This window comes from Strix aluco, chromosome 3, assembly GCF_031877795.1.
Source record: "Strix aluco isolate bStrAlu1 chromosome 3, bStrAlu1.hap1, whole genome shotgun sequence".
In the NCBI taxonomy this organism is placed as follows: Eukaryota; Metazoa; Chordata; class Aves; order Strigiformes; family Strigidae; genus Strix; species Strix aluco.
Window position 1 is genome coordinate 62,168,852 of NC_133933.1, and position 245,983 is coordinate 62,414,834.

Below are 245,983 nucleotides of genomic sequence, written 5' to 3' on the forward strand. Positions count from 1 at the left end.
TCCTTCTATGGTCCCAAGCTAGAAAAAACTTTTCAGCATGTGCCTATCCCATAGACATGAGTAGAACATGTTTTCTAGAGGAAACTCTTTTACAGGGCAGAGAACCCACCATGCTTGGTGTAATCACTGTTGCACGAGCACAACATGAGAAAACCGCGTACAGCCTGGGAAAGCAGTGTGGCAAACACAGGAGGCTAGAAGCAGGCATTCAGCCAGAGCTGGGCTTGCCCAAATTTTTCTGAAAGGTTTACAAGTGAAGGCAGTACAAGGCAAGGCCAAGTATGCTGACAGGATCTTCTTAGATGGTGTTTGCATTAGACAGGGATTTTGATTTATATTTCAAAACAGGCTGTTCAGATCTGGGAGTTTCAAAGTCCATCATGGCTGGCTGTCAGAAGTCAATAAAATGAAGACCAAGTGTTATCATCAGAGGTGTAGGATCTTCTGCTATTCTCCTGAAGATTTTGTAACCTCACTTTAAAAATTCACCACCTTTGTGGCACTGTACTGTGTCAGTTGACTGAGTAGAGCATGAGAACAGTGTCAATGAGTCTGCTCAACTCCCAACAGATTGTGAGGCTTTTCAAAAATACTTTGTGCTTCTTTTCCCCATTTCCATTTGCCTGTGAGTAAAGTATGTGAAGATTAGTACTGCAGAATACATTTATCTGAAGGGGGAGAGTGAAGTTTTCAAAGATACTGTGGTGATCCTCCCCACAGGTGCACAAACCGGACTTACACGTGTACCTATCTCATATGGAAAACTTATGCATCTACATCACAGCAGTAGCTTTATCAGCTCCTGGAGCTAAAGAAAAAGCAAGTCTTTTGGACAGCATGAGATTTAAATTTTTTTTAAAATTGATGTATTTATTCTCAAATGATGTAATTTATTATGTATAGGAAATAATTTATTCCAAATTAAAAACTCTTCAAAAGTAGCATGAGAGGGGAGTCACTTCCAGAGTTAATGCTGAAGGAGCACTGGCAACCAGAAGCTCATTTAATAAAAACTGGAGACTTCACACAGTTTGAGATACCTTCTCTTTTGCTGTTGAATGACCGACAAAAACAAGGGAAGTGACTCACTATCACTGAAACTAAAGGAAAGATTAATACACGTTAATACTTTGTTCAGCTATTATCCAGGAAAGGTTGTTTCCCGACAAAGAAATTGGCCTTTTGTGTTCATAATGTCCTAACAATGCTAACAGATACCACCTGTATGCAGAAGAAGGAACTGAGATCCATTGCTGAAAATTTCATTTGTTGGTATCAATCTACTGAAGAAGGTTGTTCAAAATTATAGTTCTGAAGGTGAAAGAAAATGTCATAAAATCCCAGCAGTTTTGGTGCCTGGGCTGTGCATAAGTACAATTCTTCAAAAAGATCATATTCAAACCTTGTAGAATGCAGAAATGTTAAATATTTTCTCAGGTGACTATGAGGACTTAAAAAATACCATCAGCATTCCTTGCAGCAGGTATGTCTCAGGCTATGTAAAAATAATTTGAACTCCTCTCAGAATAATACAGGACATAACATCTAAATTTTATTTCATAGTCTTCTACTGCACTTGCTAAAAGGCCAGATTTGCCTTGAAGTCAGCAGAAATGCAACATGTCATGAACATATTCAGCAGTACGGCATAGGCACCTGAGCCATATGAAAGGCACTGATAGCCAAAACAAGCATAAGAAACACAGTTGGCAAAGCACCACGAGTACTCAGGTGTCCAGGGGCCTGCCTGCCCTAGAGAAACCACATCAATGTTCTACCAGCCCATCTGAAGGCTACCTTGGGCCCATGTATGAAAGAGCTTCCATCAGTTACTGGGGAAGCAGGATTCACCACAATTCACCATGGGGTTTTAAAGGGGTAGAAAGTGATTAATGTTAGAAGATGATTAATCTTAGCATAAGCATACTCAGATACTGGCTGGATGCAACCAACTGCATCCAGGCTGGCAACAGCTGCTCCCCCAGCCTGGTTTGTCAAATTGCACAGAGAAGCTTGTGCGAATCAGGAGCATACGCTGAAGTGCTTCTTTCCTTTGTTATTTCTCCACAGGGAGAAAGAAATGTATTGGACCTTGGAAGGGAAGGAGGAATGCCAAATATCTCACACTCTCAGCCTCTCAGCCTGTGTCAGTCTTTTTAAAAAAAAAAATAAAAAATCAGGGGTACTTTATAAAACAGCTTGAACTGTAACAGAGGAAGGAATGAATTTGAGATCCCATGGCTAACTCCTGGAAAGACTGCTGTTGGCTCACATCCATCTCCCAAACAACTCAGATTACTGACCATGATCTGAAGGACTTTTTTTGTTGTTCTTCTATCAAATTTATTCCTTCAGTCTCCATCTCGAAAATCATAGATATAAGGACTCTGGATACCTCTTCAGGACTTCAGTCATTGTCCGTTCTCTCTGATGAAATCACAACATCTGATTTTGGTTTTGATTTCTAAGTGGATTAATTTAAATGAATTACTAAACACAGTCTTGTGGCCCTAACTTCATATCCACCCAAGTACCTCAGCAAGCTCCATGGACTTTGGTCTTGATGGTATATTCATCTAATACAGGTGAGAATGCATCAGAATGCATCAGAAATAGCGTGGCCAGCAGGGACAGGGAAGTGATCTTACCCCTGTACTCGGCACTGGTGAGGCCGCACCTCGATTACTGTGTTCAGTTCTGGGCCCCTCACTACAAAAAGGACATTGAATTACTCGAGCGTGTCCAGAGAAGGGCAACGAAGCTGGTGAAGGGTCTGGAGCACATGTCGTACGAGGAGTGGCTGAGGGAACTGGGGTTGTTTAGTCTGAAGAAGAGGAGGCTGAGGGGAGACCTCATCGCCCTCTACAACTACATGAAAGGAGGTTGCAGAGAAGTGGGGATGAATCTCTTTAACCAAATAGCAAGCGATAGAACAAGAGATAATGGCCTCAAGTTGCGCCAGGGAACGTTTAGACTAGATATTAGGAAACATTTCTTTACAGAACATGTTGTTAGGTGTTGGAATGGGCTGCCCAGGGAGATGGTGGAGTCCCCATCCCTGGAGGTGTTCAAGAGTAGGGTCGACATAGCGCTGAGGGATATGGTGTAGTTGGGAACTGTCATTGTTAGGTCAATGGTTGGACTGGATGATCTTCAAGGTCTTTTCCAACCTAGACGATTCTGTGATTCTGTGAGAGTGAGTTTTATTCCTTGCCTTCAATAAAAGCCATCCGATTCTTGAAAACTATGTCAAAAAACTCACACTCTAGACATGTTCTTTGCCCTCACACATTTAACTAACACAGTAATAGTAGCCATGTAAATAAGTTGTGCATTCAACCACATGGTATAAATATTCCAATGAGAACAGGTTAATAAGTTTTCCAAATAAACTTCCCCCTTTTGTTGAGGCTAAAAAACCTTCTTGTGTTTTTAGGGATTTAAAATAAAAAAGGTTATCTTCTCCTCCATTGCCTTGCCTCTCTGCAGATAGACTACTGGCACCTCCCTGCACATTGGGTGCATGTTTACTATGAGAAGTGTTGTAGAAGTTCCTTACTGTCCTCTCAAGGAAGGTGTTGGAGGACCAGCACAGGCAACCAGAGCAGCTGTGTAATCTCCATGCAGGAGGTATTCAAGACTCAACCAGAAGTAACCTCAGTGACGTGGTGTAGTGGCATAACCTAGTCTTTGCATAAGAGGTTGAACTAGGCAGTATCAGAGATCCCTTCCAACTCTTTAAGATTCACTGTTTTTGCAGTTTCAGTTACAGCTGTCCCTGAGGTATGCCCTTTACAGTTGACAGGTGCCCATCACAATGAAAGCCTTGTGCAACAATAATACTTAGTGATGGGGAAAAACTCATTCTTGCAATCTAAAGACAGCAAGATAAGGCATGAAATTGAATGAATTCTTCCCTTCTTTCCAACTTCAGCTTTTAAAATGGATTTGTTTCCCTGAAGGAGAAGAAAAATCTGGAAGTGAGAAGTAGCCAAATTCTTCATAGCTTCCTTCTGTCCTAACTTCCCAAGCAACTTTCTGAGAGTACAAATGGTGAAATGCTTTCTCACTTGGCAAGTTCTTCTCATCATTTCCCCTAGGCAGTGCTCCTGCGTGTACCCACAATGCCTCTTCATCTCCTTTCAGGTGGAGATCCCAAATATTCTAGATTATTATGTGACAGAAAATAAGGCAGCAAATCATGATTCTGACAAGTGAGCAGGAGTACTCTTGTCTTCAAATGTTTCTCTGCTCTTGTTCAGAAGAGATGTGGCTGAGCGGACCCCACATGGTGAGCACCCCCAGGCACTGCAAGGAAACTCCTCTGCTCTCAAACAGGAAGAATCATCTGTTTTAAACAGCACTTACATTCATTAATTCCCCTCTGCAATTTCTTTTTTCAAATCAAGCTATTTTCAAAAGGCTTCTTTTACTTTGACCATCATGTTAAACAAAGTTCTCCACGTGAGCAAACTGTCTTATAGAGACAATGTTTTTCAAATGGGTAAACCCAAATTAAACATTTAATTCATAGTGAAACATTGAAGCAAATCACCCTGTTTTCTGAAAAGCTCTCAGGAGCTTAACCCATATAGGATAAAAGAAATTAATGGAGCAACTTTTTATTTAAGTGCTCCATTTTCAGAATTTGGGCTCTTAAGTTTGGGCTTGTATTTTTACTTAAATTAAAAGAAATCTGAAATGCCAAGAGATGTTGCACACTTGCTAATGAAAAGTGGTCCAGAACAATTTGTCCTGCTCTACCACACTATGACATGTTTTAGTAATTTCATGGTTTTTCTTTGTTAAAAGCTATATATAATTAGATGTAAAATACCAATATTAATCCACAAATCTCTTTGCAGGTATTTAAAAAATACCACAAATCATTATCTTGTATTAGTATGAGCCCAATTTTGCTGCCCATAGTAGAAGTACTGGGTTGCATAAAAATCTGCTGCCCCCATGAGCACTACATGTTCCTCCAATCTATTTGCAGCAGTTAGAAATGGTGAGCCCTGCATGTGCTCCAGCCACTGCATTCTCACCACCTGAGAGTCAGGTAATTTAAGTCCTATTTTATTCTTCTCTTTCTACAGAAGAATCCTTAACTCTGGATTCATTCATCAGGGAGAAGCTTCACTGGTTGCAATGCAACTCTAAAAAAGGGGGTTTCATTCACCTCCAACTATTAGACTGAGTTCTCTGCTAAGATCAAAGGTATCTACCTGGTTGATGCAAATCCATTTCCATGAAGAAGACAATTTCATTTGGTCAAATGTCATCTAAAAGTATTGGGAGACCTTTAAGAGACAGCAGCCTAATTCAGCAAAGCACCTAAACACAGCCCCAGGAGCTGTGTCAAATCTGGGGAGCACGTGTCACGATGCGTACCCCACCACCCGCTCGGTGGCTGCAGGCTGGTGGCAGAGCTGGGAGGTGGGATTTACATGGTAACACAGCTGCTCCCACTCACATCCTAGTAAGTGAGTTCAGAGCCATACTCAGAAGTGATTTAAGGTTCGACTCCAGCCCTTTCCGACACAGCCATGAGCGGGTATGGAAACACCTTCCCTCTCAACGAGTCTCTGGGGGTGATAGCACCCAGCAGAGGGGAGAGCAAACAGCAAGAGGCAGTGAGCATCTGAGCAAGCTTCTTGACTCTTACCAAAGTCTATCAGCAATGATGCTAACTGTTGGCATTACTGAAACGGGTCTTGTGCCAGACTCAGTTGCTGAACTGTATCAAAATAGTGAAACAGGGGCCTTAAGGAAATAAGTGCTCAAACCCAACATAAGCAACCAATTTACTCTTATTTTTTGAGGAGAAAAAAAAAACCACTATGGCTTGTTATTTTTAGAGGTGGATCTGAATTCAAGCCTCACATCACAGTAATGGATCTGAATGATGACATGCTGTCCAGACACACAGTTGTAGCATTTAATAAATCCATAAGCACAACCATATCTGGTTGTTATTTCAGGCTGGGATCTGCCTTTGCTGTTAGGATAGCACCTCTAAATCTTTTCTATCTGGAAATTACTTTGAATTAAAAATATTTGAATAGTTAAAAATGTAATCAGCAGAGTAATAATTAAAAAGCATAAGCAAAATGGAAGGAATAAAATTAAAGTTCTCCTTCTCTGATATGAAGGAAGGTCTCCAGGAGTATTTTTCTCATTGAAGAAAGGGGTGGGAGATTATCAATTAAGAAGGATGCTGATAGCAAATTTAGTAGAGACCAGTGCCACAGCATGTTGCTCTCCTCATCCTCCTCCCTCTAGCCTGACTCAACAAGGGCAGCTGCTAATCCTTCCATTTTTAGCACAATGCAAACCTTTCTCTGTTCACTAATCCATCACCACATCAGCAGCATCAGCTGATGTGTGGCCCCTTTCTCCTACAACTGCAAACCCCAGTAGTCTCTGCCAGTATGCCTGATCCTGTATACATCTCCTGCCTAAAACCCAGTGCCATGAAAGGTTTGTGGGATGAACAAAATACTGCCCCTTGAATGGTGCCTCAGGAGAATTTAGGCAGCCTGCGTTTTAGTTTGTTTTCTTTAAAAGTCAGTTTAGTCGAATAGAGCTCAGATTTACAGGACAAAGGGGGAGAAAAAACCCTTCTAACACTGTCATTAATCTCACTGTAGTGGTGGAAAGAAATTCCATTTGTGTTCCTAGGGAGGGTCTTTGCTTTATGATCCAGCAAAGGCTGGATGCTACAAGGGCACTTGAACTTGTGCCAAATTCAATAAAGGCCCACAGCAGTGGAAAACAAAGTCGTTTAATTCTACAATTAACTAAACTTCTACTATAAATTATAGGGATATACCCTACAAACAATTAAATCCACAGCTTTGGCACTTAGACTCCATATGAATTTGAGTCCGCCTAAATTTGTTATAATTGGTGGTAACATGCAAAGCAGGAAGAGATGTACAGTCCAGCAAAAATAGCCTTTCTTTGGCCTTCATTCATCTTAAGGCTCTTTTGCACCATTTTAGTTATGTAGAGGGCTGAATACTGATATAAATTATGCGAGGAAGGACACCTTAATGAAACCAAAGAAGGTACACTTAACACAAGCTGCATGCAAGAGTAGGTATATTCCAAACTAGTTTAAAAAAAACCAACAAACAACCAAAAAACAGAACAACACCAAATGACTCTCTGCACCTGGTGTAAGGATATTTATATACAAGGCCTCACATCCATTTCTTTGGTCCTGAGAAATTGTGGGACACCTTGAATTAGATGTTATATAATACAGGTCATAAAGCACAGCATATAATTCACACAACATTTTAAAAGCATTTGAATCTGGAAATCCTGTGTGATGTCAATAACATGTAAGAGTCATTTATCCTTTACAAAGAATGAAAAATACATTTAAAAATAAATTTACTTTTATTCAGGAATAATAGCCTCTGTCCTACATCCAGAATATGGATCTTTCCTGCATCACCCATTACATTTTCCTCTGAGGAGAAGGTGAGCAGCTCTCTAGACAGAAAATATCTCCTCTTGTGGTTGCAAACAGCTTGCTCAGAAGCAGCAAGACTGATGCTGCTGCTGCACACAGGCAAGTACATGGGCTGTAGACACATCCCTGAATGTACACAAGGTAGTGCAAAGCAATTGGACGCTGCTTCTGCATCTGCAACCCCTAGAGGATATGGTATCAAAAGTGGGATTTGACCTTTGCTACTGATGGGGATGCATCAACTGGGGAGGATTACTCAGCTTCAGGAACAGCGTACTACATATTGCTGCAAGTTGCCCTGCACTATGGTGTGTATCAAAGTGGTTTTATTATTATTTGAAAAAAACAAAACAAAGAAACAAACAAAACCACAAACAAAAAAACACTCACCAAGAAAGTGTGCGAAAGTATCCAGGAGTTGAATAATATGAGCTCTGGGGTAGGACACAGTGGTCAGGAACAAAACAATCTCAGGAGGCAACTTAATAATGGAATTGGCTTCTGTATTAGGTCAGAGTTGCTACAAACTTCACCTATCTGTGAAGCAGAGTCTGATTTGTTACTTTAGTTCACCTTTATCCAGTAAGCCAAAGGAAAGAGGAGTACAGAGCATGTAGATGTAAAAAAATCCTGGCTCTTGCTTTGGAAGAAACAGGAAACAAAATTACATTATCTGAGGAACATCCTACAGTATGATTTTTGCAAGGCAGTCAGATTCAGCTATCAGCAATACAGAGCACTACCCCATTAACTTAGAACGAAAATGCTCTTATCACAGTTTCACCTTCACAGTCCAGCTTGCTGTGCTAGCAACCGAAAAATAAGAAGTAACTCATTGAGAAAGCTCTATAAAAGGTCATAACAATAATGTAGAAGGTGGTGTAGTACAGCAGGTGTTTGCAAATGTGGAATTATATCTACAAGCAAAGTGCCATCTGCTGAAGAGTTTGTACAGTAAAGTTTGCCTTGATACCCTCAGGCTACATAGAAACTGCACACTGCAGGACCTTACCACCTTGTCACCTCAGACTGCATGTATGACAGAAAATACCGTGCTGCCCTCCAGCCTGCAGAGTGAAGGGGCTTCCCCATGGAGGAGGAGGAGGAGGGAGGGTACCCACCAGGCCTTGTCCTGTCACTGCAGGGAGAGGTGTCCAGCACACACACCTGGACTCAGGAGCCAGTACAAGGCTGAGGATCAGATTAAAATCTGAATGTTTGTTAAACGCCTGTTCAAATAATCTTGCACAGAGCCTGGTACCCGTGGGCAGAAGGGAGGAAACTCTTCAGTGACCCCATGGGATGATATCCATCTCTGGCACAGGAAAGTGACCCCAGTACTATATTTGCTGTGCAGGGAAAGTGAAGGCAGCCCTGGACAGAGATACACACTAAATACAAAATGGCTTTCTCAAGTCCCCTTTAAAAAAAGTTTCATTGCTCTTCTTCAAAAATTAAAAAAAAAAAAAAAAAAAAAATTCAGATTTTTGTTGCTTATATGGCACATCTGCCCAGTAACATGAGAAGCTTTGCCCACTGGTGTAGGGCTGCACCTACCTGCCCATTCTGCATCTGAAAAGCCTCCTTCTACTGGCAAATGCACACCAATGGAGGCATTTCCCTAAATAACAAAAGCAAGAAAATTCTGCCTCTTCTAGCTAACAAGGAGATGAAATATCCATGAGTTTAGGATTTACAATTGATCAGCGTTTTTTAAAGGAACCAGAAGTGTTTAACATATGAGCTTAAATGAATTAAGAAACAAAAGCAAATTAAAAGTGAAATTAAAATTAGTGACACAAAAGAACTGAGGCTGAGCTGTGATACAAAAATATAAACAAGGTGATTCTTAACAATACACTGTTTCATGTTTCCTTTCCGGAAACATCTTTTTCTTTTTTAAAACCAGCATTAGTAGGAACATATTGTCTCGGTAAATAACATTTGTTACTTTTCTCTTTCCCCCACTCCCTTCCCACCCAGATATATGCTTATAAAGCGAAAGTGATTACAACAAATTCAGTGTCCAGACATGAGAAGATGTTACAGTGAACACAGACCACCCACTGACTTAATCTGCTTTGTTTTTTTGGTCCTGAATTTTTGCAGATTTTCCACTGCCCTTGCTAATGAAAAACATAAGCCTTTTCTTTTAAAAAAAAAAAAAAAAATTAAATACAAAAAAGCAACATGCAGGGACAGGTCAAGAATTTGTTAGACTCCAGAAAATCCAAGACATCACACCACACGTTTTGCCTTTCCCCTCAATCAGTGTGCCATTGGTCAGAGCATCCTCCTTTCTTTTCCACTCATATTGTAGCTTAAAGATCCAGACTGGTTTCCCTCTTAGTTTGTCCTCACAAGACCGCTAGACACTGACCACCTTAGCTTGCCTTTTTCATACAGAAGTTATCTCTATTAAAAGTAAACTACAAAGGTAAAACAGAAGTGAAATTAGCCCAGAAACACAGCAGCTTTGTTGTGGTTTCATGAATCAAAGCCTTTACAGAGCTTTCTCCTCAGGGTCCACAAATTCTCTAAAATTTCCTGATTTGGCACAACAGCTTGCATAGCACAGATTGGCTTGGGTGCTATCACACAGAGCTATGTTCTTGGAGGGGTAGGCAAATGGGAGCATACTGCTCACAGGAACAACAGAAAAAGAGACGGTTTAAACTATATTTTGCTGTTGGAAAAAAAAAGAATATAGCTAAACTGCTTCTGAGTCTCCGCAGAGTTAACATAGTAGCTTTACTGTTCACTTCCAAAGGTTGCCTTCTTCCTGCTGAGGAGCTTTCTGCCACATATCTGTCCAGTCTAGTTATTTTTGCCAGATAGTTTTTGTCAGATTAGGTTAATTATTAACCCAAATCACAAAAACAACCCCAGCACAAAATCCTTTTATTTTAATTGCAAACTGGGTACATTACCGACAAATGCTGAACAAGCTTAATCTACCATAAACAGTAGTCATGTGTTAACATTTACACAGCTTTTGTCAGCAGTACTTCAGAAAAACACACACAAATGGGGATCACTTCATCCTTCACTAAACTTAATCGATTTGGAATTGTTAAATGTTATATGGTGATGGTTTGTAAAGCGAACGGCAGAGCACGACTTCAGTGAAGTACAGAAACCAGGAAAAAAAACCTATTTTAAGAAGGTCAGGTGTAAACACAGACAAATATGTCCAGAACCACAGAATAGACCTCTTATAATCAGTGACGTGTAAGTTTTACTGACAGCAAATGATCAGGGGCTTTGATTTTCTTCTTCACTTCAGAGGCTTCACTGCCACATCTTATTTTACCAGTAGATAAACTTCTACCTCAGGGAAAGCCCAGTCCCATAGCTGAAACCTGACAGCTTGGATGCTAGATATCCAGCCTGTAAATACATTTATTTAGCCTTATTTGAACTGTGTGGAGATCTTTACATGATAATCTGTCTGTAAAAGATACTATGCATTTTAGTCTTAAACCAGCTGTTTAATTTTCCTTCCTTGACTTATTACTGTATTGCCTACTGTAATTCTGAAGGTTCCACTGGAAAAGGGTTGATTTCTCACAGAAAAATACAAGCTAAACATTAGAAAAAGAAAAAAAACAAACAAACAAACAAACAAAAAAACCAAACACCAACACAGAGACTACATCCTCAGTACAAAATTACAGAAGCAAGCATTCTGAATACTGTATTATTGGGACCACTTGTTACAGCAACTAGGTTTAAGAATCAGAGCTGGATGAGCAATTTTTACTTCTGCACTAACACTGGGTTTGGAGTTTTTTGGGAGTTTGGGGGGTTTTGGTAGTTTGTTTCTTTGTTTTTTTCCAATAAAAATGTTCTCATTATTCTTCCTGTTGTGTTCCCCAAAAGTTTAATGTAGACAGCTTTTAGCTTAGCTGTTGTCAACAGCAGCACATAGAGATGAACCTGGTGGCAGGTTTCAGTGAAACACCAGCAGTCAGGACACGCTCTTGTGATGTGTGTGCACACACTGAAGCTCACAGGGGCCTGTTTTCAAGGCAACAGGGGCTGCCTCAAGTATCTAATACAGCAGATGTTAGGGAAATAGCTAAAAGACCCTTGACAATAGACACCAAACCATAATTTAATAACACAAGAGAAATGAATATTCTGGACTCCTGGCAAGAAGATACTTTCTCATTGTAGGTAATAGCTCACTTAAGGCCACTAATTCAAGGCCTTGCCCAACTACAAAATCCAGCTAACCAGAAAGTTTAAATTAGCTTTCTTACATCTCCTGGGTAAACCCTCTCTGCACCCGTGCCAAAACACACTACTCTCCTCTGCAATCCTAACAATCCTTCACCGTAGGCATTTCCTCTGCAGCTCCTTGCAGTGCCATGCACATAGATGTATTGCACAGCCATGCCAAATGATCAGAGGCAGAATACATAAAAGTGTCAGGCTGCGTCTTCCGTGAATTTGGAGAAAGCTGTTAGCCCTGCCTCAGCACTCCTGCTCCCCCCCTTCCTCCCCCTTGATCAAAAAAGAGCCAAAAAGGAAGAAATATTTCCAGGGTCCAACCTGAGCTTCTGTCACTGAGGTCTGATGCGTTTCTGCCTGGTCAGCCCCTAATTACACATGTCCCTGTCAGGGACATGCTGCAATGCCTGGAGTGCTGTCCTTCCATGGAGACAGCAAACCGAAGCTGGTGTGGGAATTTAGCAGCTGCCCAGAGGACAGATAACAACAGGATGTCATTGATCCTCGGCGGCAGGGTTGGAGGTCTTGCCAAAGCAGTTAGAGGCCAAAATTAGTTACCGGGTAATGGTTCTTTAGTGATTCAAGCGAAAGTAGTTGTGGCCTCAGCCAAAGTGTGGAGAAGCGTTCCCGTGGCACTAAGGCACTAATTAGCACCGCCACTGGATGGCTCCATGCAGGTCACAGCTGGGTCTGGATCACACGGTGAATTACCCCATCCCGCTAATGACACCAGTGTTAATGAAGTGAAAGTTTGTTCCCATGGAAAGGTTAAGTCAGAAATTACTGCCTTATCTGATGCAAATACAACAGGGAATGGAGGCTCTGCCCCCTCCATTAATGTCAGCCAGTGTGTGCTGAGAGAGGGAAAGCAGAAGCCATCCCAGAAGCTGGACCCTCTGCTCCCTGGGCCCTTATCCGGATCGCTTTTGAAATTAGTCCTTAATCTCCAAAGGGCATGATTTTTATTCTAGAGTATAGGAGCAAGTAGATAACAAGCAGCGTGTGGGAGTAGTAGTGACTGCATAGCAAAGGTATAAGATTTGGTGCCACTGTCAAAACACAAAAACACATACTGAGCTTTCTGGCTTGCTTACCGCAGTGTGTCTGAGTGCGGATGAGAGCAAGGTTGGGTGTGTTTTTCACCACATTAGAAGGGCTACAGGAAAAGTTTCTCTTTTCACAATATGATTTCCTTAAAAACAAATTAAATTCTTCGTGTGTTGGCTGTATATAAACATATTACAGGAAAAAAACCACACACCACTACTTCCATTCTACATTAAGCTTATTCACAATCTCATTTATGGGTCTTCAAAAATTTAGCTTTATTTAACTTCTAAAGAAATCAAACTCCCCATTTACCCCCAATCATTTCAAAACATTAAAGTTCATGGGTGCCCAAGAGTACCCACAGTAGTAATGTGGATGTTCTTGTTTGATGACCTGGGGAGAAGACAGAAAAGAGAAGAGAAACTCTTGAGGACTTCCCAGTTTGGGAGAAAGTGCAAATCTAGAGCAGCTAGGCAGATAACCAGAGCAGATGAAGTCCAAGTCTAGATTAGGCAGTGGGAGTGGCAGCTGTGCTGATACCATGGGATGGGGCAGCACTGCTGGTGGTGGGCAGGCTAACGAATCCTGGCCAGAACGTGGCTGAACGCTACACCCTGCTCAGGAGGCCCACATCGGTTTCATTTCAGTAAAAGCCTTAACTTTCTTCAGACTTATTTATTTATTTATTAAACTTCTTAAGATTTTACTTGGCAGAGGGAAAAAGGGTCTGCAACATTTCCCAGTAGGGTAACTTTAAGCCATCAGTGAAATTTGATATGTGTTCTTAATCTTCAAGACTTCTGTTGACATCACAAGCTGGGGAAGTGGAGCCAAAAATCGGGGGAGCTGAAGTTTGGATTACATGAAGTACGCTCTTTTTGTTTTTCTTTCTAAGCTATTATTGCTTTTAGTCCAAAACTAAAGAATTAAAAGAATTTTAAGGGGATGTGGAGTTGCATCTCTAAATAATGATGGTCTGGATTTAAAGTCAGTCCAAAAGCAAAGACAGAATTAACAAGGAAGGCAGAGGTACAGAGCTGAACCAGGAAGAGTGCAAGCTTCATGTAAAAGAAGTACTTGGGCCAAATAAAAGGGATGAGATCCTGCAAGGGTTAAGACAGCCTAAGCAAAGCCATTCCTTCTCCATGACTCCAAAGGAGCAGGGAATACACAAGATGAGGGAGAACAGCCCTGCTTTATTGCAAAAGTGCTTGTACAATACAACGCTACTGTCCATGGCAGCACCAGCTCCAGCAGTGCAACAGCCTGAATGGTCACAACCTCCACCCTCCTGCATGGTCTGGAGAGCCCCAGGCCTCCAGGCAACACAGCTCCACGCAAGAAGGAGACAGGGCTGGAGGTGAGCTCCCTGCCCTGGGCCAGGCCCCGGGCTGCCATCCCAGAGAGATGTGCAGTCCTGTGGCCATTGTCCTGGACTGCAGGTCTGTGGATTAGCCTCTGCCTAAGCTAGGGCTCTGGGACTCCAGTTACTGGGCTGAGGTGGGGGGTCCCCAAATCCATTTTTAGGGGGGGATTTATCCTAGTTGGACCAACCTCTTAAAAAGCTGAGGAGCCTGCTGTGCACTGTGAGCAAGCAACAGAGCACTGGGAGTCCAATCCTGCTCTTACTGTTGTCAAATGAGAGTTTTACTGATGACTGCAGTGGGGCCAGGATGTCATCCTCACAGCCAAGCAGAGGCAACAAGACAAAAAAAGGCAAACCTCTCAATCCTAAATAAAACAGCAGGTCAGATTATACATTTCCAAACAGAAGACACTGAAATCAAGGGTTTGAAATGTTAGTTGCCAATTTTGGATGTAGTTCTTTCCAACTTTGACACATCAACTTCCAGTAAGGTAATAGATCTCTGGATCCTTTTAAATAGGTTGGGGCAAGTTAGTACCTTCACATTGCTTGTTCTCAAAGAGGTTAGATAAGACACTTCTAACTTGGGGGGTGAGGAAAAAGTTAACAGCAGGAATAGCTTTCCATATTTTCACATTGTTTACCTCCAACCTTAAACACACAGAAGTTATGTTTCCTGGAAGCTCGTAGAGGAAAAACATGATACTGCAGCCTGAAACACACCTTCAGCTCACAGGCCAAGCGCATTCTGCTTGTTCACAGAAACAGATGTCCTCACTGCCTTGCCAGGTTTGAAGGAGACGTGCACAGAGCCTGAAAATCAGTAAATGCCACAAAAAAACAAAGCTCAGTTTTACAGGCCTGATTTCAATTTACTGACATGCTACTTAATGCCTCTCTCAGAAGAGCTCATCAAATATTTTAAAGAGAGCACAAATTCCTTTCATTACTTTCACAGAATAAAACCTACAGAATACAAACCCTATCAGAGTGGCAGAGGGCAGGCCTGTGCCATTAAGTGTTTAGACTTTGCTAAATGTCCCATTCTTGCTACATTTGTCACTTATACAGTCAAGTGAATGACCTCAGACAGCACTGTATGCAAACTTTAACCAAGGGTTAAAACAACCGTATCTAATCACAGGTAACTGAAGACTTTTCTGACTACTCAAGTAAAAGTCTGGGCAGAAGCCTATTATGGTTGTCCTCAGTGCTTGCAAGATAGAGAAACATAAAAAGCAAGCAAAACTCCCTGAAACCAATAACACCTACTGAGAAAAGGTTTCTCCTATTACAGAAGTGATCATACTCACTTTTTCCTCACTGTTAAGCCTGAAGATGACTATTCACCTTTTTAGGCAATCGTATGGGGTCAAATGGGGGTAACAGAGGCTGAAAAGCAGAAGCTAATGTTAGCACTGTATATTTTTATGACCTTTGGTGTGTTTACAGAATACAGAAGCTATTGTCTGGAAGACTTTCACATCTCTCTGTGTTGAAGGGCAGGGAGCTGGGAAAGAGGATTATGAACAGTGCTATGCCGATGCATGAAAACCAGAGCCAGCATCCCAGAAATGGTGGATTACTGACCCCCACCCTAACACTTCACCCCAAGCCAATTTAAGAGCAGACAAGAATTGCAAAATACACACCAGCATGTGACAATGAATGGGAAAGCAACCTTACTTTTACAAATAAGTCAACAAAATCATTCTTAGTCCTCTGCTGAAATTTTGTACATAGCTTTGGAGCCCACACAATTCCATTATTTCATATTCTGGACAGCTCCTGGTAAATACAAGATAAAACAATATATACAATAGTGCTTCTGTTGCAGCAGCCCAGTTTTAACAGAAAACGTTCCTATAGAGAAGTCTTTCCTTTTCCTTGGCTGTAGAGGTTCCTCATCACTTAATTTGCCATCAGCCACATCCAATGCTAACTGAATGAGGAAATGTTGCTTTTGCAAGCTTTTTGGACACAGGTGTGGTAACTGGATGCTCAACCTGGTGCAGTCCTATTTTGATGAAAAAGTATTCTCAGATCATGAAGAGGCCCCATAAACATGGAAGAGACAGATTTATACTTGTTTGTAGGTTCTATATTATTCTAGCCATCTAAGAGATATGTATGTAGCTTAAGCAAACTATCTTCCTCCTCCTACATACAGCAATCCCAAGGCACTTCAATGACTGCCTTCTCTTCTGTCTTAGCTACTTGGACGGGAAACTTCTGAATGCAAGGAGGGTGTTTTTTGGTTGAGGGTTTTTTTTTGTCAGAGTGTTTGTACAGCAGATTTCCCAGCTGCACTTAACTGAACATGATACCTCCAGATAACATCACTACATTATGACTATTGCTGCTGCTATGTAAAAACCCCATCTTTTTTCCACATGCTGCAGTACTCCTGTCAAAACCATGACTCGAATGATTTCAGAATCCAGAAAATCTCCTGATCATCAACTCAAAACTACCTTTCCACTGAGGTTTTCCTGCTTTTTATACTGTGCATGTCAAGCAGATGATACTGGCTTAAGGACCTCAAAACTAGAAATAAACTAAAAAACAACACATTAACCTTCATTGTATGAATTAGTAGAGTGAACAAAGCATCGAGAAAAAAAGGACAAGAGTAAAATCCACGGCTGATTTATCTTGCAGGAAAATGTCAGTGATCAGTCATGTCCCTCTAACTTCAGAACAATTACTGCCTGCTAGTACTGTGCATCCACAGCCTCTAACAGCAGAGAGTCTCAGACACAGACCCCCGCAGGGCTCCCCGTGACTGCACACCAGCGGCAGCCAGTGTGACCGGCCTCCCACAGAACAAGGGGAGGCTGTTTTGGGTTATCTCTTTCCTCTGACACCTTCAGCTTTCTGTTTTTCAGAAAACCCTGCAGAGACAAACCCTCTTCTATCCCTAGTTCCTCTCCATTTTGTAAATGCCCTCCCCAGTTCTATACAAATTATATATGCTCTAAAAAATCATTTGCCTGCTCAGAATCTGCTCAATAGATAGGCATGTGTGAACAGGAGTTCATAGACTAGAAACAGCAGGCTACTAGTGACCATGGACAAGTTGCACTGATAAAACTCTGCCAAAGAAACTGTTACAGCCTTTGGCTCCTCCACCAGCTTGCACCACTTCACATGGCAACAGAAAAAAAGTCTCACTGCAACCTGTGCTGCTTCCCTTCTGATTTTACGCTAAGAAGTATCCATTGCTGGGGGAAAAGAAACCCACAGGTAAGCTTTTTGCACTCCATAGCAGCCCACTTTCCTGCAAATCCCTGACTTCTGACTAATATCTCAGACTCTGCAAAGGCCATAATTCATTCTGTGAATATCAGAGCATTCTTAAATTTTTGGTATTCAAATGAACAACTTTCCTTTGCATTGTTTCAGACCATACCAGTGCTGGAAAAAAAGAACATTAGGGAGAAAAAGAGTGGATATTGGGTTTGGAAAAGTCTGGCTGAGAAGGGGAATTCATAGATTTTTTTCCCAAACTTGAATGTTCCCAGGAGCCACCTTTGTAACGTGGTATCTCTGCTTTGAACAGGTTAGCAAGATGGTTGGAGGGGAGGGAGGATGTAAACACCTTACAAATGCCCAGGCACTCTTGCAGGACACTCACGGTGTGCTTAGAAAGGAACTGTCACCCCATTTCACATTGTTCATATCATTAACTTTTTTCATATTTCTTCCAGGCCTTCACACACCATCACATGTGCATATCCCACATATCTCATCAGCTACATGGGCATAGGGAGACTCAGCTGTGTAACAGGTCTCCAGAGTTCCTCCAGAGTCAACCTGGGGTCATCAGTAGGCAGGAGGAGCTGAAGCATCCCACCAAATATTCCTCAACTGGTGGTCAGAGGTGGCACTTGAGTCACAAGGGAATTGTTTTCTCTCTCCTCCTAATGAGCTCTACTTCTCAGTGTCACTTAGAAGGAGCCTTCCTTGAGCTGGGGACTGGAGTTATTACCACCTCCCATCCCTGGTAAAGTTAGCTCAGAGGAGGGGGCCAGAACATATTTAGGCTGTGCTACTAGCTTGCCAAGCTCTTTTAGCTGTTGACATGCAAAGGCTGCTCTAGGAAGGACTCTGGATGCAAAGGTCTGATCATATAAACCACCATCAACCAGAGTGACTGATAATAATGCAAGAATACCACAACTTTCCACAGCTGGATTTTTAGCACAGACCATAAGCCAGCAGTTTTGACATCCTGGGATCTAACTCTTACATGCTCTGGTTTTAGCAGCATCCTGGCTTGCCAGATCTGTGGTTGTATCATTTTTTGAAAAGGTTGCTTGTTATGGGAGTAGAAACAGACAAAGGAGTCTGAGACCTAAAGAGCAGCCAGATTGACAAAATCAGTTCACATTTCATTGTTATTTAAACTCTAGTAAATCCAGCCCTAAGAATAAGGGCAATCTGGATGAAATCCAGTAGATTCTTTGACCTGACTCAATAGTGCTGTACTGGAAGCTGAGACAGGGAGAAAAGGCTTTAAGTGATGTTTGCATCCTCTCCATCCTTGAGCTGACCCGGCACAGCTGTAGGACTTGGACATGCTTGACCAACTCAAAGGGCTGTTTTCAAAGAGAGCATTGGAGCACTCCTATCATGACACTGCACAATCCATCCATACACAGCCTTGTGACAGCATAGGGACCTCCAGCTCTTCTTTTGTGCCACCCAGGCTCAAAGCATTAGTGCACCAACATACAAAGTAAACCTTTGAGCATCCTCCCTTCTGAGTGGGAGTGTTGAAGTCCTCCTTACAGCCTTCTGTCAGGTACATCTCCCAACCTTTGCAGTGTTTCCTCTCTCACCTCTAGCCCTCAGTCCTTCTTCTCCCATCAAACCTGGTTTAAAACCCTTCTTCCTAAGTTAACAACTCTGTTGGCAATGTTTTGAATTAGTTTAGTTAAGACTGCTGGATGTGGGCATTTTGAATGTACACTGACTGATTAAAAACAAGTACGCTCTCATTTACACTGTTTTATACTTTCAAAAAACACCTTCAAGCTGCTAATGGGCAGTTAGTTTGTCAAACCTTCACCCCCCACAACTGTATCTTTAAGGACTTGAGAATTTTTTCCCCATGCAGTAGTGGTTGTTCAAAAACATTTATAAATTAAAAATATATACATATTTGAAGGTTTTTACTAGAGCTGAATAATGCTTGAAACATTGGAAAACAAAAGGTTTGGGACTTTTTTTAAAAACTCAAAACCCAAACCAGACATTTTAAAAGAAATTTACTAAAATAAACTTTCCAACTACATTTTTATAGTCAACATAAATGTTTATAGGAAATGTAACACTGAAATTGTAAAGAACAAATTATTCCTAAAATGACCGGAACAGCCATCCTTTTACATTCTTAAATAATAATGTATTGCCAGCAAACTCATGTGATCACCAGAAATAACTATAATAGATCTCTAGCTCAATTTGGCCTGGAAAGCAGCACATACCTTTCCAATCAGTAATTCATGAATGTCACCCCGTATTTCCAGTATGCATGACCACAGGGCAGCCCTTCTCTCCCTTCCCTGTTGCTAAGGCACACTAGTATTAACCAGTACACTTTCTGGTTGCCTGAGCACAGCCAGACTACCAGCTATGTCCCAGACTGAGTGAGTCCATTTGAAAATATTTGTCTTTAGTCTTGTCAGTGTTGCACAAGGGCCATAACAGCATAGATAAGACCTGCCACACAAGGAAATAGTTATAGAAATGTCATCCTCTTGCCTTCAGTGTTCCATATGCGTGTTTGGGCATCATCTTGTAACTTCCTGGAATACTGGAGAGTTTCCACTTACCAAAGTCTTCTTTATCCCATGACCCATTACAGGGACTGGAGGCCCCTAATATAACAGATGATCCCTCCCAATTTTATTCACAGCAATGAGAAGGAAATAAAATTTCATCTTGTCTTTTAACATACTCTCTCAGTGAACTGGCATTGTGTGTTCTTCAAGGTGATAGTTATTAACCAGTTGCCTGTTGAATCCCACCAGGATTGGCATATTTTTTCACTTTCTGAAGGACCAATATTTTCTAGCAGTCCCAGAGCAATTTTGAACTTTGTTGCCTTAGAGTACTTCTTCAGAGATGCATTTCTTTCTCAAAAGAAGTAAGGATAAACCATAATATGAATCGCTTTGCAGACTCTTACTAATATTTTGGTCAGGTTGCCCACACCAAAATATCAGCCCACAGATAGGCAGAAATTCCAGTTGCTGGAAGCTGGCTATATACTCCTACAGCGGTATGGGGATCACTGGATGCTCAAAGCAAGCACCTCATGATGTACATGACTGCTCTGTGCAGACAAAAAGGCAGATTAGCCTGGCCCCAGTCAGCATGAGTATGACATATCATAGGGAATGCCAGCCCCCCTGAAAAATCCTTTGAGGGCTATAAGAAGGATAGGCTAGTGGTCCTGGGGAACACTCCACCCTTGAGTCACAAGAGAAGGAGGACAAGAAATGGGATGCATCAGTACCATAATGACAACCACCCTTGCTGTGACCTACTGGCACAGGATCAGAGAAGCAAATGATGGAAGGAGAGGGATTTCTATTTTCAGTCCAACAGACCAAGTCTGTTTTCTCATGTCCGAAGTGGGAGGTTTGATGTTTTGTAAAAAACAGTTCCAACATCACAAGGCACTTTCTCTGGCTTGTAGGTTCAAAGGAAAAATGTGACCGGCCAGGATCAAAAGCCTTATTCAGTCATGGCTGATAAGCACGTGCGTTATGTCACCTGTCCTGTAAATAGGGCCCTTCGCCTTTCAGAGCACTTTGTAGCTGTGGGACCACCTACAGCAGGAGAGGTAGGACAGTCCACCTCCCTGTTTACTATAGAAATAAAGAATAATGAGAATCTGTAACTGAAGGTACCTGCGAAATCTATTTTAGCCCAAGCTTTGTGTTCTTTCAATAGGCCAAGGAAGCCTTATCAGGTTAGTTGTATCAAGCTCACAAAGCCTTATAACAGGTTAGTTATTATAGTGATACAGTAACAGCAATTTCACTTTTTTTACTGATATTTCCTTCATCCTTTCCCTTAATTTTTCATCTTCTCGTCCTTCTTTCCCTCCATTACATCAAATTCTTTTTTAGTAAAATGTTTAAAGTTACTTATGTTTCTAAAAGTGCAGATTGTTACATTCTTTTTTCAGCTAACTGGAGCTATGTTAGAGTTTAAATGCCTCTTACACAATGCTTGACCTCATCATTCCCAAGAAAAGAAAATCTTTCCAGTTTTAATGAAGGAGAACCATTGTGCACAAAGCAGATGACTAGTACTGAGAATACTTGATTGTCTTCCAGCTTCTGCCATGTGCTTCTTGGGTGTTTTCCAGGAATTCATTTTACTTTGCTGTGCCTCAGTTCCCCATGTATGAAACAAAATAACATTATCCAACAGCATCATATAGGTACCAGATATATCATTACTGCTAAACCAAAGAAAACATTCACAATTTGGTTTCATGGTTCTAACACCCTAAAAATAAACAACGAACATATACCTCTTCCATCAGAAAATAAAACACATAAATGAACTTCCTCCACAGCATCATTTTTACACATGGGAAAAAGAACTGCATTTATAAACTGAAAGGAGTAGACACAATGTGAGAAATCACAATGTAAGAAATCCCAGCAGAGATAGTTTGATCACAGGGATCTTTAGCACCGGGAGCGATCTTTACATACACAAATGAAGTCTGTATAATCGCTGTGCTTTGTTACTCGAATAGGGACTAGGGGAATCTGCTTCCCCGGGGACCTCTAGAGAAAGAAAGCATTACTTCCCACTGAAACAAACTAAAGTCACTAACAAAAAAATCCCGTGATAGAAACAACAGATAAGTCACTTAACTAATCTGGCAATTAAAAAAAAAAAAAAAAAAAAAAAAAGAAAAGAAAAGAAAAAGGAAGATGCTTCCTGAAGAATTTGAGCCTCCTTAGAGCCAGAAAAAAAGCTGGATGCCATATACAGTTTTACAGAACATATCTACCACTGTTTACTACCCTCTTGCTCCAGGGCAGCTAAAAGGTTCATGTTAGGAGCAGCATTCAAAAAATATTTAGCTTTTTTTAGAATGGACTTTCTGTGATCGAAAATTTCCTTTATATGGGATACATCTTCTGTCAAATTGGCTAATACTTCACATATTCAGAGAACAGCCATAAGTTTCAAGTTACTTTGAATTCATGGAAAAAATATCACCATATGGGGGAAAAAAGTAATGTTTCCATGAGAAAGCATAATGTGCAATTTCCTGTAATAGACTGCTCTTTGAGACGCAGCAGAAGATAGTGGCTCTCTCCAGCATTCACTAGGCTGCTACAAATGTAAAGATGAAGTATGCAGAAGCACAGAAGTCATCACTGTATTATTACACACTTCCTATGGAGAACTGGACGTGAACAATGCTTGTGCCACCTGGGGCAACCAGAGCTATCCCCTGATGTTTCCTTTTTTGGGGTGCTGGTGCGATCCGCACACTCCAGGCCTTCTGGGGAGCCTGGGGGCCTCCACCGCTGGGCCTCCACCGGCCCTCTCGTCTTCTGGCAGAGACATAATTCTGCAAAAATGGGCTGTGAGGACGGCTCAGCACATTAACTGCTCAGAGCCCAGTCCAGGGTTTGCGAGCTACCTCCCCTCCTCTAACAGGTTAGAGTGCATGAGGGATGCAAAAGAAAAAGAGGATTCCTCATTTAAAATAAAGAAGGGGGTGAAGCATGCGAGGCGTCTGTCCGGGGCTGCGTCTGCCTGCCCTTCAGGTGCAGGGAGCCCCTCAGAGCACTGTCAGCACCCTCCGACTCCAAGTGCTTTTTCAGCGCGGGAGGTTTCAGCCGGGCGGCGGCGCGTTGCGGGTCAGCGCTGCCCCCCAGCGCCGGGCGCCCGCCGGCGCGCAGCCCCTCCCAGCCCGGCACCCTTCCCTCCCTCCATCCCTCCCTCCCTCCCTCCGTCTGTCTGCCTGCCTCGACTCGACGAGAGGCTGCTCTGAAATCATACCACGTCTTTCCTGGGATCGTATCTATCGGTACAGTTATATATAGATCTATATGCTCATAGATCTATCTATATATATTCTATGAATATAGAGATATATATTCATAGACCTATATTCATTCTATATCTACAGAAATATATATTTTCATATTTCTATTTTTATATATGTGTGCATGTGTGTATATATATAGACTCAACTGCGCAAGTAAATGTTTAAATTTGTCCCATAGAAAAGCGCCTTTCCGCACACACAATCCATTGGCACTTTGTATTGATATCAGCACAGGGAACAAACAGTAAAACAATAAATATATGAGGGTAAAGTGCCAGACTTGATGAAGAAACACTTATAATTCAAACAATTCTCATAGATAGGAAAATGAGGGTCCCTAAGCAATGAAGATGGTGTTTTACATCCTCATTTCACTTTCACAGCTGAATTCCAGATCAACAGGGAACATCCTGCTCTGTAAATGTGTGTGCTCTCTCCCCTCTATCCCCTGGTGCTCCTCTCCTAAGGTTTTATGATTATTTTTATTCTGAATTTTCCATAAGATAGGGCTTGACCTTTTATACACAGTAAGAAAGCCATAATTAAAGCTTGACATCCCCTTCAGCTAGGGGCTTGTGTTCCTGAGTCACATTTTCCTCCATAAAACACTTGGAAGACTTCTGAAACCGTCCTGTAATGCTTCCCAACAAATAATTGTGTGACTTCTGCTGGAAACAGCGGAAGTGCACTGCTAGGAATTGCCTCGTGCCTTCTCTGGGTCCATAGCCACCCTCCAGGAAAATCCCATTAATGATCACAACTGGATGTCAAACAGCTGGAAACACAGTCACTTTGGAGTACATGGGTGAAGTTTTCACTTGTAGATTAACACCAGTTTAACACTTTTTTACATATCTATCTGCCAAAATTTACAGAGGTTGCCACCTTGTTAAGACCACAGAGGAAAGTGTCCATGGTAGGATGGGGGTGACCTGGGGGAGGGCAAATGATAAAACAGAGAGTCCTACAGTGGCAAGTGACTACTACTGTTTTTCAAAGATGGCCTAAAGTTAGGATTTACCTTCATTATTTTAAATATAATCACCTTATGCTCTCCCTAGACAGGATTAATCCAAGATTCGCCATGCCTTGGCTGGGTTCCAGTGCCTCCAACGCAGAACTGCACCCCCACCACCTCCGCAGGAGAGTTAGTCTGCCAAAATTTTCCCTGGGTCTTCAGCAAGCTCTCACACCAGATCTTAAGGATGACTCAGTGAACAATCCTTACCTCTCCTACACCCCCTGACAAAAAGGAAACCAATCCAGAGGCCTAAATAAGGAAGATAAAAATCTCAGAAACCACGCAGCAATACAACATCACAGAAAACACAGACACTTCAAAAAAATAAAAGAGCTGCAAGAGAAGGAGTCACGCAAAGTGTTACGCAAGGCATAATGTAGAAAAGCTAAGCTGCTTCAGAAAGAGGACAGGTTCTCTGTGAACAGGCAGAGCATATGGTACCTTCCTTTTGATTTAACTAGGGCAAAGAACACAACTTCAGGGATACCTCAAACTTGTTGTTTTAATTAAGAGTTGAAATGACAAAGTATATGGACAACTGCTTGGATTTCATACAGTAATTTGTAAGTTCCTACATCATTAACTGCATCAAAACAAGGACATGTAACTTTTATGTTGTGTTATGTATTTTAAAATAAACATATCAGGGTTAGACAGCTGTTATTATTTATGCACTTCCTAGCATATTTATTAATTCTAATATCTTGACCAGAACTTTTGATGTTTTGACTTCATCCAGATAAGTATAAAAATGCCCTGGTGTGTGTGTTGTCCAAATACAGGAAAAGAATTTTCCTAGTCATGCTAAGCATCCTGGCATACACTGTACTCTCACAAGAAGCATGGATCAACAGAAAGACTGGCTTTATTGCTTTCTTTTTAAAATAAAATAATTTCCTAATATTTTCTTAGCTGCCTAAGCACATTGGGTACTCTAATACAAAGCAAAAGCATTTTAAACTTTGAATGGTGCCTCTTTGTTACAGTAACAACTTATCTAAAGCAGGATTTGGGATTTTGTTATTAAAGAGCTGCAGCAGAGTCACCCTAGAGACAGTCATGGTCTGCCACAGTTCGGCAAGACAATACCCTAATCCCTTGGACTTCAAGCTAATTTTGGAAATCGCCCTGGCATTCATAATGCAGCACTTTGTCTTCACATATCCATTTTCTGCTGCAGCTAGCAGTAGTTAATAATTTTTGACACTCCATCACCCTAGCAGTTGTTTTATTTTGGTTTTGATACTGCCTGTGGAAAATGTGACTTTTTAAAGTAAAAAGAAAGAAGAAAAAAGAGAAGAACCAAGTACTGAACAATGAGAGACTTTGCCCTCATGTGAAGGCAGCTCGGCCAGCATGGAAATAGATGGACTAGCAGATGTGAAATCAAGGGAGGCTTTCCGGTGATTGCTGAATCATTTCTTCCTTTGTTATCGCTGCAGGGCTTCCTGTCAGCAAGTCAACAGTGCATTCAGGACACCGCTAAAAGGCCAGATCCTATTCACTGAGGAGCCCCAATTAGCCATGTGATGTCAGAGGACCTTTTCACATCTAACACAGTAACATTGTACCAGAATAAAGGTTATCCACTTCCAAAGGTGAAGGAGTGAAAGCAGACGGGAGCACACCCATGTATCACTTTTGGGGGCTATAACAGATTTTTACAGTGTGCATATCAAGCTTTGTTCTGTTCTTCCCTTTTCCTCCATCAGATAAGCATTATTCAACGGGATTTTCTTGTTGTTTTTATTGCAAAGGAACAGAACATAAGTTACAAGCAGGCCCTTTAGGGGAATGAATACACAAGTTTTATTAAGAATAAAATGGATTGAATTCCCACGTGTAACAGACACCCTGTCTTTGGGGTTATTGGATGAGGATCTCCAGGTAACCAAGACTGAAAACCCATTCTGCCTTATTCGGTGTAAGCTGCCTGAATCCAGCAGCACAGGCAGAGAAAAAGATGGGTAGGTGCTCTGGCTTTAGGGCTACAGATAAAACCAGGCAGGCATTACGTGCAGTTTTCACTGATAGCTCAACTTTGGCAGAAAGACTCAGTTACACAGGACTAACTACAGCAGTCACCTCTGCCTCTTACCCCAGCACAGGTCCCTACCCCAGGGCAGCCTGCGGCAACAGAGGTCTGACACCTCTACCCAACGCTGTCCTGGGGGGAACCTGGCCCCCATCAGAGACAGCCACACACCAAAGGAAAAGTGTAGATTTGTAACTAAACATCCAACTCTTACTATTCCTAGAGTGACTTTTGGTGACAACTTACTCTCATTTTTTTTTCCCCCGTGAGAAAAAGAAACCAGCTCTCAAGATGACAAACCTCCAGCATAACTGTGTGTTAAAAATGAAGAACGAAGACAGAAAAGGCACTTTCCACCCTTGAAACAAGGGCCTCAAGCAAAAGATATCCACCCCCACCACAATCAGTAATCCCAGTGAAGTACTGGGAAGAGAGAGAGTTGTTTGGGGTTTTGGGGGGGGGGGGGGGGGTTCTTGTTTGTTTGGGTTTTTGAGGGGTTTTGTTTTGTTTTTTGTTTTTGTTTGTTTTTTAAGGGAAAAAGAATTAAAGGAAGATACACACAATATTTGTTCTGCAGGGAACCCTTTCAACTTCAATAAAAACAACATCATAATATGACAGGTTAAGGCTCCGACAGGTTAGTACTTGCAAGGTGACCTATTATTTTATTTGGGAGGTTGCATAGCTATTGCCCATAATGCTCCAATTTCTTTATTGTGCTGGGCTAAGATCTCTTCTGCTCAATCCATGTACCACATAGCGATAAACCCTGCCAGGATAGAATAACTCCCTGGGGCTTACTTACGATGCTACATTAGAAGACCAGATGATGGTGAATAGAATACACGGTTTATTAATCTCTTCCTGCCTGTTCCAAAGCATGCATCTTATTTCAAATGATGCATCCAGGAACAGAGGACTTTCATTCTCAATTAATAACAACAAAGAAAACCCACCTGTGCTGGCAAAAATCTTTCAGTGATTATATGAACTACTGAGTCTGCATAAACTGGAACTGAACAATAAAATGCACAAAAGAAAACATTGGTGATGTTTTATATAAAGCTGGGTATAGAAAATCTGCAATGAAAAGGGAATAGCACTGCTTTTGAAAATACCTGTATCCAAAGCTCAAACTCTATACGGAGTTTGTCCATGTAATGCATATTATAGCTGTAGCTGTATTCCAAAAGGAGATAACTGAAGCAAGGACTACACAGCTTCTTTTTTTTTTTATTACCAAGACTACATTTGATATCCATTTAAATAGTTATACTTCAGTTATCATTTTTTGCTTGAATTAAGCTAGTTTCTCTAAACTTCTCCTGTGTTGTTGTAAAAGGAACAAGCTTTAGAAAACTCTTTTCTCTTAGGATATTATTAATAGCAGGAATAATTAACAAATAGATATTGTTTTATAGGTTTAATTAATAGAGCACAGGTGCTCTAGGAACAATACTGACAGTTTAAGCAACTTAGAAAAGCTAGATAATGAAAAGCTAGACATAGATTAAGTATATGTTAAATAGAACATTTTGAGTCTTTTCTCAGAAGTATAAAAGTGAATTATGATGAAGATTGTTCAGAAGATAAGTAACCATGATGACCGAAGACTGCATCAGTGAACAGTGGTGTCTGAAGAGGAATTAGAATGGCACGATAGGAACTAGCCAAAACTGTGGAATACAATGGACTTTTGAAATTGATGATGATTTAAGAGCTGAAAGTTCCTGGAAAATCACCAAAGACTCTTTGTATTGTATGTTGTATCATATATAGAGAGGGCGTTTTTTGTTAGCTGTTGCCACTCACAGAGGCAATGGCCCAACTCTGAGTTGTTAATAAAGCAAGCCTGGAGATACCCACAGTCTGGTGAAATCCTTTAACATTGTAATGAACTAAATAGCTCTGTGAGAATATTAATTACTTCCTACATCACACTTCCAGTATTTTCATTGAGATTTGGAAGCAAAAGTAAAAAACAACCCAAGACTCCCAGTAAGTATAATCTCACAGGTAATAGAATTCAGAAGCATTCAGCTAGGTTAAAGATAGTATTGCCTTTGAAGATAAGTCAATATTTTCATGTGAAATGCTGTATTTTACATCAGGGAGGGATAGGATTTTTGAGTTAATTTATATTCTTCTTAACACATGGATTACCATAAATTTCAGGTCTTAAAGTTTCATTACTTACAACTTCAGACAGTCCCATCTCAGCTTTTAGAGATGATTAAACATGACAAGGACACAGCACGCACAGGCAGCTTGAACAAAGCAAACTAATAAAAAACCCCTGGATGTTACAATAAAAGTCTGCTATGGCATATCAAGTCACTACAGGTATCTAAATTGAACATACTAACTAGATTCTTTTTTTACTTATTACACAAACCACAGACCAATTAAACTACACAGTAAAAAAATTAGGTAGCACATGTTTTTTTCTTTTTGTACCTTGAATATGATTTTTTTTCCCTAGACAATCTTAGCACTTCCCTTTTCTTGCTCATTTTTCTAGCATAGCTCTATATTCATAAACCATTAATCTACTTTCTTCTTTTACATCAGTCTTCGAGATAGAAAATTCATTTTGATCAGTGACAAGCAAGAAGGCTACCTAGCAGCACAGTATAGAAGACTACCAATAATACAGTAGCTCTAAACATTACTGTCATTTTTTCTCTACAAGACTTACACACTAACATTTTCTTAAGCATAACCACAGCATAATTTCCTGCATCTTCAGATCTAACACCTTTCAGGTAGAAGTAGACAAGCTATAGCTTTTATTAGTAGTAACACACACATCAGAACCCCTCAGCTTTAAAACCTCAGAATGAGGCCTTTGACTTTGAGCATCTAAAAGAAAAGATAAAACTTACAAACAAATCAAACCCTCTAATCTCCTCACATTAAATAACAATGCCTTCTTCTAATAGCTTACCATTTAAAATAAGCAATCACCTCACTAAACCAAACTACCCTTCTCTAAGTAGGTTTTTGTCACCTATCTCTTTTATTCCCATCAGGAAGATTAAGTTATCTATTTAAGGTGGGTTTTTTTTACAATGCCACTTAGAAGATATGAGAAGCACCAAAACAAGGTAGCTCTTGTACTCATCTGCTCTTTAAATACCTGTAAAACATATGGTATGTGTTTTAGTTATAATGAAAACAGAGTAGCTCTTTTTGTTGCTGTAATATTCCTTTATAAATATGTTAATGGTTTAAAGTACTTCAATTTAAAAGAACATTTAAAGCCCTGATATTTTTATTACATGCTCAACACCTGCTGCAGAATTTATGTTGCACTTTGCTAGTTTATTATCCAATGGTGCTCAAGAATGCAAGTGGAACTGAAATAGAAAAACAATCTACTTCTGCTCTTTGCTCTCTCCCACCGTTGTTACCTCATGGTAGGGAAAGCTGAACTTTGTGTAAAACTTGTCTCCAAGAGCTGTAGCTTACAGCCTGCCATACTAAGGTCAATCAGCACTTAATATGCAGTGTTACAAACTACTATGCCAAAAGATGCTTATTTGTGGCTCAGTAGTACTTTCCCAAAGGCTGGGATGAATAATCAGGGTGGAATTATTTCTGTTGAGTTAAGCATGCTCATGAGTCAATGAGGTGGTTGACCGACATCACTGAAGTGAGTAAAGTATGTCAGGTGTTTTCAGTGAAACAGGTGCTGTTAGTAATCCATGTGTCTGAGGTGAGGAAAGTGCTTCATCTGCTTTGGGTGTCAAGATGGTGACACAGGTGGGGTTTTTTTAAGTTGTCTTCTGAGATATAGCAAGACACAAATTTTAGTCTTCCATAGACATTACTATGTACATAAATTATGTAGAGTGAGAAAAGGATTTTTTTCTCATGGGAACTCAGGTAGAATGCAAGCTCCTCTTTTGTTTCTTGTGGATAGGGAAGATGTGATTCACTTTTCTTTATTCTACCTTCTACTAAGGAAGCTATTGTACTACTGTGATAGACTAGGAGGAGAAAGATATATGTGAAATTGTACTCAAAAGGACAGGGGGGGAAAAAAAAAAGGCCTTTACTACAGGTATCAAAACCAAAGCATTCAAACAGAAAAATAGTTCTGGCTGAGCTTTTCTACATGTTACTTTTCTTTTTAACATAAGCTGTATTTGTGATTATGTGGCTATGTTGCAATTTTTTGGGTGTTTATCTCTCTAGAACCAAGGCACTACAGTTCCTCTTGTTCTGCAACAACCAATGCACCCTCTCCTGTTTTCCCGTACTTAATGGTAAATACTGATGTGTTTGTGGTAGAGGGAAATGCTGTGTGACTGGATAAATATCACTCCTTGCAGAGTGGTGTTCATCTGCTGGTATTGGGTATTAATTGTTTTATTCCAGGAGAGACTTTTCTTTCAGGTAAGCACTCAGCCTTTTTAGGGAACTGGTAGAGAAGAGAATAAGAAAAAAAGATAAATACCTAGCAGGGACACAGTGATCATCCTGTAGTGTGTTCTTAACATCTTAGGTGTAGCTTTCAATTAAGGCTTTTGCTAAAACAATGCTTTTGTCTTGAAGCAATATTTATGGTATACCTCAATTTTCAGTCAGGCTTCTTGCTCAGGAGGAAGAACTCTTCATTATGTTCCTTGCATATGAACAGATTAAATCCATCTGTTTTCTTTTTGTGTGTAATTATCATTTTTACCTCCATGGAAAAACTGATGTTGTATTTCTCTTCTCCTCAAAACCAAATTCAAAACCTAGCATTAACAGTGTAGTTTGAAGTCCAGTTAGGGCTCTTTCTATTCTGGAAATAAAAGGTGTTACATTGTGGTTTTGGGAGTCATGTTTTAGGAGAGGGATTGTATAGCTAGTAATGATGCTTAAAATAAATGTGTAGGACTATTTCAAGGTTATGCAATTTAGCCATGTAAATAATAACTGTAAAATGAACGCAAGCCATCTTTATTCCCTTGGTGCGGTGAATTTTACATACAAGTGGTCTCTGGAGGGAAACAATGCAGAATTAGTGATCTGAATAGTATGATTTTTTTTGTAGGTTTGTTTTGTTTGTTTTTAACTACAGTCTAATTAGTATTGACTTGCTTTCTGAAGTTCTTCTACTGTAGCATTTTCTTCTTTCCACTCTTCTTCAGTTTTCCCTCAAATCTGAGAGTCCACATCTAGTTCAGGTATTACAGAAAGAATGATAACTCACTGCAGATGAAAACTCAGTCCTAACTTCTTGGTAAGCAAACTCTGTGTGAAGGATTGCACTGGCAAATTGCCAAAATTTTAAGATAAAGAAAATGTGTACAATTGCATTTATTGTACCTTCCTTATTAGAGGAATGGTCATTGCTTGTTTTAGTATCACTAGCAACAGAAGCATGAAATTTAGCTTTGCCCATGACTGATTCCTTGTGTTGCAGGTCTAGCTAATCTTTTCTTAAATAGATTTGAAGAGAAGTCCTGGGGAATTGTCAACATCAGTTACAGTCATGCAGAGTCTGATCCTATAATTGGATGCCACTTTGTTCATTTATGTAAAACTTTAGAGGACTGCTTAGGTCCATGGACTCAAGCAGACAATTTGATGTTAAATTTGAGAAGAATTACTGCACTGACTTATTAGGGCCAAATTTTGTATTAAATGCTTTTTCTTTAATTTTTCTTTCTTTGTCCAGAGAGCATTCTAGACAGACAACCATGTTGAGTTAGAGACATATTGTACTTCCTTTTCTCTTTCAAAAGTTTGTTCAACAAAAGATTCAGAAATCAGGTTGATAGTAATTATAACTTACAGGTACTACAGCATGTCTGGCAGATCTGATTGCCATATATTACCTTTTTACTAGTTGATAAATATGTAACTGTGAATTTAATTATTTTGGGAGTATTTTTGGACAGTAACATAATCTTGTTTCCTTTTTATGGTTGCCTATCATACCATTTGTTATTAATTATTCTTTTTGTTATTTTTATTACTGTTGTCAGTTTTCTAGCACCGGCTAAAACTTGTTGGGTTTTTAACATACACAGAACATGGGTTTTTCTTTTTTATTGTACTCAGATCATCATTTGCCACACTGCCATGAGACACTGTCAGGCGGAAATGACTAGTGCCTGAGTTCCATTTGTTAGAATTACTGCTTTAATTACAGGATTGTCAGACCTTATTAAGCAAATACAGGTGCTACAGCTGACAGACCTTATACCTGTGGTTATCATGCATTCTATCTACGTATAGCCTCAGCCTGGTTACGTTATATTACAGATTCAGCCCTATCTGATGCTAAATCAGGGGATTCAGAGTTGTATAAAACAGCCTGAAAATTCACCAGTGCTAAGGACTAGAAGCTTTGAGAGGCCAAAACTAAGACTGGAGTTTTGTCTCTGTATGCTGAGTGAGAAGCAGTCATTATCCTAGTCCTTAGGTAGCCTGTGACTGAACCAGAGATCTCAGAATGTGAGAAAAATCAAAGAGGAGGGAACTAAGGCATTAAAATTAAGAAACAGAATGGGTTTATAGAGGCATTAATGGACTGTCAGGTTCCCATTTTGTATCTACTTATACTTTGTATCATTTCTCGATAAATGACTAGGAGAAGATATTGCAGGGTATCTCTAGCAGAGGTGGTTCACAACTTGCATTTATTTCAGCAGTGCTCTGTATGAACACAGTGACTGATGGACAAAAGCTGAGTTTACAAGTTCTGGTCCTCAGCATGCAAAGCACTCTGGGTGTAATCTTGTTGTCAGGCCAAAGCAAATGCATGCAGGAATACCTAAACTGAATAAAAACAAGTAAAAACAGTAGCTGAAGTGCAAATTTCTTGCTGGTAATCTGGCTTTTGTTTTGATGTGGCATATATAATTAGCGTAACAGAGCAGTATGCAAGTAAAGTCAATCTTTTATTAGTCTAGATCTTTAGCAGAATGGTGATTCTTTTTTTTTTTTCCCCTTTTAAATCACTTCCACGTGTGGGAAATGGAAGGGGGAGATAGAAGGGCTTTCTGAAAAAATAAACATGTTTAGCTGGCCTGCTAATGTTGAACCAACCACCTCTTTTCAGCTGCATTGTTAAAGCCATGCCATTGGAGAGGATGTACTGATTTTTGGGAGAGTGGAGTGTGAAGGATGGTCGACACCTGAGGGCGAACAGGGAGGTCCAATCTTCCAGATTTTTATTGCAGAGTGCTGTGGGAAAGCATCGCATGGAGCTGCTGGCTCCTGACTGCAGCCAAAGTTGCTCTGAGTGGTATGTGTGTGGAGGGGTTTATCTGGGCAGGGAAAGAAGGAATACCAGGGGCAGGTACGCAGAGGGGAAGGGAACCGCATTTCCCTCCAGGAAAAAGACCTGTGAAGAAACTGTCTGCCCGAGGGAGTGCTCCTTCCCGCTCCCCCGGGCCGGGCCGCTCCAGACCCGCCGGCCGCCCGCGTGCCTGCTGCCCCGCGCCGCCACCAGGTGGCGCCATTGCGCCGCGCGGGAGCCGGCGCGAGCCGGGAGGCCCGCCCTGCCGCCCTCCCTCCCGGGTCTCGCGGGGGCGAGGTGGGTCTGGGCCCTCGGGGGCTGGGGCGGGGGGTGCTCCGCTCTGAGGAAGGCGTGGGAAAATGCTGTGTCTCCGAGGGGAAGCGCCGGGGTCAGGCAGCCCGCTGTAAGCACCGTCTTGAACCATGAGCAAGGCGACGGCCCGACGATCGCCGCTTTTGGGGCCACCAAGCGCTGAGCTGGCTTTCGGGGACTGCCTCCAGGGACTGGCTTCTAGTCTCTCAGTAAGGAAAAAAAAAAAAAAGAGAAAAGAAAAAAAAGTCTGCAGGGCTCTAAATGCAGTCTAGGCCCAGAGCTAGAACACAATAATGCCTTTTACCAGCAGCTTTCCCACTTCTAAAACTGCCATCAGAGTTGCTCCTGTTAGCAGCTGGATGTCCAAGGCTGGGCGCTGGCTGAGTTACCCACCACAGTGGCTCTTGATCAAGCTCCACAGAATTGTATCTCTTTCTTGAGGCTTTTGGATAAAAGCTTTGATGGTAAAGAAGCGTGACAAAGTTGAGAAGCAACTACAGGCTGTGACCCAAAAAAGTCTGGAGCCAGGAGTGCAGGGCTTTGTAAACCATTTAACCTGCAAGGTGGCAACTGCTGGTTGGTGCAAATTGCCCTTTAGGGTTGCTGTCTTAATGCATTTAGTAAATATTCTCAGCATGCTAAGAAAACTGAGGCTCAGGAAAGCTTTTCTCAGAAACAACTCAATATCTCTTATCTGAAGAAAATAATAAATCTTAGTACTTCTCTGTATATGGATTTTAATACAGCAAAACCAAGTCAAGATAGCATTTGAAAACGTCTTTAAACTCAGGCAAAAGTTGTTACTATTTTATTCTTTTTAAATTATTTATGATGTTTGTCAACTTTTTGTATTTCACTTATTATCACCAGAGTGGTTTTAGATCAGACGTTCAGGAGACAGATATTTCTGCAGATTGTAGGTTAGCTTCTTGTCAGTTTAATTATACCTGAATAGATGCATATGAAGCTGAAATGATGAATCTGGTCATGAGTGAATGCAGGTCTTTTGGCCAGTAGGGTACATATCATTTTTCTGGTTATGTAAGAATATTTTAAATGATATAATCTTGTTTTGTGAATTTTGCAGAGTAAGCATAAGACTGAGAAGTATCACCTGGCTTGTAGCAGTTCATTCCACCAGTGGCTGGGCTCTGGTCTGGAGAGATAAACTTTACTTTTCCTTTTTACATCTTGTTCTGGGGGGAATTCAGTGAGGTGTGACTTGAAAGCGTTATTGTAACATCGCTTTGCTGTTAAGCTGAAAAGCTCCACGAGGGTATCCAAACCTTGCCTCTGCTGTGCCCTACTGCTTCTGAATGCATCATTTAGCAACTTCTGAGTGATTTGGGCTAGCTCTATCACTGCTTAATGAGAGCAATTCTTCGACTAATGCATGCACATCAAGAACAGATCTGATGATACAAAATGTTCTTGGATGTTCTTGTTGTAGTACTATTACCTAGGCAAAATAATCTTTCAGTTAAGACCGAAGAGTGAACTAGTGCTAGTTCCTTAAGGCTCACCCTTAAAGAGAATGACCACCATAAAATACATCAAGCTTGACAAGACGGTTTCTGCTGTGTTGTTTTTCAAAAAACCTTTGTGAACAGTCCAGATCTTACAGCTGCAAAGCCTTAAAAAAGCTGACAAAGAGCTTCTGAATACCTTGTTCCAGAAGTTCTGATCAATGTAAGCTCTACCTGCTATTACTTAGTAAAAACAATCACAATTATTTGATTACACTAAGAACAAGTCTTATAACAAGTGAATATAGTTTCTCGGTGTTTACGTCCTTGTAGCAGTAATATTTTTCACCTGTGCCTTTGTAGTTTTATATGGAATTGAAAGGCTATATAGGCCATACACTTCTCATTATCTTATGTTAAGGCTATAAATGCGTTTAAGAAGTATAAGTTTTAAGAGCCTGAGTGTTGAAGGTGGAGCATACTTAGGGATATCAAGCATGGCAAAGCATACCTTGTTGGCAAAAGGTATTTACTTAAAAAGGCTAGCTGGATTACAAGTTGTCCTGTATCAAAACTAAAGCAAACAGAGTGGTTCGGACTATACTGAAGTAGATATCAGTGTTCCTACAGAGGCAGTATGTCTTTTGCTCTCTGTCGCCAACAATGTACCCGATTCCACTAGCTCAGGTACCAGCAGCCAATGTGCTGTTTCCAGTATTATTTTATGCAGTCCTGGGGTTAATGCTCACAAGAGGGTGGTTTTTCTACAGCTTGTGTTTGGGCAAGCACAGTCTTGGACTGGGAAACTGTAGCAATTGCATAAGTTGGGGGTTTTTTTGTTTGTTTGTTAAAGTGAGTTGTTTTCAAAATGAGTTATATATTAAACCATATTGGAGGGTTTTCTCCTCCAAATGATAGATAGATTACCATGGGAAAATGCAACTTTGTACCTGTTTCAATGTATGAACAGCAACAAAAAAGGTTGTTCCTTTATCTTGGCTTTAAAACTAGAGAATGAAAACTTCCCTGAACTTCACAGAATACTTCACCCATTTTCTGGTAACAGCCTCTCTTCCCTGCTCTGAGATCAGAGCCTCTGGTGAGCCAGAGAAGGAAATGAACTGAAGTATCACACCGGTTTAACTAGACTGTTTTGGGGACCAGTCAGATCTAGGAGGTATATTCTTGCTTTTGTTCTTGACAACTTTAAAGACACACCTGGTAACATTACTGCTAAGCTCTGCTGGACCCGAGCCAACTAACTCCCAAGTCTGTCATCATCCTGAGCTGAATTCTGAATCCAGGGATCTGCATCTGCAGAGTTGAGTAGTGCAGATGCATGGGAGGAGCTAACTTCCCCCTGATGGCCTGCAAGCCTTTGGGAAGTGCAGTGCTGGCACACCTGAATAACTGTGTCTGTGTCAGCTCAACCCAGATGAGTATAATAGCTCTGAGAGAGCAATGCCTGTGCTACAGTTTAGGTGGTGTTGTACAGAGCCACACAGTACTTGTGATTTGCCCAGTTTCTAATTATCCTTCATAATCAAGAGCTGCAATTATATTGACACACACACACGTGTGTGTATATATATATATGTAGTTACTGAGAATCAAATAAGCACCATGTTCAGAGTGTTAAGAGTAACTATACTCAAGTGGCAACCATTTCCCTCCCTGGATGGAGTTTATAAATATTTTTGCTAGTTACTGTCTTGCACTGGTTATTGGCCAAGAGATAACAAAGATGTGAAAGGAGTGTGTGTCTGTGGACTCCTGGATCTTTTGGATAGGTGAAGGTTTAAGAGGTATTTCTAGACATTATTAACCACTTGACTTTAGTGGACAAAGATTTCTGCACATACTGAAGGTGTCTATTCCTTCCTGTCAAGCTGTATGTGTGCCACACTATCATCTCCTGATACATCAGGGATGCTGCTTATTCTTACACCTACACTTTCAAAAGAGGAGGATACCTGGTTGACCTGCATACCCTGTGATTTTTTTAAATACCTGCTGTGCAATTTTATTAAATGCTTGTATTGTCTTTTTAGGCTTGGACAGGTAAGTCTTATCCTTGGAGGAGGAAGAAAGGGATTTGCTGTCATTCCTTCTGTTTAGTTCTGATCTACTGGTCTTACTGATGGTCTAACTAATGGCAAAAACTAGTAAACATATGCTCATGCCTTGCTTGAAGCATACTGATGGTATTGTCTAATAACATTCAAAAAGGATGATAGTTTCCTCATGCTTGTTTTATCCCAACCATATATGTTTTAATTGAATTAAGTAATTTTTATTGGGACATCTGGAGAGAAATCTGACTGTTGACATGAAACTAACTGCTATGCCAGGAATATATACTATTTAAAAACACAGTTAATAGTGTAAATAGCAAATATTGTCATTCTAGTATGGGTTTTCAGTAAACACATTGGAATGGGAATATAAAAGGATAAAGAAAGTATAGCTATGCAAGTTTCTTCTGCAAAAATTGTAAGTAGCCAGTGATTTGTTTTCCAGGATTTTCCTTATCACCCCAAGTAAAGTGGCAGTTATTCAAATTTAAAATTCCTTGCACATTTATGCTGTCCAACACCTTGTGTGTGTATATGTAATCATCTGTATTCTGCTCGTTTTCATTTAACTTTTCTAGTGCAAGGCTTTCATTCAGATTGACTTGTTCTTCTGTAAAGCACAAGCATGTTTTTGGAAGAAAACAGATTTTCTGTATAGTCTGTGCCACCAGAGAGTTCTGGTATCTCTCCTATTGCTGTGTGAATTGCTAATGAACTGAGCCTCACTGTCCAAGATCTAACAGAGGAAGTAAGTGAAAGGAAATCATTTACTTCGCTAACTGGAATTACTGTTTACTGAAAGGTAATGGAAGAGATAAGAATTCCATCTTTTTAGACAAAAAAAGTGCAATTGATATGACTGTAATGAGGTTATAACTTGCCAGAAAAGAACTTCTGAAACTGGAAAATCAGGCTTAACAGCTGAACATGATGAGAAAACTGTCCATGTGATAAGAAGGTATATTTCATCTCTGGGGACTTTCTTCCTCAAACGTTTTTTCTCAGTAGTCGATTAGGCATTGCAGACAGTTAGGTTTAATCAGTATGAAATAAATCTTGACTGTTCCTTCATTTCTGTCTTCTACAGATTGTGACTTTGGTAGCTATCAGAATAGAGATGCATGTGTGAGTCTGGACCAACCACTGCAGAAAAATTTATCCAGTTTAATATATATCTGTGGCAAAGGCCTATGCCTAGGACATCTGTCTATGTAAATTTTTCTAAGGTAATGAATGTGATAGTCTATGTCACATTTGTTAAGCTTGAAGGAAATAAAAAGAAAAGCTTGAACAAAAATTGCTCATTTTCCTACGTTGTTTGCTTGAGACAGTAAAGAGAGAAATGATGGAAATTACTCTTAGTGTAATGTACTCACTTTTGTTATGCTCTGTAATGAGACTGTCTTAGCAGACTGGGAGAAAGAACTCTGGTTTCGCAGCCTTATCATTGCAAGTTGGAGATTTGGTATGTATGGGCAGGGTAGAGAACATAACATGATGTGGAGGAATGATCCAAATTGCTGGTCAAGGTCTGCTTTCCTTGCTGTCAGCCTGTATGTCAAAGGGAACATGGGAACATGAGCCAGCTGGTAAACAGTTTTTTCCTTTTTTTTTTTTTTTAATTAAAAAGTATTCTCAGTCCATCTCCAATGTTCTCACTTCTGGCTTTTTGACCCTAGGTTTGCTTGTTGCTCTACAAACAGCATCACCCCAAATAACAGTCTTTTGCTGTTTATAATGTCTGACATTTATCAATGAATCCTCCTTGAATTTTCCTTTAAACACTTAAGTATATTTTTGAAAGTTTTACTTTTTAGTACCGGAAATGAACTCAAGAAGATTTCAATACATACATTTTATATATATATATATCTATATCTATATATATATATCTATTGAAAAACTATTCATAATTTTGTTTTAGTTTGCGCTTCCCTCAAGAAAGAAATGGATATGCTTGTAGTTGGAATTGGCCAAAAAATATTTATGTCTTTTACCATATTTGCAAGCTGAGATCATAAGGATGTTCTATCCTTGTTGTTCTACTGTTACATTAAAATGAGATAAGCATGCTGTACTTGCTGCTGCAAAACCACTGTCTGACCTTTATTCTAAAAGAACTGTCTTGTTAGGAGCAGAACTAAATGGTGACTATGCAGCTATAGGAAACAATGATCACTCTACCTTGTAATTGTACACTATAATCAGAAACAGGATGGCACAAAGTTCAAACTTCAAGATTAGAACATCATACAGAATAAGAAAGCATTAGAAAATGCTTCCTGGCTGAACTTATTTTAGTGATGTTGGAAATACCACAGTAGGTGTGACTTGTATTAGCAGCACACTTGCACCAGGTTATTCAAAACTCTTATAAGCAAGTCTCAAAAATGTTACTTGAAGATAATTTCTAAGTCTTTCTTCTGCTTTCCTGATAAAAGCAGTTCTCTTTGAAATCAACACAGACTTACAGAGTGTGCATCTAAAAGCAGAAGCTGGCCTGTAAATTAAAGCTTCAATTGCATTTGAATGTGTTTTTCCAATAAAGTAGTCTTGAGGTGATTTCTGTGGTGTTGAGTCTGACACCATAATGCTAGGATAAGCACAAGATATTTGGAGTAAGTCAAGCTTGACCAGAAGGAACTGTGTAGTAAACTCACTGGGGTTCCCAGTTATCAGGGTATCATGAGGAACATGTAGTTGCAAATACAATGATTCAAAATTTCTCTTACAGTCTCTGAAATTCGTAAGTACTAGGAAAAAAAGCACTCCTTATGTGAACACATGTCTAACAAATTCAGAAAAAGTTCAACAGAAAATTATTTCTATACTTTTAGTTACAAAATAAGAGCTTTTATAATGGTTATAGTGAAGGAGGAATGGCAACTGAAAATGCAAATGAATGATGATGAGGTAGAGTTAGTGAAGAAGGACAGAGGAGACAAATGTGCTAAAGTTCAGTCAAAAATGTAAGCAGCTCTTTGAAAACGCACTGAAAAATTAAGCAGAGACTGGCAGTGTGCATAGAGGATGGCTTGTAGCTGTGCATTCAAAAAAATGAGAGAGAGCTACTGCAAACAAAACTTAGTGACATCCTCTTACCTGAAGCTACAAATGGCTAATAATAGATCTATTTTCCTCTGTTCTCTGTACCTAGTGCAACACCAGCTCTCCCTCGTGACACTTGCATGTGGTTTTGAATCTAACACTTGCATGTGGTTTCTTCTGCTGAGAGGAAACAACAGGGAATTACTCACTTGGATGGAGGATTTCTTAAGGGCATTTGCCAGTATGACAGTTGTTTGATCTATTAAGTCTGTATTTGGACTTGTCAGAAGAAGGAAAAAGGCAGGCATGCCTATTTTACATTCTCTTATGGAAAAAACTCACTAAATAGCAGATTAAAGATCTGTACGGTCTTGCTTTTCTTTCAGAATTGCAAAGCTAGGTGTCTGCATCCTCACAGGAAATGTGCCCATCATTGCAAATCCCACATGTAATTCACTGACATGTTGAAAAGCAAGTGGGATTTTATTTGCAAAATTGAAGTTTCTGGTATGAGTTTCGGCAGTTGGGCAGAGCATTGGAACCACAGAAAGTTTGTGTTGCACCACAAGCTGTCGCTCATTCTGCTCCACAAACAATGAGAAATCTCCCAGCTTCGCAATGTTATGAGTAATAGTGCAAGTCATTGAATTAGACAGTCTCGTGGGGCAAGGCGGTGTTTCTGAATTAATACTGTTTTGATATTACCTCATTTGTATGTTTGTTTAATTTAGAACATTTAGTTACATTTGGAGATGTATTACAGTATTCATTCTGTAGGCTATTTCCTATTCTTGGATAGCTGGCTCCTCATAAGATCAGGGATGTGCTGTGCTCCTATGCTGTTTTTTACTGCTGGAATTAAATAGGGTTGTTAAAAGGCTTTGTTACCTAAACTCTTTAAGTGGTAAATATATTTGTTTAAACGTTTATTACAGACATACAGCAAACATGCTAAATATGGGGGGAGGACATCTTAGTTTTAAATTCAGGCACTGTGCTTTTGAGGTCAAGGCTTTGTGCATATATCTCTAAGTGTAAATCCTACCCCTCCTTCTCTGGTTTCTCCTTTATTCACTCTTCCCCTTCTTTCACTGGAATAATTTATGCTTCTGGAATACATGTTCTGGAAAAGCAACTGCGTAGGAGTTTTGTGGTCACTTTGAGGCCAATTTCAAAATAGTTTTTGCAAAGCTTTTTCTTGCACAGTGTGGTATTCCATCCATTTTAATATGGAAAACTAGACTTGCTTCAATTTCACCTAAAAGGAAAGCTACCAGATCCTGGAGGATTGTAACTACAATATTTCAGTAAGTTTTCCATATGAGTACAAAGCCAAAAGTTTTACCGATTACTCTTGTAACACAATGAATCCCATTGAATGAGCCTCCACAATAATCTGAGCAGAGTTGTCTCTTCACATTTTATGTACTCTTAATTCCCACAGGAAAAGAAAAAACAAGAGAGAAACAGAGGCCTTTCCCTTCCTGGTAAGCATAGTGTGCTTCTCTTAAATCATCTGTGAAGGGGCGCTGGTTCTGGCAGAAGACTGCCAGAAGGTTGCACTGAGATATGCAGTTCATACAGTAAAAGTGTTAACTCAGCTTGGAAGGGACCTCAGGAACTCTCTAGTCCAACCTCAGGCTCACAGCAGGGTCAGCTGTGAGATGTCAGTGGGTTATTCAGGTCTTTATCCCATGGGACCTTGGAAAGGGATGGAGACTGCACAGCTTCTCTGGGGAACCCGCTTCACTGCTTGGCCATCTTCACAATGGAAGCGGTTTTCCTTTGCTTGTGTCAGAAGGTCCCCTGCTTTAATTTAAGACCACTGCCTCTTGATCTCCTGCTGTGTACTTCTGTTAAAGAGCCTTGTTCTGTTGTTTCAGAATGATCAAAAATGTTAAGGACACTTATTCAGCCACTTTACTTTGCAGGTATTAGCTGCCACTGGGTGCCCTCCCTACTCCGTGGCTATCTTGTTTTCAGTCTGAACAGACCCAGTCCTCTCATCCTCTCCTAACATTTGCTCTAGCCTCCTGACCCTCTTGGTGGCCTGATACTGCAACAACAGTGATTGCCAGAGATGGGCTTTTTCTCTAAGTAAGCTGGTTGGTGAGAAAAACTTCTAATTCTGTTTGTAACAAGACTTAATAATCTCTCTTGTGTTTCTGTAAAAATGGAGCTGTAGGATTCCAGGTCTGCCTCAAATGCTGGTCTTATAAATTAAGATAAGTTACCCTGTTTGTTGCATAAAGCCCACTTCAGTTTGGACGTTGCTGACTCTGGCTGTTAGTGGGAATGTTTGCTGTCCATGAAGAGCCCTTGTGGCTCTGGTCTGAGGGGTGTTTGTGAGGACAGGAGGGTCTATCCAGAGCGTGGCCTAGAGTCTTGACTGGAAAATAATGAAATGCAATTCAGATTGGAGCCTAATTTATGCTGTCATAGCTCTGCTGTGTTGGTACGAGTTGAAAGAACATAAAAACAGCAGCTAAAGACAAACCTAAGGTTTCATCCTCAACGCTTCTGAGCTCCTTGAGGCTCTGCCTCATGAAGGTGAGTCACGTGGCAGCCTTTGTGTTTGAGGGAAGAAAAATCTATGCCCTGGAAGCAAGTCCTCCTGTTTGATACAGCGGTTGCTGCTGTGATTTCTCAGTTGAGGGAGGTGTTCTCGCTTCAGGGAGAGGCAGATGCTGTGCCAGGCTGGCATGGTGGCAGGTGATGCAGGTAGTGCTGCTGTTCACCAGGAAGAGGACAGTCAGAAACTTAACCTGGGAATATGCCCTGGGTGAGGAAACAGTAATGCCTTAACGCCTGGGGTTGGATTTGGAGACTTTTTGGTGTCAGGTTGTCAAGCTGTAATATTCATGTAGTGAGTGCACTGGGACTTGTGATTGATTTGCATTATGATTTCGGTGTTTTTCTCCTTTCTTCTTGATAAATAATATTATTTGCTAATTGCTTGTGATTTTTTAAATTTTTCTTCCTTCTGTATCCCACTGATCCTCTTCCCTGTTGTTTTCCTTCAAGCCTGCGTGCTGTCCGCCGTGGGCTGTGCAGGGAGGTGAGGCTCTGGCGGGCGAGGCATGAGGAGGCAAGCGGCCGCCTCTGCCGGTGTCCGGCCTTCCGCTGGCAACGGCCACAACGGTGCCCCGAGAGCTCCTGGATTTGCCCCCGGTGACGAAACACGGCGCCGTTTAACACCTTGTTCCCGTAACCCTTCCCTTCACACCCGCTGGCAGGGCCGGACCGGGCCCGCTGCGTCAGGGCGGGCGCTGGGGAGGAGGAGGAGGAGGAGGAGGGGGGGGCGAGGGGGGGGCGGGGGGCGGGCGGGCCGCCATCCCGGCAGCGCCTCAGTGGCGCGGCCCGGCGGGCGGGCGGGCGCTGCCCGGCAGGTGGCGCTGTAGCCGCCTGCGCCCCTCTCGGCTCCTCTCGGAGCGGCGCCGCCAGGAGCCCCCGTGTGTCCGCCATATTGGCGCCCGCGCCGCAGCCGCCGCGCGTTGTTCCTCCATCTCCTGCCGGCGCGGCCGAGCGGAGCCGAGCGGGGGAGGGGACGTCGGCGCCGCCGGGCGGGAAGCGGGGCGAGGAGGCCGCGCGCTGCCGGGAGGAGACGGAAACGAGCGGCGCCCGCGTCCCTCCGCGCCCGCCCCCTGCGCCACCCGCCATGGCGAGGAGGCCCGGCGGCCCCTGAGCGCGGCGCACACGCACACACAGACCGAGACTAACCCCCTCCCGGCCGCGGCCCGGCCCGGCCCGGGCGCCATCAGCGGAGAGAAGCCGCCTGGCTCCCGCCTCCGCCGCGACATGGAGGCCGTGAAAGCCTTTAACAGCGAGGTGTGTAACCCACCCCCCCCCACCCCCCCCCTCTTCCCCTCGGGGTCGGGGAGCGGGCGGGGCCCCGGCGCCCGCCGCCTTCCCTGCCCCCTCCCGCTGCGCGCGCCTCGCCGCGGGGAGGGGGCGGGAACCGGGGGGGGCCGCGGCGGGTTGGGGGGGCAGAGGTGGGGGAGCGCTCCCGCAGGCAGCCCGAGTGCTCCCCCCCCGCCCCTTGTCGGGCGGGAGCGGGCCGTTGTCGCTGTCCCTGGGATACGGGAGGGGGGAGAGGGTAATGGAGGCACCCCCCCCACACACACACTCCTCCTCCCGCCGTCAGGCTGGGGGAGACTGAGCGGAGAAGAATGGATGTGGCGGCGGGCTGAGGGGAGAGGAGGCAGCGGGAGGAGGCCGCGGTGGGGGAGGCCGCTTTCCTGCGCCTGGCGTGCGGTGGGGCGGGTGATGCCCGGCCAACTTCACGCAGCGTCGGGGGGGGGGGTTTCCTGCATCGCCAGGCGCGGGGCCTGCGCGCTTCCCCGCGACCCTTGCCTCTTCTCCCACCCTCTTCCTCCTCGCTTGTTAAACGCGCGCCCGCTCTTAACGCCTCGTGGAGCTGTGTTTTCAGTCTGGGGATGGGAATACAAAGGCCTGGAGACACGTCTCTCTGTTCGAGAACAGTATATTCGCAGTGGTCAGGATGGATGGAAACAGACATTCCTGCGTGCTGCACGGAGCTCAGGTTCTGCACCAAAGCACTGTGCTGAGAGTGGGCTACGGCACCCACAAACACACGCTTACAGGCTCAGGTACTGATACGGCACCTGGCTTCCCTTTTGTGCCGGTAGTTAATGTTTGGTTTATTGCAAGATAGTTCTTCTGGCAATGTCGCTTTGTTCATCTTCATTGCGAGAGTTTGTGTCATTTATATTTTAAAGTTAAGGTAAAAGCAAGGGAAATAAATACCTGCTTTCTTCATAGGAAGTCATACGTGGTAAAGAATAGATTTTTGGTTATATTAACCGTAGAAAGTATCAGCTCTGGTTACAATGTATACCTCTATGCACACATATTGGAGCTCCGGGTTGCCCTCTTGCTACCCCCAGTGGGGATGTAGTAGGGTTTTAATGATCTGAAATAGTACAGTGCTGGTTTGGGTTCTTAAAATGTTAATTTGATTTGTAGTGGAACAACGTGCCAACCATGTTGTTTCTACAAGTCACAATAAGATAGGTTTTTAAAATGGACAGGTACTTCTGATAACTCAAGAGCAATTGAACAGCCGTAACTGATGTGCAATTCTAGGCATTGCACTTTATGCATCTCGAATTCTTAAGTAGAAGAAGACACATTGTGGCCGCTAGAAGGAAAGCAAATACTAGAAACTATTTTTTTCCTATTTTATTATTTGATTGGCTTATGTGCTGTATTGTTTAGTGGGGAAAAGGAGGAGTCTAGTCACAAGAACTGAAGAACATAAGTAGATTAGAACCTTTTTCTCACATACACCTACTAGTGTGAGCAAAAGTCTTCACTTTCATATTGAAAAACAACTTCTGGCTGACTTGCTGAGCACTCAGGTATAAGTACTGTAAAAATAACTCGCAAGACTTAAGGTGAGAACCGTACTGAAGAGCAGAGCTTTAGAATATGCCTTAAATCTTCTGAATACTTGAAAAACAGTAAACTTTGGGTTGTCAGAAAAGAAAATGCTAAAGATCAGGCAATGACGTTTTAACCAACTTATTTCCTATGGTATAAATACACAGCATCTATGAATAGACTTATTTTTGTGACTTCTCTTTCAGTTTTGTTTTAACTTGTATCTCTGTATTTGAATGCTGGACTACACTGATAAGAAGATTTTTAAAGATGCTATGACTAAACCCCTGATCCTGGAAGTAATTGGTGCAAGACTTGCTACATTTGGAGAATCCGAAGTGTCATTGCTAGGCACTCTGACATCTCTGTACCCAGTGCAGAACTTGACTTTAACTTAACTTTCAATCATTGTCTCTGGTCTAACAGACCTGTAAACATTTTGGGTTTTAGAACTGTGAAATGATTAATAAATATTTAAAGGAGCTGAAGTGTATGAGTCCGTAGATTGTAGTCTGTGCTGTACCCAAATGTTTTTGATTAACTTACAGAATATTTCTACTTCACATCTAAAAATCCTTTTCTTTGTTTACATTATGTTTTAAGGTCATATTATATTCCAGAAACGATGTCAGAGTTCTGTTATAGAGATTTTTGGCTTAAAATAGATGTAAATTAAATTTAGCAGTAGATGGGATAGACTAAATTGTACAAAAACTTTTACCATACTTTCTCTTAAACAGTTTGCATTCAGCTAATAATTTTACAACAGTTTAGGTAACATACTGGTGAAATCCAGATGACATTTTAGAAAGAACGTTCCAAATACCTTTAAATACTTAAGTCTGCAGGTTGAGTACTTCTGGGGTTGGGGGTTTTTTTTTTGGTTGGTTGGGCTTTTTTAAATGAAGGAGTTGTGTTTGGATTCTGCAGTGAAGCTAAAATAAAGGCAGCTGTCCATCTAGGTAGTATAGCTTACTCCAAATGTGTGTGTGAGCTGAGCAATATCTTCTATTAGCTATCTGATGTGATAGTCAGAATTGAAGTAATTAATATAGGCTTGTTGTTAATTTGATTAGAAAGAAATATTTCAAGTTTATTTGAACTCTGACTACTGGAAGTAATGCCAGCTGTGGTGGAAAGCTGTTCAGTGTCTATTGATGATACGTGACATTGTCAGTGCTGTACCTAGTCATGTATATATAAAATTAGTCCTAACATTTAAAGTCTTGGAAAAGATTAAATTTAAGATGGTCAGTATTGTTTTCATGTAATGGTTGATGTTTTACTATTTGATTAAAAGTGCTTGGCAACTGAAAAATAGAATACTATACAACTGACTTAGTATATTGTTGAGGTAATTGGCAGTGTTTTATACCACACAGTTTATCATTTGCTACAGTTGACATCATGAAGGCTAACCATTGCAGAGTCATTTTCCTCCAGGTCTCAATTCAGGCCCTGAGTTTTTTTCTGAAAAACATAACCTCAAAGTCAAGGACAGGTCTTGACAGAAAAAAATGACTGAAATGTTTCCAATTCTTTATACATTCTATAAAATGTATTTTGTCAAAAAGGAATTGAAATGAACTAGAGACAAGCATGCATTCCATCACAGTTCCAGCACTCAGATGGTAATGTTTTAGTTGCAGACTTCTCTAGTTAAAACTCAGTATTTGTTAGTATACTGAGTTTTGAGTATATACTAAATTTGTTATGTTTGCTGTCATCTTCAAATCTAGCCATTCTCACATTGGTTTTAGGTACTGTACCTGAAGTTGGTTTTGGGTGCTAGACTCTCAAGAGTTTTCTTGCAATACTTGTCCTTCTTGCAGTGTCAATCTTTGTATGTCCAAATTATTTTTCACATTATAATGGGAAGAATGTGTGCAGACAAGTCTGAAAGGAGATCAGAGGATGCTTTAATTCTGAAACACATTTGATTCTTTATTTATTTTGATATGAATCTGTAAAATAAATATAAATAATTCTACAGACATAAATAGCAGTAGGACTGAAATTTATTTTAGGGGAAAGGGAGATCACAAATTAGTTTTTTGTTTAGCCATGTTAACTGTATTTTTAAGTATTAAACAACAGGAATCTTGGAAGGACATTTATTTAAGTTTTAAAGGGAAAATTCGGCTTAGATGCTTGTTTCTTTAAAAATTGCAATAGTAAGTCACTGATCTAATTCAATTAAACATAGCATTTCTATTAATTTAAAGTTTCTCAATAACTTTAGTCACGTACCAGCTTTGTTAAGTCTTGTTGTCCATGATGCTGCCCTTACAGATTTTTTTGTATGCTCTTTATTTAAAAACAAAACAAAAAAATGCATAAGCTATGCACATTTTGGTGAAATCATTGAAAATTACAATACTTTATAAGTTGCCAAAACTGGCACCTGCAGGTTTGAACTACAGCCATTTAGAAGGTTAGCAGTGGTCAGACCTACTTAGGACAGTTTGATAGCCAAAAAAAAAATCCAAAAATGTACCTAGTTGTAGATTTTACATTGTTGGATCCGGTGAACAATAGTTTTTATCATCCAGTGCTACAAATTTGAGCTGAAATGTAGTGGAAAAATTACAGGTTTTATATTTGTCAGGCAACATAATATATTATGATACTGGAGAGGCAATTGTGAAAAGGACAATCTTACATTTAAAAAAAGAGAAAAATAGTAAGACAAAGCTTCTCCCTTGAAGCCCAGGAACAAGTAAGTCATGTGTCTTCTGATCCCTTTCAGAAATGCCACTTTCATTTGAGCATTTTTTGTATAAAAAGTTTAATGACTCTTCTCTGTACAGTTGGATGCTGATCTTTTCATATACAAGGGAATTGAATGGAAAACTGTCATCATGGAGATGTACAGAAATACGCTCTTAGTGTTTCAAGATAAGGGTGCGCATAAAGTGCTGTAAGATTAAGGTAGTGATTACAGCTTGCTTAAAGAGTGATGTGGGTTCCTATGCCTTTTCTCTTGTTAATCTAAATGTCTTCTAGGGTATGAGACTCGCAATTAAAACTTCCACCGCGTTGCTAGGTTGGGGTTCAGCTGTTACTAACAATGAAAATTGTTGTCCTTGCGTAGCTTGTCATAAAGTAGAGTCACAATGAGCTTTTGGTGTGCAGAATGGTTGAGAGCCACATAAGATGATAAGAAGCAGTTCATTGCCTGTTAGATTTGCACTTCATTGTCTGTTGGTCACCTTTATCATGATGTTTCTTTAGAAGGTATGTTTTAAGTGGCAGTGGGGAACAGTTCAGTCGATTACTATTTCAGAAATGTGACCCTTGGAAATAACCCACATTGTAATTACTGAGCATTGGAGTATAGGTGTACAGAAGTGTAACTCAAATATTCTATTTTAGACTACTTTATTTAAATGGCATATTCTAAGTCACCAAGGCGGCTTTTTCACAAAAGAATGCCAGTTGATGTTAAAAAAAGCTGAATGGTATGCCTCGTGAAGATGCTAAATAGAGATTGATGCTGAATAGCTGGCAAGAGTGAAAAAAAGGATGCTCTTTGAAATGGGGAGCCAGAGCTTTGATTAGTGCAAATAGTGATAGTAGCAGTTGTTACGTATGAGGAATGGTCAAAGGGCGTGTAAGCTAATCCCTGACAAGGTATTTTTCTTAGTTTCTGCAGCACATTTCACATTGGCTGAAGCACCTGAAACACTAGAGAGCTTTTTTCCTAGCTGCTGAGAAAATGAAAAAAACTTGTGTCTGTTTCCTCCTCATTCTCACTCTTGTTTTACCAGTCATAAAAAAAGTACAGCCATCTTTCATATCCTCTACTGTTTTGAATGATTCTGCAACTATATGTTTAAAGTTTTCTTCTTCTTTGTTTATCTGATACCGTGTTTATGGTCTGATATTCATTAATTTTGTTGTAGCAAATTGGGGTGAAAGCTTTTGGGTTACCTCTGTTCTTATTTCTCAGAAGAAAAAGTTAACTTGGTGATATCTGCATGTGCATGTGGACACACATATGTCTGAAAAAATTGTCTCTGTTTTCCATTCTTAACCTCTGGGGTGGATGTGAAAAAGGTCTTCAGTATTATTTTGCTTTATAGTCCCATAGTGCTTCTCAGAGAAGAAACATCAAATCTTTATAAACTGCATGAATTCCCTTAAGATACAGCAAAATATTTAAGGATTTGTTAATTTTCCTTTTGCTGTCAGGAACACTAAGAGCAGTATCGGTGAAATGCAAATATTTCACTCTTTTGCATCCCAGCAAGAGTTGAACTTTGCTGGCTCTCAACTATTTGCTTTTTGTTGAAAGGGCATAGGGAAAGAAAGCCCTTTTCTCTCCAAGATACAGCAAATATTAAATTGATGTTCACCTGATTAAATGTCTCCATGTGTGCTGTATAAATATTTGCAGTTTTAATATCACATTTTCAAAGACTGGTCTGACCTTAGACTTGTACCAGTCACAGAATCTTGACTTCTGGCCTTGTAAAGACATGATCATGCACGCTGTGTTTAAGGCCCAGAATGTTAGGGGTTTGGGTTTTTGTGCCTGTCTTGCTCAAGGACCTAATTTCTTTCATGAAGTAGTATAGGCTGGACATTGATTATATTTCTGCCTTGTATATATACACTTTACATTTCTTCTTAATCTGTGAGCCTGGGAGGGTAATGTAGATCTCTGGATTCTGCTAACACTCTTGAGTGGTAACTGGATAGTTACGAGTATTGATCCTGCTTGCCACTCATTTAGAGAGCAGTGAACCATTTTGTAGTTTAAATCAAATGCACTTCTGAACTCTCATGACTTCAGATCCTTTGATTTTTACCTACTCACTAAGACCATGCCTAGGGCTACAATCTTTGGCAAAGTACTTGAAATTATCTTAACTCGTCTTATTTGAGTTTGCCATCAGCAGTCTGTTTTCCTGTGGCAGTTGTATAAGTCTAGTAATCCAAATGGCTTTCTTACAGAAAAAAGAGCAGGTCTTAAAATACGATCTAGACACTTGATTACTTTCATGAGGACTTTTTTCGCTTAGGAAGAGGCCCACTTTTTTTCTCATCTGTAAAATTGGTTCATCATTCTACCTCTGGACACCCACCAAGATACTTATCCCGAGTGGCTGATTCAGCTTTGGTTAGAGCCCACGTTCCTGGTCTCTGCAACTGCTGGTGTAACTCCACTGTGAGGCCTGGGACAATGGTGTGCAACCCTCTGTTCGTGTGCGTATCCAGAGTTCAGTGAGCTTGGCATTGAACTCGATAAACAATGTTAGTCCTTGTTCCTGTATCAGAACTTTTCATTAATTGCAGGTGCGCTTCTTTCTTTCAATTTCTTCGCTCCTTTGGAGCTACTTTTCTGCAGTATTTCTCTGGGAGCACTGACAGTGGCAGCAGTCAGCTAGGTAATTTTATTAACCTTATTTAGCAGCTGCTTCTACATTGTAGGCTATGTGTTGTTAAGGGAAAAAGGATCTTCAGCTAGTGCTGTACTAGTTTTTGTCTTCACCTGTACTTGCCACTTCTACTGACCAAAAGGAGACTTTTTTAAAATAGAGTTTTGAAAGGGATTGTTAAAATTTAGAGGATTTAAGAGGAAATGAGTGCTTTGCTACCATGATCCTCTGTCAGACTTATCCCCACCATAAATGTGTATTTCATGTAACAGCCTGCTCTTTGTGCTGTTATGCTTTTGGCAAATAAGCTACCATTTGTGCAAAAATGGCAACTATGGATATACATCGATTTATCATTTTCACTTTTTTTCAAGAGTTTGCCTACAGAGTTTGCCTGGTTTTACTGGGTACAGTTTTTGATTGTATGGGACTTTTTTTTTAAGTTCCAAATGAGTAATATTGGATTGCTATCCTTTCTCCTAGCTTTGTGATTATACAAGCAGGTAGCTGATAGGCATTTTTCTGATGCTTTGACATTCAGAAATGTAATGCCTGTGTTTAATAAAATACAAATGTGGAAGGTAAGACGTGGCACCTTTGTTATTGTGCTTGCTGTTGATGGTTTCTGAGGGTCGGCAGAGAGTGCTCTGGTTCCTGTTTACAATGAGGGCACAAAAGCTGTGTAAAAGTGGAGAGACAGAGCTGAGAGCCGGGAGGCAGTAGTAGCGATGGATGGTGGCTGAGCAGTAAAACAGTGTAGGCTAGCAACAGCTGAGAGATTGAAGGCACCTGTTTTGGTAACCTTGAGCTTGTTTATTATCAAGTTCTGTCTATAACATTAGTCTTGAAAGAGTGGAGTAAATATTCTTTTATAAACACTGATGACAGCTGCACAAGGTGTTTTATGCAAGGCAATGAACAGCTGTCCTACGTGTTTGAATTGGAATTTTTAATTGAAATAGCATGCATTTTTGGGAAAGATATTTTAGAAGATCTGTATTCTTGTGGTGTTTGGCCTAGGGTTCAAAGTTTCCAAATACTTGTTCATTTGGAGTCGAGTGGTTAGGGTTTCCTTGGTTTTTTGGTTTTCTGGTTTTAGTATTTATTAGTTACTTTCAAAAGCTAAAGTAGAGTTAATTATGTGCATCCTTTGCTTTCCATACCTATTATTCTATAGCTCATTTTTTTCTTTAAAGAAGTACAAAATACTGTAAATTGCTGCTCACTATAAAATTGTTAGTTTAAAAATCTTGGCCTCATGGTGTGACTTTATGGAGCTCTCCTGATGGATAATTTAGAAATCAGTACAATAGATAAAAATGCAATTCTCATACTTTGATATTGATGTGACTGCAGTTTTAAAAAGAGAAATAATTATACTTATGAATGTCTTTGGATTTTCCAGAGGTTAAGTCTGAAGAGCTTAGAATGTATTAACCAGGTTGTTGGAAGCCTAGGGAAAGATCTGATCAGACTGTTTTTTCAGAATACTGAATCTCCTATACATATTAACAAAACAAAGCTGGTTGATGAGAAAAGTCATAGGTTATTCTCTGAATCTGCTTTAAATTACAGCTTTAGCTAACACGTTGATCTTTATAGCTTGGTAACCAGGTATTCAGTAGTAGCCACTACTTTCTAATTTTCAGAAAAGTGAAGTGGAACACTTAACAGTAAAGGAGGAACATTTATATAACATATATATTGGTTGGAGAAATCCAACCCACTATAAACCATAATTTAAAAAAAAAAATTAAATCATGGAGTTTCATTGTGAATGCAGGGGATTTTAAACCATATCTGAAGGAGAAAGCATTTTGAAATCAATAAGAGAGGACAGCTTTTGTTGTAAGCCCTAAAAACAGTTGGCAGAGAAAACGTGTGAGTCTTTGATTTTCATGTTTAGTTTCTGTCCCTATATTTTGTATCTCACAATTGCAGAGGTGTGATTGTATTTAGACTTTTCTAAGGCATTTAACTCCATACTGTGCCACACTTTACCAAACCAGTGTGTTGCAACAAGAACAAGGGGCACTTCTCCACTGCGGGCAGCCCACAAGCTCACCTCTGGAAATCTACAGAGACTGACATTGTGCCTGAAGCTGATCAATTTTCCTGCTGGTGATCTAGAATTAGCTATAAAATCATGATAAAAACTTACTAATGGAAATTAGCCATATGGCAGGAATGATGAGAAAATGACAGAAAGTGAAATACCCCTGTTATATCCCTTATTTCTTACGTGGTATGCTTTCAGAGATCATCTGGACTTTTTGATCAATCTTTACTTTCTGTTGCTGGGAGTTTGGGCATTGGTAAAGTGCTCAGTCTTGCCTACCTATTTTATGTGGTCCACTTAGGTTTTTCTAAGCTTTTTGTTCCTATGCAGGAAACATCCTAAGTTACTATGAAGAGAAAAAGGGGAATTGTATTTTATGGCTTGTAAAGGGCTAGGAGCAAATGAAGTATGTTCTAGAGGCTATTCTGAACTAAACATCTGTTTCCTAGTTGCATGCAATTCAGGAGACTAGAGTTGAATCCAGGTGGTTTCTTTAAATTCCAGTTTCATGTTCATAGTCTATTTGTACAAAGCAGACTACCAACAGAACTCATTTCTTTGAAAGTAATAATGAAGAGGGTTTAGAGGAAATTGTAAATGGGCTGTTGTAATATGCCTTTTGGCCCAAATAGATGAAAACTAAAATGGAATTTTGTTGTTCCATCTCAAACTGTTCAGATTCAGTAAGTTTGAAAGTCATAATTGTGCTTCCTCAAAATGAAAGGTGTGGGAGAAGGACTGAGCAAAGGTGGTGATGGTAACACCTGCCTTCTTCATGCACTGAAATGTGATGGACTGGAGAGACTGCTGTATTACCTTTGCATCCTATTTCACTTAATTGCTTATACACTCAGTTAGGATGAATATTCAGATGTTCTCTTTAAACATAAACATATGTGAAGAGTGGTGTATAATACAACTGACGTGTAGGGGGTAAGCTTTTTGTGTGAGTGTTCTCAGTTGCTTTTAAATTTTTTATAAATCAATTAAGTGCAACAGTAAAAGGAACACACACATGGGGATACTAAGCATATTGACTATTATGTTTGTTAATTTAAGCCACATGCACTTCAAGTGTTTGAAAACAGTTAAGATAGTTGCTGCTGAGTTGCAGCCCTCTCTTGTTTTGAGCTTTTTTTAATGTTGGATTTTGGCAACTCCTGTTGTCTTGGTTGATTACTAGAGGAAAAGAACTTTTAATTTTTTTCCCCTCTAAACTGAAATACCTTATGCAGAATGGAGCATCTACCATTCTGGTCATCCTATATGCCCATCTTTGGTATATATTTTAACATTTCTGTGCAGCGCAGAGAGCAACAAGGTGCTGATTTGGTTTAAATAGTAGTTCTCACTGGTAGGTCTTAGCATCAAGTAGAAATCCTATTCACTGAGGGATGGGCTCATGTAATTTAAGCAACTTTTCCTAGAGGTTGAATTTCAGGAGAGTGTGTGAAATGCAACATAGTAGAAATTTGTTGATTCTGTCCTTTTTTTTTAAAGCATTAACTGACAATACTCTTTTCTTGTTCTTTGCAGTGTGGTGATATAAATATTTGGTAAGCAATTCAGTGACTATTTTTGTATATACAATTGGATTTGATTTATTTTAATGCTATTGAAATGTGGAAGAGATTAACCTAATTTGTTAAGGTAATATGTAAGACTTGACTTCTAAGTATTTATTTTGTCTTTTGCACATCGAAATTTCAGACATTTATTATTATGGATGATGTCTGGTTAGTGTTGTGTCCTGGTAGCAGCCAGAGAAAACTGTGAAAATGTTTCAGTAGAGTTACAGGTAATTGATATACCTGTCACTGCTTCTGGTCATCATCTCATATTTAAGAGATTGGTCTGAATGGTAGAGTATCAGTATCAAAATGTTTATTTCCTTAGTTGCTGCAACAGTGTAACATTGTACGTATGAATATTTGTTCCTTTGGATCACGAGACCAGAAGTGCTCATAGCTTTCAAGCCTTCTAGTGGCAAAATTAGTCTTACATGAGAAATGATTTGCTAGCCACACTTCTCTTGCCTTTGTAAGATGTGGCCAGAGGTATGAAAAAGGATATATTACTAACAAAGCTGTATTTTAATACTTTGTTCTAATTTTTATTCAGAATTTTCGTAGGGAAACGGCTGTCTGGGTTGCTTGCCTGTTGAGTAAGAGTGGTGAAAGATCTTGGAATTAAGCACTGGGCTTTGTAGAAGCATAGTAGGCCATTGCCTTCTGTGGAGATGCAATAACTTGCTCTGTAAGCAACTGACCATCCACAGAGGATGTTTCATGTGCATGTTGCCTGGTCTTCATGTGAGAAACCTGAGACCATAGCTTAGCTTTGTGTACTATACTGCCTTGTAAATGACAGCTGTTTACAATAGAATTAACATTTTACAGATATTTACAATAGAATTAACTTTTTAAGCACTTCTTGAGTTACAGTTGTAATGATAAAAATATTGTTTGCATTACTGAACAATCAAAATTTGAAATATGCTGATGAATTCCAAGACTTTCAGTAATCCTTCTCCTGAAGACCACTTTTCTTAACAGAATTAAAAAAAAAAAAAAGAGCAGAAATTCAATGCTTTGTCTATGACATCAACCTGACCTTTTGCCTTTCCCCTATTGTCAATGTATAATTTATATAACTCATTAAATCTTTGAGCAAGCCCATGTTTTTTTCTCCAATTTGGAAATAGGACTTAGTTTATTTAAAATGATGTTGGGTAAAGGGAGTATAAGTAATGCTGTTAAGCCTAACTTGTATATACACTGGAATACTGCCTTTTACCTAGTTTCTTAGCTCTCAGCACCATTGCTTTTCGCTGCTCAAATCATGACATTGTTATATCAGAAGAAAATACAAAAATGGAACTATAATTGTCTTTATTTGCCAGCCTGGTCCTTTCTTGGATATGATACTTTAATGTACATTTATTAGGTAAATCTATGTAACTTGTTGCATTTGGAACCTGTTACTTCTGAAGGAGATGCACAAGGAAATTACTCTCTTCATTGTCCAACAAATCCATACAAAATCCTTGTAAAGACAGTTTCCCATCTATTTCCAGATAATATTGGTTGACTGCAGTGGAGAGAGTGGTATGGAAGAAATGCTTGTTTCAGGACATGATACTAAAAAATGGGTCTTAAGGCTTTTTGTTTGTTTTCAATGAATGTAAGAACAGAAAATGTATTTTAATTGGAAGTGATGAGAAGCAGCAGAATTTGAATTTGTTTGAAACAATGCACAGGTGAATATCTGTTGTATTTAGGGTGAGAATAAAATTGGTAAGAGAGAAATCCCCTTGCATTCTAGCCAGTCCTGAGAGATTAGAGGGGCTAGGGGCGACTGGACTTATCTCTTCATAGGTATGCCAACTGGGGCTGTAACTATAGGTCTGACCTGGATGCCCGAACAGCCCGTATGCTGTAGGTCCAGTTGCATTCAAAATAAGCCATCAGATTCACAAATAGTGTGGATCAATGGCTGTCACTATAGGTCTGACCCAGCCCAAACGCCCATATACTGTAAGTCTGGTTGCATTCAAGAGAAGCAGTCAGATTCACGAACAGTACGGTTTATTTTTATGCAACATCTACAGATTCTTTAATATTGCCTACAATAAATGCACAAACTGCAGGTTGGCTATATAGCACTACACAAAAGAAAAACGATTGCAATCACTCACACTTAGTTCCCAGTTATGTACTTGGCATAGCGAGAAAATCTTACCAAAAGGCGTCCCTTCGGGGCGGGGGTGGGTGGGTGGCGAGAGCACAAACCTGTCGATCTGTCCCTCCGATTTGGTGTTGGATTATTGTCCCTCCAAGTTAGGTAACAACTTGGGGTAGTATTTATCTTAGTTTGTATGTGTGAGTGGGTGGGACTGTAGTCAAGCCATTATCTTTTGAGTAATGACACAGCACGTTCTTTGGTGCCAGGGGTACAGCTGGTTTTTGTGGGGAAAAAAGGGAGGATGAGAAACAAGGTCGGCTTGATGCGAGGAGTGCGGCTGGGTTTTTGTGAGAAAAAAGGGAGGATGAGGAACAAGGCCAGCAGGCTACTGCAAAAATCATCCCTTAAGAGAAAAAAGTAGAGCAGGAAATAAATCTGTCCTTGAGATGAGTGAAAGAATGGGACTGCACGGCCTACACCCCGCTTTGCATTCCTCCTTGGCGCCATGACAAATGCACATCACTGGACCTCCATCCCGTCCTGTGCTTGCTCTGGGCATCCTGTGTCAAGGAAATGTGTGTTTTACAGATTTCTCACTGTTTTGCTTTTCTCACGTTTCCAACACCTAACAATATCATAAAATGAAGAATTGGTGTGACTCTTATGAAAGAAAATAACATGTTATGTATGTATAAGAGTTCTTTGAGAGAACTAGCAAGCACGTGAACAGGGAAGAACCAGGTGATGTTACTTGAATTTCCCGAGAGCAGTTGAGAAGGTCCATCCCCAGAAGTTTGAAAAGAAGTTGAATTGCTGTGCAGAGTGCATCCTTACATTGATAGATGACTGCTAAGAGGGGAGATGGGGAGAAGTTCATGTGTAGAAATAAATTGCATTTTTTCATGATGGAATCTTATGTGGGTTTGTGCTGGGAATTCATGCTTTTCAATGTATTCATAAATGCTGTGGAAAAGAAGTAGAATAATGAGGCAAAAAAGTTTGCTGACAGTGTTCAGTATCAGCATCCTGAATAACTTAAGGTCTAGCCATGAACGATTGCAAAAGGACATTGCTGTACTGTTAGATGGCACCCTAGAATGTGGTAATGCAGGCTGCGGAGATAGTATGAAACAGACAACACCTGCTTTATGCACACAGTGATGGTCACTGAAATGATATAATTTGGTAATTAATAAGATCTTGCAACTGAAATGAAAATGCCTGTTCCAAGTTCAGCAGTAGTCAAAATATCAATCGTAATCCTGGAAATTAGGAAGGAAATAGAGACTCGTTATACTGCCATTACATCTTTATCTTATGCCATGTGCAGTCTAGTTTGCATCTCATAGGACTGTGTTGGCAGAACTCATGTACAGAGAGGGGCAGAAGGGATAATCAAAGGAATGGAGCAGGTCTGTATGAGAAATTAGTAAATATTAATATTCTTTTTGGGCTGGAACAAAGGTGACTGGAAGATGATGAGATAAGAGTCTGTAGTACTGGTGATACAGAAGAGTGAAATCAGTTTTTTCTAATGCATAAGCTAGGTAAACCCAGTGTCACCAATGAGCACAGGTTCAAATCAAGCAAAACGAGCTTCTTTGTACAGGTTTTGTTTAAACTGTGTGCCTTTGCCAAAAGATATTGGGCATGCTAAAGTTTTACATGTATTAAAAAATGAAAAAAATTGAATTCCATATGTGGAGGGAATTCAGAGATTTTATGAAAAAGATCAATTGGTGCTGTCTCAGGAATCACTGAGCTGTGGGTTGCTGGTGACTAAAATAATATGCAGAGAAAGTATCACTGAAAGGGCAGCTGTGTATTACCTTCCATAAACATCAACTCTTGAATACTGTTTCTATTGGTTTTCTCTGACCTAGTGGTATGCATCAGTAAATAAGACATTTTCTACCATGCCCTAGCTCCAAGAAAAGGAGGAGTGATTAGGAGAGAAGAAAAAAAAGAAAAAGAAAAAAAAAAAGAGAAAGTAAAAATAAATTATTATGAGAAGACAGAAGGATGTTAAGAATAAAAACAATTTAGAAAGAGGGAACCAGAGAGGGACAGAGAAAAGCAGACTTGATAGCAATCATCACTTCTTGGTGGGGTCTGAGTAGGAGTGGGTGCTCTGCAGTGATGCTCAGCCCAGAGGCATGGTTAGGGAGCTTGAAACAGTTGCCAGGTCTCTGTTGTCAAACATCCTGCTCTTCCTGACACTCAAAATGGCCAAGCTGACTAGAGGTGGGTGAAATTTGACAAGAACATCCCAAGACTTGGTGAGGCTTTGGATGTGGAGGGTAAATAAAAAAGGGAGTGTATATGCAATTTCAGGAGATTTTGGAGAAACTGGAGAAGGAACCTGGCATATTTGCTGTCTATATGATGAGAGGGTCTTCCTCTCGCCACTGAATGGGCATGAGTCCCACGACCACACCCGAGGACCAGGACCACATTCCTGTTAAGCAGTAGATTGATTAACAATATAAGCTACCATGCTGGGGGTTTTTCACCTTCCTGTGGCAGTAAGTCATGCTACTGAATGTTTTGGTGTGACACAAGGCCAACAAGCTGGGGAAGTGAAGCACAGATGGATAGGGGAAGTTTTTTGAGGCATGACTTCAAGGTGAATTGGTTAGCCGTTACGCACACTACCAAAGAGAGGGGAGAGGAATTACTGATAGTTTGGATGATGTGATGCAGGTTTGACCCTCTGTGTGTCTGTCACATTTCTGTACAGTTGTGTTAGGATGAGAACTTACAAAATAGCCACATTTATTTTTACAAAGCAGTTTAGAGATAGTCTTATAAAACCAGAACAAAAATCCACCCTTAAAACAATCTGTTACTTTGATCATCTTGAAGACTTTCAGTGCTGTCTGTCTTAATAAGCTGTTGCCTGCTTACCTGGCCATTTGGCTGGCATCTGATCCTTACTTTGTAAGATCATTACCCTGGGAATTGCTTGCATTGAGACAGAATTTGGTGATAAGTATATCTTTGTGGACTCATTTTGTCCCGGAAGTGCCATTCAGATTCAAGGATTCCCTTTAAGGATTTCCTGTGATTTATATTCAGTGTTAATCAAACATGCATACTTCTATCAAAGGTTTATTGATTGTCCCCCACCTAATTATCAAAATGGTGATGTGCATAGAGCATGGCTCAATGGAATCATCGTACAGCAAAGCAGTAAAACAACTTCCCCCCACAACGATTCACTGCAAATTAATCAGGTGTTTTCTTTGACTATAAATGGGTTAGGAAGATTAATGTTCATTTGTGTTTTGTAGTTTCCAGTATTGTTTGCAATGTTTGGAGCTGAGCATGTTCACTCATCTAGAGTACTTGAGATAGGCAGCTCAGTCTTGTCCACATCTTTCTAGAATAATCTGATAGAACATTACATTTTCATTGACGTTGCAATCAAATGTATACTACTATTAAATGTACTGAGTTGAAAAATCACTGGCACTTTTCACAGTAACTTGAAAATGTTCTCTTTACTTTTGCTATGCTTTTTCTCACAGAGGAAAATAAAATTATTCCCAAAAGGTCATATGGGAATCCTGCATTTAATGTTCTTTCTAACTTGATTATTTAACACTTGTTTTTTCAAAAACTGAGCCAACGGTTTGGAAATTGTTTCTCTTACCAGTACAGTCAGACTCCTCATGACTTGTCTATGATTGTGTTAGACTTCCCCCCGCACCCTGCTGCCACATGAAATTCTGTAGAAGTTTAGTCTTTGTTCCTTCTTAACAGTTGTGTTCTTTGGAAGTAAATGATTTGTTTTCTTCAGTATCAAACATGCAGTTTCTTTCTGTTGTTCAGTTTTTGCGTGTGATAATGCCATCTACCTTTAGAGAGGGAATGTCTCACCTTCACTTTCCTGGCTGATGTGCCATAATTCAAGAATGGACGGTACAAAACAAAGTTTTGTATAATTTTGTAATGGATTTTTATAGTTTTTTTTTTTATCAAGGTTTAACTTTTCAGTGTATTCAAATCAGTTAGTCTTACTGAAGCATCATTTTCCCAAATGTTACGTTTGTGGTGACTTTTCTCAGGAGAGCCTTTGTGTCAGAATGACCCTTAGGTGAATACACAGCTCTTTGCAGCAGTGCTCTTTTCCTGGCAAATACCAGTAGACTGTTTTTCCCCCTTAGATATTAGGATAGGTGGGAGATGAATATTGGTTTTGTTTAGATTAGCATATGCTTTTTAGTTTCTGGTGCAAAATCAATTACTATATGAAAGGGAAAAATAAATTGATCCAACAACATGTGAGGTGGTTTTTGAATTGGATTTTGATTTGTGTGTATATCATCAACTGGTGATAGATGTGCAGTGTTGAGAGAAATTTTTATTCTCTTAGAATACATTTTAAAAAGAGACTCCAAACTGTAGTGCTCACTACAGCAGTGCACATGTTTCTGTACTTAATGGTTTTTCACATGAGAAGTGATGCAAATGCTTTCACTATGCAAGTCCTTCCAACTGTGAATTTATGAAAATAAGAGAAAATAGGTTTCATTGGTGGTCAGATATCATAGAATAATATAACCCTTTGGGTTGAAAGGGACCCTAAAGATCATCTAGCTCCAACCCCCCTGCCATGGGCAGGAACACCTTCCACTAGACCAGGTTGCTCAAAGCCCCGTCCAACCTGGCCTTGAACACTTCCAGGGAGGGGGCAGCCACAGCCTCTCTGGGCAACCTGTTCCAGTGTCTCACCACCCTCACAGTAAAGAATTTCTTCCTTACATCGAATTGAAATCTACCCTCTTTCAGTTTAAAGCCATTACCCCTTGTCCTATCACTACACTCCCTGATAAAGAGACCCTCCCCATCTTTCCTGTAGGCCTACTTTAAGGACTGGAAGGCTGCTATAATATCTGGCAATAGTGATCAGATGCTTAAAGAAATATGGATCAGTTTTTGGGCAAGTGTTTTATGAGAGTTGATGTTTATCCAGCAAAGCAGGTAAATGGCTAGTGAATGAAATTGGGCAGATTTTTTTCTTAATTCATGGAATCATATGGTAGCTCAGCTGTAAAGCATGGGGTTTTTAAAGTTTGAATAATGGTTTGTGTGTTTACTCCTTTGCTTGCTTCTTCCAGCTTGTATTGTAAATGTGCTAGCGTGCTTCAAAACCTTTGAAATTTCTCCTGGTTTTGTCTGCCACTTGAAGACTGCAGTGTCTCGCTTTTGACCCTCTTAAATGAACTGTATTTCTATTGCAGAAAAAATGCAGCTGCCTGATGTGATAAGGCTCAAACTTCATTTGAATAACTTCTTTTAAACTGAGAGCTGTATTTTATACTAGCACACAGATAGCTGACTGTATTTTATACAGTTATATAAAAGAGTGGGTGTGTTTCATTATGGTATGTGGGCACAGACTTAGCAAGTTGGTGATAACAGTCCAGGAGTGAGTCGGGTCGTTCCGAGGCACAATAGAGCTGCCCTCCCAGGCCAAGGAAAACCACGTTGGGCAGTGTGGAGCCACATCCACCAGTCTGGCTCTCACTTGGTCCCTGCTCATATCATTTGGTATACTCCTCCACTCCCATCCTTCCCAGTTGATCTCCACTACTCAGATTGTATTGATATCTGCCATCCCCTCGGTAATCCTGTTTGCGGGTTGAAGAGTCCTAGCCACTTTTGTTCTCCACTTAAAAGCTTCTCTATAGTTTTCGTTATCCATAATTATTTCTTGCCAGCCTTTGAGATTAGAGGGGAGGGCAAAAATTCCAGAAGTACTGAGAGGTTGAGAGTGCCCTGTAGGTTAGTAGTTGCCTAAATAATGTTGTGGTTCTAAAAGTCCATTTGCTGCATTTACTACTGAGATTTTTCTGGTTTACTGTTGAGTTGATGCTTTCAAAGAAATGTCTCATGTATCAGCAGATCCCATTCCTGAATGGCAATAGTCAGCTTCAAAGCCAGTGTCCACTACTTCATGTGTACTCATGCTTAATTTGTCTGTCTTTTTATTACTCATGAGCATCACTGATGTTCCTCTGCAGTTTTTGATAGTCCAACTTTGTCCTATCCAGGATACATGTGACAGCACAGACACAGTCCCCAGCATAAGTCCTCTATTGGGACTTCCCTCTACTATAAACAAAATGACTGTTTATTCAGATTGTTTTCTGGTTGTCTTTAAGGAATGATTGGTCAGGTTATTTGTCATGCAAGGGCCTGTTTTGGAGAGCTTAGTTTCTTGGAGCTGTCTGTGAGAGATCTTTCTTAAATGTCTTTTGGTACTCCAGGTGGAGTGTGATCATTGAGTCTTTCTGAGAAGGACAAGAGACTGGGATGCTGCATGGAATTATCTGTGCACTCACTAATTCTTTTCTTTGAGTAATTTAAACAAGTTTTTTCTGGTACAAACATTGAACCTAACTGATCTGTTGTGTCCTAGTTCTGCCCTTGAACCTTTGTCAGAAATTCATGTTGCTTTTTCCTGTCTTAGAGCTACAAGATTAAGACTGTTTTAAGTGAGAATTCCCAAATCACAACTAGGTCTTTCATTCTTGAGTTCTGTTCTAGCACTTCATTATTTTTCACATTGTGAGCTTGTTCTTTACCTTCTTAAAAACACACTTGAGGGGGATTCTGGTATGGGAAGTCTCCACAGTTTTTTCTCAGTGTGTAGATCTAAAAAGAGAAGGGGAGGGTTCTTTTTCTGTAGGGCTTCATCTCCCATGAGTCCTCCTTTACATGCTGATTGTCTTCTGGCCATGGAAGAGCACTCTAATAGATCTGCTATTCCTTTTCTGTTCTGAAAAGGGCTTATTTTTATGCTTTTTGCTGTTTCTCAAACTTGGATGCTGTATTTTTTCACATGTACATTATCTGTGAGAGCTTATGAGAGAGCTTTTAGAGCTGTTAGAGCTTTTTTTCCCCCTCCCTTTTTGGATACCATTTCAGATTTTCTGAAATATATCATTTTACTTCAGATAGTTTCCCTGACTTTACTATTTAGCCATGTTGCTGTTTTTTCATAGTTTGTTTAAAGGCTTCTTGTATATGAGGACAAGCAGTTATCTTCTGCCAGTGAGCATGAATGCCTTACAAAAACATGATCAAGAAATAATTATAGCAAACCTTTGGCTAAGCATTTGTACAAAAGGTCATACAGAAAAAAATGAGCCAGAGTATAAGCACAAGTTTTAAAAGCAAAAATAATACAAATATTTTTAGCTTTTTATTTTCATATTTTATAATCCTGAATAAACTGCACTTATTTTTCTTTAACTAGATTTCAAGAATATCTGATTTCTTTAAGTGCCTACTGTCTTAAAAATCATCTATGCTAGATGAAAAAACAAAGTCTTCATTACTAGAGAGGCAACTAAGTCTTGCTTCTCTACCAGCTTAGCAGTAGAGCAGATGGGTTTGATGGATGGACTATTGGATGGATAAGGAGTTGGCAGGATGGCCGCATCCAAAGAGTTGCAGTTAATGGCTCAGTAACCAAATGGAGATCTGTAACAATTGGTGTCCCTCAGGGGATCCACATTGGGACCAATACTATTTAATATCTATTTAATATCATTATTAATGACATAGACAGTGGAATTGAGTGTACCCTCAACAAGTTTACAGATCACACCAAACTGAGTGGTGCAGTGCAATGCTATCCAGAGGGACCTTGACAGGCTTGAGGAGAGGGTCCACATGAACTGCATGAAGTTTGACATGGCCAAGTGCGAGGTCCTCCTGCACCTGGGTCAGGGCAATCACCAGCATCAGTACAGGCTGAGGGACGAATGGATTGAGAGCAGCTCTGAGGAGAAGAACTTTGGGATGTTGGTAAATGGAAAATTGGACATGAGCCAGCACTGTGTGCTTGCAGCCCATAAAGCCACTTGTATCCTGGGCTGTGTCAAAAGAAGTGTGACCAGCAGGTCAAGGGAGGTGATTCTTCTCCTCTGTTCTGCTCTTGGGAGACCCCACCTGGATACTGCATCCAATTCTGGGGTCGTCAGCACAGGACAGACATGGACGTGTTGGAGCAGGTCCAGCGGAGGGCCATGAAAATGATGAAAGGGCTGAAGCGCGTCTCCATATAGACAGGCTGAGAGAGTTGGGGTTGTTGAGCCTGGAGAAGAGGAGGCTTCAGGGAAACCTTATTGAGGCCTGTCAGTATTTAAAGGGGGCTTATAAGATGAAGAGAGACTTTTTACCAGGGCCTGTAGTGATAGGGCAAGGTGTAACAGTTTTAAACTGAGAGAGTAGGTTTAGATTAGATGTAAGGGAGAAATTGTTTATGATGAGGGTGGTGAGACACTGGAACAGGTTGCCAGAGGAGTTTTGGATGCCCCCTCCCTGGAAGTGTTCAAGGCCAGGCTGGACGGGGCTTTGAGCAACCTGATCTGGTGAAAGGTGTCCCTGCCCATGGCAGGGGGTTAGAAGTAGGTGGTATTTAAAGGTCCTTTCTGACCCAAATCATTTTATGATTCTAAGTGGACAGGATTTCCTGCTTGACTATTATAAATGTAATGTATGAATTTGCTGAACATAGAGCGAAGAACGTGTGCTGTCAGGAGGTGTTCAGGAAGATGTTTGTGCGTGTTAGGATATCTATATTCAGAAAAGTGGGTGGGTTTTTTGGCCCTCTTTCGTATGGATTAAACTACGCTGGGGATGCCTATGTTTTCTGTAGTTATATTCTGTTTAATACTTACAGATTGAGTTAAGAAATTTTAAGAAATGTCACATTTCTTGAGTTTGTAAGCAAAACTTAATATTAATTTTTTCAAAACCAAAAAGCAAGTGTTGCATTAAATGTTGCAAAATTGGAGGTAGATACTTCACGCTGGGCCCTCACTTTGTCCCAAATACAAATGCTGCTGCTTCGGGTTTCTGCCATGCACTGATAGACCTAAATGACCAGTTTTCCAAGTGAATGTACTTTTCAAAACAAAATGTATCTATAGAAAGTTAAAGGCTTCTTAAAGACAATTAAGGAAAAATAATTCAGAAGAATGATATTTTTCTTGACTTCTTCCAGGGACTAAATTTGGGATTTGTGTTTTCCTTTAAACTGCTGTTAGAACAGGTGTGTCCATTGTCCAAAAAGCCTATCTCTACGGAAGTATATTCTTAATTTTGCTGTTTATTTTGGTTCATTTTTTCTTTTTTCAGCTTGAATTATCTGTCCTTAAACTTGATGCTAAATTGGGCTCTCTCCTACCTGTTAGAAAGTAATGGGATTCTAGCAACAAATCTGATCCTGTTGGGTTTTGGCATATTCTGGAAGTGTGGTACCAAGATACCTGATTGCATGCTGCTGGTGCTTCAGAATCAATTTTGTGCAACTCTTTGTGTTTCCCAGCACTGTGTTGTAGCTTACTTGATGCTTTGAACCACTCTGTTCCCTTGTTTTTTTCTGGTAATTTCAAAGTTGATGAACTGGTCAGGTGTGGTCCCAGTTTATCTATGCGAGTCAGCAGTTCTGCCTCCTCATAGCTGTGTGTGTCATAGGTGAAGGAGCTACTGTTCCTATCTCTTCCGGGTCTGTTTTCAGATTGGCAGGGTGGCTGCTGGGATCTAGGCTGATGCCACATTCGCTGCGAATTGATTTTACTTGTATTTTGGGCTTTGAGAGTGCTGATCAGGAATACCCAAACTGAGTCTGCTAAGGCACTGCCTGAGTGCAAGCAAAATGTTTCTGGCACTGTAGTGGCCCCAGAAGTAGTTTAGCTGTAGTTGTACATCATGCAGCCAAGGCAGTAGCCAGGAGGAGTGACCCACAGTCTGGTAAATCACCTGTGTGTAACTGGAAGTTGAGCACTGAACTATGAGTATAAAACAGAGAAGAAAGTGATGGGAGGTTCTTGATTTTCTGTCCCTCCTCTCCCTTTCCCTCGTGGTGATGAAAAGCATTTATGTATTTGGATTCTAGAAGCTTCTTGTGGTGTAAGAAGTGCATAAGTAATTCAGAATATTTTGCAACAGCAATTAGCATTAGTGAGAAGTAGTAACAGTTGTTTTAAAAATGGATGTCTAGCTGTGAACTGGCTATAATTTCACTGTTTCAATGGAAATCCTTTCAAGCTGAGAAACCGATACTTATGCTTGGACAAACCAATTTTTTTCATATTGTCTTTAGATAGTTATGCAAAGTTTTACTTAAAACTGGTTTTGACAGGCGAGGATAGAAGAAAGTATCTCATGTATGCAGGGAGAAGAAATCCTGTTGTGGAAACTGAAATACAACTGAAGAATATCTACGTACTAGCTTCAGAGCGATAAATTATTGAATTACGTTTTCTGAGCTAGCCATTTTCTGAAAGTTGAATGAATCTTAGGAAGTTAAAGATACTCTTAATATCTTTATGGATATCAATCTAGTTCAATATATTGTATTGCTCAGGATGTGTAGTAGGAGGGGAGAGTAGTCTTTTGGCTTTGGTTCTGTTTCAAAGACCATTTTATGGAAAAACTGATTCTTCCTGTCTTTAGGAAGGAAGTAAAAAACTGTCTGTGGATGGTCATTCCAATTATCAGGGCTCTATTTTTGAGCTAATATACTTCTAAACATGTATGTTCTAGACAAAAATACAATGCAAGTTAAGTCCTTAAAACTGTTTTGGCATTTTGTATCTGGTCTTTTTATGTATGGCAGCAACAAATCCTAGACAGACCTCTGTTAACACCTAGGTTTGAAGGAGAAGAGAGCAGCATTTTGTTCAAAGCCATATATTGTGAATGATCGAAGATTTTCACAGCAAGTAAATAGCCTTGGATGATGGAGTCCTGACTCAGTGTGAAGGAAGGAGTTGTTTCCAATTACCACTTATCAGTCATAGCTATGAAGTTAGTTAATGTACAGTTCTCACTATGCAGCAAACTTCTGATGAGTATCTGTCATGCTGGATTGCTTCTGCTAGGAGATGCGTGTACAAGTAAAAAGAATAGTTATTACTGCATCCTGGGAGAAAATTGTTGCAAAACTCCACTACTTGTATACTGTGGCTGTTTTGGTGGTTAGACATTCATGAAGTTACAAAGCTGTGTTAAAATTGAGAACTCAGATGGATTTTTGCTTAAGCATTTGTAATACTAGTGATATGTTATTTCTTGAGTTAATGCAGTGAATATATATGAAGTCTATCTTTTTCCAAATCTGCTGTTTTAAGTGATAAAATTGCTACACGCTCTTTCTCACTGGGATGGATATTTTGCTTAATGGAAAATAAAAATATTTGATTCAGTAGGCATATGATGGTCAATATAGTAAGTTTTTGGTTAAGCATCTGTTATGCTCCCATAAAGGTAGTTAAGTGTATTAAATTTTTTGCCCTAGAAGAAAAAACTTAATGAGAGCTAACATGTTTGCATATCATATGTATTTCCTTTGTAACTTCACCTGCAGGTGTCTGCTGTATTTAGTGCTAGTAAAACTAGGTGTATAGTGACCATTGCAAAGAAAAACCTGTTATCTTTTAAGCATTTTGGATCTTACATTATATTTTATTGGACCTTTTAATTTTTTCTTAAATGGGGATGTCTTTTCTTGTGTAATATATATTTAAAACTTGATGAAAATTAAAAGTGGCATTTTCTTGTGGAAAAATAATGTATTTTTATACTGCTTAAAACTACAGAATGTATTTCTGATAACTTTTTTTTTTTTGCAGTTGTACTCGCTAAATGATTATAAGCCACCCATTTCTAAAGCTAAAATGACACAGATCACCAAGGCAGCAATCAAGGCTATAAAGGTAAGAAATTGGCTGACATCTTTTGACTTCCTTTCCATTTTGCATCTGCATCAGAATAACTGAATAGCTTAAAGAACTTGCTGCAAAACTTTCCACCTCTCTTGTTCTGGGTGGTTTCCAAGTTATGATCAAATGTAGTGATGGGATTTTCAGGAGCACAACAGAAGCCTTAGTTTGTTGTGTGACTTTCATTTGCTGGTTGTTGTATGTGAGAGAGAATTACACCAACTTGATTCTTCAATCAGGTCTGAATGACACAGTTTATTTCCTCAGTTTAAAAAGGAAACACTGACATTTCCTGAGAATAGATGAATAAATATAAAACTATAATTCTGCACACACCACACCCCTGCCCAAAACAAGATATGTTGGCCTTTGGATCAATACAGTTGTTTAAGTTTTATCTCATTTTTATAAATTCCTAGACTACCTTTTCATGGTGGTGTTCATTGATTCTATTTTTGATGTTGCTTAGATATGAATTGTACTTAAGTTTTAGCATTAGTACACTAATTAAAGACTTTCTTGCCACAAAGTAAAACTAATTGCCAAACAGCAATGGAGCAGCAGAAAATAGCACTGAAAATAAGTGAAGGAAAGAAGTATGCCATTAGTGTTAAGCATTAGAACAAATGGAAACTCAGTGAAAGCTGGACAGGTGGAAAAGAGGATAGGATAAAAGCTAAAAGCCATAAACTTATGCTCTTCCTACCTATGTTCTTCTGCTGGGAATGCAGATACATTTTCATATGATGAAATCTGTCCATATTGGGATTTTGTGTAATTTGGAGATAGAGCAATTTGATGACAGAAGAGTGAAATTCACTGGCTTGCTTAAATATGAGAAGTCTATATAAATTAGAGTCTGTGTTTCAGTATAATGAAAATGCTGAAAACTTGTATTGAACATAAACGAGGAGTAAATGATAGTAAATGGTTCTATAAATTAAACAATTAAATGATACCAAAATGTTTTATCATGTATTTAACTTGGAAATCCTGCTTCCACTCTTATAATTTCAATAACAACATTTAATTTTGTAGAGAAGTTATTGAGATGATGTAGAGCCATTGTGATGACATGTGAGATTAAAAAAAAAAAAAACAAAAAACAAAAAAACCCCACCAAAAAACAAACAGGCCAATTTTAAAGAAAAAGTATTCAGTAGATGTTATAAGGTCTTCCTATACTCATGTTTTTAGGTTATTAAAGTGAACACTTGGAAAATAAATAAAATACAGAGAAGTGCTATGCTTAGTAACACTAGGCTAACATCTTCAGTCATGTACAATGAAATAATGTTTTTGAATGAACAATTACGTTATTCTCTTAGCTCTCACTAAATAAGTACACATTATTTTCAAAAAATCCAGTGTAAAAAAACCTTCAGAAGGCGAGAAAAAGTGAGATTAGCTTTTTTTATATGCTGTTAAATGTTTTAAGGAAGACAGCACACTCAGCTGTAGATCTTGGATTGCTGGTTAATCAACCAAGGTTTCTAATTCTGGTTTTACAATGAATACTGCATGACTTGAACAAGTATAAGCATCTCAAGATTTTCTCCTCTGTTGAAATACTGTTTTATTTTCCAGTTCTACAAGCATGTTGTACAGAGTGTTGAGAAATTCATTCAAAAGGTAAGTCAGTCACAGGTATTTTGTTAGCACTGAGAAAAATTTCCTCATTTTGAATTACAGAGTATTGAAGACGACTGGGTTTTAGGTATACATATGGATTAATATTTTTATGACACATTAGTTTATTTCAGTTTTTAGTCACGTTCAATTTCTGCTAATAATCAGTAGGTGACCATAACCCATGATGCAGAAAGACAAATACTTTGTCTCTGTTTTGTAGTTATGATATACTTTGATCTGAATGACTGTGGATACTGTCTTAGGACTACTCCTCTATATGAGTTCATTTAATGTTAAAAGAGGCTGTCAGTGTAGCCCATGTGAACAGCTAACAACAAAAGAATTGACAGTGGTTTGGTGAGTGACAGTTGCTTTTGTTTTTCTGCTAGGTTTTCCCATAGATTTTAAAGCTGAAGGAAAGATGACCATTCAGCCTCTTTTGTGGATCATGAGATGTAGCATTTCAGTCAGTGGTTCCTGCTAGTAATTTAAAACAAAAAATATTTATATGGCTAGACTGGAATTATGTTTTGTGAAGATGCAGTGTTAATTTACAAATTCTGAATAACAAAGAATTTTATAGAGTTTTGTTTTCTTGTAACAGTTAATTATTCTTGGGTAAAACTTGGATATTTTATGTCCAGTGGGAAATGCATGGATTCCAATTTCTGAGTCTTTCCTCCTTGTCTGCATTGTACTTGATTGTTCAGTTGATCTTTTAGGTACTGAATTTCTTCTCTTTTTGTAAATAGGAGTAAATTGTGATCAAAATGCATTTTTATTTTGACAAACAAGCTAGAGAAGTTACTCTGTTAATAGTGCAATGTTGGATGCAATTTGTCTTTTGTTGTTCATTTTACGAAGCAGTCTAGATTGTTCTGTGTCAGTAACCTGGTTTTCTCATTACCTTTTATTCCTTGGCGCCCTGTGTATGATGCAGTGCCTTTTGGCAGTGGTTGGACAGTGTAAACAGGGTTCAGCTTCTTGTCTCAGAACAGTTCATGAATGAATTATTTAGGTACTAGAATGCCAGTCCTATATGGAAAAGGTGTCATATGTATGTTTCATGGCACTAGTAAAGACTAGTAGGATACTTTACCATCACTGCTGGTGTTTTGTCAAGTAGTTGTCTTTTGGGTCATTGCCTTTGACTTGTTTCCATCTCTAAGAAAAAGGATCGATATCTTCCGATCCCTGTTTAATACTACATGTGGCCATAGGAGGATGAGAGCAGGTGTACATCTTCCCCATCTCTGATCAGTAGCACTTTGCAGTTTCATGTCCCCAAATTAATCCTAATTGCCAGAGTTCCAAATACTGCTTTTTAGTTGCAGTGACTGTGATTGGCAATTCTGAATTCAGAGGCACGAGAGAAGATTTATCCTCTGAATGGTAGTTTGTCAGGAACTGGACAGGTTGTTCATGACCCTTCCACAAGCTGCTAAGAATATGGGTTATCTTCGCACATTTGTGGTTGGTGTCTAGTACTACTTGATAAGGGAGTTTTGCTCTGTTGGTGCTTAGAGAAGGCAGATATATATTGTTATGGATGACCTTGTTAATGATCACTCTGGGTTAGATGTTTCCCTTCGGGCTTGATGTGTCTTTTTCAGTATTTCATGAACTATTTAGTGAAACATGCAAATTATTACTAACATCAAATAGTTCTTATTTTAGTAGAATCAGAGGTAAGTAGATGAAAGCACTTCTCTAGCCATTTGATATTTATGGACGTAAGTTTTATGTTTGGAAGATAATTGGATTATTTTTCTGGAAGCAATCACTTCAAGTTAAAGCTCAAAGCTACTGAATTTTCCATTAAAATCAGCCATAAACTTGTCCAGAGTGATGTCAGTGCTATCTCAATTAGTTTACTGTTGATTCTTTCATACTCCCAATATTTTCTTTCTTCAAAATTAATTTCATGAGGTTACTGAAACTTCAGGTGAAATAATTGTCCGTGACATTCTTTGTTTTATGACACTTAACTCGCTACTCTGTTGTTGGTTTTGTTAGCTGTTTTATTCTCTGACAAGATGTCACTTCGGGGTCAAATGACCATATTCCATATATGTAAGGATATTCCACTGTGAGAGCAAGACTTGAATAATTTCTTTGAGTAATCAAATTATCTTATTGCTTAGACTCACTAGGAAAGTAAGTGAATGTGTACTGTGTAAAAAAAAAAAAAAAAAAAAAAAACAAAAAAAAAAACAAACAAACAAAAAAAAAACTTACCTCAGATTGGGGATATGCAGACTCACTGCCCCAGGTGTCATGCTTGTTTAATTTTTTATTTCTATTTTATTTTCCTCTTTCATCATCTGTATTGCTATATTACTTATAATCTTTTCTTGCTTTCTGCATGTGCCATGTTTTTAAATACTCCACCTAGCATATTTGCTGAGTTTTCTTATTAAATATCTGTTTTTTTACTAATTTCGTTATTGTGAAAAGTCATATATGTGTCTGTTCTGTATGCAGAATACTCTTTGGTAATAATTTTGCTAAAATTTGAGTAGTTAGAATACACTGAAGTGATTCTCTGAAGACAGTGTATTATATGCAATTAGCTTTTAATTTCATAATTTTAATAATGTACATTTATTCTTAAAAGGACACATTCCTAAAAATAAAGAATGCCATACTTAAAAACACTGGACCATGTTTAGAGCCTAAATAAATGATTTATTAAGGTTGCAATTGCTAGCAAATCAGCACTTTTCAAAACAGGACGTTTGTATCCAAGCTATGATAAAATTAGTAGTCTGAAGAGTTTGTTTGGCACTGTATTAGAGATAATGAATTTAGTGTGTTACATAGTATCTTTACAGACTATCTGGTCCAGAGAGGGCATGGGCGTACTTTCCCATGTTTTCCATAGTACCTTGTGCGATAAGTGTGTACAACCAATATTCATGAAGTGAATCCATGTTGTAGTACATTCTGGTGATGACTTATCACTTATGACTTCTGTACTACTTTTCATTCTGTCTTAAAACTGGTTGTGCTAGTCTGGTACAATTACTTTGCAATTAAAAGTCAAAAAATTGAGCTTTAATTGTGAAGTAAGTAAAATTACTGAAGTAATTAGTATTGTAGTTAGCAGGCATGCTTTATAAATACAATGCTGTTTGTAAATGCAAGTTTTCCACCGTTTTAAAATAAGTATCAGTGGTAGATTCTCAGCCAAACAGATGTCCACATAAATATGTTCTTGTTCTGGTGGGAGCAGGATATACCACATGCTACTTACAACAATGTAAAATAAAGTAAACAAATGTTAACTTTAATGTTGACTTTGATAATAAAGGAGGACAAAAATATTTTGAATTGTATTTACAGCCAGTCCCAATGTACTATTAAGAATTTGGTCATGATTTATGCTGTTCTCTTAACGTAGGTGCATGCATTTAAAAAGAGTATGTGGTTCATGTGCTAATTTTTAAATAGATATATTCTAAAAATATTTTTTTAGTGGTAGTAATTTGATTCTAAACCATTTGCGGATTTGCAGAATACATATAAATGTGATAATTCAAACATTAAAGGTTAGCTATTTTTGAGAGTTTCATTTTTCAGGATAATTCATTAAATAGAGAACATTTTGGTAATACTTTGACCCATTTAAAGTTAGAGAGGACTGTTCATACTTAATCTGCCATTAAGGGGTTTTGGTATTTTTCACGTATGCACATTTTAAATTATTATTCTTTGTAGTGTAAACCAGAATACAAGGTACCTGGTCTGTATGTCATTGACTCCATTGTAAGACAGTCCCGGCATCAGTTTGGACAAGAAAAGGATGTGTTTGCTCCAAGATTCAGCAATAACATCATCAGCACTTTCCAGAACTTGTACCGTTGTCCTGGGGATGACAAGGTAAGCCACTCATAGTTTTTCTAATTGAAACAATCTTTAGTATGTTATCTATAAAGAACAAAGATTTTGATCTCACTTTTTGTTTGCTAGGGTGGATCTAATTATAGACTTACACATTTATATGTATTTCTTTTAATTTTGCTTCTCTGAATAGGGATAGGGGAAGACACATCCAGTTAGATTAATTGAAATTTCGAAAAGGTTTTCAGGAAGACTGGAGTCACTTTGAGTTCATGTATTTTGATGGGAAAAAAATTAAGTGGGCATTTGGTAGGATAGGGAGTTGTAGTCAGTCCTTTGTCCTCTTCCCCTCTTCAGTGAGAAAATGAATGAGCAGGTTTCTTATAGTGTCAAGGAATAAATAATCTTTCTTGGTAGCAGTAACTTCAGTACAAACTAGTGTGTTGTGGACTGAAGGAGCAATAGAAAAACAGCAAACTATTTTGGAAGTTACTTTTCCTTTGATACTGAATCTACCAACAGCTGAATAAGGCCTAACTTGAACAGTTTGACCCAATAGTTCAGCTGTTCCCTTGGACCATAGTAGTCAAGATCGCTATCAAGCTATCTTTAAAATAGGTTGGCTGGAAATAGCAGAGGGCGCAGGCAGCTTAATTTCCTTCATACTTGTCACTGATTTTACAATCGCTAAAGTTTCTTATTTAATTGAAAAATTACAAAAAGATCTGAAATGCTAAAGGATTTAGCCCTTAATTCCACATAAATTTGTGTAATAGTCATTAAGTCAAGTAGTGAGGCAGGACATTGCAGGAAGAGAAAGGTTATTATTTGAATAATTGCATGCCATCCTACAACTGTATTTTTCAACCAAAGATCTGAAAACCCAAGACATCCATGAAAGGTTATTAAGGCAAGTTCAACCATTGCATGTCTTTCGTAGTTGTTTTAGGATTCCTGCTTTTTTAGAGGAGTTAGGACCTCTGCAGGTAAATATGTTGGGATCTGGAAATTTTAAGTGGTTGAAAAACTCTGCTATGGATGTGTTTTTACTTCTGCAGCTGAGTTCTGAGGTGCTGCTGAAGAAGTTGTTTAAGTGAAATGACATTTTTCTGGTCTGGTTTTAGGTGGTTTGCATGATCAACTTGAGCTGCTTCAGTGTTTCACATACACATAGGCATGAAAGTTAGCTTATGTATTTCTTCATTTAGGTGTATTCCTTAAGCAGTATTAGTTTGTTTTGTTTAATCATTTAGCTTACTACTCTGGAAACTATATTAACATGTAAATAGTCTGACTTGTTGAAGAAGGAGAGCTGGCACAAGGATGGGCGCAAGTACTCAGTTTGTGTCTGACTTTAAGAAAATATAGTAAACTTATTGCAGGGTAAGAAATAGTGCCACTTATTCTGTGATATTTCAATGCATGGCAACTAATGTATCCCATTAGAAGTGTTTGATGTGAGGAGGAATAGTAAAACATAGTCTGATTATGGTCTGTAAAGCTCCTGTTAGTTCATTTCTAGGATATTTTTCACTTCAGGGAAAATGTATTTTGCAGTCTGAAGTCTTGCTGCTATGTTGCACATGGATTCAGTATTATAGGAACGTCTTTGTGCTGTGAAAGTTATTACCATATACCTGACCCAGCAGAAAATTGTGCTGTCAAAGATACCAAGGTTATGTACCTGTTTTCTAGCATTTTGGTGTTTAATCTGATGAAAAGGCATAACGGAGAAACACAACTGTTTGTTTTGTTTTTTGAAAAATAAGTAGAAGTATAGTAGCATTTCATTTAAAGTAGCAAAAAACCACCCACTGATTCCATCATCTGGCTCAGCCATGGAAAATGCAAGGGGGAGGTAGATACTAAGGCGCAGAAGTAGTTTTAAATTCCTGTTCTGGATAGAAGAGGGAAGTTAGAGCCCATGATGGACTTGTGAGGGACTGCCTTATGAAACAAACTTTCAAAGTAGGAAGGCTCTCATACTGTAATGCTGAATGGGAACCCTTCAGAGATTTCTTTAAAGGAACACTAAACTGTATCTTCCATGGAGTGAAAATTCAGCACTTGTCTCTATTAAATTTAAGTACCTGCCTGGAATTCTGGGCAGACAGACTTTTTTTTCTTCTCCTGTTTAAACACCGTGGTTAAGTACTCCATGTTCATGTTTTATAGAGTTTAAATAATTAAACCATCTTCATGACAGCAAGCAAACTATGAAAAACTTTCTGTTCTTTGTAATACAACTAACTTTTTTTCAAATAAGCAAGGTGTCTTTTTCTGTCGCATACATTACTATCCAACTTTTCAAGATCAAGCAAAATCTTGTCTCTGAGTACAAGTGAAGCTTAGAAAAGATTTGGAAGCAGATTAAAACAGTGAAATAGAAATGTATTTGCAAACTGAACAATGAGTTACATCTGATGGAGTTGTATGAAGTTTTAATTTCAATTTTTTTCCTTCTCCGTGATCCACATTTTTAATATTACTATGTAATTTCAGTAGACAGAGAATTGTGTTCCAGTTTAAATTCCTCATTTCGTCAAGAGAGCTTGCAAAATATCAAGCTACTTTCCTAATAAAAGTATTTAGGAGTCTTACTAGTATGTGTCCATTTTTCAGTTGGCATAAGTAATTTTGTTGCATAGATAGATCAGAATTGCATTCACATATGTTGACTATGAAAGTTTAGGAGACTAATAATTCCTTGCTTTAATTACTAGTAATGCTTTAAAATGTTTCCTTAAAGTAATTTTCTTTCTATACTGTCTTCTAAGAGTAAAGATATAAAAGTGTTAGAGTTTTAGTTTTGTTCTACTGTATTTTCTGTTGAGAGAAGACTGTCACTATGTGCATAGTGTCTCTACTGTTGCCTAAGCATCTTACATAGGTCAGCCTCAGGTTCATAGTTTAGACATCTTTGGTGTGACCCAGTATAACTGTTCCTATGGTTCTTACTGTTTGTAAACCAAAAGCTGCTTCCATCTAGACAGATTGACATTACTTGTTAAGAATTCCGTAACTGAAAATAACAAGAAAGATAAGCATGACTCAGATCTCTTGTTATCCTTTCTTCATTTTAGAGTAAAATTGTTAGAGTGTTAAATTTATGGCAGAAGAATAATGTGTTCAAGAGTGAAATTATTCAGCCTCTCTTGGATATGGCTGCAGGAATTCCTCCTCCAGTTGTGACCCCTGTCTTGCCCAGCACTACAGCTGCTATGAGCAACAATACCCCAGGTAAACAAATACAGGTTAAAGTCATACTTTGAATCAAAACACTTGTGTCAGTTTTGGTATGTTGGCTGTTAATGTGCTGAAAAATCTCACTGGTGTCCTTTAGACAAATCAAATGAATTCTAGAAAGAAATGTATTATAGCCAGTGTCCAGATTAGGGAAGTAGCAAAGCCAAGGGGCAGCCTCTTGTGTTTACTTTCCAACTGCGTATTATAAACATATTTAGATTGAGTAACAGTGCAGTAAGACCTAGTTTTTCACTCAAAAGTCAAAAAAGTAGATCACTGACAGAGTTAAAAACCTAACACAGCACTTAATACAATCTTTGTTAATTAGTGGTGCAACAGATGAGAGAAATGATACATTGATATCTTTTTGCTGCCCACAGGATTGAGCCTGCTGAATCATGTCAGACAGTGGTCATTTACTTTTGCTGGCCAACAGGCAGTGATTTTGAGTGGAAAAAAACATATTGACAACATAAGCTGTAGCCAGTGACATACTTCGCTCTCCTGCGAATCTGAAGTCTGTGGGCCAGAGAACATGCTGGAGAATCATGTGGGCAAAAAACTGCTCATGGAGCATGTCCCAAGTTAACAAACACTAATATTATTAGACATGCAGACTTGATCTTTTGTGCTCTAAGGCATCTTCCTTACATAGGTGGATGGTGGGAAACTGGCTTTTCAACCTTTTTCATTTTGTGGAGATTTTTTCATTCAAGATTGGAACATATGGGAAATTTTACATATAGAAATTTGGGGTTGGCACCTGCCTTTTGCTGATCCCATGCTGAGAAGCAGGGAGGTGGACAAATCCACCTTATTTTTCATGGTGTCTGTAAATATGTGATTGGATTTACTGCATCTTCTATATCAATAGTTTTTATTTTCACTAGTTTGATTACTTTAAATTGTTGAAGTCATAGCTTTAATGCTTTTCTGAATTCTGATGCAAATTGTCTTTTAAAACAGTATTCCTAGTCACTCACTTCTAGTGTTCGCCAGTGTATCTCTACTTCTGAGCTAAAAGCAGGAGTATTTTCAGGGTTGGAGGATTATTCTGGATTATGGCATGAATCTTATTAACAGATTGCTGATTTCGTCTCAGTGTTCCACTTGGAGAGAAAAAAAAAAGAAGGATAAAAAGTCAATCCTCATGAATTCAGCTGCTGCAGGTTGAAATTTTTAGTAGAATCCTTAAGGCTCCTCCTGAGGATAAGGTGCAAGTCCAGTAAATTCTGGACTAGCAGATGTTTCTGAGTAGATTGCTAACAACTACCATTTGGTATATATTGTTTCCAGTAAATCGTTTGGATTGCTGTGTGAAACCTATTTATTTTGCATTTGTCAGTGTTTTTGTCAGTAGTTACCATAGCTCAATAGCAGAAAGAGCTGTGAACTATGCTTCAAGAAAGTAACCCTGCTACTTGTGGAATGTTGATGTAAGTCTGTGTTATTTCTGTGTGCTCTGTATGTGTCAGAAAAATAGTTTAAAATGGTGTTAATATGGTGCTTTCTCAGTATTTAATAACTGGTTTTGATGTCCTAGGAAGGTTATAGTACTTTATAATATGATTTCTTACAATACAGAAATCTTTGCTGTAGAAAATAAATAGGAATGTTCGTGTCCGCTTTATAATTTCTTTTTACAGCAGGTTGGGGTTTTTTTCCCATCTCTAACATTAAAATATTCTGGCATATTGGATTTTCTCTTTTTTTAGGAACACCTGTCACTCCAGTTACTCCAGCCAATGTGGTGCAGAGTTTACCTGATCCTTGGGTATCTCAGATTGCTAATACAGATACCCTTGCTGCTGTTGCACAGATTCTACAGAGTCCTCAAGGCCAACAGGTGAATCTTTTGTAGACAGTTACACTGTACACTGTTTGATACTTTGTGTCTTTAAGGTACACTTAAGGAATACTGCTTTCATGAGTATCTCTGTCTTGTGTCCAGTATCCATGTTAACTATCCCATGAGGGTTGTTAATCACAAGGAAGTTCTAACCAAAACTTCCTGTTACCTTTTGTAACCAACCCTGTTTGTTCCTTAACATTATCACAGAATGTGACTTCAGATAAAATGGTCTGTAATACATACTTTTCTAGATAATATTGTAGATTACTAAATCGAGACCAGCATTAAGATTTCATAGATACAGGTATAAAAGAGAGTGCCAGTTTAAGCATATTTCTCTGATGGATGCCGCAAGAAGCGGAACATTATACAGAATTACATAATGAGAATGTACTCATGCTGGAAGTGCATTGTGTGTTGATTCTTTTCTTTATCTTTCCATCAGCTAAATACAGTTTTTATTTTGCAGCATTCAAAAATAAGGTCTTAGAAGTGACTGTGTTCTTCAGTTTCTAAATGCTCAACTCCAAAAAAGTGGCTTGATGTGCACCGTACATTGAATTGCCTGTCCCTTTAACCTGCAGCCACATAAGTTGAGCTCACACAGTCAGCTTTCTGCAAAAATGTAGATCACTGTTTTTCAGTTTATGCTAGAACTCTGGCACCAGTATAACTTTGGCATTACAATTTTTATTTAGACTGAGGAATGGGATGCTTTACCTGCTGGGGTACTAAACAAATATTCCATACATATGAATGAGAAGCAGTCACCAGTGAGCTGTTATGAAGCACCGATACTGACAATAACAACAACTTTACTTAGTGAGACTGTTTTACAGTGTTCAGCTAAGGAGAGTTGTCTGTTCATAAGTCAAGCAAAGGGAGTATTTTCATCTGATTACACTGAAAGAAGTTGATGGGTCTCTGAAAAGCAGAACAAAATGAGTTTGTGGGATACTTTGTGAAATTGGAGGAAACGGTGGAATGGCTCTTAAGGAAGGGATGTGAAATGAGAATGGGAAATATATGGAAAGTCAGTAACATAATTTTAAAGATTATTACCTAGAGAGCATTCTAAAAAAAAAAAAAAAGGAGGACGAAGCAAAAGAAAAAGATTATGAAGATGAGAAGGGAATTAGAGTTTTAAAGACAGCAGATCACAAAGAAATAACTTTTGGATGTTTAGCTTGAAATGGTAAAGTGAGGAAGAGAATGGATTCTGGAAGAGGGATAAGATGGTTTTAAGCAGAAATGTGGAGACAGAGTACCCAATAAATACGTACATGCAGATCTCTAGGATTGGTAGATGAAGTGCAACATTTGCTTCCATTCTGTCCATCTCTTTTCCTCCTGTTCTTCAAGCTACACTACCCCCCACCCCCACCCCCCAAGCTCCAAAGTCCTTGATTTCATCTTAAGATTGTGTTTTATGGATGAGAACGCATGCAGGTAAATTGAGAGTCTAGACATAAAAGAGGGCAGAGTAAGAAGGATGCGACCCACAAGAACATGAAAACAGCTAGAATGGTGATCACCTAGGATATTCCCACTCTAGGACTTCCATCTCTGCTTCTTCAGTTTGATTCCTTCCTGCTCAGAGCAACGCACGAGGTGGACCAGCCATATTTGCTCATCTTTTGTGGATCGGCCAAGAAAGGAGGGGGGAGCTCTTCAACTTTGCCTATTGCAGTAGTCAGTGAAAGCTCTTGGTGAGGTAGAGCAATAATTGAAGCATTTTCAGAGGCTCTGCTGTATATGTATAACTGTTTTTTAAAGAATAGGAAGAGTTGTTTCACATTATCAGAAGGTAACTCTAAAACAATCTTGAAAAAGGATCATACATTTTTGATGTATTGTGGAAAAGAAGATCAACCTAATCAGATTATGCAGAGTTTCTAGTGAGCCCTAGGGAGAAGGGAGGGATTGAACCCTATAAGAGTTCATTGGTTAACCTCATGAGGAGATGGAATATGAATGTAAAGATAATCAGGGTCTTCTGTCAGAATAGTTCGAACTACCTGGATTTGCTCAACTTTTTTTCCAGAAATACCCAAAGGTGATGCTCCAGGGCTTTACCTTATGGAAGGTCAAAGGACAGTTTCCTCTAACTCCATGGTATTTCAGGAGGGCTCCTTTCCATAGCGATAATATTTTTTCCTTTCATGTTAAGGTAAATCTGTACAATTTTATGGGGGCATCTCTATTCAACAGATGAATAGATCTGCACATGAAAAAGCCTTTTATTTCCTCATTGGAACAGCTCCTTTTAAAAAATTATATACAAATAGGAAGTTGTAGTAAGGAAAACAAGATACACCAGGCGATTGGACTGTACATTTGTTCTAAAAAAACTATGGAAGATACTCTGTTTTTCTACTCTAGATTTAAAGGAAGAGACTCTTAGGGTATCCTGATACACTCTGAAATTTCTTAGGTCTATTCACTACACTTTTGAAAGTTCCTTCTCTGATAGTACTTAGTACTCCTTCCAGTATGAATCGAGACATCTCCTGGGTTGAAGAGTGGAGTTGTTTAATTGAAACAATCCCCAAACGATTTTTAAATAGTATTTGAAACACAACGCTATTTTTCCAAAATATTTTTTCAACATCTGTCTTTTGGCATTACCCATACTTTGTTTTTACTGTAACATACTTTGTTGTTACTGTACGTCTGTTGCCCCAGAGCTGCTGCTTCTGGTTCAACATTACATCTAAGCAATTTTTATCCTAAGATAGTGTTATACAGAGCCCAGAGTCTGTGCTATTGCAGGAAGGCAAATTATATTCCCAGTTCTTGGTTAATTTGCTTTTTATGTTTTGTTAACATAGCAAGGGAATTGCATTCTATCAGTGCAAACCTGAGTTTCAGCATGAGGTTTTTCCTTGTGACTAATGCAGAGACACTAGTGCAAGCTCTTCATATTGACATGTTGCATCAGCTTAAAGTGGAGCTTGCAACAGTGCAGTTACTCTCTCTACACAAATGTTACAACATACAGATTTTCCTAATATGGGTGGGCCCTTAGGAAGCTGGAGTAGGCTAACAGATTTTTTTCAGGTGAGGAGGAATCAAACTGGAGAAACAGAAGAGGGGGAACCTTAGAAAGCAGGAAATCCTGAGTGGTGACTGGTCATCATGACAACCTGTCAGAGCAAGTTAGGAGGAAGAATCATCTGCATGTCTTATCAGCCACAGAAAACAAATTAGCCAGTAAGTGGGAACAAAATTTGCCATAAATGAAAACAAATTAAGATAAAATAATAGCCATAGGTTAGATGATACTGCATTCCTGAGGTTTCTTTTTCCTAACTGGAAGGGGAAAAGACTAGTTTATTTTTTGGTTTTTGCTCTTTAAAAAATGGTCTTGTTTAATGCATTTGTTACCTTTTCTCTTTTAGCTTCAGCAGTTGATACAGACACTGCAGATACAGCAGCAGAAACCTCAGCCTTCACTACTTCAAGCTCTGGATGCTGGTCTTGTCGTTCAGTTACAGGCCCTCACAGCACAACTTACAGCTGCAGCAGCTGCTGCTAACACACTTAATCCACTGGAACAGAGTGTCTCTTTTAATAAGGTAGAAGTAGAATAATAGAAATTTGAAGAAATACTTACTTTTAAAATATATTGGAGTCATCTTTCGGATTTTATGGTTTGACTTTAGAGATTTTTAAAACACATGAATATACTATAAAGAGTAAAACGTGGTTCAACTTCTAATTTTCTTGCATTATAAATGCCAAGAAAACTTCTAACCTCAGCCACAAAGTGATAGTAAGTGAAGAAATAAGTTTATGACTGTAGTTAAAACTAGTCGCATGACACTTCTTAAAGGATGTCAAAACATAAAAAACAAATCCTGTAGGTAAAGAAACTTCATGTGTGTTGCAACATATGTGCCTATCTTTAAAAAAAAACCTAACAAAAAACAGAATGCAGGAATTTAAGAAGACTAACATAGTTAAATGCCAGGGAGCAATAACCGTGCTGGCAGTTACAGTAGTAGTAGTATAATGTTGATAGAATAAAAAAGGAAGAACATGGTACTCAGAGATTAAAAAATAAATAAATCTTGTTCCCTTATCTTTGGAAGAAACAGCTTGTGAGTAGATAATCTCTATAGGATTGTCCTGGAGTGAATAAATAGTAAGAATAAGGAAGTCAAAGAAGCAAAAAAGCTTTTTTTTTTCCCTCCTAACCCAGATAATCTGTTTTTCAGGCAATCAGCTGCTCAGAACTTGACAAGTGCTGAGTTTAAATTAGGACAATTTATCTTATATTTCTAGAATTTGCTTAGCTAAACTCAAATCTCTGGAATAATAGAGAATTGTCATTACTAATGAAGTAATGCAACTGTAAAAGTAAGTCAGGAAAAAACGGCCTGTACTCATGCTGTATCACAGCTTTAACCATCAACTCCAGTAGGGTATAATCTCAGGGAATGAATGCATCAGTTAATAGGGACTGCCTTAATATTTAGATACAAAAAATAATTAAGGATATGATGTTGTATTGTGGTTTTATTTCACAGACTTCAATTCCAGCATTTATGTAGATAGGTGTACTCATAGGTATGACTGTCTTAAATGTTGGACAACTTACCTGGAGCAAATTGAAGGAACTGGCATTCTGATGAGATGCTTATATACCTTGAGTGAGTTCAGCCAGATGCTCTTTAGTTAGCTTATGCCACTAATAGTATGCAGGAGTCTTGTTGTCATGAAAGTTGACAGCAGAGTGAATGTATATGATTGTTATTTCTGGGACCTTGAAGGGGTGATTGTTGTGGAAGGAATTCTTGTGGCAGTGTGCTAATTTACAAGCTTTCAGTTGTGTAGATTTGTCTTTGTAAGATGTGGAAGAGTTGTGTTTGTAGTATGTGATCTATCAGTACCTCAGCTCTGGATTATACCAGTAGTGTTAGATTACAATGCATCTCAAATTCCTTCTTCAGTGTTCTATAGCATCTCTGTGAATGAACTGATAACATATGTCTTGTTAACCCATTGAGGCTTTTACTCAAAGGTTATTTAGGCTGCTTTGCAGAAATAGCATTCCCTTTTAGAATTTTTTTCTTTTTAAAATAGAACATTGGTGCTACCATACCTATTTTCTCCTTTTTATGAAGTTTGAGGATTTCTGGATCTAGGTATCATAGAAAAGTACATATTAATATGTATGTATTAATGGGCAATCCTATTTTTGCAATGATAAGTTTTGGGGATAATAATTTTCCTTGGTTTTTTTGCTGGTTTCTCAGCACCAATATCACCTGCAACCCAAGTCCCACTTCTCAATAGCTGAAGACCATGAATCATGGTATAGTTCTATTTATTAGACTCTCTACTTCCATTTTATTATATAAATAATTCTATATTTTTTTACTAAACATGTTAGCCTTAATAAAAAAAGTGTTAAAAAGGCAATATTTATTTTTATTGGAAGCATCAAACTAAACCCAGTGTTTTAGTTTGAATCAGGAACATGCTTTTGAGGTGTATCCTTTAAATGTTTACATGTACCACACATCATTTCACATTGCAGAGCAATCTTGAGTGCATAAAGTAGATTCATTTGGATTTAGCTAAAGCAAAAGATATGCTGCAACTGCTAATGAACGCTGAGTTCGCAGGGCCAGCCTGGAGGTGCTTCAGACTAGCTAGTAACAAAATTCAAATAGCATGTCCAAATAAAATAAAAAATATAAACCATATTTTTAAAAGGAAAATTATGGGATATGCTTTGTTTCCGATAACAAATCTCGGTCTTTGTAGTGATCTTCCAGGATGCTCTGAAGTTCTAAAGTTTTTGTATGCATTTTAGAAAGCTTGCAGTAGTTCTGTCTTTAACACAAAATGCCTCAATTGCAGGTAACAATACTGTTAGAGATACAAGTATCAAAACCCAAGGTGTGGGAACAGTACAATAAGCAGCAATTAACAGCCTTTGAGTACCATACATACAGTTGCTTAATCTCTGGGGCTCTGGTCTTTATATGAAAATAAGTTGTTAACAAGTATACTTATAACAACAGAGCATGAACCAGGAGAGTGCCCTGGCTGGCAGCAAAAGGGGCCAACATATTGGGCTGTGTGAACAGGAGTATAGCCAGGTGGCTGATGGAAGTGATTGTCCCATCTATTCTAGACTGCATCTAGAGTTGTATCACATTCAGTTTTGTTGCCCCTGGCCCCGTACAGGAAAGACATTGACAAACTGGAAGGAGTTTGTCAGGGCTGGGATACTCACCCTCTGAGGGACTGGAGCTGGTTCAGTCTGGGGCAGAGGCAGCTTTGGGGGAGACCTAACAACAGCCCCCCCTGGCACCTATGGGAAGGTTGGCAAGAAGGTGAAGCCAGGCTCTTCACAGCATGACATAGCAGCAGGACTATAGACAACAGACAGAAATGGATATTTAAAGAGTTCAGAGTAGCTACAAGGAAAAGTTTTTTCCCATGAGGATAGTCAAGCACTGGAATAGGTTGCTTGGAAAGATTGTGCAGTCTCGGTTGTTGGAAACAAAGACGTTTCTAAGACTTAACTGGATAAAGCCCTGAGTGACCTGATCTGAGCTCACAGCTAAGCTTTTTGTGAGCAGAAAGTTGGACTGAGACCTACTGAGTTCCCTTTCAACCTGGACTGTCCTGTGATCTTTAGATTTATGAAGAATGGGGCAGAAGAGATACTGTCATCTAGTGGAAATTGATGAAGTATTCTTACCTGAGGTACAGTGACCAATCCTGAACATCTTAAGCTGCAGCAGCAAAATTAGAGAATCTGGCAATTTCTGAAAGTAATAATTAGACATATTGAGTAGTTTCTGTAGAAGATACTGAACAGACTTGTGATGAAGTTTAGAGAATGGATGATGCGGCCATGATGCGGATATAGAAATACTTAGGTGGTTGAAGGCAGTGTCCAAAAGGCAACTGTTCTGAGTTGGCAGACATAAAAAAAGGACAGCTTTTATGACAAACAGTAAGCATCATGATCCAAAGAAAACTGTAAAGCTTAGTTCTCATTCCATGATACAATGATGGTGAATTGGATAACAAATACAAATAATGCAGGAAAATATTTCTGATGAATACCTAAGTATCCATCTTTTTTAAAAAATCGCTATTTTTAATAAATCTGGCAGTTCTTCCAATCCTTTGCTTTCAAGCTCTTCTGTCTCCATAGTATCTTGTGGTAATAAATTGCCCAAATTAATATGCATTATGTGAAAAATTCCTTTCTTATGTCATATCAAATGTGTGTGTCTTGTAATCTTGATACATGACTGTATCCTTATGTTATGGTAAAGAAAGATTTTTGATCACATTTCCTATAAATTTATGTTCTTTTTATTTTAAGTTCTAAAGAGACTATCCTGATCCTTAAGAAGAATTTTGTTTCCTTTAGAATAAAAAGCTTTTTTCATGTCTTTAATCATTCCCATTGCTTTTTCTGAACATACTCTCTTAGATAATTAAAGTAACAGGTGTAGCATTCATGGAAAGTTCTATAATTTTACACGCACATTTGTGGTCAGTTAACCTAGGTATCCTAATATTTAATTTGTTTTAATCTCTACCGCTTTATTGTAGAGAGTATTCTGTTACAATTTATCTAAAAATCAAGATATTGCAGTTTAGATTTTTCCTTTTAAAATCTACTATGTTATTTAAAACAAATTTAAACCAAAATCATGTTGCATATTTGCATATCTTGGCTGGAAGTTCTTTGGTTTTCTCTGGCCCCAGTTTAATGAAATTTTTTTGCATATCATAAATTGTTGACTACTTTCCATTTATTCCTTTTCTCATATCAAATAGTACATATTCTGTTATCTTCCTTTTTACTTTGTCATGATGGAAGATGCATGACAATAATATTTTAAAGATGAGACTGGTTGTTTTTCTAAAATGCATATTTTTTTCAGAGCAGCAGCATTTTGCAAATATTTTACTTGAAAATATTCTAACAATACAAAAAAAATTAAAAAAGGCAGCCACCTTGTTTTAAATGGGTTAGATGTGTATGGTGAAAGTTATTCTGGATTTTACTATCTCATCTCACATAAGCTTGATGATCTGTGTTTCTGCTGTGTTTTCTCAGATATATTCAGTCCTGCTTTCATATATATTAGATTATTTCATTGGGAGAAGAGTTCTAAAAATTCTTGATTGATCAGTCTCTTAGCTTATGCTTTGTTCTTGCTGGACTCCTGTAATTGAGAGTAAATAGAGCATCCTGAGAAAGCAAATGGACTTCTGAATCGTCATGGCTTGTTACTGGAGACATTTTTGCCTTGGTATTTCAAAATGACTGCCCTGTGTTCTCATCCTCTTGATTTTTATTTTTTTTTTCTTCTGGTTTTGACCAGGGTTTGAGAAGAAGTTATGGAGGTTTGTAGTACAGCATTAACTGTGCTTTTCAGAAAACTTCCAAGGTGTAAATATGCAGGGGCATGGCTTTCATAGCATTGCTCTCTCAATACATAGTTACTGAAAAAAAGACAATCTCAGTGACAGATAACGATCTGTTGCTTCACACTTGATCTTTAGTTTTGTGTTCAAGAAAGTGAAATGCTACTGAAATGCTTCTGGGCTGTTTAAAAATGAATAAACAAAACTTTTTTGTTCAGCAGAACTACAGCATAGACATCTTTGCAGATAATACAGGAAGTTTATCCAAGTTTTTCTTTTTTCCTGTTCAGTACTTTTTATCCGTCTAGAGGCTTATTCCTCTTACATTATAACTGCTTGCTTTGATTTTTTTTTTTTGCAGACTGCATGAGAAGTTGTTTTCAAGGAACAGTATATTTGAAGGAATTTAGGTTGTCTAAATGACACGTGTGTGTGAAAATACAGTAACTCTTTGCGAAGTAATCAAGCTGTAGGTCTTCTCTTGATATGGGCAGAGCAGTTTGCTGATGCCAAAGGATTGAATAGTTGACCTCTTCATAGTAATTTCTTCTAATCAAAGGTACCATTACATAAAATTAATCTTTATTTAAGCCTTCCTACAAACTAGCTATTATTTACTATGGAAAGAACATGTAGTTATAGTTGTAACAGCAGCCAGAGCTCAAGAAAGGCATTGGCAAGATTTGGTATTTGATGCATTCAAGAGTTTGCTAGCAATAGCAGTACAACATTTAATTTTCGATTCAGGTTGTTTGCCAAAGTTTTTTAAAGTTGAGCAGTAAGTGCATTTTTCTTTTGAAAAGTAAATATACATAAAGGGACATATAAGGAGTACTCAGTAATGTTTATTTTGCTTTCTCCTAGAAGCTGATGGACAGGTTTGACTTTGGGGAAGAATCTGAACAAAATGAAGAGCCTAAAAAGGAAACTCCCACATCCCAACTGTAAGATCAAGCTATGTTTCTTATGGAAAATGCTAAAATTTATCTGATGCTAGTTAAGCACTAGGATTAAATAGTAAGGAAAGTGTTTCTTTCAAAGCATAAGTATACTAAAACAGTAGGAAGAGAAAAGACAGTTTACTAAAGTAATGAAACATATACATTTAAAAATACTTTATAAGTTTGTGTGTCAGAAGTTTTGTTGACTTCATCTCAAAGTTAGAATGTTCTTCACTTTGTTAGTTATATTCATTGCGTTAATGTGATAATGATGACAACAGAAGGTGGCTCCAGCTACATTGTCTTCATTATTTTACATTTTTAGTTAAACTTGAAACTCGCTTGTGAAGACATGTTTATCAACTGTTTAAACCAAGACAAAAACTGTTGTGGGTTTTTTTTTTTGACTTAAATCGTTTCATTTTAGGCCTTTAGTATCAGAATCTGTGAACAACTCACTTTTTCACCAACTAGCTGAACAGCTACAGCAACAAAATTTAGAACATCTCAGACAACAGCTTCTGGAGCAACAGCAGCCTCAAAAGGTAAGAACTCCATCTTGTGGCTGTCATAAGAATTATGTTCTCCACTGATAAAAAATTTCATACTCCAGGACAAAAAAATTGTCTTGTTACTGACACTTCTCTTAGAATGAAATCATCTAACAGAAGCTTTCAGAGTAAGTGGAATAAGCAGAAGAAAGTGCTTAAAGCAGAAAAAAACCCCAAATATAACCACCAATTGTGTGGGGTGTACACTTTGCTTATCTTGGGGAAGAGTACTCTTTAGCTGAGTTACAGACTGACTGTGTTTATATGGGGGGAAAAAAAACTTTTTCCCTGCTGTCAGAAAGAAGGTGAGCACTGAAGTGATTATGCTCCTGTCTGTGAAGGGGAGCAGCGTGCAAACTGCTGCTGCAGAACCATCAAGAGGACGGAATAGAGATTGCAGATAACTTTATTTTACCCTCCCAAGCTTTAAGTCTTGGCTAATAAATATCTCATTCTGTTGAAGAATCTGAGCTGAGGAATAGAGTCGTGTATTTCCTGAGAAATGATTAAGAACCAATGCTCAAGACAACCCAAGATTCCTTCTTTACTATGTGAATTGGATCCTCTCTACATTGAAGTAAATTAGTTTATTTCTTCTGAAATTAGTCCTCGTTATTTAGCAGCTCTTTTCCCCTCCTCATCCCGATTCCTGATCCCATTAGAAAAAAACCCAAAAGTTTGTTCTGTCTTGATACCGACCAGATATAAAGTGGATTTTCTGTGAAGTATTTGGATCTAGTTTTACAGTAAAACAGAAGTTCTAGATTGAAAGAAAATCTAAGGGACCACAAACGTAACAAACATCTGTTGGGGATTTTCGTTTAACCTATGCAAAGGTGCAGTCACTCAGCTTTCAATCAAGAATGTCATTTGAGTTTTGAATTTGTGGCTTTGAGTTTTTAATTGTTTAGAAGAGTAAATTGATTTTTACTAGATACTGTTTTCTTATTCTACTGCTTTATTTTACTATGTTTTATTTTCATTTCTCATTTAAGTGCAGTAACTGAGAAAGTCTGTACAACATAGCCACAGACTAAATAGTTTTTGATGTTGGTGGATATCTAGCAATTTCTGGCTTTAAATAATAAAAAGACGTTGTAAAGGAATATAGCTTTGAAGAGTGCATCTGTTTTAGGAGTTTCTGATGCCATGTATCTAAAAGTAACTAATTTGAAAACAAAAGTGCTGAATGCCAACGTTATTGTAAAATAAGCAGAATTACAGTTTAAATTAATTTCACATGAAATTAAGTTACAGTACATTTATACACCCTTTATTATTTGATATTCTATTCCAAGTCCAGAAGTTGTTTCCCTTCAGGTCAGCTCAGCTTCCTGTCTAGTCAATATGGAGATAAAGTTTTATTTTCACCTTGATAGCAGCTAAGAGGCACAAACTTCCGCTGGAACTACAGTGTAATGACTGCACTGTGCTACAAGAAAGATTTTTCTTTAATTTCATGTTTAATCATCAGTGAGAAAGATTAAGAGAAGGAAAAATAAAACACAAAAAATTATTAAGCATCTGATTAGGAGCAGAGGGAGACAAGGAGAGAATAGGAGACAGACAGAAGGAGCAACAAGAAACGTAGGGATTGATATCAAGAAAGAGATTGTTGAAGAATAATTAACTAAAAGGAAAATGAGATAGATAATGTTAGAAGGAAAATGCATTGAATGAATTACAGTAGAATTTATTTTTCTGGAAATTGTGATTATAAGCTGTAAAAATATGAAGCAAAAAAACCTTGGTACTACATGTCATTCTGCTAACTTTCTACCATTCTCCTGACAGAATATCTAGCATTTGTTTAATTAAAGTGAAAACGTAATGAGAATCACTGTAATGTTTACCTGCAATATTGGATTATAAGTTTAAAATTACTTTTCAAAATTGTATTGATAGCATTTCTGAGTATTTTCATTGTATTTACTGTTATTTCTTGAATTTCTTCCATATCTTACAGATATTTATTCCAAATCTATACTTTCAATCCAATGTTTAGGTCATTATAGTTTTTTCTCTAGCAAATCAACAATACCTTTAGTATTTTACGTTTTTTCTTAATTTTGGTAGGTCTTGTAATTGACATACTGACATAAATGACTCAACACCCTCCCTTATCTTGTAGCAATTACTTGACTTAAATTGTGCACTGTAAGAAAGTTTGGAGTTAAATGTAAATTTTTTTAAACTAGTTCAACTGGTACTACAAATATTTCCATTATGTTAATAACAAAATATAATTTATTAATGGGTGTGTATGGGTGACCAATGGGTATCTTTCAGTGTCACTGTACATATGACTGCCATCACTGTTGTTTGTTCTGCGAGTTTTTGTTTTCAAGCCAGCCAAATTAAGCAACAAATAGTGTACTTTGTTTTTTTGATTCAGCAAATAATAATTTTTTATAGTCAGGAATATTAATTATTTCAAAGTTTTGTATTTAAGAAGGATACAAAAAAAGGTATGGAATGGAGTGACATCTAGTTCAGCTTTCACATTAATGGGAAGTGTGAAAATAAGAGAAACTTGATAAATAGTTTTTCAGAGATATTTGAACAGTTGTTTCATGTAGTATTACGTTTTGACACAGTAAGCATTTTGAATTATGAGGCTTTTAACGATATATTTTTTATTTAGGCAAGCCCTGAGGAGAATCAAGAAGGAAATTTTGGTTCAGAGCACTCTGCTTCACCGTCACAAGGGAGTAGTCAGCAGCAGTTTTTAGAAGTGGAAACGAATGTAGATGATTCAATGGATATTCAACAACAGGTAGAACCTATATTAAATTTGATTACAGAAGTTGAAAGGAAAACGTATGCTAAGATGATTTCAAAATGAGTAATATGGATGTATGCTTTAGTATAGTCATATATATTGTGAGTATATTTATTAAATCTTATTCAACATCTTTTACGTCTGATCTCAGGACATGGATATAGATGAAGGACAGGATGTTGCTGAAGAAGAGATTTTTGAACAAGAGGAAAAGAAATCCGCTGTTCGTTCAAGATCAAGAACTCGTTCAAGATCTCGTTCAAGGTTTTATAATTAACTTGTATTAAGTAAATGAAGGTTTTCTGAAACAAAGTTGCAGTTTGTGACTATCATTCCCAATTCTGTATTTTCCAAAATTGTCATGAGCAGTTTTTGGTAATGAAAAAAAATATTCATTTAATACTGTGTGTTAGATGCAGACTTTCTGTATGACAGTTCATTTTGCATATTTGTAGTCTACTTTAATTTTTTTAAAGACCTCTTCAGGTAACAAACATAACTAACACTAGCAGCTGGTCATGTTTTCTGTGCCAGAAAAACAGATACGTTATGGAACTCTTTGAATGTTTTTTGTTTTGTTTCAAGCTCAAGGTGTATTTTTTGTTCCTCACACTAATGGCATTAAGTTTATTTCCTGAAACAGTTTAAGTGAATATAACAGAAATGTCTGTATCCTGCTTAAAGTTTGTAGTTAAAAGACAACTATATTAGAATTTAATTTTTTTAACTCAGCATACTGAAATTAAGTGTTTTATAGGTCACCAAGAAAACGAAGGTCTAGATCACGGTCTGGTTCTCGTAAGCGTAAACACAGAAAACGTTCACGCTCAAGATCAAGAGAAAGGAAGAGAAAGTCATCTCGGTCATATTCCAGTGAAAGAAGAGCTAGGGAAAGGGAAAAAGAACGTCAGAAAAAGGGATTGCCTCCTATACGGTCAAAAACACTAAGTGGTAAGTGGCAGCCGCTTACTGTTTTAATAATGCAGTATTAAAGGGAAAAAAGGCTTTGTTTTCCACTGAAGGAACAAGATTTAGCTTGAGTACTGTCACAAAATACAGTAACTGTAACATTTTTCGTACGTTTGTTTTCTTATGTTTCTTAACCACTTAGACAGGTACATCATTTCATCTTAGAGGAAAGGAAGTGATTTTACTTTTGAACAGAGGGTGGCAAGGGCTGTCCCTAAGTTATAATCTACTTTCTCTTTAATGCTGTCTTCTGTGGGGCATTTGAAGATGGTCAGTGCTCGATCTGAAAATTGGTGTGCTGATAAGACATTTAAGTATGATATGCTTTGGACACTTTGCTGAATATTTTAAATAGAGGCCAGTTTTGTTAAACTTTTAGAGTGCTTTTTAAATAGCTTTTCCCAGGAACATAGACCCAAGGCAGGTGGAAATGTGAAATAAGTAATTTGCTATCATAAGATAGACCATAATGGCTGCATCTTAAGAAAGCATCCAAAAACCAACTGGATTTCAGCTTCTGCGATGTACTGCTGTGCACTGCTGTCATTTACATACTAAATTCACATACTAAAAAGAAGGAAGGTAGCAGGGAGAAGAACTTTCTCCACACAGTTGCTTAAATCAAAGGGAATGTATTTTGAGATGAGTGCTAGAAACAGGGAAATTAGGTATAAGTCATCTGCTACTGTGTTGGTATATCCCATTGCTGCTGTTAGCAGGACTCTGGATTCTTGGGATGCATAATTGTACTTAATTTATTTTTGTAATAAACTTATGTTCCCGAATTTAACTTTGTTTAGATAGTCTATACACAGTTTCTGATGTAGTTTTGCATTTATTTTGTGTTTTTACGCTATATCATTTATCTAACAAGTTAAGCAGTTCAAAATTCATTTTTGTAAAGGAAAGAGTGTTCTGTTCACATTAATATTTTACATCATTCCAAGGTGGCTTTAAACTCAGGACTGTACTACAGTTTAGATGTATATTTTTTTCTTCTCTAGCTTTTCACATGAAAAGAGGCAAATCAGTTTTATGGTGTAGATTTCTCCCCAGCAGGGAGCTATAATCAGAATGGATGGGAACTGGGAGGCAGGGATTTTAAGTAACCGGATGAACAACAACAGCAGTTGCGGTCCTGTGAAGTGACCTGGCTCATGGAAAGGAAATATTAAGGCGGCTAAGTGAAGTGTGGAAACTTTTGGGGGGGTAAATAAATAAATAGGTAATTCACCAGACAAGCATTTTACTTCATGAAATTTTTTCAGTGACAGCCACTGTTAGCACTTCCTGAGGGCTGAAGAATTGTTTCATAGAGCTTAACACCATGAGAAACAAAACAGCCATCTACAAGCACGTGAGGAACAAGTTTTGCCCAAGAGAAATCTTAAGGCTAGTCATTCTCAGTACTGCTGTCAACTGAAAATGTCAGTTGACAGAGGAATGCACAACACTGGTATCCAGTTTGGTGCACCAAGATTGGTACAGGAAGGATGTGTGATATATCAAGATGATGATGAAGAAAGAATATTTCCTTGGTTCAGGATAGGGCAGGCCTAAGAGATTCAGGTTATCTGGTTTTGTTCTGCCTTAAATCCTTTAAGATCCTGCGTGGATTACTCAGGGGAGTAAGATATTTGAGGAAAACCACCAATATTGGCCTAATCTGATTTAGAACACCCTGTGTTAAGTTGAAATAACTGCTATGAGTTTGTCATGGCTTGCACACACAGATTGGGTAATATTTGGGAGACAAAAGAATTGGAACCATGTACATATGGGGGAAGGAAGTTTTAGCTCATGTCAGTGAGTGTTTGTATTTGGTGAGGGGAGTGGGGGTAGGCATTTGGGAGTCAAATTGCAGGAATCTGGGCTTGTGGTGGCATTGACAAGAGTCAGAAGTATCATGGACATCTTCAGCTCAGTGGTGGGCCTCAGCCAGGTCTGTTTTTCTGGCACGGTTCCCCAAGGTAAAGTGAAAGTACGGTTTCCGTTTCTTTCAGGTGAAAACGCAGTGCATAATACTGCAGTTAAGTTCCTTCTGTAATACACTTCAAGCCAGTTAGAACTTAGTCTTACTTCATTAAAACTGACTTTGAATCCTAGAGGAATGTTTTTATGGAACATGGAATAGAAATGATTTTTTTCTGAAGTAATTTCTACTGCAATTCCTTAGCTAATAATTACAGAATTTTATTTTTCATTTAAAACAACATTTTGTTTAGAAGAAAAATGAACACTTGTACTGAGTATCTGTTTGGTGTCTTTAACATTTTTGTTAATGTACTTAATCTCTATATAGTAAGTAATAGATTTACTATTCTTGCTTTTTGATGAGTGGTCTCTGTGTAATTCTAAAGCCTTTTATATCCATGCTATAGAGTATTTTATAAACTAACATTCTAGTGTTTTGATTGACGTGAATGTCTCTCTTGACAGTTTGCAGTACTACTCTTTGGGTAGGTCAAGTAGACAAGAAGGCTACACAGCAAGATTTAACTAACTTGTTTGAAGAATTTGGACAAATAGAGTCAATTAATGTAAGTAAGCATGTTATCATGCATTTTCAGGGATTACAGACTAGCAATTTAAACATGCTTATGCCTCTGAATTCCTTTTAGCAGCTTAAGCTAGTATTTAGGAGACTTTTTTGTCACTGTTAAAAAAACTGGCTGTGATACTTGCTTGTTGGTTTCCATGTACTGTCTTTTGAAGTACTAAAGACAGTACACTTCATGGTAAAATGGCTTTTCCCAAGCACTAACAGTTTACACCATTTTTTAAAGCAGGATCTTAATAAACAAGAAGTTATGTCTTTTCTCTTTTTGTGATGTGGCATGGGGCGGGTATAATTTTTCCTTGAACTAATGGACACAAAGTTATCTGTATCCACACTTGTTCTTGGTTATGTTCCATACAAAGGGTTCCTTAAGTGGAATCAGTGTGGATAAAACATTTAGAAGAAAAGAAATTGTACTGTAAACAAGTGTTTAGTCTAAAAAATGACAATTAAAGATTCTTACAATTGGATCTATTTCTCATGATTTAGAGCAATTTAGATTTAGATGCTGAGTCGTACTTCAGTGTTGCCTATAATTCAGCTTCAAGAGAAAGTATTTTTCTCCTAAAATAACATATTTACATGAGAGAAATTTTGATATTTGTCTCTTGCTCCAGCAGTTTTAAAGTGCTTCTCATGCAATTTCATTCAATTTGGATAATATTTTTACTATTTTTCCTACCGTATTAATACAGTTTTTGTGGCATTTCAGAGTCTTTTAAAAAGTTTCACAAGTAAAAAAGCCCCATAGTCTGACATAAACCTCATTTTGATTTGCAGGGACTAGCAATTAAGAAAGTTCAAAGGAGATTAATGTAACAGCCATAATGTCCCAGTGTCTCTTACATTTCAGAGGCAAACCACATTGTAAATAGTTCATGCTACGCATTCCATGAAGCTTTAAGTACCTAGGCTAACATAGTTGTATATCTTAAACATATTTTTGTAAGAACTGCATTAAAATCTGCCATCTTAAATATTTTTGTTGTTACGTTACTGTGTGCTCCTACACAACATAAAAGCACACCTATGTTTTTGACTAAAACTAAAATAAGCAGTTGTCATGCGTAATGATGCAAACTTTGAAAGATCCCATGCCACATCATACTTTTCTTTCCTAAATAAAACATCAAAAAGCTAGTGGAAATGACACTTCAGGAATGAGGGCTCTACCTTTCAAAAATGCTAGATATTTTTAATCACTAGTTTGTGCCTCTGTGAAAGGTTGTTGCTCAGCTTGCGGTGAATTTGGAGTGCTGCTTTTCTGCAGTTGTCATAGCACAGCTCCCAGTTCTTGTCTGCTCCGTGATGTTCAAATATTTCATGTAATTTTTAGCACCCATTCTTCAGCTTGCTGCTGCTTCTTGAAAATAACCGAAGTACCCTGCCAATATCACTCTTGTTTTGCTGATGCTCAAAATTGTTACTAGTACTGATTAAGGTAACAGTTGTTTACAGTGTAAGCCTTTCTACTGGTATTCACTTAGTGTAGTTATGTAATCTGAAGTGCTGGTTTTCCTACTTTAAGACCGTTGCTTTTTTTCCATAGATGATTCCCCCAAGAGGTTGTGCTTATGTTTGTATGGTTCATAGACAAGATGCTTATCGTGCTCTTCAGAAACTTAGTTCTGGGTCCTATAAAATAGGATCTAAAATTATTAAGGTAAGTTGACTTTAATCTAAGGATGCTGTCCATTTCACATACAGTACAGTTTTTAATATGATTTGTCATTTAGGAGCTGTTCATTCCAATGTACAGTATGGAGAAGAATGAAGCAATAAGGTGTAAATTGTTTTCTTTCCTCTCTGTGTGAAATGCAGCTTTTAACAAGATTTGCATTACAAAGAGAGTAAAATGAAATTATGACTTGATACTTGTATGTGCTAGTGGTAAGAGTACGAGACTGTAAACAACTTAAGTCCTGTACCTGACCATGTGGATCACTTAATATTAAATTTGATAGTATTCTTATAGAGCTAAATATATGATTAAATGCTGTGGGGTTTTTTTCTACCTTCTTTGATGGTTTAGGATGAGTCCTTGAAGTACTGTGTTTAATTTCCCCATATATATGTTAGAATTAACGTGGAAAAAATTTTAAGCTTTTTGATGTAATCAATCTTCCACATACCTGTGCAAAGGCCAAGTAAACTTCCTACAAGTTCATTTAAAATTAAGAACTTATTGAAGTTTTAATAAATAGAGACACTGGAGATTGATCTGCAGTGACAGAAAAATGAAGGAAATTATCTGAAATATTCTGTTCACAGGTTATATAATTTAACCGGATTATCTGGTTGGGTTTTATTTTCAGATTGCCTGGGCTTTGAATAAAGGTGTCAAAACAGAATACAAGCAATTCTGGGATGTGGATCTGGGAGTTTCATATATTCCTTGGGAGAAAGTAAAATTGGATGATTTGGAGGGCTTTGCTGAAGGTGGCATGATTGACCAGGAAACAGTAAATACAGGTACAGACATTAATAGGATTCTGATAGTTAGAAAATGTGTTTATTTTGATAATTGCAAATCCTCAGAAAGTTTATTGGTTTAGGTAAAACATACTCTTTTTCAATTTACTTAAATTATACCAGCTACTTGCTTACAATATAAATGGCACTGTAATAATGAAATCCAGATTGTCTTTGTAGATGAGTAGTTGATTGTCACGATAATGAGGAATTAGTGACAAAGGTGAATTAATTTAAGCAAGTGAATAAAGGTTAGCATTTTTTTTAAAGTTATGAATTTGCTGTGTACTCATTTCTAAGTTTGTAAAATATTAATTTGCATAGTAATTATGATCTGCTTGTGATTGTGAAAAGTCTTATAATCATGTTTAAGACTTAAGTTGTAACTTGTCCAAATAGGCACAGCTTAGCTGCACCTTAAGGTATTTCCTCCATAAAGATGAATAGACAGGAAAGTGGGTAATGTTAGACCTTACTCTGAAATGCAGAGGTTTGTTAATTGAGAGGTTTGTTAGGTTTGTAAAAGACTGACGAGTAGTGTGTTTTCTTGAAATGGATCTAGCACCAAATGACTGGACTATACTGAAGTAAACAGTAGATTAAGACTGTTTTATAATAGCGACAATGATTTTTCAGTTCAAAATGCAGTCTTGCTTTGAGTAAAAATTGAATATAAATGGCACAACAATTAAAACATGGAACATTATTGAAATACATTCATTATGTTATACTTGAAATACAAAACTTTTTGAGGAAGTGGCAGAAGGAAGAAATGGGGGTTGGAGTGAGGTTTGTTTAACATGAGGATTCTTTGTCATTGTACAGTAGCCAGCTGATAACACAGATATGTTGGCAAACACCAGTTTTCAGAAAACTGGAGCATACTCTGTATTACAAATTATTAACAGAATGATTGGTGAAAAAACTCTGCAAGTTCTGAAAAATCAGATTGTAAACAGGCATAATTAAACAGATGATTAAAGATATTTTGCATTCTTCAAAATATATAATAAATAATTGCACTTGCTTCTTTTCATAATAAGTTTGAGGGTTATTTGTAATGAATCTATACACCCAGATTAAAATTTATGTTTTAAGGAGGAAGAGGACTTTTTAGTATTTAAATAAAAATAACATACTAATTATTTTTTTTTTTTAAAGAATGGGAAACAGCCAGAAGCTCAGAAGCTGCTAAAGAAAATACTCAAACTACACAGAGTGCTGCAGTTGATAAGAGTACAGTTATTACAACGCAGACAGAAGCTTACACACAACCAGTCACTATGCTGCAGGTTTGTATGGGTCTGAGTTTGCAAAAACCCCAGAAAACTGGAGGACAAACTTTTTATTCAGTACAGATAAACTTTGATGCTGAGTTAAAGTATTTAAATAAAAAATACTTTATTTCTGTGTGCATGTGTGTTTATTTCTGAAATATTTTAGAGTAGAATCAGTTGCAATGGTTAAGCTTTTGTTTCATGCACAGCATATCCCAAACTTGTGTACAAACTCAAATGAAGGCTTAAATGCTAAAGACTGAGCAATTGTAAAAAAACAAAACAAAACCCTAAAAAATAATTAAAAAATTAGTGGCATGTTAGTTTTTTAAGGAGAAATTAAAATGAGCTTACAGAAAGTATTTTGCTTATAGAGCAAAGCATCTTTCTGTAAGCTGAGAAATGCAGTAATCTTTTTTTCACTTGTTCTTGTTTCTTCTCTACCTTTGTGCTTTTCCCCATATCAGCTTTGAATATAAGTTTAATTATTTTCTCAGTAATTTGGGGCAGGATTTCATAGGGGACATGGTTATTCAAGTAGTGTGCTGTTGCGCTCTCTATGCAGTAATTCATGAGTCTTTGATTCTCTGCTGGATTTTTTTTTTTTCTCCTTCTAAAACATCCAGTCATTAACAAGGTATTGTGGAAGGCTAGGAGAATAGTGTGTCTTTTTTCTTGAGCATACTACGCTACACATGTTTATAAAGTATAAATACAAATGCTGTTTGTCAAACTCTTTAAATCCTTTTTATAATGACCATATGAAATTGTAAAATGAGAAGCAGTTGCTTAATGCAAAATTTTTTGTATTCATATTACTATTTTGTCTTTCCTAACATATATAGACATTTCCAATACTTGAACTGAGATAAAATTACTATGACAGTTAAAATATTTGCATTTCCTTGCATTGAATTTTGAGCTTTTTTCTTTTCACAAAAATTGTCTTCGGTCTTCTTATTTCAACTGTCTCCTAGTGTATGCTGTGACCAGTATATATTTAATTATACATGTATATAGCTTTTATCCTGTCACTAATTACTTGTAATTATGTTGCACTGTATCAAAGCATGTAGCTCGAACAGAGGTTTGAGAAATGTTAAGTAATTTTCAGGATTTTGTCAGGATTATTGGTCTGTTACATACACTAAACTCAACTTTCCAGTACTGTTCTAAAATACGTAAATTTTTCTAATGAGAATAGAATCACTGTTTCCTAAGTGCTCTGAAATTGCTGCACTATCTACATTTTCCTTGTTTTTCTCTCTCTCCTTTTCTGCATTCACTTCTTTCCCATGAGTAAATTTTTATTCTTGAATAAGTGTAGTGTTTAACTGTGTATTTTTCTGTTCTTTTTAGAATAAAGAAAAGATAGCATAGGATTCTTCCAGTGTCCTTGTTTACCTGTAGTGTAGGTACCATTTCAGAATGCAATCTAATTCTTCAGGGTGTTCAGAATATATACAAGCCTTTGGTACATTTAATGCTTAACATGAATTGCAGTCAGATCGGTTCATCCCTCTTTTAATGTCACTGAATACTGTTAAGTATTGAAGTTGCTTGTTTTTTCTTCCCATGAAAAAAGATTCCAGTAGCTCCAGCTGTGCCTGCTGTTAGCTTGGTTCCACCTGCATTTCCCGTCACAATGTCTGTCCCTCCTCCTGGTTATAGCGCAATTCCTCCTCCACCCTTCTTGCGAGCAAGTTTCAACCCTTCACAGCCACCTCCAGGTAAGTTAGTAAAAATGAAGTTAAGTATGTAACGAGTATACTCAGTTTGTGTGCTGCTATGTACATCACGCTTTGTGTAGTTTTCCATCAGCTAGTGGTTACTGTCTGAGACAACTGACCTTTGAATCCTTAACTTTAATCTAGTATGAGATTTCTCATGTCTAACTTGACAGAATACACTGGTAAAATAATATTGAGAATAGTAATTACAGCAGAATTTTATTTGAACTTTGATAAAAATGAAAATTTAAAAATCTTAAGAATAATCTGCTTGCTTTGGAAAATTTTGAAACTCTGAATTTTCTTCTTTGGATATTGTTGCCAGAAATCACTTCTAAAGATGCACATGCAGATCATCTACAGTAAAGATGGGGCTGTTTTTGAAAACAATAACCACTGCTGCCTTTTCCCATACATTTGTCGTTTGCTAGTCTTCAGTGATGCAGCTTTTCAGGATGAATAATGCAGGCAAGCTTTTATTGTAAAACTTTATTTGCTTACCTTGTAATAATTTGTCATTTTTTTTCCATACAGGTTATATGCCTCCCCCAGTTCCACCTGTGGTTCCACCACCTGTTGTCCCGCCACCTGTTGTCCCACCAGTTGTCCCAACACGTAAGTTTGATTCTTCTAATAGTTGTTTGTGTGTTATGAAAAGCTTAGTTGTTATACTACTTGTTATTTAATCAAAAGCAAGTTAATTCTGTGTAATGGAAAACAGCAACACAGAAGTTGTTGTTCAGCTGGTTTAAGCAGGTAGTGAGAAAAAGATTTACAGAGCTTTTCAAGTTGACTGAAAAATTACAGCTACCGTGGAGTTACTGGAAAAAAAAAACCACGGCAAATTAATTATTTATTATTTGTGTGCATAGTTCAATATTTGAACCTAGCTGTACCAGATGTATGTTATTTGAGCTATTTGGTGTTAGTCACTGAATAATTTATAATTTTGTTTAGCCTTTTAAGTGAATTCATTTAATGTTTAAAAATATCTGTTAAAGAGTACTGATTTCTTAGATTGCCTGCAGTTCATGGTCTCTACAAAAAAATATTACAGTGCTGATTGAGGATAAGAAATTAATATCAAAAACTGTAACACTTAGGGTAATCAATTTCACTTATTCTGATTTATCAGCCTGACCTCTGCCAAACTAATCTTGAAGGCTTGAATATATGATTACTGTGGTACACTTCTGTTGTTTCTCTGCAGCTTTAGTACAGCCTCCATTACCAATTGCACAAGAGACGATGAAGGATGTTCCTTTTACTAGCCTTGTTCTACCAGTTGGCACAGTTACTAGCAATCTAGCTACTCCAACGTTATCTGCTGGAAGTGTTTTTAATCCTCTGCCAATCAACAAACCAGAATCGGATGAAAAGGGATCACATCTTACAGACCTTCAGATTTCTTCCAGTGAAAACAATAGATCTGGTACGAAATGTCTTTATTGTGTGATATGACTGCATACAGGAAACAGCATACCTCTGAGGGTTTTTTTGCAGATCCTAGTCCATTGCACTAGTAACTACAGAGTAGGACTTTTAGGCTGGGTGTCATTTTCAGTTTGTTGGAGGAGTGGTGGGAGCCATCTTTGTCATCATCTGATCATGGATTTCTAGCAGCTTATGCTCAGGGATGTTTTCTTTGTAGACTCGGGAAGTAAAGCTGAGACTGGGAGCCCTTTAGAAAACTCCTTAAAAGTGCATTCTTACTACACAAGTGACAATGGAAAGGAGCAGGAGAGGGTAGGATAGTAAACATGTATAGAGTTGTATCAAAGATTTTAATACTTCCCTCGCATAAATTGGGTGATGGCTGTGGGGTTTGCAATTGTAAGCTGCTGCACATTCTTTGCTATGTAGAGATGTTAACTTCTGTGGCATAATGTCTCTTTATCACTAATGTGATTAGAGGGATGTATGTTCATTATAGAAACTGAGACAGACCTTGTCAGCCGTATCATCACTGAATGCATTGACTAAATATGGATTAAACTACATTTTATTTTGAATGCTATGTGTTACACTGGCATTTTCTGTTAACTGTTGTTCTTGTTGCTGCATTTTAGTGCAAACTGATGTCTCAAGTAGCTCTGGACTTGGAGTGCAGCCACCCAGCGTCTCAAGCAGTTCTGGGCTTACTGGAGAAGGGCAGCCACCCAGTGTCTCAAGTAGCTCTGGACTTGCAGGGGGAGTACAGCCACCCAGTGTTTCAAGCAGCTCTGGACTTGTAGGAGGAGTGCAGCCACCAACTGTTTCAAGCAGTTCTGGTCTTGCAGGAGGAGTGCAGCTACCTACTGTTTCCAGTAGCTCTTCTCTTGCTGGCGGAGTTCAGCCAACCAGCGTTTCAAGTAGCTCTGGACTTATGGCTGGAGTGCAACCACCAAATGTCTCAAGTAGCTCAGGGCTTCTAGCTGGAGTGCATCCACCCAGTGTCTCAAACAGCCCTGGCCTTCTGACAGGAATGCAGCCACCCAATGTCTCAAGCAGCTCAGGAGTTCTGGCAGGAGTACAGCCACCGAGTGTCTCAAGCAACTCTGGGCTGCTTATAATGCCACCACCCAATGTTTCAAGTAGTTCTGGACTTATGGGAGTGCCACCACCAAATATTTCAAGTAGTTCTGGACTTCTGGCAATGCAGCATCCAGCTGGGGTTCAAAACATGCCTCATTTAAATATTAGTAGTCAAAGGATGCCAGGAATGCCTCTCATAGATATCCGTCCAGGCCTAATGCCCCATTCGCCTGGACCAAGGTTTCCATTAATGCAGCCAGGAATGCCACCGCAGCGTACCATTCCTCCTCCAGCAATCCTTGATCCATCTCTTCACCCACCACCTCGAGGTCCTTTTCCTCCAGGAGATATTTTTAATCAAACAGAAAGACCTTTTGGAACACCAGGAAGACAAAATATTGATAGCATTTCTAACCCAGAGAAAAGACTACCACTTGGAGGCGATAACATTCAGCAGGAAGGAGACAGAGATTATCGCTTCCCTCCAGTGGAAAACCGAGATAATCTTAACAGACCATCTGCAGTGGATGTCAGAGATTCTGTTGGACGACCACCAGTTGATCCAAGAGAGGGTATAGGAAGGCCTCCAGTAGATGGAAGAGAACACTTTGCAAGACCACATGTAGACATGAGAGAAAATTTTGGAAGACCAGGTATAGATAACCTTGGTCGAAGAGAGCATTTTGGTTTCAATTCAGACAAGCACTGGGGACAGAGAGGAGATTATGATGAAAGAGAGCACCACGCCTTCCCTGTTTATGGTGGCCCTAAAGGCTTCCATGAAGACAGAGAGCGGTTTCGGCATGTAAACTATAGGTTTGATAGTAGAAGTGGTCCCAATTGGAATAGAGGATTTGAACAAGATGCTCACAGAGATTTTGATGACCGCCGAAGACCCTGGGAAAGACAGAGGGATAGGGATGACAGAGATTTTAATTTTTGCAGAGAAATTAATGGGAACAGGTTTGGAAGAGACAGAATGTCAAACAACTGGATCCCCCCTCCACATCCACGGGTTTTTGAATATTTTGATGGGGCCACTTCCCAACGCAAAGCTGAGAATATGCCCCAGGTAAACGGTGAAAATACAGAGACAGAAAGTCAGCCACCAACTGCACAGGTGCAGGACGATCCAGAACTTTATGAAAAACTGTCATCTTCCGTCGAGATAAACAAAGAGAAGAGTGACACAGAAGCTGATATAGAAAGTGAACCAGTGGTAGAAAGCACAGAAACTGAGGGGACATAATCATCACTCAGTAGGTAAAAGATACCTTTTGTAAAGTTGTCATCTCTCTGTAATAGATAAATGGCTGACTGGACCGTAGCAGTTCACTTTTGTCTGCCAGAATTAAGTTAATCTGATGTTCATGTTCATCTTTCACTTAAATAACTGTACAACTGACTTGTATAGAACACTGTTCTTAATTTGAACATGGTAGGTAAACATTTTTTTTTTTATTTCTCTGATAAAGCATAAACTTCCCCCCACTTGCTTTTAATTTCACAAAGATAAAATAACAGCTTGTCAAACAAAGACTTCCTATGGAAGAAAATGGATTTTTTTAGATACTACCCTTAGGTTGGCTATCGAAATTGTTATACTTGAAAACAGGTGCTGGTGTATCTTGTCCGTGTTTTTAGGCTGCTGCAGAATTTTAAAGTATAGACAAAGCTGTGATATCTTATGTTCCTACAATTCGGCAGAAAAAGAAATGGCCCATGTTATTTAAGGAGCATAACACAGAGATTAAAAGTGGTTTTGTAAAATCTACACTATAGTCTCTGTTTTCTCTAAAGTAAGTGTTTGTGATTTGTTCCTCGTACTGCAGTGGGTTTAAAAAAATGAAAAAGTACATTTTAATGTTGGGTGCATTTTGTTTTTAGATGCCAATAAAGCATATTTGTTTGATAACAGTGTTCTAGGTATTGTATTTTTTTAAAAACCTGCAAGCTCTAAAAACTTGGAATCAGCTATGATATGTGCTTAGCTAGTTGTTGCAAAAGGTTTATATTACTTTTGTAAGACCAATGCAACAGTTATATGTGCAAGAAGCGTATGGTTTTTACATCGAAAATCATGCAGTCATATTAGTTGATGTAAATAACATATGTATGTAAATATTTGTGTAACCTGTTTGTAGATACCACTTTTTCTGTGCGTGCCTGTGTATGTGCACACACTCACAGAATACTGTAGACAGTTCAATAAAATTGAAGTGAAATTAGGTTGTAAAAATTTGCCTTTCACCTTCTTTAGGTAGTAAGATAACAAAACTTATTTCACTGCAATACTGTCAAGCTTATGTTTACCGTCTCATGCTCCTTGTTATGATGTTCTTACTACTTCTAGAAGGTGGAACATGATATACTGTAAGAATATACAGTAGGATTTTAGCTTACTTTTTAAAATGCAGATATGCATGAAGCCAAAACTTAAGCAAATATTTGCATTGTCTTATTTTGTAATATATTTGGTATTCTGGATAGGTAGTGGTAGTGTCACAGTACTTTGTGGTTATTTGTTTTTAGTAACTCAAAGTCCAGAAATGTTGCACGAAAAGTAAAAGCTGTTGTTGGTCTAAAAACCCTACATGTTTTTAACAGAAATAAGGGGGGGCTTTGTGTTTTGATGGCTTAATATTGAAGTAGAACCTCCTGTTAAATTGTTGAGATTAATTGGCTGCTTAGGTAAATTAGTAGCTCTATCCTCTCCTGTTTCACCTACTGCGCTGCTCGTGTATCCATCAAATTGCTGATGAAAGATTAGGCTATAGGATAATGCTAGATTTTCAGTTTGTTCCATTTAAGCGCATTTCATCAACTTCTTTCAACATAACTTTTGTTAAAATTCTGTGTCTGAAAGCATCCTTTGACTCAGTTTTGAGAAAGTTGTTTTTCTCTTACATAACAGGATCCAAGGGTAGATTCTGTTACATGAACACCCCTTTGGTAGAAGAAACATTTTTAGCTCAGATGAGAATTTTGATCTTTATCATTAGAGCGTTAACATGCAAGTTTTAATTCCCCTTCTGCTTCCCCCAAAGGGATGAAAGTATGAGAATGTCACGCGAGTGTAAAGCATAAGCATGCCTTTGAATGTAGAAGCAAGTTACGCATGTGTGTGTTGCCCTCTCCCTCTGGGAGGTGGGGTATTTTTTCATGCTGTGTCATGGTTCAGTTTTTCAATTACAGGGACTTTTATTCTGGATAGTAAACAAACTGTCAGCTTAATGAAAGAGTGGACTTGAATGAATGATTCGTTATCTACTGTGCAAGTAGTAGTCATTAGGATGTAGTGAGGTATGCATTAAATAACTATTGCTTTGTAATAGACCTTGCTGATGTGTTTATTACCAGAACGTGTCTCGGGAGTTGAGATGAACAATGTTTAAGGTAAAAGTACCTTCATGGGCAGACTCTGGCTCAAAGAACTTGACTGATGCTACTGCACCACTTACTAGTAGTATTCTGGTCAGGCAGATATGGGTGGGTGAAAGTCCAAACTCACAAAATAGCTGTAAGGATACTTTTCAAACTTAAAGTATTTTCTTAATTTCATTTTTATATGTGCAGTTTGAAAAAGCTTCAGTCATAGACGACAAATACTCAGAATCAAACACATATTGGCAGTAGCTTTCCTTTTCAAACATTTTGTTAAATGCCTCTTTAAAAATGAAAGTTAAGCTGGTTTTGTTTTTTTAAGCTTGGACTGGCAGTATGCTAAATTGCTCAGAGTATGATGGTTTAGGTAAATTACGAGGTCAGAGATGTTAAACAATTTGGTTGGTAGTGGTATAAAACAATGTATTAATTTTTTCACCTTTGTTAACATATTTCAAGCATTAATAAATCGGCTACTGTATATATGTGTTATACCATCAATTTCTAACAACTCTTTTATTTTTTTGTAGAATAAAAGTTTGTTGTAGTCTTCAGTTGCATCATTTTTACAGCCAGAACTGTTCTATTTCTTACTTTATTAATGTAGCGTGCAGACAAATATTACCAAAATAGCTGTATTCAGAAACTCAGAAGGGACTTAATATTACCAAAACAGTATGGTTTCTTTATCTTGTCAGTAGGAAGTTTTAAATCTTTCAGAGTTGAGTGAAGACTTCCCTTTCTCACTGTAGATTAAGCCAACAACATGCACTGAAAGGAGCTGTCCTGAGATTCAGACCAGTTCCTTGATATGGTTCACAGTAGTGACATGTAATTTTTGCTGATGCAAAGAAAGGAGTGAGAATGGGACAGAAAGAAGATGGGGCCAGGCATTTGGGCAGCAGTTCTGGCTTCTGCCTGTTTAAAGCTTGCTCTAGTGATTAAAGGTGTCGATTCTAGCAACTGAAGATGATGATCTACTATTTACTTAAGTAACATACATATTGAAAAATATTTCAGGTAGCTTTGCAGGCAACACAATACATTTAGGCATGCACATTTCCTTGAGAACTTTATGCATCAGTAAGTTGGTTTATGTATTTATTACCTTTTTTAACAGCCTGTGATTCTGATCTTTCATTGTACTGTATTTGAGCAGAATGCTATGTCCGTAAAGATTACAAATGTGAAACATAGCCTTCATTTGCTATAAGGACTTGGTTTCTTTGCTGAAGCCTTTTTCTGTGAAATGTTGGTACACTTTCATTTTATATGTAGTGCTTCACATTGTTATTACAAACTCAAGGGAATAGATTCTGTTAGACTCCTTTGCTTCAGTAGAGTACAATACCATTCTTTGAGCCATTTCAGTGATTTAAATGGCTTTATTTATGAAGTTAAGGTACTCTTACCCTGAATAAGGCAAGACAGGAATACTGTAATCAAGCCTGTAGTGTGGCATGCACAGGCATTACTTACACAGTTGGAAAATTATCAAATAAATTGTCTATAGAAGGTATTTATAAAATAAGCCAATTTATTGTAGAATTCTCTCAAAATACAGTGTCAGCAGTTTTGAACAAGCGTAAGGGAACATTATGCCGGTCAACACTTAAAGTACTCATTTTCTTCATGTCATGTTCCCCTAACTCAAATCTTTGGTTCATTTGATTTGAAACTGGTAAAAATGAATCCCAAATTTCATTCTTTGAATTCTCAGTAATGTATTTAAAAATAACATCATAATAAGGGTGACTTTTTTGTCTCTTGATAATGAGAGCGGGACAGATACACTTGTTCACAGGAGTCATAAAGGCTAACTAGGACAATTTTTTGTTAATTCAGGTAGTGAAAGGATCTTTCCCTTGTTGACAGCTATTGCTGACTGAATTTTACATTAGTCACAGTTTCCTTTCAAGTGCTGAGCTTTCAGAAGTAAGCATGTGCTGTGAAACCATCTACTTGTGTAGATGAGAGATTGATTTAAAAGGCATAAAGGCAGTGTATTCTTTTTTAATTTGAAGCGGTTTATTTGAACAAGAATGGCAAAAGCATCTTTCCGCCATGTTGCTTTACTGTATTCATTCACATCAGCAGAAACTTTGCAGTGGCAAAGAGAATATCATATTGCAAGACTTTCTTAATTATAACTGACATGTTTCTCCTTGAAGGGTCGTCTTAGTGATGTTATTCACTCCGCTTAGTCTGTACAAGTTCTCTGGCTACTCAATAAACATTTGGAATTTTATTAATGTATGTACATGATATTTCATAGTTCAGAAGTCAAGTAGAGCTACTGAAAAATGAATGACATCTCTTTAATAACTTCCAGCAGAGGTGTATAGGATCTGAAAAGTGATTCTTGTCAGTGATGGGATAGCATGAAAGTCTGTTAATAGGGTTTTTGATGAAGTTGGTAAGCTGTAAAATTCTTGTATTCCTTTCTATCTTGCACAAACTTGATAGAAAAGGGTAGTCTCATTGAATACTCTTAGTATCTTTTAGATGCTCTGCTACCAAAGATTAGAGGAAGGGAAGTACTAGTGGACTATGTACTCCTAAAAATGAAGAGGTGGTTAAGATATGCTGTGCAGTTGAAGATGAATGTATTTTGTCTTTTTAAGAAGTTTAAAATGCACATTTCAGCACTCGCATAGTAACAGTGATATTAGTGGAGTCACTGGTTCATTAATCTTATTCTGCACTTTGTAATTTTTCTTTTAAAGTTAACTCACTAATGCTAATTTTCTCTTCTTCCTATCAGATGAAAACATACTAAAGCCCTCAGACAAGGGACTATTTTGTGCTTTATTAAAAAAAAAGTCTCATCAGAAAGTATTTTAACTTGTAGATAGGTTAGTTGAACATTTTTTCCTTTCTGATTTAACGCTGCAATTTTCCTCTTGAATTATTTTCTGTATGCATATCTGTGTTATAATGGATATGTGTTCACATTAGCATGTATCAAGCTTTCTGTTGAAATGCAGACAAATGGTGAGATTCTTTAAGGTAGATGACTTGATGTGTTTCTAAAACTAGGGTAAACTTCACAGCCATTTTGATTTGTATACTGGAGCATTATAATTGTGTTGGAGTGTTATACTTGTGTGCAAGGCAGAGCAAAAAATCCTTAATAGGTGAAGAGTATTAAATGGTTATATGTAACTCAGATGTAGATTGGTAGGATTTGGATAGGCCCTAGATGCAGAGACTTTGGATCTGAATGTCACTTCCACACTAAAGGAGAGACCATATTATAATTACATCTGGGAAAATAAGAAATGTAGCCTTTTCTTGATAACAGCAGGAATTAAGTAGAAATAATCTTAGTGTTTAAAAGTCCTTTCTAAAAATCCATCTTTGTCTAGACAAAGGAAGCTCCTCCATTGTCACTTTAGTTGATCAAGGGAAAAAATTTAGATTTATGCTGTTTCTGAGGTAATCAGATCTCATTCAGCAATGCAGTGAAATGCAGTGTGCCTTAAGTTTTTTCCCTCTGAAAAGGAGCATATATTTCAAACTTGAGACAAAAGCATGGACAAAATCAATAAATTTTTGTCTGTAGAAATTGAAACGTAATTTTGGGTTCGGTGATTTTCTTCAGGTAAATCTTTGTCATTTCAGTGGTGCAAATACATAAATACTAAATGGACACTCAACTTCAAAAATTTTACTTGAAAGTTATACTAGTCTGTCCAGTTCATTTTTCATTTATTTTCACATGCTTGCAATACATTATTTTGTCAAGTGGTGCCATCACAGAGTTCCTCTTACCACAAATTAGAAATACCTTTGAATTATGTAATTGACTTATTTAAATCTAGGACAATCATAAGTCTTTCTCTTGAAACTCACGGATTTCTTGTACAGTATGACTACCAATATAGCTAATTCACTATTGAGAACCTTACTGTGAGCTATCAGTGATTAAAAGTAAAATACTGAAACCAAATTGAAATGCTTGCTGATTAATTTGGAATTTTGTATTCATTAAAAGCAAAATAATAGCATCTTCTCAAATTTCATGTTGATTAAAAAATTCACCATATTAAAAATATGAACTTGATGGGCTGTAGTTCTGTGAAGTGATAAATGAGGCACCCGTTATTTTCAATAAAATGTAAAACCTTGAAGTGATTAGGATAAATGCTATTTATACAAAATATTGCAATGTAATCTTCAAGTTTTGTGTGCATACTGTCTGCAGTTTCTGTGTGTACACTTTATACATGCTTTACACCTTCAATCCTCATTGAATGATCAGAACCACTATGGAAAAACAGGAAGGTGGCATGAAATGGCAAATTCTAGCAGACACCAAAAATGCTGTACAGGTTGGATCTGTATGTAAACTAGTGGATAGATAATGATGTTTCAGAGGCAATAGCCTGTTAGCCTAATTTGAAATCAGATAAAACCTCAGTTACAAAGCATGAATAAACCTTTTTTTTTAGATTTAATAAAAGTTAATGCACATGTTCTGATCAAATATTCACTAATTAACAAGCAAGCATCCAAAGATTTTAAGTAGTTCTGAGCATTTTTCTTAATGTTACTTGTACCTTAATTACAAACAAGCCCCCACAAAACTGAAAAAAACCCTCAAACCCAAAACAAACAAACAAAAAAACCCCTGAAAAAGACCCCAAGGTTCTTGGAGAAATAACTTGATACAAATCATAACATACCTATTTGGGTATTTTAAAGTAGTAGATAATGTAGAACCTAGGTGTAAAAGCATGATGAAGAACCACCTTGTAAGGAACGTGCTGAACCAAGGTGTTGGTGTAAAATCCAAGATTTTTTTTTTCTTGTTTATGTTACCTCCCAGTCCAAATACTGATCTTGTTTGGGGTTCCACTCTAAACACTGATTAGAGGATATTCTGATTAATGCGTATGTATTTTGTCTAATATCTAATACATCATATGTGTTACATGATTGTAATACAGACACAGACAGTTGAAGTGGTGTTTGGGGCAAAACCATCAGAGAAATTCAGAGGAGATTACTGAATTGTGTGAATCACCAATCTGAAACATTGCTGTTGAGGAATGTGTACTTAGTACAGAGATAATTACCAATTACTTTTAAGTATCTCAGCAGTTAAAAGGGTGCATTTCACAATAGTATCCTGGTTTGGAAAATCCTAGCTACAGTATAATTTGCTTTCTGCTATCTGTAGAAAATAGAGTTTTCTTGATGAAAATTACTACTTTACCTTTCATGTTGTTTCTAGAGACTTTAAAATAATGCTGCTTCTGTCTCAGTCCTAAACCAGTATGTGATATACGGCGTCACTTTACCTGTTTACCTGTGGGACACTGCTATTGGCTTCATTGGATCCAGAATTTCAAATGCTTTGTTTTGTGTGTCTCCGCTGCTTCTTCAGCGGCCTTTAGAAAAGTAGGTGGTAGATTATCTGGTTGTAGTTTCATTGATTTTTCTACTGCTTTTAAGCCCAAAGACTTCTAGGGGATAATTCTTTTTCATTTCAAATCCTGTTCCCCATAAGTGTTTATGAGCAGGCAGCCCTAATAAAGATTGTTCTGAGATTCTGAGAGTATGGTGGAACAGATTGTACAACATGTCTGAAACAAAAATTGCAAGTGCTGTATTTGTCTAGTCCTGTGCTAGGAAATTAATGGAGTAAAAGAAAGCAAGCAAATTAAAGCTGGTTAAACGTATTGGTCTTCTCTTTTGACTCTCCCCAAATGATCATACTTTCTAAGTAGATTTTTTTTTTTTCACTGCAGCACATAGAGCAGCCCTGTAATTACATGGTCAATGTTCTTTGTTTAGAATCCATTATGCTCTCTAGCTTTCTTCTCCCCATCTGCTTTACTGCTTTTTTGAAAGGTTGTATTTTATTTAAATAGCATTTTTTTCTTCAAGTGATTTAAAGAAAAATTAATGCACTAGGTTAATAAAGTTTTATTTAATTTTAGAATGCGCTGCCTAAATCTCCTCAATAAGTTTCCTTCTCCAACGAAAAGTTCTTACATTTCTGTATTAACTAGAATAGAAATAAGAATGGATGACATGTAAAAAAAGAAATAAAATTTTTATCCAAAATCACATATTTTTGTCATTATAGTGTGGTTCCAGCATGTCAAGAACATAACTAAAATGACATTTTTCACACCACCTAGCAGTTTATGCTGTCTGATATGAAACTTGAAAAGTTACATACAAGGTAGAGCAACCTCAGGAGCTGTGCCACACAACACTTGCACAATGTCTTGCATTTCCCTTCTCCATTCCTTACATTGTCACCAGATATTTTAATCTTTCTTACAGTGAAGAAATTTAACCAACAAATTGTCTAAAAATGATGAAGAATTTCTCTTTTCCCAACTTTTGAGAATTAATTTGTTCTAAAAGTCTCTCATCTTGATACAGAAAAGCAAGCAAACATAAATCCAAAAGGAAAAAATATGTGAAAGCAATTTTCTAAACATTTCTAGCATTTTATGGGTAAGAAAATAAGACTCAAGGAAAGTCTACTAGAGAACTGGAAAGGTTTTAATTCATGGTTTGTTTTACCATCTGATTGGCTTTTTCTGAAAGCCATCTGTTTGAAAATGATATTTTCTTAGAGATCCTTCCCAAGAAATTTCACTGTTGTTCTTTTGTCTCATTAAATTCTTTCAAAATTGGGACCTATTAAGCATCTTCTAATACAGCTTTGAAATTGTACATCTTGTCTTACAGTAGTTGTCTAGCATTGACTTGAGCTACATACCACAAGATACACAATACATTAGGATTTATTATTGACTATTGATGTATGTGAATATATCCATTTTATAGAAGCTTCTGGAAAGCTTAGTCACAGTATTTACAGTCTACACCATGTGAAAGGAAACACAAAGTACAGTATGAACTCTTCCTCTTGCTGTACATGTTACACTCATGGTGTACTTGAAGCCAACACATCTTTATTTTGTCTTCCACTTTTGCTGTGTCAAAGGAGTCAAAGCTAGACATGGGTGTGTTCACGTGTAGATGTAAGTGCACATCATCTTTGAAAATCAGGTGAATATTAAACTTAAATATTAAGTTAGGGTTCTAAATTTAGCTTGCTCTGAAAATTTGGTTGGTTATACCAGATTTTTACACCATTTGGTGGTTAGGATCTTATTTTTTAAGTGAAACAAAATATTGCTGCGTATATGGGAAAGATTCAGTCTTGTTCGTGATCTCTTTTGTTATGTGAGAGTATAAAGTTCCCAGCCTTATACTGTAGAAGATGGTGCTTTGGTGGACTGTGACAGACAAAGCCTTAATTACTTTGGCACCTGGCTGAAAGAAACACCTACCACAAGTTTTTGTTGTGGGCTATGAGGTACTGCATGGAGTGCAAACGTGTGCAGGCAAGCTGCTGTGCCTTACAGGTGCACAGGCGGATGCTGGGAGGGGGAACTTGTCTTGAGCCATATAGACACAAGGCTCCCACTCACCTGGGGATCAAGGTTTTCTGCCTGAGCCCCAATAACAGTATTACTACAGCAGGCAACAGAATAGTCTTCTTATACTGAACTTTGTCACATGGTTAATATTTATAAATAGGGGAAATATTTAAACTAAGTTGTTTTGTGAGTTAATCATTGCTGGCAAGTCAGATTTGTGAGCCAGGTGCTCTCCTTGAATGGAACCCTGCTACAAGCAAGAAAGATGAGAGATAGTTAAACTGCTGTAGGTGCTTGTTTGGATTGTTCTGAAGCAGAATTGTATCCAAAGATGACATAGGCATGTGATTCCTACTTCCAGGTCTTACTTTCTGGGAAAAGGCCAAGAGTTAAATTCTGAAACTTTCCAGGGATCTGACCTTCTGAAATACTATCAGTGGATACCTCAAATGCACAATTCACTTGCATTTGTTTTCCCGTTCCTTATGTGGTCTTCACCATGCTTGGTAGCAACAGCTGGCACAGAAGTGCTACATCCCATTGTCATCACTGTTCCTAACCAAGATGTTCTTAGGTCTACTCCAGTGGTCTTTTGAAATTTTCTGATGCCATTTTTCTCCATTTCTAAGGAGTTTGAAATAGGAAATTTGGTATGTTTTCTTTTGGCACAAAATCTCTACTGAAGTGACAAAATACTTCCCCAGTTTGTATTTTGACACTCATTTCCTTGGCAAAAGCTCTTTGCAGCTAGCATTTCAAAGCTGGTTATTATAGCATGGTTTCCAGTGTCTTCAATCTGAAGTTTTGATGAGTTTTGAAGGAACAGTTTCCATATACGCTTGCTATTCCTTTATGTTTTCCCCACCTATATAAAGCAGTGGTGTCCAGCCAGCCACTGCAACCTACTTTCTCACCTTCTTAAGAGGGAAGGCCCAGTGTGTTCTCAAAAGATATTGGCAACTTCTGTGAAGAGTAGCTCCTCAGAGTATGTGCAGCGCGAGGAGCAGACAAAAAGAGTGAGTCTGCCTTACCAGGACACCTGATTCAGTTTTTGAACCCCTTTTTGCAGCAAGCCCCTGGATATAGGAAGACAAGAATAGCAGCTGGATGACTTGCTCCCCTGGTTAACTATCATCTGTACTGGGGCTTGGGGACCTTATATGAGTTACAAGGCCAGCAGCTGGCTATCCCTTTTGTGAAGTGTGGCTAGTTCTGACATACTTATTCCAAATGCTTGAAATACCAAAGAAAGCTCTAAACCCTATGGTAGCCCATGAAGTATGCAGATACTGTGTATTGCTAGGTCTTGTCTGTGACATGAGGCAAACGCTCCCTTCCACATGTGCCTTTTTCTGTCTCTTCTTTAAAAACAAAACACTATTGCTCTTTCACTAATTCTCTCCTACATAAAACAGAGCTAGTTGAATGCAACTGTGGTGAGAGGAGTTGCATATCCCCTGCTCACAGTAGTTGATATGTGGAGTACAGGACCCTTACCATCACTACCATTAAATTTGTTGTTTTCAGGTGGTGATTAAATCTTTCCTGCATCACAGTATTTCTATTTAAAAACGTCTAAGTTCTGGCTGTACAGACTGCAGTATAAGAAATTTGAATTAGTTTTTTTTTATTCTTTTACCTTTTATCCTGTATTCTTTATTCCTGTATCTCTGTACATTGATTCTATGTGCAGTGTTCCGTGAAAAAAAATTTTAGTAGTTTATTAACTTTCTTCTGCATTTATTTCCATCTGAGCGTATCACAACATAATGGATGAGAGAAGGATGCAAAAATGAGCAGCCAATCAACAGCAGAATAGCACAGGAACTGGGAAATCTGTTCTAGCAGGACTGTGGAATGAGTTGTGTGCAGGAACAGGAGAGATCTTTGAAGCTCAATCACCTTACCTGTAGTTAACAATGTAGTATCTTATCCTGCACTCTAAAATGATGAACACTTTTCTAATCAAATTCATAGGCAGTAGCAAGCTGTCACATGGCAGGGCATCATGGGATTTTTCTTTCAAGAGATCCTGGTTTTGTGAAAATTAAACAGTATCGATGCTCCTCTCACAAAGGTGCAAAATGTTGCATATTCTATAACATTTTCTAAGCACTTACTGATTTTGTTAGTGATGCAACGAACTTGAGATTTTATATTCTGTTCTTTAGTGTTTTAGTACTGATTAAATACATTTTTAGAAGTGTCAGCAGTGACTGAAGGGCGATTACTGTGGTTTTGAAGAATTGTGAAGTTAAAGGATTTGTGAGGGATATTCAGTGAGGTTACTGGGGTTTATGTGTGTTTTCACTCGGTTATAAAGTAGAATTGGTGCCTAATTAGCTGGCTACTGTTGAGGGTTGACATTGTTGGGCATTTTGTTTTGCTTTAGGTTTTGGTAATTTCAAACATGCAAGAGTTTGGGTTATGTCAGCATTACAGACCATGGAGGTTCACGGGTAACCCTGTGAACAGTCAAGAGGAGCCTTGTAAACTAAGGAGAAATTATCGTTACAAGCCGTGATGTTTGTAAAAGCTATGTTGAAGGAAAAAAAGTGATTCTGAAAAGAAGAAATGCTCAATCCTATGTTTATGAGAGTAGGGTGTCTGTCTTAGTTTGGAAACTGTAATGAAAAACAGCTGAAAAAGCTGGTAGGAAGATATCTGGATTACTTTAATTTAAAAGTAATCACTGACTTCAGTTTCTTTGCTAAGATCTTTGATTAGTCTATTTGACTTGTTCTCTTGAAAAATAACACAATACTGAAAACTAACCAAATGCTTATTTTAAAGTCTTTTTGAAAAACGCAAGTAGACCTAAGAAGCAACAGTAGAAACACAGGGCCGGTAATTTGCAATCTGTAATGAATATCTGTGAGCAAGGGACGCTGCCCAATAATTAATTTTCTTTTTGTAATTTCAAAATAAAAAGTTTTTGCAAGTATTTATTTTAATTTTTGAAAGTGATTTTGGTATCTCTTTTTACTGTTGCTTTCAGTTAAGATGGCTTTTCTTCCGTGGATTTTGCTTCGAATTTATTAAATTTATTTCCTGAGACATGGTTGCTTGCTGCTGTGAAACCAGCAGAGGGTGCACAGAACATACTTGGTTGTAGCTGTTTCTTCACAGTCCACTGTGTTGTTGATATATGGAAACCAGATGTCCTCTTAAGGCCTATTCAGGTGAGGTACCGTATGACAAATAGGATTCTCAAAATAATTCACTGTTGTGGTTCAGTGCACTGTTTTCCATCTGATTCGTGCATGTACATGCTAACAGGGGGTAAGTTTTTCCTTCCGTTGCATGCAGGCTCAGGGTAATGTACAAGTTCCTACACACCTGGCCTTTAAGCACCTGCTATAATTAACAGGGGTTACACAGTCATAATTTTCACAGATCAAAGCCTACTTTAAAAAATGTTGGTGGATCTTAGTTGTTTATCACCATGATATTTTATGAAAAGGGTCTGTGAAAGTGGATGATTAGATATTTTTCTGCTTTTTGGACTGACCATAACAAAAAACACTCCTGACGGTAACCTGCATTAGCACAGAGGCTCTGCTGATGGCTGCCACCTTCCCTCCCCACTCCCACAGGCTAGCATTGCCTACTAACTACCAGTTTTATCTGGCCCATTACAAAATAGCTCAAGGACATGGATAACTTTTAAAAGTTTGTTTCCTTTTACGAGTTCTGGGCTCCTTTTTGTCAGAGTGTTTTTAGTCTGCTTGATCCTGAAATACTTTTTATTTTATCCATCAGAGAAACATGGTCAGGAGAGCTCGGTTAAGAAATGTAGCTGAGGGAATCTGCTTTTCATTATCTGTAGAATATTAATTTTTTTGCATGTAGAAATGCTCAATTTAACTACTTTTTAGTAAGTTTTATTATGCTGAGGACTCTTTTTTTTCTTTTCCTACCATGTAATATGTCATGTCTGGAAGGGGAGCAGCCAAGTATGCCTCTGGAAAGAACTGGGTATAGAGCTTTTACCTAAAAACATCTGCTCTAGTGCTGGGGGTTAGGGATTGAGATGCTTTGTAGATTTGTCACAGCTTTTAGTAAGAAGATTTTGATGCTATCATCTTTTGTACATTATTCCCCTATATTTACATAGACCCTCAATGGGATCAGTTTTCTTTGTAGAGTAATGTTCATGGACTTGCATGTATTTAGATTAATATATCTGATCCTTTTCCGGACATGATTATAGGAATATTCTAACCCAGTAAAGTATTGATAAAACTTGTTTTCAGATTAGGAATGTTGTAAATATGTTCATACAGTTTTGATGTTTCTGGATAATGTGACTGTGGTGAGTGATAAGGTTCAGCAGATAGGTACTTCCATCATTTTTAGGCTGCTCGTGTTGTTTTATTATCAGCTGTGTAGGAAGTCAGTGTACTGACAGGTAATCAAGTACTACTCTGGAGGAGATTGGCAGCTCTCAGTAACAGACCCCCTTCAAATCCTGTCTCTCCCACAGGGAATGCAGTGTCTAATTGCTAGTACAATTGGTTTGAAGTGTAATGTTATTTGTACCAACTTATTGTTGTCTCATTTTTACCAATTTGCAATGGTTCGAGGAGGGGTGATGAAACGAGGTTTGCATCTAAAGGAGCAAGTGATTTGAGGTCTGCTTTGCTTTACTAAAATCTTTATCTAATTTGTAATAAAATTAGTTTGAGGTCAGCTGAGATTTGCCTTTATGAGAATGTTGTACTACATTGGTTTCCATAGTCCAGTGTTACCTTTAGTATGTTGGAATGCTACTTGGATTTCGCATTTCATTTTTTTCACAGGGCTTTGTACTCTGCATCAAGAGCAGTCCATGAGTTTACTCTTACAATGCTGAAATGTGAAAGGAAATGCCAGAAAACTAGAGATTTTAATGTGTTGTGAGTGACTAATTTCTTACTTATCTTTCTGTTAAGATCTTCAGTGGTTCTTCTCTGAAGTTCTAATTCTTTCTGTTTTTTTTTTCCCCCCATACTACAGTGAATATCTTCTCACTCTGTTCAAGAACGATGTGATTGTAGTATTCTCTGCAGCTACAGAGTATGGATTAAATTATGTTCTTTATTGTGAATGAAAGGAAGGAAGTAAAGGAGAATCTTGTTTTACACCTCTTTGGGCTTCTAGAGTATGAATGCACTTTCAGCTCTTACATGGGCATGAAGTCTTGTCAAATACGGATTCAATAAGGTGTTTTTTAAAACAGTTGCTTAAAAATACCCAAGCTAGTAGATTTTTTTCATTGAATCTATTAAGAGAAATCTTAATTTGTCCCAAAGAGCAGGAAAGAGGATTTTTGCAGTTGTATTTATATCAGCAAAGAAAGAAACTTCTGTAAGGGCTTTTTCTCTTGTTAGAATCAGCTGTGTGAAGGAAGTGCAAAGGGTACTTTCCATGCAGCAATACCCAGATTTGATCCGGTAGAGGTTATGCTATTTAGTTGCTGCTTGATTTACCTTTATCTGGGTAGTGCAGTAAGTCCAGCACGCACATCTGAACAGATGTCCCTGTGTATGGCGCTAAGGGTAGCAGATGTGTCATAACCTCATACTGTCGCTTGTCCATCTTGGATTCTTCTTTACCATCTGGCCACTGTGTTACTGAGGGCATGTCAGTACAGTAAAATCTCACGTGGTCCATTCCTCCTCCTCCTGCGAGTTCCACTTCTGCACTCCTCTTGTAGTAGTGAGAAGGAAGTCTCCCAGCTTGCAGATTTCCTAGATCAGGCTATCCAGCTCCTGCTGGACAGAAGAGAACCAGCATTTGAATGTTTAGTGAATAGTAACTGGAGAAGTGGCAAGGGGGATGGGTTTGAAGAGAGCTTGGGTGGAGATGCACAGCAGCAACACGCATAACAGGAGAGCATAAAGGCCGCTCTCCAGAGCAGAGTTGGGGAAGTAAGGAAATGGATGGACTTTTGTACAGTCACTTTGTTCATGTGGCAGATGAAGGAATACCAAAGAAAAGATGAAGGATGTACCAAAGAAAACTTTATTGCCTGTGTAAAGCTAAAGACAAACTTCATTGCATAGGTGGCTACAAAGCGAATGGAAATTTGATTAGCTCTTCAAATACTGTTTACAGTTAATGACTGTACATAGATTCAAAGGGTGAGAATTGAGGAAAATGAACAATTATCACCTTGAAAATAAGATACATAATATTTATAATTCTCTTAGATATAAGAAGTCAAGATCTGAGTATGTATTAAACTATATAATTGCTAAACAAATTTACGTTGATATACTATATCCTCTCAGCAAAAAGTATTGGTTCTATTTAATTCCAAATCAGTATGTTTAGGTGGTTGTTTTAGTAAGAGTGAACCTAGCTACAGGAAAAAAAAAAACAAACACAAAATATACAAATGGAAAACAAGACTAAATAAATTATCAAAATACTCTTCTTTTTACTGATTTAAATAACTTAAAAACAAAAATGAAAATAATTTAAACTTAAACAGACTTTCTAAGGTAATTTTAGTTTTCCATGTTTTGCACTGCCACTGTAAATGCTAGTGCTAAGGTTCCCTGGCCCCCACATCAGGTCACAGCATCAGGAGGAGCACCTGCAGCTCAGCGGCTGCTTTCCTGCTCTGTGTGCTTGTGCTGTGGATATGGCTGCTCAGCAGGTCTGTCACCCATGTTTGATATGTGGGCTCTCCTGGGAAACCGCAAGTTGCCATAGTGGTGGGGTGGGAAGGAATGAGGAAGTAATCTGTCCACCTCTTTGCTGGCCAAGTAAGTGCGGGTGCAGAAAGTTCTCATTCCTGTTAGAGCAAAATACAAGCTTTCTCTGGGGTTTTTCAGGAGAGGGTGTACTACTCAGTGAATAGTATCAATTTCCAAAGGTTAGCTTTCTTAAAGATAACTCAAATATCAAGAAAATACTTTTTTCACATGCTCATGTCATTAGGTTATGAGCCACCCACCCACCCTACTGTTGCTTATCTGCCAGTGGGCATGCCTGCAACAAAGCCCCAGCAGGTTGATCTTTCCCAAAGGAGATTCTCTGAAACACAAAATCTCAGACTTGTCCTGCTGAGAAACAGCTCTCCTGGCTTCTAGACAAACCTTGAAAAAACTGCTGCTTCTCATTTTATTTTACAGCCCTCCTGTCTTTCTTTTAAGATGCTTATAAAAACGTGAGAGACCCAGGAGAAATAATAGTATCATTTGGAAGGAGTCAACTTATTGTTATATCCAATTCTCAATTTCCAGTACGGCAGACTTTTTACTGCATAGAAAAGGGATGAGATTTTGAGAGCAGGAACTATATATGTCTTCTATAAAACATTCATATTTTACACTGTTATTCTGCAAGTTTGAGCTTGCATGTGAAAGTATGAAAGGAACTGCCAGAGAAAAGGGTCTGCATTACTGGGGTTTTTGTGGTTATCAGGGTATCACAGTTCCCCATAGGTGCTCCAGGCATGTTCTATATCCCTAACAAAAATGTATTATTCTAAAGTATACCTTAAACGTTCAACACTTGACACAACCAGAGGTCACCATGGAGAGCAAGGCTTAGTTATTATAGAAATTGTTCCCGGACTGGGGAGATGTCTACCTCACCTGTTTCCCAAATTGCTGCTTGATGTGAAATGAAGCACTCAGTAATTTCCTGTGACGCATGGGGCCATCAGCTCTGGTGTTGAGAGCAGATGCTTGTCCTGCTCAGCCAGCCCCCTGAGACAGTGAGGAAGGCACCCCTCAAAATGGCCAGAGAGCCGAGTCCAACCTGTTGACTCTGCCTAATGATCAGTACCTGTCCGTACTCATTTCAAGAGAGTATAAAGTTAGTTTTAATAGTAGGAAAAAAATAAACCACCCAAATATATAAACAGATAGATAGGAAAATAAGCTTTTAGTAGAATTTAGTCAAAATGAAGTATTTATGGTTAGATTAGATTCTCCTCTAGTAAAGATGGTTTGAAAATTATTAGACCATTCTGTGTCAGGGGACAGGTCGATGAATTTAAGAAAACTTATGACCAGTTCCTGCCAGTTCAAATAACGCTGCTATTACAGAGCAGATAGCATGTTTGTTTCCTTTTATATTATGTGTAAGCTGATGGTGGATGGGATGGATGTTGTTTTGGTAGCTATTGATTGCACAGTTGCTTTGTGCATCTAAGGTTTCAATAGTGACCAGCTGAAAGCAATAATTAAACATTACTTAAATATGGTATATAATTTAAAGCTCTCCTGCCTTCTTTTGTACACTTTTATTTCATCCCTGACAGTTTTCAGGATCAAACCACATTTGAAGAGGTTGAAGGGCAACGCCGACAAAAAGAGCATAAAAATATGTCCATTGGAGATATGATCAGCTGTGAGTGCTCATTTAGACACTCAGCAGGGCTTTAATTGTTATAATAATAAATGCCTTTGATTTCTCACTAATACTTTGAAAAGTGGATTGAACTGCTTCTACCATTGATTGTGCCGTTTGTTTTAACCACTCCTTTTTATGATTAATACGAAATTTAAGAATCTAGATACTAATCCAGCAAAGCACATAAAATGTGACTACTCTGATTAGAATAACTGGAATTTCGTACGTGCTTAAATTCAAACACACGTGTGTGCATAGTTGCAGTAGTGCCTACATGAAAAGGGGTAAATAAGGCAAATATGGAGAAACAGAAAATAATGTAAACAACACTTGTAAATAATGAAAGATGAGTTTAAATATAATACTTATGTAAATTTGATAATTTGCTTAGTTGGTGTAAGCATGATTAATAGAGCAGTGACAAGCTTTAAAGTCTAATATGTTAAAACACACCACTAGTTTGTCCTTTTGTTCAGTTCACGTTTCTGTTTCTCAGATTTCTATTTTCCATACATTGTGGTTCAAGGTAGACGAGCTTGTGAGACTTTTTTTGTGTGCCGTTTTTCTAATGAAACCATTTTTTCTATGCTAGAATGTGCAATGCTATTCAGATTTTTAAAAAAACTGACATTTCATCAAACTGGCTTGATTTCCCTAAGTTTTATATTAAGGTAGGAAAATGTTATGCAGAAACTACCCTCCCACCAGTGAGCTCTTACTTGATGGAGTTACTTTTGGCGAATTTCAATATACTTCACATAAAGGAGTTTAATCCTCTGAAATACTCTGTGCATTATCTTTCACAAATCATTCCTTGAGATTCTTCTTCCTTCAATCTGCTTTCAGCAGCATTTCACATTTTCGATAGAAGCAAAAGGCAGATTTTTCATTAGCACTGTGAGATATGATACCTTCCTGGCTTTTAATTAGGTTTTAATAAAGCAAGTATGTTTTCCAGGCTGCAGGATTTTTAACTGAGACAGATTTTAGTAATTTTTTTACTTATGTGTATTAAACCATATTTTAATACCTACAAATGAGTGTCTATTAGCCTGGATATTGTCTGAGTGGATAGCTTGTCGCCAAGATCCTTGAAGTTTTAATTATCATCTTCCTGGTGTCTGACTGCTTTTAGTCCAGTATGATATTTAGCTTGACTCTTTTAAACAGACTAAAATTTACAGCACTTTTAAGTCCTTATTGGACAGTCAAAATATAGATGTAAATAGTTATGCATCCTTAATTTGTCTCATCTGCTTTTATATGAACTTTGAAACTGTATTATTGAATTACTGCACTGTTTAAACAAAAGAAGACTCAAACAAAGACATGATTTGTATGGAAGTTAAGTTTCATAACAGAAGTGCCAGGACCAGACTTGGGCCCTACTGCCACTACTGGTTAATGGGAAGTTTTGTGATGCCTTCTCATTTAACATCCTGCATGTTTTCAGGGAGATTTTGACTTAACTGTTTAAGAAAGACGTTGATGCTTTCATGTAATTTGGGAGGTTACAGGCAACTTTTCTGTCCTTGGAAGCTCATGTTTCTTTTCTGTATTCTCAATCCATAGTTATCATAGTTTCTTCACTATTTATGTCACCATAAATGTCTGTAATAATTGTTCAACTTGCAGCAATCTAAAAATGGCATGAAAGAGGAATATTTAATAAATTCATAGCATTTAGCTGGTGCCGGCATTCAGTGGAGAGACTGAAGTAGATGCCCAATAGGGCAATCTTACAAAATGAAGAAAACCGGGCGTTTTCTGGAAATCAGTAATGTTTCACTTAGCTACATCATTTTATAGAGAACTCACCTTCAGAATTATTCTTCTTCATGAATCATCATTACCCATGGAAATGCAGTCTGCAGAGGCTCTAGAGTGACTGAGGAATCAAAGGAGGAAATAATTCTTACGAGTGTTGCTTTGTTGGTTGTTTCTAGAATTACAGGTGCACCCCCAGAGGTGGTTAAGTGTGAAAACAGCTGTTAGATGATTTTCAAAGGGCATTAGGCAATCAAATGTTAATGTTACCTCAGTACATTTGAAAATGAATAGAAGGTAATCAGGATGTCGTGTTACAAACATTTCTGTATCAGTATTGTACTATTTCTTTTATGTTGTTTTTTTTCCCTGCAGGGACCATTAAAACATTCAAATCTGAATTCCTGTAAACTGTACAGTCTCCTTAGTTGTCTACATTTGTAAGTAAAAACTAATGTAATTATAGTAATTCTGACATCATACCAGGAAAATCATTTAAATCATCATTAAAAATGGTTGAAGTATGAACTTTTTTTTTTTATTCTAACCTGAGGAAGTTTTTCAGAAAGCTGTTAGGCTTGACAGGAAAGTAGAAGGAACAACTGAGTTATTGACAGGATCCATTTAATCTCATTTATCCATGAATTTGATTTTTCCAGGGTAAGAGCTATAGTCTGCGTTGTCATGTGAGAAGGTCTCAGCATACACAGTACATTATTCAGTCTTTACAAGTGATCAAGCATAAGAGTAGGCTTTTGGCTGTGTTTGCATTGCTCTTCATTTTATTTTATTTTTAATGGAGAGTAGTTTGTTTTTATCCATAATTTTGTTTAAGGTTAAAACACTGACAAGAAAAGTGGAAATGTTTCGTTCTGCATTCCTGTTGCACACGGTGTAGTTGGGAAAATGGATTTGCTCCACTGGGGAGGCTTCAAATCAAGGCAGGGTGCTTTACGCCAGCTGCGCTGTAGTGCAGGGTGTGTGACTGCAGTACAGGGAAAAACCCATGGAGGGGCCTCCAGCAGCGTACCCCAACAGTGCCTTCTGGCAGTGCAGCCTCTTCCTCTGTGAATTGATGACCCCTTCATGCCAGTTTACATGTGGATTTGTTTTGGAAAATCCCTGTTAACTTAAGATGCATTCTATGCTTCCTAACAAAAAAAATTAATAATATTAGTAGCAAGAGACCTGTTGTGAATCCACCAGTGTACAGGGTGAAGGCACTCTGAGGGTCTGCACACTCAGGAATTGCCCTTCTTTGAGGGGATAGGACCTTTCATGCCCTTTTTCCCTGATCTTTACTCCTCAGACTCTTCTAAAGGTGGCAAAACTTGAGGGCTTCACCCCAGATGAAGGCTGTCCTCCCCTCACCCTGTTATATGGGGGTTTCTGAAACTGTTTTCCCAACCAGCCATGAACAGCAGCCCTGCTGGTGGCTCAGGGTGCTGGCCCCTGCAGTACGCTGGCCTTGCATGGCAGAGCAGCTTGCCCACCCCGGCAGAGATTCGGCACCGGCAGCTGCCAGCTGTGCCACCATCGCAGGAATCGCAATAGCACAAGCTCTGGGCGCGACACTGCGTTTCCTCTGCATGCCATTTGCCTTCTGTAGGCTGCCATCTTTATGACCAGTCTGATCCCTGCCAGGCATCGCTACAGCCTCAGCCCTGCCTGTTTCTTTTAAAGCCTGTTCAACTTATTTCTCCAATGGCCGCACAGCAGTGTATACCTAATTACTCTGTATCAGTCCCTATAGACCAGTGAAAAGGGCTGTTGGTAGCAAAGGTGGAGTAAATGAAGTTACGATTGGGCATGAGCATGTTGAACAAGTAAAAGTGTGCAGTGGAGCCTGAGTGGGTGCGCTTTGCTGCTTCCAGCCAATTGAATTAATTAGCTAAATGGATTTGGGAGATGCATCCCTTGTCCTGCAGGCTCCCTCCTTCCTGCAGGCATCGCAAGACAAATGACAGTTGTGCACATTGTGGTACTTAGTCTGTGATGGAAAGCTCTGATTTGTTTCTGTGGCCAAACATGAGGCATAAGGCTGGATGGGATCTCACACGGGATCACCTGGGCTGTTCCCCTGCTTTTGGGGAGGATCACACATACCTCTCCTCATCTTGACAGGTGTTTGTCTCAACTGTTCACATCACTTCCTGTGGCAGCATTATTTGTAATACCTGTAGATAATCAGCTGCTGGGCTGATCGTCCTTGTGTTAGAAGGCTTTTCTCTGCAAGTGCATAATAAGTCTTGTCTGCCGCATGATGGACACGGAGAGCAGTCACTGTCCTCATAACAAACTTTTACATGTTTTAAATACGTTATCATGTCTTCTCTTAGTCTTTGCTTTTTTTAGACTATAAAATATAATTCTCTCAACCTTCCCTTGTTCTACATCTGTTACCATTTTTTGTGGCTTTTACCTGGACTGCCTCCAACTGTCTCCTTCCTCCGACAGCCCAGTAGGCAGAGCTGGACACAGTAATGCAGTCAGGGCCTTGCCACTGCTGGTAAGGGAAAAATAATTACTTGATATGCTTACAGTATTACTGTGAGTATATATCAGGCTGCCTTTTTCTGCAACTGGATATCATCCTGATTTATAATTTGCTTATAGATAGTTATAGCTCCCCTGCAGATCCTTTTTGCAGTACAATTGCCTAGCAAATCTCCTTTCTATACTCGCACACTTGAATTATCCTTCTGTGGTAATTTGCACTTCTCTTTTGAGCATCTAATGCATTAATTTCAGAACATTTATCCAAATAACTGTGATCATGGTGAATTCTAATCCAATCTTGTAAAGTGCTTGCAACCTCACCCAGTTTTATATCAGATATTACAAATCTCTTTTATCACCAACATACAAGATCCTCAAATACACAAAGCATCAGAATTACAACTATCTTGTTTTGAGAAACCTGATGAAAGGTCTTTGGTTGTTCCCACCTCTCTGGTGGGCAAGCAGCAGTTCTGTTGTAGGATGTAATTAAACTTTTCTGTTTGTCACTGTGCTGTCATACGATGACCTGAGGTAACCAACATTTCAGCCACCGAAGGCCACACTCAGATGTTAAATTAGCCTGTGCCGAGCTCCAGGTGATGGCAGCAGTATTCTATCAGGCAGAGCTTATTTTGAATTAGCAAGGTTGTTCTATGCTGCATTTCTTTTTCTAACACATTTACAGGTTGGTTTTTTTCCCATCTATTTCATATTCTTTCTTTTCCCTGTGTCTTTGCATGGTGAATTCTTTGTAGGTCTCCCAACATGCTAAGCTGTGTGTACTTACTGATACCTTTTGAATTACTCCTTTGGGGCTTTAAGGTAATTAAATATCTCCTGGTATAGCATACTGCTCACTTACTCTGCACTAGGTTAATTTGCTGCTGTGCCTTCAGCGCTGCCCTTCTGTAAACTTGTTTTCTAATCTGAACTCTTCCCCCTTTGGATTGCCTTTGCCTGGGGGTGTCCTGGATTAGTCTCTGGAGCTGGTTGAGGCTACAATCCTAGAACCTCCCCCAGTATTTGTCTGCTTTTCCTTTCCTAGGAATCATGAAATCTCTTTATTTATAATCACTTTCATCTGACTTTCTTTTCATCACTAAATACTTAACAGTTCTTCTACAAAACTAAAGTTAAAGCTAGAACACCACCACCAGTGCAGTGTCTTTTATTGCTTTATGGCCTGCCAGATTACTACTTCAGCAAATACTTGAGTATCTTTTTCTCCAGGAGAAATAAAAGAGGTGTTTAATACCAAACTTTGTCCGTATCCTAATTTTGAAAGCCTTTTGAGTTTTTGTGTGCTCTTATGGATGATTTCTTCCATCCAGGAAGCCAACAGAAGACTGTTTCAGAGGTTGTCTTCACTCCTTGAAGTAGCCAGGGGAATATTTTTCTGAGCTAGTAATCTAACCCTTTCTGCAAAGCAATTGCAATGAAAAAACACAGCATCCTCTGACCTCGGAAGTGTAACATTGTTTTAAAATATATTCTGCAGCTTTCAAAAATACATCTGGAAGAAACTTCATGAAAAAGCTACAAGGGGTTCTGTGCCTCATCAATATAATGGTAACCACAAAGAGATGAGGTATAACAAGCGACAACCTTACCCTTGTGACAGGTAGTCAACATGCAGCGTCATAAATACAATCTTTCCTGAGCAGCAAAGCAGATCTATGTCTGACAGGAACTTCTACAACCTATATGAATGTAAAAAAAGAGGTGAACAATGTAAATCCTATATTGGTAAACACCCAAAGAGGGCATTGATCTCAAAGTGAAAACTTTATGATTGATCTGTCTCTTATGGGCCAAACTGCAACCCTACATCTGCAGCCTTTTTTTCCTTTAGGAAAGGATTTATGTAGTTCAGCTATTTGAGCATGTTTCTTGTTTCCTTTGTTTAAAAAATGTTCTGTAATAGTTATTTCAGACCTCTGTAAATGGATGACAAGTAGCCACATTTTAGTTAAACCAGAACTTTCTTTATAGCCATTTCTTACCCTGCTATCAGTGCTATTTCAGTAGTTCTGTGGGTAACAACAACATTTTTCTTTACTTTGGAGGCTTCAAATATTAGAATTATTTTAGGGGAGTGGTTTTGGATTCAGTTTGTATTCGTACTGATAGGTTATATATCATGGGTATTATATAATGCCTGTAATTTAAGACTCCACAAAGAAAACAAAACATTTATTATATTCTGAGGCATTTTCAGGGAGTGAATAACTATGATTAACTGAATAGGCCATTAGCTACCACTATTACTCTGCTCAAATGCAGCTGAAATAGCATTTCTTTAGTGGTAAAAATATTTGGCAGCACTGCACTTGTAAAAAAAAAAAAAAAGACAAACCAAAAAAACACCCTTTACAAATGACAGTTTTGGAAAGTCCTCTCCATTCTTAGGAATCTCCAAAGAAGTTGTATTTAAAGGCACCAGACTCAATTTTCCTAGCCTGAAACTGTTCAAGAAATATAAAGTATATATTTTAGATGAATATTATATTTCACCAATCTTATACTCACATATGTAGAAATTCAATAATTAAAGTAGCTACAGGGATAAAGTTTTCTGTGGCTTGATTAAGCCTTCTCACTCAGTTATCTCCATTATATTGTACTTACTTATTTCTGGTCAGATGCATTTGTTCTCCACAGTACATATGTTTTTCCAAATATTTATATCACTGCAGAAACATGTTCTACAATTAGAGAAAAATATTTACTTGTTCATTTTATAATAGCAGAATTACTAATGAAGTACCGATAGTAAGATTTTCTATTAGTGGTATGAGCCAAAGAGCACAACCTAGCAGTTAATAAGTTAATTACCATCTTTTTATTTCTGTGTTTTTTTTTAAAAATGCTATTTTGGCATTGAGATTGTTCATTTTAGTACATCTTGAACATCTATCGCAATACCTTGTTTTATTTACTAAAAGCTTTGCTTACAGTAAACGAATTTTCCTTTGGGCTGAATTTTTGTTCAAAAGAGGAAACAGAATATGTCTTCAAGGTCAAGTTAAGGGGCTTCAGATTATTTTTGAATTTAATATTTTTGACATCTTAATCTGATTAGAAACCAGCTGTCCTCTGAAGTTTCTTTTATCTTCCTCTGCCTCAAACAACTTGTTAATATATTTTCATGCTTTGCATAATGTCAGATCTCTTTAGAAATGCTACTGGTAGTTACAGTAAGAACAGATTATAAGAATTAGGAAGAATATTTCTGGTTTAAATCCTTTGGTGAACAGGAATGATATGAATTTGGCTATGTTGCTCTCTGGAGATCCTTGGCAACCAGAGCAGGCTGCGTTCCTCCACTGACTGGAGCTGATGAATAACTTTCTGTAGATTGGGTGGTCTGTGATGGAGCTGAGGAACAAAGACTCTACCTCTAGTGATTCTCTTTTTTTGACAAAAATATTGTCTCTGCACAACTGAAGTTAAATTTTACTTTAATTTTTCTATTTGAAACAATAGTGTCTACTGACAATAGTATGTTTGAAAAACGTAAAGATTTTTAAGGACCTAATATTGAATGCCCAACAACTTTCGGAACTTCAGATTTTAGAAGAGCACATGTGCAAAAGAATCATACCAAGCAAATGCAACTACCATTGTTTAAAAACAGATCAAAGACTTTGTCAGAGTTAATGGAGAAGAACAGTGGTGATGGAGGTCTTTCTGTGTTGACATGAAGAGTGCCTGGGTCTATATTTTAGAAGAGAAAGGTGGGCTCAGTAGCTGGTAAAATAATAAATTCTCTTGTCTTCTCCATTAAGATTTCTTTTGGTTCTTGCACTAGTGTGAATAATACTGGTTACTTAAGTATTTTGCTAATTACATTAATTAATTATACAGAACTATTTCAGTTAGTTTTTGTTAAAAAGGTTATTTAGGCATTCTAAAATGTCTAAAATGCAATATGAGTGAATGTAGAAACAAAATCTACTCAACAGTTCATCCAGTTAAACCTTCAGTATGGATTTAATAGTAAGTCACTGAGATATCATGGCTGGTATAACAGCAACCAATAGTCTTCAACATGTGCAAGAGCCTTGCCTCTGCCTTGAATCTCTTTCATCCCATAATGATTATCTGAGGCATTTTTTATATGTTGTGGAATTTCATTGGGATAACTGAAATGAATGCACAGTAACACCAATATAGATTCAATCAATGTTTTTAGAATTTGCAGAAACAGCTGACTAGAAAATCGAGTTAATGACCTGAAAGAAAATTACTTCCAGGAAGAGTATCTTCTGCTTACTTAATGCTGGATGAATCTACCATCAATACAGAGACATTTACAGAATAACAAGACTATGGGAGAAACAGGCATTCTGTTTACATAATTTATAAATTTTAATTAAAGGTGCCAAAATATTTTTAGTGCCAGGCCCTACAAGACAGAATGAGCACTGGAATTATGGGCTTTCTGATCAATAGCTGCTAAGGTCACAGAGAAACCACAAGTAATGACAGATTATAACTTGCACATAAAGTTATGTAAGGCATTATTTAAAGTTAAATATAAATAATTACAGTTAAATGTAGACTGATATTTTCAAGCAACTTTCAGGATCTTTAAGAGAAGCTCTAGGTTGCAAGGCTCACCTTTCATGGCCATTCATACATTTCTAATTCACTGGGGAGGTGATTCCTGCACTGCAGCTATTGGAAATTATATTTCCAGTGCAGAGTTGGAACTGCGAAGGGCACGTGGGAAGGAAGCTGATGGTCTCCACTGCGTGGCTAAATCCAGACAGAAGACACAATTCTTAAGACAGTAGAGGGGCATGTAGTCACTGCAAACACATTCATTCTGCAGATTGGTAAAACCCTAGCAGGCAACTGCAGATCCTTTCATCAGGTAACTGCAGTACCTTTCATCCAAAGGAGATGCTGAAAGACCGGCGTGAAATCCAGCAACACAAATATAAAGTCAGACATTTAAAGAAATAAACACAGTTTCTGCAACTACTTTTTGGAGACAGTAAAATGAGGGAGAACCAAAGTATGTTTATTAGTTGTGAGATGTCTCTGAACCATTGGTGTAATACAGCTGTGTGGAAAAAAAAAAAGCTAAAATGCCATCTTAGAACATATCAACCAAGGTATCTCCAGTAGAGACAGTGAAGTTATCAGTGCCTTTATTGTAGAATCATAGAATCATTTAGTTGAAAAAAGACCTTTAAGATGATGATGTCCAAGTGTTAACCTAACACTGCCAAGTCCATCACTAAACCATGTCCTTAAGCACCACATCTATGCCTCCAGGGATGGTGACTCAACCACTTCCCCAGGCAAACTGTTCCAGTGCTTAATAACCCTTTCTGTGAAGAAATTTTTCCTAATACACAATCTAAACCTCCCCTTCCTTCAAAGGAAACTTGAGACCGTTTCCTCTTGTCCTATCACTTGTTACTTGGAAGAAGAGACTGACACCCACCTCACTACAGCATCCTTTCAGGTAGTTGTAGAGAGAGATAAGGTCTCCCCTGAGCCTCTTTTTCTCCAGACTAAACAACCCCAATTCTCTCAGCTGCTACTCGTAAGACTTGTGCTCTAGACCCTTCACCAGCTTCATTGCCCTTCTTTGAATGCACTCCAGCACTTCAATGTCTTTCTTGTAGTGAGAGACCCAAAACTGAACACAGTATTCAAGGTGCAGCCTCATCAGTGCTGAGTATGGGGTAAGATCACTTCCCTGTCCCTGCTGGCTACGCTATTTCTGATACAAATCAGGATGCTGTTGGTGGTCTTAGCCACCTGGACACACTTCTGGCGCATATTCAGCCAGCTGTTGACTAACACTCCCAGGTCCATTTCCACCAGGCAGCTTTCCAGCCACTCTTCCCCAAGCCTGTAGCGTTGCACAGGGTTGTTGCGACCCAAGTGCAGGACCCGACACTTCACCGTGTTGAACCTCATACAGTTGGCCTCATCCCATCAATCCAGTTTGTCCAGATCCCTCTGTAGAGCCTTCCTACCCTCAAGGAGATCAACACTCCCACTCAACTTGGTGTTATCTGCAAACTTACCGAGGGTGCACTTGATCCCCTCGTCCAGATCATTGTTAAAGATATTAAACAGAACTGGCCCCAGTACTGAGCCCTGGGGAGCACCACTTGTGATCAGCCACCAACTGAATTTAACTCCATTCACCAGCACTCTTTGGGCCCGTCCATCCAGCCAGTTTTTTACCCATTGAAGAGTATGGCCATCTAAGCCATGAGCAGCCAGATTGTCCAGGAGAACTCTGTGGGAAGTGGTATCAGAGGCTTAACTGAAGTCTAGGTAGACAACATCCACAGCATTTCCTTCACCCACTAAGCAAGTCACCTTGTCATAGAAGGAGATCAGGTTTGTCAAGCAGGGCCTGCCTTTCATAAACCCATGATGACTGGGCCTGATTGCCTGGTTGTCCTGTACATGTCGCATGATGACACTCAAGATGATCTACTCCATAACCTTGCCTGGCACCAAGCTCAGACTGACAGGCCTGTAGTTCCCCAGATCCTCCTTCAGCCCTTCTTATAGATGGGAACCACATTTGCTAACCTCCAGTCCACTGGGATCTCCCCGGTTAGCCACGACTGCTGATAAATGATTGAAAGTGGCTTGGTGAGCACTTATGCCAGCTCCCTCAGTAGCCTTGGGTGGATCCCATCCAGCCCCATAGACTTGTGTATGTAGCAGGTCACTAACCATTTCCCCTTGGACTATGTGGGTTTCATTCTGCTCCCTATCCCTGTCTTCCAGCTCAGGGCACTGGGTACCCTGAGAACAAGTGTTCTCTACTATTAAACACTGAGGCAAAGAAGGAAGGCATTGAGTACCTCAGCCTTTTCCTCATTCTTTGTCACTATGTTTCCCCCCGCATCCAATAAAGTATGGAGATTCTCCTTAGCCCTCCTTTTGTTGCTAATGTATTTACAGAAACATCTTTTGTTGTCTTTTACAGCAGTAGCCAGATTAAGTTCTAGTTGGGATTTGGCCCTTCTAATTTTCTTCCTGCATAACTTCACAACATCCTTGTAGTCCTCCTGAGTTGCCTGCCTCTTCTTCCAAAGGTCATATGCTCTCCTTTTTTTTTCTGCGTTCCAGCCAAAGATCTCTGTTCAGACAGGCCAGTCTTATTCCCTGATGGCTCACCTTTTGGCACATGGGGACAGCCTGTTCCTGTGCCTTTATGATATTCTTCTTGAAGAATGTCCAGCTTTCCTGGATTCCTTTGCCCCTCAGGACTGCCTCCCAAGGGACTCTGTCAATGAGGCTCCTAAACAGGCCTTTGTAGGATAAAGTATGTAAGTCTCATTACCCATGCTCAAGAAATATTAAATCAGACTGGAAGAGACTCAGAGGCAGGCTAGGGAAAGAGTAGGAAAACTTAGAAGCAAGAGGATGCTAACAGATGTTGACTTAACCTAGTAAAAGGAAGCCTGGGAAAGAGACTGTGATCATGGTCTCTCTAACTGCCTTCAAGTAGTGCACACCTGAAAAAATAGAAAATCTGCTTATAGTAGACACAAACCCCAGGGATAGAAATTGGTCATGAATAAATGTAAGCTGCAAATTAGAAAAAAATATTCTAGTCATCAGAGCAATGAATTTCTGGAAAAGCAAGCAAGAAGATGTTAAAAAATAAAAAAAAAACCCTCAACTTTTAGGACAGAACTTGGCCAGTTAATGGAAAGGAATAGGAGGAGCCTGCACGCTGAGACCTTCCTGTCTTCTGTTCCCCTATTTTGTACCCCTCCTATTCCACATAGCAAAGGACTGTGGACAGTTTTGTATGCTGCTGAGATTGCCTTCGCAAACCAGATGCTCATAGGTACTCAGTGAGGTGGGATGCAATAGTAAAAAAGCAAGAAGACACATCAGCTGTGAGAAGAAAAATCTAGGTTTGTTGTTTGTCTCGGGATCTCTGCCAGTCATTGGTGTGATACAGAATCACAGAATCATCTAGGTTGGGAAAGACCTTGAAGATCATTTAGTCCAACCATTAACCTAACACTGACAGCCCTGGCAAATGCTTAGAGAGGTGTAAGAGCGTAAAGTCTATTTCAGGGTAGGGATGCTGATTTGTGTTTCAGCTTTCTTCCTCCATGTTGTTGGAAGCTCAGCCATCAGTTACTGCTTTGAAACAGTACAGGGAGCTGTTCTGTACCGCTGGCAAACGATTTGTTAGCAGATTCCAGCTGATATTCAGTGATTGTGCAATGACTTTTTATCTACGTTGTCCCAGTGTGACCAGTTACAGGAATGCACCAGCCCCACAACTAGGAGGCAGTGGCACCCAACCTGCCTGTCAGGCGAGAGAGGTGCCAGCAGTGAGCACTCCCCCTCCCCACTGGCTCACGCTGGGGGAAAGCAGCAGTTTGGGACAAATTACATTCACCTGGACCCTGGCAGCAAGCAGCTTCCTAAATCAGTCACAGCCACCCATAGGCTGCCCAGGCTTCTGCAAGGCGAAGAGGTCCAGGTTAGTGTAAGGTTTATCCCGCAGGACTGTCGCAGCACGGGCACAGGTGTGCTGTTGGCTCCTGGCTCTCCCGTGGGACGTGTGGCTGTGTGGTGGGGATGCTCTCGCTATGTGTACCGGCTCTCGGCACCACCCGACTCAGTGAGCCTCTTCTCGCTGCTTCAGCACAGCGTGGAAGGGTTCGCTTGAACTGCCCCTGCTGTGTTTATGGATGTGCCTTTGCCTTGAAGCAAAGTGTTCCCACAGTCAAGCCCAGTTGAGGAGAGATTAAGGCTGCTCTTCATTAACACCTTAAGTGTTGTTTGCAGTTTACAGCTCACACTCTCTGCCATACTGTAGCCACTCGGATGAGCACTGTTTGGCTTGAATGTAGATGAAGTGTTCTAGCAAGTATGTCAAGAGTTGGCTCGTGGTCAAGATCCAGTCACGTAACTGTGTAGACATCCCCCAAAACAAACGTAAATCTTTGTCTCCCTCGTGGCAAGGCAGAGCAGGATAACTGCTTTAGCCTGCAAAGCTGGAAGACAGCAAATTTGGATGTTCCTTGTCTTGCAAATGTCAAACATTCAAAAATTGTGGCTTTAAAACTTATGAGACTGGCTTTAAAATCTTGAAATCTTAAAATTAAGGCTCTGGAAATCCCTTTTATTTTGTCTTCTGTTTTTCTCAGCCTCTTCTGAACCTATCAGCACCTAAAATCACATTTTGCACCTTTTCTTTGCATCTATGAGCATAAAAAATAAACTAAAAGGTGAAAACTCAGATTCTCACATGAGCAGCTCTCTTCAGAAGGAGAAGCTTTATCGAAAAACATCACGTCATGGAGCTCACAAGAAACTCTCCAGAGTTGACAACACTGGATTTGATAAAGCCAAGGACTGAGTTTGGCCAGAGTTTGCACAGCTTGCAATGAGGATATAGTTTGGATTACAGAATTCTTGCTGAATGAGGAGATGTATGGAGTGAAAAAAAACAGACATAGGTTACCTGAAAGGAGAGGAAGAAAGTGAAGAGGTTAGAGGTGGCTACAGTTGTTGGCTTGTGCAGGGTAGTACATGCATTTTCAGTCACACATCAGGGAAACTGCTGCAAGGCTGAGAAACTCCTGCTCCAGCGCAGAACTCACCCACTCACAGGCTGGGTCCCAGCCTGTATTTTGGAGAACTGGCAACTGGATTATCACATGGTACCCTAATCAGATTTTACCTACAGAATGCAGTGTGTCACTGGACTGTTCATTTCTAACTGATACCACATACACCACCATATTCAATGCAGAAAAGCTTTTAAAGTTAAGCAGATTTTGAAATCATGTTATATAGCATTTTTTCTAATGATTTTAAATTGTTTTAAAGAATAGTATATACTACTGTGTCTGCCTAGTCTAGGATTTTCTCATATTTTAAACTGTTTTATGTGATTGTTAAACTGGCAGATCCTTGTTAGTTTTAAAATATATTTCTAAATAAATTCTTGAAAAGTTTAGAGATTTTGTTATCCATTGTAATTAATTGTAATTTGAATTTAGCACATTGTAGCTTCCATTTATCCTTATATCCCTGATATCTTTATGATATCAAGACTCTTAGATGTATTCTAATACTTCTGCTTAATGTTTACCTGTTAATTTGTTTAAAAAAACCAAACTATAAGAATCTTTTTGTATACAGGTACAGAAATAATACAGATATTGAACATTACTAATTTTTTTCCCAAAAAAACCCTTAGATCGAGTGATATAAAGCACCATCATAATTTTCAAATTTCCTACTGCCTCTTTAGCTATAACACCAAAATATATAAATAACATCACATGATGTTCCAAATATTATTATTACCTTGATATAGTCTACTCTAACATCAGGGCCAGGACTTGATAATTTAATTCAAGTATATACAATCATCAACATTTCCGTACTGTACAGGCTAACACATTTGACTTCAAGGAACAAACAGATTGAGGTATTTCATTATCAGTAGTCTACTCTCTGCCCATAAACTTCCACTGAAATTTAAAGTCAGTTAAATTATGTAGGTTTTATGCTGCTTGCTAACATCAGGAAAAGTTTTTCATTTGCTATTAATCTCTATTTGGTAACTTCAGTCTTAATTACACTGGGTGTTAGTAATTTTCCCTCTGTCAATCAACACACAAACATTACACTGTTTTATATACAGACTTCTATTTCTGCTTTTGAAAAAAATGCCTGGGACTCATCTCACTTAACTTTTCCTTGCAAAACATTTATGCTGCAAAGCTGACTGTTTTGTCTCTGTAGTATAGAGCAAGTGCTATATAGTGGGGGTGGGACACCCACACACCTCTCACAGCTGCTCCTGCAGCTTGTGTTAGACACTTAGGCGAGCATGGGACAAATTCTCCTCCCATCATTGACTGGCTCTAGATAACTCTGGCTGGGTACGTGACATTTATCATGGGTTTGCTTGCCTAAACAGTAGTGACTAGTGCCATTAAAGATGTCCTGATGGTTCCCTTGCTAATGAGGCAGGAAACCTTTAGGGCATCTGAAGAGGCATGAGACACCTAAGCATAGTCCCATCCTTGGGTACCAAACCCAGGTGAGATGAGTGGCCCCCCACCCCATTCCACATGACTGGAGTGACTCCCCTACATGCTGTTTGAGGTGTAAGAAGAGATCTTGTGCGCATTGGAACTGTATCTCTGTGTGCAACTTCCGCCACCACAGAAAAGCAGCAGTCACTTAACAAAAAAATGCCGTGGATGTTTCAAAAACATGCAGCAGTATTATACAAGGATTTTGGACCACTGTAGAATTACTGCAGAGGCATTGTCTTTATTTCCAGCCTAGATGGTTTCAGGTCACGCTAATGTCAACCCGTCCACTTTGTCTCTTTTTCCCACAGATGGGGTGCACCTATGACATTATATGTCCAGCTTTGCTTCATGCGTCACAGGGTTTGGCTGTGCTCAGCCTGGCCTGCCCTTGGGCCTGTGAGATGTGTCCCACTGTGGTGGCAGGACCCAGCCAGTGCCAACAGGCCAATGCCTCTCCTCTTCCTCCCTTTTCCCTGGAGGAATATAATCAGATCCGTGTTTCTGGGTTGGGAAGCTCACTCAGGTGACCTCATATGCAGGTTTCAGTGGTCTTGGAGAAACGAAGCAGTATCCTATCTGCATTAGAGCTCAGGGCTCTTCAAAGCACATGCAGCCCATTCCCGTGTCATAGGCAAGATCTGCATGTCCACACAGAGACAGGACACTTCAACCACTGAGCGGGATGGTGCAGTCCCCCTTGTCCCCCTTTCTCTGTCAGGAGATGACTGTGTTGTGATGCCAGTGCACAGAAAGCAGGGTTCACCCCTTAGCAGTTCACCTTTCCTTGCCTGCAAAATAGACAAGCTGAGTAGATTTCATTTCTGGATCGCAAAGAGAACGATGATGATCTTTTAAGAGAGAAGTCACCATGGCACGTACATCTTTCCATGTCAACAGGGTTATCAGTTCTTCTGCTCCTGAGCAAGCTGCTCCCTGGGTTTTCTCTCATCTGTGTTTCTGACTGAGCAGTTTGTCTGTTGTTTCCTTTCATGGTTAGCAAAATCTTTATCCCAGGGAATGTCAGAAATCCTAGCCCTGACTGACAAAAAGATGAAGGAAGTTTTGGTATCTGGATTCTACGATTCTCGGTGAGGTCTCTTAAATCTTTATAATTTAAAATCCCTAGAGCTGTTCTCAGAGAGGCGTAGACATCTGGTTAATCTCATCCTCAGGACTTTTGATTTCCCATAACAAGCGAGTTTTTTGTGGGAATCCTACAGCCTCGGCAGTCAGCGGGCTGTACGTCACGAGCGGTCCTAGGTCAGGCTGGCTCACCCATCCTTCCTTCTGCTATTTATTTCTTTTCCACTGAAGAAAGTCAAAAGTATTTGTGTGTACTCTGTATGCTGCTGTCTCTTTGTAACCACATATTTTTCAGAGGAAAGTCAGTCTCTCTCTTCTTGTCATTGGAAATCCAATGGGATATATCCCTAAATACCAAATCAAATCAAATGTCTTGTTAATTGAAGGTGGGCTTTGTGTTGTATTTACTGACTAGTTTGTATTTCAACTTCTGCTAGTCTCCCATTCTTCCAGTCCAGAGCTGAAAATAAAATATTGTACATCACTGGGAAGGAACTGGGGGCTCTGCCTCCACCTCAGGAAGCAAGTTATTTCACTTTTGTGAGTAGCTCAGATAGCATAAACAAAATATCATAGAGTGAGAAGCAAAATGGTCTGCCAAATAACCCAAATTAGGTAAGAAGAGTGATATGTGCCTTCTGTATTTGTGGAGTTGGCTTGTATCTCCATAAAAATTAATGTAAATGGTAATCTTTTCTTTGAAAGGCTCAGCATGATCAGTCCTGTTGGTGTTAGCAGTTCTCATTCAGTATGTTTCTGATCAAGAACTTACGCAAGATAAGTAGTAAACAGTAATTCTGTAACTTGGAGTTTTGTGAAGCTGTGCAACTGATTTATTTCCAAAGGAGGTATTGTAGTGTCTTTGTTGCTTTCTCAGTAGAGGTTTCCACCGAACAAAACTCAATTTTAAGAGGCTTTGAAAGACTTCCATTAAGCCTAAATTGAACAATATACCAGTAGAGCACATACTTCATAAAAGCAGCTATATGGATGTAAAATCAGTTGTCAGCAAGACTGTATTCTCACTTGAAATCTTTTCTCCATAATGCTTTCATTTCTGAAGTGTATAAAATACTTCATTTTAAAAGATATTTACTAGTATTATCTGCTTTATCTGAACAAGACTATACAGCAAAATATTTCAGTTGTTATTATTCTCATGTGTGCTAGGGAAACTGGACTAGAATAAATTATTATTATGTGAGTGCATAAATGATTTGGAAATCATACAGAGAAAGTAGTTCTCAATGATAAACTATTAAGTGCAGTTCTGCAAGTGTTTTCCCTTGTTCTAGTACTATTTGGTTTTCTCACTGACAGCTTGGATGAACGGTTAGAAAGTATGCTTAATAAATTCATAGAGCAGAACAAGCATGTTGGAAGCAAGGCAGTTGAAGATGACCTTGATAAAGTAGTGAAGTAGCCTAGAAAATATTCAGCTTTCCAGCATTTAAATTAGAGCAAATGCAGAACTGTACATACAGCTTGACATAATCAGCTGCACGTAAATACAGATGGAAAACAACTGGGCAAGCAGCAGTTCTGCAGAACAGACCCGGTGTCGTGATGATCCCAGGCTGAACATGCACCAGTGATGTTGTGCTACTGCAAACAAGGCCAGTGCCATTGTGGGCTGTAGGAAGGGGAGTAATAAAGCATAAAATGTAATTATTTTGCTCTACTCAGCACTGATAAGGTCTCAGTGGATGAGCTTTACCCATTTGCGGGAACTGCAGCTCAGATAGGATCCAATGAGAGCAAACTGGGCTCAAAGATATAAAACACATGGGCCTTCAAGGAAAGGTTGAAGGGTTGTTTAGTCTAGAAATGAGAGGAGTAAAGGAAGACATGACAGCAGCCTTCGTACAGCAATGGGTGACCCTAAAGAGGATGGGATTTAGCTGTCGTGTATGCTGCCCATACAGGAAAGCAATAATAAGCTTAGATCTCAACAAGGATGATTTAACATAAGCATCAGGAAAAAAATGTAAGTGGCAAGGAAAAGTGGAGCCCTGGAATAGGTTGTTTAGGGGGAATTCATGGAAATTTCAGCCTTGGCTTTAAAAATACGTTAGACAAACATCAGCAGGCATGGCACAGGTCAGGGATGAGTGAAGAGATCTCTCAGACTACCTGTTAGCCCTATTCCTTTAGTGATTTCTATCTGTGTGATAATGATAAGAATAATAATTACGCATGCAAAGAGTAATTTGGATATCTCCACAAAATTTCAGGCTATGTAACAAAACCCTTAATATTAATTCTGGAATTTATTGCATGACTTCTGTATTTACATTAGATTGAAGGAATTATACTTTTCCTAATTTTGCCTGTGTCGGTATTGATTGAAAATTAATAGGATCTGATGACTTTGTGAATTGTCTTTGTGAAATAAATAAGTGAATATAGTGAGATACCTGTGGTAGGATACAAAGCACTCGATACTAGCCATAAGAAAGTTTGGTCTTTAGTCTACTTATAGTCTATGGAAAAAAAAGGTGGATACCTTCTAGAGATTACCAAAAGAGTGGGTGAATCACCTGCCAGAAGTACTTCTGCCTCTCTTTCTACCTATTCTGCAGCAAATATATATTGGAGGCGTATTCTTGGTCTTTCCTTTTCTCAGTTTGTGATACTAAAAATTTGGTTTTCTGAGAACCAAAGTGCCTGGACTTCACAGAGGACTATCTGGAAAAATTATAATTGGCAGGAAATCAGAGTAGATAATCTAGTGGTCTTTTGTCACCCTTTGTTCTGTGAAGCCCATTCAGTGAGGCATTTATGAAGGATTTATAGTTGTTATGATTAATAGTTGTTATCAATACATAATGGACATGACCAATACGTGTTAGAGGTAGTTCTACACCAAACTTACATAAGCCACTTATTAATCTGTTGGATTCTTACTTGTTAATTGTTTATTAATCCTCTAAATTGTTTACACTGTATCTTGTATACAGTGTGTGTGAGAGACAATACAGCAATTTTAGCTTTCTTTAGCTCCTCTATAAAAAACAGTTCTTTACAGAGATAATATTTTAATGACGATTTTAAAGCACTAAGCCACTGGACACTGAAACAGAAAATTAATAATATTTTTAAAATAATGGTATGTTTAATCCTGGATAATACTTTAGGAACCATGCAGTATGAAACACCTTTCTCCCTCATAAACATCCTGTAGCTAACAGAGAGACTGGAAACTTTATCCCAAATCTGTATTTATGAAACATTTGCTATTGCCTAGTAAAAAAAAAAAAAAGGTCTCATTTATAGGGCTTTTTAAAAATTGGAATTACACTCCAGCAACCAGTGATGACTAGTTATTGTTCCTTTTGTCAACAGGCAAGATGAAGGAGGTTCTGGCAGCTTACCATGTCCCGGGCTCTGCAGAGTTAAGCGAGAAGTGCGCCCATGTTCTAGCGTGCATCACATCGCATCTTGGGTCTGAAGTGCCAGAAGGATCCCAGCGCTGCAGACTGAGACGGCTCTGAGCACCTCAGTACCCTGTTTCTGACAGAACCCAGGGATGGCAAACTTACATACCAGTATTACCTGTCTGGGGCAGGTTTAATTTTATAAATTAAAACCATAAACTCTATGAGTTTCTAGACCATATTTGTGCTGTTGATGATGATCTGCTCAGATGAACAGTTTTGCGTCCATCGGAGAGACAGGTTCTTCTGCTGGACCAGAAGATGACATTGGACTGTATATTGTAACTAATACCATTTGTAGCATCTCCTAGTGCAAATAAATGAAGAACAGGTTGCAAGAAAATCCTGTAGGGAATAAGACATGCTTTGTTTTGATCTACAAATTTTAAAAAAATGTTTTGTTTTTCTAAAGATAACCACTTTTACATAACACTATGTGTGCAGTCTATGTGCAGCTCTTCACTGTGGCTATCTGTATTCCAGAGATGATGAATTCCTTGTGAGACACCTGAACCTTTTTAGATTTGTGATGAATCCTTAAATTATGAGAGTACCATGAAAAACTAGAAGGGAAAAGTTACAGAGCTTTTATTTGACTAGATGTCTCCAATTACTTCCTGTTAGTGTCCTGAAAGGAGGAGGAAAGCGCAGGAAGTAGAAATGAAATACAAAAAAATACATTGCATTTCTTTTTTGGGATATGCACCTATCCAAATGTGTGTTTGAGCTAATAGCCAAGGCGAGAGAAACAGCTAAGTTAGCTGAGCCCTCACATGAAAGGTCTGCATTTTTGGGCAGTATTTGCTAATTTTGTCTCTTGAATAGCTATAGAAAAGAAGGAATATGTATATGCCCCACCATATGTGAAAAGGACATACTTGCCGTTTATTTATTTTTGCTCTTTCAAAAATTAAAGTGCCAGTTATTTGGAATGCTGTAGTCTGTGGTCTCTTTACATTTGTTTAGTGAGATCTTTTCAGCAAGATCATTCCCATTACGGTGTAACTGCATGGTGACCACAGCTTTGGGCCTGTATAATAAAGATCTAAATTGAAAATTTTGTTTCTCATCGTTTTCTCTACTTTTATGTTGTATCTGCAAGACTTTGATTAGAATCCTGCTTATTGCTGATCACTGTTTAGAAGAAAATTTGGCAAAAAATGTTAGAGAGGAAGGTATTTGTATGGTTGGACCTTGTTCTTTGTATCATTATTTACAACAGGTTAAAGGGCAGAGGGATACAAAATGTTAGCAAATCAATAGTGATGCTTAAATTCAATTTGCACACGAGGCCCCAGGGCAATAAGGAGATCAGGCTCTTTGAATCCTGCATTTAAGGCCATCCTAAAGTATTTGACATCTGGTCTCTATTAATTAGTAATCCTGGAAAGGTATGGGAGGAAAAAGCTGCAGAAAAGCTGAACCTAAGCTGGCTTTGATTTGCTCTGTGTGATATATTGTACTCAACATATGTACATCAAATTTAGACTCTTTTTCTCTCCTCCTTCTTATTTTCTTCTTCAAAGACAAAATTTTAAACTCTAAAAATGTTCTTCATAGCAATTAGGTTTGTGTGAGCAAAGACTGCACACTGCATTTCAAAAATGAATGTGTTCCTGACAAGGCTACCCTAGCCATGCTGCATTTACAGTCAGGGTTTTGTTCCACTGACGCAATGGTTAGCTTATAGCAAACATCTGAGTTCATGCCCCCAGAGCATCCCTGACCTTTGAGACCTACTAGTCAGGTGCCGCTGTTATCCTGCATCTTAGTTGCATACGGATGGCAGAGTGCTTACCACAGTGAAGTCCATACCAGTGCCTTCAAGCATGAATGGAGGCAGACAGCAGTGTCTCAGTGCAGTTTCCTGATCACTTGAAGCTAATCTAAAGCTGTGCTCCTCACAAGGGGCAGTCCTGGCTTCCCCTTCTGCCCCGCTCACACCCTCCCACTGCCTGCCTTGAAAAGCTGCACACCTATGAGGCTTCCTGGTCTGACTGAAAACATGCCCGTGTAAAAGTTTAACTCTTGTGCCAGCTCTGACATCAGGGAGAGGGTGAGAACAAACACCTTTTTATCAGCAGTTTAGTTTTAGATTGGCTTACACCGATGGAGGAACCATGCCTGCAGGTCCCTCTATCAATTAACTAATCTTATTACCTAAACTTTCTATTTAAGCACATTGCTTTCTTATAGCTAAAAAGTAGTCCTTGATTCAGTAACACTGCAAAGAAAATAAAGCACTGGAAATGAGTTAAATGCATAGAAAAAAATAATAACCTTTAAAATTGCCTGTACAATGGCAGTATTTGAAGTACAAGAAAAATACATTGCCATGAAAGAAATACATTCTTGCCATTCAAATTACTCTGAAGACCAAAACTTTTTCAGAAAAACAGAAGTGAAAGCCGTGTGCCATAGCAGTAGCAGGGCACTGTAAGTCTCCTCTGCTAGCAAACCTTAATAAGGTATATGCTCAGTATGTGGCCAGCTGGACCCACCAGAACTGTAGATGCTTGAGCTTGACCATGACATCATTTGAATTTGAATGTCAAAACGAATTGCCCCAAGAGGCAGGGCCTGTTTTAGGGAAATGGCTTTTTGTCTGTGCAGTACCAGTACTGGGGGGCTGCTGGAAACTTGACTGTCCTGTTGGGTGAACTTTTCTGATGAGATGTGTGACAAGTTGTCCATCTGTTGAAGAAGTGGTTAAAAAAACAAAGCACAACAAAATAGGCAAACCTCCCGGCACTTTGGTAAGGGCAGAGGTTGGAGCTTTTTGTTCTTTGGATGAATCCCCCTTTGAGAAGCCTCCCCATGCTTTTCCTCGGCATCTGGACAAGCCCTTCTTTGTGAAGGGACATGAATATGGAGAGACCTGCAGTGCACCCGTCTCTTCAGTCAGCTTCAAAGGAAAGTTTCAAAAGTCAGTTTCTAGCAACTTTAAACATCTGAATCAGGGCAACACTGGCTTTACAAACAGTATTAGCTGACTTTGATGACTTGGAGCAATTCAGTATTTGCACAATTAGAACAAATACTTAATGTGGACTATGTGGCTTAGCAGGCAAGAGTGTTGGTTTTGCTGACTGAATGTAATATGTGAATATGTGGTTCACATTCAAATAAGATAGTCGTAAGTCATTTCCTTAGCAGACAATAATCCATTCCAAGAATAAGAACATCTGTTCAGGGCCCAGACCTGAAATAAATAGTAGGTTTAGAGAGAGGTCTTTTGTCCACTGTTGTTTGGGTATTAGAAACAGTTGACTCTTCAGGTCACAGCTTGGATTTAGGTGACAATGTATGTGCATGTCTCTGCTACAGCTGACCACACCAGATCTTACCTGCAACTGCAGTTCTGTTCCTATTGCCAGTCTGCATTGCTGTGACAGCACAGGCTTTTGCAAATACCAGCTTGCTCCAGATTGCTTACAGTTACATTCCCTTGGTTTTGAACTATGTGTGTATGTACATGCTGCTGTTGATTCATACTGTTCATACAAGGGAAATCCCAACAGTTGGCTATTGAATTGTCATTTATTTGTTAGTTATTAGTCAAAAAAGCCCAAGTTTTTGAGAAACTTTGCCCATATTTCATAAGCAATTATCTATCTTATTTTTTAAATTCTCTGTTGCAACCTTCATATAGAAATCTCCAAATACTTGTCAAATACTAAATAAGGGAGTCTCTCAGAAGTTTCCAGGGCACCTACATTTTATTCTAATGTATAAGTAGATAAACCAAGTCACTGCTAAGTAACTTCACTGATATTTCACAAGAAGTTGCTGCACTGCAATCAACAATAAATAAAACTAATGATAACCTTGTAAGGAAGCCAACATCTTAAAAAGGTATTAGCATGTTTTTTCTCACTCCCTGTTGTGTTTACCTTCTATGCAAAGAGAACTCCTCTGTCAGCAGCTTCACTTCACCTCAGCTTCTCCAAGAGCTCTGTACCTGTTCCCTCCCCATCTTGCAAGAAACAAATAGGTTGTATTACTCCATATGATAACCTTAACTGCCTCCTGGAAATCTCTGTGAAGGGTCATCTTCATACTTTGTTTTGGGCTAGTTCTTGGCCAATTTCAAGGCTGTCTTCTCTGACTTGGCTGGCACCTTTTCCTCCTAACGATAAAAGATGTTCTTGAGGTCATGTCTGGTTTTGAAGTTAGTCATTCCAGATGAAGTCAGAGGGAGAGTGTATGCTCCTGGATACATTATAAAGGAGAGTTTCTGTGGTGTGTCACTGGGCTCTGCACAAGGCCCTCCATAGGTGGTGATGTGCAGCCGCTCTGGGTGTCGCATACAAGTTGCAGACTTAATGAAATACTATCAGTTATGAGTTTATTTTACAGGTGTTGTCACTGTTTTCTTAAACCTCAGGGCAGGGCTGGAAGTTGAAGTGATGGGCAGTATTACCAACACTCATAAAGTCTGATAGCAAACCTGACTGGGAAAACCCCATCCGTACAAAGAACTTCCCGTGCTATTACTTTGGTTAAAAGAGGAATGGTAGCCAGGTACTCTCTCACAAACAAACTTACATAATGAACTGGTGAAGTCAGAAAATTGCAAAGCAGCACTGAAAATGGAGAACGTGCTGTTAACACCAGTTCTGCTTTTCTCCAAGGCTCCCTATTGCCAGAACTTTAAAAGACTTTCTACCGTTTTGTTACTACCGCTAAGAATAAGCAGAAAACAGTTTGATCAACTTCAAAAGAAAAACCAGTGTAAAAAGAAGTTTCCACCTTCCAGCTTACAGGGAAACAGGTAGATTCAGTATTAACTCAAACAGCTGAATTAAATGTTCCTGACTAGAAGCAGGAGGCAGCAGTTGCTGCTGGCTGCGGGAGCTGTGCCCTGCCTGACCGTCCTGCGGGGAGCTGCAGCCAGAGCTGCTGTGAGGCAGAAGGCACTGCCCACCCAGGGCCCTGCAAGGCACATTTCATGGCAGATGAGCTTCGACAGGAGAGGGAAAGCTTTTCCTAGCTCTCTGTTACTCCTGGGGACAGCACAGCCGTCGTAGTGATAACAGGCAATGAATGGGAACTGCACTGAACCTAGATGTACTGGTGATATGCTGACATTTTAAAAGCAATAATTAATTATTGTACTGAATTCTCAAGGAGCATGGTGAATTCACTGTCAGTGGGAATACTTAAGTTGAGCTTCATAACCATTCCCAGGGTGCTGATGTCCCAGTGTAGACAGAAGCGTTGACAGGGGGCCTGTTGCTGATGTGCTCTGTGGAGGATCAGAAGGACCTCAGACCTGTTGATGAGAATGACCCTGAGCTCTCTGTTACCTAATCCCAGACACCTTTCACAGCTACTACCCTCACTTTACTCTAGTATTCACTTAGTGTGTATGCACTGGAGAGTTTATGCTCCATCTCCATGAGAAGTTGGAAGAGCAGAGCTCTCACCATCAGTGGATGTCAGAAAAATGGCAATGTCATTTGCACCTGTAGTAGCCAAATATGATATTTTCCTTGAAATCCCAAATAGGTAAGTTCAGACTGAACAAAATAAAGCCCCTGACTCTTATTTAGGCACAAAGCTTCCTATTAAATCCAGTTAAACTGGAAAATTAGAAACTAAATATTCTAAACTGTGTTACCTATCACCTTCAGTAAAATTTTGGAAGCTAGCCAAAATCAGAAGAGTGTTTACTTGTTTGTGTACAAGATGCTTTGTTTTGAAAAATAGACAAAAATATAGGTGAGATCCAGATCAGATTCTTATTACAAAAGTGCTATAAAACATTTCTGTTAGTCTTGCTTTTGCTGCGTCATTGAAGTGTCCTGTGCGATAGATTTGGATGGTTTCAGGAATTACCCTCCCAATAACCTTATTTATAGCAGATTTTATCTGGTGGATTTCTAATCAATAACCTCCATGAGGCCCAGACTAGGAGGTTTATTTTGGTTTTGTTATTATTCTTTGTCAACAAAAGAACTGCAAAATGAAAGTCAGAACATAAAAGTGAGTCCAGGTAAGATAAGGCAGAGACCTTCATGGTTTCCATCTGGGAGACCCTGTCTGATGCCACGTGTATCCCCCACTCCCCAGCAGTGGGTATATTAAACAACTGATTAGTGCTGTCCTGAGTTTTCTCTGATGAAAGCCCTGCCCTGCACAAAATCATCCTTGGTGCTACATGGCCGTTGTGAGGTGCTAAGCACCTTGGCTTTCTTTAGCTTGGGTAGGAACTGAAGAACTTGCAGACCTGAAGGAATAGGGTCTCTGAAGAAGTCAAACCACAAGTTGGCAGAGATGGGACCTGTCATTTATGTTTGCCAAAAGAGCACAGCAGGGGAGGCAGGAGCGGCCTCTTGCATAAATAAAACTATCCCCACAGAGTTTGAACAATTATTGTCATCTGTATCTGGAAGACACTCAAAGGAAATAAAACATTTTTTTTTTTTTTTTTTTTTTCTGTTATAGAGCCTGTAGTCTGTGCATCAGCCAGTGCTTTTTCTATGGGCATTCTCACAGCCTCCCTGTGTTTACCACAGAAAGACTTGTTAGCATAGCCTTGAAATTGTCATCATTTCTCCACTCAGTATTGCAGCTTAACTTCACATAACTGATTTCAAGTACTGTTACAATAAGAAGAGCATGGCATTTACTTAGCTGTTAAGGTAATCTCCAAAGAGAAGGATATTCATTCCTATTCCAGCTCCATGTCTCAGGCAGTTTTAGAATCAGCTTCTGCATGGAGTATTGGAGCAGTGATTCATCATTAAGGGCAATCCATCCCATCCCATCTCCAGGCCAGAATATTAGATTTCCCAAACGTCAGTGTTTATAAAATATAGCTAGTGATGAGGCTCCAATTTTTGTCCTGTCATTGTTTTTTTCTATGTTTGTTTTTAAGATTTTCCAGCCCAGACATAGTGATTTTTTTTATTCTTTATTCATAGATGTAAATTCAGGAGCTCCAGAAGCACTAAATAACATATATTGGGTGATGAATCAAAGCAGTCTAGGAAAGCATCATGTGCTGTGGCGGAGGCAATCAATAGGAGAACCTATATATAGCAAATTGGTTATGTAATGAATTGCTTTACAGGTCCTGGGCCCTTCTTGTATGTAATCACTTAGTTATCTTTTCCTGTAACAGTACAGAGTATGTGCCTACACTGTTTTGTAGGATGTATTTGTGCTAAGAAGTACAGACTGAATTCCTGTAATGCAATTGCCCCTTGAAGTCCACGGCAAAACTTGCACAAACTTCTGTAGGACCAAGGTTTGGTTCAGGATAGTAAACACATATCAGCACACAGCAGAGGCACAAACTGCTATGCAGAAAAATCACAGTTCTTTGCCACATATGGAAGCTCTTGTCCACATCATCATGATGACATCCCTGTGTAACTGAACTTCCTGCGAGCCAGTGTAGACATAGAAATGCAAGGGAGAAAAGAGTGTCCTGGATGATGAAGATACCTGTGTCATGTGAGTCTGTTCAGTAACGCAGCAGGTTCTTTCCCCAGTTAAGTCAAGGGGAATCAATTAGTCCTAAATATTCAAGGCTAGCAACAACTGAACCCAAAAGAAACAAAGCAAGCATAGAAATACAGAGTGGCACAATGCTTTTTTCTGAAATAATGCTATTTCTAATCTTTGAAAAACCCAAAAGGAAAATTCATTTACCATCTTAAATAAGTTTCTAGCAGTTCCCGGGGCACACTAGACCCAACAAGAGCTCTCTTGTTCCTAAGGTTCCTGGTCTTTAGTAAAGAACAGTGTAAAATCATGGAAACACATGAAGACCAGCTGAAAGATTAAGCCTCTTAAGCAGCAGTAGCACTTCAAATGATAAATGCTGCCATTAGGGTTTGGAAAGGCCACTTCAAAGTCAGTGGCATGTTTACCTGCCTTGGTCCCCTGTAGGTCCTTCCTCCCCTCCTTGCTGTGTTTCTATCTGCGCACAGGAAAGGTAAAACCATGCTCTGAGTCATGGTCATGCAATGAAGTTGAAGTCAATGACCAGTTTTGCTTCATTAAAGCTATAATGAGTGTTGTTGATCCTGGAAATGTTGGTCGCTGCTTTGTGGCAAAGCTGTGTACATCCTTAAAGAGCAACTGGCTACAGCAGAGCCAGTGTGAGTGTGTGGCCACCTTTGATCTTTTGATGCGCACTCCTAGCAGAACAGCTGCCATGTTCCAGGGTTAGTCAAGGAGGAACATCTGAGGTCACAGCTCCAGCAGCACAGCAAAACGTTCTGATGTAGACAGCTGGGAAGTGTGGGTCATACATCTTTCAAATGCAGATGAATAGGGCCTTGTAATAAAGCTTAACTTCAGTCATAGGCTTTTCAGATTACTAAACTGTATCAAAAACACAGATTCTTTGCTGTTCCCTTTGCTACCACGTGTCCAGCTACATATAGTTCCAGCCACATATAGTTCCAGCCAGTCTAACTGTTTTCATCCATCTTCTTAGAAAGTCCAGGTTGTTAGGACCCATTTCATATTTATTTCAGAATATCTTTTTAAGTATCACACATGCTTCAAGTATGCTTTTCAATGGCAGCTTTACGTTCTTATGGGTGAGGACTGTCACTCGGGTTTAAGTGCAGCACTCTGCCACATTTGGTACTTTGTATCCACAAGATCTTTCCAGGGCAGCTGGTGGCCCCCTGGCCCGGTCAGGGGCAGGGTGGTGGAGCTCATCTTCCTCTCCCAGCCACAGCACTTGCCACCCTTTCCTCTGCGGTCCCCTCCGCCGGGCCCAGGAGCAGGCGACATGTGCCGAGGGGCTCGCCAAGAGTTGAAGGGCTGAAGCAGAACCCGGGAGCTGGGTCGTTGCCACTGCAGATTCCAGACGGGAGGGATCTTTGGCAGCGTTCCTGGGTCTCCGCATGAAGGCAAAGGGAGCCAATTGCTAGCTAAATGAAATTATAAATTCAGTCGAAGTTTAGACAAGACAGAGTAACCGATTGCATTCCTTGGGAAACTTGAATAAAAACACCTCTCAAAAGAGCTCTTACTCAAAAGCAAGGGCTGTTTGCCCAAGTACATGTTCCTTCTGGCCGATGTAAATCCAGTGCATTTTTTTCCCTCCCGTGCGCTGTTCAATCTTTTCATCCTTTTTTTTTCCCCGCAGCTACCACGGGGGGGAGCCCTTGGCCAGCGGCTGCCGCCGCCCGGGGCCGGGGCCGGGGCCGGGGTCGCCTCCGCCCGGGTAGCCGAGGGACGCCCGGGGGACTTGCGGGCTGAAGGGGTCCTTCTCGGTCATTTCTGTCCGTCTTCGCAGAGCTGTGCTTTCCCACTCGACACTGTTTCAAATAAACGAGAAAAATACAGTCTGGGGAGGAGGGGTGGGTTTCCTAACCGGTTTTGTGCTTCAGAGGGCTGGGGTGGACACCGGCAGGTTTACTGCTTTCGTGCTCCTGTCCGATCACCCCTTTCCCCTATTATTTGAGGAAGTCTTTCATTCAGCAACAGGGAGAAAAAAAAATGTCGAAGGAGTAAACAGAAAAATGTCATTTTGAGTCTGGGCCTATATTTTACAGCCCATTCCATCATTACTTTCATGGGAAATGACATATTTTCCTGCAGTGACCATTATCAGTTTTATTGCAGAAATTTTCTACATTCCTCAGGATTCAGCTGCAATTGAGCCCATCTGCAGGCTGCCCAGCGGAAAGAAAACACCCGCACATGTCTCTGCACACTGAAGCTGGGCCTGGGGATTAGCAGCTCACTAAGAGATCAGCTTTTATGTCTGGGCGCTGGGGTGTTCGCAGCACTTGCTGCTTCAACCAGCCTTTGTGGCTGGCCGTGGAGGAATGGCTCAATGCAGAGGCCAAGCCAAAAAGCAGGTAAACTAGCCCCCAGCTTTCCATAGCCATACCTGGGAGCCCTGTCAGCTGGCTTCAAGCTCCATCTCGACTTTAGGAGCCAAAACTGATAGGGGAGCTTGCTGGTGTGAGCACAGCAACAAAGGTTCTTTCTAGCAGGACAGTTTAGCCCAAGCAGAGCTGTGCACGAAAAGGACTGCTACCATTTCCATTGCCTCTGAGCAGCATGGCCAGAACTGACTTGGCATCGTGCTGCGCAGATGTAGCTTGACCAAAGATCCTGTTTTGACCATGGATCTTCATATGATAAGAAAGTGAAACGTAGCTGGCCAGTAAAGAGTTGAAATGACCTTTGGGGTGTTTTGTAAAGGAAGCCTGAGAAGGGATGCGAAGCCAAATCCTTCACCCATCAGCTCTCTGAGATGCCACAAAATTATGCTGTGGTTACAGAGTGCACAAACACTTATGGAGCATTTGAGAATGAGCAAAGATGCTCCCTGAAGGGAGGGCTATGGATGTGTGTAGAGAACTTTTATTGTGTCCTTACTGTTTGTGTAAAGAGTCAGAGGTGGGGAGCTGGGAGGGGAGTTACTGTACACAGCTGTTTGCACTGGAAAAGGGAAAAGCATCTCATCTTCACACAGCCTGAGGACCTTCATGCTTGGAGAAGTAGAAGTCAGTGTGAATATTCAAACAGGGCAGGCTGTAATGTGAGCAGTGAAAAAGTGCTGCAGTCAGGCAGAGACAGGAATGTAGGTCCCTGGCATACTGGTTAGCAACTGTCTGTGTTTTCAGGCAAGATTCAATCCAAAAATGGATTGAAATAACAGACCATCCAATTTGATTGTAGCAGGAGATGACAGAGACACAGAAAAGCAGATGAGATCTATTATAACTCAGTCAAACTAGAAGGGAATACTGACATCTCCTCCGTCAGGTGGGGCGTTTCTTGTCCCAGATAGAAAGCTTTTACCTTTGGCACTAAACCTGAAAGACCCAGAAACACCAACCTGCTGAAGCCAAAGCAGCTAAGCCTAGGTTAAACAGCTAGCAGAAATGCCTAGTTGGAGCAGAGGTGTCAGCCAGGGTAGTAATACTCATTCACTTGGACAGATTTGCCTTTTCTTCCATTTAATCAGTGGCTCTGTCTGCTTTGCTTTGTGTTCCTCGGCAGCTGTAGCACTCACTTCCCACACCGAGCAGTGAGGGACAGGACAAGGAGCGAGAAATACAGTGGTCTCCTTCGTGCCTTAGCAAAAGCAAGACCTTGCTCGTCTCGTGTTCCCTCCTCTTTGCCCTCTTCAACACACTTCTCTTTCCAGCCTAATTTACCATCTTCTTTTGCCGGGCTCCTGCTCCTCCATCTTTATATCCGATCCCCACATTTAAAGCTTTTTGAATTTAAATTGGCCTTCCCCTCTCTCCAGAAACAGCTTTTCTCTGTCTCCTCATTTGTGGGCCTGTGGGTCAACTCCAAGAAGGACTCACGAGTATGGATTCTTTGGTTGCTTTCCATAGCTCTTGTACAACTAGATGGCTTTCAGAATACACATGTATTGTGCTCAGTGTAAAAAAACCATCTCTTTGATCAGTGAAAACAGAGCCTCTGTGACTGCCAGGCCAGCTCTGTGTCTTTTATTGCGTGTCGTAGTAGAGGGATGTCTGCAAGCAGATAGGCAAGAAGGCAGGTTCAATGGATTTTCAGCTGTGAAAATATATCAGCAGTCTCCCTCAGGCCCAGGAAGATTGAGGACAGCCACAGAGCAAGTTCTCTTCACATGGGTGAAACCCCTCAAGCTCCCTAGAGCTCAGCCTGGCAGTGCAGGAGCACCCTAGGGGTAGGGGTTTCCTTTTACCTGATCCTCATCTACTTTTGCAGGCCCAGCACTGCTTTGAAACTGGTGGCCCCAGCATGGCTGTGCCTTACTAAGCTCCACATGGACTTTCTTGAAGGCTTTGTGTCACCAGAAGGTGCCCACAGCTCCCTTCGAGGCAGAAGGAAAGGATTATACGCGTCATTAACAGGCCGTGTTTACACAGAAAAAATAAAACTCCTCAAAGAACGTGACGTATGTACACAGGGAGGTCAGTTGCCTTTTTTAAAACACAGTGACACACTTGAAGGCTACCAGATTCTGCAGCTCTTACATGGTATGCGAACAGTGAATGTTTTCATACTTTTCAACATTTGCCTGTGTCTGATTTTAATTAAAAACAGATTGAGAAGCTGGGGGGAAAAAAATTAAAAAAGCAACCAGAATTAGGAATTACAAAGCCAAACACAAACCCTCTGACAATTGTCACTGCTTGGGGTTACAACATATGCAGAAGATGGCAAAACCGCTGTCAGTGAATCACTGTGGAATGCATTGATTTGTTTAACTCCTCAGGAGTCGTGACATGACTCATTCCCAACCTGGAGACCAAAGGGAGGTTTTGAAGGGAAAATGTCGGATAAAGCAGGCTCCTTGCAAAAGAACGAGGACAGTTTTAATTCTAGCCTTTGAGATCTGAGTCATTAACACTCTGCAACATGATTGCAAAACATGGCTGTCCCCATTTGGTAACGTCGGGTGCTCGTGTTTAGTGGCGCAAACTGGCTACATGTGGGCTGGACAACGCGGAGCTGGACCTTATTTCTGTCACTGACAAGTGCTTTCTAATATTTGGATGTGTTTTTTCATACAGTTTTGAAAACCCAGTTTTGAAATCAGTGTGACTAATTTACAGACAGAGTCCTAGAGCCGTTAGGTGCTGTAAAAGATATTACTCAAAAGGCAGCATCCTTCTTTTCCAGCGGAGATTTGTCAAGCATTGCATCTGATTCACATGGGAAAAGAAATTTTGACCGTATGAGTCACTTCAGTCTTTGGATACTTAACAAAATGTACGGTGTGATTTGATGCATGACTAACACGTTTGTGTACTTAAGAGTCTGTGGATGCTAATGGAAGTTACAGAGCCATATCTAGAAAAGAAGACACTTCAGAGTATACCGGTTCATTAACTTTCATCTATACATAATAAGCTGCTGTTTTATAGTTCTAAAAAATTCCTTAATGCTCTGTATGTTTTAGGACTGTATTTTAAAAGTCCCCCACAGCAGGTCTTTGTTTAAACGTCCCACTCATCTACCATTAACCATCTCATTGTATTTTATTTCAGTTCATTTGCAAAGCCTGCACTCTATCTAATTAACACAAATTTTGTTGCTTACTGGGAGCTTCCCTTCTCTGACCTGTCGCTCCCAAATACGTTCATGAGAAATTACAGCCTCCCTTTGTTAATAGCATTTGCGAAGTGACCTTTATTCTCTCTGGACACCTTCATTATTCACAGGTAGTTACTAAGTAACCCATACAAATGCTACAGGCGGTGCATCTCCTATTAAGAGTTGCGCTCTCTGGCTATTCAGCATTGGTGTGTGGGACTGAGGGCCCGAGCCCTCTGGTATTGGTTCTACCCTTCGTTTGAAAAGGATGCTCGTGAACCAAACTTCTTGAAACTTTTTAATTATCAGGGATTTTCTAATGACAAGCCGGGCTTGCAATAGCAAGAAAAAACGTAGAGAAAAGTCCTTATGTTCGTCATTCTCTTTAACCAGCTGTTTGCAAGAAATAAGTGAAATATATTTCTTGATGGACTTTTTTTATTTTCCCCAATTAGCATATGATCTATATTCCTACTGGTCTTCCTTCCTAATGGATGAAATGAATAAAAAATTCTTTAGAAAAAGAGGTGAACTTATTTTTTTAATTTCAGGTAAAACTGAAACTGAAGTTTTTAATAATTTAAACAAAACAATTAGTTGCATTTTTAATTAATGTAACCATGAAAATTAGCATTAAGTAATTTCAATCCACTCTAACTGTGGATTTCCATTGTGAGAATTCATACTAAGAATTGCTCACGTTCAGCTTAGTGAAACTTCGTGAATATTTTCATTTACAACTGGTAGCAGGTGGAAACACATTGCTATTGAATTTTCTTATTCTTTGAATGAGTGGTTATTGCTACTATTTAAGAGTTTTTTAATACGTTTTTCAGGTCTCTGATGTATATTCTCTTGACTCCTTTCCTTTCCTGCTTTTGGCTGTGTTTTGCACAGGCACCGTTGTGATGTTTGAACACCCATCACATTGCTTTGGCACTGCACTGTAATGAGGTATGCATGCAGAATGGACTAGAAATGAATTTTGAGCTCTGGGTTCAAGCTCATCTCAGTTGATATAAGTAACATTATCTTTGTCTCATCCTTCTGCTGTTAGCACTGAGCAGAGTCATCACATCATGAAGGAGCCAGGAGAACCAAAAATACCTTCTGACTCTGTCTTGGATCAAATATAGTGTCACTCCAGTCCTGTGATGAATTTAAAGCAGTCCCAGTAGTGATGCCAGGCAGTGACTCCAGTACCTAATTCTGCACCGAACAGAGAAATGGTGTAACAGAAAAAGAAAAAGAAACTTTCAACCAGTCTGCCCCAAGACAGAAAGCATTTTCAATGATCCGACCCAAAAGAAAGGAATGAGGGCTCTCTGTCAAGTCTGCAGTGCTGTGCCCATGGCATGCAAAAGTCCCTTCTCAGCCAATGATGACCCGTTTAGGTGGTCAGCATTAACGCATTAGCAGAAGGATTTGCTAGCCAGTATTACTTGAGCCAGTCAAAAACTTTTGCCTGTCGATCTGTCTGCCTTTAAACAAGAACGAAGTCCAAATGCATGTAACAAAGGAGACACTGAGCCCATCATCTTCTGAAAACACATGCTATGAACACAGACCCTGTGTCAGCCCTCAGGGCTGTCCTAGTGCTAAACCCTCCTTGGTAACATTGCAGAAAACCTGTTCTTTTCACATTTTATTTGTCATGCTATTATAATTGTTGCTCCATGGAGTAACACTGGAACATTGCCCTTCCTTTCCCAGAAACAGTACAGATCTGTACATTGGTGTTGCAACTGCATCAGTCATAAATTGGCTGCTAGGCAGTGTTACAAATGCCAGGTGTATTGTAGTATTTTTCGCCTACAAGGCAGTGCAATTATCAAACACCAATTTGGGATTATTCTGTTTCCCCACGAAAGGTGACATTGGTGCTACTCTGCACTCGTCAGGATTTCAACATTACCTTGGCTTCTGCCAGCAGCTGCTCAGTGCTGTCCCTTGCAAGGCTGCCGACTCCTGCGGCAGGCATGGGAGGGCTGACGGTGGCTGCAGGTCCTGCTGGGATCAAGCTCTGTAACAGCGATGTCAAACTGCTGAACCTAATTGAAGGGGAAGACGTGTTGATTTAGAAGCAGTGCAGACAGTGTTGCATTTTCAAGGAGCTCTTAAGCGCTGAGTCCTTTGGGAGCCAGCTGTGGAGCTGTGGTCTGGATGCAGGCCCTGGCATACTGCAGACATTGAATAGGGATAGGTTTACTTTGTGCTAATGTATCTTTACCCCTGGTAAAAAGTTCCAGCAAATATTTGTTTCGTGTTTATTTTGTTGCGAATGTGTTTTGGGAAAGCAAGTTTATTCATGTATCCATGCTCTGGCTTTACTTGACATCTTGACTGGTGGTTTTCATTTTCCTTAAACTGCCCCAACCTACTGTACTCTTTGAAATAAATGGACAAAAAAAGGCAGAAGTGTGTGTCGAGAAAAGAGGGTAGAAGTTGTGGTTGGTTCAGTGAGGTGGCAAAGCCTGTCTGAGATGAAGGGAACCTCTTACTGCTGCACCAGTTCTGCTGGAAAGACACAATAGCATTTGATATCGAGAAGCCTCGTGTGGAAATTTGAGCTATCAGCCTACAGACTTTCTGGCAACAGAGTTTCTTTTTTTCCTGAAAGCAGTCTGGTGTCTGATATCTGCAACCAGCTGGTGTGACTGTACTCCATCCTGTTTCTGATTTAAAAATATACCACTTGCCACCCCATGGACCAAGGGCAGGAGCTGACAATGCTCCCAGTATGTCTTGCTATCAGACTGGACAGTCACCCCAGGTGCTCAGGGGACACCTCTGTTTCCATGAACATTAATTTCTTTGCAGTGGTCAGGACTGCCAAGTAGCAGGTCAGAGGGAATGCCATTGCAGTAGTGCATTTGTGGGATTTCTCTGGGATGTGTTTCACCTTGGTTAAAATGAAGGGCAACTTTTTGTCAAAGGACACAACTGCATTTCACACCAGACATCTGAGTAACTATAGCAGAGTGACACACGGTGACAAGAGTTAAAGTCCAGACAGGAGATCATAGTGATGAGCTTTCCATCTTGCAGAAGAAACCTCAGTGGGCTATCCTGTCACCATAGGCTGACCAGTTGTCACAACAGCTCTTTGTTTTTCAGGCAAAAGTATTTAAGAAAATGAAATCTTATGGCCTTACTGTGGACTGATACAGAAGCAGAAGTACTTCCCTTGCATGTAATCCTGAAGTGTGTCACTATGTGATGTAGAGCCACCCCATTACTCACTTTGTGAACCTTGCAAAATTTTGGACTTTTGGTGTATGACTCATTCATCATACCTCTAAGTCTGTTCTAGCACAGGCAGAGGGTATGTGAGAGGCTAATGGAAAACCAGAGCTTTTAATTGTCAAGGTTTAAAATGCAGGGTCAAAAGGTGCTGCCAATGGTGAAAGACTGCATTTGTGTCATCATGCCAGTATGCTGATCCATCAGTGCTGGAGCATGTGGGATACCTGTGTGACAGCTTTCACAAAGTCATACATCAAATTATGGGCACACGCAAGTGCCTTTGGAAAAATGGCTTTTGAAAAACTCTTTTTCCCTTGGCTACACATTCAAATTCAGTCAATGGATCACTGTAGATAAAAAAATAGGTAAATAAAATAGGGTGGAGTAGTGTAAAATTGGAAAAAGTACTGCATAGCGTGTTCAGGGTGATGGTTTATAGTGCAGCAGGTAGACAAACACCTCTCCTTGATCTTCTCCTCTCCCATTCACTGTTACAGTGCTGTGGCGTGGTAAGAAGCTGTAACAACCTGGTCATTTATAAAATTTTTTCAAAAGAATGGAACTGTACTTGTCAGGAAAAGCAAGTCAGTCGAGCAGAATTTTGTCAAAAGCAAATGTTACTGTTTGGGGAAAAAGATAGAATTTGGCTTTGTGTCAGGCTCTAGAGCCTTAAGGGGAGAGAAAAGCCAGTGTTCATTTTTAATTTCTTCCACTTTCAACCTGAAAGAATGGTGAGAAAAGTGGGTAACTGTGTGTCCTGGGGAAGCTAACCCAAGGGCATCTTATTAGCTCCTGTTCAGAAGATATAAACAGCCAAGGCAGAGGAAGAGTGTATGAACATCACACCAGTGAAGTCCACAAGAACAATGCCAGAAGGACCTGAGATCATTCTGGCCAGCTTGACATTTACTTGCTTCTAGCTCCTGTTTTAAATGATGTTACTGAGAACATAGATTTAAAGTGCATTCCGAAACCAAGGGAGACGAACAATAAAAAAATTACATATAGCAAGTGCAATGTGAGAAGTCCAGTGACTAAGTAGTGAAATTGTCTCACCACAAAACCAAAGCTAGCCACTTGAGCCTTGCTAGCTGAGTGTGAAAGGTTTCCCCAGCGGGCCCTGATGTGGGTATCTGGGCCACCAGCGGTAGCGCGATACAATGCTTTGGCAGTACCGGTTTCTTTTGTTTCGTGAGCTACAAAAACTGTTCCTTGACCACCAGGGCCTGGAAAACAGATAGGTGAGGATGGACATTTGTTTCTTACAGTGTGTAAAATGTGTCTGCGTAAAACTTACAGCCTCTATTTGTTCTCCTGCCATGAGACTTCAGGAGGTTTGGAAACCCCAGTTTGCATATGCACTTCTGATACTGTGAATCCCAATATGGATCTGCTCCTGATACAAATAAAATGAGTATAGAACTGATCATTATTCTTACACCAAATACTGCAAGGTCAGTGTCTGTGAATGAGTCAATTTTCTTGATATCCTATGCAACAGCCAGACTGTCCCAGTGATCCAGACTGATCGAGGAGCATTAATTTGCATTTCCTGAGGATGCAGCCCACCAAACAATAGAAATGTCAGTAACTGCAGAATTTTTATCAGTCCAATATATAATAGCAACAGATAATTGTTTCAGATAACAGATAACTATGGGCTAAAAGAGTTGTACACCTGGTCTGTTACTACACCTTATAGACTTTTCCTCATAATTTACACTTGAGTTGTCAACAACAACAAATGGTCTTCGGACTTTACATGATAGTATTTGGTAAAGACTATGTATCAACGAAGGGCTACTAAATTGCAGAATCATAACAATTTATCTCTCTCACATTCTCTTGACTCTTGTCTACCATTTGCTAATCCATCACTATTCTTTACATCCTAGTCCTTTCTGTTGCTGCAAATGATCCCTGACTAAAAGTATAAGAAGAGGCAAAGTTAATGTTTTCCTTCATTTGATCGCTACTCTTCTGAATGTGATTTTTCTCTTTCAGTGGGTGGTTCTGTAGCACCAAATTTAGGCTGGTGAAATATGCATACACATAACATCCTGAGCTCATTCCTAGTGGTAGCACCCAGAGACCTAAGCGGAATACAGGGCCTTTTATATCTAGGTCATCAGTGTGCAAATAAGTAGGTCAGTAAGGACTGGAAGTAGGTTACCCATTTGTTATGTGGGGTGAGGGGTGCCGATCCACTTCTTGGGTATGTTTCTAGCGAATAATAAAACAGCATCCCAACTGACATTGACATTGACTGGTGTCCCCCCTGGCGATGTCCACAGAGATGCCATGAAATAAATAGACAGGGAAACAAAACTACCCTGTCACATGGGAGAGGGCACACCCAGGTCTCGGCGCAGGCATATTGGGAGAGCAGCATGTAGCCTGGCTGGTGAAGCTTTCACTTTTCCATCCATTCTGTGCCTGATTAATGGACAGAAAAAGGACTTCACTTTCCAGGGCTTTATTCTGACACATTTCATCAGCACTATCACTTGAGAATACGTATAAGACAAATAGTTTTATCCTATTATGTCAGAACAAATTGCAGCCTGCAGGCCTGATTCTCTGCTCCATTATGCCAGTTTTACGCTGGTGCAGTTTTGCTGAGCACTGATGAGCTCCACCAGACTAAAACCAGCATGACAGCATGAAGATGCAGGGTCTTCATCTTCTAGAGGATGGAAGATAAAGCTCCAAGGCCCTGCTGCATTAATAGCAGTGCTCCTAGGTACAGCCTTGATGAAAAGTTGAGCCAGATACTGCACTTTGAAGCTAGGTCACTTCTACGCCAAGGAACAATAAGATGTGGTCATAGTATCTGTGCAGTAGTTGTGTTACAGCAGGTCCTGGTTTAGCTCCAGTAGGTTTCTATGGCGTGGCCCTGGGAGGCACTGGTTGCAAGAGGAATTGTTGACTTGTTCCCACAGCTGTACTGGGCTGATGGCAATTTATAGCAATGTCCCCCCTCATCTCTTTGTCTGTTTACGTCTCAGCTCCCGATAAAAGCATTTCGCAAAGTGTTTGGAAGAAGGTACTTCTGCACTTTCCATTCTGTGGTTTCTTTGTAAAAAAACAGCTGCTCAGAGTGAGGGGGAGAGGAAGCAAGAGAATGCAAAGCAGATGCCATGTAGTGCTTTGTAAGAGCAAAGATTCTTGCAAACTACTACCAGTTGTTTTTTTATTAGGGTCCTCAGAAGCACCTGAGGATGAGAAATGTCTAGATTTTCAAATCTGGTCCCCAGTTTGTCCTGGTTTCCTAAGTTCCTCCAGGCTGGCCCCATGCAGTTTGAAGAAGGAGAAGGAAATGGTCAGACCATTTCCCACCCACCTGGCTTAATGTAGTTTCTTTGCTCATCTTTCAGTGTGCTTTCTCCTCATCCAGGCTGATTTGGATATAAAATCAAACTGAAATGGGGGGGAGGGGAGTGAAGCCATACATTAGTCCAAATATATAGACAGATTATGTATGTTCTCTTTGCCTCTCTCTCTGGGAATAAAGTCTGTGTTTATATTCCAGCTTTTAACTTAATTATTTTTAAGTACAAATGCATGTGACCTCTAAGCCTTTCAACACCTTCAATGAGCCCCAGCTTGCCCATGAAGTCTTCTGTGACAGTTTGACAACAGGAGTAACAGAGCAACACATGCAGAAGGGGGGAATGGCAGATGTCATGTTAAGCAAAGACAAAATATAAATGACTACAGTGATCTCAGCTCTTTAAAAAATATGCTGAAATGAAACTAGAGTGCTTTTAGGTATCTTCTGATAGGTATTTCTTTAGTACCCACCCCTGTAATATCTGATTACTCCCTTGCTCTCTCTGCTTTGTCCTAGCCGTATCTTAGGGCTGCAGAGCCCTTATAAACATCAAGAGCACTACTATTATCTGCAGTTTCCTGGGTGCAGCATAACATGTGATTCAAGAACATCCTTCCTCTCCACTTCCCATCTCCCTAGATAACAGCACTCTGCAGAATTCACTTCAGTTACTATTCAGTGCTTCCAAAAACCCTGCTCTTTCCTTTGCTGTGAGCTGGAGAGTGCTGGCATGTGTAACTTAGTGTGATTCCCTTCGATTTTATGAATTATCTGTTGGCTTTGTTGTGCACAGTTCTTGCATAGCAGGAAAAAAACCCAACAAACAAGAACTCACCCAAATGTAAGATAAGAGAGTAACTGAGCATGGTGCTTGGAAATGGCTTGATTTTTATAGGGGAAAAAAGCATTCTCAGAAATCTCAGTTAAGCAGCAGCATGTGTCAGTCCCTTTAAGGCCTTTCCATAGGAATAGATATTATATTCTATAATATATGTATATAAAATAGATTTGAGGACAAATAGTTGCTATTTAGTTCCAGATAGAAAATTTCAGAGTACTTAAATAGATTATGTTCCCAAATTCACTGTAAGGTAGGTAAGCAACATGAATCTCACCACCTTTTTACTCTTCATTTGCTGTGTGCTTGCTGACTCAGGGAGGCATGAGCTACATCTATACTAGTAAACTAATGCCCAGGACCACTCTCTGGACTGAAGCCAACCGTGTGTATATTCTTAAACTATCTTGCCCTCCATAACAGGATGAGTGCATCCAAACTGCCTATGGGGAGTGATACTTGGCTTTTCCTAACTGTGTCCAGAGATAGTCTGGGAGGCAAAACTGTGCTGGTTATGGCTCAAATGATTTAACAAAGTCAAGCTCAAATCCCAGCAACCAACTGCAGTCAAGTGTTCCCTGCCACCATTTAACTTAGCCATATAGATACATCCAGAGAGAGCTTGTGACACAAGACACAGCAGAGGTCCTGAATCCCAGTTCTTCTTTCCATGGCCTGAGACTTCAGGGACAATGTAGATTTTAAAGATCTGTGCACTGCAGATCTTGGTGTCTACTCAGAGCCAGGAAAGCAGATCTTAGGAAAAGACAGTGAGCCAAAAATATGGTGCCACATAGCCCAACAAGATGTATGCATGTGGCTTTAGCTATAAATCAGATTATTCTTGTACTTAAGCAGCTAAATTCACCATCACTAATGTGTAAAAAGAGCATTGTGTTGACACATTTGCAGGAAAATGTGAGTCACATTTCACTTATACTTGCATTTCTATGTAGCCCTTTCACAGTACTCCTGCTCTAGGCAGAACTTCCTATGGTTAGTCATCTAATTCAAACTAATTATCATGGCAACAGAAGTTTTCTGAGTGCTTGCAGAGAAAGCAATGACTTTTCAGGGGCCGTTTGCTGTCATGACATTTTGGGGGAGACAACAAAATATATGGAAAAGAGGAAAAAGAGACAGACTGTAAGGAAAAAACTAGGGAAATGCTTTGATTGCAGAGGAAGTTGGCTAGTCAAAGGGTCCTTATCTGTGTAGGATACCATTTATTTTCCAGTTAATTTGGGATATTGGTTATTGGATAGCAAGGCAATTGTGAAGAAGGCTTCCTAGCAGGCGGTACTGTTTTTATGGCCCATTAAGCTGTTGCCGAATAACCATAGAGTGCATTAAATCAGGACCTTTAGCAGAGCTCTGCAAGGCAGAGTTGCATCCTCACATGTATATATTTCATACACTTACACCCCGCCCTTTTGCATTAAAGTCATTTGTGCATGCGATTTCCTTGTATTGAAGAAAGAGTATATATTAAGCATGCACTTAGCCAAGGGAAGGGCAGCAATATTGCGAGTCAGCACAGGGGAACCTCAGTAGGCAAGCGAGACTTTGAACTTCCAGCAGCCATTTCAAGTCAGAATTATGAAACAAAAAAAAAAGACTTTGGACACTCCTTATGCAGTTTTACAAGGTGAGCGAATGAGCAAGGGATCTGATGTACACACAATCATGCCTACACATTTCTCTACCACCATGCAATAATTCATTGGAAATCCACAGATTTTTTGGTTTTTTAATTGTTGGTACCCTCATAGGGTCTATGAGTAATAAGAATTGACCAAGAATAATGATGTTACTGAACAAGCATGTGCATACCAGGACAACAGAAAAAATCCTAGCTAAGCAAAGAAAGTTCTAGATTATGTTTTCATTAAAGTCAGTTTTTCTACATCCTTCTGGTGGGCTATACAGTATATTGCTTGTGCAAAAAATGGAACTGATTCCAACCACTGAGATCAGTAATGCTAGGTATCAGCTTCTCTTTACACCATTTCTGAGTTAGCTCCATCTCTGTCCAATCACATATTGGCATGACTTTTTTATACTGGTTATGGGGGTAAATGATACAGTTGGGAAGGACCTTCTCTGTTATTGATGTGGCAAAACTCTTTCTCAGAAACCTACTGTGTGATCACAAATTGCATGCAAATCTTGGAGGTCTTTATTTGTAGGTGGTCTGGAGCTTAGATAACACTTTGCAACAATGTCTTCTTGAGGCTTGGAAAAATCCCAATCACTTAGTCTCAGTAATTGCATTTGTAAAGAAAGGTTGATTGTATTCACCTAGTAGCTTCAAGAGTGTCCTGACGACTGGTTATTCAATGTTTGCAAAAGGATCTGATAATGAAATATGCTCCAGGCTGCTTGTATCCCATGCATAAAGCATTAGATTGTCTTAATATAGCATTAAAAGGCTGCCTATCTCCGGGGACTGTTCCTCTAGATGTAATGCACACCTGTAAAATGAATGCCCAGAAAGCACAATTAGACTCCGTGGATTTTATAACTGCCTCGAATGCACGTGGTCCCCCCAGCAGTGAGAAAAAGTAAAGGCTCTCAGTAGGCAGAAATAGGTGGGGGTGTTGTATATTTGTTTCCTACTCCTTGGCATCTCTTACCCTCTGTGTTTTTTCTCCAGAAATACTCAGAGGTTGTGGCTGGGGTCTTCTGGAGACAAAACTTACCAGCCTTTGCTGTTCTCAGTTCAGAGACTGTACCCTTGAGGAGGCTGGCGCTGACACACTTGGTGTTTCAGTTATTGCTTCAAGATGTCCAATGTCAAACCAAACTTTGCTCATGTGTGGAAAATGTGTTCAAATCAGTTAGCTCCTCCTGAAACCATTCAGAACCATGCAGAGGGTGGTTCTTGGGAAAAAAACAAAACACAACACCCAACATATCTTAATATTTTTTCATATATCTCTCTTAGTATTTATATATCTTAATATTTATATGTTTATATGTGTATGTATTTATTAACAATCCTCTTAAGAAATGAACAGAAGGAAAGCCTAACTTTTATAATGAAGTGAGTAACATACACTCATGTGACAGATAGTTTATTTTCACTATATGAGTCTGAGAGAGCAGGGGGAAAAAGCAAAAACCCCAAGGGGCCTAAACTGCTCCTGGGTTTTGAACTCAAGCCAATGTATAATATTTAAGGCTAGTGCCTTTCAAGAGATTCCAAAGCGCATACAAGATGGAAAATGAAATATGCAGTCAAATCTTGACAGTTTTTTTCAACAATGCAGTTACTAGCTGCAGTGATGAGGCTGTGGTCCATAGCAAGGAGGATTTTGCTGGAATTCTGCAAGGGAATGCATCTGAAGCAGCTGGAGGAGAGAAGTCGTTTGTCCTAGTGGGTTATTTTCTGGGTCTCTGCGGTACCATCCCTATAAACTTGTGTCATATTTTCCTACATTCCTTCCCACTTCCCAAAACAGTATGAGCAGCTCCTTTTTGTGTCTCCATTACCTCCACATCCCTGTATCCGCCAACAGCTCCCTCAGGTCAATTCTCCACTACCTCCAGCTCCTTCACAAGTCTTCTTCGTTTATTTATTCCAGCAGCTGAGCAGAAAGCAGTGTGTTTTGTGGCTTTTTCAGAAGCCATGCAGAAATTGCTGTTTAGGCAGCCACCTACATTTGTGCTAATTGGCCAACTGCTTCTCCAAAATCCCTTCAGAGCAAACAAACCAAATGGCGATGACTGCCTTTCCATCACCAGCAGCATTAATGTGGCCCTTCTCTATCTCCTGATCAGATTTACACTAAATGTGAGCACTAAATCCCCACTAAATTGGGATCTCTTTCACTACATTTGTTTGAAACTGGTTAAAGTTCTAAAGGAATTAGAGGGAGCAGCAATGATGAAGAGGAAAACTGATGGGCAGGCAGATAGACAGCAGTTCACATAAGTCTTGTTTCCTTAGGAATCAGACAGAAAGCAAATTAGAAATGTTAAAAAAAAAAAACAAACCTTCTCGCTTGTGCTTTGTGGTTAACAGATCTGGTTTTTATGCTGTTGTTGCTATGGGTTCACTGTTACTGTGTACTTCATAATATAATAGTACCAAAGAGGGTTAGTGCCAAGAGATAAGACGTAGGTCTGTTGTCACATCAACTTCCATGCAGTCCAAGGGATATGATGCTGTGCTCTAATTAATACTGACTTCAAACCCCTCAATCTCAAATTAACATGCTCAACGAACTTGTGGTTAAGAGAAAGAGAAGGAATGTGTGCTGGTCAGCCCTGGCCTGTGTGAACCACCAGCAAGATCCAGTTCTGCTAAATCCAGAAATTTTTCTACTCAGCATCATCTTACCATAGTCTGTTCTTCCTTCCTGCTCCCAAAAAGGAGCAAAAAGGAGGCCAAATTCTCCTCTCATTCACACAGTCCAGACTCACCAGTAAAACACATCCCACGTAGACTTGTCCTTGCTTTGTCCTCTGTCTCCAAAAGCCCTGTATGCTTGGCTTCAGCCCTCCCTCTCTCTGGCCAGACATTGTACTTATCTACTGTCCCTCTGGGTGTGCTTGGTGCTCACCAAGCCCTGGGTGGAGCACAGCAGCAGAGACCTGCCTCCTTACTGGCAAGCCCTCAAAGTGGCCTGGAATGCTCACTCAGCCTTGGGGCATCTCTGCTGGAATGCCAAAGATGGGCAATGTTCATTTCTACCACATCGGGAGGACAACCAAGCTGTGCCTTTATGGCAATGATGATCTTCTCAGAAAGGGGAGAAAAACTCACTTCTCCCAGAGGAAATTCTTTCAAATCCTTCTCTCTGTGTCGGGATATGTTTGCTGTCTGTGAATATGTGAGAAGGAAAACACCAGAAAAGAAATTTAATCTAGAATACATTACTTAGTCAAGAAGAAATAAATACGAACTGATAATGAATGCCTGTAACCTGGTTATTCAAAGGTTTCTAACTGACAGAGGAATGAGGTAATGAATGATTAGAACAGCAAAGGAGACAAAAACCTGGTAAATTAAGCTCAGTGAACATAAGAGGAAGACAAAAGGCAGTTGCCTACCAAAGGTCTGTGTCTGACGACCTAGCAGTACATTCTCTCCTAAACTCTTGGGGACTGCTGTCATACCAACTCCTCCTCCTGACTCAGATGCTGAAGGTCCAATTAGCTGGCAAGTGTGGGCTGTGAATCATTCCATGTAAAACTACCCCCTTCATGTGGAGACTGATGTGCAAAAAGGATCACAATGTCACCTAACGCAAGTGGTCAGTGCCATCAAGTGTCATCTCTGCCATGTTCACAGGGCCTTCATTTGTGGTCCCAAGTGTGATCCACTGCTGCTGCTCAGGATATGCTCTAATTACAGCATTGGCTGTGGCTTCCAGCTTGCTCCTATTTTCCTAGCAAACACTCCTATTTCAACCCACTGTCAGCCCTCGTCTCCATCCAGATCCTTCCTCTAGGAAGTCCATGTGGTGACAAAAACTCCATCAAACTTTCCACCAGAATTATCCACATGTCCCCCTCTTCCTCTGAAAATCAAAAAGGAAATAGGCATTCAGATTTAATGGTGATGAAAACCCCTATAAACCCCCTAAGAAGGAAGGGGAAAAAACTAAACCAGCTAGTCTGTCTTTTGCCAGCCCTCAAAAGGCCTCAGATGACATCTACAGTGTGAACCTAAAATGGAGGACGAGGAAAATTTGGTCTCTGCCTTAATTCTGGATCGCCTGCTGTAAATCATTAAAAGTCAGATTCGTGGGTCACACACAACTAGACCCTTGTTGTTGTGCTCCATGATTATCTGCTAGTCCTTCAAAGCAACAGCACAGACTAGCACAACCCTTTTAAAGGCTCTGTTCCTCATCAGGATTTAATTATGAAAAATCTGCCTGCTGCAGAAATTTGTGGTCTGGGATTCAGTGGTACAGGCTTATTATGTAAAGGGATACCGTCCTGCCTCTCAGACATGTAGTGCTGACCCTTTTCTCTGCTCAAGCACTCTTCTGGAGCAACTGCTGGCAGACAGAAGAAATAAGTCACTGCTGGGCAGCTCCATGAGTCCAAATGCTACAGTACATAGGAAAGAGCAATAGGATAATTTTCCTGTTCCAGGAAGAAGTTCAGTCATGTATACTAGGTTAAGCTAGGACACGTGGCATATCTAGAAGTCCTTTAATATGTGCAGTCTTATATCTCTCAACCCATGTCTATCTGGCCAGGGTGGGGTTTCATTTTTTTTTACTTTTCTAAGTAACCATTAGCTTTTGAGATGCACACAGCCTTCTATTTCGCATGTACAAGTGGTCAGAGTTTGCATGACACTTTTCCTACTTTCTGCACTTGCTAATAAGGTTCAGAGGGAGTTAGTGCTTGGATAAGAGGCCTCCAGAGAAACTTGGGGTGTGTGCATTGAGGCTTATGTTGGCAGTTTAGGGCTGGACTCCAGATGACATCTTGGTTCAGGACAACATGTAGGCACATGCTTTGGTCTATTAAAACCTGGAACCTAATTAGAACACGTGCTTTTTTTTGAGCCAGCAGTGAATCAATGTAAAAACCAAGTCACAACTGCCTGGCTCTGTCATGACTGTGAATGCTGGGACAGACAGGAAGGGGGAACAAAAACCATGAAATGAGTGATAATATTATATGTTTTTACTGTGCCTCAAAGTTCATGTCAAAAATCTGGGCCAGATAGTATTAATTGTATAAAGAAGTTGTTCTAGTCAGTTTGCAAAGCCATGTCTACAAGAAGAAAGATATTTTTAAGAAAGCATTGATTATGCATTTTAAACTAATATGCTAAACATGGTTTGGCACCTATTGAGGACTCAAAGGAAAACTAATCTGCAACATTAATCATATGGTTGCTTATATGCTTTCTTTACAGATAATAAATACAGCTCTGAAGTTGCAAAAAGAAAGTACAAATGCAAAAGTTCCTTTAAGCAGCATGCTTGTTTTATAAAGTTAATGTATAAAAAAATACCATTTTAGAGTATAATAAATCTGCCCCCTCATTCTGTTTGGAGTCATGTCTGCTGCTACCAAGGGAGAAAGGGGAGATTACCATTTTCTTTTTTCTAGCAGTAAGGAGCTAATGAATTCACAGGAGAACTGGATTTATATACTGCCCGCTGTAACAACAGCAATCAATAGAAGGAGAAAAAAAGACCAGAATGAGCACAGAAACTAAATGCTGACACCCAAATGAAGTGATGGAGAGCACGGTCCCTTTTAGGAGCTCTCTTGCAGGTTGGCATGTGCTAATACAATAAGGCAAGTGGAGAGTCTGTAAACACCCTGCCGTGGAAGATAAGATATGTTGTGACTGCGGTATCTTTTGTACCAGTGATGGTATCACTGCCAGCAGAAGGGTTGGTTAGGAGAGGGGCTATGTCAGCAGTCCTGGCAGTTATGCCACTTCTGACTTGAAAAATGATAATGTCCAAATGTGATAAAAGCTTGAGAAAGATTTTGATATGAAGTCCCACCAGTCATCTCCCCATAAATGCTTTGAGAATGTAAGTATGTGCTAAAACCTGAAGTTTTGGTATCTCAAAGTGAAATTGATATCTCTAAGTGAAATTAGCATCTTGAAGGAGCTGAGGGGGGCCTGCCTTTGTCTCACACACAGGGAGCTTTTAAGTAGAGCTTTTGGAAACTGTGAAATTAGGCACGGCTTTGTGTTTTCCAGAGGCTGCCATTTCCTTATATTCCCCCTCCGTTGGTGCCTAAGAGGGCAAACAGCCTTCACCAGAGGATGCACTCACATAATGGTCATTTTTGAAAAGAAAATGTTCCTCTTTGAGCTTAAGATGAATCTGATTTAATTCAATATAAAACTGCATTGGCTTTACAGGTTTCAGACAAGGGCTTCTGAGGGTTATTTGACATGCCAGAAAAACCCTAGCATCCCAGATTGGTCTTGGAGTGCCAGTTTGTTGGAAGAATTTGACCAGGGTGTTTTCTGTGCAGGCAACAGGGGTTTGAGGAGAGAAGGACCTGACAGGCTTGGTGAGCCTCTCCTGCCCGAGGGAGGGCACGCCAGCTTGGGGGTGTCGTGCAGGAGTGTCCCTGAGAGGCTCCACGCACCGCACACTTCGCTCTGCATTACTCCCTGACTGTCCTGGCTGGTGCAATGGCTAAAGGACAGAGAAAACGCTTTTGTTCTTGTATTGTTTGCATGCATTAACAGCCAGGGGCTCTGAAATAATACATACCGCTGGTAAGCTAAGTCATGCACGCAGCAGGGTGAGTGCAGGGGAGGAGGGGTTGTGCTTGCAGGACCTGCAACAGACTTTAGACAAAGTTCAGCAGAAATTAGCCTGTGGATTGATTATTTTCAAGAGCACAATGTCATTGTTTTCATTTGCACTGCCAATGCAAAGAAATGGCTTTGTCTTGCAGTGATATAGTCCTGGATACCTAGTCACATGGAAAATACTCGCTGAGAATAATGCCACGGCCATGAACCTTGTCTGAGGTCAGTCTCAGGATTGGTAAAGTTACTTATCCTTTGCAGTAGTTTTATTAGTGTGGCTAATTTTGTTAATATGCCAGCATAATCAATAGTTCCAATACAACTTTTTAATGTACCTTTGTTAATACAGGTGCATAAAGGCCAGCCAGTAGAGGGGGCAGAGAAGCCAAAACGTTGGCTTGGTTATGTATCGGACATAGGCTTTTTCCCTAAGTGTGTTTGTGTGTCTGTGTGCATGCAAAGAGTAGAGGAGAAACATTTTCATATTCTTTAATTCACCTTTACTAATTTACCCTCAGTGAAAACATGTTCTGTCTTAATTACAGACAAATACTCTTAGAGACTGTGTTTCATCAACTGTGTTGAAAGAAAGTGTATTTGCAGAAGATATATGGCATTGGCCATCTGATGATTTGCATCATATATATAATTTTCCAATAACAGAACTAGAAATTGTCTGTGTGCTTCCATACTGTATTGACGAGAAGAGCAGGAGGGATAGAAGGGATCCCAAACGTTTAAGGAGTCTCAGGCTCCTGACTGGCAGAATACTGTGAGTTTATGAGTTGAAATTTAGGGAATGGCCAGCTCCAGAGTCTGCACTCCTTGTGCTGGGGATGTGGGGGTCCCAGAAGCCCCCATGGGAACAGGCAGCGGTTGACCAAACGATGACCAGCCACCACGGCCAAATGGAACACGGACGGCTGCTGGAGAGCAGAGAACAAAAGTAAAGCACATGCCCAGAAGCCAGACATGCAGGGAGGTCGGGAGGGGACAGATAAAGGATTTAACTACTTAAAAGGGAGAGAAAGAGACACTTGGAGGACAAACAGGAACACCAACCACCAAGAGAAAATCCACACAAGCACTGACTCAGTCAGACATGCTGCTCCAAGGGAGAAGGATTAAAGCAGTTAAGATCGCAGAAACATCTAACACAACGGTTCCTTGAGAGGGAAAACCAGGAATACAGGGGGCAAAGGGGCAACTGAATACTCTTACAAAAATAGCACTTTATTGTGTACCTTGGGAACCTGGTGTGCACAAGGAACAGCCACAGATGGTGTTCACTAAAGCCTACTTAGCTAGCACACCGCCGAGTGAAGGCCCATCGGAAGTCCTTTGGTAATCTCACATGAGAATTATGCTCTGAACAGCAAACTTTGGGCCCACTTAAGGAACCAAACTGCCTTAAAAGACCACAGTGTTTCTATCCCTATCTTGATTTTGGCCCGTCTCTATCTTTTTTCCTGCCAAATTCCCATTTACTTTAACAGATGTTTTGCTTGAGTGAATCATGAGGTAAGGACTGGGCCTGAGACTGCAAAACATCGTAATATGTGAGTCTGCAAGGGACATACTATTTTGTGATGTTTTCAGCAATTTTAATGGTGGTCTTAAGAGTGAACGTACAGTATGTAGCATTTGATGGTAACACTACCTTTAAATATTTGTGACAGCAGATGCAAGTTTCTGGTATGACTCTTGCACCTTTTTTGATAATGTAAAGATAATGACTTTGCAAAAGTAAAGATTTTCCTCCCTGGAGTACACTACAAACTGGATTTTCTACTAATATGAGCTTACCATAAACATAATCTATTACAGCAGAACAAAGGTGCTGGGCTCAGTGGGGCATAATGCCTCCATCACCACTTTTGCAGTGCTACCAACACCACAGGTATTAGTATTTTTAATGATATTCGGTTTGCTTTTAAATCCCTGGTTCCTGAGGTCATTTGAAAATGAGACAATTTCAAGCTTCCATTTAGTTTTAAAAATAAGTAGTTAGCTCTCAGGCCTGTGAAAACTAAATTGGAAACACAACCCTGGCATGATCCTGAAAGTTCAAGAGCTAGCTGTTGAAGAACAAATAGTTTTTAAGGGCTTCCATATGACTTTTCATATGACTTGCAGTACTGCCACTGATTGTTTCCAACAGCTCTCCATGGGTCTGTTCTGCTCCATCTCCTGCTTGGCGCATAGAGCCAACACCATGGACACCAGATGAAAGTCTGTCCCTCAAGTCTTTATTGAGGGGTGTTGCATGTAGGCAAAGCAATTCTCTAGTTACAGGCATATGAAGGAGAAAAGCCATCCCCAGGGAGGAGAAGGTGATCTGAAACACCCCAATCCCAAATTAAGTGTCCTAATTATGTAAGAGAGACCCCTGTCCATGGAGACATTGGTTAAACCAGAACATGGTGCAGACAGCTCCTCTGCATAACCTTCAGCAGACTCTTTCCATCCTGTGTTGGAAAGTTAGCTGATTTTTTCTGAATGATTACCTTAAACACAATGAAAGAGCCTGATTTTTGAATGATACTTGCCTGATACTTCCCCCGCCCCTCCCAATAAGAAATGCTTATTCTAGTTTTGCAATGTTCCTCTGCTTCCTTCCATCAGTAATGATGACCAAGTATGTTCCTAGTTCCCTAGATAGTACATCTTGCTTAAATGGTCTCTGCAAGATCAGTAGGAAAAAGCATACCAGTGGGAGATGCCACTCATTTTAGTCTTAAAACTTGTGCTTTATATTTAAAGAATTTACAGCCACTGTACAGATTTCTTCATGGAAATGCCATAATCACAATTAGCTAAGCTAGTCTGTAGGGCAGGGGTGCTGTCCGTATCCCTCACTAACAATACACTGAGGTGTCCCACTGTGCAGAGGTATTTTTTTCTGACAGAAAGGACTTGTTTGGCCAGAAGAGTCTCTTCTTTCCTGGCAGACTATGATTCTGATGACTCCATCTCTCACTAGATTACATAAATGAAATTGCAAGCATGAAGACAGCAGAAAACTCCAACCAACAGAGTATATTGTCTAAGAAGCTAAGCCTGCCATGAACATATGTCCTCTGCTTCTTACTTCAGCCTCCCATAGAGATTCACTTCCTCTCAGTTTTGCTACTCTGATGGAATGGACCTCTCTGCAGATGGGGTATAGCCTGCATGAGGAGGAGACAAAACTTTAAGGGCTGGCTGTGGCATGAACTAGCTGAGGAGCAAAGGACCACCATGATGTTCACCATGCTGCTCTCCATTGCAAAGAACATTTTTTGATCTGGTCTTTTGATGAGAAATACATTGTTCCTTTACAGTCTTGCATTTCTCCTGTTACGTATGCTGGATGAGCAGTGAGGAGTGGGGCAAATGCAGTCAGGTCTCGTTGCAGGATTAGAACTCACAGATGACAGTAGGGCAGATAAATATGAATTTCAGCAGGTATTTTTTTAAACTGAAGATCAGTAAACAAACCCAAATCAAACCAAACAAAAATTGTCAGGGGAAAAAAACCCCAACTGACCATCCCAAAATAAAGCCCTTCTCCCCAAGCTCATAACTGCCCTGGGGAGAGAATGACAGGGCTACCAACATAACAAAGGTTAATTATGTAATATAGCATGCAAGTGACCTGTGCTTGCACAGTGCAATAACAGTAATAAATGCATCAGAAGAACCAAACACAGCAGAGAGTTGCAGATGGGGTGCCTGCTCCTCTGTGCTCTCCCGACCCGGCTGCGCAGGGCCCTGTCCCAGCTTTCCTACGGAGCTGCAGGAATTGCAGCTGTGCAGCCAGAGCCCTCCGTTCTGCGGGAGCCGCTCTCCGAAGAGCTCTCCCAGGTGGTTTCTCTTCTATTAAAAAACGTGCGTGGGGAAAAACCCAGGAGGTGTGAGGATCCTCTTGGGTTTAATTTCTCTTGCTGCTGTATTAACCGGGTGGGTGACTTGCAGTAAGTTTGTAAATAAACGACGACTAAAGCCCTGGAGGCCCTGCTCGGGCAAGCGGAGGAGGGTGGGGTGGCAACGCCTGGGCCCTGCACCCTGTGCTTGCCCTTGCAGGGACCCGGCGGGTACAGGTGAGCACCCCCAGCCCCTCCCGGGCGCGCACAGCTGCCAGCCCGCCAGCCTCGCTGTTTGCCGGGCCGTTCCTGCAGCCTCCGCCGCTCGGCCCCGACGTGCGACCGCCCCGCGGAGCCGGCCCGGCTCGGCGGAGCGGCGGGGCGGGGTCAGGCCGCGCCCCGGGCCGCCGCCGCCGCCGCCGCCCCCGACGGGCGGGAGGGAGGGGCGGAGGGGGCGGGCGGGGGAAGCGCCGCCGTCGGTGCGAGGAGCGAAGTAGGGGCAGAAACTTCTCCGCCGGGAGCGCCGCGGAGACAAAGTCCCCGGGGCTGCGGCGCTCCGCACCCGCGGACAGGTAAGGCGGGGGGCGGCGGCGGGCTTGCCAGTCCCCGGCAGGAGCTACCGTGTGTCTGGCTGTCTTCGTGTGGTGAAACCTGTCCGCCGCTGTTCATCTCTGCGGCTGGGAGCGGGCGGCTCCGCGGCCGCGGGACGGGGTCTGGCCGCCGCCCGGCTCCGCGGGCTCCTGGCGCCCCGTCCGGCGCCCCCGAGGCTGAGCCGCGTCCTGCCCGGCTCGGCGGGGCGCGGCCGCTCCGGCCCCCGGCGCCGCCGAACAAAGAGGCGCGGGCGCGCACGGCTCCGCGCCCCGCGCAGGGCTGGGCGGGGGAGCCGGCCCCGAGCCGCCGGAGGGGGCGCGTCTGGGGGGCTGCCGGTGGGGCGGCAGCGGCGGGGGGTGGGCTGCCGGCCGCCGGGATCCCCGGTGCCGGGCGCCTACCCGCCCCCCCCCCGCCCCAGTTGCCGCGGCCGGTGCCCGTCGGCGGCGGGCGGGAGGCCGGGGATCCCCCGGAGCCCCCGCAGCCGGTCTGGCGGCTGCCCCACGCCTGTGCCCGGGCCCGGCTCTTGATGAGCGTTTGCTGGGGAACCGTGCTCCGTCAGAGGCAGTCGTGGCAACACGGGGCTCAGCTGCTTGGGAAAATACGGGAGAAAATTTGAGCAAAATGAAAAGATTTGCTGTCACAGATGTTGGTTTAAAGATGATCGGAGGGGTGAGCTTCCACAGTAAGAGGTGAAAAGGGAAATTATGTAGTGAACAATGACAATTTCCAAAGATTAGGTTTGTGGAAATAGTTTTAAGTCTGGTGAAGATGGTTTGATGCTTTTTGTACCGAGTTTTAATAACATGGAGTAAATTTTGCCTTTTTATGTGTCCGCAGGGCTCTTGTCAGTTCCCAAGAGGGCTGCGTGTATGAATCCAAGGGTGCCATGCCGGGTTCCCTACACACCCAGAACTCCCCCTGAAATTAATTTAACGTTTTGTTTTGAGTTAACAGCGGGATTAATGGTCATTTTCTTTAATCAGCTTTCAGTAAAGCTATACAAGAAAATCCCCCTGGAACCGTTGGGATCTTTGTATATGCAAAGAATGTGAAAGGAAATCAGTACTTTCTGTGACCTTTTTTTATCTAACTTAACTTACAATAATGTGCTTTTATGTTTTTGGCACGAGTGAAACTTACAATCCTGCAAATATTTATGTATTTGGGTTTACTTCCGTGACTGGTCCCTGTGGGAGGCATCGGCTGGTCCCAGAGAGGCTTGCACTCTGTAGTTGGGGGAAATACAGATGTCTTGCTGTGGGTGCTTTTGCATGAGGATGAGCTGCTGTGGTCCCATTGCACCCTCTCCCTTACACCAGTTCATCTGACCCTCTGGGAGCCAGCGTAGCAAAAACCTAACCCAGCCCCAGAGTTTTTTTGCAGCTTTGGCTTCCCAGAGGAGGGTCTGGGAGAGCTGCTGAGCCCCAGTGCCATGGGGAGAGGGCTGGGAGATGCAAGGGGAGGACCACCCTTAGCACTCCACTGTCAGTGACTGTCAGGTGAGCGTAGCGGAGCTGAAGCTACAGTGTCAGGGTATGGTTGTACTTTGGGTGGCATAACCTGGTGTCGCCCTGGCAACCCCTGCCTACTTCTGCCTCTTTTCCCCGTTCCTACCAGCATGAATGCTTATGCTGCCCTGTGGTGAACTGGATCTAGGCACTGAGCAAAAAACAGATTTAATTTCAACCTGGATCGTTTCCATGATTTGGTTCACTAGGGGGTAAAAGAAGAGGAAAGAGGGTGTGGAGAAGGTAGGGCTGCTTTTTTAAGCTGGCAAAACTTGGTATTGCTGCCAAAACTGCTTGTGGAGCTGCAGTGTGGCTGTAGGTGATCCCAGCTGCCTTTCCCCTCCCTGCCTCCCCGGGAGCCTGTTCAGTGATTCTGCATATAGCCTGGGGAGCCTTCCCTCCCTGAGTAAAAATGAGTCTTTGCAAATTAATCCATTAAGCGTAATAGAGTAGTTTGTAGCAAAAACATGAAGCAAGCGCCCAAGTGTTTGCGTAATTGTTGCTTTGGACAACAGTAAACACTTGTTTAGCACAGCACAACTTGATAGCACAGCACAACGTGCAGGGTTTTATAAAAAGTGTGTGGGTTTGTAAGCGCTTACTGTTTTTTGCTGTTCTTCACAATGTGTCTGTCTAGCACTTAATGCACAGGGTGGGCCAGAAGTTTTACTGGCTGTCATGACACTTGTAGTCATAAGTAATTATCACATGGGCTTGTGACAGGAATGGGTGCTGATCAGCTGGGTGAAATAAACAGCGTGTGTTTCTCAGTCGCAGAGCTGGTTGAAAAATAGAAACGGGTTCCCACTGTAAGGCAGCAAAGTCTTTGCTGCAGCAGAAGATGGGGAATCTGTCCTTCCCTTCCTGGCTACACCATCCCAACACTCAGGTCACTGATCAGGCTGAAAATTAGTGCTCAGAATTGAAAAAAACATCAGTATATTGACCGAATTGCTCCTGTTTCAACACTTGTAACAGTGTGGTCTAAAGACAGGAGGTGGAAATCCATGGCCAGAGATAGAGGGTGCTCTGCGACCACCCCTGGCCTTGTAGTGGCAGTGTAGTTTTAGATTGCGTTGGTAGTGCAGTTACTCCTTCCATTCCCCTTATTGTAGTCCCTTGAAGAACTGTCAAAAGGTGTTCATTTGGTGCTCGGGTCCTGGAGAGCACTCACTGTCTCATGTTAGATCCCTACTGTAAGTATTCTGACTGTCTGGAAGTATTAACTCTTGCTGCAAGTGCAACTGATAGTTAGTTTTTAATACTTGTTGCTTACAGAAGAGAGGTAGGCCATATGTTTGCGTGCAGAGCTTGACGGTATTGATTTATGGCGTTTGGGCAGTCTTCCCCTTGGGTCATGGTGCAGCTTGTCATGGGGCTGACTGTGAGTTGGTGAAGGGCTGTTTTTTGTTTGTTTTTAACAGCAGATGTGCTTCCAAAATCTGCATTTGTTAGCCAGATCTGAGCTCTTCCATGCTCCGCTGATGGTGTTACCACCAAGCACTGCTGAAGACCTCACTGAATCACCTTCAGTGAGATGCCTCCAGAGGGTGATGTGGGTGCCCTGCCCGCTAACCGCACCAGTGAGCTGCCTATGCTGTCTGCTTGCATTTGCAGTGACAAATTCAACTTGGACCTTGTGTTTGATCATGCATAGGCACATTAATAAGGATCCTTCATGCTGCTGTGGAACACCCTTATAGATTGGCAGGATTGCCATGCCATTTAGAGCCAAAGGTGAGATTCTTGTAGTGCCAGAGTGAAGTGCATTGCTTCTGAAAATGGAATAATAATAATATAATGATAATGGAAGAGAAAACGTGCAACTGTTTCTGTGTATACTCTCAAATTCTCTGTGGTTATTTTTTTTTTCTCCTCTAAAAAGTAAATGGCAGCGTCACAAAATAAAGCACTGGAAAAGTTTGGACAAATGCTACCAATGAGATTATATAATACAATAGCGAAGGAATTTATTATGAAGCCTGTTCTTGATTCAAAGATGAAAGATTTTCCTTGGTGGATTGTGGATAGTTTATAGCTTCCTCTCCCTTCCCAAAAGCGCATGTGTCGTATTGTATAACTGCAGGAGTATATGCTTACTCCTCTTAGCAAATGGTTTGTGAGGCCTTTAACAGCAGTTGTAAAGCTTGTAGTTTGTTGCTTGGGATAGCATAGCTGAAAATAGGTTTTACTGTTGTGGTAATTCAAATATGAGCGTTTTTTTGGACTTTGTTTCTATTTCTTGTGGACCATGATTAAGTGTTGGAGTGTCTAGATTTAGAAGTGCTTCTATGGTCTATAGATGTTGAGATAACAATTTCCTAGGTGATCTCACTGTCTCCTTTCTCTCTTTAGAACTGTCTGTTTCTTTCTTTATTTTAAAATCAATTATTTGAAAAAGAGTAATAAAGTAAGAGTAATAAATAGGTTGCGTGTGTTTTTATCACATTTGCCACTGAATCAAATAGGCTGTGATGTGTAGCTTGCAAAATAAATAGGTGATATTGAAAAGCCCTAAAAGTTTTGAGGTCATGGGGAAGATCACAGCAAAGGAAGCAAGTTTGCTTTGCTTTAGATGTAATCCTTATCACTCATCTTTAATTTTTTTATTCCTTTCATGGTTTGTCTAGTTTGGTTTTTCTTCTTTGGTATAGAGTTTCTTATTTCTAGGATGTATGTGCTTATATCCCAAATATCAGGGAAGCATGTTTTTCTGCAAACAAAAGTGGTATCATTTAAGGGATGAAGGGTGAGAATAAAACCCTCACCAGGTGCTCACCTGATGAGTAAACAGTGTCTTCTCTGTTGTGGGCACTCAGTACCTTGCTGTTGGGACTGGGTCAGCTTGTGCCTGGGAACAGCGGCATGGAAGAGCACTCTGGCTCCTCTTTGCTCATCTGTGAGCTCCTTTCCCCAGTGTGATACTGTGACTGTGCCTGGGTCAGAGAGCCGTGGGGTTATGCAGTCGCATGCTGCTCACGTGTCTGTAGCCTATCAAACTCCATGGTAATGAAGGAGCGCTGCTGCAACATGCCAGCGTGCCAGTGAGCCAACGAGAGTCTTGATTTTTGAAGGTACCAGAAGGCCCCTTGGCTGCCTTGTTGCCTGGTTGTGCTGCATCGTTTGCTAATGTGGTTTCTTACTTGCCGGCCTGCATCTTAATGGAGTTCTTCAACCACGCTAACTGATTGTGATAACTTTTGCCTGTCTAGACAGGGCCTTACTGTGTCTGATTAGATCCCAGCCTTGTGGCGTGCATCGCTGCCTGTTTCTTATAAATGCAATGAAGGAGAAAAAAAAGTGCATGTTAATAGTGCTTAGTCTGTTTTTTTGCTTTGCAGTGTTAGTATAAAATGTTTATAGATGTTTACTTTTTGCCTGGAGGAAAATAGTTTTAGTCAAATGTCTCTAGGATGCAATTTAGAAGTGAACTTCTTATCTCCAGTTAGGAAGGAGAAGACAAATGTTCTCTTTGAGGATATTAATTGGGGCTCCACTGAAGTCAGTTGCAGAAGTTTGTTGCTAACTGAAGTCAGCAGCTTTTTGTCATATGGGCAAACTAATTAATTTATCTGAATACTTAATAAATATTAAAAGCAAGAAAACTGTTCTTGCTGCTTATTTTTCTTCCTTACTGCATTTTTGGAAGCGAAATATATTGAATTTAACTTTGTCACTCTCAGTATTTAAGCACTGTAGAGGAAAGGTTGTATAAAATAGTTTTCTACTATAATAAAAAAAAATTATTGGTATCGGGTTTTAGAGAAACCAATCTTTACAAAGATAGGGTTTGGGTTAACTTTGGGGTGGTGATAGGGTCTGTCTTGTCTTTTTCTTCCATGCCTTTCCCAGAAAAAGAGAGATTCAGATTCTAAAGTCTCTTAATTAAAAAAGAAAAACCGTTTTGGGAGAAGAAATGAACTTTCTAGTTTTGATTCAAAAAGTAAATCAGAAGGTAGTACAAATGTGCATGCTTTTCGGTAGCTCTTATTAGTGTTTTATACTCTGTATCATGGTAACAACTGCTTCTGTTTTCCTTGTGCTGTTAGGATGGATTTAGACTTAGAGAAGAAAGGAAACACATCAGAGAAGTTATCAGACCCTTCTGGTGTCTCACAGGAATGGGAAGTAAGACTACATTTTTTGGAGCTGGGAAAAGCAGTCACTGCTTGGCTTGTGTGCGGTGCCTGCCCAGAGGAAATTCCTACTTTATAGCGAGACAGTGGCCAAGGACTAGAGCATATTATTCTAATTAAATCATTTTGATTGCATCATTGTCATTCAGAAAGCTCTGTGCATCTTCTCTGAGTATAAAAATGAGAGTTATAGACGTATTCTGCAGGGACACTGTGTTACATGCCAAAATGTCTTCTTCAGTTGATGCTTTAAAGTTTAAATTGCTGATCTGTTTTGATATTAGTCACTTGAAAAACCTCTTAAAAACTGTATTGCTTCAGATGGAGGAGACATGTTTATGTGCATTAACCATATGTGGAATTGGTTTCCTTTATGAAGCACCATGATATTAATAAAATAGCTTTTAAAAGGAAACATTAAATGCAGCTCTATAAAGATAGGACATTCACCTCTCATTCTAGTTCAAGAAACCAGCCTACCGCAGAAAGACTGAGTCCCAGCTCTGGAGCTGATGTTGGTGTAGCTGTGCTTCCACCACAGAGCGTTCCTTTAGGCCAGTTGGGGCAAATTTTATCTTGACTGCCCATAGATGCAACCTGCCCATAGATCACAGAGAGATCACTCTTTAATGTGGTAGTGGTACCAATAATTACTGTATAATTGTTGTGATTTCTGATAGAACTATATCACAATTTTAGTGTAAGATATTTGGCAGTGTTAATTCCCTATAATTAACTTGTGTGATCATCGTATATGACATATCATCATATATGACAGCAGAAAGAAGAGAAACTTGAACCATTAAGATACCATTGTTTGGAATACAAAGCTTGTTAAGTAATTATGAACTTTCAAGCTTTACCAACTGACTGCAAGGCATCTTGTTTGAAAAAAGAAACTTAAAATAATTTACTCTTTTTCTGTGGTTTTAAATCACCAGGAATGTTTTATTTAAACTAAAATATTTTGTATATAGTCACCTTTATCAGATCTCAAGGGGGAAAATATTTGCTTAAAGATGTTCAAGTTTTCAGATAAGTAACACATTGCTTAGTTTCAGGCATTTCAGTCTAAACTAATGAAGTTGAAATCATCAATGAATACATGCCTGTGTCGGGTTTGACTTGGTCTTAATGTGAGCTGTCTAAAATCGTTCTCATTCTGTTACAGGGGGTCTTATTAATTTGATCATCACACTTCTTCCATTCAAGATGCGTGCAGGCTGGTGTTCACCTCCACCGGGGGCTCACCAGAAGGCATAATTGGATCCAGTTCGAAGGGATTCCCCTTCCATGAGCTTTTGTTTCCTGTTGCCAAACAAATTAATTGTCTGGCTCTGTAGTCCCCTCTAGTTGCCTACTGTGTTCAGCTGGCTGGTGAAAAAATAGGGTATATGGGAGATGCCTGCCCTTGCTTTTTATTCTCCATGTTACCTTAAACTCAACATCAGCTTTTCAGGAAAGTGATAAAAAAGGGAAGGAAATTCCTAGGCTACTGTATACATACAAGCAAGAGGGCATATTGTCATTGGGAGTGCAGTGAGGTTTTTTTAACACTTTGATTCTCAAAAATGACAGCAGTTAATTATTTCTGTAGGAGGAATACATTTGCTCATTTACCTGCATCACACTTTTTGCATGCAGGCTTTGAAGTTCCAGTTGTGATAGTAGTGGTGCTAAAGCCAGAAACCAGTGGTGGAACAGATACAGTGCTGCTTGTTTGAGATTCATTTTCACTGACAAAATAAATCAATGTCACCTGACAACAGTGGTTTCAGTATAGCTATTTATCCACATAACTGTGGTCTCCGTTTGGCATGCTGTACCATAAAATCCTTTGTATATGGAAAAATGTTAAATGGTGCTAAGCGCTATTATGCTCTTTCATTATCACAAAGCACAAATAGCACCTGACAAGGTAAGTTATTATAAATAACTATAAGGTTGGTTTGTTTTGTTTTAAATAGTGTAATTACTCATGCTGACTTCTGGTTTTTAAACTCTCTCTTTGTCTGGGTTTTCATGACCTCATGTTCATAGTCTTGCTATGAATCTTTCCCCTCCTTTGGTAGTTTCTATTTGGTGAGAGTATCATTTTTATTGCTGAAAGTAAAAAAACTTTGCCTTAACTAAGTGCATTGGGCTCATGGAGTTCTGAATTAGGGGACAATTTTTAAGTTGTATCACAATCTGGTAGTTAACAGTAGTAAAGGGAAATATCTACACGACACTCACAATACTCTCCTCTCTGTAAGGTTTATCTAATGCCAGTAATGCATTGGACATTCCATAAAAGAAGATGCTGCTAGCAGGCAGCTTAATCTAGAAATATCTACCAAGGATAATATAGATTGCAGTTAGTAATCGGGATTGAACAGGGTTTTGGCATGTCATATCATGACTGTGATTTTTATTTTTTGTAATTACTCTGTAGGCTTCTGGTTTTCTCTGCATCTGTGACTTACTTGTCTCAAGCAGGTCAAGGTCAACACATTACTAAGATTATTAAGATTCGTCTTATGACTGGCAAAGTGATAAAACTGTTATTTTTTAATTTGCAATCAAGTTGACATTTCAGGGACGTAAGACGACGTGAACTTTAATTCTTGGCAATCGCAGTGTAGGCTACTGATGTGTGTTGACACACCCTTCTTGTTGAGCAGATTTGTTGTAGTTGTCATCTTATTGCTAATAGCTCTCAAATTCTTCGCAGTAGTCCTGTCCTACCTTTGCTGTCATTATGAGCAACCAGTTCCTAGGCTGGTAGCAGGAAGGGAAATTGTATGGTAGTGGGCAACTAAGTGTTATATCAGCTACTTGAAAGTGTGCAATAGATAGCCGTGAGGCTTAATTAACAGCTACAATTGCACCATTGGGGAGTATCTGTGTGTACAGAGGAGTCTTGCAGTCTGCTCGGGCTTGCCTTGATTATTTTACTGGGCATTGTGGACACTTGAACCCCAGCAAAAATATTGTGTGTCTGATGACTTCTCCAGAATCAACTCCTTAATAGCCATCACAAATACTTAAATGCAATGTGTCTTCCTAAGGACCAAGTCGGAGGAGGTTTAAATTCAGATGATGAAATCTGTGTTTTATTTTTTACTTTCTTTCTGTTTGGTCCAAACAGAAGTAGTAAAAAGGAGAGCTGTGCTGCTTTTTCCATTATTGAGAGAGAGACTTCACCAGAGCACCTATGTGAAGCCTATCTGAAATAAAGTCAGTCCGTATTGGTTGCTTTTAAAACACTGACTCGGGGACATCCTTTCATCAGTAGTGAAGGCTTTACCTACCATCTATTATTATGAACAAAACTACTTTTTTTTTTTTTTGTTGTCTGTGGTACTGACATGAACCTAAAAGAGCAGTGACAAAAAGAATATAGAACAAAATAGGAAACTTGGGACCAGTGCTCATGTACTGCTTTATTTGCTGAGGCAGATCTCGGGCATCACTTACTTGCAGAGTGTTTCTTCAGTAATGAAAAGTGACTGTTAGTGTTTTCTACCTTTCTAAGGTGGTGAAGTCTGCTTCATTTTGTAAGATAGTAGAAGGCCCTCAGAAGAAAGTTACCAGATGCATGTATTGTCGTTTAACCTTCCTGTAGAGGTGCACAACAGTATTATCATCATTCCTAATTCTAATCATGATTATCATTCCTAATGTAGGAAGAGAAAGATTTGAGTGTTATAGTAGCATAATTGATGTTTGACAATTAATGATAGCATCCGTAAAGTAATTCTTTCCCAAGCGCTGTGCTTTTTCGTAATGCTACCAAACCTGGGTCTTTGAGGAATGTTGTCCTTCACCTTTTTTCTCTATTGGGAGATACCTTCTAGACATCACCTTTCTCCCCTCTATTTCTTTTGGATCCTGACAGCTTCTACATTTGGTCATGGAAAAGACATTTCCCATAGCGGAGAACTACATTAGAAAAACAAATCACCGAACGGTTGCGGTTCTCTTGTTTGACAGTTTATGGAGCAAATGCTGGCTATGCACCATTTAGCATTCTCCAAGACAAAGTACCCACACAGTGCTGCCAATTTCGTTAGAGAGCTACACCAGCTACTTTTAAAATTTGGTCCTGTTTACATAGGAATTTCAGTTTTACTACCATACCCATCAAAAGGTTATTGTCTGCACACAGAGAGTCACTGTTTTTAGCAAATCTGCCTATAAATCTAAGTAACCAGTAATTAAATGGAAGTCTGAATACCAGGCAAGGAATAAAACTGAGGGTCTCCCTGTGGATTACGAAGTTATGCTTAGCATGGACTGGTTTTAAGCACCAATCAGCCAAAAAAATACTGTAATTCATCATTAGGACCTATTTTTCCAAGAAACCAAAAGTTAAATTTCAACAAAAGGCGAGAGATGACTCAAGGAACAAAATGGTCACCATGAAGTGTTAATTTCTTTTTCCTCTCAAAGAAAGGTAGCTGGAATTGGTGCTGCTTTTCCAGTTCATGACACACATTGGAATAAAAGCTGGGTGCCTGGGGATGGTCTTGGGAAAAGTATGTCCAAAAGCATTGGTGTTTTCTCAGTTACAGCATCAGCCTCACACTGGTCCTCCATGTCTGTCTGCTTTCTCCCTTCACTCCCATTTCCATAGCCTGAGATCCACAACAGGACCTCAGCAGGTTGAGAAGCAGGGTACAGAGTTCACATACTATACACATGAATTATATGTCCACAGTGTATCAGGCTTTGCCAGAATCTGTCTACAGCCAAGACATAATGTATAGCAACACTTTTTTAATGAGGAACATGCATCTGTTACACGTTTAGCAGAGGATATTTCTGGAGCAGTGTTAAGAAAATATGCTTTGGTTTTACAGTCCCATAACCCTCTGTCTGTCTGTAGAGATGTCATTTTTGTGTCAAAGACCAGACGCAAGGGCTTTCAAAGGCTGTAAGTCTTATAGCTGGATAGAAGCCTGGCAGCCCTACCCACTGTAAACATGGTGTAAGTCTCATTGTCCCTTCTTCCTCTCCCCCACCCAACCCACTAAACAGATGTGCTGTTCGGAGGGTTGAGGAAGTATTTCCAAAGAAACACTTGAACAAAATTGCTGTTTTATTTAAGAAGTCTTGCGCAAATGTGTAAATTCCTAATTTTCAGTAGGAAAGCTGTTGTAAAACAGTGTAATTCAAAGCTAAAGTCAAGTGTATTGGTTTAGTTAGACTCTCATTTCAACACTTTTCATTGCCTTCAGGTGAAAAACTTTGTTTCTGTGTCAAAACAGTGACACTGGAGTCAAAAACTGGCCGGAAATGCTTTTTGTTAGATTGATAATGCAGGTAATGGGTATGAATGGCCCCAAGATTGAAGTCTAGGCTTGAAGACAAAGCTGTGAGTGTGACGGCAGCTCCCTCTGCTTGTTGTGGTGAAGGGAGCTGGGAATGAATTCTGCCTGTGTTCTGAGTCAGCACGAAGCACTGTGAACATTGCCATCAAGTGCCAAGCCCAAGGTAATAGCACAGAACTAAAGGTGATGTCCCTGCGGCTCCTCAGAGTTTATTAGTTTGGCCCAGAGCCATGCTAAGTGTTCAAAAGGCTTTTGGTTATCTCTGAGTGTGGGCAGGGATTCCTTGTGTCTGTTCAGAACAAGTTTGAACCTGTCGGCATCATAGCCTATAGACGTACCCTGTGAATCTGCATCTTTGATGAAAGGAAGCTGGCATCATTCGGTATCTTGCCTCTCTTTGACTGCCTTTAAGTTTAATTGATTTTTTTTTTTAACATGCTAAGTTTGCCTCACTGTGTAGAAACATTAAAAGAGGAAGAAGCAATTAGTTCCTGATTTGGTGGCCGTCTGAGTCCAAAACACCAAATGATCTCTTCTGGACTGTGTCACTTTCTTCATCAAGCCATGTTTTTTGAGCCCTGTACCCACAGACTTAGTAGTCTTCAGTATAAACCTGCTTGGAAGCAGTGTTTCCAGGTGGGAAGATTAGGAGAAGGAAAGCTTTTGAACTGATGCAATCAATCCCTTCCCCATATACAACCAAGGGCTCCTTTGTTTCCTCTGCTGCCTTGGTCTTGCTTGGAGAGAACTTTTGGAGAAACATACAATGGTATAAGCATTTTTTCTGGTGTCTGTGTCTAGCCATTTTGTGCTTCAGGCCCTGTCTGCTTCAGCTGTGCTTGGATGGCATGCCAGATGACCTGAAGAGGAAGAAATGCCAAGGAGACCTCCTTAGCTGTACAGTGGAAGGTTACATTGAGGGAATGGTGTCTTGGAGCAAGTTACAGACAGAGGCATCATCCTCATCAGGACTACTAGTCACGGGCATGTTGTTGAAGCCAAGAATCAGATGATGCAGAATTTGCATCTGCTCGGGATTTCCATGGCTCTTGTCAGCTAAACAGCTGCAGAGAAGACCCCTAACAGAGTGATGCCACTGAAGGTTTTCCTATTAAGCATCCTACTTGGATGACTTACATGAAGCAGCCATCTCCATGGTGTCAAGAAGAAAGAGTTTTACTTGACTTAGTTACCTAGGTCCTTGGTTTAACAGTTTATCATTGTAACAGTATATTGTTAGGTAGCAGAAGGCATACTGCTGTACATGGAGAACAGGATGGAAGATGTGTTCTTCCTCTCCCTAAGAGGTGTTGAGGGTGAATCCCCCTTCTAATCTTTTCATGGTTTGTGTACAACTTTTACAGATCACTTCTCTGCAAATTTCCCTATGGCATCTCCCACCTCTGGGATTACTCTTCATGGAGAAGTCAGTGCATATGTGAGTAGTGGGCAAGCATTGCCTGCACAGTAGGCAGCAGGAAAAGTTAGGATGAACCACTGCTGACTGAAACAAAGGTTTGTTTTAAAATAGGGGGAACTTCCTCGCCCAAACCTCCAAAACATGTCATTGAAATTTGTCTTCAGAAGATTAACAAGGGAGTGGCGATTAAGTGTAATTCTCACTGTCCTCCTGTCTCCCACCCAGAGCGAGAGGACTAGGAGGAGGTGTGTGGAGGGCTTGTGTCAACAGTGCTAGTGACTGCCATATGGTCTTGGGGGGCAGAAAGGATCTCTGGGAGAAAACGAAGTCATTTACGTGGGCTGGTGATGTGTCCATGTGAGGAATGGGTCATCCTTGCGCCAGTTGCATTGAAGTAGGAAGGTGCTGTAGAGGTGAAGGTGGTGGCTCCTGCACCTCGCTGCCTGGGCTGAGGAAGGCACCCTGAACCTGTCAGCCTTGATCAGGCAACACCACCTTCCCCTGGTCTTCCCCATCCAGGTCTGTGACTTGGGCTGCTCCCCTTGCTGGAGGGAGAGCATCTTTGTCCATCAGGAGTTGCAGTGATGGCCTGGTTTCTTCCCAGGCTTTGGTTATGACTTTGCATGACGTGGCCAGGGAGCAGTCCAGTGCTGCATCGCGTTGGGAGTGTGCTGCCAAATCTGGAAAGCGCCCTTTGTGCAACACCTTGTGCCCTTTGGTGCTGCTGGGGTGGCTAGTGGCCAGGCCTCTGTCTAGCCCTTAGGCGACAGGGCTGGTTGCCCTTCCTTGGTGCTGCAGGTCACCCTCCAGTATTGAGAGCTTCCCTGGCCAGCTCCCTCCTCCCATGGCTTCCCTGCCTCCTGGCCCAGGTGCGCCTGTCAGGTCTCATACCCCTCACCCCCAGCTGGCACCAGGGTAATTGAGCTGTTCAACTTCTTCTCTAGCAGCAAAATAGGTCAAAGTGTGTTCAGGATGCTGTTTCAGTATATATCAGAATACCTTGCAATATTTTGCTCTACTAAATATTTTAAGGCTTTTACGCTTTGGCGTGTGTCAGGATAAAAATAAGTATAGGACTATCAGACTTTCCCCGCAGGACAAAAATTCCATTTTCCAACCACCTCTAATTATTTCCATTCTGCTGTCTGGAAAGGATCTGGAGACAATTTAGGAAGCCAATTTACAATTGACTCCTGAGCTTCCTTAGATGTGCAGCCAGTGGCATGTGATCAATAAGAAATCTCATGCTCAATGATTTTGATGCTCATGGAAGGACCTTGAGACCATGAAACTATGCCTGGGTCCTGCTTACCTGTATGTGCAACTTTTGTAGCTGAGATGGACCAAACTGCCCACTTGTTGAAGAGCGTTGTGCCATGGAGGAAGTCACGAAGGACCGTTAAAAATGTGAAAAGGGTAGCTGTGCTCTGTGAAGACCTTTGTTGGCATGCTGTTGCCTGCTTCCTTCCCATGGGAGCTTGGTGACCTTCCATCTTCTGCGCCCAGCAAAGGTATCTCTAGGCAGTGGTGGGGCACGCTGCCAGCTGCTGCGGTCCTGAGGGTGCCTGTGAGTAGCATCTGTAGTAGTTCCCAGCAATGAAAGGGGGTACCGGGAGGGGTACATGTGCACCTCAGGCACTGAGCTACCACTGCTCCCAGACTCTGTCTGGTCCCTGCTCTGTGGATGGATCCAGATTTTTCTTTGGCTTTTCTTACATACCAGGGCTGCATACATCATCCTGCATGCCTCTAATCCTATTAGGCCTGTGTTTATCTGGGGTTAGGATTTGTCACTAATGAGTGTGTTGAGGTTAGTAATTTTCAATTACACTTTTCTAACTCTCAATTAAAAAGGTGGTTGACTTTTATATGGAGAATTTAAAAATTCTTATTTTTCATTTAGGCTGGCTGCAGATTGTAAAATCGGGACTTGTGTGTACAGAATTAACATTCTTAAGAAATATTGTAAAAAGTGTTCTTCATGGTTAACATTTAGAATTTTATTTTAAGATTTTATGTGCTTTATGCTATACTGGCAAATTGAAAAAATATTGGATCCTTATATGGAGAACCAACAATTTCCCACAGCCCTGCTTTTACAGTGCTGAACGGATTTCATTTTGTGTGTGATTTTTCCCAGTTGCCAACTGACTACATCATACAGTTTTTTTGGCTTATTCTTTCTGTCTTATGACCATCAGCAGATATTTTGAGTAGCATATTATAAAGCCACAGATCCTTTTTGCTTCCTTGGATTTTGCCTGTTACCACTGGTAATGGAAAAGATTTTATTAATTTTGTGGCGTCAGTAAGCATTTCAGACAAGGCTCCGAGAGAGCCTTTGTGCATGACCCCAGCACTCAGCGCTGGTTGCCCTCTGCATTGGCAAAGGAGGGATGCGTCTGACAGCCTCCAGTGCGTTCTTCAAAAGTAGTGCGAGATCACCCTGGAGGGGCATGAGGAAAAAGATTGGTACTTGTAAACAGTTCAAGATGCTCTGCAAATCCGTCAGGATGATCTAAGTGTTGAAGAGATGGAGCTGAATTTGAGGCGTATTGTTGAAGTAGAGAATAACTGGAGGAAGGAGAAGATGGGACCAGGCATAGGGGTTGACAGTAGAGGTTGTAAAGACATGGAATATTCTTGCACAGCAAACAGCAAACTAGTGTTTTATGGAAACATAGACTGACCACCAGAAATTGAGTTATAGAAATTAGGGAGGGGATAACACTGCTGGTCTGCTGCAGTTGTTGTAGGGCTACATCTGGATTATTGCCTTCAGTTCTGGGCACTGCAGCAGCAGGGAGGAATATAATATATAAAAACTGTTAGGCAGTTCACAGCAGTCTAAAAATTTATGGTGTTTAGGATATTGTGTGCATTTTGGAGAGATTTTGTAAGAGAGTAACAAATGATTGCATACTGAAGGATGATTCAAGTGGAGTAAACTAAAATGTGAACGTGGGATAGCTTAATTTAATGGTTGTGGGGAGAGAGCTAACATACTAATTGGCATACTGGAAAGCTATAACCCTTGTGCAGAAGGGGCTGTTACTTAAGACACTGTGAGGGATTACGAATAGTATAAATTGGAAGTAGTAAGCTTAGTAGCAAGTTTAATCTGAGTAAAAGGAAGAGCATCTTCACAGTCAGATCTCACAAGTAGTTGAGCATTTATTTGGGGAAAGGATGGGAGCCCTGTCCCTTGAGATGTTTAAATTTAGGCCACGCAGGACATCAAAATATGCATTGCTGGGTGGCAGCCCTTCACTGTCAGGATGAGGATTGGCTGCAGTATTTGGCCATCAGCAATATTGTTATGATGAAATATTTCCTGGAATGACACACAGGGGGTTTAGCACCATAAAACATTTGGGGTTTTGTTGGTGTAGTGCTTGGGGTGAAAATATCTCCGGTGAATTGTCACTGTCAAGTCTCTGAGCCAACGTTTTTATTAGAGAATATGTCCTGCAGGATCTCCACGTGCACAGTTATCTGTGTGGAGAGGGTGTCACCCAAGGCCAATACTGATAGATCATTCACTAAACCTTGTATTGCAAATGGCAGTGTGTATTGAGGGCTGAGAGCAAGTGTAAAGGGTGGCTTTTATCGCTGCTTTCAAATTTGCCTTTAGTCAATTACTTTTGTGCTCTTGCACTTTATGAACCATGAATCCCAGTTGTATGGGAAAGGAGATATTAATTGCCATTCACTGAATTCAGACCGAGACAATTCTTAATCAATGGCTACTTCTTACTTGTATAAAACTGGTGTAGAAATTAAGACATTCAGCCTGGCAGCTATGAATACTAACAAATAGGGCTGAAGCATCACAAAAAGTATCCAGGTTATGTAAATAACTTACCTTTTACTGCTTTTTCCCCATCACAAGATCATAATAAAAGATTCTTCCAGTTTCTGAGCTGTGCTTGACCAATAAGCCCATTTAAACATTTTGTTTCTTTTAAAACAATTTAGTTTTGAACAGTTCTTTATTTCCTCTGATCCACATGCCGTCATTGTCTTTATTTCTTGCAGTATTTCATGTTTCACTGGAAATTGTGTGTTATAGGGAAGACAGTCTCACAAATAAAACATGTTTGGTAAACACTTCAGGCATCTATGTTTTGTATCTCAAGATGGGAGCTTGACATTAACTTTTTGTTCACTTGTATTCTCTATATCCTCTTAAGATAGGAGGTTCTTAATTGTTGCAGTTATCTTCCTCAGCCCAAGACCTTTTTATGGGGAACTTTTATGCTTTGCTGACGGCTTTTTCCACTCATTTCTATGGATTTCTTTGTAGAATTGCTTAGTTGACGTTGTTAGTAGGAGCTGAATTCATAATACATCGTTTACCATATTGCACTTAGTATTACAGTACAAAGTGTAATTGATAATTCATTCATCATTGTTTTGAGTAAAGTTTTTTCTGTTTATTATATGTATTATTGTGCTTATTATTGCATGTATTATTGATATACACACATCTATAATACTTATAGGTATATATTATATAAAATCTTGCAGAGAAAAGATAGGAATGATTACATGGTGTCCTCAAAAGGTCACAGGAAGTTTATGGGGAGCCCTGTCAGTAAAGGTACAGCAAAAGTTCTTGCTACTGTATCTTATCCTGGTTCCATGCTTTCTGGGCTGGTTTTGGAGTAGGAGCCATAATCTGTGAAGCTTTAAGTGCTAAACCCTGAAAAGCTCCAAGTTTGTGGTTTAGCCATGTGGACTCTTTGCTGTCACATGGATAGTAGACATTCCCTTTTGCATTCCCCGCATAGAAAGCAAGTCAACTGGAAGCATGTTTGTACTAAGCCACATCAGAGTTCTCCTCTGAATTAGGGCTATATAATCGGTCCTTTAAGAGTAAATTTGTACAAAAAGGTCAGGATTTTTTTTTCTGTTAGTTCAGACATAATTTGACAGCTCTAGTTTCACCCCTATTAAATTTACTGTTTTGTTTCATCTGAATGAATTGGAGTGCAGTTAATTTGTATGCATCTTCATATACCACTAAAAACTTCCATATGGAATTTAGATTAGATAAAGTTCCAGGAAATGAGAATGAACCTTAGATGTGAATGACTGTAAACATGCTTAAAGAGTCATTCTGTAAGAACTAAATAATGTTTAGAGTTAATTCTGATTTTTTTTTTTCTTTCATAGAACGCAGCAAACAGTTTGAGTCCTAAAATCCAGATGCATATCATTGCGATGCTTTGCTGGCTTGTAGTAATTCATGAGCTGTGTTACTTTATGTAGCAAAGCAATAGGTGCTATGCAAAAAAAGTCAACAAAACAGAATCTCCAACAGCCAGAAAACTCTGGAGAAGTTTTTTAGTAGGTGAGGATTTTGTGTCCTAGCTGATTTGGAGTAGGAAGTGATGCCTTTGACTCTAGGTCACCGCTCTAAAGGCAGGGTGCCAATTCTCTGGAGTTCTTGCTGTGGTAAAGCCTCTTGGTCCATCGTCCTTCAGCAAGTGAATGTTGGCGCTCTCTGCCTGTCCACATGGTAACACTGCTCTTTCTGATGCATCCTTTTATGTTTTTAATTATAATAGTGACTTTAGTTGAATGAAAGTATTGGTTGTTCCAGTGAGCCCAGTATATACACAGTGCTAAGTATGTGACTATTTCCAGTGATTTAGATGGTAGCAGACTTGTGCCTGGGATTATGTCCATATTTACTAGTTTCCCTGGTTTAAAGCTCATGTGACAGAAGAATATCAGCTTGTTATCCAGTTTAGCAGTCCCATTTGGTTTTATAATTATTTTGCAAAAAGAAACACGTTTCACCTCAAGCGTTTCGTTGTTCTTGTGGTTGTTGATCGGTTTGTTTTTACTTTTGCAGGCAAATAAGTATTGTAATTAGAGTAGACCCCTTCTTTGCTTTCTGTTTCCAAGGAACATATTAAACATATTAATCTCCCAAAGCTGTTAATCTAGTCCATCAAGCTTTCCTGATGCATCCTTTCTTTTCTTGATGGTGGATGTATTTTTTGGTATTTGTTGTTAAAGCTGCATGCAGTTTTATGATTCTTTGAAACCACTAAGACAGTGGCTCTCTTTGTATTACAAAGTCTATTCTGCGAATGGTTGGAATGAGGTCTGGTAAAAACCTCCTCATTATATTTTAAGGTTTTAACAGGTTTATATTACACTACATATTTACCTTTTTCTGAAGTGCAAAACTGTAGAGGGGGAAAATTTCTGAATTACGAACTATGTTCTTAATGCTTCATAAATGTCAGTAAAGACAGGTTGTGAAGTGTATGTGGCATGATCATGTCAACAAGGCTGGGCTTTTTTTTTGTTTGTTTGTTTCGGGGGTTTTGGTGGATTCATTAGCGCTTCCTCAAGTAGAATTCTGCAAGTTACATCTCGGAAATTAGTCTAAACTTGTCAAGTAACAAAGTAATCTCTTCAAAAGTAACTTGCCAATCAAGGTATACTACATTGACTATTTTAATAATTAGAATTGATTAAATGTTGAAATCATCCTAGGAATAAAGGGTCAGTAATAGGATGCAAAATTTTCAAGGTGTTTCTGGAGAGTAAACAGTGAAGTAGCCCAGCAGCAGTAGCAGTACTGGATGGGTCACAGATTGTGGCAGTTCATTCAAGATCTGCAGACCAGACAGTGCTGTCATTTTACAGATGTGCAAGCTGAGATGCAGAAAGTTAAATACAAGCTAGGCATGGCACTGTCGGAAAACATAAACGATTTAATACTACCTTGATTAGCCAAATGCAGGATAATTAGCTGGTAAATATACATTGATTATTTCCTTCATTTTCAACCCCTTCAGTTCTAGAGTGTGTGCGTGTCAGGTCACTGTCATGGAGAGGCTGAAGACCTGCCTGGTGCACGAAGCTGGTCCTTCGGATGAGACAAAAAATGTTTTAAAGGAAAAATGGAAGAGTTTTGACAAGGTGTTTGTTGTTTAATGGATGGAGAGAAACCTGTCAGAAGAAGTCACTGTAGCCAGTCATACCTGTTTGCTGTGTTTCTTAGTAGCTGTGACATTGCAGCATGTAGTGCTCTGTCTGCAGACCAGTAATCTGAACTTCATGGGACCTGCAATAAGCAAAGCTGTGAAAGACTAGTATAACTCACGTGCCGATCACACTTTTCATCCCTGTTGTTTGAGACATTTAAATGTATTCTGCTTCTCCTTTCCTGGCTGTGTTCGCTCTTTGGCAGTTAAGTATTTGATGCAATAGAAGCCTACATTTATGCTAGCAGTGAAGCAGTCTGTGATGACTTCTCAGCACATCATGTTTCATTTTCTTGCTTTGGGAGTATTGCAAGCTGCTTGAATGTAGATAAACTAGGAAAGCTGGCAATCTGAAACCATCATCTTTCTTTGATGTAAAGAAATTTCTATGGCTAAAATAAATGAAAATTTTCCATGTCTTCTCATAAAGGTTCAAGAAAATTACAACCTTTTTTCCTACTGTCCCCATCCACATTTTATATGTATATGTGCGATGTGTGTGGAAACTTCCCCTCTGCGACTCACATACAAGTCACTGACTTCTAGAGTACAACTTCTGTAGACTAGTTCATGGACTTCAGGATTTTGGTTTGGTGGTGGTTGTTTTTTTTTTTAAATTTAATTATATTAATCCTTTTGGTTTTTTTTCTCCCTATTGCCAGCGAGATTTTTAGAAAGTCCTCTGTCCCCTGATAATCCCATCAGCTTTGGGTGGTTTCCAAAAGACCCCTGGGGACTTTTTCTGAACGTCCTCTCTTTTCTGCCCTATTGGTCATTGAAATTTCATCCCTTAAAAAAAGGAGAAAAAAAAAAAAAGAGAGAAAAAAGAAATCCATTGGAGTGCCAGCTGGTTCACTGGGCAATTTGTCAAGACTATTAAGATAACTCTTAATGGTGTTGACACCATTGCGTAAAAAACAGTGAAATGGCAGGGACTGGGGCTTGCGTCTGACTTCAGAACAAAGTGGATTTTATTACCCGGTGTGCTACATCTTTTGCAGATGATATAACTTGCTTTGTGGGAAAGGGATCATATAAAGTAGTTTTTCTCTGCTATTACAGCCTGGTGTAGAGCTGATTGAAATCAATAGAAGTCTTTCCATCAGTCTTTTAGTGAGGGATGCCTGCAATATTGCTAAATGCTAAATGCAACTAGCTAAATGCTGCTTATTTTTCTGTTCGTATTACGTAGAGATTATTGGATGATCAGAGCTAAGAAAAAAATGCTGAACAGTAGTAGCAGCAGTCCTGTGCCGATATGCTTGTGCTTCCACCATGGATCAGCCCGAGGGCTCTGCAGAACGAGTGACTGGTGGTTGTGCCGGGCTGCCGGGCTTTACCCAGCCCTCGGTCCTCTCCTTGCCCTCCTCCCGGCTGCTCTCCTGGTGCGCTGGCTGTGCTGCCAGCAGCAAGTTTGTTAGTCAGGGACTGGAATGCACAGGATGACTGGGGAACAGTAAAGTATAAAGAGAATTTAGGAAATGAATGGGGCCAGGATGTCTCAGATTTACATTCATTTATGTGCTACGGCGATATACATACCAAGCATAAATGCACTCTGTGTTTAAAAGGGATGAAATGGTTAAGTTCAGAATTCCTTGTGTGCTGAGTATGGTCTAGATGGTTTATAGCTGTAAGCGTGCAAAAGGTTTGCTTACAAAATTGATTTATATGTTCATTTATGTTCTTGAATATTGAGAACAGGCAAGGAATTAGCAGTGTTGCATGAGCTGCACTAGCACATTTTTCACCTTATATGGAGAATTGCCTGCCACTTATCAAGCAGGGTCAGATTTGCTGTTATTGTCACATTCCTTAAAGTTGGAAGAAATCACGTTTCTCTGACTAAAGAGTCAACTTGTAAGCTTATGGTTTTGTAGTTTGAATGCTGTTTTTTCATCCAGGGATTGTTGGGATGGGCAGCGCTTCTTCAGAAAAATAACGGCGTGCAAAATTTCACTGCTGTGTTTCAGAGTTCATTCCTCAGCTCGGGTGGAGAAACTTAGATGCTTGCAAAGGAAAATATGTTTCTGTTTGGAGTCATCTGGAGTTCCTTCTGGCTGGCTTTTCTGGTCCTGAAGAATGCAACAGGAAGGGAAGGTCTTGGGGAACAAAGGGAAAGACCTGCAAATCATGTACCCGTGGTATTTAAGGGGGGAGACCTCACTGCTTTGTGTTGTCTTTATTCCTGCTAGGGGGGCTGGTGTTTGAAGCAGCCTTTTCATGAACTTGTTTAGACAGTGATTGACAGCTGTTGTCTGTGAAGTCATTGACCTGTTGTGGAAATAGCTATGTCACAAATTCATTGTCTGAGTGTGAGGTTAAATAAGAGGAAAATATGGAAGTGGAGGTGAATCGCTTATTTATTCACTGATAACTCAGATTAGAGAAACTGGAAAAAAGATTGAAAAAATACTTGCAAGATTAAGAAGGTGACAATTATAAAATTTCCTTTTGTGGTAGTGTAAAAGTACAGCACAGAAGTGCCAGTGAAGGCTATGTTCACTGAAATACTTGAATTTGGAAGGTGGAAGATCACTATCAGGTCTGACTTTGTTAAGTCTTTCAAATTAAACCAAGAAATGCTTTATGTCTGCAGTATTTCTAGGATTGTGGCATTCAGTGGGGCAGTAAGTCTTGCCTACTACTGCTTCTTGGTTTTTTGGGTATGTAGACCATTATAAATTTTTAGAGGATGTGCTCCACTACTCTTGTGACTTGAGTTTGCATTGTGATTGTAGAGATTTTTCTGTGGTACTACTTGAGAAATAAAATACTTTAAAATGGTGGTGATTAGGTGCAATGATTAGAAAACCTCTTCTGCAATTGGTATTGCTGATTTCACTTTCATGCAGATCCAGAAGAGTTAACTGGAAAATGATACTCAGGTTTTTCTTGCTCCATAAAGGCAATGTTGGCTGTATTTTTTTGAATAATAATATGTAAGGAAGAATTCATGAGCCTAGGAATATTTGAAGCCAACAGAAACAAAAGGGTAGTTTATATGGCTAAATACTTTGAAAAACCAACATTTGAAACACTTAGCCAAGTGGTTGTATTGAGGTATCCCTACAATTTTGAGGGGGTAGGGCAAAAGATAAGGATTTTTATTTTCTGTTTGCTTGTTTGTGGTTTTCCCATTCTTCCCCTTTTATGGCTCTCCAGAAAAGAACCAGTTTTCTTATCGTGTATGGATATAAAAGATCTTAAACTACATATATTTATTTTTAGGGCTCCACCCTTGGGCTTTGGATTTTGTGAACAGCTATTTCAGTAAATATACATCTATATGGGGAAACTGGCAAATTGAATACTGTGCAAATCTATGTTTTAAAAAAAGCAATTGCTATTATAGAAGGTAAATGATATAATAAGAAAGCCAAGTAAAAAAGATTGCATTTTTGTTTGCTACTAAGGGAATGATCAATGCTTCCTGCTGGCTTTTGCACCCTGCAATTGGAGATCCTGGCATCCAAATGGTTTAAATAATGCTAGGTTGTGTGACTGGTTGGCGCTGTATAATACTGGGACTGGGGTGACTTAAATATACAGAGTGTGGGCCAATCCTAAAGTCCTTTCTCAGGCAGAACACCCACTGAAATCACATTTAAGTGTCGTCAGTGAAAGCTTTGCCAAAGAAATCACTATGGATTTGACCCCAAAGTTATTACTACTAAATTTCATATGTAAGCCTTTCATTATTGTGTTTTTTAAGAATGGAGTACTTGAATGAATCCTGGAATTCATTATAACTTTAAGTTTTTACCAGGGTATGAGCCTCTTAAACTACGTTTCCATTGGAAAAAATATTTCCTTCTCTTGTTTTTTTACTTTTTTTGTTGGTGCTCAAAAAGAGGTAGGAAAGATACTCTATGGTTCAAATTTGGTTTACCTCAGGCAAGCAATCTACTGAGGTGCCTAAATTAGGAGCTTGGTCTTCCACTCTCTTCATGTGCACAGTGGAGAGGGTCATATCTAGAGGGGATTTTGCTCACTGTCATCTTCTGGCTGTGACTCCCCCGCCCACCCACCCTGTTAGCCTTAGGGGTGGTGTAGGGTGCACTGATTTAGGAACCCAGAGGGATGTGGTTGGTAGGCAAAGGACCTGCTGCAATTTGTGATATAAGCCATACATAATTTGTTTAAAAATTCCTTTTTAGGAGTTAGCAGGTTGATTATTTTTTTTTTCACCTTTCTTTTCTCTGTGTATGATGGGGGTTGGCGATAGAGCTGTGCCCTTTAGTATAGAAAATCTTGTAGTAGGACCCTTGTGAGGTCTCCAGTCTCTCTTACTCTCTTGTACGCTTTGTGTCTCTGGCTTTGGTCCCTTCCCGCAGGTTGCACGTTTCATGTTGGATCTCATGAAGTGTCTTGTGGGTCATGATGTAGATGGATGAATTATATGATCCACAGACTCTTCAGACCAGATCTCTGTAGCGCCTGGCTGCTTGTGGCAGGACTGGCTGAACCAGGTGGTCCCTTCCTGGCCTCGGATCCCAAGAGAGGGATTTTCAGCACAGAAATCTGGATGTTTCATACTTTATATTGCTAAAACTGCAGTAATCCTGCCTTCCCCTGTTTAAAATACCAAGTCAACAATAACAGAAGGGGTGGGCCATTAGTGTTTTGAAGCTGTTTTAATATGCCTTTACATTTCCAACTGGATTATAGAATATTATTTATAAAATATGGTAGATAGAGATGGTAGGAGCACCTTTAAGCATGCCTCCCATATTCTAACATCATATTTTTCACCTGTGTTTAGTTCTTGCCAGCCTTCAGTCAGTCATACAAAAAATTTTCACAGTGTTTTTTTTACTGCTTCAGGCTGAAACCTCTTGGAAAGGTTTTGAACAGAAGACATCCAACTGTTTTTAAAAGAACGCATTACAGAAAATTAGAGAGGTTTGTCAACTTTATTTAGCCAGCTGTTCCTTCAAAAAGTTGTTATACCTTCAGGGAGAAGAGGGGGGAGTTAGACTGCTTTTTGCAGATTTGCTAACCTACCTGAGTTGGTGAAAATTGTTATCTGCACGTGCTCATAGGAGCAGGTTAGAGGCTTGCTGATAAAATCTTCGAATACTCCCACTTCATAAAAACATGCTTCAACCTCACCAGCCTCTGTCTGTGCCTGGGGTGATGAGTATGATGGGTGGTACCAGGCACCCAGCTGGGTAGCTCCTGTTGCCTCTGCTTTGTCAGAGGAGAAGGTATCTGGGCGTATAATAGTCTTCCAAATTCAGTAAAGCTTTATGCCAAGGCGTACTTGAGACCATAATTGAAAAGCAGTTGAAATCACTACTGTTTTACTAGTCATTATTCATGCAGTTAATTTCTGATGAAGCTGGGAGTAGAATTTGTACTCTGGTCTGTATACAACTCTCAGGAGTGCCTAGGATGGGAGGTGTGATGCCTGAAGTTTGGGAACAAAGTTTGAAAACTAACTTTCTGTCTTCTACCTTTCTTCCACCCAGATTACAGGGAGGCTCTAGTACTGCTACATTTTAGGATTTTACCGATAGTTCTTTGTTATTTTAGAGTCACAGCTCTTGGCGTCATGACTTCTATAGAAGGGGGGGATATATTGATTTTATTTAAAAACAGCTAGGCATGAAAATAGTACTGGGAAGTTTTATGAAGGCTGAAATAGAACAACAAAACCAAGAATCTAATGCATGTTATCTTTAAGCTATTGAAGAAATCAGGATAACACGGATTGATGACCTGAGGCTGATGGCAAGACTAAGATCAGGTCTGAGTCATTCTGCAGGGTGGGAATGAAGTTGCTGCTGATGTCAGCATTGCTCCAGTGAGGGTCTAACGGCTTCATGTAGTTTGGGTTCCCTCCTTCTATGTTCCTCTTGTTCTTTCACATAATGGCATTGATAACTCTTGCTTCTCCCTATCTTAAGCCCTTTTAAAAAATATTCAGCTCACTCAGAAGGCACAAATTACTCCTCCTAAGTGAGAAGTGCTTTAGATCTTTGCTTTCTCAGTTGTGATCCCTGAAAGGTGCCAGGAGCTTTTCTGGAAGGGAGAGTTTATATTTGGGCAGGTGAGGTGAAAAGGGAGAGGGAAGCACTTGCCAGCCTTTAGTGTTGGCCAAGTTAGTGGGCTAAGAAGTAGCTCAGGATTGCAACAAATAGGTAATTGCTTACTGAGTATAAATGACTAGATTGTTTTTACAATCTTTCTGCTAATCTGTTGTGCTAACCACAATGACAAATGATGTTTTGTCGTCCCTCAGATTTGCATTCACATTTCACACCCAAAGAGGAATGTGTTACCATGGATGTCCTAGCAACCTGCAGCAGTCATGATACACCATTTAGCATTTTCAGCCTATTCAGGCTGTTAGAATATTCTATAAGGATTGTTCCTTAGCACTAAGACTGACCGTCTCAAAGCATGCTTGCTACCACCAACAAAAATGCCACTAATTAAAACTCGTGTGAGTGGAAATGTTATCATCAGCGTCAACTTTATGCTCTTAATTTGGAAAAAACCCATATGGGTTGTAGAGTGAACTAAAACAATTGAGCAGTTCAAGATCCTGTGTTATAAAACCTTAGATAAGACTTAATCAGTGTGGTAAATTATATGTTTGTCTGCCTGGCAGCTGGAGTTAATGGTGGGTGACTTCCCAGAGAGTTTGAGTGCAGAGGTAAGAAGGAGGAACTCCAGTGTTTCCCTTAAATGTTTATCTTGATGTGCTGAATTTTTCACAAACATATTTAAGCAAAAAGACAGAATTTTGGCCTGTATTTCAGGTTAATATTTTGAAGTCAGTTTTCCCCACCGTTTCTGTTGCTTTAAATGAGTTATGAATGTCCTGTTGAAAATGCAGAATTAAAATACCAGGATGTTTTCTTGTGCATGGCATAAGGTACTAAAAAATTATACAAGATGAATGTGCTAGAAAAGGGAAAATAAAGTGCTTGGAAAAATATAAGATAATGCAGTATATTCTGAAGCATTTCTTACAGCATGTTATCTGTAAAATGTTGATATCTAAGTGCTGAATTTGGTATCTACCACTAAATGTGAACCTGTTGATAATGTTGCTAGCTTTATGGAAATCTGAGGCTCACCTTTCTACATGCAACACTTCTTAGTTTTCTTTTTTAGCTTCATGGAGGGTTTCACATAAATAGCTTTTTTCTGCTAACTAATAACTCTAACTTTTTTCTGCAAAAGGTTTTCATTTCTTTTGAAGTTTTGCTTGGGAAATGAAGGGATTTTTTTATTATTATTATTTTTTGGTCCTGAACAGTAGCACCATTTGTGGGTCCTTCCTGGGGTATTCAGCCTGAGCTCTGCCAGAGAATAATGCCACTGTTACTTTAAGCCCACAGGATTGCTTTATATAGATATGGCCTGGTTTATAGTGTTGCTTTAAATACACAATAAGAGAGTTCATCTCCATTTCAGAAAAGGTTTATGACTGATCTCTGCCTGGCTAGGAATGTTTATTTTTTTGAGCTGTTCAACTGCAAAAATGTTTTGAAATTGAGTCCCAAGCTGGTAATGGGGTCTTGCTTGCAGTCTCTGTGGATCTAATCCCTTCACCACTAGAAAGCTGTGGTTTTGTGATGGCCCTCATGTAGATCAGGCTCAATTCTGGTATTCCTGTGTCCTTTCCCCATCAGTTCACCCTCTGCTTAAGTCTGCATCATTGAACTGATCTATGGGTGTTGGCAAGACCGTCAGAAGCCTCAGTAAGATTTAGTTTTCGGTCCCAGTCCTTTGCAACAACATAGGCTTATCTTCTTTTCTCCATAATTTGTTGATGATGATGTGACCTTGAAATAAACAATTTTAGAAAAAAACCTTTCCACCATCAGGCACATGCCAACAGAGAAAGGCTTCACAATGGATTGATTCTGGATGTTCTTAAAATGGCATGCTGATGTAGTATCAGCTTTGTCACTTGACTTCTGCTGATGCCACATATCGGTTATGTATTAAGTTGACAGAGGTCAATGGAAGAATCCTTTCTAACCACATACCGGGAGTTCTGCGGGGCTGTGATATGTCCTGTGTGGTGGCTTGTGCTTTGAAAGTGAATAAATAATGCCAAGTACAGGAAGAAGCATACACAAGAGAAGAGATGATATGAAGCATGTAATTTAGGATGTGGAAGAGAAAGTTCTGCTCCTCCCTCCCTGCCCTGCCTATCCTGGCTGTCCAGTCTGCCCCATGTCTGCCTTCCTAATGTCACTTTCTGGTGACCAGAAGAAGGATTGGGCTGCTCCTGTACACAGAGCTGAGTCACCAACACTACCTGCCACCTTGCAGGAGACCTTCGTGGGCAAAGGTAGATGGAACAGAAGGATTATTTGCTTGAAATCACCTGGGGATCAGCCATTCTGTCCTTGGATCTTTAGGAAGGAGATGGCCTCCTCCTTGGTCACCAGGCAGTGGACAAGGAGACGGTCATGCCATGGGGATGCTTTCTATTCATGTGTAGAGACCAGGAGGGGATTTTCATGGAAAGAGGAAAATTTGCTAGTGCTTCTTGTTGTTCAGAGCATCAGCAGACAGAATTGTGACTGTAAGGGCAGGTGAAGCATGAGCTTTACCAGACTAAGGACAGTGTGAGTTGGAGTGCAAGATACGGTTAAGGAAGGCTTACCTATTTTTCAGGGGTAAAAGAATCATGATCAGGCTGTAGGTCAGCCTGTAGCTGGAGAAAATTTGATGAGAGCTTAAAAAAGAGTGAGGAAACCTTTAAATAAGGTTTTCTCTTTGGTTGTCTTCCTAGCTGGGACACTGAAACCATTTGCTGTATGGGAGTATACCTGGTTTCAGTTGTGGTATATATGTAACACTCCGTACATTCCTGTCAAGCATCAGCATCATCTTTCATTGCTTGCCTGAGCCAACTGATTCATGACTGCAGTTCTTTGGCAGGGCTTTGCAAATGCATATTGAACCTCCAGCCTGGGTTTATTTTGTAAAAACACAATAATTCAAAAAAAAAAGTAGATGGCTATGAAATCCAAGGCAAGAAAATGTGAGACTTCCTAAAGAATAAAGTAAAATAAAAAATACCTCAGAAATTTAATACTGAAAGTTTGGTGGTTGTTGTTGTGTTGTGGGTTTTTGCTTTTTTTTTTTTTTGAAGTTGAATAAAGAGGAAAGCAGTTTAATGCAGAACTAATGAATACACATTTCTCTGGGGTGGAGTGATCTCTGTTCAGTCACACCTTCTCTAGAGTAACTCAAGTGGATTAATCAATGATCATCTTTCTAATTAAACTGCTGAGTAGAGAGTTAGAGGCTTTAGATGATAATCATTAGTTTTGTGTAGAATCAGTGAATTAATGGTAAGTAATGTTAACAAGGTGTTCCTTTTTCTCATGGAATCAAAGGTTAGGAAAGAAGTCAGCACTTTTGTTCATGTGCTGCCTCTGAAATGTAAATCATCAGCAAAAATAAAAAAATACTTTCAAGTGCTTTCAGAAATACATTCTGAAAATAGCAAGAAAGATGGGGAAAGAGACACCTTGGATCATCCCAGGCATACATACCTGCTTGGCTCAGTTCTGCGTCTGACAGAGCAGTTAGGTTAGATCCTGAAACTGTGCTTGGGAATGTGAAGTTTCCTGAAACTAACACCCAGGCACAGGGAAGTGAAGTCCAGCTTTCCTTGTGCAGATGGCTTCTGCCTTCTGGGCAGAGCTGTGCACTGTGGCCCAGCCCTGCCTTGGCGGGCAGGCCGAATGGATGCACTTGGCAAATGGTCCCTTCCTGCGGACCTGGGGGTTTGCTGCCTGTAAGCAGAGCTGATGCTCAGTATGCCACCGGGCAGCTTGGCCTCCCAGGAGTTGTGCTGCTGCTTATATTGAATATATGCTGAATCTGTGTGTTCAGTACATTGGCACATTTAGGGTTGTTCAGTGGGGCTGAAAAAGTTCTGGGATTTTTCTTTTTTAATTCTGTAAGCAGGAACAGCTTTCCATGGTATTACATCTGATCTGCAGACTATTCTCAAATTTCTTCAGGGGAAAGGGGAGGGGCAGAAATCCAAGAAAACCACATACAGCAAACTGATGGACTGTTGCAGAAAGCTACAACAGGTGCCAAAGGCTGTTCACTCGGTGTTGGTTGAACATAGATGGCACAGAAGAAGTTAAAATCTCTCTCCTGTCTGATGATCAAGAGATCAGGGTCTGGATGTATGTACTGTGCATAACTATCCTGGAGAGCTGTTTGCAGTCCACTTTATAGGAGGGCACAGTGTTGTCATTATACAAGCAGCTAACCCTCCAGGGGAACCCCATGAACAAGTGTCACCTCTCTGCTTCCTTCTTTCCAGACCTGTTGAGATTTGATAGCATCTCACACCTCCCTTTTGGCATAGGAGGTGTACTACAGCTGAAACAAGTGGAGGTGTTTGTAGAGTTGTGTTCCTGAATTGCTTAGCACCTGGTCATTGTACACTGGCTTTAACCAGGTGCTATAGTTTGTACTGAAGATGTCTGGCAACCCAGAAGCAAAAAAATCCAACAGTTGATGTTTGTTCCCTATTTGTGCAAGTGGCACCTACCCTGAGTTTGTACAGCCCTTCCCAGAGAGCAGTTGTCACTTGAATGTTGCTATTGAGCATATAATGTAATTCACTCTTACTTTACATAGAAGGAAGAATACTTTACAATGCAATGGAAGGGCCCATGATATCACAGAATCATCTAGGTTGGAAAAGACCTTGAAGATCATCTAGTCCAACCATTAACCTAACACTGACAGTTCCCAACTACACCATATCCCTCAGCGCTATGTCGACCCGACTCTTAAACACCTCCAGGGATGGGGACTCCACCACTGCCCTGGGCAGCCCATTCCAATGCCTAACAACCCGTTCTGTAAAGAAATGCTTCCTAATATCCAGTCTAAACCTTCCCTGGAGCAACTTGAGGCCATTCCCTCTTGTCCTATCGCTTGTTATTTGGTGAAAGAGGCTCATCCCCAGCTCTCTGCAACTTCCTTTCAGGTAGTTGTAGAGAGCAATAAGGTCTCCCCTCAGCCTCCTCTTCTCCAGACTAAACAACCCCAGTTCCCTCAGCCGCTCCTCGTACGACATGTGCTCCAGACCCTTCACCAGCTTTGCTGCCCTTCTCTGGACACGCTTGAGTAATTCAATGTCCTTTTTGTAGTGAGGGGCCCAAAACTGAACACAGTAGTCGAGGTGCGGCCTCACCAGTGCCGAGTCCAGGGGTAAGATCACTTCCCTGTCCCTGCTGGCCACACTATTTCTGATGCAAGCCAGGATACCATTGGCCTTCTTGGCCACCTGGGCACACTGCTGGCTCATGTTCAGCCGGCTGTCAATCAGCACCCCCAGGTCCCTCTCTGACTGGCAGCTCTCCAGCCACTCCTCCCCAAGCCTGTAGCACTGCTGGGGGTTGTTGTGGCCCAAGTGCAGCACCCGGCATTTGGCCTTATTGAAACTCCTACAGTTGGCCTTAGCCCATCGCTCCAGCCTGTCCAGATCTCTCTGCAGAGCCTCCCTACCCTCGAGCAGATCAACACTCCCGCCCAACTTGGTGTCATCTGTAAACTTACTGAGGGTGCACTCGATCCCCTTGTCTAGGTCATCAATAAAGATGTTAAACAGGAGTGGCCCCAAAACCAAGCCCTGGGGGACACCACTCGTGACCGGCCGCCAACCGGATTTAGCTCCATTCACCACAACTCTTTTGGCCCGGCCATCCAGCCAGTTTTTTACCCAGCAAAGCCTGTGCCCATCCAAGCCTCGAGCAGCCAGTTTTGCCAGGAGAATGCTGTGGGAAATGGTGTCAAAGGCCTTGCTAAAGTCAAGGTAGACAACATCCACAGCCTTTCCATTGTACTAATGTCTTTACTTCACTGCCATATTGGCTAGCCATTTGCTGGTGTTTATTTTTGTGTAGCCCCCTATTCAGCAGGAAAACGTGAGTATGAGATTAATGACAAACTGAAGTTCTGGTGCCATAGCACTTACTGCCTAATCTATTCACAGCTATGCCTACCTGTCTGTCTTTAACTAAATGGCAGAGCCTATGATGTTGTATTTGCCATGTTTAGTACATGGAATTTTGTTGTTGTTAGCATACAGGAGGCTAGAACCTCTGCCTGGGATGTGTGAGGTTTATGGGACTGTTACTTTAGTAAAGTAGTTCTTTATCTTTTAAGTACTACTTTCTCTTTTTTACCCTTCTCCCTTTTTTTTGACACATGAAAGATTTTTTTTTCAGATGATTTTTTTCTGATTCCTTCAGAAGTGCTTTGCCCTCAGTAGAAGTTTGATGAGAATCCTTGGTATTAAAATACTTGTTTTAGGAAAGGGGAAAGAGGAGTGTTGCAAGATCATTGGTGTAAGATGCCTGTTTCCTCCTAGCCTGCTATAAAAAAGATACCTGAGAGGATAAAGCTCTGTACATGTGCAGCAACATCCTACCCTTTATTTGGAGGCCTACAGATTTTCCTTATGTTAAGCCTTATTATTCAGGACTGTGCAGATATGGGGAAATGGGTATCACAGAGCTGACAGAGCATTGCTGGTAAGTTTGTATTCACCATGGCAAACTTCCTTCAACATTTGATGGACTGTTTGCAGGGGAGCATCGTGACCTCCCTGGGAGGTAGCTTGCTGGGAGTGCTGGAAGCACTTTAGAAAATCTGGCCCTCTTCCCTGGCCAGGAAGCTTTCTTCAAACAGAGCAGGATATCGTCCTTAATAAGTCTCCGAGTAAAGCCTGACTGGTAGGGAGGTCTTGATTACTTTGCCATAAATTGGTTCTTTTATATCAAAAGTAGTACACCATCTGCCTGCTATAAACGTGCTCTCATTTCTGCCCGTTCTTGCCCAGATTAAAATGTTTTAGCTGTACATTTACAAATCTGGGATGACTGAGTGTTAGTACCATGAGGTCACCGCGGCTGTAATTAGCTAACAGCCAGCTGCATTTCCACTATAGTTATGTACCAGCAAAAATCCAGGGGGGTCAGGTTTGCCCATGAGGGCAGAGATTAACTCTACACTGTTGAAATTACATGGATATACTGACATGGGTCTTGCATTTAGTGACATACTAGGTCTGTGAAGAGCTGGAAAAGTGGTTCAAGCAGGAAGGCGAAAATGCCTGAGCAGCTTTCTGTAGTGAGCTGGAACATGGGAAGGAAAAAGGCACTTCTCAGTTCAGGGATTTTGCAATCATGTGGGTGAGAGCAAGCTACTGTCCAAGTCTTTTGAGTCTTAGTTGCTGGTGTTTGGGAACTGGGTACCATGGTGAACGAAGCACTGTGTCTCTTTGAGTGGATCCATGCTGTGCCATTGTGTAGGAAAAGTACGTATGACAAAAAATACATGTTAGCATGGTAGCAGCGCTCTGACCTTTGCGACAGAAGGGATCTGTGACACATGGGTCACGGTGATGTTATCTGAACACCATCATTGTGGCACTCGCAGCGCTTGACTCTGTCTCTTACAGTGACGAGGGTTTTGGTAGTCTGTGCTCTAAATGTTCTGTTTAGATAGATACATACCCTTCCCCCCCCAGCAAAGCAAGTCTCTATTTTGTATTTGGAACTTTACAAGTGGTTTTATGGTAACAACTAAGAAAAATATTACTTACACGTTGTTACTCATGTTTCCTCTTGGATGTAACTTGCAGCCTGATACTGCTCTTTACTTTGCTGGCCCACTGTTAATTTGTCACTTTTGTGTGGTGGTTTTGCAGCTTGTATTATTTGCTGTTTTGTCTGCATTTTATTTTAATGGGACAGCCTTTGGTTTTGGTGAAGTCAGTTTGGGACTTTGCCCTAATTTCACTGAGTAACCTTATGAAAAGAAAACTTCTAGTACTATGTTTCCCTGTTTGTATGCTTGACAGCTTTCGATGGAGGAGTAAGCCCTAGTTTCTATTCTACATGTTTACATGTGACATTTTAGTTGAGAATCTGTTTTGTTGTATACTGACTCCATCACCAGGCTTTTCAGTAAAATTTGCCTTTTGAAGCATGCGTATGATAAAATTCTCGTGTTAGTTTTAATTCTGTGGTATGTCAGTTTAACTGTTGTAGAAATAAGGATATTTTTATGACAAGGTGCTGTGTGCCATGAAGAAGCTGTTGAAAATCAGCCGTGCCAATTTAAACATCACAGAAAATATTGTAATACAGTCTGACACTTTGCAGCATGAAAACGACAGACTTTGTAGAGCACGGAGTGCTCCTTGCCAGCTTTTGGGAGCTCAGTTAGACACCATCTTCAGTGTATTAACATTGAGTAAGAAGGGTGGCTGTCTTCTGTCTTACTGGTTTCGGATGGTGTGGGCAAGAGAGCAGCTGGTTATTCCGTATTGGTCTGCTCAAAAGCAGTGGCTGGCTTTTCGGAGCCTGGCTCAGCTGGTGCAAGAAAACTTCCATGGGAGATCTTTGTAGCTGATGCGCAGCTATTTTGCAGAGGTCCTGGCTGGGATTTGATAGCCTGTCTGGGCCTGGGATGTGAGAAGATTTAAATAAGAACATATGGGAACAGACCTGAAGGTGCTCCTGTGTGGACTGCAGTCCTGTTGTGATACAGGCACCATTCACAGTCCGTGCCACCACTGTAGAAAAGGAACTGTGACGTCACTGGCCCATTTCAAGCTGCCTTTCCAGGTTGCATGTTTCTCAAATGGAAACCTGAACAGCTTAACAAAAACTTCTCTTGAAGCGTGTGTTTGTAATGTGTTGCATTACCAGTTTCTAACTTCCCTTTGTATATAGAAATAAGTTTTTAGCTGCTGCGCATGAGCGGTCCGTGCAGAACACGTTAAGTGAGGTATAAATTGAGTGGAGATGTTTCTAGCTGTTTTTTTTGCATGTGAGTTGTTGGCTTTGCATGGGAGAGGTTAATGATTTAGTTGGCAGTGGTTCAGAATGAAACTTATTTCTAATGTATCTAGGGATACATGTGTTAACAAAACAGTTTTTGTTTTTCAGATTGCCAGTGCTACAGAGACAGAGACTTCCAGCAAAAAAGTCTTCAGCTCATGAAGTGGCAAGGACAGTGTTGAGAATCCACGCCTCTCCCTCCCCTCCCCCCCCATGCTTTCACCCCAGGATGCAGAGGGAAACAAGGTATGTGGAGAACAAATGAATTATGCAAGGTTTGTTTGTTTTTATTTTGTCCGTTTGTTTATTTCTGAATGTATAAGCTGGATTTTGAAACAGTTATAGGCCAAGGTCCAGATACAACAATCTAAAAATTAGTTTTAGTCCCTGGATCTTAACATTTCATATTGGCTGGGTGCCTTTGAGGTTTTAGAGTCAACCAATAGTGAACACCAGCACTGGCCTATCTGAATTGTTTCTCTCGAGGCATTCATCCAACTCTTAATGCCTCTGACTTCAAAATAGGTTGTATTTACAAAGCTTCAGTCCAGACAAGCATCCAAATCTGTAAATAGCATAGATGCACTTTTCTATACTTAACTTAAGGAGGGAGAGGGAGGAGTTTAGGCTTTTTCCTGCCCAGCTATTAAGAGTGTTATGATGTGGTAGATGTCTGTCTATCAAAGGAGAGGAAATGGATGAGCAGTTTCTAGTGTCAGCTGCATCATTCCAGAATTAGACAGAAAATTTCTCACTGTCCCCAAAGGACAGAGCAGTGTTAAAGTTTAGTTCTGGTGATCATCAGATGTCTTTCTGCTGTAGTCACAAATCTTACGTGTGGCATATGAGAGAGAGACACCCTTTGAGGGTTTGAAAGACCTGGTGCAACTGAGCTTATGGGAGGGCAGGTTTCCTCCACTCCCTTTAGTTTTGTCATGTGAAATAAAGGGGTTGTTTTAGAGATTTTTAAAGACTTAATCATGATGTTGTATAAAAGGGTGATGAGAGTGTTTATTCAACTTTTCATTATTTTTAATTGCTTCAGCATTGTTTACTGTTATTAATTGAAGAAACCCCACATTGTTGTCGATACTATGCTATCTACTACACCATGTATGCTACTAGTTAACACAAAATCCAGATGTGTTTGAGCTTTGTAGCAGGAATCCACTGCATAACCCTGACAAAGCCACCTTGAAGGAAGTTTAAGCCTATGGGCAGTTCTGTGCATCACAAAGTCCTAGGGAGTAAGGTTGGACCTCAATGCATCCAGTTCATCCTCATTCCCCAGGAGTTTGTCTGACGCATCCACTGGCGAGGGCTGCAGTTTCAGAGGGTTTCCGTCTCATGCTGTGCTAGGACAGGATTGCTTTTCTTGCATGAAAAAATACTTCAGGGCAAAATTGGGCTGAATAAACAATGGAACTCTACAAGTTTCAGGGTTTTTTTTCCAACTGACATGCACCAGACAGGTGACTCTTAGAGCTGATTGTTATACAGTATTCAAACAGTTGAAAAAAAAAATATATATAAAGTTTATTTTGTAACCCACTCATCTCTTTTAAAATCAATATATAATGGATTATTGTTATATTTTGTAATGACTTTAGAGTTGCCACTTGAAAGGAACTTAGGGCTCCAATGCCACAGAAGTAAATATGCACAAGCTCTGCATTTGCTGTTGTTTGGTTAGCAGAGTACCTGGCCCATTATTTTCTAAAACAGACAGGTTATTTTTAATACTAGCTTATACATTCAGGATATATTATAAAACAAAAACGCATTTGCAGAAGTGATCAGTGTTATGTTGAACATGATTACAACAGTCTAGAAGCACTTCTGAATTTTGGAGTTTTCCCTCCTCAAAAAGGTAAAGTAATGCAAACAAACAACCTCAAAATAATCAGCTTCTAACTGATTTTGTTAAAAGGACAGCTGTGATGGTGTGCCATTGTGATTGATACAACTAGACTTATTGTTCCAGTGTTTTGTGCCATGCTGTATTGCCTCAGGTTAAAAGTGTCACTGAGATTTTATGCGCTGCAGCACTCATAAAAAGTCTTAATTTGTCACGTTAGTCAATCTGTTGGGGGCTTGGGTGGTTTTTTTTTTTTTTGGTTTTGTTTGGTCTGTATTGGTAAAAGGAAGTATTGGACCTGATTTGAAAATTTAATGAGATTTAACGTCTGATGGGGCATTGGGTCGTACAACCATCAGAGCCTGCTGGTGGTTTTTGCCGTGTTTCAGTGCTGTGGGGTAGACGCACTATTTATTGCCTTGCACGTTCTTCAGCTTTTTAACAGTCGGTACATTTTGTTTCATTTTGATTGTGATCACCTATAGCTTTCCAAAAAGCATTGAAAACCCAGAGCAAGTTTGTCAGTGGAAGAAGGTGAATTTGAGAACCATGTGAAGACATGGAAGAGAAAATTATGGCATACAGTTTCCTAATGCTAAACATACCAAGAGCATCCTAAAATTATAAAGCAGTGTGATGCATTAAAGCATTAATTTGCATTTTGGCTAAGGCGTAGCTGCATTTTTGGACTATCCCTTTAATTCTGCTCTTTTAATTACCTGCTGACTGGTTCCTGGGGTGGAAGCAGCAGGAGCTGGGCCTGCAGCAGTTCCCTGGTGTAGTGGTTTCTATCAGACAGAGCAGTGGGATTCCTAAGGTTATTTTGAAACCTGGGGTCTCCTGCTGTAGACTAGCAGACTGACTTGAACAGGAATCTAATTAAAAAGTCCAAGATATTGAATAAAGCTCACAAGTGCCATCTGTTCAGTTTTACAACCTGAAATTACTCATTGAATTGCAGTAACAAGTTTGATTGTTCCTGCATTTATGCTGCAGCTGAATTTTGTTACAGCAGCCAGCCCGTACAGGCAGAGTTGTGCTGACTCTGTCAGTGTTAATAACTACTTGGACTTCATTAAGTATTCCAGCAATGTATGTGCTGGAGAGGGAGAGGTGGTTTAAAACTTAATCTCATGAGGAAGGCATTGATACCCTGCAGGCCCTGTGCTGATTTATCAGCTTAGAGCATGCTTGGGAAGGGACTGGGCACTAAGAAGGTACCTGGCAAGGTGTGTTTCCCCAGTCTTTGCCAGAGTGAGCCCTTCCTGTCTGGCTGGAGTTCCCACTGGATGGAGGCACCTGGATTCTTCCCTTTGCAGGGTGGTGTGCTCTGGTTCCCCAGGTCTGTGGGCTTCTGGTTCATGCGACCAAAGAACCTGCTTGATGAGCATTGCACATAGTCTTCAAAGTGTCTCTCTGCCTTTGTCACCACTGAGAAGACAGAAGCATGGACACCCATACTACACACTGACTCAAGCGGCTCTGGAGAGTGATTTGTTGTGCATGCGTGAGGTGTGGAAAATCTGAGTTAGGAGGAGATCTGGTTAGTGTGAGATACAAACGTGCTGAAGGTGGGAAGAGTGAAGTATCTATAGGTATGTATTCACTCTGGATCTTCAATGGTGGTATAGCCTGAGTAAGATGGACACCTGATTTTTCAGAAGAGCCTCTTTTGAAGCAAAGCTGATGCATAATTGAGATAAGTAGGTCACTGTGTGCTTACTTTAATAGCTGTTTAATTATGGACCAGCATTGCTGGCATATGCACTAAGACTGTGGACTCAGATGTTCGATTAAGATATGATCATAACTCCATCTGTAGACTCTTGCAACAAATTGTTCCTAGGTTAAAGTAATTAAAAAGAAGGCTTGGTTCTTTATCTCCTTTCCAAGTGAAAGTCTTATCATGTGGTTGATTGGATGAGAAAATGCCAAACAAAAGTTTGTAGACCCAGGGGGGAAAAAAACCCCAAATTTGTAATAGAGTGATCAGGAAGCTAATCAAACTTGAGGAGAAGAGTACACACCAGTGCCTTCACTTAAACCATGGAACAGAGCTATCTTAAAAACACTTTCTATAACATAAAGTTGGTACCAACAGTGTAATTCATGCAAAACAGGATTAGGGACAGGGCAGAAGGAAGCTTTGTGGCGGTTTGGGCAAGCCCCTGTGACTGATGTTCAGGCATAGTGTACAAGACGAAAAGTGCAAAAAAGGCTGAGGAAGCAGTAAAAAACGTCAGTCTACTGAGGGAAGCCTTGTGGCCTGCTGTTTAAGCTCTGTATTCAGGAAACAATTTCTTATTGACAGGCAACAGTGGATAAACTCAGTAAAACTGAGTTACTGATTTCCTAAAAAATCAATCTGGTGTATGCATTTTTTGCAGTGTAACCCTAGAAGGAATATATAAGGCCCTAAAGACTTCAAGTTGAGATAATATTCCTATCTCCAAAGCTGGCTAGCTGTAGTTACTGCCTTCCCTTATTTTCTAATTGTACATTAATTTCCATGTTGCCATGGTGTTCTCTGTCACAGCCCTTTCCTCCACTGCTCCATAGCTTGACTGCACCACTAGCAAGGATCATCAGCCTTACTAAAGATGGCACCAAAAAGTTAGGCATGCCTGATGAAGTTTAATGATGCTACTACCCTCCAGCCACGGGGCAGCTCTCCCTGTTAGGTATATCCATGTTGACACTTCTGTGAGCCGGCACTGCTGGCAAGATGCTGGGATGAAAGGAACACAGTGGCACCTTTTCCCCATGGAGCTGTTGGAGTATGCTATGGGAAGGGGAGCGCAACTTCCCAGGGGAGCGCAGGGTGCTGACCTGCGTCCCCACTGGGATAACTACCTGTGTGCCCGCTCTTGCTCTGCAGCCAGCAAGAGGCAGCTTGTCCATTGTGTTGGAGAGCTCTCATCCTCTTTCGCTGTAACGCAAGGTGGCAGGGTATGTGTAGGTAGTGCAGCTGATAAGCAGTGAGCACCACCCCAGGTTTTTCCTGGTCTGTTTGGCCAGGCCTTGAGCAGAAACAGTGGTGCTTTGCATATGAGCATGGGAGCAGAAGAAGTATTTGTGTTTCTTCAAGAAGAATTTTAACTGAGCTCACTGTCAGTCAGGGGAGATCATTGTTCTCTCACCCAAGCCTTACCACTGTCATCAACAGACTACCAACATCCCTGCTCAAGGTTCTGACAGCCACTGCTTTTTGTCTGCTCGGAGATGTAGTCTCCTGCTGAGGATGAGCTCTCATTTGTGCTCCGTCTTTCCAGTGTCCTGTGAAACTTTACAGTGTGGTCTGCTGATATATCATCTTCTATCCTGATATGTCAGAGGTCTTTTTTTTTCTTCTTAAAATTATGTACATCAAATGTTATCTACAGTCTTCAGCTCAATTTGCATATGGAGCTAATCTCTTGAAAACTATGTTATGCTTTCACATTGGAGAATGACATATTTCAAAATCATGGACTGTGTAATACAGGGTAATGTTAAATAGGGTAACAAAATGGTCTTGGAAGTACAAGATCCTGAAAAGAAAATGATAGCTAGTGGATATTGAGTATCCTCACTTGAAAACAGAGTGAATGTTTCTTGTTCACATGCTCATGCCTTGCACAACCTTTGATGTCTTATAAAAGCATTGTGAACAATATTAGAAAGAAATTTGTGGGGGATTTTTTCTCTCTAAAAGACAACATTTAAGAAAATGTTGCCTCTTCATATTTGCTTAGTCCAGTCCAAATGTTGCATACATTGTTGTGACCTGAAATTTTAGTTGCTCTTCTGTCTGGCCTGTTGTTGACATTTAAAAAATACTTATTGATGGAACTGAACAAAACAGGTGTGCTAAATTTGAGATTTTTAAAAACATAATTAAAATACTTTTTTTTTTTTTTTTGTAAAAAAAGAAAACGTGATGTATAAAAATTCAGTAGTTCTGGAGTTCCCTGTAGCAACACTAATCTGGTAGAAGTTCCTTCCTTCAGTGCTGCAGAATTTAGTTTTCAGATGGCTGGACCAGTAAATGTAGCCTCAGCTCATTCATTAAGGTCTTGAGTGAAAGCTCTGCTTTTCATATACTGATAGAGTTGCTGTTTAGGTTGCCCAGAAGTGGGTAGTTTGTTTATGAGTAACAGCTGTTGTTAGAGTCCAGTATCTTATGAAAGACATTTGGCCTTTAGGTATATTTCTCCCTTTGGACCTATCAAGCCATTTGATTTCCAGAAACGTTCTTCCTTTAAAGTCTCTGCAGTGTATCTGAAGAGGTGACAACATAATTGTAAAACTCCCTTTCATTTGGGACTGGAGCGGAATTTGAATGGAAACCAAATGGTGCCACCCACTTTCCTGCATCACTGATAAGGGATCTTGCACACTGGTTGCTGAGGAACTTCCCTCTAACCTGAAAAAACTAAAACCAACACACACACACCCCACCGCACCCCCAGTTTTAGGAAGTGCAGTGCTCTGGATTGAGTTACTGCAAAACCGAGTTTTAATGTTGTGCATCTTTTCCTGAACAATTAAAATGCAACTGGTGTAAGAGCTGCTGTGTTGTGTTTTGCTGGGCATGAGAAAGTGGAAAGGGCAGGGCATGGTCCAAATCTATATCACAGGGACTGATAAATCAACTACCTAAGCGCTGAACCTTCATCTTGTTGGCATATCAGAAGGAGGGGCAGAAATTGTGTGGAAGATCTAAGGCATCAGAAGTGGTGATTAAAGCAATCTTATTTATTGTTTTAGTTTTATATTTCAAAGCTTTTTCTTTACCCTTTTCTGCTTTATGAGTTGGCACAATGGATGAAATTCTGTTGCTATTGAAATTAGTGGGAAGTTTGCCATCAGCTTTAATGGGACCAAGATTTCACCCACGGTGTTTTAAGATGGTTTGAGTGTTTATACAGCATGTATGTATTTTATGATTCATTGGTTTGTAGGTAATAGTAAAAGTGTTAGGTATCTTTTTCAGTTACCTGAAGAAAATTATACTTATCTTTACAGTGGGAATTTTCACCTAGTTACTGCAAATTTTGTATTGATTTTCTCAAAACTTCCTTTTTTATGTCTACAGGAAAAGGCGTTTTTACTTGCAGACTTGACTTTCACTTAAGACAAAAATTAACAATATCTTTTGACTTTTAAGTTATACAGTAGTAAACGAATCTTATATTTCTTTGCTGCTTAGCTGATAGGCTTTAGGCATTTCACCAGCTGTGTGACCTCAATGTACTTAATGGTAGAACTGCACATGAAATCTTTTGAGGACAAGACTTCTGTCTCAAAAAACCCAAAAAAGTGTCATAGAATGACATGGATGTTCTCCTGATTGCTGTCTTGAAACAGCCCTACTAATTCCTCTAGTGGGTAAGGGAAAAAATGGCAAGAAATAATTACAGTTAATGTGTGTGTCAGTGTAATCTGCTTGTGTAGACCTCTGTGTATTCAAATTCATGTAGAATACTTCTGCTCTTTTTTCCTAGAAAATAATAGTATAAAGATGTCTCATATTGATTCTTAGCCTAGGACACTGATGTCAGATACGTTGTTTTTTAATATATTGTATACATATCTGCATATGTGACTTTTGTATACTTTAATTTCCTTTAAAAGGCTGTATGAAGAGTGAGTGGGAATAGTAGAATATTGAGCAATAATGAGATGGTAGTCTGAGAGATTTCTTCATTTTCTGGCTATTTTTAACTGGTAAAATTTACTTAGATGAAAAGCAGGTCTCTGTACTGTGTGTTCAGTTAAACCCTCATGAGCTATATCCTAGCATTCCTTAATGAAATCCATGTTAAAATGTTATTGAGTTCATCTGGCTTCCAGGATGTGGTCTTCTGTTGCACATTGGCAAACCTGACTGAAACACTATTATTTCTTTACATCTGTTGATATCTTGCTGTAACCTGAGTTAAGTGCTCTTGAGGGCAGGGACTGAATTTTTACTCCATCCACCACCTGATGCAGTAGAAGCTTATGTGAAGGGAATGCATGCTTTTGAGCATTAGAGCAGAATAACATGTGCTAATGGGATAGTATCTGAATGGAACTGGGGGTAGTTCATAGAATCACAGAATGATAGGATGATTTGGGTCAGAAGGGACCTCTAAAGGTCAACTAGTCCAACCCCCCCCTGCAGTGGGCAGGGGCACCTTCAACTAGGTCAGGTTTTTCAGAACCCCATTGAACTTGACTTTGAATGTTTCCAGGGATGGGGCATCTACCACCTCTCTGGGCAACCTGTTCCAGAGTGTCACCACCCTCATTGTAAGAAATTTCATCCTATATCTAATCTGAATCTACTGTTCTTTAGTTTAAAATCATTACCCATTGTCCTAGGCCCTACAGGCCTGACTAAAAAGTCTATTCCCACCTTTCTTGTAAGCCCCCTTTCATGAGGGAGACAGACAGGAGAAGATTAGAAAGTTCTGACATGAGACTTACTGTGACTTTTTTCCATGTGGCCTTCTTTTCCCCAGCCATTACTAGGGCATTCACCCCACATCTTCAGCTTACTTGTTTTCACAGCCACTGCAGCTTCCCCCAATCTGTCCATAGCTACTGTAGATGAACCATGACAGTACTGAACAGTTAATACCCAATAAAGCATATTTTCAGGTGGCAAATAACTAACTATTCCATAGCTTGTTGCCTTGTTTATCCTTTTCTCCTCTCAAGACTCAGAAATCATTCTGGGAGAGGGAAGCCTTTTTGGTGCTTGTTCATTCCTTGCGTCAGCAGCATCTGGGTTGTTTCAGGAGCTCAGCAGATTTCTATGCTAGGGTTTAGGAAATGATTGTAAGATGTCTGTGTTGGTTTATTTCCTGTGTGTCATTTCCTGTGATATTTTTACAGAATAGCTCTTTCTGTTACACAGACATAAATCACCTGCGCTATAACGCTGCCACAGAAAATGGAGCAGTAGGTTACACACACACACACACACAATGACACTGTAGTGCTGTCTACTAATGCTATTAAATATACTTAATATAGTGGTAGATTTCTGGAAAATCAAGAGTGAATTCCTGTGGGAGTAACTAAATAAATTTATGGATATTTGTGTCTCATTTTGTGATAAGTCTAAATGTATTTCTGTCTTCTGAAATGCTTTTGGAACAAGTTGAATTTTTAGCTAATGTACATATCCTCTAGCTTTTACAGGCTGTAATTTCTTTAGTGTTGTCTTTGTTCTCCCCAGATATTTTTCATTTCTTCTTAAAATAATGTGAATTTAGATCAAAGTATTAGCAAATAGCACAGGATTGGCCGTATACCCAGAGTCTCAAAATCAGTATTTATCCAGACTATATATAGCTGATTGATTAAAGTGGTTTCAGGTTTTGTGCAAGTCAAGAAGCTATTTATTTGTGTTGGAATAAAAGCCATAGTGTTGAACAAAGTTTTGATTATTCACAGAAGTTGGAAATGAAAAGATATATGATTTCCAAGGCTTTTGTAGAATCAGTAAAGGAAGATTTATAGTAAAATCTAGGAGATGAAGGGTGGGTTTCCTAAGTTCTTTGGAATTCATGGGGAAAAACACAGAGAATGAAGTTGACATTTGACAATTTTTTGAGATTAATATATTGCAAGGCCAGAAGTAGTCACTGTGATCATCTAGTTTGATTTCCTGAATAACACAGGTTGCGTGACCACAATTTTTTTCTTTCTAAAGAAACATTAGTTCATATATTTTTGCTTTAAAAAAATAAAATAGGCTGCAATCCTTGATAAACTGCTTCTCAATTACTGTTTTTCTGTAATTCTCCCCAGACCTTGCTTTGCTTCTGCTGCTGCTGGTCACTGCTGAAGCCTGGTTCTCCTGTGGGGATCTGTAAGCCTAACCATCGGCCTTCCAGGTTCTTGCAGAATGTGATGAAATAAGCAATATGTGATGCTTTACCAGCTGCTGCTTTTCTGCATGTATTTTGACAGAAATGTACAATGTGAAATCCTTTCCTGCTGAATTAAGTGTGCAGCCTATAGGAGAAGATGCAGCAGTTGAGCTTGGGGTAGCTGAGCCCCATCCATCCCTTGGCCACTATTCTTCCTGGAGAAGCCCTCTTGTTCGTAAGCCCCTCCCTGTCTTACCCCCTCTTCCCCCACCACCCTCCACTGGGGATAACAATGCCACTTCAGCACAGCACTTCTGGATTTGTAAATGAAAAGCCCCATTGATAATATGCCTTGTGTAATTGTTTGAACATGCTTTGCCAGGCAGTAGCAGGTGGCATTCAGCAGTAAACAGCCTGATTTTTTAACTAGTTACGATAGCGGAAAATTGTAATAATTTCCCTAGACAAAGTCTTGGCATCACTGAACACTCTGAGATTTTACCATCAATGAGACCTGGGTCAGCATTCAGTCCACTGCTGGTTTGTGATTTCTCCCCTTGCCCTTGGCAACCTTGAGGAAGATTTGCCCTACTGGGACGGAGGTGGCAATCTGATTGTAGTGCTGAGCATTGCCTCCTGCGACAAACAGTTATGGTTATTGACAGTCCTGGTCAGAACCATGTCATTAGTTAAAATGTTGTGAAATTTTAAAACTAAGGATTTACAACTGAAAGGATTTACAACTGAAAGGATTTACAACTGAAAGGATTTACAACTGAAAGCATTCTCCTGGCGAAACTGGCTGCTCGAGGCTTAGATGATCGCACGCTTTGCTGGGTAAAAAACTGGCTGGATGGCCGGGCCAAAAGAGTTGTGGTGAACGGAGTTAAATCCGGTTGGTGGCCGGTCACGAGTGGTGTCCCCCAGGGCTCGATTTTGGGGCCACTCCTGTTTAACATCTTTATTGATGATCTAGACGAGGGGATCAAGTGCACCGTCAGTAAGTTTGCAGACGACACCAAGTTGGGTGGGAGTGTTGATCTGCTCGAGGGTAGGGAGGCTCTGCAGAGAGACCTGGACAGGCTGGAGTGATGGGCTAAGGCCAACGGTAGGAGTTTCAATAAGGCCAAATGCCGGGTGCTGCACTTGGGCCACAACAACCCCCAGCAGTGCTACAGGCTTGGGGAGGAGTGGCTGGAGAGCTGCCAGTCAGAGGGACCTGGGGGTGTTGGTTGACAGCCGGCTGAACATGAGCCAGCAGTGTGCCCAGGTGGCCAAGAAGGCCAATGGCATCCTGGCTTGCATCAGAAATAGCGTGGCCAGCAGGGACAGGGAAGTGATCTTACCCCTGGACTCGGCACTGGTGAGGCCGCACCTCGATTACTGTGTTCAGTTTTGGGCCCCTCACTACAAAAAGGACATTGAATTACTCGAGCGTGTCCAAAGAAGGGCAACAAAGCTGGTGAAGGGTCTGGAGCACATGTCGTACGAGGAGCGGCTGAGGGAACTGGGGTTGTTTAGTCTGGAGAAGAGGAGGCTGAGGGGAGACCTTATTGCTCTCTACAACTACCTGAAAGGAGGTTGCAGAGAGCTGGGGATGAGCCTCTTTCACCAAATAACAAGCGATAGGACAAGAGGGAATGGCCTCAAGTTGCACCAGGGAAGGTTTAGACTAGATGTCAGGAAGTATTTCTTTACAGAACAGGTTATTAGGCAGTGGAATGGATTGCCCAGGGCAGTGGTGGAGTCCCCATCCCTGGAGGTGTTTAAGAGTAGAATCGACATAGCGCTGAGAGATATGGTGTAGGTGGGAACTGTCAGTGTTAGGTTAATGGTTGGACTAGATGATCTTCAAGGTCCTTTCCAACCTAGATGATTCTGTGATTCTGTGTTTCTGTGATTTGGAAACCTTAGTTACAGAGTCACTGCTTCTGTCTAGGCTGTGAAAGAAAAGAGCAAGTGTTACACTGTGAAGTGGTAGCTTAGTTTTTGGCTAAAAAGTAGCAAAATACTCTGTATGTCATACAGAAAACCAACTTTGTAATGAAGATCAGGTTTTTTTAGGAAAAAAAAAGTGCAAAGCTGTACTGTCAGCTAGTGGATTTTTTTTTCCAAACACTTCTGCAAGAAGCATATGGAAAATTTATGCTATGATTTTTCCCAAAATGTAGTCTAAATCTGAAAGAGCTATTTTAAAGCAAATTCAGTATTAAAAAGTTTCAAAGCCATTAGTTGTAAACTGTGCATTATTTATTTGGACATAATTGCTTTTGCCTATTTCCTGTAAAAATGGATCCAACCTGCTGACACTTGCAACAACCATTTTTTGTTTCATTTTGGCACGGTCAGTTACTGGAGGCTTTTAGCACCATTGTAAGGGATAATACGTCATTTCCCTCCCACGTTGCCTTTTTTTTCTGGCTAATTTGTCTATATATGTAATCTTCCTAAAGTGGATTGGTCTTAGATGTCCCTATACTTAGAAAGCTTTCCCTGACATCTATACAATGGCTTCCTCACTGAAAATCAAGCTGATTTATTTCTCATCTATTCTTGATGAGGCTGGCCAACAACTGATCCCAAATCTCTTTATAACAGCCTTTTATATACTGAAAGAATATTCTGCTTTCCATTTTTTATTCTTTTTTCTGAAGAGGTTTGTCCTTCCTTCTTCATTTGTTCAAACTGCCTTTCTTTTAAGTAAATGAACAAAGTAGTTCTCTATAACAACATTAATGATAGAATTATTCTTTAATCATTTAAGAAATCAAAGAATATATTTTGTTTAAAAAATTTCCGACTCATATTGTTTTGTGCCTATATCTTTTTAGTCTTAGTGTCATTCCTACTTCCTTCATGCACACCTGAAAAAAAAAATGTACACTGAAATAAATAAATAAAAGCAGCAACACAAATATTATGATTTGCATGAGGAGAAGAAATGTAAATTAATTTCCGTTTATTTAAGGAAATTGTTTGAGCTACTCTCAAAGCTCATCACTTTTTTTTCTATCTGTTGTCATCATGATGTTTTATTCTGTGACATATTTGTAAGGTGTGCTTTTTGGTCAAATGGAAAAATGTGGACTTCGTATTGGTTCTCAATTGCACCAGTGTGAAAGATACAGGATGGAGCTGTTGTTTTGGTAAAGATCAAGAACGTGTCACATGTTCAGCGAAGTTTATCGCCTAAATTCAGCAATGTAATGTGCAAATACACAGTATGGATATTGCTAGCTTAAGAAAGGAAGGTGGTAGATGGATATAATTACAAAATGTTATGATGCATTTATCTGTTTAATTGGATGATGGGGCTTGTACCTGACTTCTGTACCTGTACCTGTACCTGTACCTGACTTCTACAAATCAAATCTCTCTCCTTGCACTTTTGAGAAGGAGAACTGGGGTCTCGGACCTTGTGCTGCTGTAGAGTTCCTACATGAAAATGCATTCAGATGTTTTTGGTAAGATAATAGAGCATTTGGAGATGGGCTGTGCAGTATTGGGCACATCAGGGAGCAGCAGTGGTCTGGGGTGGGGTTTCTGTTGGCAGCTGCAGCCAATACTGAGCTCTGTCTGGGTCACCAGAGAGCAGCCAGGAGCAGTTGGAGCAGCTGCAGGAAAGGGGGTCTGTCCTGGAGTTCCCCTATGATGCTGACACCCGCTGGAGAGCCCGTTGCAGGGGCTGAGCTGGTGGGAATATAACTCTCCCTGGAAGGCGGGGTGTCAAAATACATGAAGAGTTGTCTTTTGGTTAAGCCATTCTTACTGCCCTTAGAAAAGGGCCTGACGGCAGCCTTCTCCCAGGTTCAAGTCTCTGAAGCGGTCGGGGAAAGATCTGGTGCAAGGGGTGCAGGCAGGAAGGCGAGCAGGGCCGGGCAGGCAGCACCTTGCTCTCCACTCACCTGTATGCCGCACTTGCGTGATTGTTTGCATCACCTCTGGAGTCCCTCTGCTCCTCTTGCCTAGTGGTTAGGATGCGTTTGTGCTTGTCCTTTCTATTTTCAGGGCAACAAAAAACTGGCAGTTCGGGTGTCACGGTGCATTTAGCCTCAGAGGCTATCCAGAGAGAGGGAGGCAGCTAGCTACAAATAACTTTGTTGCAGGGAAAAACTGATCTTGACTTATTGTCTGATTTCAGTGCATCCATGCTCTCTCTGTGTAATAAATAGTTCATATTCACTGCTTCATTTTGTTTTCTTTACTAAGCTGTTATAGTGGAAGAAAAGATCTGTTCAAAGACTATTCAAAGCTAGTTTTGATGCCACAGCATAGACGGAATAAAGAAATACAACAGAAGTTGATGCTCCTGCTAGTTGGGGTGGGCAGAGGAAGTCCAAGGATATGAGTGGGAGAAGCCCATATAAACCCGCAGGATGACAGCACGGCCATCTGGCTGTCTTGCAGGCACCGGCTCAGATGTCCTCACTTCTCCTTGTATGAGAGATTTGTAGAAGGCAACTGTAGCAGAAAATGTTACCCATATCCTAAAGGCCAGGTTGCAACAGCCGAGTGATGCTGTGAGATAAGGGTGTGGGGAGAGTAAGGCGGTTGTGATGGCTGGGGCCGTGCAGCAGAGGAGCTCAGCCCCACTCACTGCAGATGCTCCTGGGCAGCTGGCTTGAAACCAGCACCCTCAGCGGAAAGCTGCTTGAGGTGAACCAAGCGGGCATGACCTGACCTGCCACGTTGCCTCGCATGGATAACTGGATGGGTTCTGGGGACTCATTCTTGGGCTGCAGTCAGAGTGGGAAGCAGGGACTGGAGGAGCAGGTAGGGTGGCTGGCAGGGGTCGGAGGGAGCAGCTGTGTGTCAAAGAAGAGGGACTTCTGCGGGTGGAGAGTGGGGATGGAGAATAGTTGTTCAGCAGATGAAATTTGCGGCGCTAATTTGAGAGTAAGGTAAGATGGGAAGAGGAGCTGATGGAGATGAATAGCTGGAAAACGTATCCGGGAAGCATGGGAAAGAAAATCAATACACGATCCAGTTTGTGTTTTATAATTACTTGGTGAGCAAAAAGGCAACTATGAGATTAGTCTCTGAATGAGAGAGAAAGCTTGCACATAATTTGGACAGATCAACGGCACCTCCTCATTGCTTAGGCTGTAACATACATGAATTACTACACGAGGCTATGTCCATGATGATTCTTCTAGCTGGAGAAATTATTTGAATTTTCAACTAGGCTTCTCCTTAGAGAGGTAGCTTTTGTGTAATAATGCTCATATGTGCAGATGTTTCTTATCTTCTTGAAAAAGGAAGTAGGAGAGTTATTTCAAGGCAGTCAGGATACCCTTATCTGGTACTCTCCTTTTTTCAATTACTGCAAGATGTGCAACTTGTCACAGAAGAGGAAATGCTTATTTCCAGGAAAAGTAGCAGTTGAAAGTGTCAATGAGTATGTTATTGGGGAAAAAAAACCACTGAAACAACCTTGTAGAGTAGCTTGTATCGTCTTTTCATAGCAAGAGAGGAGGCATGCATATGTTTTCTGTAAGATTACTCAGCAGAGAACAGCTAGTATGAGCATCCAGCTATCTCTGGCACTTACTTAAAAGGGGACAAATTTGTCTCCGAAATGTCTGGGTCATTCCACTAACTGTAGCAGAAACTTGGATTACTGATTACTTTACCAAGTTAGCTCAGATCAGAGAAGATGAATCCCACCCCCCTCTTCCCTCAGTGCTGGAGGTGCTCGGTGCAGACAAGCCGTTCCGTGGGTGTCTGGGCGGCGCTTTGGCAAGGTTTGGGCTGCGTGGCAGAGCCGCATGCCATCTCCAAGTAGGAGCAAATATTGGCTCTCGTGCACTGTTTCATTGCTGCACAGATGGAGTCAAAATGGCATTTCAGGCTGACTTCTTCATGGTTGTTTATGGCTTGTAGTGGTTTCAGGAAACGCTGCAGTATTAATGTTGCTGGGATTCTTGGATGGTGCCATTTCCGTCACTTGGGGAGCCATTGTTCTGGTGTGCGAGGGACTGCAGAGCATTTGTCTGACACAGAAACAGCACACAAACATTTGTGCTAAGACATACTGCCTTTTTTTTTTTTTTTAATTCTAATTTTTAATTTTCTTATGACATTTTTGCTTTGTGATCTATCACTCTGTACTTCCTACAGGTCTTAACCAGTAGTTTAATCAAAACCTTTGGTTAACACAGATACTTTTTTTTTTTTCTTTATGTAAGAAAAGTTTGAAAATTTCCAAGGTGGTGTTTTCCAAGGAGTTGTTTTCACAGACCACAGCAGCTTGTTGACATGTTAGCAACAAACGTAAACCTACACAGTGGTGAGAGGGATGATTAGAAACTGATCCAGGAGGTTCATACATTTGTAGTGGATTCAGAAGAGGAAATCTCTCCCTTTTTCAGATGCAGAAAACTCATCTAGTATTACTGTGCACTGCCTTTATGCAAGTTATTCTCAGACTAATACAATTATCAGCATTCACAGTGATAGCAAAAAACCTTCCGCCAACATTCCTGTGAAGCTGTGAATCACACTTCTGTTGAGATGCCTCTTGATAGACTGCATGAACAATGGTAGTTAGAGATATTTATGATGAGTTATAGTATAAATATGAACAGTGTGAATTATAATATGAATTATCTTTGATTTGCAGAATATGTTACATCTATTGAGCTAATGCTCATAAAGATGGGGTTACCTGCTGTATTTACAAAGAAATGGTCTTGTCCAGTTATGTGGCTGGCCTTGTTAGACCTGCTTGTTAATCAAACAGTCTTAACAACCCCTTCCAGATAGGTTAAGTAATACTCTTTTCAGTTTGCTGTTGTGGAAGCTAAATGTGATCAAAGGTGTGAACCACTGGTATTGAATCTGGTATTTGAAGCTGGGAGCTGCTTCCTGCACGGGTAGTCTTTTGAGCAAGTCTTTATTGTTCGGTGTGTGTGTTCCATTTTTGTAACTGTGGTTTCTCAAATCATGGTTCATTAAAGTGAAATTAATCTAAAAACAGGATTTAGGTAGATGTTATGTAGGTGTTGAAGGATACTGTAAGGCCTGAAATCTTCTCATTCGCTTATTCAACACGGAAGTTGTTGTGTTGGAAGGCACTCTCTGCTGCCTGTTATGGCTGCGTACTTGAGTGGGCGTGCAGGAACTGGATGTTTCTTCAGGTTTATTTTGAAACTTTGACAAGGACATCAGGAGTCTGAATAGATGCTCTTGCCTTACAGCTTTCTTCTGTGAAATACTGATCAAAGCAATAGCTTTAACTGTTGTAGGACGTACTTGCCTCTCTCTCCTTACCTCATAAGATCCTAGAGAAGGATTAAATGATGTGGTTATGGTGCTCAGAAGCACAATATTTGTTGGTATGGGCAGTGAGTCTCCAGCTCTTGTTTTTCAGAGTAGCTTGTTTCCAGGGCAGCTCCCAGGGCATTTTTGTGCAGCTTGGAGGGAGCCCAGGGTGGGCTGCTGAGTCACTCCCAGGGTGCAGAAGTGCAGGGGAGGTAGTGGGGTGCAGAGGAGCAGTCCTGGCCATGGCACAATCTTACAGACTTCTCCCTTGCATTTTGCTGCAGTCAGGAGTTGGACATCTGCTACTGTGGCTGTGTTGCTTTTAGGCCCAGCCTGGGGAGGTCTGCACCACAGTGACAGCTTCTGCTTTCCTTTCCCAAAGCCGCTTTAGGGTTTGTATGTTCATATAAAAGTGGTCATGGCCGTACCTGGTGTTCAGCTGGTGGCCAGCCTTGGCTCTGAGGTTACTTGCCTGCATGTGGCTTGCTTGTGTAGTTGTTTGTGCCCAGGATTGGCGTGGACTGGCTTCTGTACATTGGGAACCATGCTCCTCCTGCTGTGAGGCTGCTCAGAGTTAAACTGTGGAAGAACAGAGAGGAGGAAGGATGGGGAACGACATGAAACATATTTGTTTCAGAGACATCTAAGTTTTGGTGAAAATTGGAATGGAACATTTGTGTGAACTTAATTAAAGGGGGAAAAAATAGTATGGTTTTATTCTTACTGGAGTAGCTTGTGACGATGCCATCATGGACTCACACGTCACTAGAAGCGAACACGTAACAGGAGGAGAGTGATTGTGTGGTCCCTGCAGGCGCGGGCAGCAGGAGAATGCTGTGCGGGTTGCAGGGCTCAGTGCTGCCAAGGTCTGGAGGTGCAGCTGACTGCTGCTGCCCTTCCCTGCTGGGTGCCATCAGGCAGTCATACTCTTCTCTTACTCTTGTCTCCTCTGGCTACTCCTCAGTTCTTCCTCTCTTTCTCAGGTATGTTGGTAAAGGTTTTTGTTTTAAGCAAGTGCTTTTGTTTGCAGACAAGGATCAAGGAGGTACTGTTGCCCTGTCTGTGTACCTACCCAAAAGTCAGCTCCAGGCAGTGTGGTGTTCTACCCCCACTTATGGGGAAAAACTCTGAGTCATGTTGAACTATCTGAATACCTGTCGATTAGAAAATAGCAACACCTTCACTGCTCAACATGAGCCTAGATGTGTGGGTCGCATCCCACATGGGTCAGGGAAAATGGCAATTTCGTCCCCCCAGCACAGAACATGCTGTTTTCTCGGGTGTATTATTTGCACTTCACAAATACTTCTCCTGCTTCGTGCTGTGCAAAACAATGCTGTTTTGTTTTCATGCTTTCTTCTCTCTTGGTCAAATGTTTGTGTTTAAGACTTGATTAGTTAAAGCACTCAGGAAAATTAACTGAAGTAGAGCCTGCCTTTTTCAATGGCAAAATAAAACATGAGGCAGTTTGAGTGTTTATCTTGCTCACAAATGAAGGCTCAGATAATACTCTGCACATTGTTATTGTTTTCTTTCCTTTTACTGCTTTTTTGGGTACATCAAAAATGCCTTACTATGCAGCAGGCATCATCAAAAGCTAGCCTGACAAGCAGCCTGAAACGCTTAATGGCTTTTTAGTAGATCAGTTGAGTAATTCTAGCAGATTGCAGATCACCCTTGGACACCCGTTGTATGTATTTAAGAACTGTCTCTCCTCTGCTTCTCACCTGGCAGCTGGAAACATGTTTTGCCTCTGGCTAACTCCGCAGTCTGGCTTTTTAAAGGAGGACATCTGACACTGGAAATGTTACCTCCGTTATCATTGCTATTCATTAACTTTCAATAGTGGTAGTTGTTATCTTACAGCATTTTGTCATGGGTAACATTACCCGTCAGCCCAAACTGCCTTAGAGCAGAGTGCTCCAGTTGCTCCCCTGCCCCGAGAGGGAGGAGCAGGGGTCCCTGCAGGGTAGGCAGGAGAGAGGTTTTTCTCCTTGTAAAAACTGCGACAGGGCTTCAAAGCGAAGGCCATGTAGCCTTGTGCCTGTGTGCGCCCCTTCAGGCTTCTTGGCCTTTCCTCAGCCCACCAGGACACGGCCCAGGCTCCTGAGTGATCAGAGGAGGACATGTTACCTCTGGTAGGAAAATGGTAGCATGCGTCCTTTAAAACAGCAAAATGAGGATTGCAATGAGGTAAATCAGTCTGGAAACTGGCCTGGCTCTAAGTGTGGTCCTAGTTCTCTGTTGCCTGCAAAATGTATGTTGTCCTTTTCCCTCCCTTTTTTTCTTGTCAAAGTCACAGACTGCATTTTTGTCCTACCAATTTATTTCAGTCTGTGGAAAAATTGAGATCTCTAGCTTTTTTGGTCCACTTAAAGAATTTATCAGACAGGGATTTTGGTGACCACCGGTCATGAAAATACTGAAACAACCTGACAAACATCTGCAGAGATTTCTGCGCTCGGTCCCTGTTGCAGGCTATAGGTAGCTATATCATCATGATTTATATATAAATATCCCCAGGATGGAGGTTTAATTTGGGGACCTGCTGAGACCTGCTGCCTCCAGCCCTTGCCAGCTGCTGGGGCAGTGGCCGGCTGGCCGGCAGTGCTGGGTCCCTGGGTGAAGCAGCTGTGCCCTCTGCTGCCGGGCTTGTGGGGCTTCACTCCCGGGATGAACCCTGAGAAAGGGCAAACCACCCGGGGCTGGTCAGGTCAGACCCTTAAAAACTCGGGGGACGGGCTGGGCTGTAAAATCTAGTTAATAAACACCCTGTTTTACTGGCAGAACAACACGCGAGACATTTAAAAATCTTCTTTGTTTACCATCCCAATTGTACTACAAGTCAGCATCACCTTTTTGGATTTTATTTTATTCTCTTTCATCCTCAGATTATTCTGCAAACGAAGAGGAAATAATTCTGACAATCATTTATTGAAGGTAGCTAATAAAACAATGGAAGGATGTAGGCTGAGGCATAAATGGGATATTGTGACAGATGTAGATGATTATTAACCAGCTGATGTTTCCGCAAAGGCTTCTAATCACAAACACAGCATGGAGTGAATCTGGGTGTATTAATAGCAAAGGTTTTATGGAAAATCTGAGTGTGGGCTTTTTCTTTAACATCCCATTTCCTGCTTTAATGGATAGAGTGTGAAGCTTTCATACAAATAATTTGGAAAAGATTATTTTGCATCTCTGACATTAAGTACATGGTACAGGCCAGGAACAACATGTTGCGGAAAGATTTCTTGAAAAGAACTCCTACAGTGATGCTGTGACTAGTGTCAAATGCTAAATTCAGTGATATAATAAAGCCAAGTGGCTGTGGTAGAGGAATATCTATTTGTGTCTATGCAACCTATGTTTTAATGTAACTTCGTAAGGAAGAGGAAGATATTATCAGAGAGGTCGTTATGCTGCAAAACTTGTGGGCTATGCTTCCAATTTTTTCCTGGCTTTCTATCAAATGTCCTCTTTATTTAGTTTTAGTCTCATATTGTCCTGTGTTATGTTTTGGGAAATATAATGCTAGGTTTCTACTATAATCACTGGGTTAGAGTTGAAATACTTTAAATGTACACCTTTCTTTCTGAGGCTTTGCTACAGCTTTGGCCTGTCACTCTCCTTTTCAGAATTCTGAGGGGGGAATAAAAAGGTTAAACAGAAATTACCCAAATAGAGCGATGAAAGCTCTATTTAACATCTTATACCACAGCTCTGCAAATATTGAGTCCTGATACCATTTGCAAGTGTAAACAGTTTGTTTGCCTTATAGCAGCTGGTATTTTTGATACGTAGAGTTGTTGCTTGCAGTGGGGATAAAATGGGTTAGAAAATGATGAGGAAGGGAAATATCATTGTACTGCTATAATACATTAAAAAGACAATATGAGTGCCAATGCATGTGTTGTTTATAATAATTTGTATTCTGCCAGTATCAGCCAATATATTTCAGACATTTTGTGACAGGAAGGGCCCCATCTTAAAATATGAAAATAAGATAAAATAATGTAAGTTTAATCAAAAGATATGGACAGGAACCAGTTTCTCCACCAGTCACCCCCAGCACTCCAGAAACGTGGTATAAAGTTTAAAGCTGAAGGGGACCAGCAGTATTGAACTCATGGTTCCTCTCGCTGCAGCGTGTGCTTTCTGTAGGAACGCTGACGGGTCTGCAACAAAGCACGGCACTTGCTGCGCATGGTCTCTCCTAGCTTTGGAGCCTGTTTTCTGGTGGCTAATAAAAAAACCCTTTATTATTCCTGATCTTAATTCTTCTCTATTTTTTTTCTTTATTTTTTCTTTCTCCCCGCCCCCCCCTCCCCAAGCTGTTGCTCTGCTAAAGAAATCTACTTAAATTAAGCAGTCTGTGCCAAGTGAAAGCATTCAGCTATTGGTGCTTTTTGGTCTGTCTTTGAATAAACAGAGCCTTCCTGAAGGCAGGGCAGTTCCTCAGGAATTCCTTTATGGTGAATTAGGCAGGGCAGTGATGAATAACTGGGGGCAAAGGACAGTCTGAGCAGCGAACCAAATTGATTACCTAAGTCCTCAGCTAACTTCTTTAGGGCAATTTTGGATGGGCCCGGGATCTTCTAAGGCATAGGTGAAGCCTAATCTCACCCTAGGGGTCTGCTCTTGTTTTCTGCCATGTTATCTGCTGTGCCTGCATGCAGCTATAGAGGGCTGGAACTGTGTAATGAATTAAGAGTTTGCGAGAAAGACCAGGAGCTGGCATCTTTGCACGGTCATGCTCAGGGAACCCTGGTGCACGTGAGGTGGTGGCAATAGGACATTACTGTGGCACACCAGGTAGCCCCATGTCACCGCCTGTCTGCCTCTTCACCCTCTGCTCCCTGGTGAACATGCCCCTGTGGGGCAGCCAACCCCGCTGCTGGTTTGCCATGGTGGCCTTCCCTCTTGGCACGTCCGAGATGGCTCCAGCAGGCACAGGTTTTGCCCCATGGCCATTTCCCATCCAGGTGCTCAAGGGGTCCAGGAGCTGCAGGGTCCAGCCTGCCCATGCCCCCGCTCACTCCTGCACCCCAGTGCGGAGTGTGCTCCTACCAGAGGAACACAGGAACATGATTTCACTATCCTGCCATGCTTTGGGGAGAGGTTAAAGCATCTGTCAAGAAACCTAGAAAGACCCTTTACCAATATTTTCTGTCTCCAGCAATCGTGTCATCTGCCATATCTTGTTATAGGAGAGAGCAAAGAATCATGGCATGGACTGTTGATAAGGGCGCTAGGCTTGGTAGCAGCCTAATGCGCTCCCTACCAGCTTGAGAGACTTGTCATTCCCAGCAGTCCTCTCTTTTATTTTTTTTCTTTAACTATTTCTGGCTACTGAGGCTACCAGTGTAACAGCAGAGCATCAGGCCAGTCTGTAGGAGTGTGGATCATGATGCTCCTGTTGTATCCTGTACAAAACTAACATGCTGTCTGATCACTACCTTGAAAAGCTAAGGTGAATCAAAGGTTGTTTATTACCTGCATTTTTTCTTCCACTGTCCTTCTATCTCTTCTGAATGGTCTTTCTCAAGATTCGTGTAAAATATGATCCATTGTTAGCCATCCAGTTAGGTTTGAAGAGGCCCTGGATTTAATATTGAGTACTGCACCCTGGTGAACATGTTGGGGATGTGATTGAAGGTAGAGTGAGAAAATGGAATGTGGGACTCAGGATGAGAGCAGGAGGGAGTAATGATTTCAGCCGTTTGTGTTTGCACTGCCAGGTCACTGTGCTGATAAGAAGCTACTTCAGCACCGTCTGGCATTTTCAGAGTTAGGCTGATGATGAAATTTGCTGCTTCTCATGAAAACTATACAGAGTTGCTGTGAAATAAGCTCTGAAATGGATTTAGGAGCATCCCCACTGTCATTTTCCAAAGATCATGGACTTGGATGAGTAAGTCTTGGTTCCTGAGCTACTACAGCAGAGCAGCACTGGAAGTGGCAGCGGTCAGGCTGAGGAAGTTTCCATGCAGTGCTGTAGCAGTCCCTAGGTGCACTTGGTCCTTACCTTTTCTCTGAAAGAAGAAAAATCAGAGTGCCAAACTTCAAGGGTAACTTGAGCTCACAGCCTTTAATCAAATCTTCACCTCAGTTACCTATATAGCACAGAAATTCAGTGCCTGCTGGGGGGAATCATTTTGATACCAGATTTTTTTTTTTGTTTAATTTTTATTTTTTATTTTAAATTGAGTGTTCTGGTGGGAAATAGGAGGAGCAGCAGATGGAAGATACACAGGACAGCAGCTAAAGTTTCTTGGTTCCTAAGCTTACTGGTGGCAGACTGGCATGCACCGTTTAGATTTACTCTTCATTTCCAGCTTCTTGCAAGCAATTGCTACTTCCAGAGGCAAGTCTCAAGATACCAGCAAATTCTTGAAAGAGTAATTTTTTTCTTGGAGGAAAGAGGAAGGGGAAGCATTGTGAGAAGCTATATTTCATTATCTTGGATATACAGAAGGGAAGTGAGTTCTGACACTGGCCTCTCCCTGTTTCTGGGATTAAGTTCTCATGCTCAGTAAAAATATTTTCTGGGTCAATATGCTTCCCTCCAGTAAATATTTAACTAGCTGCATCTTCATCAGAATTAACAAGGAACTACCCTGCTATAGATGGCACATACTTATCTTGGGACTTGGTTTCTTGTTCATTCAAATTGAGCAGGAATGGTAGATGACGTTTGGAGAGATAGGAAAAGGGGAAAGGCTGGGTGGGAAATTAAGTTCATAGACTGTCCAGATTCATTTTTTTTTTCTTGTCATGACCTTATGCCGAAAGTCAGTCTGATGTGGATTCACAGGTTGCCTGGTACAGAGGTCACACATGGAAGAGTTTGTCACATGCTAAATTTTGTGTTCAGTTTCTTTGCTTCTTAGTGCTATTTGTTGGAGAAGCTTATAGAAGGAGCCTGGGAAGTTTGACTGGGCTCTGGCCAAGGAATTGCAGCTGGTCTCCTAATTACAGAAAGAGAAAATGATATACAGGCCTGTGGGGATCTGTCAGACACAGATTTATTAGGCAGGATGGAGAGGGACTTAAAGCTATCGCCTCCTCTCAGTCACCCCCTCCCCATACAGTGCACGTGCACTGAGTTTCATGGTACTTTTGCAGCCATGTGAAAGTCATCATCTGGAGCACCCTTATCATCTCCCTTCTCCCTGGTTCCTGTCCAGTATGCAGCTCCTCCAGGTTCCAGTTAATGGCTGCATAATGCAGGAAATAACATGTAAAATAATTTTATCCATATAAAAATAAGGGGTTCTGCAGTTTAGGACTGCTAAGTGATAATCTGACCACCTTTGCTGTCTCCTATGCCTCCTCAGACATCAGTAAGGAAAAACAATTGCCACAGATGAAAACAAGAGAAGAACCCAAGTGTGCTAGCTGCTGGAGTACCAACTAGTTGGGATAGTTAAAAAGAATGAAAAAAAAAGTTTGTCAACAGTGAAAGTTGTTGATTTATACTGGTTTCTGCAAAGCTTAGGTCTCCAAGTTCTTAGGACATTGCCTGGGGAGGATGAGGAAGAGGGACCAGCTCATATTGGGAGTCTCTGAGCTCTTCTCTTGAAGGACTTGCATGTAACTTCCCTCATGATTTTTGAATATGGGGAAAAAAACAGTGGGGGGACCTTACAGGGAAAGTGGGCAAAATTGTCATTCATTTGTGCAGTTCCAGGCTTTAGCTAATGTCCCTTGGACTTCTTGCTGTCTTTTCCCCCCAACACAGCACAACCCTCTTGCGAGGACTGCAGGCAGAGGTGTGCAGTGAGGGCGCACAAGTTTTATACCATTTATCTAATACTGTCACGACTCTGGGGACACAGTTTGTCCCAAGCTAATCTGAAGAAAATTTATAGCTGGGAGTGAAATCCTGGCTCTGTGGTAAGCAACCTCATGCTAATTTTGGTTTAGCTGGTATTTCACCTTTAGGAATGTGAAAGTAAATTCATCAAAAAAAAGTGTTTTTTAAAGGGAGTAAGCATCAGTTAAGCCTTAAGCACTAGTTTAGTATACAGGACCTCAGTAGGATAAAGATGTGTTAAAAGTTAAACTTGTGCTTAAAATGCTTTTCTGAGGTTTTTTCACAAATGGAAACCTGAGTGCTCCAGTTGTTGTACTCTGGCTGCAGTATTCTGGAGTGTGTGCGCCACCCTAACATATGTTTTTCAAAGCTGGGGGAACTATTGCATGTTATGTCATTCTTCATTTCATGACACTGTTGATGCAAACCAGGACAGGAAGCTGGGTGGGATCACAATACATCACTTACATTTCTTTTCTCTTTTTTTGGTCTCTTCTTGCTCTCTGGAAGGAAAAAAGCATTAAAGCAAAAAAGAAAGAACAGACTTTGAAATCTAAGTGGATAAATGCTTCCCTTTTGAGAGAAACTGTGCATGTTTTTTCTAGTCTTCCATACAGTGTAATTCTTAAAGACAAAAAAAAATGTCAAAAATTAAAAGTAGTGTTAAAAATTGTTTTGTAACTACTGTTTCCTTTTTGACCTTGCTGCTTGACTGTGATTACAGAAGAAGCTGATCAAGAGATCTCAAGAGTTGCAGCTTCCTGGGATTGTCTGTCAGAGGAATGAAGAGCAAAAGAATAACTTTCCGTTATGAAGTATGTGCCAATATATTTTAAAGTGTCCTTAAAAGACTTTTCTTTGGACATAAGTTAGTGAATTCGAGGACCCAAGAGGCCAGACCAACAAACAGATAACAGTCCTTAAGCTATTTTTTTAAAATGAAAGTCAGCAGTTCATCTCTGTAACATTTCCTGTGTAAAATACTGGCATGCCTTTTGGTGCTGGTTTGCTATTGGGGTTGTTTACATTAGGAAGCAGAGTGACCTAAAGAATTAAGCATTTCTTTGAGGAAGCATTGTTCCTTTACGGTGAATATATAAAGTCCCCCCTTCAGCAAGCAGCTGGAATCCGGCAGCGGGAGGCATTAGGAATGATCTGCTTTTCCTTAACGTTCCAGTCTTCTTTTCAACTAGCACTTTACTGAGACAGCGCTGTCTTGATTTATCTCAGAGTCAGGACAAAAGCGTTTCCCTCGATGACCTTGAATTTCTTCAGCCTCCTCCACCTGCTGGTTTGATATTTTGGGCTAGATGTGCTCGTCTTCCCAGGAAATGCATAGCCTGGCTGCTGAGTGGCCTTGCTTACAGTCTCTATTTGCAGTCCTTGCAGCTCAAATGGTTTGCTCCAAAAGCTGTACATGGATGAAGGGCAGCTATTATGTTCAGCAATTTTGGTTGATTTTTACTTGGAATAACAATATTTTTATTTCTTTAGACTCCGGTGGGATTACTGTCCTGTAAATGCTAGTGTACATGCTTCACTGTAAGTGAAATTGGTGCCTAGGGTATCAAGATGGAGCCCTTTAATGTTCTTTTCTCTGCTGCTGAGGTACCTCATCTGTAGTTGAGTGGTTAGCTGCATACTGAAAGTATTTGTTTTCATCTAGAAAGTGACTCATGCCCAGTTAAATTGCAAGTAGCAGCGCCACAAATTCATCACTTCCCTGGCTGTATGAATGGGTGTAAAGAGACTGTACCCTGCCCTTGGGAGTTGTGCGTGACCTTTCTTCCTCTTTTGAAAATTGAGTTTATTCTGTTCTGGAAAAATAACAACAATAAGCATTAGTTGTCTTTTCAGGTGGATAGAAGGTGCCTCAAAGTTAAGTACTATTGCATCTAACTGCCATCTGAGGGGAACAGTCTTGGAAAAGGAGGGATTTGTGTTGCCTGCTCACACAGTGCCTGTGTGAAGAGGCCTCTGAACGAGTGCAGCTATTGTATGAGCATGAAGCAGTAAATGGCATTTCGTCTGATTCTTATTATGCAATCACATTACCTTCATGTGTGGCCTAGGGAGGGAAGTGGGAAAGGAGGTCAGAGCGAACCAACCCACTTGCCTCCCTGGTGGTAAACCAGAGTTTTAAATGTGAACTAATTTGGGGTAGGAGAAAACCAGACCAGCATCTGATGTCTCTGACAGCAGGCTTTTGCCGTGTTCAAATCCCATACACATGTGGAAATGGGGCTTCATCAGCATGGGAGGGTTTGGAGTGAATTGTGCTGCCGTGCTGAGGGTCACCTATGTGTGGTAGTAGTGAGTGTGTTAAATTGATTTTGTACTGGGTACTAGTTGTCTTCCTAGAGCTGTGTTGGTTCTCCTTGGTTATTTGCCATGAAGAATTTTCTTCTGGAACTGAGAAGTTGTCATCATTCTTACCTTTTTGCATATCACTAAGTCACATTATACCGAATCATTCTTATTTAAACATTTGTATGATTGTACCTAATTTTAGCCAATTCTTAATTTGGCACTTTAATATGTACATTTACACATGACATTTTCATGGCTGGTTAATCTGTTAATTTTGTCAAGTTGTATTTTTTCTAAATTTGAATTATATTTAAAATGGATAAACAATGTATTTATTTTAGTTTGTGGACCAGAACATCTTCTATATGGTCGCTACAAGCAGAGAATGGAAAAAGTTTATCAAAATATGCAGTTACTTAACTGAACTAACGAAAGTTACTTAAAAAGACTCATGGAAGTGGAGCTCTGCTGCCCTCCTTCCCAGCCCCTTCCACGCCAGCCAGGCGGTCTGCTGCTGATGGAGAGAGAAGCTATAAATCATCATGCCCATAACATTCCTGTACCCCTGTCCATAGGCACTGGAGGTGTCCTGGCCTCCAGCTCCTTATGAAAAGAGCAAATGATGATAAGTATGGAGACAACTAAGTGGTACCTGGGAGGCATGTGATTTTGGCCAAAGAGGGATATATTGTGGAAGAAAAGGAGCGAGTATGACAGCGATGAGTATTTCAGGATAGAGTTGAGGAAAAAGATTAAAATTTGCCAGGTGGAAGATGTTTCTTAAAGTAAGTTAAAAGGAGGCACACTAAGGTACATGATCTGAACACCAGTGGTGGGGTTTTTTTGTTTGGTTTTTGTTTTTTTTTTTTTACCTAATCTTGGCGAAATCAATTGTCTTAAGTGCTCTAGACTCCCCCACACACTCTACAGATGTTCGGTGAATACTTTATGAACACTGAGCAGTCTGTGAACTTAGTCCAGGTCTTGACAACAGTTTTATGGACTGATTAATGACCTGTGTTACTAGAGGTGCAGGTTTCCTCTTCTGTCTGCCGGTGGTGTAACTAAAACTTCCACAGATGTGGCTTTTGCAAGAAAACCTCACACACAACCTCCCAACAACCCAGGGATGCATTCTCTTAAGGCATAGCTTCAGATGAGAAAGGAAAATGGAGAACTTTCTTCCCAAAAGCTGAAGAAGGAAGAATATATATGTTATATATTTTATAGAGTAATGACTTGCGGCTCTTAAGAACTACTTATCTTGAATGCTTAAAGCAGGGAAAAGCAGAGTAGATGCCACCCATTGAACCAACAGAGGAAGGAAAGCTGTGCTAGTTATTTTAACTCTTGGTTAGGCAAATAGGATTAGCTATGGTGGATTAAAATGATCAGATCTGAATTTTACTTTAATATAAGTAGGAGCCCAGACCATATGTCTTTGGGGAACCCCATCTGGTTTCAGGCATTTTTAGTGGGAAAATGAGACAGTTTTGATACTTCTGTCATCTGTTGTGGGGTTTTTTGGGGCAAGGGGGGAATTGCCATAGTTTCAATTTGTTCAGTTCATGAAGTTCCCACTGGATTAATATTCTGTAAGTGAAATGTTTTGGGTTTGTTTTCCAATTTGTCAGCTTTACACTGTGTTTTCTAAAGGGACAGAGACAGCTTGAAAACTGAATACTCTAGCAAAAAAGAGACCTTAAAGTCCATCATTTCACATAGCCTTCATTGTGTTCAGAAAAATCTGGCGTGACCATTTTTTAGACAGAAATAGATCCCTCCTCTCCGCCCCCCCCCCCCTTCCCTAACTGACTTATGTAAGTCCTGCAAATCTTCCACATGCTCTTGAAATGCAAGTTTCTTAGTTCCCCTATGTTCCAGTGTGCTCACAGGTTCAGCCTTCAGCTAATGGTACAGAGGAAGAAGAGAAACAGATGAAACTATATGAAATAGATGAATTCAACACAGTGAAACAGCCTGGTTGTCCTTTTCTCCAGCATTTCTTTCTTTGCTTCAGAATAATTGCAGTGATTTGATTGGAGTTATTCCTGACATAAAGGTGCTGGTCAGGCATCATTATGGCGGTCTTCGTCTGTCACGCAGGTGGACTTGTAGGGTGTTACCAACCAAATTGCTTTAAAATACCACAGAAGTGTCTTTTTTTTAAACTTTATTTTAAAGAAAAAACTAGTATCCATTTAAAAGAAAAATCTTACATATGGGTTCATGGTTTAGTCAGCCAGACATGAATCCATGAGATTTTGCACTTAGTTTTGCTGAGAAGGGGTTTGCCATTTTGCTGTCTTAGCCCCTAGTTCTGCTATCAACCTGGAGCCTGTGGGATGAAGTTGCTGTTTCATCCGCCACCTCATTTGGATCCTAAATAGCTGCATCACCTCATAGAGTGCAAAATAACAATAGAAAATAGAAAAAATAATACTGAGCAAGACATGCATTATAAGGGAAAGTGAAAGGAACTGGTGTTTCTAGTCCCCAGGGAGGAGAAAGGAAAAAGCAGTACAATGGCTGAGTGGTACGAGCCGAGCACAGGAAGAAGGTTGCTGTTTATGGGCTTCCTAGGAGTACCTACATAAAGCTCGGTGTAGTATGAGAAATGCAATAATACAGAAAGAAAGGAGAAATTCATAGTTCTAATAAATTTGTGTATAGCAGAAGAGCCACACAACGCTCTTCTCCAGGGAAATTGTATTTCCTGGTTGGTAAATGGTACTTTTGGGGTCACCAGAAATTCTGTTTCCCAGATTAACAACACGATATGGTTTTCTTAGTCCATGTTGTACATTTGCCAGAAATGCCATCCTCTGAGTCTGTGCTCTGAACTTGGGTATTTATTTAACCCGGCTTGCAGTATTTTGAAAAGACTACTCTCCCTGCCGATCATACTTGAGACAAGCTTGATTGTAACTGTTTCTTATTTTCTCAACCAATAAGAAGAAATGACAGAAGGCAAGACCAGACCTGCTGTTTCCACTCTGTTCTTGAACATAAAATGATTCAAACAGGGAACATCTCTCAAGAACCTTCTGTCTTGTGTATTCATTTATGCTGGTACAAAGCAGGAGGAAAGTGCTACATACTGTGATGGGTCAAATTTGATGTCCAGCCTGCACCTGCAGAATAAGAGAGAGGCTTCTGTAGAGAGTACTCTGAAGGGAGCTGGATGTTCTTCAGAGGAATGAAGTTTGACTTGTAATCATGTCTTTAGGAAATGCATATGCATCCATTTGTGTTCATTTGTAACTTCTTGTGTTTAAGAGTCAAGGAGAAAAAGACATTTTGCCTGTTATTGCTAGATAACATGCTACATGCAAATAGAGCATCTACTTTCTTTCACCATCTGTAATGACCAGGTATCTACCACAGAAACATGTAGAAAGCAGGCATGAAAAAGGGCACCAAATATCTGTGAGCCAGTGAGCTATGTTTACTAGCTTTGGTTTATAATGATGTTGGGCTTCTCTCCGTGCCAAGGCGGAGGAGCTTTGGCCTCACAGGGAGCTTGGCAGCACAGCTGTTGGCCAGAAAGCTCTAGTCAGACTCCTGCCGAGGGGCTGGCCGACATTTCCATTTTCCCATTAGACTGTGGCTAGCAATTGGTGATAGGCATTTGGCTTAAAGGCTTCTCAACTGCTTCTGCCAGAAAGTGTGAAGATGAGTTTCTGTTTCTGCTCTTGTCCAAACATCCCAGAAGGCAGCCATAGGTGTGGAGCTTTGACAAATTTCTGGTCCTCTTCCTTCTCTTGCATGTTTCTGTCAGTACTTCTGAATCCTGCCTCTGCAGCAGTAACAATTTTCTTAAGCAACAGTAGCAACCCCCCGCCCCCCCCAAATCCAACCCCAAAAAACACCAAACAAGCAGTCCTCCTGTTCTTCTTTCCCTAAACTGATGAGGCTACACCTGGAGTACTGTGCCTGCTTTTGGGCTCCCCAGTACAAAAGAGAGATAGATGTACCAGAGAGAGTCCGATGAAGAGCCACAAGGATGATGAAGTGACTGGAGCACCTCTCCTATGAGGAAAGGCTGTTCAGCCTGGAGAAGAGAAGACTCAGGGGGATCTCATCAGTATGTATAAATACTTGAAGGGAAGGTGCCAAAAGAACGGAGCCAGGCTCTTTTCAATGGTGCCCAGTGACAGAACCAGAGGCAATGGGCCCAAACTGAAATACAGGAGGTTCCCTCTGAACATCAGGAAACTGTAAGGCATGACTCTTGGTTAGTTGACCATTCTCATTTACTAGTAACAGAATTGCTCATAGTTTAAATAATTTATTTCTGTGTACCTTCACAAAGTAACAAGGAACAAACTCAAAAATGTTTGCAATCTCTGCAAGGGTCACTGCTGAGTTTTCACTCTGGTTCATGTTGAAGTGTTAACTGTAGCTGTAACAGCTACGAACTATATAACTAGGATTAATCTGGTTTATTAAAAGCAATGTACTGTTGCTGCCCTATTGGTGTACTTTCACTCAGTTCTTTAGATGTTGGTGGTCCTAACAGGTGTCCCCATTAGAGAGGACTTGCTGCCTGTCAGGGATCTTGAGCACTGACAGTTTATCTTAACCTTGCAAATACAGACCACCACACTGAAAATGAGGTGCTCTGCATGTGTTCCTGTGTGTGTATGTGTTCATTTATCAGTTTCATAGTTATTAACCTTAGTAGTTTGTTGTTGAAAAATGGTAAGTCACCAGAATATATTGCAGATTATTACATGGTCTTTGCTTTTTCCAAAATTTCACATTTCAAGAAAAGCATTTTATTAACCACATGATTTTTGAAAAGTTTCAAGCACATCTAATTACTAAAAGTTGCTATTTGTCCAAATTAAAATATTACACTGGAACCACTTTGAAAACGTAGAACTGAAATGCAAACTAGACTGTGGATTTTATTTGTTCCAGAAACAATTAAGTAAAGTCTTGAGATCCAGACATTAGGTCCAGGCATGAATCTTGCATTGGAAGGTTGACCAATTTATATGTTAGTGGGGGATATTTAACAAAGTTTGATTGGACCTGAAAGGTAGTGGCTGCCTAATATCTTTGATGAATAGAGAAGAGTTAAGGATTTCCTGGGGATGGCCCTGAGGTCATCTTGCATTTCACAAATACAGCCTGCAAGAAGAGGTTGCAGACTGTCTCATACATTGCAAAACTAATGCCAGCATTGATAAACTCAGTATGTAGTGAGTGTGTTGGGTGAGCAGAGTGTTCCTTTTCTGTATTTAGCACAGTTAAGCAAAATGATAATTTGCTTTATGTAAAGGTAACCTTTTCTTGATTTTAGGGGTTTTTTTGTTACTTTATTATCTCAAATTTGCAGAAAAATAAGGATGTAATAATGTGAATTTAAGCTGAGACAAGGGATATGTTTTATTATGTTGGCTCAGTGTACCTCACCAGCCCAGCATAAAGTCAAGAATACAATACCTAAAGTTAGGCATATTTTTAAGGACCATACTGAAATGAAAAGCAGATCGGTGTGGCTTCATCCTCTGGGTACTTTCACTGCTTTCGGCCTGATCCAAAGCCCACAGAAGTCAGTGGGAGCCTTTTTATTATCTGCGGTTGGCTTGGATTGGGCTCTATCTTCGTAATGCCATTATGTCAGCAGTAATATTTCAGGAAGCTGAAAGGCAGCTTGATAAGGTGGGAGAAAGCAGGCAGGACTCAGAAATTGCTGCTTCAGAGTAGACTGTTCACACAGGCTTGAGTGTTGTTTAGAAAGCGTAGAGCACTTCAGAAAAACAGATCTGCTTCTGCAAATTGCTTAGGGATACCAAAGTCAAAGAGCATCCAAACATTGCTTTGTGAGTTGCCTTTACTGCAAATAGAGTTAATGTTTCATTATATATGGAAAAATGCTATAGAATTCCCCTCTGGGCCTCACGGAAAAAGTGAACCAACAGGAACGTTAATTGTAACCCCCTTCTCAGATGCCAGGAAAGAGTCCTTGAGGCTGCCATACCCTAACAAGATATCCTGTTGAGGTCAAGAACATTTTTCTTCCCTGATCTGAGTTTTCTACCTCAGGCAAGGAGAAAGGAACTCAAATTAGTTGAGACAAAATAGGAAACAAAAAATGCCAATGCTCCGCTTGTTAATTCACATGAAACTGGGATGCATGTGGGGAAAGGCTTGTGTCTTTTCTGCAGTCTTCATGGTTGCAGGGAAGAGCCCCTTGCCCCTGTGCCTGCCAGACGGATGGCAGGAGGGTGACCATGCCTGGCCGGCTCTGCTCCAGGGGGAGTGCAGCATGCTGGAGGGGGTGCAAGTGAGCCTGGGCTGGGACCAGGGTGTGCAGAATTTCACAGTGACCCAGACGTTATGAACATCTGCACATTGGGTTATTAAGGATTACATCCTTAAGTGGCTTAACTTTGAAGGCACTGAGTATGGGCAAAGAGGACCTCAGAAACCCCTGGTCCCTGATTCCCTTTTGTCCCTAAGCTGGGAATTAAGCCCAACTCTGCTGCCCTCCACGCGGCTCAGACTGGAAGTGGGAAAGGATGCCCTGTACACAGCAAGGGGAAGAGGAAATCCCTGGCCACATGACTTTGTGCAGATGGTTTTAGGCTTTTCACATAATCCTACACCTTTGTTTCTTGGGAGGGATCCCACCTCTCCTTTGCCTGAGTGTAAGCATGTGTAGGAGGCTCAGTGGGGGAATCTTGTTGATTTAATTATTCCTTACATGTTGTTTGCCTGTGTATGGGACAGTTGAGCCCGTAATAATCAATCTTGCATGCTCTCCAACAGGAAAATGTTATGTATGATCTAAGCTGCATGCTGAAATGTGGTTATTGGAAATGAATTTTATGGCTGAATGGGCTAGCATCGTGTTGTTTCTTTGCTTTTTTGGGCTTTTAGTTATTTATTCACAATGTCATGCTGGCAAAATATTTTATGTCTTTTCATTTAGCTTGCTGACTTAATCTTCTGTTTCTGGAAGTGTTTATACACAGATGACAAAATATAGATTTTTCTATGTAAACTGCTGGCTTGCTTTTTGTTCATTTTAATTGAAAGGCTTATCTCTGTAGCATCTTTTTAAAGAATCGGAAAGGAATTTCCCAAACTCCTATTATATGCATTAAGGTAATTTATTTTTGCTATTTCTTATCCACATTGTGGTTGCTTAGGAACAGAAGTAATAAAATTAATTTTGAAGTCTTCTCCTTCCATTTGTCCTTCCATCAAACTGGCAATTCCCTATAGTTGTTTTGTTCCATATGGTAATCTACTAAATATTTGCATGTCTTCCCTTATAGACTTTGAATGTGTTTGTAAATCTCTTCTCACACATGTCTGTGTTTTGGTAATAGAGGTCTATTGCAGGCATTTGTAATTGCTACACTAATATTCTTTACAAAGTTTACATGAGGAACTCTGTTCAGGTGTTACAGTTTTGAAGGGATTCCAAATTTTAGAGGTCTCCTGATGCTGTGAAGAAAACAAGACAGTCCCGTTGATTGTAAGACTGTTGCGCTTTTTTCCCTGTTCAGAAAGGCTAGGATTGCATGAGATAATAACTGCTGCAGAGTGTGTTTGAGTCCTGTTTAGGTAAGTGACTGAGAAATAATCCATCATAAGTAAAACTGCTGTTATTCTGCTTCCTTACTAGTAGTGTTCCCCTTCATTTCTATAGATATTGGAAGTGGGAATATCTTTGAATGATATGACTCTTTAAGTATGAGTGTCATTTGTCTGTAACCTCTCATGCTGCTACATTAGTTTGTTTATACCTGCCATTTATCGTATGGCAGATGAGAAGAAAAATCAATATATCAGGCTATTTTGCCTCCCCCTCCCCATAACTTCCCATATGTTGAGATGCTTACTGTTGCTCACTTAGCGTTCAGGCTTGAAACAGCATGTTTTAGATTTCTCTTTAATATAATTTACTTGTTTACTTCGTTTGGTAGGTGCCGTGCTTATCAGCAACATATCTCCTCTTTGTTTGAAGTGGGGTTTTTAAAAAATGTTGAGACATATACTGTGGTGTGTATCCTTGCGGAAGCCTGTCCTCCGTCTTTCATTGTACGGTGGGGATAATAGAAGTCTGCTTAACTCATGTGATTAAAATGGGACACATTGTGATGTTCTCCTCAATTAGCATGATCGGCTCCTGGGGAGCAAGGGAACCCTGGCTGCGGTGGTTTGCATTTTCTTCTCTAATGAGTAGAAAGAGTCTTTTGAGAATTGCTGAATAATTCAGACCATTAGGAACCTGTCAACTTAAACAAAGCCCCCTCTGACCAGAAAAATGGTTGTGAGCAGTTGGTCACCCTGGCAGATGTTGAACTTGTTCTCATTGTTTGCTCTGCTTCAGGCAAATAGCTTTGCAGCCTCTTACAGGATTTGTGCATCTCTCTGTTAAGGCGGTGGGTGCGGGTGTAATCAACACATGTTAGCCAGACTCCTAGCTTTTATACCCCAGTATTTCTTTTAGTTAATTTAATGATATTGTAATAAGCTGCTAATACTGCCATTTACTACTTTTAGTAGGTTTTCCAGCCAGCTATAATGAGAAACCACATTCAAGACTTAAAAAAAAAAAGGCAAACAGCCTCCCCCCAATTTGACTTCTTTAATATTCCTTCTGTTGTGTTAATTCCTTATTTTGCATTTTGAAGTGCTTCTCTACAAACAGGTTTAGAGGTATTGTCAGGCAGAATTTGCTGTATACTCATATTAACCTTATGATTTGAAACTTCACGAGAAACATTCATTACTTGAAACTTCCTATAAAATCATATACAGGACTACTTTAGTTAAAATTCATTATGCAACAAGATCTATTTTATATGCCTTTTGGTGCAGGCTATTGAAGCAAACACTGATTTGACACAATTTTCTTAGAAACTTTGCCATACTTATCCTTCTGTAACGTTTATTTATGTCTGCAGGTTTTTCTAACTTAATTGATGAACCAATGATCAGTAGTATAATGAAAAATTATTTAATATG

At 40.1% G+C, this 245,983-nt stretch overlaps 1 protein-coding gene across 11 annotated transcripts; it reads left to right on the forward strand.

Annotated features, from left to right (window-relative positions):
- Positions 1–43,881: 43,881 nt before the first annotated feature.
- Positions 43,882–210,133, forward strand: SCAF8 (SR-related CTD associated factor 8). Of its 11 annotated transcripts, XR_012622526.1 has the most exons (22): positions 43,882–44,263; positions 68,620–68,703; positions 70,297–70,341; positions 74,062–74,223; positions 77,268–77,424; positions 79,146–79,276; positions 82,684–82,860; positions 88,559–88,638; positions 89,063–89,180; positions 91,831–91,962; positions 92,120–92,232; positions 92,726–92,919; positions 95,377–95,477; positions 97,047–97,160; positions 97,813–97,969; positions 99,131–99,261; positions 100,832–100,976; positions 101,511–101,591; positions 102,187–102,408; positions 103,046–104,753; positions 124,781–124,845; positions 142,408–143,556. XR_012622526.1 is itself a non-coding variant. In XM_074818812.1 (21 exons), the coding sequence occupies exons 1-20, from the start codon at positions 44,234–44,236 to the stop codon at positions 104,737–104,739; spliced, it is 4,068 nt and encodes a 1,355-aa protein (XP_074674913.1). In that variant the 5' UTR covers positions 43,882–44,233; the 3' UTR covers positions 104,740–104,753; positions 210,001–210,133. The 11 variants fall into 11 exon arrangements, 10 of the variants coding, with proteins under 10 accessions (XP_074674913.1, XP_074674911.1, XP_074674914.1 ...); XM_074818812.1 differs by lacking the exons at positions 124,781–124,845; positions 142,408–143,556 and adding an exon at positions 210,001–210,133; XM_074818810.1 differs by lacking the exon at positions 124,781–124,845.
- The last annotated feature ends 35,850 nt before the right edge of the window (positions 210,134–245,983 follow it).

Excerpts from the sequence above, each read along its gene's own strand:
- SCAF8 (XM_074818812.1), top strand. The coding sequence starts at position 44,234 with ATGGAGGCCGTGAAAGCCTTTAACAGCGAG. Across the intron at positions 74,224-77,267 it reads GTTGTCCTGGGGATGACAAG|AGTAAAATTGTTAGAGTGTT; the intron begins GTAAGCCACTCA and ends TCTTCATTTTAG. Across the intron at positions 97,161-97,812 it reads TAGGATCTAAAATTATTAAG|ATTGCCTGGGCTTTGAATAA; the intron begins GTAAGTTGACTT and ends TTTTATTTTCAG.